The sequence below is a fragment of the Barbus barbus genome, assembly GCF_936440315.1.
Source record: "Barbus barbus genome assembly, chromosome: 5".
Taxonomy (NCBI): domain Eukaryota; kingdom Metazoa; phylum Chordata; class Actinopteri; order Cypriniformes; family Cyprinidae; genus Barbus; species Barbus barbus.
In genome coordinates this window covers 28,928,940-29,184,360 of record NC_136733.1, presented here as the reverse complement: position 1 = coordinate 29,184,360, position 255,421 = coordinate 28,928,940, and the positions used below count along the sequence as shown (strand labels likewise).

The window sequence follows — 255,421 nt, the reverse complement described above, 5'->3', positions numbered from 1 at the left end:
ACAAACAAGTTTCCAGGCTGCAACAGCTCTCTGAGGACAAACATACTTTTTGAAACACTGCATCAAATCATAGATATTCAAAAGCAATATAAGCAAAAGTTATGGTCCACCCTTGTTTTACAGATCTCTCATCTGCTTGTCTGTCATTTGTGTTGTTTTCACAGGGGAGGTTTGATACGAGCTGCTCTCGAGCAGCCAGTGCTCCGAGCTAAAAGAAGCGTCTTTGTTGATAAAGTTACTGCGGTCATATTGACTGAGACGAAATCTCCCCACCATACATTTAATATGTGGTAGGATTTATTTCCAAACACTAGTCAGTCCAGTAATAAAATGAAGCGCTGCTGTACACTAAATGGTCAGAAGTGAAGGGCTGCAGATTGTAACTAAATGATTGAGCGGTCTGAATTAATCCGCTTACTCAAAAGTGAATTCAAGACTGTTTTGTGGATCTTTTTGACTATGACTTAGAAACAACACATGGATTCCATTTGCTACCATTTGAGTTGCAGTCTACAGCCCTGCATCTTACTAATTTAGTGTTGGATAGTGTTTTTTTTTTTTTTGTGATCAACTTTTTATTGTCTTTTATATATAACATCATAACATCCATTCAACACACAACAAAACAAACAAAAAACAACAACAACAGACATATAATCAATAATTTAAAGAATCCAGTCAAGGAGGAGAGAGAAAGGGGAGGATTTTTATTTTTTTTAATAAAAAAAATATTATTTTATGTAATCAAGTATGTTCAAGGAAAAACATTGACAAGCATCAATAGTACTAGGTTTGGCCTTATTAATTTGGGCTGTTGTACGCTCACAAGTTACTATTTTAAGGATGCTATGGATCCAATATGTTTTCCCACACATGTGCAGTGTAAACCAGTTCTGTATTATTTTTTTCTTTGCAGCTGTAAACCCAGTAAACAACATTCTCTTTTGTATTAAGCTTATACAGAGACCAGAATCATAGTTGAGAAGGCATAAACTTGGGTTAGCAATGTAATCAATTTGTAGTAAGGAAGATAAAACAAGGTTTACATGTGTCCATAGATTAATGACGATAGGACACTCCCAAAACATATACCTAATAAAAGTACCTGATGATACAGTATTACATATATGGCAGTTAAAATTTGGTTGTAGTTTAATTTTGAATCTTTTGTAAGGGGTTATGTATGCTCTATGAAAGAGGATGAGCCAAGTTTTTGGAAGTTAATTTGAGATTAGACCTTCTCCCAGGTGACCGATAAATTAAAGTCAAATAATGCCCGATTCCAGATAGATTTGATAGAAAGAGGTTTTGTAATGCAATCAATAATTATATTATATATTAAGGAAACAGATGGCCAACCAGAAGATGGTGCAATCCAATTCCGCATAGGATAAGAGGGAGATATGGATAGTGTTTTTAATGAAAATGGCAAATTAGGGCCCGTATTCACAAAACATCTTAAGGCTAAAAGTAGCTCATAACTCGCCAATTTAAGAGAAAAACCAGATAAATAATTGGCGTCAAATTTCCTAAATTTAGGACTCCTAAATGTTTACTCTAAGAGTATTTCACAAAGCGTTTTAGCGCTCTACAATATTCCTATGAATAAATCTCTGATAGAGACTATCAGCCAATCACTGTGTCTGTAGTAAGCATACTGACATCATCCACCCCGCCCTTACGCTCAGCTTAAGACTTCTCTCTATTCCTTAGTAAACGTTTGTCTCAGCAGCTTTGTGAATAATTTTTAAGAGAAAACTCTTAAAAACTTTTACTGCTATTTAGGAGAACTCTTAGTACTAAGATACAATGTTTTGTGAGTACGGGCCCAGGTCTATAAATCTATGAATACAAAATAAAGCATAAACTACCAAATACATGCAAAAAATATTTTTTGTAATCTTATAAGCAGGAAGTATTGAAAGTTAGGAATTATCGTATAATGTTTACCATCAAAAATTATAATAATAATAATTCTGAAGCGTCTTTGTGAATGTATTGTTTATGGATTTAATTGATAGGCATATGAAATAATTAAAAGAAAGAGAATGGTTAGAACAAGATTTTTATTATTATATTATATTTTTATGTATGTTAGCAAAACAAAAAGAGAGACATTTGTTGATCTTGCCCAAGTGATGATTAATACATGCATTCAAAAACTCCAAATTCTTTTATCCCCCCAAACCCCCATATATATTAATGTATGTTAATCAGTAACGCAAATGTTCAGATAAAAACAGTAAATATTTAATAGCTGTTGTAGAATTCTTCAAAATCATTAAACAAATTACAATGGCTTGCTTATATTGAACCTCTATTTACATTTTTTAACTTCTACTTGTAAATTTCCAAACTCAAACATGCAACAGACAAAACAATGGCACTTGTCAGTGCCAAGTCATTTCTATAGGCCAGCATTCTCCAATCACACTTGGAAGAGAATAAAGAGAAATATCTTTAGTCCATGACTCGTGTTAAAATTTCAGACAGCAGTGGAATGTCTGTTATCCACAGAATTGGTAATTGAAGTTGCTCTGAAAGCACTTCGGGTCTCCTCATCGATGGCGCTCTCAATCTTGGAAAGAAAGGAATAGCATTTCTTCTTTAAGTTCTTGGCCATGAATGCATAGAGGAACGGGTTTAGAAAGCTGTTTGCACAGGCGAGAGTGGCGGATACTTGTTGGGCTGTGTCAAAGGCAAAGCTGTGTTCAGTTCGGTCCAACTCTAAAACGGAAAGTATTTGAAATGGCAGCCAACAGATGAAAAAAGTTGTGATCAGTAATGTCATGATCTTGTAGGGCTTGGTGGATTTGGACATTTGGTTTGCTCTAAGTTTACAGATCAGGATGAAGTAACAGGTGAAGATGGTCAGGAATGGAATCAAAAATCCAAAAGTAAAGCGCATGAACACGACGGTTTTGTGGTGATTCTCATAGTTGCCATAGCATTTGTCTGTTGATTTTATGTGTATAATCTCTCTGAATTTGGCAGATGGAATGCTAAGCAAAGAAGACACGAGCCAAGCTAACATAACAACTACAGAAGCTTTCTGTACGGTGCGCTGATTCTGGGCCCAGACGGGAAACTTGACGGTGATGCAGCGATCCACGCTAATGATGACCAGGATGAAAATGCTGCTGTACATATTGAGGGTCATAACAAAAGCATTGAATTTGCACATGAAGAGTCCAAAGTTCCAGCTTTTCTTCACCATGTAGTCAATGGTTAAAGGGAGAGCAGCGCAGAAAATGAAGTCAGACAGAGCCAGACTCAGGTACCAGGTGGTGTTCACTGACTTCTTCAACTTAAAACCAGTAATCCAGATCACTGCACCATTTCCAGTGATGCCAAGAAGGAATATGATCACATTAAAGATCACTGTGATTACACATGCTGCTTCCCTGCAGGATCCAGGATTTTCTGGTGTGTCACTTTGTGAAGACTGTGTGAAGTTTTCAATGATAGAATCATAAATATAATAATCATCAGAAGTTGAATCCATTTTCTCTCCAATTATAACTGAATAGAGTTCTGTAAAAAAAAACAATATATCCAAATATAAGTCATTTTGCATATTTCTGAAAATGAATAAAGTGGCTAAGCAAAAACATCAGGGTACTAGTACCACACAAGCGATGCAAAAAAATCTCATATGAAAAACTAATAGCTATTAACTAAAACTGCCTTTTCTATCATTTCCATCAGGTTACTTTGGGAATATTATGAAAATTAGTTTGAACTCACTGTTTTCAGCACATTGCAATTTTCATTTGATTTATTATTTGTTTTTATTTATTTTATTTGGAAGGTACCATGTACAACATTAAACATAAATGTTTCCATTTGATGCTATGTACCAGAGTTGACCAATAGTTAACTTTTCACTAATTAAAAAAATTCCTCTCAGTAGTAAAATAACAGAACAAATTTTGCATGATGCGTACAATATATAATTTCCAATCAGTCCTTCTCTGACAAGCAGAACTGTCAAAAAAGGCCAATAAAAAGCACAATGCTAGCAGAATTATCCCATAGCGTCCCTTATTTTTTCCATAAACTGCTTGGACTTTTCTGATAATCCTCTTGACCTTAAATTCCCTCTGATGTGTTACCTGCATGCCTGTTTATATGAAGGAAATGACCTAATTTGTTACTTAAAAAGCTATTTTAGTGTTTAAACCACACAGAACAGAACACAAGTGGCATGCTATTCACATTTCAATTTTAAGTACAACTTTAAACAAAACTTGAAACATTGATGAGTGCAAAATATGTTTAAGTGAGGAGGGTGTAGTCTCGTTTTGTGTTCTATCTGTATTATCACCTGTAAAAGTGGTTGCAATCCTAAATTTGGAAAATATTCTATTGCAACATGGAATTGTTAATCGTATGCATCCTAATTCTTTTGCTGCTCTTTCTTTAAAATTGAACTGAAAACAAGTGTTCACTGTATGATCACATACACATATTATCTTTGATGCATTGGTTCTAATGTCATCTGAATATAACTTACCTCACAAAGTAAGCTTCACAATGCCGTTTGCAGTGCTTCAGATATCAGCTTCTGCTGCTGGGTTGTTTGCTGATAAATGCCGACTGAGCTATTGACCAAACATTTTAACACCTAGTTCCTCTGTAAGATGCAATCAAATTTCTGAGAACTGAGACTGTCGATGGCCGCACTTAAAAAGTACCCTGTTCAAGTTGCTATGTTTATCTGATAGTTAGCTATGGGTTGGTTTGAGGTTAAAAACCGAGAATATAGCGCCATACAGTGAGCAGGCCAACATACATCAAACTCTTCTGCTTTGTGGCAAGATGCTGAAGTGTGTTATTCTGTGAAGCTCATGGCACCAAAATTGCAGTCAGAACAAAAATATTTATTTATATGTTCAGCTCTGTACTAGATTAATACAAGTGCTTTTGAAGTATGCTAACTTAGATCAAGAAGCCATTTGCATTGTGCATAATAACGGTTTGGTTATACTTACTATAAAGAACTGAACATTAAGATTGCAAATCAATCAAAAATGTATTCAAATTAATTGCAAATACTAATTTCGGCTTTGACCAGTAAAAAAATTGTTGCAGAAAAGTAAATAATAGAATTCACCTTATCTTTGCTTAGATTTTTTTTGGTTATTGCATCACATCTCGCTAACCACTTCTTGTGTACCATTTTTTTAAATACAGTGTTAAAAGTGAAGTTATCAAGTGTCCTTTTTCTGCACTCAAGCAGGTTTGAATGCAATAAATACATCTAGTAAAACACCAAAAATCTATTTTGGTGGTATGTCAAGCTTAATTTGCTCAGATCAGAGATGCCCAAACCAGGACTTGTCAAAGTTGCAACAGTAATAACCTTTAAAGGGATAGTTCACCCAAAAATGAAAATTCTGTCATCATTTACTCACCCTAAAGTAGTTCCAAATCTGTATGAATGTCTTTGTTCTGCTGAACAAAAAGGAAGATATTCTGAAGAATGTGGGAAACGGAGCAGTTCTGGGGCACCATTGACTTCCATAGTATTTTATTTTTCCTACTATGGAAGTCAATGATGCCCCAAAACAGCCTGGTTACAAACTTTCTTCAAAATATCTTCCTTCATGTTCGGCAGAACAAAGAAATTCATACAGGTTTGGAACCACTTGAGGGTGAGCAAATGATGACAGAATTTTCATTTTTGGGTGAACTATCCCTTTAATTTGCCAAATTACATGAGGGAGGATAAAAATTTTAGTTTTTTTTTTAAAGTACATATTTCATAAAATATAAATGATACAATGCAACATTTACTTTTTACTGCCTTTCTGCCTTTTTACTTATCAATTGCTTTTTGGCCAATTGTAGTCAAGTTTGGGGCCTTTTGGCTTTTGACTTTTTCAAAAATAAAAATAAAAATGGTGTTGAAACAATTTTCATCCAGAAGTAAATTTGACAAATAATTACAGAGAGAAAAGCAAGTAACACATTGAATTACACAATACACTTTGAAGTAGAAAGACTGGAATAGTATTTTCTTGTACAACATAAAACCAATAAACCTTTTTTTTTTTTCTATTTACAACCTTTTTTGAAGGGAAAATTCCTTAAAGTGGAATTTACAGTCAGGAGGCACACTTAAGTGTGTTATGTTAGTTTAGTTTAAAATTAATTTATACTAAATGAATGCATTAAATTGACAGCCCTATACTGAAAAATAACTGTCAAATAATTACTTCCAGTTTATTCTTTAGACATGAGCGGACGTCCTGGCATCCACTGAGCTGGAGCGAGACAGGTAGCGGCTGATCGTTCGGCCGTCTTCTCTAAAGGCATTCTCAATCTTTGATAAGATGGAGCTCCTGAACTTCTTCCTGAAGTCACTGCCCATGAAAACGTACAAAACGGGGTTCAGGAAGCTGTTTGCGGCGGCGACAGCGGTGCCAATTTTCAGTCCGAGAATAATGACCTCTTTGTGGAAGGTCTGGTTTAGTTCGATTAGCACAAACGTGTGATACGGCAGCCAGCACAGGAAGAAAGTCAGAATGAGAGCCGTCATGATCTTAAACGGTTTGTTGGACTTCGCCATCTGGGTGGCTCTCAGTCTGAGGACGATGACGGTATAACAAACAATAATGAGGATGAAAGGAATCACAAATCCAAAAACAAAGCGGCTCACGGCAATGAATTTGTGGCTGTACTGGCTGGATGTGTAGATGTTAATGCAATGGTTTATACCTAGGTGATTCTGGACATCACGGTATACCATGGACGGGATACTTAAAGCTGCAGAGGCGATCCACGCGAGTACGATCAATACAGATGCTTTTCCAATAGTGCGGTGATTCTGTGCCCAAACAGGAAACATGACGGCAACGCAGCGATCCATGCTGATGATGACGAGGAGGAAGATGCTGCTGAACATGTTGAGGAACATGACGAAGGAAGTGAACTTGCACATGAAAAGGCCGAAGATCCAGTCCGATGTGACGCTGTAGGTGATGTTAAAAGGCAAACAGGCACAGAATATGAAGTCGGATACGGCCAGACTCAGGTACCAGGTAGTATTGACTGACCTCTTCATGCCAAACCCTGCAATCCAGATAACCACACCATTTCCTCCCAGGCCCAGCAGACAGATGATCACGTTGATCACCAGCAACAACAGGCAAAGAGCCTCAGTGAAACATGTGGTGGTGTGGACGTGGAAAGAAACTTCTTCAGAAGTTAAGTTACCAGAGGAGGTGATGTTATCATAATCATTGTAATTATAGTCAAGTATAAAATCTGCTGAATCCATTGTAAATTCTGTTGAGTCCCTGCAAGCAGACAGCAAAAAGAACGTTTGTTAATGATAAAAATCAGCATAAGTATCAGTAGTACCACAATCACTGTTCTAAGATTATTATTGCTTAGCAGTGTATCATTTCAACCCAAGTGTTCATGAAGTTTCAGTTTTGAAAAAAAGTTCTGTTTTAAAACTTAAAAATAGCCCAATTTAGATTAGCTACAATAGATTTGGTTCTGTGAATCAATAAAGAGAAAATAAGTAAAAAGCTTGTCATACGTAAATATAAAATATTTATAATATCTAAAAATGAATGTAAACATCTCTGGACAAAAAAACACTTCCATGTGATTTGGAGTACATTTTCATAAGTCTTATAAATAACAAGAGTCTCTCACCTCAGCCTAATAGTGTCTCCAGCATTACTGCACCAGCACCCATTTGTCCTCTGACAATTGTCACTTTTGCATTTTTAATGACCCAGCGTCCTATCCTTCTCTTGAGCAATATTGTGCATGACTGCACATGTTGTACTTCCACAAAATACTTCCACAACTGTTTTTTTTCCTCATCAACAAGATCCCCTACTTTCACTTCTTGATTTTGCTCTTTTAGTTTTGGAAAAATAGATTCCACAAACAAACTCTAAGCTTTTGCCCGCTACGTGATGTGCCGTTTTCTTTTATCTCAATAAAATAATTAAGTGATCATTTTAAATCATTCCTCACTTTGAAATGTTCAAGAAGTTTCTCCTCTTTTTTTTCAAACCAAACATGTTTATTTGTAGTTTTAACAGCTGAATATTTTGTAGGGTTTCATGTTCTCAACATCACTTCTTTTATAAAAACTACAGATTAAAGCTATTAGACACAAATCACAAAATGACTGCTATATAGAGGGAGGTATGAACAACATTAGACAGTTTTTACTGAAATAACCGCAAGATAAAGTCAAGATAATTTTTTATTGTAACTATGGACTACGTTGACGAGTGATGTAGAAGTTTTCAGCGGAGAGAAAACAGATTTCACAGTAAATGATCTAATTTTCAGCAGTTAGAAAAAAGTGTTTTAAAGCTTGTTGTTTTGTAGAACATCACAGTTATATATGATATGAGAACAGTAGGGCCTGTAGATAGAGAGTATGTGTTATCTAATAAAAATATAATTATATTTTCAGAATGACATCATTTTTTTTCTCAAACATAGTGTGTGGGGTAAAATTGTAGTCATGGGCAATTATTGTAGTTATTCTGTTCTGAACATCAAATCCTTTGTTTTTCCATCAAATGAATTCTAACTGGTTGGTTGAATAAAAATATTTGGACTTTATATTTAAAAATTCCCTCAAGTTAGCATGTAGCTAGTTAGCCAGCCAGTTATCATCAGCGAACTTTTTTTTTTTTCTTCAAATAGACTTATAATTTTGTAATTCATATTTTTTTATTATATTATTTTTAATTTTAAGCTAAAACTGCATGTACTTTGACTGTAAATGTTTAAAGCTAATTGCTTTGTCAGACTGGGGGGCATTTTACCCCACCCATGAGGGCGTTTTGCCCCATAGTGCGGATCTCCTTTGTCTGATGACCATTCTTTATAGAAATCCTTCCATAAATGATGCCACAACCATACTAATTAACATTCATTATTCGTTTTCCCTAATAAGGTCTTCGTTTCCTGTTTACAAATCTGGTATTTGGGGTCTATATGACCCCAACAATTGATAGAGAAATTGTACAAAAAATACACATTTTTAATTATACAAATAATATGTTTTTTTTTTTTTGTTTACTTCTCATCTATTCATTAATGCTGTGTTTTGGGAGATATGAAGTACTTTTGTACCTATTTACCACACAATTCCTCAACTACACCATAAGCTTGCATATGAAATATAAATTTTTTATGGAAAAATCACTTAAATGATGATCTAAATTTAATTTAAATTGTTTCTGGATATTGCTCTAGGTGGTATGTGTAGAAGTACGCCATCTACTGGTTAGAGATAAACCTAAATTCTTTACAGTTTAAGAAAGAAATAGTTTTGACCAGCAGAGGCAATAGAGAGCCATTCATTTTACTGCATGTGGCCAACTGCTTGTATCACAACTTTTGAAATACATTTTGTGAATTTATATATATATAAACATAAGAAAGGACATTTAAAATAATTATTTTTTAAAATAGCAGAATTTTTGTAGTTTTTGATGCATTTTGAAATGTCTGTTTTAGACCCTCTTTTATAGCCTTTGCGTGGGAACATTTACTTTGTTTTCAAAACACATATCTAGCTCTTACATCTAAACGAAAACATTTTACAGTGGAAAAGGTCAGTTGTCTTTATCTCTGTTTCATCTCTCTCTTGCTCTCTCTGCATGTGAGTGTGTATGTGCATGCATTAGGTCTCACATTTCATTAGCCAAATTGGATACAAATTCTCTCTGTGACAGTCACACTTGTGTGTGTGTGTGTGTGTATGTGTGTGTCTGTGTGTGTGAGAGAGAGAGAGAGAGAGTGCATATGCCTGTGTGTGTGTGAGAGAGAGAGAGAGAGAGAGAGTGCATATGCCTGTGTGTGTGTGTGTGTGAGAGAGAGAGAGAGTGAGAGAATGCATGTGTGCATATGTATGTGGTGTGTGTGTGTGTGTGTGTGTGTGTGTGTGTGTGTGTGTGCTTGTGTGTGCCTGTGTGTTTGTGTGCATGCATTAGGTCTTACCCTTTTATATCTTTGTTCTGCATTTGTGACTGATTTCCTTTGCCAGTTCTATAAAAATGCTCTCTGTGGCAATACATGTGTGTGTTTGTTTGTTTGTGTGTGTGTGAGTGAGCATGTCTTTTCTACATCACATTTATGCTCTAGTAGTAGGCCTTCATTTCCGTGTGAAAATGTTCTGATTTATGCTGGATTTATAGATTTTTTTTGACAAATGAAGAAAAAATATTGAGTTTTTTTTTCACATTTCCCATTCATTTCAATGTGGGGTCATATTGACCCCGAAGACCAGAATTGTAAAAAAATTTTTTACATACCTTCAGAACAACCGAATCAAGCCCAGTTTTTGTGTGTGTGTATAGTTAGATTATGTAGGAAAAGTCACAAAATCTTATTCCACTCAGATGAAGGGAACCATTTTTTTTATTAAGGAAATGTTGATTGGGGTCATATAGACCCCGTGAACCGATTGAGGGTTTAAAAGATATTCAGTTCAATCTCTTGCTCTGAACACGAGCAGGTCACTTCACAAACACTTTGATCTCAGCTACACACCTTCAAATTTATAAATCCTTGCACCTTTCTTTTTACCAGATGGTTTGTAGAATAAAACACAGCTTAAAAAATACAAATTGCCTGACATACCTTATCAGCCTTGAAACAACATTCAGTGCATATTCAACTTCATATAGACACACTCTCACAGGAGGGCATTACTAGTGTGTCATCATCACTTCACTGTGAAATTAAAACCAGCTACAGGAAATTTTTGCTTACCACAGAACAGTACACCACCTCGCCTATTTTTTAGCAAAAAAAAAAAAAGCAGGTACATTTACATTTAATCTTTCAAAGACACATGGACCATGTCGAACACTACCTTACTGAACTATCCCTAAACACGTGCTTATGGTGTATTTGAGCCTGGAAAATCATCACCATCTGATTCTGTGAATTAAATTATCAGCTCAACTTAACTCTTTGATCTTTCTGAATGATTCATTACAATAACTAGACCCAAATCTCTTTTTCTGTCCATAAACGAGTCTCTCACTTGCTATAAGCAGTCTCACAGTTTGAAACATCTGTCAACAACACATGCTTTCATAAATAATTAAGGGAAATGTCTTCTCATAGGATAAGGACGCAGTCTCATGAATGAATATGGTGCACAGATGAAGAGTTATTTTAATATAATTGAGAAACGTTTATAGTTTTTTATTGATAGTTTTAATTTGTTTTTACATTAATATTTTCTGTTTTTATTTTAAATTGTTTGTTAACGTTTTAGATATTTTTGTGTTTTGTTGTCATGTATAGTTTTTTATTATTTTTATTAATTTTTATTTCAGTTATTTCTATTTAAAGTGTGAAAAGTTTCCTTCATTTTTTTTCTCAGTTAACATTTTTTCACACACACGCACGCACACACACACACACACACACACACACACAGAGTATAATATATATATATATATATATATATATATATATATATGTGCTGTGTATATCAGTGTTCTGAAATGAGGGAGCAAAGTCCACAGAATTTTCTTCTTCTTCTTCTTCTTCTTTTTATTAAATGTAAATTAGTGTCCCAGTGACATTCCCTTGGTTAAATAAACATTTAGGCTAAAATAATCTGTTATATAGCCTATTTTTACATTAACAATGCAATCAATATTGTATTTATTAATGCCATGTATGAATCTCATCATGTTAGTGTTTTTAAGCATTTTACAATTTATTACAAAATAATAACTCAACCCCACACCAAACTCGCTGCATGCTTTAGGGCAGGGGTCTTCAACTAAAATGGCTTGAGGTCAAGTAATGAACCCTCCCCACCAACCGAGGTCTGGACAAATATATGTAAAAAACAATTGATGGTTTTTGCCAGGCCAGGGTATATGCAGGATATTTAAGCTTAATTTCAATACTTTTAAGACCTGAACAAAAAAGACTTTCAGACCTCCTCAAATCATAATTAAGACTTTCTTGTACCATTTAAGACTTTTTAAGGACCAGTCAACTTTTTCACTCACTGAAAGTTTCATCTGTCCATGAGCATGCAACGCACCGTTGTCTGCTCTCATCACTGCACGCACAACTGCACCCAAACAGTTCTAGAGCTGACCTTGATGAGCTTGATATAAATTTGATTTACTAGAAATTAGCATTTGGTATTTATTTATTTCATTATATCAAAAGCTTTCACGGATTTGGACCGGAGTCCGCCAGTTGGTAACCCCACTACCACTCCCGTAAAGACTACAAAAGTCCATATGGGACGGCTTCTGGGTCCGGACCAGGACCGCAGTCTGCCTGTTAGTGACCTATGCTTTAGGGGGTCTGTGGGCTCAGGGGAGGCGAGAGAGAGACGCGGACTCCCGTTGAAACTTTACCTGCTGGTGTCACTATTAGACAATGTTTCTTTAAAAATAATTGTCATTTATACACTTTTTAATTATATATTTAATTTTTTTTTATCGTCCAATATTTTGAGGAGACATTGCCTCCCTTGCCTCCTCACAGGAAACGCCCCTGATATATATATATATATATATATATATATACAACAGTTCTTTCTGGTCCTTAAATCTGATTGGCTGATAAGAGTGCAATATTAGAGTGATAACAGAGCTCCTCCTCCAACCAGTGTTGCCAAGTGCGCGGTTTTCACTGGAATTGGGCTACTTTAACATTGATGCCACGGGTTGTTTTTCAGGTCTGCGGGTTGAAGTGACCCCAATAATGTGATATTTAGCCCCTGGTATGTTAATTTTACCAGGGAAACCCTGCCAAAAAGCTTGTATTTGGGCGGGTTTTGTTGTGAAAATCTGCCAACCCTGCCTCCAACCGCTTTACTGTTTGTATTACTCTCCTTGCAGTATTTCTCACAGCGAGTGTCATGGCGGACTACCAAATCCACAATCATTTAAAAATAATTCTGTTTTTGTCATGGAATGTAGTTTTAAGAGTTTCTTAGGTAAGAATGTAGTTTAGACTTCAATTATGCAGTTTGTTAATAAAGATAATGTCTATTTGAAAATTTTCAATGATGGTCTTTCAGCGCTCGTGAACTCGCTGAGAGCACCCTCACCTTGGCCAGATCTTCTGGAATTTGCCACTGATTTGGCTCTGATGTCTCTATAGTGGTTAAGCATGATATATAATCCGTTTTGGGTAAATCTAATGGGCAGTCTTTGGTCTCATTAATCTATTATTTGTTCCAGACCAAATACAGTAGTTTTGGCTGAGGGCAAAATCTCAACTTCAATTCTGTGTATAGCACTGTATAGCCTAGCAGCTTTTATGATGGCTGTAATTGTTATCAAACATTATTATTCAACAAATAATATTTTATATATGTAAAGGTATTTAGTATTGGGAAACAGTGTGCGTGTTCGTTATGGTGATTTTAGTGATATTTGTCCACCATTAGATGTCAACAAGAGACTGTTTTACCAGTCAGCAGTAAAGACTTTTATATTGAAAGAGACTAAAGCACTGTTTTGATCAAGGAACTTATTAGCTTGAAGCAGCTATTAAATGCACTGAGCAGCGTTGTCATCGGAAATCACCCTTAACAGATGAAAGGATAGTTTGACAAAGATATCACTTTCCTCAGCAAACATTCAAACTAATGTTTTATTGTTAATATGAGTGATCTAAAGAATGAATGCTGTATCAGATGCAGGTAAGTTAATCACAACCGCTCAGTCAATCTCTGTCATAATACTCTACTCCACAAAATAGACAAATTTTAATACAGTAATACAATAAGCTTTTAATAAAGCAACTGAACGTTCCTTCATTAATAGTTCTAAAGTGACGGTTTCAAAATAGTAAAGGAGGCTTGGGCTCAACTGCCCCCAAGGACAGCCCTGCATATATATATATATATAGGGGTGTAACGGTTCACAAAATTCACGGTTCGGTTCGATACGACACAGTGGTGTCACCGTTCGGTATGTTTTCAATAGGGGGGGGGGGGGCAATTGGTTACGTTGCAATGTTGGAAATATTTCTGTTTTAAGGTCCAAAGATGACCTGGTAATTCCCAGTTCCAATCCTGGGATGAGGGATCTTGTCCTACTTCTGGTAGGGGGCCCTCGCTATCACCTAAATGGGGGATAATCTCCCCTAATGGTATAGCACCAATCATAAATCAGATGACAGTTCCCGGTCAACTTATATAGTTAAATGAAAGGGAATTTTTTTTTATAAAACCCTATATTGTTGAATCATAAAAACAAAGACTTGTAGAATCAGTAATACTTTTACCTATTGAGGAGTGTTCAGACTCAAAGTTCAACACATTTAGTCCACCAAAATGTTGTTTAAACGCTGTTAGAGCTGCATACCTTTTCAGAGCTCAGTCCAGTAATGTCCGTTCAGTTAATTTACTTATCCAATATTGGTGGTTGTCTCTGGAAACCCCGAAGCTTCTCCCATATGCGATTATGAGTGCTTCTTCTCACTTTCTGCCATTGCGTATGTCGCGTCAGCCTTTCTTCCCATCGGCGTTCAGATCCCTCGTATATCTCTGTCAAGTCCACCACATATCCCCTCTTATTCAGGTCCTCTGCTGCCTCCATTGCGCTGTCATAAAGCTGAGGTCCTACCTCCCAATGGATTCGCATCTTGGCAGGGTACGGCGTCTGGAATCAAATTTTGTTCTCCTTAAGGCCTTTTTTTAACTTCTTTATATTCCTTGAGCTTTGCATTAATTTCCTCTGGTCGTGCGCAAAGAAGACTGGTCTGCCCTCATGTTGAATTCGCTTTGCCCATGCTGCACGCAAAACCGGATCTTTGGTACTATATTGCAAGAAGTTGACAATGATCGATCTCGAGGTGGCATCATTTTGAGGTTTTGGGCCTAGAGACTAGTGTTGCTTTCATCAACAAAAATTATGACTAAATATCATCGTCAACGAACCTTTATCACGTGATGAAAACGAGACTAGACGCAACGTAAATGCTGGTCATGTGACGATGACAATAATTAAATGTATAATGCAATATTGTTGACAAATAAAAACAAGATTAAATGTGGTTTACAAAATAAAAACTATGCTAAAATGTCTCTTCATTTTCGTTGACTAAAACGAGACGAAACGAAATGTTATAACGTTATTTCGTCTCGTTTAGTCGCGTTATTATTATTATTTTGCAGTATTTCTGTTTCCGGTGTCTCACTTCAGGTCGCACTGCGCAGATGCAGGCGACGTCACTTCCTCAAGCCCCACTCGCGGCATTATTTAGAAGACGACAACAAAGTTAAGTCTGACACAGAGAAAGGGACCGATGGCCGGCCAGCCGGGGTTCGTCTTTGGGAGATGTGTGTGTACTTCTAACATGTTTGGTTGGTAAAATAAATGTTGTAAATTCAAATCAGAGTGTCTTCCGTGTCTGGAATGGATGTGTTCTTGAGTTTATAAGGTAACAATAATATAATAAGATAACCTTGTTTGAAATGGGTTTGGCTAAAAGAAAATTTTGGTTTCGTCTATACTACTAGGTACTTATACTATATTGACTGGGTTAAATAGAATTGTATTACTAAAAAGAGACTAAAATACAATTTTCATTGATGAAAACTAGACTAAATGTCATCAGTTTTCGTCGACTAAAACTAGACGAAAATAGTCATGGATAATTCTGACTAAAACTACACTAAAATGTCATCAGTTTTCGTCGACTAAAATTAGACTAGACAAAAAAAAGAGTATGAACGTGACTAAAACTAATAAAAACTAAAATGACAGCTTCACACAAAGGCTAGACTAAAATTAAAACAGGCCGCCAAAAACAACACTACTAGAGACCTATGGCACATCTGATACACCTCTCTATCTGCAGGTCTAGATCGTCATTCAGGGAGAGCTCCGTTTTCAGTAGGCCATTGATGAACTTGAACATGGACGCCCCCTCAGCTCCTTCTTTAATACCATAGATTCGGATATTATTTCGCCGTGACCGAACTTCGAGATCCGTGATCTTGCCCTGCATCGTCTTTTGTTCTTTCAAAGCATGGAGTAGCACGTCCTTCAGTTCAACGTTTTCAGATTCGAGTCCTGTAATTCGTAACTCGCGCTATGTGACTGAATATCCTCGGCAGTATCTTGCAGCTTCTGGTTTATGTCTGTTTTCAACTTTTCAACTTCAGTTTTAATATCATCCCTAAACTCTTCCTTGAATTGGCTAAATTCTTTTCTCAGCTCCGTCTTCAAGTCGGAGATATCTTTGTTGAGCGCCCGCACTGCACGTAAAGTTTCGGCGCCCTCATTCGTCATCGTCATCAACCATCTGATTACTCTCCTCAGTTGTTTTTTGTTTCACAAGTCCCTTTTTAGGCTTCGCCCCACTCATTTTGCCATCGTTTTCCGTATTTGAATTAGAAAATCTTAGAGTATTAGGGCTTTTTCCACAGGAGCTATAGTTTTATGTTGCCATCTTACGGCCTCGCTCCAACCGGAAGTCTTGAAAATTTTAAAATTACATTTTAAAAGATTAAATTGTCAATGTTTTATGTTTGTAATAAATTATAGACACAGAAAAATTAAAACAACATACAATTTCTGAAATAAGTAAAACATTCCATATGGATACTGTATATTATTAAAAAAAATTTAATAAAAAAAAGTAAAGTCGTGACGTATTGTCAAGTATGGTGACCCATACTCGAAATTGGTGCTCTGCGTTTAACCCATCCAAGTGCACACACACAGCAGTGAGTAGTGAACAAATGCACACACACACACACACCGTGAACACACACCCGGAGCAGTGGGCAGCCATGCTGCGGCGCCCGGGGAGCAATTGGGGGTTCAGTGCCTTGCTCAAGGGCACCTCAGTCGTGGTATTGAGGGTGGAGAGAGCGCTGGACATTCACTCCCCCCACCTACAATCCCTGCCGGCCGGGGACTCGAACCCGCAACCTTTCGATTACGAGTCCGACTCTCTAACCATTAGGCCACGACTTCCCCCATATAATAACATTTTTAATTAATAAAATTAAAGACTTATAAATTAAATTTATCTGACATGTTTTAAGATTACTGATTGATAAAATTAAAATAACCAGGAAAATTAAAAACGGAAGTTCCTATGGCAATTATGAGTACAAATTATATACTTAATCACTGTTATAATTATGAAGGGGTACTTGGAAAATTGTCTTGCCTGTAAGGGGTCCCTGGCCCAAAAAAGTTTGAGAACCCCTGCTTTAGACTGTATGAGAAAATGGGCATGTGGCATGAGAGCGTGAAAACCACAGCTCTAGATAGATTTCTCTTGACATGTGACCACAAGCTGACAAGCTTTTTAAAAATTATTATTTCTCTAATCTTCTAATATTCTTATTATAATTTAAAATCAATTTTATTTGAATAGCTCTTTGTGCAACTGGTTAGTTCAGTTTGGTTCATCTTTATTTATTACCCAAAGTCAACTTGGTTGCAGCATACAAGCATATCATATAAGACAACAAAACACACAATACAAAAAACACAATCAATTTCCTTCCTAAAAAGGTTTTTACCTTAAATTTAAAAAATTTACAGCTAAATGAATGTCTAAACTGATTAGTTTCACTAATAGGAGTTCTAAACTGAATGCCAGAAGGAAGAAGGTGAAACTTATGATACATAAGGTTTGAATCATCTAACAAAATGCTCTGGGCTTTACCCAAAACCTGTATATGATATAATTGGGCCACAGTCATCTGCTTTCTCCCCATTATTTTACTTCCCTAGTTTACAATCCTCTAAAAATGCAGAGAAATAGTGCTTTAATACTCTGTAATCTAGCCAAATGCAGCCCCACCTGAAAAAAACTATTTAAAATCAAAAGCAGGAAGAAGCCTTGGGAGGAACAAACATTCCATTCTCCTCTGGCTCGTCTTTAAACTATTTAAGGATTAAGAGCTCACTCAAGTACTGAGGAGCTAAACCATTCAGGGCTTCATAAGCAGTGTTGGGAAGGTTACTTTGGAAATTTAATAGGTTACAGATTACAAGTTACCCTACTTAAAATGTAATAAGTAGTGTAACTTTTCAATTACTTTATTAAAGTAATGTAACTGATTACATTTGATTACTTTTTGATTACTTTTCAAAATTTCTAATGTTTTCAACTGTTAATCATTTTCAAACATGTAAACCAGGCAGGATTAACCTTACAGTAGTGCTCAACACTGATTACTGTCACACTTTCAATATCCTTCATCACTTGAATTAAGATTATAATATTTTAATTTTAAAGGAGACATTGGATGCAAAATCTTCATTTGCATATAAATGTGTCTTGGCAGTGTGTGGACACACCCACCCTACAATGATACAAATTCACTCCTTTTGAAAAAAAAACCTAAACAGTCTCAATTATCAAGCCATTTTTATTTTGGAGTGAATAACCAGCGCTCTCTCCACGCTCAATACCACGACTGAGGTGAGACCCTCAAGTCACCAAACCCCCAACTGTTCCCCGGGCGCTGCAGCAATGTGGCTGCCCAGTGTTCCCACTGCTCTGGGTGTGTGCTCACGGTGTGTGTGTGTGTGTGTGTGTGTGTGTGTGTGTGTGTTTATTTGTTCACTACTCACTGCTGTGTGTGCACTTTGGATGGGTTAAATGCAGAGCACAAATTCAGAGTATGGGTCACCATACTTGGCCACATGCTACTTCACTTCACTTTCATTAAATTCGTTTATGTCTGGTTGCACAAATCATTTTACTCCAGACTGCTTTCTGAATGAGGGACAATTCAAGGCAGGTTTTTTTAAAAGTTAAAACTCAAGGACGGATAAGTACCCATTGTTCATGATCCAGCTGCACCTCCAGAAGAAGTAAGTCTCACACTTTATATTTTTTATGATTATTAGCAAATCGCCTTTGCTCTTCCACAGAAGAGACGGGCGAGGTGAGCAGAACTCATAGCATTTAAAGAGATATGCACCTAAACGAGTCGCTGTGAACAGAGCTGTTTTTGACAAGGTTAAAAGGGTGCTGTTTTACACGACCACTGAGACCATTTCAAGAAGACCCTAAAGAATCATACCAACTTGTGGAAAATGGGCATCCGATGTCCCCTTTGAAGCACAGTCACCACAAAATCAGACTTACTTTAAAATCATTCTGAGGTTAAATACAGATTTAAAATCATAAGAAATAGTTTAATAGCTATGATACTGTTTTTGAAATCAAATCTTTGCATAGCTATGACAGGAAACACTGGCATCTAACAATGACATAGAAAAAAACAAACAGTTAATCTTAAAAAAAATAAAGCATATAACCCATATAGGAAATATAAGAGTTATCGGCTAAGCATGTTATAAACTTCTGAAACATTGGTGTTTCATATTTTAGAGCAATCAATGCAATGTATGAAATAAATCTGTATGTGAGAGTGTATGTGAAAAAATTAGAAGTAACCCCCTTTGTAATCCTTAACATTTTCATAAGTAACTGTAATTTAATTACACTTTTTTTTTTCTTAGTAACTGTAACTAATTACAGTTACTTTTATTTTGTAATTAAATTACATAATTCTGTTATATTTAACTAGTTACTCCCCAACACTGTTCATAAGTAATCAACAAGATTTTAAAAATGTATACAATGTTTAATAGGGAGGCAGTGCAATGCTGATATAACTGGGCTAATGTGGTCATTCTTCCAGGTTGTAAAGACATAACATGAAAATACATTAATTTGTAATATAGCCTATTCATTACACTGCAACCATATAAGGACTACAGTCATATACTTACACATTCTTATAAACAAAATATTACAGTATTATGACAAAACATCAACAATATTATGACACACCATCAATAAAAAACAGCTTCAAATGATCTTTTATAAGGTTGATATTCGTATACTAGAGGATTTACAGTAGATAGTGGATTAGTGTTTCTGTAGCCATGCTTATTCTAGCAGTAAGTGTATACATATTGATGCAGTACATAAACAAATTCAGCATTTAACTTGAAAGCAAGAATGAATTTGGACCATACAGGGCTAACTTTCAGAATAATCTTCAGAGTTTGGATTAGGAGTGAAAATAAATGGTCCACTTGTCAGTTGGAATACAGAAATTGCTGGCATGCATTTTTGTGGACGTGGTGTACTGTTAAATAATAGTGCTTGCTGATGTATTTTAGAATTGCTCCATCAATATTTAATACCTGTGTACAATTCATGGGCAGCATATTCCTAAGGGCATCAGTTTATTGTTGTGATCTGGATTATCCATCCATTCTTCAAACTGCTTATCATCTATAGGGTTGCTGGGATGCTGGGCCACGGGTGTAGAAAACACTGGATGACCATTCCATTCGCCCTCTCCATGTAAACGAATGGGACTTCAGTCAAAATAAAAAAAAATTAATTACACTTCCAATACAATTTTCTGAAATATGGTTTTGGTCATTTAAGGTAGTTGTTATCACGCTGATATATGTTCAATTGTTCGTTTTTGTGATAAGTTTGATTTTAGCTAGTAATTTGATGCTATAAAAACAGGGCGTGTTGTTATGGTTGATTGGGTCTGCGGGAGTTTGATTCCGCGGCTCCACCTCACGACTCTACTGCGCAGACTCGGGCTCCAAATGACGTCATTTACTCAAGATGGCAGCGGCCATACTGAGATGTATTCGCTTCACTTTTCTATAGTGGAAGGAAGCGGAGACACGTCGTCCATCTTTGTTTACAGTCTATGGTGCATGGCAACAGTGTTATAATCCCTCCTTTCGTACTGACCTGGGTCTTTTGCCATCCACTTCATTTTAATATTGCATCCCAATAACAAATAGATGATCGGGCTGATAAAAGAGTGGGCTGCGGCCAGTGCAGTAGCTGCTGGAAGTCCATATTTTAACATACTTGGACCCAGGCTGTCATTTACAATGGCTTGAATCATGGTTAAGAAGATTTGAGGGCCCCAGAACACAAAGAAGGCAATCTTTATAGCACAGATGACCTGTGCCTGCTTCTTGCTGGACGTTCTATGAGCTGATGTCAAACAGCTGAGAAACATTATCAAAGCTGGCACAAGAAGCCCAAAGAGAAATCTCATGATAACGACTGCCTTCAGCTTTGCAATGCCGTCTTGAGTTGTTTTCGATTTGTCCAAGTCATAATCATCAATGCACTGAGAAGATCGGACCTCTCTGGAAAACAGTGAAGGACATGCCAAGACTGCTGCAATGGTCCAGGAGAATGAAATCAGTATGATGTTACAATTCTTGCAATTTTTTAAGCAATTACTTTTTGAAAAAGCAGAACTAATGCTCCAGAGACTCAGCATGGCTGCCGTGGAGAACATACTGCCGTAGGTGATATAGGATGACAGCTTGCAGCTTGCATTTCCATAATTCCATTTGAAGTTATTGTAAGCATAGAGGAGCTGAAAAACAATTAATGCACTGGAGACTAAATGCGTTACAGCTAAAGCCATAATCCAAATGGCAACCGTCTGAGATTTCTTGATTTTCAGGCAACTGATGAAAATGACGATGAAGTTGAGGGTGACACCGAGGATCAGGACAACAGAATATGTAATTAAGTAGATCGTCCTGATGTCATGTTGGTTCAGCTTGGTTATGTTTTCTGATACATTATTTTGGGTTTTTATTGGTTGTATGTTTAGAAGTTCTATAATGAAAGCATCATAGTCTGTGTTATTGTCTTCTCCGGACATTGTGTAAAGCCTGAAACAAAAAAATATGGATTATTATTTTACTGTGAATAATATGCTGCCTAGAAAGGGATGTTTTCTGTTAATTTCGTTTTGTTGTGGCCACACAACAATAGTTATGAAAATGTGATATCTTCATATGTCCATAATATGCAAATATATCATCGCATTCCTGTCACATAACCTACCCCTTCCTGGACACTAGAATAGAATATTATTCTTAAAAGAACAGTGCAGACAAAAAGCTTTACAGAAGTGGTCATTATCAACTTTTTTTAATGGAAAAGAGCTGTGTGATTATTCTTCAAACTTCTTATTTTGTGTCCAACAGAAATGACAGAATTTTTATTTTTGAGTGAACGTCCCTTTAAGGAGGGAAAACATCTTTATCTTTCCAAGCAAGGCGCCAGCGAATACATGGAATGCGATCTTGTTCTATACTATATTAAAGCATAAACATCTAATATTTCTTATGTTACAATCAATGCCATTGAAATCTGACGCTATCATCAGTGATGAACACATTTAAACACCTTACATTGTAATCAGTGCAAAACGTCAATAGTAAGATAAACTCAGATTCAGATATCACAGAAAGAAAAAAATCTTAATATTATAAATGAAGAATGAATCTCAAAACCAAACATAAACATTTTCAGAGGTAGAGTGAAAAATTTCTGCAAAACAACACTGCGGTTTTTTTTTTATCTTGTACATTTTTGCGTGTTTTGTTCTAGAATTTTCATTATAATCCCTTATTTGGTTCAAATGCTTTGCTTTGTGCATATTTTCAGCAAAATCCTCTTACCTATGGCAGCAAAACAGCAGAGTGAAGAAAGTCAGAAATCTGTGTCTGTACATCTGCAAGAACGATGTACCCAATATGAAAGTAAAACATGGCATTGAATATTTAAGCTTTTTTCCCCGAAGCGCATGCGTGTTTTCATCTGTGCTTCTGGACAGTCCAGAGGTATAAACAATCCAGTCGGATTGACGTTGTAACACAACCACATGTGGAAAAAAAAATGTATTCTTCTAAATGCAACCAGGCTTAAAATGTTGTGTGTAAAGATGATTAAAGTGCACATCTAAATTTGGGATTCTAAGATTAAAAGAGACTTGCACCTACATAAACAAGTTGCCATGTTAGCATCATACCCAAATTTTATTTATTGAAACATTCTATTTGCTTCACTTGGTTAAATTTCAAGAGCACTTTAGCAGGCTTAAAAAGTGGCACATATGAGGACTGCAATTATCTAAATGAACTTAACACCGTGTCCTAACCAGATGCGACACAGCTAAGCGACACGACAGAATCGATCAGTAATCACAGAAAAAAGCAGTATCCCCTATCGCTTGACGTGTATGGCAAGCCGGATTAGCATTTAATCTATAAACCGTAATAGTATCTATTTTCATGCTACTAGTACTTTTATTTTTTAGATACTAGTGTCTTTTACATTAAGTACTAGTACTTATTCATTAGGTACTAGTGTTTGTTCTTTAGGTACTAGTGTATTTTGTAAAGTTATAGTCATATACTAGTTCTTATTTATTAGATACTACATATACCAATAGTGACTATAGTATTTAATTATACTTTTCTTGTTAAGAAAAAAAATATATTTTTTTGTAACTTTTAAGACCAGAGATATCCTGAACTTAATAGATACTAGTACTTTTAAAATTTGCATTTCTGCCGTATGCTAATCGTATGTTGAATATTAATGAACCAGCAACATATAGGAGAGAGATCAGACAAGAAATGGAAACAAGGAGATGGATGTACTTTTTTTGAGGAAACCACATAGAAAAGAAACAATCATTTGTACACAAGCACATAGAAAACCTATTTTGTCAGTTTTGTTAACTGTAATTTCGTAAAACATATTTGTGTTTGTTGGTCATCGAGTGACCTCTAGTGGCAGGATGGAGATAAGACACGAATTTTATTATCTGTAATTTTCCGCTTTTTCCTCCAGTAAAAACAATAAATATCACATCAGGGCTGTACATTAACTTTTTTTGCATATAGCACAGGTGCTACAGACATTGAATGTTTTTACATAAGAACCCACGGTGACGCGGGTGTCACAAACACTCTGGAAAGGTCTTTTTAAAGCATTATCCCTCACTTTCAACTCAGGAAGTCCCTAAGTGACATATAATGAACACCCAGGTTCAGTCATGTGACAATGTGTTCCTTTTTTTGTTGCCATGGCAACATTTCCAAAATGGTGTCCTGTCTGGTTAGCACGTTGCAGTATCAGCAATTATTAAAACACTTGTTTTTGTTACTAAAGGTATGTTTCAACCCATGAAACTATTCTAATATTTTAATAACATATCCTTACTCTTAACCTGATTTGAATACATTTCTTGAACAAATTGATATAAAACAAGTTGCAAAGATATTGTGGTGACATATGTGTCACATCGTGCTATTAACCTTATAAAAGTAGGTGAAATTTTGATGTGACGTATTTGTCACATTAAAGGGATAGTTCACACAAAAATGAAAATTTGATGTTTATCTGCTTACCCCAAGGGCATCCAAGATGTAGGTGACTTTGTTTCTTCAGTAGAGCACAAACAAAGATTTTTAACTCATAACGTTGCAGTCTGTCAGTCATATAATAGCAGTCAATGGGACTCACGGCTTTGAGAGAAAAAAACCAACATACAGACAAAACCAAATTAAATGATGCGGCTCGTGACAATACATTGAGGTCTCTTGAACAAAAAAAAAAAAAAACAACAACATACTGACCTGCACATTTATATTTATATTTTTTATCTTTTTATTTTATTCTTTTTCTTAATATTTGTATACTTTATAATTGCACTGTCCTTGGAGCTGCTGAAGAGACAGAGGCGGGGGCCGTTCCGGGAGCCATGGTGGGTCAGGGGACTCGGGAGGCCATGGCTCCCGGAACGGTCGCTGCCCTGGAGGCCAGTAGTCCTGCCTCCCCATTGGATGGTGTATGGCGCGAGGATGCGCCTTCCGGAGGGGGGTGTAATGTCAGACTTTGGTTCCCTGTGTCTTGTGTTTCCACGTGCTCCCTGTGTTTCTACGCCCATATTTGGTATACTTTTTAGCCTTTGGCTGTGACTGAAACTTCTTTGTTTCCCAAGCTAGGTTACGAAGTTCTGCTTGAAGTTCACGAAAACTTAGAAGCCTTGGCTTCATTGGCGCAAGCCTGTGATAAACCTCTTCATCACTCAATCCTCTCAAGGACTGACGAGTCAGTTTGCTATCATGGTCTGGAAAAGGTTGGCCTCCATACTGTGCCTCTTCTACTGAACGTAAAGTGGCCTCCAGGGCGATGGCATATGAACACACCGATGCACCATGGCGCTGGCATCTCTCACAGAAATCTGCTAATGGGTCCAGAGATGCATGCATATCACTATACTCAGCCCGTAGTTCTTCAAAAGCACTGCCAGTAGTCTGCTCATTAAGTGGGAGATTCAGAACTAGCCTCCTGGCTTCACCACTCAAACGTCGCACCACCGTAGCAAAACCCAGATTTGCAGGCATCCCTCCAGCATCAAGTAGATACTGCATATCCCGTATCCAGTCTTCAATAAGTATCCTGCAGTCAGGACCACCGCTGAATAGTTGCACATTTTGTACTTGGTGTGTCTGTGTAAAACTGGGTTGTGGCATGTTCATTGTTTCATGAGTTTGCGTCTTGCTGATGAGCCACCCGTGGAGGTGCAATCTGAGGTAGTTGCATGGGGAATGGTTGTTGTGCATACATATTTGAACCACGATATACTGGCACTGTCATAGGAGCATACACAGGAGTTGGGGGGGTTGGCATAATGGCACAACTTGAATGTAAAAAGTGCTGCTGATCATTGAAGATTTGGTGTGCTTGAACGGGGTCTGTTTCGTGAGGAAAGCTGGTTCCAGACAAGACAGGAGGTGCTGGAGGCAGAAATGAGTCAGAAGGTCTTGAGTACATAGCATTTGGTACACCATAGCAGGAGGATACAGGGGCCCGAACGGTCATTGGACGGCCAGTCAAGTTAGATTCGGATGAGACAGCAGTTGCAGCAGGAATATGCAGGCCATATGGAGATAAGTAGGAATATGGGCTTTAGGTGGCATAGTCGATGCTTGGGGCATGTGAGAGTCATTTGGGGAAGTGGGCGTGTCAGTTGGCATTCTGCTGGCCATGTTTGGTGAAACATGAATGGTAGTGGCATTGTCGTGCATGTTAGTCTGTGATGAGGCATTTGGCACATTAGGTGGGTGGTGGCTAAGAGAACACATGTGCACAGTGGTTGGAAGTCCAGGGGGGGGCGTTATCTGAGGCTTGTGGATGAGCTGAGGGCTGATGTTGAGCAGAGGGTGTGGGGCGGGTTCCCAACTGATGCCAGCTCACTGCAGATGGAGGTACATTCTTTGTCACAAATAGACCTTAAACATAATATAATATAGATGAAAATATGCTTAGCCACATGGAACATAGGAAATGTGCAATAATATCAGAAATACAAAACAATCTATCAAAAATAATGTCTGATACACATTAGCCAACCTCTCATCAACAATATATTTATTCTAATAAAATGGATGGCTAGATCAATTTTAGATCAATTTAACGTGATAACCCCCCCTTACCTTTCACAAAGGAAATAGAATTGTGGGTGAAAAGAAGGGCTCACTCCCCTAATGAGAAACAACACACAGCTCCCCCCAAAGGACAGGACAACACATTACATCTTCCCTACATATATATATATATATATATATATATATACTTTAAATGTATTATTGTAAGTTGGTCAAGCACGACTGGCTCCTATTATTCTACGGCATTTTTGTGTAGTTTTCAGTCCAAAATGGCGGCGGCACAGTCATGTCATGGGCGCAACTGTTGCAATGGAGCGTCCTATTGAGTGTCGCCTCTTGGGCTTCTACACTAGTGCGGTTTATGGATTAAATGTTAAACGGCTTGCCATATGACGTGTGACGCTGTTTCTAAAAAGCAAGATATTCATTATTTTTGCAAGGATGAAGGGGCGTCGTTTGATGCAGGGTGTGTCTGAAGCTTGGTGCTGGCGCAACTGTCATAGTGACAACAGCCAATCACATTAATTAATTAATTACATCATGTAATTCAATGATAAACAGAGTACACTAACAAAATACAAGCACAACACACACCAGATTCACTGACCAGATTTTATTAAGTTTACATTAAATGCAAAGTCAGTTTTATTAAAAATATTTTATGGCATGACACCATTATCTGGTACAAACATTTTTTTATTGAAATATCCAAAAATAACATGAACAATGTTATATATTTTGCTGATTTGTGTACTTACATCAGGGGTGTCAAACTCAATTCCTGGAGGGCCGGAGCCCTGCTAGATGCAACCCTAATTAAACACACCTGATCCAACTAAGGCTTAATTGAAAACTGCTTAGTATGTGTGTTGGAGCAGGGTTGGAACAAAACAGCTGTGGCCCTCCAGGAACTGAGTTTGACACCACTGCCTTACATCATCCCAAATGCTTAGAAGAATGTTTAAATCCAGGGAAATAGCCATTTTAAATAGTGGCTCATCCCTCGATTTTTCTATGTTATTATGCGTTTTATTAGACAGGTGACGACCGCACAGAGAAACAGTATAACAGAACTTTCAAATGTATCTAGTATGATAAAACAGCGCTGCTTTACCACGAAGGAAGCGGAAGCGGAAGCGGTCGAATGTGGCATAATAAAAGTTCAGCTGCTTTCGAGCTGCGTATCACACTCATGCAGCAGCCTCGTTTCGCTTCGGCGGCTTTCCGCCTCACTCTGCTTCATACTACGACATTAATAATTCTTTAATACATTAGCTCATCCATGAACATGATTTCTGCCCAAGTCCAGTCGGATTGCATCGGCTGTGGAGATGAAGACCACAACTCCCATCATCCCACACCTAGTCACAGCATCATCAAACTATGCCTTTGTTTCTTTGTTTGTTTTGAATACGCGCCCTGTAGCGGCAAAAACGCACATATTGTGCCTTTAAGTAAAAAGACGGGTTTTTATGCACAGTCAATCGATTACATTAGGCTACTTTGCCCATCGCCCATTATAGATCAACTAACATAATCTATAAAGGTTTACACACATATTTGAGAATCGAGATATTTCATGATATAGTTAACACTTTTGGGAATAATTCGAATAAATAGGAAAAATTAAATAAAACATAAGCCTATCAGTTATATGTGTATATATGACAAGCATGACGAGCTCCCAAAAGATATCTTTCTGAAAATCTTGCATCTAATTATGCCTTGTTTGTAAACAAATCAGCACAAAATTAAGTGAACAAAAGATTGAGTTTTTACTGATGCAGTTAAAATCTGCATCAGTAAAAAATAAACATCTTTGTTAAAAAATAAAGTGCATCCACTCTATCCTGATGTTGGGATCAGAAGGAAGGCAATGCAAATGTCTTCGGAGTCAACTTTATCATTTGGTTTCTGCGTAGACCTGCATTTGCTATTTACACTACGTGTGCGAATCGGTGGCAGGGGCTAAACAGGCAGCGGTGTAGAAGCAGGCGTTGATCTTCTTCTGCAGAGGCGGGGTGTTGCCACACTATTACGTCATAGAGTCGTACATTCCATATAGGCTATGTCAAAAGATCAAGTACACTTTTGTTTCTCAGTTCATTACTCCTTTTAAGGGATAGTTGACCCAAAAATCAAAACTTTCGTTCATCTTTGGAACACAAATTAAAATATATTTGATGAAATCCGAGGGCTTTTTGACCCTGCATAGACAGCAACGAAACTACTACGTTCAAGGCACAGATTCTTGGACATCGTTAAAATAGTCCATGTGACATCAGTGGTTTAACTGTAATTTTATGAAGCTATGAGAATACTTTTATGTGCAAAGAAACCAAAAATAACAACTTCTTCAACAATTCTTCTCTTCCATGTCAGTCTACGCTGTGCATTCACGAGGGTACCACAATGCATTCGTATCCTGCTGCTGACGCAGGAGCCAGCGTTCTGATGTAGAACAGTCAGGACATAAAATACACACATAATATCTTTCAGAGAAATAATGCTGACAACATATGGTACAGACCTATAAAGATTTATGTCCAAGATGATGCATGGTAAGCTTTGAATTTCATTACAATATCAGAATCAGAATCAGAATCAGAATGAGCTTTATTGCCAGATATGTTTGCACATACAAGGAATTTGTTTTAGTGACAGTAGCTCCACAGTGCAACAGAATGACAGCGACAGGACAGGACACAGATAATAATAATAATTAATAAAATAAAATAAAAATAATAATAATAATAATGTACAAATATACAAAATGGACAATTCAGGATGTACATGTATGTTAGGTGCAAATTTGAAATGTAATAAGTATGTGTGTTAAATAAAAATAAAAAGTATGTATGATAGTGTTGTGTGTTTCATGTTTATTGTTAAGAGTTCAAATGTTCATGAGATGGATTGCCTGAGGGAATTGCCTCTGTCTGGTCGTTCTGGTGCTCAGAGCTCTGTAGCGTCGACCAGACGGTAACAGTTCAAAGAGGGAGTGTGCTGGATGTGAGGGGTCCAGAGTGATTTTACCAGTGCTTTTGCTCACTCTGGATAAGTACAGTTCTTGGAGAGGGGAGGGTTGCACCAATGATTTGCTCAGCAGTCCGGACTATACCCTCCATAGTCTTCTGAGGTCAGATTTGGTAGCTGAGCTGAACCAGACAGTTATTGAAGTGCAGAGGATGGATTCAGTGATGGCAGAGTAGAACTGTTTCAGCAGCTCCTGTGGCAGGTTGAACTTCCTCAGCTGGCGAAGAAAGTACAACCTCTGCTGGGCCTTTTTAACAATAGAGTCAATGTGAATGTCTCACTTCAGGTCCTGGGAGATGCTGGTGCCCAGGAATCTGAATGACTCCACTGCAGTCACGGTGCTGTTGATGATGGTGAGTGGGGGGAGTGCAGGGGGGTTTCTCCTGAAGTCCATGATCATCTCCACAGTTTTGAGCGTGTTGAGCTCCAGGTTGTTAAGACTGCACCAGACAGCCAGCTCCTTAACCTCCTGTCTGTAAGCAGACTTGTCACCGTCCTGGATGAGGCCGATCAGTGTAGTGTCATCTGCAAACTTCAGGAGCTTGAGAGAGGGGTCTTTAGATGTGCAGTCATTGGTGTACAGAGAGAAGAGCAGTGGGGGAGAGAACGCAGCCCTGAGTGCTCGTACGGGTGCTGGATGTGTTTTTTCCCAGCCTCACTAGCTGCTGCCTGTCTGTCAGGAAGCTGGTGATCCACTGACAGACGGAGGCGGGGATGGAGAGCTGAGTTAGTTTGGGCAGGAGGAGGTTTGGAATGATAGTGTTGAAGGCCGAGCTGAAGTCCACAAATAGGATCCTCACATAAGTCCCTGATCTGTCCAGGTGTTGCAGTATGTAATGCAGTCCCATCATCTAGTCATCATATAGATCAGTGGCTGCAACCTCTTGATTGAACCAGTCTGTACCAATCACATTTATTATGTATTATATACAAGTGAAGGGAACAGCAATGGGCAGTAAATGGCACCAAATTATGCCTGCATATATATGGGTGTATTTGAAAATGAGTTCATTTTAAATTATTCAAGTTCTTTTCTACCTGAGATAAGATTTTGCAAACGGTATATTGATGATATCTTTATGATGATGAATTCTACACCCGGTGAACTGTTACGGTTTGTTGATTATCTCAATTCTAGAACTGAGCACTTGAAGTTCACTGGAGTATAACACAGAGAGCATCAGTTTTCTTGACGTAAAGGTATACATTTCTGAGGGTAAACTTCAAACTGAGTTGTTTCGTAAACCAACAGATCGTAATACGATTTTAAGAGGTGATAGTTTTCATCCAAAACCTCTTATTAAAAGCCTCCCTACTAGCCAATTTAAGCGTGTACATAGAGTGTGTAGCACGGAAGAGTCTTACTCTCGATGGTCTGATGACTTGACTTCAAGATTCTTACATCGTGGTTATCGTAGGGAATGGCTAGAAGAAGCTAAGAGGAAAGTCGCTAATACATCTCCGACACAGTGCCAACGTCGTATGGCTACTGAAACCCAATCAGGCAATGGTCCATTTTGTTTTGGTCAAATATTCAGCATTGGGTGTAGAATTCCGTAAGGTTTTATACAAGCATTGGCATATCATTTCTAGCGATTCCAAGTTGTCTCATATATTTAAAGATGGCCCTCGTTTTTTTTTAAACGTCAAGATAACCTGCGTGACATGCTTGCAAGATCAGAGTTCTCCTCTAGTTTAGTGAAACCTGTATCTATTAATCTTCACCCTGGTAATTATAGATGTGGCAATTGTGCCCAGTGCACTTTTACACATAAATGTAAATCTTTTAGCCACCCACATACTGGTTGTAATATATCGATTCGCGGTACAATTGCTTGTTCTTCTACACATGTGATCTATCTTATTCGTAGTCTGTGTGGTCTTGCTTATGTTGGAAAAACTTCGAGAGCATTGCGCACCCGTATTAGTGAACATCGGAGTAATATTAGAACGGGAGTTGAGCGCAGTCCTATCGTGTCTCATTTTAATAAAGTGGGACATAATGTTAGTGCCTTGCAGTATATCAGCATAGAGAAAGTGCAAAAACCGTCAAGGGGGTGGGGGGTTTGAGAAGAAACTTTTACAACGGGAATGTTTTTTAGATTTATACTTTGAATACGTTGTCATCTCATGGTCTGAATGAAGAATTTAACGTTAAGCCTTTTTTATAGAATTTTTTTTCTCAGTATTGTTTGAATAGTTTGAAGAGTGACTACTGATTTGTAAATTATATTTTTTTTTTTTCTCTCTCTCTTTTCTCTTTCTCTATCTTGTCGTGTGGGAGTAGGTTTACACCCACATAGGGATTAAACGGGTTTAATTGGCATGATCACCTGTAACTTATAAGGAGTTAAGTGTTGTACCTCAGTTTCATATCGTCCAGTCCTAATTTACAGTATTTTATAGGATAGCATGGTTATTTGGGTATTTAAAATTACAGTAACTTGCAAATGTTCAATTTAGGAAAGGTCTGTAAAAATAGTAAGGAATTTATCCTTATTGATTTTTCCATAAACTTAAATAGTTCAATGCTGGTAATCAAAAATACTGTTTGATTATCTTCTTATATCTTCTTTTGAATATCTTATTTTGTGTTGGTTTGGAACGGCATGAGGGTGAGTAAATGATGACAGAATTTTAATTTTTAAAGTGAGCTATTCCTTTAACAGATAATGTCATGGACTATCAAAATAAAATGTTACATAGTTTTGTGTTAAAACGTATCTTTTCCAGACAACAGATGCTCAGAGTTGCAGCCCTGCAGTGATACAAATCAGTGAACAAGCTCTTTGTTCTTGTGTATGTGTGTGTGTGTGTGTTCATGGCCTCAAATGAACTACAACATTTCTTCTCCAGCCACTACTCTTCTTTTGAGCACAAATGGAGCGTGAAACTGATTGGTGTAATTCTGTGCAGTAAAAGAATGTTCTAGCTATTCAGATACTGCAACAATACTGGGGGTGGATGGCAATACGCCCTTAGTCCTTAAAGGGATACTCCACCCAAAAACAAAGATTTTTAGAAAAATAATCCATCTCTGTGAGTCCATATATAACGCAAGTGACCTCCAATGCTGATGCTTCACACCACACAAAGTGAACACAAAAGTAATCTATGCAACTCTCTGATGTCAAGTGTACAACTGTTGGCCGGAAGTGATTTTTTTTACAAAGTCTAAAATATACTGTTTGTAACACTTTACTTAAAGCCTTCATTTATAACACAATATAAAAGTAGTTTTAATGCATTAATTATGCCTTGTAATGCACCTTATAATGCATAGTACAGTCTCATTAATTTTTTTGAAGGTTCAGTGCACAAAAACACAGAAAGTGCATCAGCGAATGATGACAGTAACAATAAGTAAAAATCCTGCTGTATGTAATTTGTGCTTTTTTTTTCTCTGTTTCCCTCTGATCTTCTATAACTGAGGAGAGTAACATCACCTTGTTTTACACTATAGATTTTGTGCAATTTTTGTCACTTTTTTTTACATCAAACATAGCCTCTGATTGTCGTTTACAGTTTGATGGAAGGTGATATGAAGTAGGACTTTTAAAAATCGTATTATTATTAATTTGATTGTAGTTTTATTTATTACTGAAAGTTTTACTCTGTGTGTGGATGTGACATACACTCTTAAAAATAAAGGTGCTTCTTCACAGCGATGCCATAGAAGAACCATTTTTGGTTCCACAAAGAACCATTCAGTCAAAGGTTCTTTAAAGAACCATCTCTTTCTTGCCTTTTTATAATCTGAAGAACCTTCTTTCGCCACACCTTTTGGGAAACAGAAAGGTTCTTCAGATGTTAAACGTTCTTTATGGAGCCATTTAGACAAAAAGGTTCTTCTATGGCATCGTGAAGTACCTTTATTTTTAAGAGTGTAGATGACTTACGAATCATTCAAAAACAGCAAAATACCCGAAGGACATCATTGTGCAATCACATTTCAGCAGAGCATTAATATTACTCACTGTACATGCTTTTGCGTAAACACCAGATTTCTGGTCATATAGTAAGACATCTTTTTGTGTTCACATCTGAGGCATGTGACATCTGAGTCACATACCAAGCAAATGTTCCTTTGCACGAGTTTCATGAATAGACGAACATGTTTCTTCTTGTACAGACATGAAAAGCAAACTGGCAAAAGTCAGTAAGGTTATGATTATATTTGCTCTAGTCCTATGCCCCGAAGTGCTAAATGTCATTAACTCAATGAACCAGTTTCACTCACACTTCATTGCCAACACAAACAAATCTCAAAGGATGTTGCCTGTGTCAAAAGTTTCATTCAAAAGGATTTTTCCATTGGCTTGCTGCAGAAAATAACGTACATTATTTCTTACAAAATATTATCTATGGCTTTTGGATGCTGTATGAATTAATACTTGGTGAAAGGTTTTTCCATTTCTTAGTTTGTGCCTTCCTCTTTCTCAGAAATGACGTTAAGTGGTATTACTGAAGTCATCCATACTGATTTACTCTCAGGCAATGAGCAGACCGAGTCATGTTTATTTAAAGAATCAAACATACCACAAACACGTGAATTTGGTTCTGAAGTACAAGGATCATTCTAGACCAGCGTTTCCCAACTTCTAGAGGCACACAAACAGTACAAATTTCTGAGGTCTACTCAAGCACACCTGAAACAACACATCCACTTGCCCGAAAAAGGAGCTGAAAAATGACCAAGTATGGGTAACCATACTTGGCCACATGTCATGTCATTTTTTTCACTTTAGACAGACGGACAGACAGATCTTGCTTATTTGATCTTGTTGGCTCAGGCTGGCAGTTCCAGACAGGTTGAGTAGATTGAGACTTCACAGTGGGAGCAGATAGACTCAAGACACAAATTACAATATTAGCCATGATAACCTAAGGCAATTTGTTTCATAACTCAACCGCTTTATTTCTCTGTCTGAGTTCTCTCTCACACACACACACTAAATGCTGGCTATTCATCCTCCCCTTTCTGCTGCTACTGTTTTCTCTGAACACACTCCCACATTGTCTGATATACTGGAGCATTGGGATATATATAAATGGATGGTCGGGTGAGTGAATTATGAAATCAGAGAGGACAGAGTTTTCTTATTCCTTCCTCTCTGTGACCTCCTCCATTCCACGTCTCTGCATTTCCATGGTAACCCCTCGCCTCATCCATCACTAAAAGCTTTGATTATGCGCTCTTATGAACTGTACAAAACATACTCATTCAAGCTGGTCACACACAAACCGGTTTATGAACAGTTATGGAGGTGGAGGTGTGGGGAAGGTTTTGAATATGTTTATTCAAAGTTTACAGTGATGATTTGTTGGATTTATAATGTGCAGTGTAATACAAACAATAATGTATGAAGCCCTGAAATCCTCCAAGCCTGAGGCAGGAATGTTAGTGTAGAAAAAAACTAAACAAAAACGACATGTATTCAAGATTTCCCATTGCTGCCCTGAGGCTTATTGCTTTATAGAGGAATGAGGCACACTGCTCTCATTATATGCTGTGATTCATACGCTTTAGTTCCGCAGGTGGGCTGCCTGACCTCAGTAATTCACGTGAAATCATGATTGAGATTATTCCCAATGTAATTTCAGTGAAAACATGATTATAGTATCTCTAAGATGCCTATCTACAGGTTGCTTTATGCAGATATGCATCAAAGTCTGTAAAGGACATGATTTGTATTCCGTGTTTAATACATTTAGTGACTCGATCTAAGATATGATTAATATGAATGAAGTCTGTCTCCAAGGGCGTAGTTTTGGTTTGAACATTGGGGGGGGGGGGTTGAACTTGCTAGTTTTGGTTATTGGGGGGGTTACCCCCCCTCCCCCCCAAACTATGCCCCTGTCTGTCTCTCTCCTCTTGGTGTGTATTAAATTGAATGTGTTTAGTATTAACATCTGGTCAGCTTTGGGATGGAAATAGTCATAAATCACTCTGCACAGTTATTGCCTCCTTGACCACAACACACACACCTTAAAATCTCTTGATGTGTGTGTGTGTGTGCAGAAACAGTCAGAAACTGTTTCTTGATGTGTGTGTGTGTGTGTGCAGAAACAGTCAGAAACAGTCATAAATAAAGCAAAACATGTCTATAATAACTTTTTCAGAAGTATTGATGAGACGACAGCACAAATTACACTAGAATAAATGATTAGTTTGAAGTTACAGTATCAATGCATGCTTGTTTTATATATGTTGAAGGCAGAAAGAATAAATGGATTAGTGTTTCATCTTCACTTGAACAAAATATCAAAATTCACATCTGTATCTGTAGACAGGAATTCATAGGTTAACTGTACATGCCGTAGCGATTTTCTAAGGCTTTGTTTGAAATGCAGTATTTGTAATAATAGCCAAGATTTTCAATGAAGGAAATAAAAGAACAGTGATTCATTTTATTACTGAAGCAATACTGACCTCTAGTGTTTATACTTCCAAAGCCATAGAGTGACTTCTAATAAAAATAAAAATAATAAAATCCATCTACAGCAACGACAGTAAAAACTTTCTCAATAAATTAATAAATAAAAAAATTGTCTACTGATATTTTCAGTAGCCCCTCACTGCAGAACAAAGATCCAGGGGGCCGGATTGGATCCACATCGAGGGGGTGGAGAATTGTAGGTTTAGGAGTGGGGGATGGGTGGGTTTAGGGATCAGGGGGTGGAGATGGAGATGGGTACACTGTAAAAAAAAAAAGAAAAAGAAAAAAAAAAATGTTGAGCCAACTTAAAATTTTAAGGCAACCAGCTTCAGCAGATTTTTGAGTTCTCAACTTATTTTTGTAGGAGATTCTCAACTTTTTGTTGTATAAACTTAAAACAACAAGTTGAGAAAACTCAAAAATCTGCTGAAGCTGACTGCCTTAAAATTTTAAGCTGGCTCAACTTTTTTTTTTTTTTTACAGTGTAGGTTCAGGTATATGTAAGGTGTGAGGAGTTGGATCTATAACCTAAGGAGCTATAAAATTATTATTATTATTATTATTATATACATAAATATCTCTGCTAAAAGATAAAACAATAACTGGCAAATTGCATGTTTGGCTTCTAGTAAAGAACATTAGACTAATGTTACATATTAACATACCAATGGAGCGTCTTGTCCAATCATGTAGTTCTACGATCTGAAAAATGTGTTGCTGCTCGAGGGTGTGTAGCAAACATCTGACCAATCACCAAACACATACTAAGTAAAATCAACCAATCAACATCATCCTTACAAGTAGGCCATTTCCATTAGGCGGAAGTTGACGTTGTTAACGCCAGTGTAAACATTTCTGGTCATATCCAGTATTTTAGCGAGAATAACACATTATTAACCCCTTAAGGTATGTATGAAACTTTGCGTCTTGTTTAATAAAGTGCGTTGCTTGCCGCCGGTTTTAGGCTTTCGGGAACATTTTTCTGTAGAAATGTATGAATAGTGCCATGACTGAGTTGTCATGAACTGTCTAAGGTGATATCAGCTGGACAAATACCTTGTTCTAAAATATTAGAAGTATTTATCTACTGTGTTAAATATTACAATGATTGTGTTTGGCACAGAATATAGGCCAGCTGTACATATCAAATAAAGGTTTAGGTGGTTTCAAAGATGCCGACTGTTTGACCAGAAGTCAATTTTCCTCTCATCTTCAGACTATGAGACATGGCTGTAAATGTGGTTACAAATCACTTGATTTAAGACTATTTCATAAACTCATATTGTCAGACTCCCAAGAGCCACCTGGCTCACATTAGACTGGAGAAACATGACTACAAACCTGATTTGAGTTGGTAATGCCTGACCTTCTTTTCTTACATTTCACACAGGTTTTCAGATAGTGTCTTGCAACAATGGAGTCTGGATCGTGTGATTGATGGCAGCTCTGGCAGTTTTCAGGCACGCCTGCAGCGGCCCTCTGCTCTGGGGCTGGGGACCCGTTCTGTTTGGTCTGCTGGGGTCTGTATTTGTTCTGCTGCTGCCTTTAGCAGGAATAGAGGAGCAATGCTGTGCCACGCTGAAGGGTCTTGCTCTTCTGCGCTGTCAGCTGTGGGGGGGTGTCCAGCGGCCTGTGGTGCACACCACCAGCCTGACCGTCCCTTTCACTGCACTAGACCTCTTGCCACAGAAAGTCAAGCCCAGTAAAGGTACAGTTGAAGCTGCTGCTGACTTTGTGTTGTTGAGTGGCTTGAGTGTCTTTAATTTTGAGAGTCTTATATTAAACTTCATAATCTTATATCTTAATCTTATCCTCCTGGGACCCAAGCGTAGACTTTTGTCATCTGTAGAGGATATTATATTTTAGCAAATATCTCTGAGACCATACATGTCAAATGGATGTCCTGTACAGCACATATTCAGGGGTTTTCGGAGATGCCAAATGATTGGAAGTTTAACCATTACATATATTGACTCTATGACTAAATTCAGCACACTTCTGGAAAAATTATATTTTGTAATTATAATTTAAATCAGACTAATTTTTAAATTGTAGGATTGAACATCTCAGAACTTTAGTGGGGTTTCAAAGCAGAATATGTCTGTTTTGAGACATGCATCAATTTCATACATGTCCACTGTTGTCCCATTTTAAGGAGACAAAATAAGTAAATAGGGAAAAAAGTCTATATCTATATTCTATAAAATATTTTATGAAAATGACATTTTTATTAAATATATACATGTATGCGTGTATTATTTATATGCATAAAATATATAATATAAAATAAAATGTTTAATTTTTCAGTTAATTTTATTTCAGCTTCATTTCAAGGAACAAAAACATTTTTTTATAATTTTACTTAACAATAACACTTCTGAAAATGTTTCTTTGTTTTATGGGTCGGTTAAGTCCCTCCCTCTTATTTTTCTTCTATTTTCTGTTTTAATTTTGTTATATATGTTCAATAATGAAATTGAAAAAGATTTACATATGGTCTTTGTAAAAATTATTTTATTATTTGTTTATCTATTAATATTAATTAATATATTTTTATTATTTATTTTATTTTTTTAAGTCTACCAAGGGGTGGGTTGTAAATTTGTACAGCTGCTTTTGTTTTGTACTACTGTTCCACAGAATAAAATTAAATAATCAGTTGTTAACAAAAAAAAAAAGAAAGATTTACATATGTAATTTCTTCTTCAAATTTATTTGTTTCAAACCTAATATTCATCTCATTCACCTCTGTGGACACAATTTTCAACATTTGTGGTTTGAAACTCAACAGATGCTAAAACTCATTAAAGTTCATTGCAATCAGGTTCACAGAATATTTAAATGTTTCATAGATTTAGATTAAGCAGATAAAACTATGAAAAATACCTGAAACTGAAACATACTTTGAAGTGTTAATGTCTATTGATTATACGTCTCTCAGCTGGAATGTCATACTGTGAAGCGCTGACCATCTGTTTGTTTACAGAGACTCAGCTGGAGGCAAAGGCGGCTCTCCAGCAGGCTTTGGAGATGAAGAAAAATGGCAAGAGGGAGAAAGCTCATAAGCTGCTTGTCCACGCGCTCAACATGAACCCGGAGTTTGTGGAGGCGCTCACTGAATTAGGAACCATACTGGAGGAGGAAAAAGACGTCGTCCAAGCAGACCACCTGTACACCAAGGTCCTCGCCATCTCGCCCTGCAACGAGAAGGCTCTGGTGAGCAGGGATCGCACGCTCCCGCTAGTAGAGGAAATAGATCAGCGCCACTTTGGAATCATTGATGGAAAGGTACGACGTCTCATGTCCATACCCAAAGGCAACTCTGCTCTGCGCCGAGTCATGGAGGAGACCTACTACCATCATATTTACCACACAGTAGCTATTGAAGGCAACACGCTCACTCTGTCTGAGATTCGCCACATTATTGAGACCAGATACGCCGTTCCAGGAAAGAGTCTTCAAGAACAGAATGAGGCAATTGGCGTCGACGTGGCCATGAAGTACATCAACACCACCCTGCTGTCCCGCGCCGGAGCGATCTCTGTAAATGACATCCTAGAGATACACCGACGGGTCGTAGGCTATGCCGATCCCCTCGAAGCCGGCCGATTCCGTGCCAGCCAGGTGTTCGTGGGTCATCACATCCCACCGCATCCGCAGGACTTGGACAAGCACATGCAAGAGCTGATGCAGTGGCTGAACTCTGAGGAAGCGCTGCATCTCCACCCGGTGGAGTTTGCAGCTCTCGCGCACTATAAACTGGTTTACGTTCATCCCTTCGTGGACGGGAATGGACGGACGTCTCGCCTGCTCATGAATTTAATCCTAATGCAAGCTAGTTATCCGCCGATCACCATTCGGAAAGAGCAGAGGGCGGAGTATTACACAGCCTTGGATACTGCCAACGAGGGCGACATCAGGCCCTTTATTCGCTTTATCGCGAAATGCACAGAAATTACACTTGATACGCTACTGATAGCCACAAGTGAGCATGCAGTGGGGCTGCCTGGGGCTAGTCATCATGCCTGTCCTGACTGTAAACACACCATACCTGTGCATAGCTGATAGATTGGGAAGTGGAAAAAGACTGCATGTGGTGTAAATTGAAGTGCCATATCAGCCTCTGTATGACCTTATACTGCTAGCATGGGACCTGCATGGATAAACTGTTGATCCATTTTAAGGTTGTGCATTTACTGTGTATCTTTATTCGTTACAAATCCTCTGTTGACTGTTCAGTGTCCACATTTTAGCCTCTACTTTTAGAGGCTAAAAATTCTTTTAGTTGGTTTTAAATTTGAAATTAAAAGCTCTACTTTTCTTTCTTTCCTTCTGCTTGAGAGTTAATGATAATGTTGCATAAATGACCTCTGCTGTCTGTTGGGAACAATATTCATACTCGTACTTTTGTGGTGTTTATTTCTATACTTGGACTCTTTCTAGTCTCAAAATGCAAGCTTGAGTTAATCTCTGATGAAGTTTGCTTGCAGAAAAAAAAGTGAAAGATTGCAGTTCTTTAGTGATTTTCAGATGCTTTACTAGCTGAAGTGCATTTTGTGAACCGCTTGTTACACACATTTCTCACAAGCTGGCAGGTAACCGCAAAAACAAATGTTCAAAAATGAATGTCTGCAAAACCCAGTTTGAGTAATAGTTAACCTTTATCATTACTTAGACTATAATCCATGACTTTTATTATTTTGAGGTTAAAGTTTAGTTGAAAAGATTTAGATTTTTTCAAAACATTTATTTTGAGATGTTACTTAAGTCTTTTTTCCATATGAAAATGATTGTTCAATGATTCTGAAGTATGATGCAAGGAATATAATTGCCTACAGCTGTTCAAAATGTTATTTAGGAAGATGCATCATTGATTACAGGAGTATTGTTGAAAAGTTGTATTAATGTTATTTTTACATTTTTGACACTTTTGATTAGAGTTTGCCAGTATTTTCAAGCACTTTAATCTCTTTAAACATAGCTTTAATTTATTTTACTACTCATAAAAGCTATTTTATTATGTGTAATAAATTATTGTGCAACTTCTCATTTCCTTCTATTATTTGGTGGATTATTTCCTCATCTTTTCATATGTAGCATAATGGCACTGTGAAATATGGAAAATGTCAGCTGTACCCTTGACAAAAGATCAAAACAAAAATATGGCTAAAACAAAATGAGCACAAGTCATGTTTGACAACCACATACATTTAATTGCTTCATTAAACAATTTAGGCTTTAATAAAAAGGAAAAATAAAACCGTATGATTACACACAATTTGAGCAACACAGGAAATACAACAGGAACATTGAAATAATTAAATGGTGCCTAAAGATGACACTGACAGTGGTAAATAAAAATGGCCAGTCAAATAATTGATACAATAAACCAAATTAAGAAAAAGTCCACAATTTACCACATGTATACCATGTTTTCATTATTTTTAATGTTGGAACAAGACATTGCAACAGCACGTTTTTAATTTTTTTTTTTCTCAATCACTACTTTAGGCCACTGTGGTGATCAAACGCAAATATATAGAGCTACTTTTCTTTTTTAGTTCAAAATATACAAATGCTTTACAAAACTATGGCCAACCATTGAGGGGTGTGAACGAGAATCAAACAATCAATAGAACAACGCGGGAGAGAACTGTCTAGTGTATGACACTGCAGTTAAAAAAAAAAAATAGATTAGCTTAACATTTAATAGTGGATGAAATACACAAGTCCACCATAGCCATCAAAACCAGTAAATAATACCAATATCCAGGACATTTTAGATGATATATGTTGCGTGTGTATATATATATATATATATATATATATATATATATATATATATATATATATATATATATATATATATACACACAATACAGTATAGGATGGGTTCACAATCAGGTGAACTCGTAGTGGAAGGTTCTAGCGATATACAGCTGCATAGATTCTTCAACTTCCGGGAAGGACCCAATCGGTTCTAAAGCAGCAACTGTGTTCCACAGCCAGCCTTCGACTCGAATATGACCGTAAACGCACGTGGAATCTAAGGTTCTAGATTAAAACTGGAGTTCTAGACTGAACTTTGAATTGAATCTGGCTGTGGAGCACAAGCTTTAATCTTCAGACCATTATTGAGCACACAAGGTAAGGCAGGTTTACAAGCTGTGTCAGCAATTAAACAAGATTCAAAGGGCAGCGCTTGGAGAAAATACAAAATGCGTGATAAAACTAGAATCTACTCATTTCCAGGACGGGATAGTGTACAGCTTTTAATTAAAGCGCTGCAGTCTAATAAACACAAAAGTTGAACCTCTGAGTTACATATGTTGTTGGCAAGGTGCTGGATTTTATTTGCTGACAAGATCATCTATTACTCCATTAGTCTTCATTTATGAAGACAGTTATTAGTTGTAAATCTACACATGCAAGACTGTTTCAAATGGTTGTGGTACTGCAAATAAATTATTTATACAACATGCAGTTCAGAGAATATGTAAAATAAAGGTTTTAATCTTTATTTTTTGTTGTTGTTGCCTTTGACAAGGCAGAGGTGCAGGACGCATCTACATATCAGCTGCCCCAAAAGGGACCTACTGAGAAATGAAGCAGAGTTGAAACCTATTTATACTACATAATGTATCTTCATATTAAATGTTCTTGCATATACCTTTTAAAACACCGATCATCACATCATTTGTTTTAACATCCTGTTAAAAAAATACTCGCTGACAAAATCTGAAATCTGCCCCCCAAATCCCGTTCATTATTCCTAGGAAATAAAGAAAACAATACAGCTCACATCTCCATGGTTGAGGTGTTAAAATAGTTTTTTCTATATATCGGGAGTGGTCATGTATTTACAGAAAGCAGGCTAAATTAAAACGCTGTTTCTCCGCCGGACTTCGTACGGACACAGCATGGCTTTCTGTCGGAAGGCAAGTATTCTTCTCGTGTTCTCTGTATACAGTTTCACTTTTTGAGGAGCATCCTGGCAAAGTCCTCGTTGGACAGAGACTTGGTTTGCGTGTCCAGGCTTACGGTTCCAGGTCCTTCGTGCACTCCATCTGTCACTGTGGCATGTGGTGCAGAAACGGTCCCATTCTCTGCTTTGGCATCTGGAGCACTCTGCCGGTACAGAGAGCGTGGCAGCAGAGAGATCTGAGTGCGTCCTTTTCCTCTTCTGAAAAAAAAAGAAAGAAAATGTGTAAAGAGAAAGAACTGATGTTTTTTTAGGAACCAAGAACTATGGGGGGAAAACTAAATGCACGGTTTGGGCGGAAACATTTAATTGCTTTTTTTTTTTTTTTTATAAATCTGAAAAATCAACTTTAGTATTTAGTAAGCAATTTAGTATTTAATTTAATTTAAAAAGAATTATTAAATAACATTGAGCAAAGAAATATTTATGAAGGTTATAAAAACTATTGTAAATCTGATTAATCGAATATTAGGGCAAATTTCGACAATAAATGCTAGGGATGCACCGATACCGACATCGGGTATCGGGTCGATACTGAGCTCATGTACTCGTATTCGTTAAAATGCCCCGATACTAAACGCCGATACCACGCATGTGATCAGTGCCATATTCAGACAAAGAAACACCAACAACAGAAAAACAGACAGCAGAATGTAGTTATTAGAGATTAAGGATGTCTAAAAATGTACATGCAATGAATATAATGTTAAACATTCAGTATTAATGCCTGTATAGCTGATGTGAGCAAGCTGATAAGCAAAACACTCTGAGTGGATCCAGCGCGCGGCGGCGCAGATGCGCGAGCTTGTCGAGTGAATATCTCTTTCTCACAGATATCACTGGAAAGTTTGTACTTCGGTCGGAAATGTCAAAAACGAGTAAGTAAAACAATGCACAAGTTACTTAACAGTAGGGAGAGAGAGATAGAGAGAGCGCGCGCGCACTTCTGTGGTGTGATCTTTATTGATGTTCGCTCAGCACGCATCATTTGAATTAAAACTAAATCGTAAATATATATGACAACATATACGGGCATTCATTCACTTTAAACATCATTTATTTTTAACCTTAAGCATTGAACACGAGTGAAACACAAGTGAAACTATCAGCCTGTGTGAAATGCGCTAGGCTGTTCTGTAATCGTCCCTTTCATCTGCTCCGGTACACATAAGTGCGCGCGCTGTGCGTGTTTTCCTTGCTTCATGCGTGTTTCTGCAATTATATGGCTTTGAAATCTAAATGTTTCAGATGAAAAAAAAAAAATTCTATATCTGAAAATGATTGATTTATAACGAGTGGTTCCCTGCATAATTACAGCAAAAAGCGTGGTTAAAGCACTGAGCCGCTGCAATGGAGCAGCTCTAATGCTATTTAAGATGATGTACCATAGAGCAAATAAAAAAAAAAAAAAATTAACAGTGAAAGTAACAAAAAATTGTAAATTACATTTTAATGGGCATAATTAAGTGTGAAAAATAACCGAAGGATATACAGTCAAACCAAAAATTATTCAGAGACCAGATATTATTTTTTATTTTTTTTTACTAGTGGGTGCAGGACTATAATAGTTAGGGTGAATAGTTAATTTAAGTAACTGAGGATAGCAAAATAAAGTAAACTGTGACAAATTATACCCAAAAATTCTTCATACAGTGGACTACCAGTAAAATTGATACAAAAGTGAAACCAAAAATTATTCAGACCGAGTAATGGAAAAAATTGAAATTCAGGCTTTCATGAACCTGGTTGACAGCATGCCCAGGAGACTACAGGCTGCCATTAAGGCTAAGGGTGGCCAGACAAAGTATTGATAGTTGTGTAAATATTGTCATACCAACAGCTGTCTGAATAATTTTGATTGATTGATAGAAAGGTATTATCAAGCTAAATTTGTTCTGACACAGTTTAACTTGGAGTTCTTGTAATATTTTATTAGCATTTTCTAAACTATAGCGAATAAAATGTGAGAAATGTTGAAGGTGTCTGAATAAATTTTGGTTTGACAGTATCTATTTGATAAATTAAGTTAATCAACTAACATTTTACATAATCATTTGTTTTCTTTACCCAATATTTAAAAAATGTAAAAAAACAATAAAAGTATCGGTACTCGGTATCGGCAAGTACCAAAAATTAAAGTATCGGTATCGGGTGAGTACTGGAAAAAGTGGTATCGGTGCATCCCTAATAAATGCCTTTCCTCTGGAGACCACAGATTGTCACACCATAATTACTGACATCTACATAGCAGTAATTGAACACATGGCCAGCTAACCTGGAGTATCATGTACTTACGCTCCCTGAGGTTGCCTCAGCATCGCTGCCCCCAGGACTCGACTAGGCACTGCTTTATCTTCCATCTTCCTGCTCGGTGGGTTGCTAATGGCAACAGAGAGTGTGAAGTTCTCCAACATGGTGCCGTCCAACTTCAGCACAGCCTGTGAGGCCTGCGCTTCATTCTCATATTCCACATACGCCAAACCCTACAGAGCACACACATTAATATGAAGACTCAACAACATACTCCTAGGGACAGTCGTGGCCTAATGGATAGAGAGTCGGACTTGTAACCCAAAGGTTGTGGGTTCGAGTCTCAGGTCCAGCAGGGATTGTAGGTGGGGGAGTGAATAACCAACACTCTCTCCACCCTCAATACCACGACTGAGGTGAGACCCTTGAGCAAGGCACCGAAGCCCCAACTGCTCCCCGGACGCCGCAGCTGCCCACTGCTCCGGGTGTACGTTCACTACTGTGTGTACACTTGGATGGGTTAAATGCAGAGCACAAATTCCGAGTATGGGTCACCATACTTGGCCACACACCACTTCCCTTTCCCTAGGAATGTTGGTTTAACCTTTGGACGTGTAATGTATCTACAGCAATATAAATATTATATTCTGAGAATATTAGCTTGGAGATGACTATACAGGGTTTTAGTCGGTTTTTATAAAAATCAATATGTCCTTCACTACATGTAAACATCTAGCGAGCAGACAAGGAGTCGTCTTAGCAACACTTCAAGGTTTGAAACTTCTAAATAATTCTCCATCACTATTTAATTCATTTGAAAAAAAGGCCTGAATGGCTCTGCTCCCAAACATTTACTGTTACACACTGCAGAAAATGTGCTGTTAGATATTTCCAGTGCAAATATATAAAATATTCTTAAATTAAAATACATTTACTTGAGAAATTAAATTATACAATAAGTCTTGTTTTATGAGAAATTTGTAAAAAGTTAATTGAGTTTATGATTAAAACAAGAACAAAAATGTGCCATTGGGCTCAGAAAAATCTACTTAATTCAAATGGAAAATGGAAGTTTTTAATACCCTATTGACATTTATTATGCATAAATGTTAACTCAATAAGTATTAACTCAATTTTGTTCAGTTTCTCAGAAGACAAGACATATCTTAATTTTGCATCTCAAAAAAATGTATCTTGATTTAAGGATATTAGATATTTGAATTGGAAAAAATAGAAGGAAGGTAAAGAAAGAAGAAGGTATTCATTTTAGGCAGTGCATACAACATTTAATGCCATGACTATGAATTTAAGACTTTCTGAACTTATTTTAGACCTTCTAAGGCCTTCATTTGTGGAAGAGTGAATTAAGACTTTAAGACCAGAAAAAGTAGAGAATGATTATGATTTTAAAAAGTCTCCTATATTCACCAAGGCTGCATTTACTATCAGAAATATATAGTAAAAAATATAATATTGTGAAATATTATTATAATTTGAAATTAATATTTCAAATATATTGAAATACAAAATAGTTATTTATTCCTGAGGTGACAAAGCTGAATTTTCAGCATCATTACTCCAGTCTTCAGTTTCATGTGATCTTTTAGAAATCATGCTAATATGCTAATTTGCTGCTCTATTATTATTTGCGCTCACTAATTAATAATGATTATTATTATTATTACCAGTGTTAACAGTTTTTGCAGCTTAATATTTTGTTCAAAACATTTCAGGATTCTTTGATAAAGTTATAAAAAAAACAAAAAAAACATTTATTTGAAAAAGAATCTTTTGTAACTATCACCTTTACAGTAACTTTTGATCAATGTAATTGTAATGGACTGTATACATTCATTTTATATATGAATGAATGAATGATGCATTTATATAGCGCATTTATTGTGTATTGCCGTACACCCAAAGCGCTTTACAATCATGTGGGGGTCTTTCCTCAACCACCACCAGTGTGCAGCATCCACTTGGATGTATATATGCGCTATATTCTGCAGGTCTGCAACTGTATATTTATATTATTGACAGAGGCCTACCACACACCTTGGGTTTGCCGGAGCGGTTGGTGACAAGCCGGATGGCTTTCACTGTGCCGTGCGGTTTACAGAGATCCTCCAGTGTCTCTTTAGTGCAGGAGTACGGCAGGCCCGAGATAAAGATCTTGTGCTTCTCCATTGCTGTTTTGTATTTAAAAACCTAAGACACATTAGACAAATTATTCACATTTTAAAAATGATAACCAATAAGACATTGGTCTCAAACTCAATTCCTGGAGGGCCACAGCTCTGCACAGCGTGGATCCAACACTAATCAAACACACCTGAACCAGCTAATCGAGGTCTTCAGGATTACTAGAAACTTCCAAGCAGGTGTGGTTTGGAGATGGTTGGAGCTAAAGTCTGCAGAGCTGCGGCCCTCCAGGAATTGAGTTTGAGACCTCTGCAATAAGAAATGTAGTGTTTCTTGATGTTCAAATGAACAATTTGTAGTACATCACAAATTCTCTAGACACTCTAGATACCTTGAAGTCAGGATTCTTATTCTTGTCCACACAAGGAGACACATACATGGGCCGCCCATCCACCTCCTGCCTGTCGAGTTTCAGTGCCTCGGATACAGCCTGTCGGTCCTCAAACTGAACATAGCAATAGCCTCTAAACACACCATTCGCAGCAAACACAGGCCGCACCTGCTGTACAGTCCCACAACCCTGAAACATTGTTCGCAGCTTGCCCTCTGGGTTCTCCAGATTAAAAGCCAAGTTACTGACAAATACACAATCTTCATCTTTGCGCTGCTCGTTTTTCACGTCCTGAGGTTGTCCCGGGGCTTCAGACAGTCCCTGTTGGTTCTTACGGAAACCGGGTGGCTCAGATTTACGTGATGGAGCTCGTCGGCCAAAAAGACCACTTTCTGTCTCCATGAGCTCCTCTGTGGCTGTGCTACCAAAGTCCTCCTCCCCTCGGAGCCTCTTGGACGGCAGTTCTGCACACATTTTATATGTCAGTACAGCTGAAGTCTAAACCACACTTGCTTGGAAATGGCTTCCAATTTCTCTAAAAACTGATATTTTTTAAAACAACTACTAGAATTATGCAACTACATCCATACCTGCATCCTCTCCCCATTCCTCCTCATACTCATCTTCAGCTTTCCGTTTATCCCCAGCTCTGTTTGCTTTCTGGCTCTTCTTTTGGGCTTTTTTATCTGCCTTGGATTTTCTCCTGTGCTCGGTTTTCTCCTCCTCTTGTCTGGCTAGGAGAGCCTCTTTTTCAGTCACCTGCAGAAACAGCATTCAGACGGCTCAAAAACTGCTTCAAAAGGACATTTCTACATGGCAAGCTTCCTGAAAGATATTTTAAACATGATACATATTTCTGCTCGCTTGTTGCTCCTTTATTTCTGTTATTTTCAAAAGGGAAAAGGACATAATTAAATGCATGCTTTTTGAATCTCATAAAGGCTAGTTAGGACTTACTCTTGCTCTCTGCTCACTGACTCTGTTGAGTTTAGTCTCTGTTTTTTGGACTGCAGCATCCCAGTCTTCCAGTGAGCCTGTGAGAGACAACAACACCCACATAAACCCTACAAATCTGGGCATCCATATAAACAGAAATCTATATATGCATCAATTAACCCACCCTCCACTCTTTCAAAGTTGATCAGGACATCACAGACATGCTCAGGGTAGTCTGATGTACACTGTACAGCTCTGTGGAGAGCCTTCCTGCAGTGAGCAGTATCTCCATATGACCTGATCCACAAACATACATACACAGTTAAAACAGCAGCCTTTACCTGCCATTAAAGTTTTAAAGACAATATCAAATCAAAATAAGCTCAACCCCTAACTTATTATTAATGCACATTATCCTGAAGAGAACAAATGCGACAAGTGCTGGCAAAATGAGTCTGAATGTGTAACATTATATTAGATCTGTGCATTACAGTAGTTCGATTTTATTAATATTCTCAAAATTGACATTGCTGACTCTTATCAACGTTAAGCGGGTGTAGATTCATCTTTTTTGGTCGATTCCCACAAATCATACATTATTTTGAAGGTTCATTTTGCCAGCACAGGTCACAAAAGTTTTCATAATTTCATCAAAATTTAATAACTTGCTCATTCCCTAAAATTAAATAGATTTTTCTGCTGATATAACCAAGGTCTCACAGCCAAGGACAAATTATATTAACTAATAATATTATTTCACACACAACCCACATCTGATCCAGTCAAATCCTGATGGATAAACATTATCCCCAACATTACATCCTGAATATTCTGCTTCACTCAGAATATGGTACACTATTGAAGTCAAATGTGTTGCAAATGCTGTTAAGTCATCTTTAAAACACAGTGGTTCTCAAACTTTTTTTTTTTTGACTCAAAAGGTACCCATCATATAACACAATATTCAAAGGCTACACCATTATAGACTAAGATCATTTAGTATTTCTGATCAGATCCTGGTTGAGAACGACTGCTTACAAAATCTAAGACCACTAGTGAAAATGCTTCCTTTTTGTTCCCCAAATGTACACTTTGTCAAATTAACATGAATTTCAGAGCATTTAATCAATATTTAATGAACTCCTCAAATTTGTGTAAAACCTGCTGATCATGTTCTCCAGAATAATTTGAGAATGATCCAAAAAGCATCTTGTGCATCAATGGAAGTGAAAACATCTCAACAGATGCAAAAACTGATGAAAACGACTGACCTTTCCAGATTGTAATATTCCAGCCACATGTTGGCATATTTTGCATTCCCTTTTGTCATGATGCTGTCCCACAGTTCACGGGCCTTCTGCATGTTCTTACAATGTAAGGCCTGTTTAAAGCAATCAAACACAAGCAGCACTGTAACAACTACAGATAGACTGTAATCAGCAGAACGACATTAGTTAATGAAGGATGGACAGATGCAACAGTATAGCGTTTCCTCACCTCTATCCTTGCCCAGATCTGCATTATTGTGCAGGACAGGTCTCCACTTTCACTGAACCCTGAGAAGTGAGATAGTAGTTACATGTCTTTTTACTACAAGTGCGCTCTCATACCTCATAAATACAGACAAGACACTTACTCTCTTCTACATCCTGTTTCAGGTAGTCAAGGGAGCGTGCAAAAGCTGCCCGCAGCTCGTCCAACTCCCTGCTCCATTCTGCAAAAATCAACAAATCCATCAATAATAAATCATCAAATTCACTTATCTGATTTCAGCTGCCAAAACTTGAGAATGTAAGAGCATACCAGTAATAAAGAAATAAAAGTACATATGCTCTTGCCTTTGCTGAAATCAACACGTCTTCTCAGGTAGTCCAGATTAGATTGCCAGATTTCTACATAATCAGTTGCCTGGATGAACCCTGCATTCAGGGCCTTTTCAAACACATCTGAAAACAAAGAAATTATAACACTTGTTAATGTCAATTCTTGTGTCTTAAATCATTTGTTTCATTCCTGCAAAATGTTTCTGCCATTCATAATCTGATTCAATACTGCTAAAAGTGTTTTGATACCCTTTGACCACTAAACTTGCATGATTTCATGACTACTCATACTATATACACCTAAAGTATTATTAGGAACACCATACTAATACTGTGTTTGACCCCCTTTCGCCTTCAGAACTGCCTTAATTCTACGTGGCATTGATTCAACAAGGTGCTGAAAGCATTCTTTAGAAATGTTGGCCCATATTGATAGGATAGCATCTTGCAGTTGATGGAGATTTGTGGGATGCACATTCAGGGCACGAAGCTCCCGTTCCACCACATCCCAAAGATGCTCTATTGGGTTGAGATCTGGTGACTGTTGGGGCCATTTTAGTACACTGAACTCATTGTCATGTTCAAGAAACCAATTTGAAATGATTCGAGCTTTGTGACATGGTGCATTATCCTGCTGGAAGTAGCCATCAGAGGATGGGTACATGGTGGTCATAAAGGGATGGACATGGTCAGAAACAATGCTCAGGTAGGCCGTGGCATTTAAACGATGCCCAATTGGCACTAAGGGGCCTAAAGTGTGCCAAGAAAACATCCCCCACACCATTACACCACCACCACCAGCCTGCACAGTGGTAACGAGGCATGATGGATCCATGTTCTCATTCTGTTTACGCCAAATTCTGACTCTACCATCTGAATGTCTCAACAGAAATCGAGACTCATCAGACCAGGCAACATTTTTCCAGTCTTCAACCGTCCAATTTTGGTGAGCTCGTGCAAATTGTAGCCTCTTTTTCTTATTTGTAGTGGAGATGAGTGGTACCCGGTGGGGTCTTCTGCGGTTGTAGCCCATCCTCCTCAAGGTTGTGCGTGTTGTGGCTTCACAAATGCTTTGCTGCATACCTCGGTTGTAACGAGTGGTTATTTCAGTCAAAGTTGCTCTTCTATCAGTCGGCCCATTCTCCTCTGACCTCTAGCATCAACAAGGCATTTTCGCCCACAGGACTGCTGCATACTGGATGTTTTTCCCTTTTCACACCATTCTTTGTAAACCCTAGAAATGGTTGTGCGTGAAAATCCCAGTAACTGAGCAGAAATACTCAGACCGGCCCGTCTGGCACCAACAACCATGCCACGCTCAAAATTGCTTAAATCACCTTTCTTTCCCATTCTGACATTGTCTTGACCAGGACCACACCCCTAAATGCATTGAAGCAACTGCCATGTGATTGGTTGATTAGATAATTGCATTAATGAGAAATTGAACAGGTGTTCCTAATAATCCTTTAGGTGAGTGTACTCACCGGCCACTTTACACTTGTTCAATTGCTTGTTAAAGGAACACTCCACTTTTTTTGAAAATAGGCTCATTTTACAACTCCCTTAGAGTTAAACAGTTGAGTTTTACCGTTTTTTGGCCTAATGGATAGCGAGTTGGACTTGTAACCCAAAGGTAATGGGTTTGAGTCTCGGGTCTGGCAGGGATTGTAGGTGGGGGAGTGAATAAACAACACTCTTCACCCTCAATACCACGACTGACCCTTGAACAAGGCACCGAACCCCCAATTGCTCCCCGGGCCCACTGCTCTGGATGCATGTTCACTACTGTGTGTACACTTGGATGGTTTAAATGCAGAGCACAAATTCCGAGTATGGGTCACCATACTTGGCCACACAGATTAGATCAGATTAGACCATGATTCAATGATCTATGCTAAACTAAGCTAAAAAGTGATACCGCCAGACCCGGAGATCGGCTGAATGGATTCAAAAACGGTAAAACTCAACTGTATAACTCTAGGGGAGTTGTAAAATGAGCCTATTTTCAAAAAAAAGTGGAGTGTTGCTTTAAGGCAAATGCCTAAATATTTGGGCCTTTTAGTACCTACTGAGCATACTTTAAACTCAAATCATCAAATCATCTCAAACTGGTTTCTTGAACATGATAATGGGTTCACTTTGCTCAAATGTCCTCCACATCTCACCAGATGTGTAACATGGTCACCAGATCTCAATCCAAAAGAGTACTTTGGAATGTGGTGTAATGGGAGATTTGCATCAAGGATGTGCAGCCAACAAATCTAATGGCGCTTTTCCACTGCGTGGTACGACTCTGCTCGGCTCAGAACGGCACGGCTCAGTTCAGTTCGGCTCGGTTTGTGTTTCCTCTGCAGTTTAGTACCGCTTTAGAGTGGGCGGGATTATTCACGTGTCATTATAGTCGCGCCGCCTCTACTGCCGCGACTCCAGAAAAACTTTTTAATTACGCATCGCTCCATTAAGCTCTCGCTGGATCCGCTCCTTGGCTATCAATGAGAGGATCATCTGTACTTCCTCAACAGACAACGAAACAGCCATTTTTTGGTTGTTTAAAAAAGGTGCGCTCGTTCAAAACAGTTGCGTTCAATCTTCCGCTGGCTGTGCTGATTTAAATCTAGTGGGTTTGTTGTGTCTCGTGCCGCAAGTTGAATGACACAGGCAGTGACGATTTTCTCCAGCCAACGAGTGATCAGCAGAGTTTACACGTCATGTTTTGGTAACGGTACGGCTCGCTTGGAACCTCGGCCGAAGTGGTACTAAAAAAAGTACCAGGTAGTGTACCCAGTCGAAAACCCCCCAAAAGTGAGCTTTACTGAACCGTACCGCGCTGTACCATGCAGTGGAAAAGCGCCATAAGCAAATGCATGATCACATGAATATGAACCCAAATCTGAGGAATGTTTCCAGCAACTTGAGTGTATGCCACAACTAGATAGTAGCAAGGTATAACAAATAAAGTGGCCGATGAGAGTAGGACTTTCAAAAACAAATTTAAAGAAACTTCGCATAAAATGTCAAGCCAATATTGTGATTATAGTAATTAGAATACGATTTTTGAATTCCCAGATATTGCCTTTCCTTTCCTTTTATTTTATTTATTTTAAAAGTACCTGTCACTGTCTGATGGTCAGCCCCATGCCTCTCTAGAGCCAAAAGATAGCTCTTCCACAGGCCCATGGTCCAGGGACAGTTCCTGACGGCTCGCTCATGAGCAGATAACACTAGGTCTTTAATTTTCAACTGACGATCCTGAGGTAGAACAGAAAAAAACAATTATGAGCAAAGTCACAGAATCATTTGTAAAAAAAAAAATTTAGCAGTCCGAATAGATCAGCTATTCGACTCGTACAAAAACGTAATTTAATCACCAAACATTCTGACTGTGGAATACTACTATTTCCAATTTAACAAAGAAAATTAGGGAAAGGTCCTGCCTAGTTTTGTCAAAAGACCCGGTACTTCGGTAGCAAGTCGGTGCTAAAAAAATGAAAACATCACAGTACCAGGTTTTTTCAAGTACCCGGTCTGCGATGCAGAAAACGTGGACGGAATCTCGGAATCCAGTTATAAAATTTATAGTTTAGCATGGAATTTGTCAAAGTTTAGATGAATTAATCAAAAGTAGGTCATTACACTTAAATCAAATCGCCATATGGACTTGTATCTGTAAACATTAAGCCGCAAAAGTCGATTCAAATATGAATCCTGCATATTCTGTGTCTCTGTGTGAATGAATGAATGGCAGAGACGCGTGGTTTTGTTTACTACAAAGACTGAAGCGTATGACGCTCGCAATGATTTCAGCATCTGCTGTCTCAATGAGGACATGAATACATAAACAACATCTCCAGAACTGTTCTGAGAGTCACTTCACGAGCATTTTACCGTTTCATTGGAGTAAAACCAGGGTCAATTTAAAGGTATTCATGGCAAACAGTCAAAATAAAAGTTTGTTTTTACTTAAGACATTGTGCCAGAAATATATTACTATTATTTAGTAGAATGTATGTGATACTACTACTACTACTACTGTTAAATGAAATTAATAAAACTTTATTTTTAAGAAATAATCTCACAATTTTTCTTCCATGTTTTCATTTTAATAGTAAATCCTCTTTACTTACCAAAAAATAAAATGTGTTTAAATTTCATTAAAAGACAAATTAAATTTGGGTGAAACTTATTTACTGTTTTTCATACTTTTATTACTTGCAGAAAAACTATTTTAAATAAGTATAAAGAATTGCATTGATTTTTGACATTTTCTTTGTTAAATAAAAAAAGTGTGTTTTTTAATTAGCATGTTTTTGTTTTTCTCTTTGGTAACCGAGAACCGTGGATTTTCACTGGTATCGGAACCGAATACAGAAATTTTGGTACAGAGACAACACTAGTCCTGACATCTAGGGTTGGGAATCGAAAATCGATTTTGATTCCAGACTAGGATACTTAAGGTCAGGAATCAGACATTTGTTGTCAAATAAAAATGTTGTTTCCGCCTATCGATTCCTTTGTGCTTTTTTTTTCTTCATATGTGAGGACCGGGGCCTAGTGATCTGCCAGGACCTTGCTCGCTAATCTAAGCGCACCAAAGTTTGACAGCGCCAAAAAGACAAAAAAGCTAAGTATAATATTTGTGATAGCTAAACAAATGAAGATTTATCGATTACATTGTTACGCCAGTAGGTGGCGAAAAGGGGCTGTTAAAATGTATTTGTCTTTGAATCATACAAGAGATTAGTTCAAGAAGGCTGATTCATCCAGTAATGAAACAAATACATCTTAAGTGAGTCATTGAATCATTCATTCATAAATTACATGTGATTTTGTTTAGTTGTCTGATGTTTTTTCAACTGCCATTGGAGGGGGCGGCTTTTCTTGCTAGTTTACCTACTAAAGGACTATTCATATAAAATGCAAAAATTCCAGATGGCCTATTCACAGCAAAATGTAAACAAATATACATCAGTATGAATCACAAGCAAATTCACACTGGGTACAACAAAACAGTATAATAGATATAATATCATGATAATTAATAGCAGCATTAATATCTTTTCACACCAACATACACATATATAAACTTTTTGATGAAAGCTTAAATGTTCTTTCTCAGTGTGAATAGGTCCATAGAAATCCATTTTTATTCAAAGTCTTGAATAAACTGGCCTTGAGAAAGACAGAATCCTAAAGGCAATAGGACATTTTACAGAATTGCTTGTTAAAATACACAGAAATGGTCTCCAGTATTTTTGCCTTCCGCACCAAAGCCACTGAACATGCTCCAGGAAGAGCAGGTGTGTGTGTGAGATGAGTAGTAGTCTGTAATGATTCTACTCCCCCACCCAATCCAGCACTGCTGTTCTGCTGCCAAACCATTTACAAGCACCTCTGTTGCTCAAAGATTACATGTAACATCGAGCTAAAGGAGACGTTGAGCAGGGAATCACTCCTCCATTTTAAGAGATTTAATCTACAAGATAAATCTGTCTATGGGAAACTGCCTTACATCAATAATCATTCACTAAAATGCAATATGGCCTCTACAAACGGGAGAGATTCATAAAATCTCTGCTTTGTAAATCCTACGCCAACTCAACATCTGCTCACTGCTCTTCAAAACGATTTCATCAAAGACTGAATGATGATATCTGCTGAAGTATGAATCATGGTCACATCATTCTTTATAGCACACCAAGTTTGTTAGTAGGGATGAACATTTGGACTGCTAAAATATGACAGATAAAACTAGCCAAATGCTCTAACTGAATGGGTGGTGGGATAGATGTTAATCAGTGAAAAAAAAAAAAAAAAAAAAGTAATTCCTTTCTATGGAAACTGATCCAACGCTCGGTCCTAAAGTGGTGTAGGTCATCGGTTACGTAGGAGGCTTTAGATACAGTACAGCACTTTGTAAAACCCAAGTAATAACCTCCCTATATCCATTAGACAAAGCAGCTCTGTGACTCACAGTGTGAGGTGCATATAATTTAGTTAAACAGAATCTCAATTTAATCACCTAAGAGAGTACAAGCATGAAGGCTTGATTTAATTACTTCACACATCCATAGCTGCCAGGAATTAAACCGCCTGAATAGGGTTCCACCGACACACTCCTGCCTGTAGCCCTTAATGCATAAGTTCATTAAGTTCAGTCGTTGAATAAGAAAGCCCAAATGGATTGCCGCTTTGGCTGCTAATATGGGGAGGTGTCGTTCTCTCCCCTTTTCGTTCTCATTTTTCTCTCCCTACGCGCCTCCCACCATCTCTCTTTGTGTCTCGTTAATTAGCAGCCCCCCCCCCCCCTTTTTCTTCCCTCCATCTGGTGAAGAGCTGGCTCTCTAATGTGTTCTCAGCTGCAACTACACTGCTGCACATTTGTGGCTTGTGCATCTCATTACCATCCCATTAAAGCAATTAATATGTTCCTGAATACATTTACATTTACATTTATGCATTTAGCAGACGCTTTTATCCAAAGCGACTTACATTGCATTCAAGTTACAGGTTTTTTTTACATTTTTTTTTTTATCAGCCCTTGCTTTCCCTGGGAATCGAACCCATGACCTTGGCGTTGCTAGCGCCATGCTCTACTATTTGAGCTACAGGAAAGCCATGAATAAATGGAGGGAGGTGTGGGATTGGCACACGTGTGGATCATTCAGTTTGTGAGCTGTGCGGAGGGATGTTGGTGAAAGCAGACATGTGCTTATGAGAGTTGCTCACCAGATACGTGGTGTATTTGATCCACAGGTCCGGCACGAGGCAGTTCTCCGCCAGCGCTCGCTCAAATATAATCTGGACACGAGCCGGATCTCCTTCCTTCATCTCAAAATCTATGTAAGCTTGATACTCTGCCAGCTTTGGAGGTTCAGAGACCAGCTAGAAAATAAAAAAGAACAGCATTAGACAGCTCAAATGAGAAACAACAGCTTTTGAATGTAACAGAAGAAGAAAAAAAAAAAAAAAAAAAAAAAAAAAAAAAAAAAAAGTGTCATTCAGAAACATTACATGTGTTCTAATGAGAAGGTCATAAGAGCGCTTATCTGATTATGCAGCTGAATATTAACAACAGCCATATCTTTCAACACTTCAAACAATGTATGAAGTACAGTTTAATTCAATTCACTATTAAAAATCACTTCTTTCTGGGAGCATCACAATCTCCACTTTCAGAGTCAAATTGAATATGCGCTCTGATTTCAGTTCTTCCTGTGATTCAGGTGAATTGTAAATATGCATATGCTGAATATGAAACTGGCCTTGAAAATCTGCCGCTTAAATAACAGAATACAAGTCTTGATTGTACATATTAATCACTGAGAACTTCACTGCAACCAAATCAAGGTCACTGATTAGTTTATTTATTTGTCAGGCTGAGGTCTACAAGCATGAATACAAGCTTTAAAGTCAACATTGGCTACCCAAACACATTTTATTTCTTTAGTGTGCTGAATGTCCAAGAAAAACAGGATATTCTAAGAGGGAAAAGGGTTAGAGCAGTTGATTTTGTCCATCAGGAATCAATTAAATATTGAAATATTGAGGGTGAGGGTTTTGCAGTCAAATGTGAAGGACTTCTGCTAACACCAAATAGTTAAGCAGCCTTAGTGATGTCAGCCAAAAAGGAAGTTGTTTCAGAGATGGTTCAAGCCTTTAATATTTGATGAAAGACAAATAAGAAATTGAAGAAACAAGGAAACAAAAAAAAAAGACCAGGAATGCATACAAGTAAATAATGAGATTAAATTAACTGAGATTTCATTTTTGACTTCTCCTGAATAGGTGAGTGTAAAGTGTTGATAAGCATATGTTTGTGAACAAAGAGCTTTAATTACCACGTTTAGTTCAATCAGATTCTCCAAATGACACTTGTGAAGACTGATTTTGGCTGCAAGAAGGCAATTGCTATAAAACATTTTAAAATCAAAATCACCATCTTTACCACCACAGCTGCTGCCAGAGACACAATTTCACATCAGATGAGACAAGTGTGCAGTTACCAAAGCCTCCTCAAAAGGTTTGCATTTCTCCAACTGTTGCAGGGCACGTCTGTACTGGTGCGTGACCATCTCAGGTACACCGTCGTCGGCCCAATCCGAGTACTCAGCATATGTTCCCTCCATATCTACAGAACACAATATCAACACAAACAGATCAGAAAGCAAGCTTTCTGAAAGCAATCTTTTTTTTTCTGTGTTGCAGGGACACACAGCGTCTGTTCGGTTTCAAAGATGCTTTGAATAAAACAGTCTTTCTGATATCACTGCATTTCTCACCTATGTCATCACTACAAGGCAATTTTCTGACAAAGAAGAAAGCCTATATAAACATGAGACATGCTGTACGAAAACGTAATCTACGATCTGGCTCTCTTAACTGAGCGGGATGTGATCAGAGCGTTCTCCTCTGCATCTCCGGTGCCAAAAGCAGCTGGCAAGAGAGAAGCGGGAAAAAAACCCTGCTCACAAAACCATACCATCTGGCTATCTGCAGGCTGCTCCTGGCTCTCCTGTCCCCAGCCTGTGCTCCAGCGTCTGACAGCGCTGGTGTCTACCTGACAGGACCAACATTACTTGGCTTTCAGAAATGCACATGAAAGGAAACCACATGCAACAATCAATATTATTTGTAACTTAAGTCTTAATCAATCCCATCTGACCAGATCTCATTTAGGTCTAGACATGTTGTTCTCAGTTTATTTTATTTCTGCCAAATTGCGCAATCTTATAGTCATAGTCTAAATTCTTTCGGCATCCATTCTCCCGACCCTTTCTGTTTGTGGACACAAGTTTTTCCGATTATTTATTCCAACACTGAAAAGAGAAAAGAAAGAATGGGAAAGTGGAGGACTGAAGGAGCAAGAGGAGAGAAACAGAGCAGCTCTCACCCATCAGAGGTATAGCTAGCTGCCGTCTGAAGAGTGTGTGTATGCGCTTGACCTGGGCGTTCAGCAGCTCCTGCTGCTCCTGTGATGGAACGCTGCCAGGAGGAGGCTGGAAAACAATGAGAAGGGGTTAAAACACCTACAAACCACAAAACAATTAGTTTAAGAGATTTATTTAACATCCAAAGTCGTACTTCTCATTACTATTCATGTAATATTTAATAGCCAGTATTTTAGGGCTGCAATTTTTATTGCAATTTAAAATCATGCTGATATTCTGTAATAAATCTGAGTAGGAACCCAGAGTAAATACCTGGACTGTGGAGAGAATAACAATCTCAAACTCCCTGTAGGCCTCCCAGATTGAAGTTCCTTTAGTCATGTGTAAACCCACTGCAGTCAGCGCCCTCTCAAAGATGGAGCGAACCCGCTCAATGCCTCCCTGGGCTCCCATTCCCCCGATGGAGTACTGTACGTATTCCAACCAGATCTCTGGACCTGTGGATGGATTTACCAGCATCTCTTTTTTAATTCCCCAGCAGAAGTTTACCTCAAAACAATCCATCTTCCACTTAAGCAGCAATTACATGTTACTTATCAGATTATTGGTGGCAATAGAATTAATGTTTTACAGTTACCTCAAACACTATTACATTTAGAAAAAAATTCAAAATTTGACCAGTTTCAAAGAACCTAAGAATATGAATACAATTAAGCCACACTTACACAGATAATCCTTAACAGCCCTCTCAAACAGCTCATAGACTTTCTCACGGTCTGATTCGTCTTCTGTCAGGCGGATTTCATCCTTCAGCCAGTCCAGCCAAATCTCTGTTCCACCAAACAAATCAGTCAAACACAGTAACACAATACCCATATCTCCACATCATAAAATCTTAACACTCTACTTGATGCACTTTCAAAGACTACATATTTTTGCTTCTTATTTTTTTTCATTATAAACAACAAACTACTACTACTAATTGCATTTTTTCTGCTATTGGAGTCCAGTGCTGTGTAAAGATCTCCTATTATCATGTCCAGTAAATTGATTAGAATCATCATCACAATTCAAATTGTTTCCAGCAGGGCTGCTGCAAAAAGTCCTGTTCCTGGAGATCATCATTCCTGGAGAGCGATGAGCACTCAAACCTCAAGAATGAATCAAAAAATAGCCTGGACTCTAAAAGCACTTGTTGTACATTCACATTATATAATATGCACCAATCTCTCTGTTGCAGTATCAGAGAAAAACCTGGCTAACGTACAAAGAGAACAAAGAAGAGAAACAAAATAAGGATGTCCCACCTTCAGTCAGAGGAAAGAGTTCGCTCATCTTCTGCCTGGCCTTGTGCAGTCTGTGAAGCTTCCCTTCTTGCCGCAGGAGTTTGATTAGGTCTACATGGCAGTTGTAGTCAAAAGCGTTGATCGACAGCTGTAGAAGTGGCACATGGGGTGTTGACATTAGCATTATGACAATCATTTTGTATTCACAAAATGTTCCAACTGAATTTATTCACCAAATATTTTGTACAAGTCGACAAGTATAACCATGCTAAACTCATTCAGCATCAATAGATCAATGTGAGATTACACTACGCAAAGAACAATCTAAATTATGAAGCATATAAGAAAAATATCACATGACTGCAATGCTTTGGGAAGTATGAAAGGTATGAACTAAATCCTTTGTCTTCTAAACTGCATTACATTATCAGAACAGATTATTTCCAAACGTTTAAGAACTAATATGTTTGGATGAGAGGATGGCTTCATCTGGACAAGGCGGGCATTCACTGTAGTCTAGCACACAAGAGTAGGAGACACTGGAACAGCGCCACTTCCCACGGAGAGAGAAACTGTGTGGGACTTAAAATCATTGGAATAAATCAGTAAAAAACAGGCTGATGGATTAGCGATCGGACCCACTTAGTTGACATGACAGCTGTTGCATGACTGCGGTTATACAGAAGACATCAGTGACTTTAGTGGTCAAGAATGCTCTGAATTGAACAATGGAAGGCCACGGAGACTGAAACGAATCTGTGCACTATTCATGGAAAAATTACAGAAAAAGCGGTCACTCTTGCAGGAAATAAAACATCTTAAACCGGTCTAAACTGGTGTTTTTATCTCCTAGCTTGGTCAGTTCTGTTATTACAGCATAATAAAGGCCCTTTTAAAAGTCCAAGTTTTACATTCTGGCTGGGAGACTAACTTAAGACCAGCTTATCCAAGTTTTACATCGACCTTAATGCATTTCCCAGAAGCTTTTATCCAAAGTACACATTTTATCAGTTCATGCTTCCCCTGAAAATCTAACCCATGACCTTTGTATTCTGAGCAGCAAGACCATCTTAAAGAGACAATTCACCCAAAAATGAAAATTGTGTCATCATTTATTGAACCACTAATTGGTTCAAACCTGTATGAGTTTCTTTCTTCTTTTGGACACAGAAGATGATATTTTGAAGAACGCTTGAAATCAAACAGTTGACGGTAGCCATTTTCCATACTATGGATATCAGTGGCTAACAGTGGCTGTTTGGTTAAGAGAAGAAAGAAACTCATGCAGGTTTGAAACAATTTGAGGGCGAGTAAATAATGACAAACTTTTCATTTTGGGTGAACTTATCACCCAAAGCCATATCTGGTTTAAAAGTTTTTTTTTAAAGCTAGTATAGATGCATCACTGCATTCTTTCAAGTAATATCAATATATGCACATCAAAAACTTAGTTTTCATCTACTGCATACAGTGTGTGAAAACAGAATCCACTCCAAAACAGAAGACCAAACCCCAAGAGCCACAGCAATATAAGGAGTCCCAAAACAAACACGTGGACATGACCATTACAACCACTGCGCAACAGTGTCCATCTTCAGCCCCTGAACGCCTCCTGCTACTGAATGTGGTCTGTAACCTAAAACTAATGTGTTACAAACATGATTCAAATCTAAAGTCATCACAGGAACTAATAGGTATTTCTTGACAACTCTGTTGCATGAGCTCTGTGGCGCGCGTTTGAACTCCGTGCGCACGGCAAGCTCATCAAAACACTCCAACACTAAACTTTATTACTGCATATTTCACATAAAGTCTTTTGACATGCAAGGTCATAAAGCACCCTAATCACACCCGGGACTGCATATAGGTGGGAAACCTAAATAAAAATATAGTTCGGTAGGGTTAAATATCAAGACGAGTCTTCGCTAGCTCGCTGAAGCCTCTGCTAGCCACATTCCTCAGGAACACAGTTATGCATTTCTATATTTTTATCAATCCTGGCCATGTATTTGGTAAGTTAAGCACGTAGGACTTCTCTAATAAACGTGCTCTGCCAAATACATGAACAGAAACTCCCCAGCAGAGTCGTTCGTGCGGGGTTTAGAGAGCTGCGTATGTTTGGAGAGTCGTTAGCCTCATTCATTCCTCTCACCTGTTCCTCCAGCCTCTGGATCTCCGCTTCATTTTCGCGCTCGTCTTCAGACGTATCCTCTTCATCTTCCTCCTCGGAATGCTCAACTCCCATCCTTTCTTCTTCTTCTTCCTCCTCCGACTCCATCTCTCGCTCCATGCCCTCAGCCTCCTCTTCGATATCTGGCAACAACGTCTGCTCTTCGTTACCCGTCGCCGCCATGTTGAGTAGTATCTGCCTGGAAACAGGGGCAGGGCTCGCGCACACAACACAAGAACTCGCGCGAAAAACAGGGAGCTCTTGCAGCGAGAAGGCGGGGCTCAACTGCAGCCATTGGCCGCTTTCAGTTTGGCATTCGTTCATGTTTTGTGGTGGCTGTGCTTTCAAATTAAATTATTATCTTAATTCAAGTGAAGGATTTTGAAAGTCTGACAGTAATCAGTGTTGAGTAGGCTACTAATATAAGGTTAACCCTACCTGCTTTAAATGTTTCAAAATTATTAACTGTTTAGAAACATGTAGAAAACTAATTTAAATTTTAAAAAGTAATCAAATGTAATCAGTAATAAAAGTAATTGAAATACACTACTTATTACATTTTAAATAGGGTAACTTGTAATCTGTAAACTATTACATTTACAGAGTTATAGGCAGTTTGGGGGAAAGTTACTTTTAAAAGTAATGCATTACAATATTGCATTACTCCCTAAAAAAGTAACTAATTACGTTACTTAGCTACTTTTTATGGAAAGTAATGTGTTGCGTTACTTTTTAAATATGAGCAGGGCTTGATTGTTTGTTTTTAATATAATAAATTCTAATTATAGCAAATGTAAAAGTCCTTTACACCAAAAAGTGTAATGAATAAACCTCAGGCTGAAGGAAAAGTAAATTCACGTCTGTAAAGTAGAGCACAGGAGAAGAAGGTTCAACACTCTTCAGCAATAAAACACAATGAAGCACAATTGTTAGTTTATCTAAAGTCATTTTTGCTTATTAGTATGGTTGAACTGGATCATCAAAGGTCAGCAGCAAAGACATTGGTTAATAAAATGGGATTAGACACATTTGTGTTGTTTAACATATTTAATTATTGCAGGTTTGCATCATATTCTGAGTTTGCATTTCACTGTTTTAATTCATTTTGATGAATACTAAATCTGTTTTTTGCGAGTGGGATGAATTAATGCACATTCACATTTAGTCTAGATCTACAGTAACAGCATGTTCACACAGCGCACTGTCAGTCAATAAATGGGAAAAAAAGTAACTCAGATATTTTCTTGTAAATTAAAAAGTAATGCGTTACTTTATTACTTGAAAAAGTAATATTACGTAACTCGCGTTACTTGTAATGCGTTACCCCCAACACTGGTTATAGGTAACTTTACCAAACCTTCCCAACACTGCAAAAATACTTGCAAAATGTGAAATATCTAACGTTCTTATTGTAATATGCAAAACGTTATTTATATTTTTTTAAGATCACTGTGAAATCGCTCCCCCTGCTGTTTGAGTTTCGCGAGTTAATGTAAACAGATAAAATACAGCATGTAGCACAGCTAAAGATGAAAAGTATGTTATTTAATAAATGATTACTAAAATGTGAGCAGTTAGTGCAGTGAAAGGTTATATACTAGCGTTTGAGGGTTTAATGTTTGCTTGTGTAAAACAGCAATTATAGAAATTATCTACACAATATAATCTGAACGTAAAATGTATATTTATCATTTTAAAATATCACTAATGTACGATTTATTACACTTGTACAGGGGTGGCGAACGTCGGTCCATGAGAGCCGCAGCCCTGCAGAGTTTTGGTTCAATCAACCCTAATCAAGCACACCTGAACAAGCTAATCAAGGTCTGAAGGGTTACAGGAGGAAGCTATATACAGGTGAGTTTTGTATAATGCGGTGAAAGCGCTCTCTCTGCCGGTTGACCCGTGTTTTGCAGTAGCAGTCAGTCATCATGGCGTTAGCAGCTGCAGCCAAGCGCTGTGTATCATCTGCACTTTTCAGTAGAGCTTTATCATTACCAGAGCTCAAAACAGCCTGCTTCTACCATAAAAAGGTACGTGTCACTCGTTTTTTCTTACTGCCGACTGTGGCACTAGAGTTGATCTATGATTAAGTTGTTGTTCCTAATGTTTCAGAACAACTTTCAACGTGGTTGCTAGCTAAGCTAGCGTTAGTTTACTGCGTATGTAACGTAAACAAACCAGCAGAACACTGTACATGTACAATATTTCCCGCAGTCTGTTTGATTAGAAAACGCATGTCATTAGCTGGTCTGTGTATTTTTAACGAAATTAAAATGACATTTACAGTAAATTTTATAATCCACTTGTGTAACTGTCCTACAAACTCGCCAGTGATGTCTTACAGCATCTTAACCGTGCCAAAGGTGAATATCTATATTTTAGTAAGTAACGTTACACATGCAACTTTAAATAAGTGATTTACTAATAAAGCTTAATAATCTCAGTAATGATGGTCACTGTTATCTATCAAGGGCACGTTTCCTTTTGGTGTAAACTGCTATCACAAGTCCTCTGATGAACGTCTTTGATTGTTCAATATGATCATGATGTGGTCATGTTTTGCATATCATACTTTTTTTCTGAAGGTGGTGGACCACTATGAAAACCCCAGAAATGTTGGTTCTCTGGACAAGAATGCCAAGAATGTAGGCACTGGCTTGGTAGGCGCACCTGCATGTGGGGATGTTATGAAACTACAGGTAAGTCTTTTAAACATCTATCTATCTATCTATCGATCTATATGTGACTTTTTGTTGTCAACCTCTGACAGATTCAGGTGGACGAGAATGGCAAGGTAGTAGATGCCAGATTCAAAACATTTGGCTGTGGCTCAGCCATTGCTTCCAGCTCACTGGCCACAGAGTGGGTGAAGGGAAAATCGGTGAGTCATTAGCCACATTTACATGTACACTCTTTTTTTTTTTGTCATTCCGATTGAAAGATTCGGTGGACTGTTTACATGAGATGTTATCTAACCCGATATGGTTTTTACATGTGCCTGTACTTTCGATTTTAGGATACGCTAGTGTCTTACAGTGACAACGAAAACAAGTCACCAGAGGAAAAAACACCCATATTTACGTCAATATTTTTAATAGCTGCTTGCAATTGCTCAGAATAAATGGTTAATATTTGAATCCCTTCCATTCATTCGAGCGCTCAGTCATATGGCCAGAACGCGATCATAGAAATCATACGCCCCTCTGTAATGCAGCTCTGAAATGAATTGTACTCTGTTCAGCAACTCTTGGTAAGAAATCGTGTATTTGTTCAATTTAAGTACAGTAAAACTTTGTAGTATCAATGAATCAAAGGAGTGTTTCTTTATGAACACAGGGAGTGATCGCCATAAGCTATATCAAACATAACAAATGTGTCTTTGTACAATATTCATGGCGCGAGCACGTATAAATTCAAGCAGATTGGAAATTATGAATCTTTAATCTATATAAATGCAAATTTTGGTCAAGTTGTTTATTTTCATTGATCTATACTTTCACTATCATCATTGTGTTGATTCTAAGCTGAAAAGCAGAAAATTGCGCTTCATTTCAGATCCGTTTTTCACTCCGGACGTGAGAGCAGATAGTAACGCAGCAAGTGTGCTCCATTCTAATGTGTTTTTAACTGTAGAATTAAAAATGTAACTTTATACCTTCTCTATTACCCGGTCTCTGCTGTGGTGTCGCTGTCGCTGACATTACGTTCATGTTCTAACAACCTGATGTGATGACGTAGATGCAAAGTAATCGGTTTAATGCGTTTACATGTTAGAATTTTAATTTTGCTGGTTTATAGAAAGGTTTATCCCACCCCTCTCAAACTGATTACAATTTCATTCGGTTTGGGCATTTTTATATTTTATATCTTATATTCCGATTGAGGTGTTTATATGAAGCATTTTCATTCAGATTGGACTTCTAAACCGATTACAATGCTCCATGTAAATGCACCTTATTGTGACTCAGACCATTGCATAACTTCACGGTGTGATCAGATTATCTCAATGTGCTTCATATTTGTTCTCAAGCATTCCTACCAACGTTTCAATGTTCTCTTTTCTATGTACAGATTGATGAAGCCCTGAAAATCAAAAACACTGAGATTGCCAAAGAACTTTGTTTACCACCAGTCAAACTTCATTGCTCTAGTAAGTGTATCAAAATGGCTGTTTGAGATTTGTAAACACGTTGATGACAAAAGAAACATCAAAAGCTCTGATTTCATAAACCTGTTTTATTTTCTGGCAGTGCTTGCAGAGGATGCTATCAAGGCTGCGTTAGCAGACTACAGGCTCAAACAGAAGGACGACAAGGAAACGTTGGCGGAAGCTCGAAATTAGTGTCCTCTTTGACAGATGAGTCACCCACTCTCATTGTGACTCAGAAAATTTTAGTTTATGCTTTCTGAGGATAAAATAAACACATTAGCCAGTGTGTACCATTGTTACTCTATTCACACTGCCTTTGTGTTGCTGGTCTGAAGTGGCTTGCATTTACAGACTGTGAAGGTCTTTTGGATTTTTCTCCTGTATCGCTGAATCACGCACATTAAAAACCTATTTCCTAAAGATCTCATACTCGCGTGAAATGTCCTCTATATCAACTGCAAAGTTTGTAAATGTTCTCTACTACACTATAAAAAGGAAAGTAGGGGATTTTAAAAATGTCTTTAGATTTTCAGAGGGATCATTAGTTTTGGCAGTGATTTTTAAGCAAAAAAATCACACCAAAAAAAAATTTGACTGGTGCTGTATTGTTGCAAAAACTTAAAGCTGTAAATATATTGACTTATCCATTGTTTTTTTATTCTCTACACAAAACATTTGCTATAATACAGGTCATGAATGTGTGCTAATGTCTCCTTGAACCTGTGGAAGTGGTGCAACTCTCAAATTTCTTAGAAGGATGTTCTTCAGTACCAAAAGCACTGTAAGCATCAGCAGTCCTGTAAGCACACAAAGAACAGCCAGGATCGCAATGAGCGCTGGGTCACTGGACTGTAGTATCATCCGAGGAGTGAGTGCAATGTCTCTAGTTGGGGTCAATGTGACTGTGGCTGATGCTCCTGGTGGCTTACCTGTCAAATTCTCCACACAACCAGCTTCTTCATCTGTGGCTGGACTGTAGGGTACTTGGGTGGATTGGGTTATAAAAGATGTCAAATTTAGAGAGAGGCAGTCTTCGTAGTTCAGTCTCTCTAAGTTGGGCTGATCTGACCCAAAAAAGGACCTTGACATTGTGCTATCAGGTAGTTTTGAAGATTCTCGTTCTCGACATCTGAACGAACTCGTGTTGCAAGCAGTGTCAGATCTAGCCAACATAGATGCACTTGTAGTCTGTTCTATAGGACTTTCAATCACTTTCCCAGACTCCGTATTCACTGATGTTGATATTCTCTCAACAGGCTTAAAAAGTTTTGGGCAGATGGCCGTAACTGATAGAGTTACTAACAACTTCTGCGCGAGGTGCAAAGGAGCTGCACATACTAGATCCGTCGCCATCCGTAACCTGTCCGTCAGAAGCCACCTATAAAGATACAAGATGTCACATTCACAAACCCACTGGTTATTGGCTAGTTCCACTGATCTGAGACGGGACAATCCATCAAAAGCCCGATCGGGTATAGAGCGCAAACAGTTACTGTTAATCTTTAACACTTGCAGGTTCACCAGTGCACCCAAAGAGGACAGATCTAGGGTAGATATGCAGTTCGCTGACACATCCAGGTGTATTAGTGAAGAAGGCAGGTTTGGTGGCAGACGAGACAATCTGTTTCCCTTCAGAATCAACATCCTCAGTCTGGTCAGACCTTGCAGTGCCCCAGGCTGAATTGCTCTTATACGGTTATCCTCCAGATCCAAGCGTGTGAGGTTCCCAAGCTGCCTCAGAGACCCAGCGGTGATGTAGGTGATCTGGTTCTCCTGAAGCTGAAGGGTCTCCAGACTTGACGGAAGCCCACGCGGAAAACGGACCAGTTGGTTGTGGCTGAGGCTCAGCTCCTGCAGGCCAGAATATGGCTGGAACACATTATCCACGTTGCAGAGAAGATTCCTGGCTACGGAGAGGACGGCGGTGCTTAGGGGTACGGTGCGAGGTAGAGTATGCAGGCCAAGAGACTCGCACAGAACCAGAGCACCAGGACTGGGACAGCAGCAGCCTTTGGGGCAGGGGAGCACAACAAGGCCAGCAAGGAGAGACGAACAGAGATACAACAAGAGACAGCAGAGAAGACTAGGACGCATGGCTCACTTGAGGGGAAAAGATCGAAAGGGATAAAGGCAAGAGGAAAGTAGAAGTTAGTAACTGCTTTTCATTTACCCCAAATGAATCAGTTATGCAAAATTAATTACCATGATGGACTCTGCAGCTCCTCCAGGACGCATTTCCTTTCTTGAACTCGACTCCTAATGCGTTATCAAATGTGTGACAGGGATGTCGTACTCACCATTCTTGCCCTGCCTCAGCTGACCCTTCGCTTTCACTTTATCTGCGTCACGTCTTTTAACCTCTTCGTTCTTTCCTCATGTCCCTTCCAGAGAACGGTCCGTGCTCACCCTGAAAATTCTGGATAGCGGCCCATCAAACTTTAATGGCAGCCTTAAGGTTTTGAGTTACCTGTTTTGTATCTTCTTCGCAATGCAAATTAATTGGGCACTCCACTTGCTTTTCCCATGACAAAGCTGCACTGGGTTAGTAGAGTAGTTTTCTGATAGGAAACATGTTTAATAACCATTCTGTGCAAGGAATAGGTTATTTGACCATCTGAAGAACAAAACTAGGTGAATTAACGGTAAGCTAGAGTTACACTAACCATTGCTAAAATCATGTTCAAATCTGCATATAATTGTTCAGGAGTGAAGAGAGCTCACTCTCACCCAAAGTGAAGTGAAAGCAGTGTGTATTTCCAGAATTATTTAACTGCTTGTGGAGACAAGTGGGGAGAATTCGACCTTGAGCTACGTCTTTTTTTTTCGGGGCTCAAGTTTCTGGCTTCACTGCATATCTTTGATGTCTACTCTTTGGTGACTACACGCTACCAACACTTGGCCTTGTGCCATGGCAGTGGGGTTTAATTTCAGTTATGAGGCTAATTTGTATTCAGCTGGCTATTAATCAATGATAGGCTGATAACATCATTGTAACAAAAGCTGAATGTAGTTAAAGAGGTGCGAGGATTGTTTTTCTGGAAAAACAACTTGCATGAAGGAATTCACCCATGATTCCACTTCCGAATCAAGTTGGATAATCTATAGTGGGTAAATCTTGGGAATTTTGAAATTGTCCATAAAAAGTTTAATATTGATAACGTAAAGTAGATTGTCTGGTTCTATCGCAACAAGTATATTTCCATTGAGGCCAGATATGTCCAGATCTCTCTGAGAGCCTTTTGGAATGAGCTTCTGAAATATTCATTGGACATTGTATGGATGTGACAAAAGCTCTGTAGCTGCCGCCGTTATGCTCCGCTGGGTTCTGTTGCTGGGGCTCTTGAGTTTCATATGCTTCAGCCAAGCCAACGCAATTCTTTTGACAAAACCACACCGTTCAAGACAAACAGAGAGAACACAAGGTAGCGGTAACATTTATAGTTACAAAAATGTTCTATTTCAAATAAATGCCGTTCTTTTTATTCAAACAATAATGAAAAATATGTTGTGGTTTCCACAAACAATATTTAGTACAGCTTTTTGACATTGATGTTTCCTGAGCAGAGCAACAAATCTGCATATTAGAATGATTTCTGAAAGAATCATGTAACACTATGGAGTAATGGTTGCTGAAATTGTGAAATAGTTATGTTTTTACTTTATTTTTAAACAAATAAATACACCCTTTATTTGGAACCGAGCAGGAGTTTTTTTGGAACAGAGCATTTTCTGAGTTTATTTTTCTTTATGACAAAACACACCTGACAAAATGTTAGCTAATTCAATCCAATACTGAGGAGAGTCGTGAAGTTTGGATAAAATAACGGTCATCATGTACAACACCTGATAACAGCTTTGGAAAATACAGCATAAATTATGGGTTACCATGCATATAGATATTTCATATGTAAAATATAACTGAAAGGAAAGGTCAGAAAAAGATGTTTTCTCAAGTCTCTCAAAATTAGAACGTGATTCACAAAATAGTTTCAAGTGTTGTTTATTTTCCATATGAATAATAAAAATATCAACTCACTATCCCACCCCCCTTATTTAGCACACTAATTTTTCAAGAAACACAAAATGAGTTGAATAAACATGTTTTTTCCACTCTTCCTCTGATGGCACATACACAAGTTGCAAAGCAACAAGAACACAAAGAGTAAGAGTGTGGGCATCATTTCATATGTAAAATATAACTGAAAGGAAAGGTCAGAAAAAGATGTTTTCTCAAGTCTCTCAAAATTAGAAAGTGATTCACAAAATAGTTTCAAGTGTTGTTTATTTTCCATATGAATAATAAAAATATCAACTCACTATCCCACCCCCCTTATTTAGCACACTAATTTTTCAAGAAACACAAAATGAGTTGAATAAACATGTTTTTTCCACTCTTCCTCTGATGGCACATACACAAGTTGCAAAGCAACAAGAACACAAAGAGTAAGAGTGTGGGCATCATATCTACCAAAAGATTTATATCTACCAGTAGAAAGAGTTTGGGACCAAGGTCATTCCTGCCCGTTACAGAAAAAGCTCTCACGCTGTGGTGTGATTGGCCTTTCTGAGGTGGCACGTACAGACCAGCGGCTGACTGGAGGTGACATTTGAGGTGGTAGGCTGAGACTCCTCTTTTTTCTTGGGTTCGTCTTTCTGCATCTCCACCTCTTCAACATCCTCCACCTTTTGGACCTCTTTCGGCTTGGGCCGGGGGTCTTTTCCTTCCTTCTCACCCACCAGTGCTTTAGTGGGTTCCCGTAGGGCCTTTGTGGTTGTGGTCTTACCTTCCTGAATCTGGTTATGTGGTTTCTCCGTAGCTTTACTAGGTTGGCTCATGTATTTCCTGGGTGCGTAGGGCTTTGGAGGATAGTAGGCCTCAAGCTTGCGTTTGTGGCTCATCGCTGAAGCGCAGCAGACGATGAAGATGATCACTACCAACAGAGAGGTCACAACAATGATGAGAAGCAAGTTCTCCTTCAGGAAGTCCACCACCTGGTTGAAAAGGAAGTCTTTGATGCGAATGAAAGTGGCTGTTATGTTGGGAGGAGGCGAGGGGGATGGAGGAACATGGGTGGTACGAGCAATGGGAAAGATGAGTTGGGGTTCATCCCCACTACCCTCCATTGACATGTTGAATGGGGCGGGCTTGGCGAAGCAACTGCTGCCCCAGAGAGCAATCAGGAACAGGCAAACAAAGCGCAGAGAGAGTGACATACTTCCTCTAAAAACCTGAAAGAAAATTGACACAGATGTGACCGTTACTAATCATTCCCAACAGAAACAGGGGGAAAAAAAAAAAAATTTCATGAAGGTGGGTACAGCAGTTTTTTAATACATATTTAAAAGATCATAACTTTACGGTAATTTTATTTTAAGGTGTCCTTGTTACACATATTACACAAACGTACTATTATAATAATTAAGCATAATTACATGCAAGTAACCCTAATCCTAACCCTAACCATATAGTAAGTACATGTAGTTAATAAATATTACTAATAATAAATATAATAAATAAATATTAAATGTATAATTACATTGTAACAAGGACACCTTAAAATAAAGTGTAACCCACTTTACAATAAGGTCCCATTGGTTAACATTAGCTAATGCATCAACTAATAATGAGCAATACATTTGTTCAACTTTGTTGTTAGTTCATCTTTGCTTTTTGTTAGTTCATCAACTTTTGATTTTAATATTGTAGAAGCATTTTTCATTACTTCATGTTAACTAATGTAGTTAACTAATGTTAAGTGGAAACTTATTGTAACACCAAGTTGTATTTTTTCAAAAAAAGACTATTTATATATTTTTTGACCAAAGAAAAGTAAAGATAAATGATAAATGCATAAGTAAATAAATATAAACAAAATTTGTCTCAAACAGAATGGCACCAAAATAAAATAAAAACATAAAACAAAAGTATCCAGAAAGTACTATGGCATTTTTTCTTTATTATGTATCATGGTATTTTTAGAAGTACCTTGGAGTACTAATATTAATATACCATGGTATTATTATTTGTTTAAAAATCTTTTAAGCTCATTTGGTGATAAATTAATTTATATTGTATTGCAAGGGTCATAGAGGTCTTTGCATCATTTTATGTAGACTGCAATATAATGAACATTTTTCCACTTTCATTGATGGTAAATAGTGTCTACCTACTCACACAGAGCTACGGTCTGTATTATCGGTACTAATCGATTTTCTGTGAATCACAGGAAGGAAGATGCTTGTATCACACACATCACTGTAGACTCTCTACATAAGAGCATATTTTCATGTTTCTGTTTCCTCACAGGAGAGGAGCTATTCCTGTTACATCCAGTCATTACTTATTTGGGGTGGAGGCAGAGGGAGTCCAGGCCTGCTTTGTAATTTCCCTGCCTGGCTGATGCCACCCGCTCACCACAGAAAAGCAAGAGCAAGGCCAGATATATATTTGTGAGGGTGCAGCGTGGGAGAGCTGTAGCTCACAGGCCTGTATTTACAGCCCAGCTGCAATGAGACCGGCCACAGACCAGCGAGACTATTTCTGCACTGCTCAAGAACACACACATCATATTCATATGCTTTACACATCGTCAAGACTCTGCATTATGGGGTGGACGAATTTATGAATCGTTCACTCTAGAAGTAAACCATTTTTATATTTATTAAAAAGTATAGGATGGATAAGCTACTTTAACAAAATTCCCAAATGAACACTATCAGAATTGACAGTGTAAACCACATATTGACTACTATCCAATACAGTCAGCTCTACAAATGCCTTTACTTCTTTAAAACCTATTTTTATAAAACATTTCCCCCTTAGTGCCGAACACACTGACTAACCCTCAGCTATGACCACATTCTCTGTTCTGCTAATCAGAAGGCGTTGCACTCAATCACTTGTACAGTTTTGTATTAGTGAACAAGATGAGGTAATGATCTCAGCAATGTGTTGCAGTAATGTTCCTTAGATTAAGAGAGCAAACGCAGGAAGCATCTGCCAAATGAATCCAAACAGAATATGTGGTATCCTCTGTGCAGACCACAAAAATGAAATAAGGATACATATTTTTACAATAAAATAAGAAATGCAAAAATATGTATCCTGTGTGTAGATTGCATTAAATAAAAAAAATAAAAAAATTATATATATATATATAAAAAAAAATATATATATATATATAAAAAAGAAAAGAAAAATGTTTGGCCTTTGCCAGAGCACAGCATTAGACAATATAAGAAACTTTATGTAAAGCGTAAATAAAGGACAACGAAAAATGGACACAAAAGTGAACACTCACTTGCATATATATATATATATTTTTTTTTTTTTTAAATAGTACATATATTTCATGTGAAAAATTGGTTAAAGATTAGTGGGTTAAAAGTAATAAAATTATATAGAAAAGCAGAGGTGGTTCTAATAAAAGATTTGGCAACATTTGTTTGCAGATACTGGTATTTGATGTTTTGCATTTATTCCTAAATACTTTGAGGCCTCTATATCAGAAAAAAACATGAAACTCCTCAGAATTTTGTCAAGCATTATTGCATGACACTGATAAAAAAAAAAATATTTTAAATAAGAGCTGACATCTATGTAAAGTGTGAAAACAAATTATAACATGTGAAAGCTAAACATTAAATATACTCTCTCAATGAAGGAAAGGTAAAAATACTCACTGCTGGTGTTACTTCCTGTCTATGATGCACTTTGACAACACTTCAAGCAACAGGTATGCAAAATAAAAAAAGGAACGAAGCACTAAGGGGGAAATGTTTCATAAAAATAGGTTTTAAAGAAGTTAAAGCTGCCTGTGCGTTGTCCTGCAAGGCTTATGGAAGCTTCTGACTGTGTGGGTTTTCCTAAAAAATCAGGATAATTGCACAAGGACCTTTCACTCCCCTCTTGCTCCATCTCCTCCCTTTTTCTGTCCTTCTCTTTCTCTCATCTACTGATGGAAGAATGGGACAAGGACAATCCAGCTATTCACCAAACTAAAAACAAGTCAGATGTTACAAAATAACATTTGGCTGTAAAAATCACTTTTTATCACCGTATCCTGTCTTTTAAAATTTTTTTTATTAACATCAGAGATTGAATTGCCGTTAATTTTAATGCTATTCATCATTGCATGCCATTTCAAATAGTTATCTTCACAATTTTTTATATTCTTCAGAAACTACTTTCCACTGAAGTCATATATCAATGTAAAAAAAATAAAAAAATAACCAAAGGTTAAATAGCTACATCGGCATCGTTTTATTCTTGTTTGGTCTGGCTCAATTCAGTAATGTATAGGAACACATTACCAATCATTATTTTTCCTGATCCAATTTATTCCCAGTGGATCCAACCAAGAAATGCTATATGTCACATTACACTGTAAAGACTTTCCACCTACTTTAACTTGTACAGTTGTAAGTATAATAATTTCAAGTAATTTTATCTAGTTTTTAAAAATCTTTAGTTGAATCTCGTATAACTTAAACATAAAAATGGGTTGCATATGACAATTCACATTGACTTTAAAATGTAAGAGGTCCAAGTCACTTCACTTAAATTATTTATTTAACATTTATAAAATTAGTTTGGGTAACAATAACTGGGTTATCGCAGCACAAAGACTTTTTCCATGTCATTTTGCACAACATTCAGTTGCCTACACATAGACTTTACATAGAAAATGGCCTATTATATAGCAGAAAATGAAAACAAATTTACAACAGTACAAATAAACAAACCTGAAAAAATATTTTGCTGACTATTGGTTTCCAGTGTTAATCTAGTTTTTTTGGCCATTTTTTTTTTTTAATTCACACAAAGCGTGTCATTTCTGTGCAAAAGCTAAATTATTTCTGGTTAAATGTGAAAGCATGTGTTTTATGTACATTTGCAATGATAACATGTTATATTCAGACTGTGATAAATCTCCAACATCACTCTGTTCGAGTAAATTATATAGCGCTAGCTGAACCACAGACAGGAATAGCCTATATTCAGCAATATATTTTGCCAAGCCCTACTAATGCCTGAGCTCCTCAGAGAACGTAGTAAAACAATATCTCAAAGAAATGATTAAATATAACATTCAAACCTCTTTACACTTACAAAAACAATTAAATGTTCCACTGATTAAATAAATGTGGATTATTGTACAGCAAATCATAAAATGGTTGTTTTCAAAGCCAGGCATCAGATTATTACTAGAACTTCATTGAGAGAGAAAACCGATAAACCTGTACCACAGATTTACTGTGTATTGTACTGACAGTGCAAACCATTCTAGAGCTGGGTTTGGGTCAAACCTGAACACTGACTTCATGTTCGAGAGCAAAAAATCCCATGACGCATCCTGTTTCTCAGTGAATATAGGTCTAAACTTCTAAAGAGGGCCCTCGGTATCAGGAAGAAAGCTGTTTAGAGTGAGATTATCTCCGTCAGGATCTCCATCCTCAGTGTTGGGGATCAACGCTCCATTACTTTTGGGATGTCGTCTTGGCTTTGGAACTGGGTGATCGGTATCGTTCAGGGCAGAAATGCAGACCATCTCGGTCTCCTGAAGAAGATGCGCCTTATGTCTGTATCTGTATACTGAGAGTTTGGTAGCCAGGCAGATGGTGCTAATGATAAAGATGGTGGTCAACGCAGCCATCGAGGCGATGGCGATGAGGCAACGACTCACAAGTCCGTTTGATTGAAAAGAGGCATTGGAACATGATTGGGTCGTGGCTGTGGTTGGTTTCTTAGTGGTAAGTGTTTTTGCATCTGTGGACATTCTTGTCGTTGCTGCTGTTGTGTGTTTCTCTGTTACCTTACCGGGCTCCATTGACGTAGGAACTGTGGGGGCAGAACTTCCTGCATGTGAAATGTATCCAGTACGGTTATTTATTGTGGGAAGTTGGGTGTGAAAAGCACTCTCGTTATTTGTTGACTGGTGTATTGTCAGGTTCTCAGTTCCTGCAGTGTAGCTTTGTAGGGTGTGGTTCAAACCTGGAGCATGGTGGTAATCTGTAGTTGCTGAAATATTTAAATCAGGTATTACAGTTACCGTCTGTAATGTACTCAAAGCCTTCAAAGTTTCCACGGTGGTGCTTGTTGCATTCTCGGCATGATCTACGGTTGCTGTACTTTGTGTGTCGTTGCTGTTTATCGATGTCACATTGTGACTAATTTCCCTTTTCATCTTAAGAGATCTTGACGTGACCAAACTGCTCAAAGTCAGCAGCAAAACAAGAACCGGTAAACACGCAAGTCGGTTAGTCACCATTGCCATCTGCACAAAAATGACAGAAAAGGTTGCAATAGTGTTTTAGACACAAAACATCACCAAACTTCTCAAATTCATATGCTGTATGGTTATTCCTCCCTAGTATATTGAGTGGAGAGGAACTTTTAGACAGTGAGAAGTGAGCGAACTGGGGTCTAGCAACAATGGAAGAACAAAACACCTGATTGCTGCCTACAAACGGGTAGCTCATACTTTAACAAGGTTACGTTTGTGACTATAGCATGTGGTTACACCATTACTTCCTTTCAGTTGACAAAGTTTCATTATTTTATAGTTATCCACACTTAAGTTTAAAATACATCACAAATACAGTTATGATCACACTTCATGAAATCTTTTACTCGCAGTTTACTCACGCACACTCCACAGTTGATGGATTTAAAAAAAAAAAAAAAAAACACACCGTTTTAACTTAACATCTGATTTTACACACAAAATTTAAGGCAGAATTCAAATAGAAAATAAAAGTACGTACCATCCGTTTATACCGTTGATCTGGAGTTCAATGGAACATTAGACCCCTTACACACTCAATGTCGCAAAACCTACTCACTGCAAAACATACAGGAAGTCAAACCTCAAGAAGCATTCTCAAACTGTGACGCAAACACAAATGAGCAAGAGAGAGACTTAAATATCACATCTTAGTTCCCTAAAACTCTAAGTTGGAACTTGTAACCAAACCATGCTTCCACAAAAAGAAGTTTAATAATTACAGAGAAAAAAAAGACAGAGACAAAGGACAATGATTCAGTTTATTTTTTATTTTTCTGGTAATCAGTAAGACTCTTTATACTTGAAGCAGATGAATGAACAAAAATGGAACAGTTATGCACAAAATGGAATTTCAAGATGATCTTCCTTCCGATTCTTATTTCATTTTATCATTGGAAACATTAAAGGCTCCCAGTGCGCATGATGCGGGGAAAATGGGGAATTCTTTAAAACCATCAAACTCCAAATGATGGACAAACACCTTCCTACAGCCAAAGAAAAAAAAAAAGGAAAGGAAAACTAAAAATATATATTTACAAAGCATCAAAATAAATCCCTTACATCCTGCCTTCTTCCTGCTTTATCTTTTCAACATACAAAAATCCCTTTTCACTTCAATCATTCACTCCTTTGAAAGCACACGCTCGAGGCTGCATCACAGATGCCTCCCGAGGCCACTTAAACACTCAATATGGATCCATCGCACAGCTTAGCACATCTGTAGCCATAAACACGGTCCCTACATTTTCAAACCCTTCACTTTAAAACTTCACCAAGAAAAGAGAGAGTGAAAGCGAGAGAAAGACAACAGAGGTACCGAGTTGTCGCTGTCAGACACCGATCTGAAGCCTCGTTTCAAATGAAGTTCTTGTAGGTCACGTAATGGTTCTGAGGTGAGAAGACGCTGGTTATTTTAGACGAAAAAGCATGTGGAGGAGGGAAGATGCTTTTCAGAATCTATGAAAGAGGCACTAGGCAGTGATGCGAACTGAAACGAGATATGTAGAAGCGTCAAAACGAAAACCACAAGAGAACGCTCTGACGAAGGATGTAGCCAAAGCAATCTGAACAACAGAATCAGTTTCCTCTCTTCCTGGCTTGGCCAATACATAACCAAACAAAAAAAGCCATTTGTCATCAGCTCAAGCTTGTGGCACACATAACACATTCGTGAAATCATCATCTAGACATGAGCCATCCCTGGAGAGAACTGGTTCTGCTTGACTGGGAGAGCAAGAGAGACAGTGCATCGCAAAAGAACTTATTAGGAAAAGGAAGTCAATCATGACTCCCTATTGTGCTGGTAGTCACGGTCTACAATGCACAGCAAAAGTATGTACATCTAACAAGCTTGTTTCTGAGATGGTGTGCACGGCACAATTCAAGATGAGATTCGTAGGAGAAAGAATTAATGAGAAAGCAAAGCAAACCTAACAGTGTTCCTTAGACCTGAACGATGTCTGAAAGTCCGAGTAAAAGCTATCGAGCTGGTAAAGCAATGAACGACGCAACAGAGTTTTGCTGCTAAAGCTAATGAACGTCTATGGGCGTTATCTTGTTCTGAGCTTATATCACCATGTTTTGGGATGTGAAACTAGAAGTTGAGACCTTCTAGAGTTTCCAAAGTGAGACCCGTACTGGTTCTGGCTTCATTCAGGAAACAGAACATGAATGAAGAAAAGTTCAGATACGTGGAAACTAGAAAGGGGATTCAATTTGCTTGTATTATCATTATGAGGAGCAACGTTTGCCATCGAGAAAATGTTTGGAGTTGTGAGTAGAGTACACATTGGCTGTATTCATGGCAACCATGAGAACCACAATTATTGTGGTTATTTTGCTAATTAATATTTTAATACTTTTACTTTTTGGTACCTAATTTAAAAAAAGAAATCCTTTGTGGAATATTTTAGTGCACCTGTATTGTTTTCCAGTACTGGTTTGTAAACTTTGTCGTCAACTCTACATGTTTGATTAAAATCTTTATTTTTTATTCTTTAGAAAGACACCTGTTACATTGATGAATGGTTCCAATGATTTCCCCTCCTTGCATTACTAGCATATAGCTTTGTCCCTTTTACAAAGTACAAAATGAAAAGCTAGTCAAATACTGTCAGGGAGGTGCATAACTCCATTAAATTTGGCAACTTAGAGGGGCGAGAACTGCAATACTGATGGGCTACTTCAAACTTTGAGCTCATCAAGTTCATGTAACTGCTTCATTATGCAATCTGCTTGGTCACAATTTTAATAAGAAAAAAAAAAAAAAAAAAAAAAAAAAAAAAAAACTTAAGACCTTTCAAAAACACCAGATAAAACAGCCGTTGCAGAAAGATTTGTAGTGAGACAACAACAAACAACAAAGCTAAACAAGTCAAATTCTGAGAGAAACTGAAGGTGTTTCTAGTTTTCCAAATGGCTATGAGGTATAAACAGGTTTTGGGGATTTCAAAAAAAGAAAATTATCATCTTGGAATGTTGGTTGGAGTCTTTTCAAGGCAGGCTTCAGACGGAACGCTGTCATGGTGATTGGCAGTGACGGGTCCCGCCCACCTGGCCAATGGGATATCCTGAATAGAAGGGGAAGGGATTTCAGGGTCCATTAGATGTCCATTTTAGACAGATGCTCCTCAAGTTTGGCAATTCTTTTTTCCTGACTGCTGACCAGCTCTCTGAGAGATTTCATTTCTTTCAAAACCTCTTCCAGCTTAGCTTCACTTTTCTGTTGAGAAAAAAAAAAGTAAAAGAGAAAAATTAAGTACAATTATATACATGTAATATATGTATGTGTGTGTGTGTGTGTGTGTGTGTGTGTGTGTGCGCGCGCGTTTATGTGTATATTCATACATATAACACATACATATACATACATATTAGATCTAAGATGGCGCCGCAGATGGCAGCTACTGTGCGTTGTTCTTCAGTGTTTGTACTGTTTTTGTCTTTCCTGTTTTTTGTTTCTCAAACACGATCAGTTTTAACAGGGGTGACCTGCTGAACATTCGGCAGAACACACCACAAAATCTTTTACCGGATTTTGATTATTTCGGACGTTTTGCTGGACATTGTAGTTGGTGGAGCTGTAGCTCTGGTCAAACGCTTCAAGACGCACAGACGGGGGAAGCGAGACGGCGCGCTTGTGAAGCTTCGTCAGTGTGGATTTAGAACGGCGTTGCCTAGCATCCATCTGGCGAATCTCCGCTCTCTATCCAACAAAACGGACGACCTCCTTCTGCTCTCCTGGACAAACAAGGATTTTTCTAACTCTGCTGCTCTGTGTTTCACGGAAACCTGGCTGAATGGCAACATACCGGACAGCGTGCTACATCTGGCTAACTTCCAGCTGTTCAGAGCAGATCGCAACGCGGAATCAACGGGGAAAATCGCGTGGTGGCGGGACGTGCTTTTACATCAATGAGAAGTGGTGTACAGATCTAGAAATGCTCTTCATTAACTGCAAGCCGTTCTATTCGCCACGGGAGATTTGTTTGTTTATTCTCAAGAGTGTCTACATTCCACCGCAAGCAAACGCGAGCTCAGCTTTACAGAAACTCGCTAATCTGATCACAGACACAACAAAAACAGCCAGACTCTGTTTTAATCATTCTCGGGGACTATAAAGCAAATCTCTCCTGAGAACTGCCAAAATACAGACAGCAAATCACATTTAAAATCCACGTTGACAAAAAAAGATGCATTAGGATTAGCATTCATAGACATTCTGAACACTATCGAGGTTAGACAACACGTGTCAGGACCTACTCATTGTCGAAATCATACTCTAGATTTAATACTGTCACATGGAATTGATGTTAATGGTGTTGAAATTTTGCAGCAAAGCAATGATACATCAGATCATTATCTAGTCTTGTGTAAATTCCATATAGCTAAAGCTGTAAATTCAACTCCTCCTTACAAATATGGTAGAACCATCACTTCTACCACAAAGGACTGCTTTGTAAGTAATCTTCCTGATTTATCTCAATTCCTCAGCATATCCAGCAGCGCATTAAAATTTGATGTAACAAACTATGGACTCTCTTTTTTTCTAGCACTTTAGATACGGTTGCTCCTTTACGCTTAAGGAAGATTAAGGAAAAGAGTCCAACACCGTGGTATAATGAGCACACTCGCACCCTAAAGAGAGCAGCCCGGAAAATGGAGCGCAGCTTGAGGAAAACTAAACTAGAGGTATTTCGTATTGCTTGGCGGGAAAGTACCCTATCCTACAGAAAAGCATTAAAAACTGCTAGATCTGATTACTTTGTCTCTTTTAGAAGAAAAAAAAAAAAACATAACCCCAGGTATTTATTCAATACAGTGGCAAAATTAACAAAAAAAATAAAGCATCAACAGGTGTTGACATTTCCCAACAGCACAGCAGTAATGACTTTATGAACTATTTTACTTCCAAAATAGATACTATTAGAGATCAAATTGTAACCATGCAGCCGTCAGCTACAGTATCGCATCAGATAGTGGACTATAGATCACCCGAGGAACAGTTCCACTCATTCTCTACTATAGGAGAGGAAGAATTGTATAAACTTGTTAAATCAGCTAAACCAACAACATGTATGTTAGACCCTATTCCAGCTAAACTACTAAAAGAGGTGCTTCCAGAAGTCATAGATCCTCTTTTGGCTATTATTAATTTGTCATTGTCATTAGGATATGTTCCCAAATTTTTTAAATTGGCTGTTATTAAGCCTCTCATTAAAAAACCCCAAAGATCTAGTTAATTACAGACCGATCTCGAATCTCTCTTTTCTTTCAAAGATACTAGAAAAGGTAGTATCCTCACAATTATATTCCTTCTTAGAGAAAAATTATATCTGTGAGGATTTCCAGTCAGGATTTAGACCATCCCATAGTACTGAGACTGCCCTCATTAGAGTTACAAATGACCTGCTCTTATCATCTGATGGTGGTTGTAATCTCTCTATTAGTGCTACTGGATCTTAGCGCTGCATTCGACACTATCGACCACAATATTCTTTTGAATAAACTAGAATACTTTGGTGGCATTAGTGGAAGTGCATTAGCATGGTTCAAATCGTACTTATCTGACCGCCATCAATTCGTAGCAGTGAATGAAGAGGTATCATATCGATCACAAGTGCAGTATGGAGTACCTCAAGGCTCAGTACCAGGGCCGTTACTTTTCACACTTTACATGTTACCCTTGGGAAATATCATCAGGAAACACGGGGTTAGCTTTCACCGTTATGCTGATGATACTCAGCTCTATATTTCTTTGCGGCCCGGTGAAACGCACCAATTTGAGAAACTTATGGAATGCATAGTCGATATAAAAAAAACTGGATGACGAGTAATTTCTTACTGCTAAGAGGTGTTAATTATCAGACCTAAAACCCCCAAAAGTAATAACCTAGAACACTGTCTAACACTTGATGGCTGCTCTGTCAATTCTTCGTCATCAGCCAGGAACATAGGTGTGCTATTTCAGAATCTCTCCTTTGACAGCCACGTTTCTAGCATTTGTAAAACTGCTTTTTTTCCATCTTAAAAATATATCTAAACTGAGGCCTATGCTCTCAATGTCAAATGCAGAAATGTTAATTCATGCGTTTATGACCACAAGTTTAGATTATTGTAATGCTTTATTGGGCGGTTGTTCTGCACGCTTGATCAACAAGCTACAGCTGGTCCAAAATGCAGCAGCTAGAGTTCTTACTAGAACCAAGAAATATGACCACATTAGCCCAGTTCTGTCAACACTGCACTGGCTCCCTATTACACATCGTATAGATTTTAAAATCTTGTTAATTACTTATAAAGCCCTGAATGGTTTAGCTCCTCAGTACTTGAGCGAGCTCTTAACGCATTATAGTCCTCCACGTCCATAATATTGTCAAAACTCTGGCCATTTGATAATACCTAAAATATCAAAATCAACTGCGGGCGGCAGATGCTTTTTTCTATTTTGCGCCCAAACTCTGCAGCAATCTACCTAACACTGTTCGGGAGGCAGACACTCTGTCAGTTTAAACCTAGATTAAAGACCCATCTCTTTAACCTGGCGTACACAACACACTAATACGCTTCTAATATTCAAATCTGTTAAAGGATTGTTAGGCTGCATTAACTAGGTCAACCGGAACCGGGAACACTTCCCATAACACACAATGTACTTGTTACATCGTAAGAAGATTGACGTCTATGCTAATATTAGTCTGTTTCTCTCTTATTCCGAAGTCACTGTAGCCACCCAATCCGGTCCGTATCCAGCCCAGATGGTCACTGCATTCACCTGGATCCAGTTCGTATCCAGATCAGATGTTGGATCAGCACCCAGAGACGACCTCTACAGCCCTTAACGTCAGCGGAGACCAGGACACCTAGATGAGCCCCAGAGACAGATCCCCAGTGAGAACCCAGTCACCTAGACAGCCATCAGGAAAAGACCACTGGAACCAGTTGAGCCCTTACAATCTGACTTTGCTGCAGTTGGAATTGAACTGCTGGTTCGTTTGGCCAGAGGAGAACTGGCCCCCCGACTGAGCCTGGTTTCTCCCAAGGATTTTTTCTCCATTCTGTCACCGATGGAGTTTTGGTTCCTTGCTGCTGTCGCCTCTGGCTTGCTTAGTTGGGGACACTTCATTTCCAGCGATATCGTCGACCTGATTGCAAAGACACTATTTAAACTGAACTGAGCTGGATGATGACATCCCTGAATTCAATAATGAAATGCCTTTAACTGAAAATTGAGTGTTTAATCTTGTCATTTTACATTATTGACATTATTTTCCTATTTTGATATTGTGCAGTTGCTTTGACACAATTTGCATTGTTAAAAGCGCTATATAAATAAAGGTGACTTAACATGTCCCACCAGAGACAGTAATATATTGGATCACTGTTACACAGCAATAAAGGACGCATATCACTCTGTCTCACGAGCAGCTTTAGGACTCTCTGATCACTGTTTGGTTCATCTCATACCGACCTACAGGCAGAAACTTAAATCTGCAAAACCTGTATTAAGAACTGTTAAAAGATGGACTAATGAGCGGGATTTACAAGCCTGTTTCGCTCTCACTGATTGGACTGTTTTTGAAGCTGCTGCTACGATCTGGTCGAGCTCACAGAGACTGTAACAGCTAATATCAGTTTTTGTGAGGATGTGTGCATTCCTACCAAGACTCATCTAACTTACAACAACGACAAACTATGGTTCATTGCAAAACTCAGAGAGCTCCGTCAGGCCAAAGAAGATGCTTACAGAAAGGGGGATAAAGTCTTGTATAAACAGACCAAAGACACACTGGAAAAGGAGATCAGAGTGGAAAAGAGGAATTATTCTGGCAAGCTAAGGAACAAATTCTCTTCCAGTGATTCTGCTTCAGTGTGGAAAAGTATGAAAGATATCACCAGTTACAAGACAATCCCCCAGCACTCTGGAGAATCAACAACTAGCAGACGATCTGAATGAGTTTTACTGCAGGTTTGAAAAAACACCCCACCAGCCTGCCTAAAAATCTGTGCTCACCAGCTGGCCCTCATCTTCACACAGATCTTCAACAGATCACTGGAGCTGTGCATAGTCCCCTCATGCTTCAAACGCTCCATCTTCCCCATCCCAAAGAAACCCAAAATTACTGGACTTAATGACTACAGACCTGTGGCTCTAACGTCTGTGGCCATGAAATCATTTGAAAGACTGGTTTTGGCTCATCTAAAGGCCTCCACTGGACCCCCTGCAGTTTGCCTACAGAGCACACAGGTCTGTGGATGATGCAGTCAACATGGGACTGCACTTCACTTTTATTATTCTTCTGTGTCCTGTCCTGTTGCTGTCTTTCTGTTGCACTGTGGAGCTTCTGTCACTATAACAAATTCCTCGTATATGTAAACATACCTGGCCAATAAAGCTCATTCTGATATAAATAACATTTTAATTTTAATTATACCACTATACATTCTTCCTTTACAAAACACATTTACAGTTGCTAAACACTGTGGCTCACTTTGTGATTTACTAGAATATCACCCATATGTCAGCATTATTTTAATATTGCTTATTTACTAATTTATATTCTATAATATTTTATGATTATTACTATTATATAATATTTTTACATTTTGTTTAGGCTTTTATTTTCATATAGTAATTTTTATAGTGACATTTTATTGTTTTTTTCTTTTGTTTTATTTCTATTTAGAATAGAATAGAATGAGCTTTTATTCGCCAAGTGTGCTCAAACACAAGGAATTTGTTGTGGTTTTTCAGGAGCTCTTGGTAGGTACTTACACAAACACACACACACACACACACACACACACACACACACACACACACACACCTGAGATGGGAAAAGAACAAACCTTCAAATAAGTAAAAGGTAAAAAGTTTAAAATAAACAGTATACATTGGAACAAAAGAAAACGGAAGACCTGTGTATTTATGCATTACGTACTTATCGATTTAACTTTCATTTATGTTCATTTCAGTTTTTGTTTGTCATTTTAGTACTTATTTTAGTCATGTCCAAATTATCAAATTTAAAATTTGAAACAAGCCAACGTTTTTTTTTTTTTTTTTAATTCATGAAAATATTTTTAATATTTAGAATTGTAGTTAACAGTTAAAACACTGCAAATGCAAATAAATAAAGTCAGTTTGTAGAATAATCTTTAGGTGTGATAAATAGCAGCTAACATTGGTGTGTCGGTAGGGCAGTGCTCTGGCTCTTGTGATTATAGCTCTGAGCCATACTGGGTGGGACACACATGTGCTGTTGCTGCCATGTGGTTAAGCAGGCATGTGGTTGGGGGTTGGATCTGACGTAGAACATCCTTAAAACTGTAAAAACACTATATATGAGCCAAAAAGAGAAGTTGGCCTTGAACAATACAATCATTTTTCTGCATGTAGGTCACAACTGAAACAGTGTAATAAGGCAAAATAAATAGTTTACTATACACTGAACAAAATTATAAAACGCAACACTTTTGTTTGTGCCCCCATTTTTCATGAGCTGATCTCAAAGGTCTAAGACTTTTTCTGTGTACAAAAGGCCTCTCTCTCGCAAATATTGTTCACAAATCTGTCTAAATCTGTGTTAGTGAGCACTTCTTCGGCGAGATAATCCATCCACCTCACAGGTGTGGCATATCACCTGGGGGGGGTCCGAAAATCAGTCTGGTGTGACCACCATTTGCCTCACGCAGTGCAAAATGTCCCTCGCATAGAGTTGATCAGGTTGTTGATTGTGGCCTGTGGAATGTTGGTCCACTCCTTCAATGGCTGTGCGAAGTTGCTGGTTATTGGCAGGAACTGGAACACGCTGTCGTATACGCCGATCCAGAGCATCCCAAACATGCTCAATGTTTGACATGTCTGGTGAGTATGCTGGCCATGCAAGAACTGGGATGTTTTCAGCTTCCAGGAATTGTGTACAGATCCTTGCAAAATCGGGCCTTGCATTATCATGCTGCAACATGAGGTGATGGTCGTGGATGAATGGTACAACAATGGGCCTCAGGATCTCGTCACGGTATCTTTGTGCATTCAAAATGCCATCAATAAAATGCACCTGTGTACATGGTCCATAACATACGCTTGCCCATACCATAACCCCAATGCCACCATGGACAACTCGATCCACAATGTTGACATCAACAAACCGCTCACCCACACGGCACCATACACTGTCTGCCATCTGCCCTGTACAGTGAAAACCGGGATTCATCCGTGAAGAGAACACCTCTCCAAAGTGCCAGACGCCATCGAATGTGAGCATTTGCCCACTCAAGCCGGTTACGACGATGAACTGCAGTGAGGTCGAGACCCCGATGAGGACGACGAGCATGCAGATGAGCTTCCCTGAGACGGTTTCTGACAGTTTGTGCTGAAATTCTTTGGTTATGCAAACCGATTGTTGCAGCAGCTGTCCAGGTGGCTGGTCTCAGACGATCTTGGACGTGAAGATGCTGGATGTGGAGGTCCTGGGCTGGTGTGGTTACACGTGGTCTGCGGTTGTGAGGCCGGTTGGATGTACTGCCAAATTCTCTGAAACGCATTTGGAGACGGCTTATGGTAGAGAAATGAACATTCAATTCACGGGCAACATCTCCTGGGTGTCCACGGGTGGACATTCCTGCAGTCAGCATGCCAATTGCATGCTCCCTCAAAATTTGCGTCATCTGTGGCATTGTGCTGTGTGATAAAACTGCACATTTTAGAGTGGCCTTTTATTGTGGCCAGCCTAAGGCACACCTGTGCAATAATCATGCTGTCTAATCAGCATCTTGATATGCCACACCTGTGAGGTGGATGGATTATCTCGGCAAAGGAGAAGTGCTCACTAACACAAATATTTGAGAGAAATAGGCCTTTAGTGTACATAGAAAGTCTTAGATCTTTGAGTTCAGCTCATGAAAAATGGAGGCAAAAACAAAAGTGTTGCATTTATAATTTTGTTCAGTGTATACGTTTTCATTTTTAGTGCAGAGAATTGAGATTTAGGAGGAAAAAGTGCATAGAAAAGCAAAATGGAATGCCGTAGGATGATAAAACGAACAGGAAAAAGTAAATTAGCAAATGAGTCCCACTTACGATAGATGGTGTGGAGGTGGCAGTCTTGACGGCAGGCGCAGTATTCTCTGTATTCTTGCTCGTCTTGTTGTCTAGGATGTTCTTCTTGACCACTTTGAGATCACGGTTTTTGCCTGGGACGTATCCATGTTTCAGGGATATCAGAATAGGTTCTCCGTTCTTCCCTTCAAACCATTCCTCGGCCTCCAGGGGGGCCTCCGGACCAGACGTGTCGGGGTAAAGGTCATCCTGGAACAAGTCCGACTGATGGAAGGAAGAGTGTTATTAGTTGTTAAGATATGCAAGATATGAATCATGCAAATCATTCAATCAACCGTGCAAAAGTAGAGATGCAGATGCAGAGTTCAGTTGCTTGGTGTCAAAGCTGTATTCTGAATTTATGACTTTTGATCATTCTTTTCTTGTCCATGTATTTTTATTTAGTTTTTGGAAACAATATTTGTATTTTAATTTAGTTTTTGGAAACAATATTTATATTTTTCAATCTATACACTATACCATTCAAAAGGTTGAGTTCATTAAGTTCTTAGAAAATAAATAAATGAATAAATGAATTCAGCCAGGATGCATTAAATTGATCAAGTGACATTAAAAGACATTCATACAGTTACAAAAGGTTTTCATTTCAACATCGTTTCAATGTACTGAAATATGTCTTCACAAAAATAAAAAACAAAAAAAACAAATTAAGCAGCGCAAACCAGCAAAATCTAATGACTTCTGAAGGATCATGTAACGCTAAAGACTGGAGCAATGGCTGCTGAAAATTCAGCTGTCATTACAGGAATAAATTACAATTTAAAATATACTAAAATAGAAAACAGTTACTTTAAATTATAACATTTCAATTCGCAATATTAATATCAAAAACATTGAAATATCTTACTGATCATAAAACGTTTGAAAAGCAGTGTACACCTTGATATTTAGAGCTTAATATGTATTGCCTTTTATTTGTTTAAATATACATTTTAACATTTAATGTTAACTACAAACATTTTCAGCAAATATAAAAAATATTCAAAGCTAAAGGTTTTTAATATGGCTAGTGAAAATCTTGGCAGTGCTGGCCCTAAATGATCTCCCACTGGTCCTGGGCCAAAGGATTATTATTTTCAGTGAACCCTTATTAAAAACAAAGGGATGCAAAAAAGATTAAGTAAAAAAAGCGTTTTATTTTTGTCGCTGACTTAAGCATTGCTGCCTAGGTGCCGTGGTAAACAGCTATCGGCAGGGCTCATGGTCGTACAAGGTGATGTGAACATACCGCGGTTTAAAGCCAAATAATCAAATGTGATGAAAGACCTGCAGTGGAGGAGTAAATATATCAAATCCAGTGTGAAAACCACCTGAATGAGTTTCAAAACTCTGGTCTGGTAAACTAATAAAACAGCTCTTTGACAACGCCAAAAAACAGAAGCCAAAGCAGGAGGAAGCTGTGGCTCAGAATATACAGTCCAGCCTGTACTCTTAAAAACAATAGTAAAACAACTCAAAAAGGCTCACTTTTCTTGGCACGGTCATGATGATAGGTTCACACTTTCTCTCATGCAGTTTGTAAAACCTGAGAACACACACAAGCACATAGGTCTATTAGAACATGATCACGAGGGTAGCAGACGTTAGTGCAGGACTCATTTGGGAAGACAGAACAGAACAAGGTGTGAGACGGGGAAATACCACCGTACAAAAATAAAACAAGCAATTATGCGTGAGCCTTAGATACCCACAAAACAGAACCTCTATTCATACATCACTCATTGTTAGAAATATACATTTTATTCTGGAGGACCCAGTAGTCTTTTGTTAACCAGGTCTACTGCTGCCCTCTTTTGGGAGGATTGGGACTCTCCTATCTTGCCTGCATGCAGTGGTGTTGACAACTAGCACTATACACTAAAAACAGGGCTACAGACAGAAAAAAAAAAAAAAACCATTAAGGAGCAGTTGGCTCCTATAAGGAGGAAAAAAAAAAAAATTGTGTCTCAGAATAGACGGGTTTTAATTTTTTTAATACTTTAACATTTCAGTCATACTGGATACAGTCATGCGTTTATGTATCATCTTTTCTTGTCTTTATCAGCATTTTAATCAATCTTAATGCAAAGAACTGCTTGTTACACCGAATCTGTGCCAATATCACGGATAGTTTTCTTCATTTGCAACATGCAATTATAGGAGGTGTTGAATTTTATCTTTAGCTCCTTGCATTCTTTCTTATGTAGACAACACGTTAAGCAAAAAATATATTACTATGCAATATAGCGCATATATTTAGCAAAATGCTCCTCTTTATAGTTATTTTTCTAGCTGATCGATGAGCTTATGGATGCCGAATGGTTATTCCGAGGTAAATATATTGTTACGTGGCATTGTTTACAAGCTTTACACATTTTCCGCAGTTTGAAACACCGAGCGATTACATGAGACATCTCAGTAAGGTGTACTGTAGGCTCTCTTATAATATACTTTTTGATGACCATTCACGTTTATTTCATTCTATAGTAATAAAGAGAAAGATATGGGTTCACGTGTCACTTGAACCGAGGCGCTAAAGCGATCGCTCTTCCCACATTAAAGAGCACCAAAACAGTATTTATTGTTTGAATTCAGCAGAATTTGAAAGCTGATAAACAGAACAGCATATAGAGACTAATCATCTCGAGAAGTCGTCATATTATTGGTATCGATTATAAACGAGAATAGTTAACGATCCTGCTAATGTCCACACAGCTGACGGCTTTACCTGTTGTAGTTTGTTCAAGTTGTGCACAAAATAGGCACTGCTTTTACTTCACACGTCTGTCATTTTCGGTCTCTTTCATGCTGTCACAACTGTAGCAGCAGGTGTCTGTGCCGCCATCGCTGGCGTTCGCGGAGATGAGGACTTTATTTATTAATAAATAAAAATTACGTGTTTATTACGTCAACATAACAAATGATGTGATCGCAAAACAAGCATGAAAAAAGGCATTCCATGATAATTTTTAACATGTAAATTTATGAAGTCGCTAGTGGCGACATCAGCAAAAACTTTACTCGCAAATTAATATTTTTGGTCACAAATGCGGCGCAGTCTGGAGCCCTGAAAAATCTCAGCAGTTTATGAAAAACTAGCTAAAACCTAAATCAACTACATACAATCAAAACAGGTAAAAAAACATGCAAATCTTACAAAGAAACATCCAGGACATATTTCACCTTAAAACAAAATGAATTACATGCATATAAATACATTTTTACCCTTTACATTAACACATTATTTTAATTATTATAATTATGCATAAACTCTATTTGTCATTACTATAATAAGAAAACCATCCTGTCTAGTTACAATTATTAATCAGTATTTAAATCAGTATACAAGTAAAACGAATGCAATGTGGAAATACTATATGGTCCTAAAAATAGAATAAAACTAAATAAATAACATATTTTGGGGTGAAATATGACCTGGTCATATTCCTGATGTTTCATGAGATTCTCCCACATGCTGCCATCATCTTAATTTTTTTTTTGCTATACCTTGCGATCTCACACTTGTTGACGTCCAGCCCTCTCTTGGGCATGTATCCCATGCCCCTCTGAGGCTCCTTAGTGGTAAAGGTGCTGAGGTAATGGACAAAAGGAGCTTCGTCCGTGATCTCAAAGTAACGGATACTGCTGTCACCCTATTAGAGACAAAACATCAGTCAGAACCAAAACCCATTTCCAAAAAAAACAATCAATGTGTGTACACTACCATTCAAAAGTCAGCAAGATAATTTAATATTCTTGAAAGAAGTCTCATGCTCACCAAGGCTGCAATTATTTGACTACAAATCCAGTAAAAACTGTTATATTGTATAATTTCATTCTGAATTGATGAATTGTCAGGAGCCATTACTCCCGTTTTCAGTGTCACATGATCCTTAAGAAATCATTCTAATATGCTGATTTGGTGTTAAAGAAACATTTCTTATAATTATCTATGTTGCACAACAACAGCTGTGCTGCTTCATGGTTTTAAAGAAAACAGTGACATTCCAAAATAGGAAAAGAAATTCCAAAATAAAAGAATTTGAAATTTTTGAATCTTTTGAGTCACCCCAGAATTTTGTACAGTAATGCATGTGCTGTGCTTACCTTTCCACAAAGGTAGACCACATTAGTATCGGGATCATAGAAGGGCAGGAGGACTCCGTTACTGGTGTCCATCTCATGGACAGAAACTGGCTCCTCCATATTGTCCTGACAGACAAAGAGCAAAAATGTGGTCTAATTATATTAAAAAGGACAAATATGTTATTTTCTTAATTTGCAAAACATAGGACAGATCTAATTTAGGCTAGTCTTGGCATTTATTCATGAGCAGGTGTTAGAATGAAATGAGTCTACTTTTTCCATGGCAACTTACCGGATCCCAGAGGGCGAGTTGTCTCTCGCTCATGCGGCTAAAGCCAGTGGTGAACACTTTGCCATCAGACAGGAAAATAGCTCTTATGGGCCTGGCACCCTCATGGGCCTTGTCCTTCTCCTGTCAGCGAGACACACCATAACACATTACAATACTGCACACTTTGACTCAAGTCAACACATCAGCACAAAAGCCATTCAGAAACTACAAATATAATCCATAAATACTATCTGCATATTTGCAAGCACTCACCGCAACGATCTCCTCCTTGCGTGGGTCGATGACCCGGACTTTCTTGTCCTTGCAGGCGGTGCAGATAAGGCTGCCGTTGCGGTTCCAGCAGACGCTGAAGATGATGTCAGGGTGCATGTCCTCCATGGTGATTATGGCCTCTCCCGTCCCCACATTCCAGACGATAACCACATTATCACAGCCTGCAGACGAGCCCACAAGAAGATGGGCAAATAATCGCATTTGAATGTTAAAGATGCTGTTTATTAGAAAGCAGCTGGAGCGGCTTTTTCCATTTAAACTTTTTTTGGCAGGCACTGATAAAGGCAACTGGATGCGTGCTGAAGGGGATCTGAGGATCCTCAAAACTGTGTGTGTTGCATCAAGAGAGCAATCATACATTTGTGCCACGTTTTAATTTTTTTGTTGTTTTTATTAATTTATAATCATTTATTCATTTAATGATTATTTTAATTTATCATTTGTATTTCTTATTATTTTTGATGCTTATGCATTTTCATTATTGTTTGATCTTATGATTGTGGGGTTTCATGAACTGTTTTGTCTGAATGATTAAGAGATAAGAGGGAATATTTATGTTGTTGTGAATTAGTTTGGTATAACACTACTTGCTGGATTTGTGTTCATCAGACGAAGTCTAAGCATTGAAACAAACAACTAAGATTATACAATAAACTCTGCTCCTTTTTATCATCATCACTTCGTCTCTTATTTCTTCTCTTCTCTGGCTTTACTCAATCAACTGATAGAAGACTGTTAAACACTGCTTTTGGGTACAAGACAAGTATTGCTGTTAACAGATTTTGGGTATTAGACAATTTTGCTGACTAGTTGTTCAGTTACTAAACATATTTTCTGACAGGATCTGGCAACCAGGGCTGGATCTAACAGTGCCTAAAACTTAAAAAAAAAAAAAAAAAAAAAAAAAAAAGCCCGACAAATACTGAGGTGCATCATTTCCTCAACCCCATCTCCTCGCTGTTCCCTATTATTTCTTGTCTGCTCTGCTACGGTTTCTATCAAGTTTCCTTCTCCCTGATGTATCAGGTGAGGCTTCTCACCTGCGCTGAGCAGAATGTTGCGGGCGGTGGGATGCCAGGTAACGATTCCCACTCTTTTAGAATGACCCTCCAGCACCACCACTGGCTCGGACATGGAGGTCACCAAACCGTTCTCTGGGATCTGCCACACCTGAAAACAACAAATATTCAAAAATACTCATTTTCTTCTAAAACATTATTGAAGCGCAAAGATACATTGCAGTTTAGTAAATACAATCTGTTTGCTTTTGGTAAATGAAATATTGCTGGAAAAAAATTTGATATTAGATGAAAAATGAAAACTAAAAATGTTGCAAAAAACTATGACAAAAGCACATTACTACAATTAAAACGAAAAATTATCATTGAAAATATAAAAATAAATGCAAATAATATGAAAAAAAACACCCAATAGTGTATAACATTAATTTGAACAATTATGTATGATTCAGTTTTATAGTAATTATATTGATGAAATTTCATTAAACAGATTATTTTTTTTTTGTTTAATTTTACATGAGATTCGTTTTGACTCGTTTCATTCATTTTCCTGAAGGTGGCAGCAGAGGGTAAAGAAAAGAGTGCAGCAGAGTTTTTTAAACAAGGATTAAAAGTACAGATGGCAGAAAAAGTAAAAGTACTATGCTAGCATGCGATTTTGAAGTCAGCCTCTCTCTCTTTAACTTCCTTTCGTCTCCTACATAACACTTATTCTCATCATTTATAAAATGGCTCTAAAACACTAGTCACAATATTCAAATTTTTCTGAAGAATGGCCGCTGAACTGTGTAATAGAGTGGACGAGTGTACATTATTCCCTCACACAGACACTGCTAAACCTATTTAGTGTCATAATCATAGGTCACTAATGAAATTACCCTCCAGCATGTCTATACCTCAATATAATTCAGATTTTATGACTCTGGGCAAAGAAAAACAGTACAAATCATCAACTTCCCAGGCCTCTGTATTCCCCAAGAGAGGACGAAAGGCAGTGTCCTATTAAACTCAACACTTGTACACTCATTACACGTACACCAGCACTGCAGTTGCTGTTTTTCAGCACACTGGCCAAATATGGGCTAGTGGCATGATAAACAGACCCAGAGCCAGCCAGACTGACCTCAGAACTATAAAATAGTAACTGCTGATTCAATGACTTCAGGCTGGGCTCAAACTAATCTAAAACAGTCCAGAAGAGCGAGCCTTCAGTTGTGCTGTGATCCCATCTACTGCCGTTCACATGAGTCACAGGGCAGACTTTGCCAGCCACACATGGACTCAATGGGTGGGTGGAGATGTGATGCCGGCTATTCAAGGAAACTTATCAACAAATGCTTATATCCACCCATCAATAAACAAGCCTTAGTATGACTGCAGGGGTTTAACTAAGGTTACACTACATGCAGTAAAAATTAACAGCACAATGCCATCTTGTGCATTTCGGTGCAGAATCAAAACTAGCTGCTATTCAGTTTAGTCAGCCAAATAAAGTGTAGAAGAAATGGTTACAGTTAGGGGATTAAAAAGGTGTATAATTCTGACAATTAACATCACATTGTGTTGATTACAGAATTGAATGGTTTAATTTATTTACATTTATAATATTTATACTTGTTTTATTAAAAAAAAACTTTTTAGCATTAAACTGATTAAACATAAAAATTGAGCAGCACAACTATTTTCAACATTATTAATAAATATTTTCTGAAGCTCACGTGACGCTGAAGACTGGAGTAATGATGCTGAAAATTTAGCTTTGGCATCAGAAATAAATTACATTTAAAAGATATTAAAATAGAAAACAGTTACTTTAATTTGCAACAATAATTCTAATTATTGCTGATCAAATAAACAGCTTTGGTGAGCATGAGAAGCTTTCTTCAAAAACATTTAAAAAAATATTACACACAGCTATATTCAAGGAAAGTTTTAGCGATAATCTCTATTAATCTCTTGGCCTTATCCACCATGACAAATTCAATGTACCATATATTTTCATTAGTTTAAAGGGGTCATCGGATGCTAAATTTACTTTACAAGTTGTTTGAACATGTGTGTTGGAAGTGTGTACACACACATCCATCCTATGATGATAAAAATCCCCCCCAGTGTTTTTTTTTTTTTAATCCCTATTTTAAAATCCCCTCTCTTAAATCAGGCTGTTCTGAGGTTCCTGTCAGAATGACGTAGTTCTGCACAGACCGCTCCTTCCACAAGAGCTGATTGACAAGACCGTCTTACCTTAGACCCAAACTGAGCTGTCATCAGTCAGCCAGGGGAAGACAAGAACGTCTCTGATTAAGCGATTGAGGTGTTTTGTTGTTGGATGTAATAATGAATATAGCAGTCGTCATTTACTGCCGACATCTGAGCCGCTGAAGATGCAGAGGATTAACGTTACTTTCGTTATGAAGGGAATGCGCCGATCCCCGATCTGCCTAAATGTGTCTATGTTCGCGCAAATCTTTCGTGATCCAGCTTTATCTACAGAAGAAGTGAGTCTAAGGGTTTTTTATGAATCTTTGCAAATCGCCTTTCCTAATAACGTGCTAGTTAGACAGTTTCGTGGCTGAAGTTTACAGTACTGCTCGTCACTCCACGGAAGAGAGGGACGGGGCAAGCAGAGCTCATTAGCATTTAAAGCAACATGGACTATAATGGCTTGACGAAAACAGAGCTGATTTTGACAGGGTAAAAATGTGTTTTTTACACTATCATGTTATAGATTTTTCATTAAGATCCTAAAGAATCATATCAGCTTGTGTAAAATGGGCATCCGATGACCCTTTTAAGCAAATGTTAAGCAAATGTAAGGAAGAGTGACGTACCATCACGGTGCAGTCTTCAGATCCACTAGCGATGACCTGGTCATTGTGAGGGCACCAGTCAATGTCCAGAACAGGGCCAGTATGTCCACATACTGTAGGGTAGGCCTTATCTATACGGCCCGACTGCAGAGAGAAAACAGACAAATATTCGATTATGAGAGCATTCGGCCTTTGGGTAAATGAAATGAGCTCTGACAATGCCAGCCAAGCTCTGCGTAACACCAAGACAAACACTTATGTCCTGGCCAGCGCTCATGAAATGAGAGTGAGAGAAAGCCATTCTTCTCCAAATTTTCAAACAATAGCTCATCCGGTCATTCAAACCGACAGCAGAGACATTTACACACGACAGCTGATTTAATAAAAACAGATTGCGGGGCTTTTGTTGTTTACCGCATTTTACTATGCTATATTTCAATTACCAAAAATATTATGATTTTGTATTTAAAGGGATATAGACTAGTGCAAACGCAGCCAGATTAGGACGGTCACATCCAATGCGACTGTTTGCACGCATGTTTGTGTATGAAAAACAGTGTTGTTCTTCATTCTGAGCACCTTATGTAATACCATTATACAATGCACAGGCCTGAAGACTAGGGAAAAAAAAAATTCAACAGAAGATTTCCCTCCTCTCCCTTGTACACAGCAAACAAAGAAGCCAAATAAAGGCACGGCTGTGGTCCCATGCCCAGTCAGCTGACTTCCTGATGACATCAGTTCCCTCTGCTCTCTGGGTCACGACCTTTGATCTCTGCACAGGGCTGCGTGATCAGGTTTCATCTGATGGAGAAACGACCGCACCCACACTTTTGTCCACGCCGCTGATGGTGCGATGACTATGGCTTTTCTCAGGCCCGGCTTGTACAAAAAGACTCTACCCACCTGTGTGGAAAACCACTCTGTGTACACATTCCTTCTCAAGTCTGGGCATGGTTATAACATAGACTTCTGAAAGAGAAACTATACCTTTCACAGCTATTTGTGAGCTAACCACCCCGTTTTCGAATGAGAAGAACGAATAAGGTGCCAAAACAGCATTTCCCCCCAAAAAAATTCAAAAGGTAATTGGAAAGAAAGGGAGATGTTCTTAAAACAGACAAAATAATCCAAGACTCACACACAGAGGCCTATTATGAGGAACATTGATTACCAATCACTTTATGAACAGCTAAACAAACACAGGAGACATACTCATACAGCGCTGCTGCTCGCCAATAAAAACAGAATTCACTTAGGCTCCTACTTCACAATCCAGCTGTGGGCAGCAGTCTGTCAACCATCACATGAAGCAAAAGACAACAAACCAAGATACGTGTTGGCATGAGAGAATCACTGATGTTGTCTGTGTTGTGAAGTTATGACAATATACTGCTGGTAAACAATACGTGCAGAAAGGAATGTAACGCAACTAAAGCGATGCAGGAAAATGTCACGTAAATAGAAAGTCATACATCTAGAAACGCATTAACACCTTTCAACAGTCCAAGAGTAAGCATTTTACTGAAGAATTCATGTGCTTTTGAAAAATATCTTGATAAACATTTCTGCTTTTAAACCCTGCTTACTGTAAATGTAATAAAAAATATATGTAAAATAAAAATAAAATTAATGTAAAAAAATAAGCATGTAATAAAAAATAAAATGAAATAAAAGACGAGATATAGGTAATCCGTGGGCAGCAGTATCATAATCACATGCCCCAAGAGAAAACATACTAAGAACACTTGCTATCTCATGATCTTCTGCACTTGGTTTTTGGCTTGTTTAGTCAGTCATGTGGAAGGAAGCAATGGCAGAAAAGATGGGGGAGGTGATAAGGGCACTAGTTCTCTCAAGAGAACCGGTAAGTAACCATAATTCAAAGCCTCCAAAAGAGGAGCATCAGGATGATACACATGCATTAGCCTCTATATTGATTTCCTAACATTATTACCATTTGGTTTTTATGGATCGCTGACATTGGAGCAGAAGGTCATCCGTAATTATCTGCTCACGGATTCTAGATCAGCTTGCCTTATTATTTATTAACGCAACGATGAACAAATTGGAAAAACAGCTAAAAAAATAAAAAAAAAATAAAAATAAAAAATTACTGCAGATCCCTCACCTCGAGTAACACAGGTCTGCCTTAACCCATACAATCAATAAACCAGGATTCCCCGTCTCAGTGAAACCAAGTCAGAGAGAGAGAGAGACAGAGAGACCAGTGAATAGACAAGGAAAGGAGGAAATGAAAGAGACAGAACAACGGGACACACTGTGGAGGCTGCCAACAGAAATATTACAGAAGCAGAGCCGCTTTCAGCAGAAGGACGTCGGTCTTATCTAGTCAGTGTGGAAATTTCCATTTCCTCTGCGAGTCCATGAGGACCCAGAGGCAGCAGACTACAGCTGACCTGACTAAAGCACCCCAGCAGCCGTCCAACCAGACATCATGAGCCACACAAACAGCCAGTCAGGACTGAGAGGGCGGGGCCAGCCGTGTGTCAGAATGAGAGTTGCTCAGGGCCAGCAGGTGTATGCAGTTGTCTAATACATATGACCTCAATGGAGGAGGAGGGTAGAATAAAGAAATGAGGTAGAAAGATCACCAGATATGAGAGATCCTGAGTTGTGAGATAGAGAGATACACACACAATAAATTCTGATAATTAAATAAAGAAGTGAATGACATTTGTACTTTAATGAAACATCCCATCTGGATATGATTTATAGATTATAAAATGAAACCTGTGTTCATATTTGTCAACTTCTGTAAAGGCATTAGCAGAACTGTATTAAAATAATTTATTCTCGATTTAACAACCTAAAAGAAGTGCACATTTTAATAAATATATTTTTTATTTATAAATATAATAATTATTATTATTATAAATATAATCAAATAATAGATATTTTAAAAATATTTTATTTTACTCTATTACCTTTTAGGTTGTTCATCAAGAATAAGACATAATAATAAAGTTATTATTATTAAATTATGAGTATAATATTTGTAATGTCATAAATTACAGATTATTAAACAAAAACAGTTAAAGAAATCTAATGACCACAGTGGACTTGACACATTAACCAAAAAATTCCCTTCACACTGCCCCCTTTTCTTCTATGCTTCTATCAAAGGCGCAAGCACTGTGCTTCAGCCAATGGAAAGGAAAGAGGAAATGGGTCTGGAAGGCTGACAGGCGGGAGCTGAGGATGACCATATAAGGTAAAATCTGCAGTCAGCAGCCGCCGGAGCTCAGTTGCTGAAGCAGGAACAGTAGGGGGCTCCTGGAATACAGACTGGGAATCAGAATGACACATGCATGGCCACACACACACACACACACGTTCAGTTCTGTCCATGTGGCAGCACAGGATACATGGAGGTGGACTGAACTCTCACTTCCTTCCTGTGTGCCTCTTTTTCCTGTTTCTCTCTTCTCATCTGTGGTGCTCTCGTTCTCCTGCTTTCCCGCTTTTTTGTGAAGTGACAGCACGAATCAAATGGGTCTTCACAAGGGCCCAGTTTAGAGGCAGGAATCCCAAAAATATGTCCAACATATGGTTGGATCAATATTAAATATTTTGGCTTTAATATCATACTAAATCAATCCTAAAGCAAATATTCTCTGAGAGAATATGCGCTGTTAATGCAGCGGTTTCTTTTTTTTTTTTTTTTCCACTTTCTGTATGACAGAAGTTAAGACGTTCACCGGCATAATTATTGCGCAAAGTTTGCACGTTGCTTGTGTGATATCAATCGGCTCGCCTTTATGGTTTAAAACAGAAATATTTCCAGTATTGTGACGTAACCGCAAACACCCATGCATATGTATCCTAAACGCAAGGATACATGAAAGAGGAAACAAATTGGTATGCCACGCTGTCTGAAACATGCCTCTATTCTTGTGAGCGCTGGTCCGTATATCACGGATCAACTGCGATCCGTTTAAGGGCCTAATAGCCTATATGACAGATCAGAGCAATCTTTTATTTACTAATTTAACATGAAATCGTCAAATTGCATCTCCATATCAACAGCATACAATGAAAATACTGAATAATTAGAGCAATCATTTACACAATAAATAACAGTGTCATATCTATACACATTTCCCCCCGAAAGTTCTCGCGACCCGGTAGGAATTCTTCCACGGCCCGGTAGTGGGTCGTGACCCGGTGGTTGGGGACCTCTGGCCTAGGATGACTGATGATTTGAAACTAGGGCTGTATTACAGATTTAATTTAATTAATATCAGTTGTAACCCATTCAGTTTCAACATTTCAGCAACAAATTAATTCTGTGCAAATATCGTGCAAAAAGTGCACGATATTCTTTTTTTTTTTATAGCTAAATTGAACTCTGATCAAAACTGATGAACTTCATATTGTTACTCAGGGCTGCACACAGTTAATCAATTATTGTGCTCAAATTAAAATCATGATTATCACTTAAAAATATTTTCATATCTTTCATATAAGCACAAATCAACTTGCATATTTAGTCGCAGCAAACAGCGCAACAGACTCGTTATATATCATAATTTCAGCAGAATATCTCAATAGAGATTGCTAAACTCCAACTTGCATGCTTGCCGGAGTTTTTCCATAATGCAGAGAGAGCGTGTGCTCATTGGTGCATGGTTGGGAAGATTAAGTAAAGCACTGGGCAGAAAATTTATCGATTTAATAGAAAAGCTCATTTCAGAATAAATTACCAGTGGGCAAATATCACAGTCATTTATGCCAAATAAATTGTGAGAAGCAGAAATCATGATCACTATTCAAATATGATTTATCGTGCAGCCCTATCTGATCTGAACTAACACTGAACTAACTGATTTGAGCTTAATAAAGACGCTACTGTCTTTTAGTCTCCATAATTGATTCTGCTGTTTTCATCTGTGTCTCTGTGAAGCTGCTTTGACACAATCTGAATTGAATAAAGCACTATAGAAATAAAGGTGACTTGACTTTTTGTGAAACATCTCATCTGGATTAATATACTGTATTTTTCAAAAGTTTGGGGTTGGTAAGATTTTTCTCTAATGCTCACCAAGGCTGCATTTATTTGACCAAAAAAAATACTAAAAACATTAAAGTGCCCCTATTATGCCTTTTTGAATATTACCTTTCATGCAGTGTGTCATGTAGCAGTATGTGAACAAACTTTCTGCAAAGTTGTGAAGCCGAAAGTGCACGATATATAAAGTTATTGTCTATCAAAAAAAATAAAAAGTCAGCTCGCAATCGCCTAAACGAGTCATTAGGAATTTGAATCTTATTCTGTTACGGCTGTATGTCATGAAGTAACACATTTGCATAATGTCCGCCCATGGGCTGTCATTCGCGCTGTACGCGGGTAGACCAATCACAAAGGACTGCGCCATCTGACCAATCACAGCAGCGAGGGCTCACGGAAAGGAGGGGTTTAGAGAGACTGATTCTTTGAACTGCTTCGCACGAGACGTTTAGGAATCATTTAGAAATTAGGTCAAATTAAAGCTATTTTCTTGAGAAAACTAAAATGTTTTTTGACCTTGGATGCATGTAAACCTGCACCAAAAAACCTAAATAAATGCACAATTTATTATTATAAAAATGCTATTTTAATATATTTGAAAATGTATTTTGTTTCCTGTGATGGCGAAGCTTGAATTTTCAGCAGCCATTGCGTCAATATTCAGTGTCACATGATCCTTCAGAAATAACTGTAATATGCTGATTTATAATATTAGATTCATTCATTTAAAAATATCTTCCTGACCCCAAACCTTTAAATAGTAGAGTACAGATAAATTACAGATTTTACACAGAAAGAAACTCACAAGTCAACATATTTATGTCACATTGCCTAAACCAATCAAAAGGCCTGCAGATCCACCTTAAATCACCGTATTATTACAGTCGATACAGGTTAAGCTCCATCAGAATTTGTGGTGCATATCATTCCAAAGTGACACGGATTACCGGCTTTACATGGTCATGACAGGAAAAATAAGCCATTTTATCACATCTCATCTGTCTCATGTTCACGCGTATGATGCTTTAGTCTTATCACACGTTTGCTTGCATTACAAGGCTTCACCATATTTTTTAAAACTGGAAACTCAACATTACCCGACAAATGCTGAACTCAAAGCATAAACTGCAGAAGACTAAAGCCAGGCTCACACTGTGCGATTTTTAATAGTCTTTTGCGATTGTTGCTTGTCACACTGTACGAACATGATCCCCATGTCAGACTGTAGGATCTCAGTTGTCTTAATGTCAGACTGTACGACAGTCAAGACGCGATAAAAACGGACGTACGCAAGAAGACTTGTCCGGAGTTTTACGTCATCAATACGTGACCCGCGTTCTCTCGCTATAATGGTAGCTAGCAAACAATTTTATTAAATTACATGCCTTGATGTTAAAAAAAAAAAAAAAAAAACGAAAAAGACTGCGTGTGTGGAGCAAGTCATGGCTGGTCAAATGAGGACTTTATGGACTTCCAGTTCTACAGAGCGAACTTGAGGTAATTTTGTTATTCGAGTTTAAACATCCTGCCCCTTAATAAATAAACTTTAAGTAAACTTTACGTTGTACATATATTGTTTTTTACAAATAATGAATGGTTTGAAGTTGTCGCGCTAATTGCGTCATCAAGTTCAGTGCTCCTATTGGTTCTTGGTTTGACGGTCGTCGTAGGAGATGTCACACTGCAGGAAAGTGTCTGAAATCTTCTGACACTGCCAGAATTTAATCGGAGGAAAAAATTGATCGCAACGGCCATTAATCGGCTGTCGGTGAACAAGTCAAACCAGCGATCTAGACAACCGATTTTAGCCTAGGATTATAGGAATCTTTTAGGATGTTAGGATTTTCAAAATTTGTCTCAGACGAACAAATCGTGGCCAAAATCGCACAGTGTGAGCCGGGCTTTACTCAAATGACCAGACAATAAGTTTCAAAGTCACTAAATACATGCTCTGGAAGTCTGTTTCCTTGTTTCTTCAGGATTTGAGTTGCCATTTTTCATAACAGAGACTTAGCATAAGTGTAAACGGCAGTTTCCTGTGCATTTTGTGTGGTCAGGCAGAGGGAACTGGTCAGTGTGAATGGAAAGCATGAATGCAATGTCTGCGGAAGACTATGGCCATCCGTTTCCCACCGCTTCCTTCATACGTTAATGAGAGAACACAACTGAGTGAAGGCGGAGGGTGTGGGGAGAAAGACAGACATGTGATTAGTTAAGACACCTGATGGTCCCCTGAGGGCGAGAGACAATAAGAGTCTGATTCACGCTGCTCTGCCTCCCACACAAAGAATCCAGCCACAGCCCATCTCAAACTCCCTCCGGCTGACAGGACGGTAAGACAGAATTTCACTGCTCCTCACGGCAAAACACACCAGAGTCAGTTAAAACGCATACAAATGAATCCACTGAAGAGTAGGGTATTTAGAATAAATCATGCCATAAATAAATGACAAAACACTAAAAACTACTAAATGAAAGGTACAAAAAACACTTAAAATTAATTTTGGAAATATTAAACCCTTAAAATCTTTATATAAACAGACATTAAAAATTTTAGATAAAAAAACCTAACCATTTTCATTCTTGTAGGATCATAGGGAAATATAATTTTTTTGACTTTGACAATTTTAGACTTTATTCAAGCATGTGCATGGTTCATAAAATCTTAAACGGTCTGGCTCCTTCTGTATTACGTGACTTTATTCATCTTCGCTGTGAAACCTCTGTAAGATCTACCAGACTATCACTTATGAGTAATTGTTTGGTTCCCTTTCGTCGTTCCGCATTTGGGTTATCATGTTATGCTGTGAAAGCCACTAATCAGTGGAATGCTATACCAGAGGACATAAAAGGGTGTAGAGCTTATGGTCCTTTTAAATTGAAGTTAAAATCATTTTTAAAATTGAACCAATCATGTAACCATTGAGATTTTTGTAGTTAAATTAATTGACCGATTCATTACTGTATGTTTTTTTATGGCCCTGACAGTACGTGTGTATGTATGTATTTATTTATTTATTGTATGTGAACATAGGCATTGTTTGTGTAATGTTGTTTTAGTGTTGACCTGCCTGGGAGACTACGGATGAAAAATAGCCTTTGGCTAAATCCGGTACAATACATGAAATGGAAATTTTATGTTAAAAATTGTGCATGGTCCCTTTATAAATAAAGAGAAAAAAAAACAAAAAAAACAACAAAATGGGCAGTATTAGAATTCTATGTATGTAGAATAAATAGCATTTCATAAATACTTAAACACTTAAAACTAAAATTAATAGTTTTAATTACTATAAGTGAATTTAGGCCATTTAATTAGTGTTAAGATTAAATTTAAGTGAGTGTTAGATGGCAAAAATAATCATGGTTTAAAAAAAAAAAAAAAAGTGACATGAGCATGTGCAAGGAAATGACCAATATCAACTGATACTGATGTAAAAATAAATAACTACAATGTTGAAGAGAACTGCAAGAGTGCTGTCCCAGATGCAGGGCAACTAAATGCGGACCCACCCTGGGCCTGCTGATATATACACATCTATCACTACCTCATCAGGATGCTCTGTCATTGTTATTATTCTGTCATTATTAACTCACTCTCATGTCGTTCCAAACCTGTGGACTAAACCAGAGCCCTAAGACAAAATACCTTCTATGTTCCACGGAAGAAAGTTAATTAAACAGAACGACATGAGGGCGAGTAAATGATGAATTACGATAAGCATACTGAAACCCCATCAGCCTTTCTACAACTCTGGCCACTTACACTTCAAGAGCTTTGAACACTCAGCCAAACAGCTACCACTGCTCCCTGCTGGGAAACAATGGACAGACGCATGGGTCTGAGGATTTTGGGGAATCAAGTGAGGATGAGGAGCTCCCATACAGATTTGAGCTGGGAAACAAAGAGCAGTGAAGAACCTGGCATACGCACAGGGACAATAGCTCCCCCAGAGCCAGCTGTCCGATTGCAGGGGGCTTCTGGGAACGGACGGCCTGGGAAGACGGACCATAGTCAGATGCAGTGCTGCACTGAATCAGAGCAGATACTTCGGGAGGGGTGGAAAGCGTCAGATGAAGCAGAAGGACAGCAGGCAGGACATAACACAGACACAAAAGAACCAAAAAAAGACACTGAAGTGAAGTGTTTCTTTAGAAAGCTAAATTTAAAAGAAACTAGGGATGTAATGATCACTTAACTCACAATGCGATACGCGATACTGTTTTCGTGATATAATTTTTTCTTAAAATGAGATTCAGAACAAATTATGAATGAAAAGGTGTCCTTTTATTATTTCTCAGACAAAATTCTGCACATTTCTTTGTTTAATAAAAAAAAAAAAAAATTGAAATTAAAACAAAAACCTTTTTAGAGGTAACCACTGAATTTTAATCATGATCCAAACAAAGATGCATACATGCAGCATGAGCAGTTTTTAATCTAAATTAATTGTATAATTTCCAAATTTGAAACTATACTACATTAAAGTACCCCCTATTATGGATTTTTGAAAATTACATTTCATGCAGTGTGTAACAGCTCTAAGTGAATGAAAACATCCTGCAAAGTTTTAAATCTGAAAGTGCACCGTGTATAAAGTTATTGTCTCTCAACAGAATGAGTCGGTTCTGAATCATTGAAATGAGTCGTTTTAAAAATGAATCCCAAGCCGTTTCATGCTGACGTCAACATGAAACATTAGCATATTGCCCACCCACTTGTTGGTTGGTCTAAATTAAAATGCAAATTAATTTTTTGCCACTAGGTGCCGCTTTGAGCGGTTTCCCCGGTAACGCAGTACACAAAGCAGCACTGCGCTCACAAACGCTGCTTTATCAGGCATTACAGGCGAGATGAAAATGACGCCAATCGGACCGATCACCACAGATTATAGTCACGAAAAATTTATCGTTGAGCGAATTGTTTGGGAGTCATTGATCAAGTAAGGTAAAAATAAATGCAAATTATAAGACAATGAAAGTGTTTTTGACCTTGCATGCATGTCAACCTGTTGTTGGGGACACCCAAAACCAAAATATGAACCTTTCATTACCCATAATAGGGGCACTTTAAACATCAACGTGAAACAAAAACAGCAGATGGGCTGAATGAAACGCAAATTCACTTTCTGGCAGCAGATGGCACTAATGGAACAGCAGCAATATAGTGCTTCGTTGGTTACCACTAAAAGCAGCGGTGCGCTTATGAACGTTACTTTAATATGCATTATACAGAGTCAAGATGAAAAGAAAATACCATCTAAACTTTTCTGAAGACAGCTCAGTTCCCATCAGAAATACAGTTATATAAACTCCCACCCCAACTGTATCGCGATTCATTTAACATCTCAACCAGCTTGAATCGTCACATATTCGTATTGATTTTTAACTGGCTCGGGGTGCATTGCTACGTCCCTAAAAGAAACCTTACAAAAAGCAAGCTATGAAAAGCTGTCCCAACTGATGCACATGCTGCAAGTATAACAGTCTGAACTAGTCTAAAAATGCACTAAACTAGGAAAATCTGTAGAATACAAAAGCAATGACATACAGATTCATTCAAAAAACCCTTGGAGTCGCAGCAAAAACTATTAATCCCAGCTCATTTCAGTCCTGCGTCAAAGGAACGGACAGATGGATCAAGCAATCTGCTTGGGTTAGACAACAGTGAGAATACGGGGACAAACATGACTTATTTTCACAGATTAATAAATTCCCCTCACATTTGCATTATTCGTCTGAACATCAGGGTTGGAATGACAATGGATTTATATTTGTGTAATCCAGCACTTTTTTTTAAGATAGCCTGAAACCTGAGCTTCAAGAGCCGCCAATAATGTAAATAACAAAAGTCGTTTGTAACCGCCCTCAGTAGTCTGAGCTCGTCTGGCCAGGCAGTGTGACATCATTCATGAGCGAGTGCGCGTGTGTGAGACGCTGATGACAGGCTTCGGGATCCAGGCGAGAGCCCGAAGAGGTTTGGATGTCATAGTCGCGTCTGAGCGCTCTCTAATTACAGAGAACTGTTCCGCTTGTCAACACCACGGTTGTCGTGCTAATCTCGCCAGTGTTACCGCAGTAATCTGAGATCAGATACATGAATCCAACACTTTCTACAGATGGACACCTACTAAACACAAAACTCATAACTAAGGCTTACAGGAACAGTTCGCCCAACTGTGGCATCATTTACTCATCTATATTATGGCAAACATTGAAGATATTTTGAGAAATACTTCAATGCTTTTTGTCACTGGGAACCAAAACTAACTTTCTTCAAAATATCTTATTTTGTATTCCCACAAAAGAAATAAAGTCAGGTTTGGAAAGATATGCGGCGATATAAGTAAATGATGACAATTTTTCCATTTTGGTTGAACCAAAATTAAGTATGTTTACAGCCCATTCTTACAAAATGCTATGCTCACAGGAAGTGAGTGTTTCAAGGTAAGTAGTTAATGCACAAGTTAATGTCAAGTTAACACAAAGATGCCATTATAAAATTGAAATTTGCTTAAAGATCTCTGTAATATTCTGGTCAGGACATTGTGTTTAGCCAAAAAAAAAAACCGGAATAAATACAATTATTATTATTATAATAATACATTATATTATTTGGTAATTATTTTCCACAATCTAAATGGCTATCAATTTTATCTTTGTTTTGGGCTGTCCAAATATTAAGCTACACATTTCTCATCGCCTTACCAAATGTTGAATAATTATCCAAAAAATACATAAAAACAAGCTAGTCTTTAACTGTAAATATTATTTTTGGGTGCTATTCTTTGGAGAACTACCAAGCGGTTAAAAAACAAAAACCAAAAAACTAAAGTATATCAGTCAAACAAATTAACCGTTTTCACAAATATGAAAAACTGCATAAAGAGTGATGGGAAGAGCAAAAATTAAGTCTTCAAATGAGCTAGACAAATTAGAGAATGAACCATACACAAACATGCAGACTCCCTAAACGCACGAATGCAAAACCACTAAACCATGTACATAGCACACTAGGTGATACAAACTTCATCCAGATGAAGCAAATCTCTGCCGTTGTAACACAACAGAAGGTTAAAAGAGGGTAGTGCATTAAACTCCAAGATAACAAAATCCCTGCAGGGCCGAGATCTTCATCACATGAACACGTATCAAATGACAGAGCGCTGCAGATTCAAATCACAAATTTGACTTTTGTCATCACAAGCCATTAGGAAAGAAGATATCCTCACATCACTGGGTAACAAATAACTTGGGCTCAACAGCTTAGTTAGAGGTGGAAATGCCAATACTGTCACAGTAATTTTTATTTATTTATTTTTTTTTTTTTTATGTCATTTTGATAATGATGCACCAAAAAAGTTTTACCAAAACCAAAATTTAAAATTAGCTGAAAACCAAACCAGAAAATTAAGTTCATTTAAAAATCAATGAATAACTAACACTCAAATAAAAACCTTTAAAGTTTAAATAAAAATATACATATAATTTTTTTTTTTTCAGTTTTTGCTTAATATTTTCAGTTGCTGACATTACGGTGCATCACTATATAGATGCAGCCTGGATAAATGTGAGGTTTTTAAACATCTAAAGTGTTTTTTCGGTAGGGTAGAGCAAGTACATTTCAGCATGACATGGCCAGAGCATGCTCACCAACACTGAGACTTCCAGCAGAGAATCCTCTACTTCTAACAGCTCTGATACAAACACATCAAGGCAGACATCTGATGAATCATACCTGTCATAATCACCTCCATTTGTAGAGACGCAGGGTTGTAATTACATGTGTGTACATTCAAACATGGACAAAGAAGATAAGCGTGATAAAGCTGCAGCTTGAGACCACTAAAGGGGAGGTTGCAGTAAAGAAAGGATCAACTCTCCACCTTCACCTAAAATCAATTTTGCAGAAACCGATCACAAATCCTTTTCTTGGCTTGGTTCTTTGGCCACAGTTAGGATATAATCTCACCTCAGCTATGTGTAGGTGTAAGACTTCTCTTCTGCTAAAGCAATGTTCTTCTCAAACTTTGGAGGAATAGTTCACCGGAAATGTTTACTCTTTACACCAAATGTGGATGCTGTTTTTTTACTCCATGTAACACAAAAATTAATCATCTTGTCCCACTTCCCCCCTTAGACTGGATCAAATGGTTCACTGAAAATTGCAAACTCAAAATATTTGTTTCAAGTTTTTACCCTTTCTTCTCTTATTATAACTTGGCAACCATCTTGCTCATTATGAACAGTCATTATATGAAGTGTGATAATTTATTGATAATTAATTACATCTTAAACTACATATACATATATATACACATATATACATATATATATATATATATATATATATCTATATCTATATCTCTATCTCTATCTATACACATATATATACACTTTTTTTTTTTAATTGTTACAATATTTCACAATACTACAGTGTTTAAAGTGCCCCAATTATGCCATTTTTAAGGTTGCTAATATTGTTTTATGATTATCCTAAAACAGGTTTACATGCATCCAAGGTCAAAAAACACTTTAGATTTCTCAGAAAATGGCTTTAATTTGACCTAATTTCTAAATGATTCCTAAAGTCTCGTGCGAAGCAGTTCAAAGAATCAGTCTCTCTAAACCCCTCCTTTCCGTGAGCCCTCGCTGCTGTGATTGGTCAGATGGCACAGTCCTTTGTGATTGGTCTACCCGCGTACAGCGCGAATGACAGCCCATGGGCGGACATTATGCAAATGTCTTACTAATTCTGTTACGGCTGTACGTCACGATTCAAATTCCTAACGACTCGTTTAGGCGATTGCGAGCATACTTTTTTTTTTTTGATAGACAATAACTATATATCGTGCACTTTCGGCTTCACAACTTTGCAGAAAGTTTATGTTCATATACTGCTACATGACACACTGCATGAAAGGTAATATTCAAAAAGGCATAATAGGGGCACTTTAATGTATCTTTGATCAACTAAAATGCTTAGCTAAATGTTTTGACAGGACGAGTGTCTATCATTAAGACATCACCTGTTGCTCTCGCCGCCTTGTTTTTTTTTTTAAATAGGCCTACTTCTTTTAATACTTCCAAACCAGAATTATACTAGCGATCTAAAACAAACAAACATAGGATGCAATAGCTATATAACCACCAGGAATTCCACTTAAACACAGATCTCTCACCTTATGAAGAGGCAAAACCATGAATGCTCCTCCTCCGCTGGCTTCCACAATTATGGCAACAAATTTGGGGTTGACTGCGCAGAATGCGCTATCCCACGTGACCCGGGACACCCTGATGTCATCATAGCACTGGTCGTTCTTCACCGCCTGGCCGAACACATGCCGGAACTTACTCTGTCGCACAACCCGTTTGAACATATCTGCAGAGAAAAATAGGACGAGAATGAAAAATGACGCCATCACATGAACGCTCGAGTGCTTTCACTGAACAGACATGAGCCACGTACAGCAAGAAATGGTTGAAATGCCATGCATTCATACTAACTTTTCTTAACGACAATTAGATCTGCAAAAATTAAATGCATTTCAAGTGCATTTCAATGCAAATTTCAATTTAGGCACACATCACCACATTAGTGCACTACAATCTATGATCCAATGGTGTTGTGTGTAAGTAGTACTTTTACAGTGCTTAAACAGGGTCTTAAGCCACTTTAAATATAATCCTAAAACGTGGCAAGTGCTGCAACGGTTGCACTAAAAGTCAATAATTACCTGAGCAGCACTTCGACATGACACGGTTAACTGCTAAAACTGCCAAACATTCACATGATTTCAAAGTGTCTGGCACACAGAACAGTAATGAAACCAATCTCAAAGAGCTCCGCTGAAAAACCAAAGCCAGTTCAAAGCGGGACAAGTTCGTTTTGACAGAACACGTACCAGATGGGTTCATTTTCTATGGTTGATGAAGCACTAGAATAAATCCCCACTCAGAACGCATTACTCACCCTATTTCACACAGCAAACTCCATATCAGCGTCAACACTACACATTGGTCTCTATGCTATCTGTTTCAGCTTGTCTTGCGTCGGTTCTAAAACAAACCTGAATTACGAGAACATTCTGTCTTCATGCCATCTCCCAATGAAAACAACTGAGGTCCAACTAAAACAGTAGAAACTCTAGGGCTGGATAGAGTCAAAAGACAAGAAAAGCAAAGTACTACCCTCATTGCTCAGGGGGTGAGAAACAATGTGATTACAGTAAGTCTATAATGTAGTTAACACCCAGATTAGCACATTTAGACCTGCATAATAATTAAACGCCTTCAAATAAATCTGGGCTAGTGCAAAATATTTTGGCAAGGGTTCTTGCAAGTAGTGTTGTCACGGTACCAAAATTTCTGTATTCGGTACCGATACCAGTGAAAATCCACGGTTCTCGGTACCAAAGTAAAACACAATAACATGCTAATTAAAAAACACTTTTTATTAATAAAGTCAAACAAAAAGAAAATGTACAAAAATCAATGCCATTCTTTATACTTATTTAAAATAGTTTCAAGTTTATCCGCAAGTAATAAAGTATGAAAAACCGTAAACACCCAAATTTAATTGGTCTTTTAATTAATGAAATTTAAACACTTTTTTTTGGTAAATAAAGGGGATTACTATTTACTATTAAAATTAAAACTAAAACTAAAACATGGAAGAAATATTGTGAGATTATTTCTTAAAAATAAAGTTTTATTAATATAATTTAACTAGTAGTAGTAGTAGTAGTAGTAGTATCGCATACATTCAACTAAATAGTAATATATTTCTGGCACAATGTAAAAACAAACTTTTATTTTGAACGGGTTGCCATGAATACCTTTAAATTGACCCTGGTTTTACTCCAATGAAACGGTAAAATGCTCGTGAAGTGACTCTCAGAACAGTTCTGGAGATGTTGTTTATGTATTCATGTCCTCATTGAGACAGCAGATGCTGAAATCACTGCGAGCGTCATACGCTTCAGTCTTTGTAGTAAACAAAACCACGCGTCTCTGCCATTCATTCATTCACACAGAGACACAGAATACGCAGGATTCATATTTGAATCGACTTTTGCGGCTTAATATTTACAGATACTGGTCCATATGGCGATTTGATTTAAGTGTAATGACCTACTTTTGATTAAGTCATCTAAACTTTGACAAATTCAGTGTTAAACTGTAAATTTTATAACTGGATTCCGAGATTCCGTCCACGTTTTCTGCATCGCGAAAATCATAGGGCTGTATGGGTCAAGAACCGGGTTGACCGGGTACTCGGTACCACGGGCACTTGAAAAAACCTGGTACCGTGAAGTTTTCATTTTTTTAGTACCAACTTGGTACCGAAGTACCGGGTCTTTTGACAACATTACTTGCAAGGGAGACTCTGAGCATGATTGCAGTAGTATCTTACCACATAATATTACTAGCATGAACAGTATACTGACTATACTATACTGACACTATACTGATACTGACAGCAGTATCTCCACTTGTGTCAGTGCCAAAATCATCAAACAACCCCGTCAATCGACAATGGGGTACGACCTGAAAAAATCTGTTGCAAAATATGAAAATCAGGGTTATTTATAGTTAACTAAATCCATATTGAAAATTTGGGGGAAAAACATTTTTGAAAAAAAACTAAATTTCAGCTAGTTGCTAAGCTAATTTGAAATTAAAAATTAAATGTACATAGATATTAAAAAAAAGACAAAAACTAAGTATTCAAATGAAAACTGAACAAAATAAGAACCAATTTAAACTAGTAATAGTATTTCGATGATACTAAAATAAATAAATGAAAATACTGTGAATAATTTATCCATGCATGGGTTTCAATTTGTAAAAATATTTTTACCTCATACTGTTAATTAAAATCTCATAACTGGACCTCCTGTTTTGTCACAACTTTTAATGTGTTTTTTTCCCCTGTTATATTTTTATATTAGCTGTCAATACTGAACGGTAGAGGACAGGGTCTCTTGAGGGCGGTGGAAAAGCATGGGGGAATGAGGACAGGAAGCGGTTACTGTTGGTGGGTGTGGCTGTTTGACTGAGGAAAAATGTGACCTTTGTTTCCTTATAAATACAGTGTGAAGCACAAAAGGTTTTACACCAATCACATGCTACAAATTCTGTCTCTCAACACCATTACTATCCCACTGTACAGAAGACATTCACAGACATTAACTCCCATACAACATTTTTAATACACATCTGTCAATATGTAAATAATCTTATCCCTTCATTTGATAAGACCACTGTTACTAGAAGTGACAATATACTGTACTGCATGTCAAAACTTTAATACAGCATCTTATATTCTATAAATTTCTAGAGAAAAAAAAGATGTATTGTGACTTTCATCTTGTTCATAGATCAACAATTAAACAATTGTGCAGACACAACGTAAGAACACCTGTGTTAGATGCGGTTTTAAAATCATGAAAAGGATTAGGGCTGGGCGGTATATCGAGTTTGTACGATATATCAATATTCTTTATAAGCGATACGACATGAGGCAATACCGTTTATATCAGTATACTGTACAGTGGTTTGAAAACGAGCGCATATGAAAATAACTTATATTCTATATATATTCTATATATAATAACTCATTTCACAGGTATATTCTCCATCTTTAAATGTTAGAAAGCCATGGAAATATTATAAAACATATGCACTGATAAAGCATATGCATTCAGAAAGTAGAATAGATTTTTTTTTTTCATGCCAACTTATCCTGTAACCAACCAAAACCACCAGATAAAAATACAGGGTTTTTTCAGTCATTTTTTTATTTTATTTGCTTTTATTATTTACCTTATTTGTCTTTATTATTTTTATAATAAAGGCAATTGTTATAAAAATAAAATGATTTGCTTTTATTTACCTTATTTCTATACACAGTGACAATGACAGATGAGATAGGAAATGATTAGAGAGACTAGAGGATTGAAATCGGGAAATGACTCAAGTCAAGCTCACTTGGTTGATCTGTACATATGCCGAAATGCTTGCAATGCCCATCAGAACATGTCTCATAACGTTTTAACTCTTTTTGGTGAATGAGTTGACTACAATGAACAGACCTTCAAAGGCAATGTTTAATCATATGTTACCGTGTTCTATTACGGCATAAATGTGAAACGGGTAACAAGAGAGTTGATGCCGCAGTACATTTGGGTTTATTTGACCGATTTATTACATTCAGAAATATTTTTGTAGGTTAAAGGTGGGGTTTGTATTTTTTCAAAAATGCTTTAGAAAACGGAGTAGAGCCCAGTAAAACAAACTTGTAGCAATCAGCAGTAAGGGGCGTGTCTACTCATGATGCAGAGGAGAGCGCGCTCATCAGTGCACATGACCGACATTAGCCGAGCGACAGAAAGATAAAGATGGCAGATTAAAAAAAAAAAAAAAAACGTCTGTGGAACAAAAGGCGGCTTACACCGGGTTGTCTACACCGGACATGACAGTTGTCCTGTCGCAGTCTGTCTACAATGGACGCGACAAAGCGTCCGTTGAAAATCATTTGAAATTTGTGCCAATGTGTCAAATAGAATGCGGCAGCAGTTTACTGTCAGGGATTTGTCGTGCCACGCCGCATACAGTGTAGACGGCATCACTGATTATAACTAGTTCAATAGTATTTTATCGTGCCGCTCACATCCGGTGTAGACACAGTGTTACAATAAGGCAAGAATTAGGACCCATGTAAATATCGGATCAGCTTTCCAGCGCTGGAGAGAACTGAAGGAGCGGGAAGGCCTGTGATCGGACATCGAGGTTGCTTTGTTTCTTCTCGATGGGCGAGTATAGGGATGGTTCGATACCATAATTTTGGCTTCGGTACAATACCAGAATGTAATACCTCAGTATCGATACTAAATCGATACCATAGGTGACAAATAACCAGCCTCAAAAGATAAGTGAATTGAAAACAATTATATATATAAAAAAACCTACACGAAACATAGGTTAAATTTTGAAGAAAAAAAAAAAAAAAAAAAAAACATATCTGAAGTAAAATATATTCAAATCTTTTCAGTGCAAACAAAATGTCTCAAAAAAAACCTACCAGGAAGATAGGTTACATTTTGACTGAGTTTGAAGAAAAAAAAAAAAAAAAATACAACTGAAGTAACGCTTTATTGTAAAGTGTTATTCTAACAGTCAAAGTAATATTCAAAATCACATTATTTCTCTCTCTCAGATTTTTTTCAGATTTCAGACTCCGATGATGCCAAAGAAAAAGCATTAAATAAATCTCACTCTCTTGGCTGCTTCATATTAACGGGCGGCAGTGCGGCAGAAACATTCCCTTCATATTATTGATATGAAAATGAATAGCAAAACTCTTGCTTAATTCAAATTCAATTAATATTCGACTGTATAAAATGCAAGTGCATATTTTACGTGACCAAAACTTCACTGGTTCTAGCGTGTCACATATGCACATTTGAGCTTTCGTTGTTACTGTATCACATCTTATGTATATGTGCGTTGATCAGTTGTAAATAAAAGTTCAAATTAAATCTAAATTTATGAATGATGCACTCACCTGTCGATCTCTTCATTTTCTGAAAAGATATCGTACCATTTGAAATATAATATATACCAGTATTTTTCCAGTACAGGTATACCGCGCATCCCTAGATGAGTATCATTGGTTTTGCTTTGTTTCACAGAACTAATCATTGCTGTACGTATGTGTGGGGCGGAGCTATCAAAATAGGGGCGGGTTTGTTTTGGTGATTTCATGTCAACACTGGCTACCAGAAATTACCCCACCTTTAATCATTTTAAAAAGGCATATTTTTGCGTATATAATGCCATAGGTTACAATGTGTCACTTTAAAAAATAAAATTCTTGATTTTGAATAACAAACATTATATTCTTGTTTTGAAGAAAGAAAACAATCTTCATAGGGCAAGGTGATATGCCCAAAAATTCGATTCATTTGTTTTTTCCATATCAATACCATATTGATATTTAATCACAATATTCATTTACTACTAATGAAAAAACTAATTTACAACAAACAGCATTTTCATTTTTAAAATGCAATGTTTGTAAAGATGCTGCACAACAAAACTGTATAGGCCTAAATTAAAACAGACTAAAAATATCTTGGCTGTATGACATTTCCTAAAAATAGTTATTTTAAGTATATTTTCACATACAATAGTACTGCATTCCTGTCAATTTCTTCAAGTTAAACCTAACTTTTTATTTTGGCAGCTTGTCACGAAGATCTTTGAGTTTGAGTTAGAGTGTGTATGACCGTTTTTCACAAATGAAAAGTGTCTGAACTGACTCTCAGAGCAACTCTAAAGGAACACACAAACTACAAATGTCAGTTGGACACTCTTTTGTTTCTGTGACATTTTATTAACAAAAGGCCGTCTGATATCGGGCAGATATGGCCATGATGCTACATCTCACACTTCCTCCAGCACCACAGAAGGCCTCGCACAGCGCACTACTATAGCAGCAGGCTCGAAATACCACACACGCTCCAAACAAACTCAAGTGCTGCGATTTCCTCATTCTCACCCCTTTCATTTCCTCATTTCCCAAAAGCTGCTGAGGGTAACATAAGTTCAGAAAGAACTGCAGTCTTTTCGGGAGCACAAGTGGAACCGAAAAAGGTTGTTTGGGCAGCAGAGACAGCTCTTCACAAGTTCTCAAAAAGCAGATTTAAGTTCAACAAACTGTCTTTTGTGCAAATAAGGATGTACACAACAACAGACATAGGGAACATTGTGGTTACACTGCTTCTCTTCTATGTTACTGCTCAGCTGATTAAAGCAGCGAATGAAATGAAGCAACAGAGAGCTACAAGACAACAAACCCTAAATTCATAAGACCCAAACTTCTAACTTCTAAAGACAGTATGCTATCTTAGCAGACTAATTTAATTGCTTCTTAACTGTGAATTAACTGAAAACAGAGACATTTAGCCTATGTAACTATTTGTGACTTTAACAATTAGGGTTACAAAGGGACGGACAACTAACAGCAAACTAAGTTTCCAGAAACGTACCAGAAATTATTTTCTGCCCTTTGCAACTACTTACAATGTGCTATCTGCAATTATACGATTCATCATACGGATTTATTTTTGTGAATATTTCAGTTATAATCATCAACAAATTACATTTTCCTTTGCGAGCCTCTGCAAAAGTTCTGTCAAACATTCACTCTCGTCTGTAGCGACATTATGCTTGCATGAGCTTGCATGAGCATTCAGAGGCACTGCTTGCAATCATTTTGCCTGTTTTAATCAATCAATCACTACATCATCTCTATGATATAAAACAAGCTCAATATACATTCCTAACAGAAAGGTGTAATTCAGAGCATGTGTAAGTCAATACCTCATGATTGTGAAATTTATCATTCACCACACCTCAAAATCAAGCTAAAATCAAAGTGAATCAGTTTTCCTCTCAATCCACACCAGAAGCAAACGGCCAAACTACATCGCTACTATGACAATCACCGCAAACATCCAACATTGCTACGCTTGCAGTGTAGATTGTGTGTAAAGAGTGCACTTGTAGTATATTCATAGTCATTTCCTCTGGGAATAATGCCACAAAGTGATAATCAGATGGTCTTACAGTGCCAGAAGAACCACCTCACACAAACAGCTCCAGAAAAGATCCTGTCTAGAATGGTGTTTAGAAACAACAAAAGGCAGTAAAGACTGGAGTGAACTCCAAGAGAACCTTTGTAAAATGCATTCGAATACCAATGACGCCCATGGGGTATATTGAGCGACCCAAACCGATCATGGTCAACACTGCTAACTATTAATGAGATAAGACTCTCTGGCCGAGTCAGAGCAGAAAACAGTTAAACCATTAAATCTAATCTAACGGAACAGTGTAGCCTGTAGTCGTTTCCAGCTAAAATATGAGGCCTCTATCTATGATATTGATTTCTCCAGTGAAAAAGTTGACTTCTGAAAGGGAAATGTGCACAGATCAAGCACCATTTACAAGAGAAAACACTTTTAAACAAATATGTTGGTAGATTTTAATATGAGAGGACAACAGGGAATGGACATTTTCACTGGAATGAAGCGTTATGAATTATGGAATTTTGGCCAGAAGTATGGCCAGATTACAGTTAAAAAGCTTTAAATTATACAGTTATTTATTACAAACATGCAGCATTTCACTTCAACAGATGTTAATTGATGGACTGGAGTTATATAAATTAGCCTACTTGTGAATTATTGTGATCTTGCGTTTGGACTCTCATTCTGACGGCACCCATTCACTACAGGGGATCCATTGGAGAGCAAGTTATGTAATGCAAAATTTCTCTAAATCTGTTCTGATGAAGAAACAAACTCATCTACATCTTGGATGGCCTGAGGGAAGAGTACATTTTCAGTAAATGTTTATTTTTTACAACTATTCCTTAAAAAAAATTGGTCTAATATTTGAAAACTGACATTGTACCGACATATTGTGGATCCCTAGGAAAAGGTACCAAAAAAAAAAAAGTCTCAAAAAACGTTCTCAAAAATGTGTTAGAATGCAAAGATATTTTAGATGTTTAATTACTATTTGGAGCATTGGGATCGCTAGAATTTTTGTGAAAACCTCAAATTCGACCAAAACTGACATTTTTCACTTCTTTTGACTTTATAGCTCAAAGTTTGTCCGTGCTAGGGCTGTCGCGATTCGTGATTTTAGTGGACTAGTCGATTTTAAAAAATCGTCGACTTAATTTCGCTCGCGTCGACTAACTGGCAAAATACTGGAAGTGGCGCATTTCACGGATAAGAATGCATAAAACACATTATTAGACTATTTTCCAAGGCTGCATGATATATTAAATCCATTTAAAAATCATAATTAAGCAGAACTGTGAATTCACAAACGCTATGATTTAATTAAATAATTATATGCAATGCAGTTTAATTATTTACATGCGTGTAGGTTAAGCACGTGCGTCTCGCAGCGGCTCCGTTCACAGTAGTTCCACAAAAACATCATTTACATGTGGAGCGTCTCAAACTCCTCTTTTATTAATCAAAAATCCTGTCTAATTAATTGAGTTTTACAGTTTTCTCTTTACCAAATTCTGTTTTCCATTATTTTCTGGATTCCATTTTAATGGTTCCATTAAATTTCAATAAATCAAAAGCATATCCAATTAATTGATTTTATATATAAAAAAATAAATAAAAAAAGAGATATATATATATATATATATCTATCTATAAGAGATAGAGATATATATATATATCTATCTATAAGAGATAGAGATATATATATATATATATATCTATATATATATATATATATATATATATATATATATATATATATATATATATATATATATCTATATCTATATCTATATCTATATATATATATATATACACACACATACACACACACACACATATACACACGAGGTGTTGTGAATTTCAGAAATACTGCACATTTACATTTTTCACCTAAATAAATTCTGGTAAATAATATTTCTGGTAAACACTCCTTTAAAAAGTGTTTTTGGATTATAATTTTATTAGTTCAGTATTATAGTGTGAGTGACAACATATCCACACGTTCTAGTCTACTGCTGTGACTTCAGTTATTTGGACTATGAGATGGACACTTGCTTCTTGCACTCTGTGTTGCACTTTTGCTTTAAAAAATGATTTCATAGAAATTTGTATTTAATTTGGTTTAATAAAATAATCTTAACTAAAATTGTAGATTTTTGTGTGAGAAATTAATCGTTTAGATTAATCGATAAATTAGTCGAAATAAAAATAGTCGTTAGCGGTAGCCCTAGTCTGTGCGCATTCCGACTCATTTTGCCAGCACAGGTCACATATTTCCTTTTGTTTGGAAACAACACCAAGTCTCTCAAACAAACAAACAAACAAACACATACATACACACATATATATATATATATATATGCTTTTTTTTTATCCCAGAAAGATGCAGTGGTGACCCAAATATTTTGTTTTAAGATTTAACATTTGTTGATGGCCTAAAGTAAAAGAGTTGTAAAAGTTATTAAGATCTTTTAGAGCTTATGATTTATTTAAAAATAAAACATTACACATTAATGAATAACTCAGTATATATACAATTTTTAATTTAGAAGTGTCATGTTTGGATTTTTTTTTTTTCCATGTAAGCTAGCTTCAGACCTTTAAATCAAAACATACACATTTTATGACATAAATGACTGCTTTATTTAATCAGAAACAGTCTAAATGTTATTTGTTTAGGCCAACAGTGCAGTGAAGACCTGACGTGGCATGTGAATCCAGATGAAACGTGTTGACCTTGTGCTTAATCTGCTCAGCACTATCCTGCTGCTGGTATTTAGTCTCAACACTGACACACCAGAATGTCTCACAACAGCTCTTCCACAAAGGCAATTCAGAGATACTCTGCTTCACACTTGCATCTGCTGTGCCAGAGGTTAGCAGCATGGGGTCACAACCATAGCGCTCTTGGCAGTCATGTTGCAGGACAGGTGGAACGAGAAAAAGCAAGTGTTAGCGAAAGGGAAGGAGAGAGGGGGCGTGGTGCTTTGCGTAGATTTGAATCAGCAGGTTCATGTCGAACTGCGGTCGACTGTTTAAAGGTGGAGTCTGGCTGTAGTCAAAGAGCAGAGGACCACTGCCAAGTAACACATGGTGAAATTCAGCCTGTATTTACCAACACTCATGAATCGCCTAGCAACACCAGCAAAATACCACAGTAGGAAAGAATGGGAAAAAAAAAAAAGGTAGAACCAAGAAGTAGTAAATTTGGCCTTTTAAGTACAAAACGTACCCAGTTGATGCTGAGACTCAACACAGAGCTCTCTGATATGTTACTGAATCACACAGATTATTTTCAGCCAAAAAAGGCTACAGTCCAAGGTCTATTTTAGCAGACAGGCCTATCACAAACACTCCAAACTCAAATAACATGTCAAATGACTCCTTCACATCATTTTTGAAGGTTTTAGTTTACTTTAAACAAGCGCACACTATAAAACTAAAGCATTGAAGGGATAGTTCAGCTTCATGTCACTCCAGTTCTGTATGACTTTCTTTCCTTTTCGGAAATAGAAAACACGATACATGTCGTCAAAACATCTTCTGGAAGTCAATTTGTCCCAGGTTGGTTACCAGCATTCTTCAAAATATCTTCTTTTGTGTGAAAAACTAAGAGTCATATAGATTTGGAGAGACCAGAGATAATCAACCCAGAAGTTAGCGCACTTTCTTGTTCCCATTTAAAATAATAATAATAATAGTAATAATTCCAACTCAAATGTTTGATGTTAACTTGGTAGCCCATAAAAAAGGATTTAGACTGTGATTGCCATTATAAATTGACTCTAAATGTGGAACTTTGAGCAGTCTTGATAGTTACATTTGGATTTCAGCTCTAAGTCTATGAGAAAATGTGAGAATTTTCATGTACTTGAAATGCCATCTAGATCAGTTGTGGTTCCAAGAAGCTTGGACCATCCTGAGCGGAGATATTTGGATTTTGGATGTTTACAGAAAGTCCAATAACAAAAATTTGTTGTGGGCCAAAGTCAGCCACTGTGGTTAAACCAAGTAAAATGCAAAAAAAAAATAAAATGGTGGTTTTGCAATACCAATACATAGAGGGCAATCACACACAAAAGAAAAATGGCCAAGCAACCAGTTTTCCAATTTTGAGACCACTTGAGATGGACTGAACCTATGGTGACATGTGATGAGGAAGAAGAAAAAAAAACACTTTCAGGTAGGGCTGTCGCGATTCGTCGATTTTAGTCGACTAGTCGACTTTTAAAAATCGTCGACTTCATTTTGCTCCAGTGTTCATTTTGGCAGGCATTTTTGATTTAGTCTTAGTCTTTATCTTGAGACGAAAATGCTTAATAGTCTTAGTCACATTTTAGTCATTTGAGTCTATCATAGTTTTAGTCTAGTTTTAGTCGACGAAAAGTCATTGCATTTTTGTCAACTTTTAGTCATTGCTTTTAGTCAAACTGTAGTTACCAACATTTATTTTGGTAGCTATTTTATATGTAGTATTCAAACAAAAATAGTCATTAATTCTTCTCTCTTTAGACCAAATCAATTAAGCTTAGTTATGAGAAATTGGAATCGGAAAATTGGGAAAAAATTCGTTTTTTGGTAGAAATATAGATTAAACTAATTTTTCAGATACAGTAGGTTTACTTAAGTATACATTTATTTAACATCTTTTGTTGGTTAACATTTATGACGGATAATTAGGAATGCTGTCCATTTAAGACGGAAGGTATGTATGTAATAGCTTACTGACGTACATTCAGTTTTCACCCACCTGTTTAAGCTCACTTAAACCATAACGGACTGTATTTCCGTGAGATACTCTACATGAGAGACATGTGGACTGCTGTGTGTGTATTTGAGCACTGAGAACTGATCGCGCGCTGTATGAGAACTGAAGAAGTGGAGCGCGCGCGAGAGAGAGCACTTCTATCAGCGCGTTTCCGCCTATCGCACCTTCACTAACTAAGTTAAATCGACAATGAATTGTGACTCCCGGGAAAAACGGGACGTCTGGTCACCCACTCCCTAACCCTTCGGGTGCTGAGGCCATTGTTTCAGATCGCTAGTTCGCGTTTTGGTAGGTTATCCGTCCACTGCGGGTGCCATACTGAGACTAGATATGCAAACGCCCCTTATCCAATGACAGAGACGCACATTTTGAAAGACAAGGCAGTTAACTTAGCCTATAAGATGTATTTTGAATGTCAGGTAGTCCTCAAATAACATTTTAGTCCCGTCTCGTCTTGTTAATGAAGACGCGCATAAATTTCGTCATAGTTTTTATCATCAGATATTAGTTTTAGCTCGTCAACGTCTCGTCTTAGTCACAGAAAAAAGGTTCGTCGACGAATATTTTTCATCGTCGTCTTCGTCAACGAAATTAACACTGTTTTGCTCACGTCGACTAACCGGCAAAATACCGGAAGTGGCGCATTTCACGGACGAGAATCCATAAAACACATTTTTAGACCATTTGCCAAGGCTGCATGATATATTAAACCCATTTAAAAATCATAATTAAGCAGAACTGTGAATTCACAAACGCTACGATTTAATTAAATAATTATATACGTTGCAGTTCACACAGTATGCTCTTTAATTATTTACGTGTGTAGGTTAGGCTCGTGCATCTCACAGTAGCTCCACAGAAACTGTTATAATTTACATGTGTGGAGCGTCTCATACTCCATCTCTGCATGCTGAGTTTGGGTTTATTATAACGTTCATCTGGGAACGCAACGCGTGCCATTTCATCAGATTTGTAAAATAAATCATTTATAAATCTACACAAACATAGGAGAATACATCATGATTTCAAAATAAAAGCTCAAACCCTCACTCTGTGTTTACACGTTTTGATGTCCACATATTCATTTAATTACAGTGGCCATTGCATTTCTGTCTTAAAGAAACAGCCAAATATTAAAGATTAAGTGTACGTTTTAATTAAATGGTGCTTGGTCAATATTAAACAGTAATGCGTAAAAATAATCGTCAGGCCCTCGCAGGCCTTTGTTGTAATGCGTAATCTACATTAGCTCAATTGTTTATAATATATTATGCATTTTAACAGTTTTGTTCAATAAAACCATGATTTCTTGCTTTTGATACTTGATTTGAACTAATTATTGCATCATTGCTATTATATATGTACTTTAAGTCATTTTATAGGCTATTATTCACTTACATCTATTTGTATTACCACACACACACACAAAAAAATTATATCTTTCATGAAATCGGTTTTATTTCCAAATTCAGTTTAAATTTTATTATTCCAAAACCCTGTCTAATTAATTGAGTTTTACAGTTTTATCTTTACCAAATTCTGTTTTCCATTATTTTCTGGATTCCATTTTAATTGTTCCATTAAATTTTAATAATAAAAAGCATCTCCAATTAATTGATTTTATATTAAAAAGCAGTATTTTTTGTCATGTCATCCAAGATGTCCATGTCTGTCTTTCTTCAGTCGAAAAGAAATTAAGGTTTTTGATGAAACATTTCTCCATAAAACGAACTTCAATGGGACCCAAACGGTTCAAGGTCCAAATGACAGTTTCAGTGCAGCTTCAAAGGGCTTTAAACGATACCAGGCGATGAATAAGGGTCTTATCTAGCTAAACGATTGGTCATTTCACAAATAAATAAAGTTTAAGTTTTATAAGCAAAAATGCTCGCCTTGCTCTGTTCTGTGATGCGCGTTCGTGACGTCACGTAATACGCAATTACGTGGAAACGGTCACGGTTGACTTAGGCGGAAGTACAGAGTCAGTAGGCTTTTTAATATTAAAACATCCAGGATACGCACACGAAATGGGCATTTTAAACTATAAACTGACACAAAGACATTTGAATGTGTGTATATGGTCCTCCTTTCGCACATTTGTAAACACTGACTCGGTACTTCCGCCTAAGTCAACTGTGACCTTTTCAACGCAATTGCGTATTACGTGACGTCACGAACGCGCATCACAGAACAGAGCAAGGCGAGCATTTGTGCTTATAAAACTTAAACTTTATTTATTTGTGAAATGACCAATCGTTTAGCTAGATAAGACCCTTATTCATCGCCTGGTATCGTTTAAAGCCCTTTGAAGCTGCACTGAAACTGTCATTTTGACCTTGAACCGTTTGGGCCCCATTGAAGTTCATTATATGGAGAAATGTTTTCATCAAAAACCTTAATTTCTTTTCGACTGAAGAAAGAAAGACATGGACATCTTGGATGACATAGGGGTGAGTAAATTATCAGCAAAAGTTTTTTTTAAAAGTGAACTAATCCTTTAAAGGTCATTGCACACGGAGTCCGAAATTTTTACATGTTAAAAAATAAATACGACCTCACATTGGTGTCAAATCACGTTTGCACACTGTCTCCGAAACTTTCGTCCGTCAAAAAAAAAAATTCGGATTATGGTTCGATTTTCTGCGTTTTCACATCCCAAGCATGCATTTTGATAGGAAAGGATGGGGAATACGAAAAAACACGTGTGAAAATTTTGGACTCAGTGTGCAATGACCTTTACAGTGTGCTTTGCATTAGATGTATATAAACTCCAAATCTCCTACATGTGATCGGTTTCACAAAGGATAACAATGACTTCACTCAACAGCCCACATTCCGAAAAGAACAAAACGCACTCCAGCACACAATAGCAGTCTTGACACTTCCATGAATCATAAGGCGGCCGCCTAGACCATCCAGCTGCCATTAAGACAATTACATAACACCATAAAACATCCATTTATACAAATAGAGTCCCCTGTATAACTTTACCGCATAATCTGGCCATAATCGGCAGCTGAAAGGCTTGACATTGTTGTCAGCACATATGTCGAAGAATCTTATTCAGCAAGACACTGACTGGAATGGAAATATCTCCTAAAAAGGCAGCAATGGGAGTCACAGAGCATTGGAGAATGGGAAATGATAATTGTGCGAATTCATTGCCAAGCAATACGATATCAATTCAAAGCAAGACGACAGAGCAGCATTCTGAATTCAGTTGCAAAAATGATGTGTGAGAAATGTTCCACAGCACAAAGAGAGGGATAAAGGAATTAGTACAAAAACAGATCCATGATTATCCGACCTTTAGCCAGCTGAACATGGATTTGTTGGGAAAACAAACGGAAAAGGTTTCAAACGTACAGTTTGAGTAAAAAGCTTATTTAAAATTTCAATCACATTAGGGTTGCACAATTTGGCCACAAATATTGTGATTTTATCAATTATCGCAATTTGAACTTTAAAGCATTATGATGCTGTTTTAATAAATTCTCATAATAAAATCACATTGCACGGCTCAACAAAACAGATGGAAACCCTGACAAAAAAAAAAAACAAAAAAAAACTCTGCAACAGGTCAAGCACAGTTCAAGTTCAGTAAAATGTGATAAATGACACTTATTTTTGCAGCTATCCACTAAAGGGTTCATATGATACGATTTCAAGTTTTCCTTTCTCTTTGGAGTGTTACAAGCTGATTGTGCATAGATAAGATCCCTGAAGGTGCAAAGACTAAAGTCTCAAAACCAAAGAGATATTCTTTGTCAAAGTTAAGACGCTGCCACGCCCCCCTAAAACGGCTCATTTAAACACGCCCCCACATCTACATCACGGTGTGGAAATATTTGCGCAATGCGCCCAAATGTTCACGCAAAGAAAGGCAGCGTGGTTTCAGTTAACCGCAGTTGATGCTAGGGCTGGGTATCGTTCAAAAATTTTCGATATCGATACCTTGAGTTCGATACCGGTTCCTGAACGATACTTTTTCCGATACCATTAATAAGATTACATTATCTTAAAAAACTATTTTTTTTAGCTTGACTCAAAGCCTCATCTCCTGAGCCACTGCACACAGGAACAAAATATATCCAAGACAATAAATAAATAATTTTAATAAAGTTCAAATTGTTTTCAGTTTAACCATCTGTTAGGCTACGTTTACATTAGTGCGTGTTCACTTTAAAACACATAGCTCAGACAGAATCATCATTTCTAGGTTGTTAAAGACTTCAAGATTTAAAGACTTGACAATTGTTAAAGACTTCAGGGAAATACACTTCCGTGTATTTCCCTGAATTCAGATCATGCTGCATTCACGCGTTATTGGTCACACTCACACAATAACAAAACACTATTAATTCACCAATCAATCATAAATCTCGATCACTTTTCTCCTCTCCCTCATTGGCCACATTCCGCTGTCACTCACGTCAATAGGCGCGTTCGCAGAATGATCACCGTATGACATCGAAGTACAACGAGAGCGATAAGAAAGCAGTCGGATCCTATGCATTCAAATCGCTCTTGCGGTACTTTGATGTCCTACGGTGATCATTCGGCGCAGCGCTGCTTCAACGGGGCGTCAGCATCAACGCTTGACGGAGGGCATGTCTGAAGCTTGGTGCTGACGCGCCGTCATAATAACAGCCAATCACATACTTTTCTGGTGCTGCATGAACGGGATTGGCTAGCGTCTGCGCTAGGGTATTTGCATAAGGCGATCTGATTGGCTGACGCCAAAAGTTGGACAGTTTTCTACTTCTGCCGCGTGCAACACCAGTGAAGCGACGCGAGAGACCCACAATTCAGTTCGGCAACGCTTGACGTCACTCCATTCAAAGTAAACGAGAGGCGTTGACGCCGACGCCCTGTGTGAATGTGAATATTTTTATTTATTATTGTTAATGTTCTCATGTTCAACAACTTAAAGCTTTAAAATTATTCACTTTAAGGGGTCTAAAATAAAGAAAAGAGACAACTTTGTTACTCCAGCACTTTATTATACTGAATGTCCTGATTTTTTTTTTTTTGTACTTTTTTTTTTTTTTGTAGTGCAATACATTTTGGTTGAAAAAATGAGAATCGTGTAAGAGAATCGTGATCTCAATTCCCATGGAGAAAAGTCGTGATTCACATTTTAGCAAGAATCGTGCAGCCCTACCTAGGAGAGGAGGTAATTCTGACTCTGCTATGACAATCTGGCGCTTCTGAATCAGCGACTGCAAGTATGTTTTGTTATTAGTTTAAGTATTTGCTATTGACTGTTCAAATGCGGAGTTTTGCGTGTTTTGTGTGTGCGTGTGCGCGCATGTGAGCGCGAGAGACAGGGTCACATCACAGCACATCAGCTCTCTTAACCGTGGCTTGTGTGCAAATACATACAAGCATCATCACTGTCTGTCACGCAACTCTGTTCCCCTCTCGGGCTTGAACCGATGGTAAAACTAAGGACATTATCAACCGTCTTTACTTTTATTTTGAAGGAGCGTTACATTTCCGACGAGTGCTTGCGGTGTTCGGCCAATTACAATGCACTGTTGGCCAATCAGAGCAGCCTGCGCTTATCGGAAGGCGGGACTTTGTAGAAAACTAAGCGTTTGAGAGAGGCAGGGCATAGAGGACCTACAATAATGTACAGTATTTGAAAGATTTTTGAACATTAAAGCATGTCAACATTGTTACACCAAATAGACAAAATAATGATCTTTAAAAAAAAGCATCATATGACCCCTTTAAATTTGGTTCAATCTCAAAGAATCAGACTTGCTAAATGTCTTCAGCTTCCGCTGCACAAACTGATATTAATGCTTACACAATACAGCACAATTCCAACAAACAAACACACCAAGACTGTGTTTCCTTTGAGCAGCACCAGAAGTAGTCAATGTTTACTTCAGCTTGCACTTTTGTCAGCAAAAAGAGAAGAGCAGACATTTACAGAAGGAGTTACAGAATGTTTCCACAAAACAACACTGACAGATTACGCTACTCCTTATGTCTACAATAGCTTATTTCATGGGCTATTGAAGACATGAAGAGTCTATACCATTGTCTTTTTCATCTTGTATAATATTAAGAAACATTCTAAAAACCTGTTAATTGTAGGGCCCTATGAAATCCATTTAATTTTTTCCCAAATTCTGTTTTTATTTTTTTCTAAATAAATTTTTTTCTGTTTTTATTTTTCTAGATTCCGTTTTTTACTGTTTTAATTTTTGTGGACTACTTTTAATGGTCAAATTAAATTTTAGATAGAAAGAATGTCTAATTAATTAAAATCATGAAACTTATACAATTTAACATTCATTTATTAAAAGTGTAACAAAAATTACGTTTAGGGCCATATGAAATGTTTTATTTTCTCACCTTATGTTTTATTGTTACCAAACTCTGTGTTTTAGCATTATGAATGCATACAATCAATTTTTATTTCTTACAGTAGCCTTTTGAAATGTTTTTTTCCTCCCTCAGAAATTCTGTGTTGTGTATTTAAATTGTACTGGTTATCAGATGAAGGCATAAAACATTGATTTAATTTATATTATAATTAATGAAAATGAAACATTTACTATTAAAATGAAAATATTTTGTGATTATTTCTTTAAAAAAAAATAAAGCTTTATTTTTCAACAGTAGTAGTAGTAGTATTGCGTAGCCTATTTCTGGCACAATGTCTTTAAAGGTGCCATAGAATGCATTGATACAGTATTTTAAATTGTTCTCTGATATCTACATAGAAGGTAAGTGGCTTAGGTAAGGGCATCTCCAGAAACGATTTTACATGTCCATTTACAACCCTAGGATTTCTCCCTAGAATGAAGTTCTGTTATTGGCTTGTTTCACAGTGCAGCTCATTTCAGTAACTCACAGCAAGAAGGAAACACAAGGAGGAAAATATATATTTAAATTCTCTCGCAGTTATATCGTCGGGTAATTACACTGTATATAATATGCGGGCATCAGGGAGCCGTTATTAATACACGAGGCATTGAAACTGTTTATATTATGGAGCGGCAGTACTTACCACACATTTTACAGGATCAGATGCTTGTCAGTGGTGCTCAGGATCTGCAAATCATTCGCCATCATCCTCATCTCTCCTTACTCTGTTTATGTGGTAAGTGAAATCTTATGTACTGCAGTGTTAACAGGCTACGGCTAGCAAGGAGCTAACCTTGTCCCTTTAGTGCAGGGGTCGGCAAGTAAGTTTGGCCTCGGGCCAGAACATAGTCAAAGGATAATTTCAGAAATTATTTGATTAAAAAAAATGCAACTAGAATTGCCTGACAGACTGTTACAGTGTCTTTTGTAACTGGTAGTGAGCTGTTACTCTGCGTTTAAATCCTGTAGTAGGACAGTCATTTGTGGCGGTGTCCGGTAGAGTATGTGAGCGGAGTGGAGCAGCAACAATTTCCCCTCCGCGCATTTAATAAATCACTCCACTCCAGCTCCGCTCCGGGTTCACCATTTCCCGTTCCTCGATCACGGATACCAGAAACACCGCTCAGCCTTTGCTCCTCGTCTAAAGTATACTGCAAATGGTTTAACATTGCATTAGATTTAAATTTTACTGTTAAATAATTTAAGGTTTATAATTTTCAGAGCTACAAACTATGAAGAGCCATATCATTTATGGTGAAAAACAGTGAAAGTATAGATTCCTAGAAGTCCCTACATAATCACATGATTATATTCCATTTTAAAAGTTTAATTTTACCAGTAACAAACATTGGAATGTAAATTGCTTTATTTACCCTGATTTGTCTTTGTGTGTATCATTGGCTTAGCATGAACTGATTCATCATCGTGGTTTCGGTGATTATCATTCGATTTTAAGGTAAAAAGCAGATTTTGGTAGCTTAAGTAGACTGGTATATTAACATATCATATTCATTCATTCAAACATATGGGTATAAGTTGTCAAATATGCAGGCACCAATATGCCATCCTGTAAAACCAACATTGATGTTTTTTACTGTAAATTTTTAGCTACAATACCTGTCAGGTTTTTGTGTTTGTTTGTTTTTTACTATAAATATGACAGGACATTTTTAACAGTGTAAGGTAAGGGATTTTAACAAATATCTAACCAAAAGTATTAAGTAAAATCAATGCATAACTCATCTGCACTGTTTGTGATATGGATGTAAGAAATTATTTGCGGTACGATTGTGAAGAGGTGCGCTACTACTAAGCAACCAGACTCTTGCTCTCATTGTTTCCTGACAGGTTAAGGAGCATTGCAAGCCAATTTACAGCCAAATCAATCCTGACCATAAACTGATAGCAGTCTGTGTATATTCCAAGCAAGTGTAGGGTAATGCCATGCATCCAGCAATGCTTTTCTTTCTTAATGTGCAACTCTGTTTGTCACCATTACGGGAATGCAAAACAATCTACACAGAGTAGCCGAGCAACCCTGGCAAAGATTTTAGAAATTGCAACGTGAACACAAAATGCAAATAACATCCAATAAACATAATGGAGTAAATGTTTCTGATTGCAACTACTTTGCTTGGCCATGCTTGTTTTAAACCTAGCCTGGACACTAATGCATAAAATTCCAGACAATGTCCAGAAAGCTGCTGGAAAGTTTTCCAAGGAATGTTGTAATGAGAACAATGAGGCAGGGCTTGCTCGCACATTCCTCACCCATTAAAAACCTCACAAATAATACCACAAAGAACCAAGGATGGAATTTACACAGTCACACCAGCAGTGAGAGTAGACTGCCTACATGAACAAAAGTAGTTACAGATGGCCAGAAGTGTTGTCATCCAAAACAAGCTGTGGTAAAAACAAGTTTGTTGGTCTAGGATTCTCAGCCACATAGTATTAGGAAAACAAGGGTCAGACTAATATATGTTTAATCGTAACCTGCTTCAAGACGGATACAGCTTTGTAAGATGGGTTACTGGGTCAAAACCTCAGTTTCCTCTACATGGTTTTCAAAACACTAGTTTTCTGCAGACCTACACTACCATTCAGAAGTTTGAGGTTGATAAGAATTCACTTTAATTGTTTTTTTTTTAATTCATTCAGATCACAAATTAGTATGATCACAAACAGAAATATAGTAAAATATTACTACAATTAAAAGTTTTATTTTAATATACTTCGATGTAATGTAATTTATTCTTGTGATTCAAAGCTTAATTTTCAGCAGCCAGTCTTCGGTGTCACACGATCAGAAATCATTCTAATGTGCAGATTTTTCTATTATCAATGTTGAAAACAGTTGATACATTTTCTCAGAATTCTTTGATTAGAACATTAAAGAACAATTGTTTAAAATTGAAATATATTGTAACATCTGTAATATTTTAAGTCTTTACTTTCACTTTTGATCAATTTAATCCTCAATTTAATCCTAGCTGAATGAAATTATAAAATTTCTTTCCCAAAAAAAAAAAAAAAAAGTATATGTTGACTGACCCAAACTTGAACAGTGGCATTTATAGAGGCACAAGTACTTTACTCAACTTTATATCATTCCAAACCGGTATGATTTTTTTTTCTTCCATGGAAAACAAAAAGATAATCATTTAATATCATCTTGGAAGCCCTTTTTGTTAATGACTGGGTCTGTCAAGTGGTGAACTTGACAGAACGTTGAATTTTTTTGTAAAAACTGCCGGTCGAATGTGCCATACAGACATGCTGGCAGCCAAATAAGCATGCTTGACCGAAAGAGAGAAAGAGAGGGGAAAAAAGATGATCTGGGCATGTCATGTTTTCAACGTGTGCACTAATAAAAAAAAAAAAAAAAAAAAGAAAAAAAAAGAGGAAATCAATCAATAAAGCCTGAAAAGAACTATAGAGACTGCAAAAATGGGAAGAAAGAGCTTTCTCCTAATGAAAATATGAACACAAATGCCCACTCTTCTTATAATCCATTCCTTTCCCGGTGGATAAAATCACTTGAATGTCAGCAATTCACACTGACTTAAAGAAATGCCTCCAATAATTAGAACGTCAAACACTGCATTGGATCCCTGCTTATAAAGAGAAAGATAAAAGAGCTACTTCAAAATCTTGAACTGGATACCAACTAATAAGCGCCACAAGCAAGTCACTAAATGATTCATAGATTCCTGACCGCAAGCTCAATCCAGCTACTGTCTCCCTGTGAACAGATGTCAGAAAAGAGCTGAGATGCTTGACACTAGTCGCAGTTATACTTGTACAACAGAAGTAGGAGAAACAAAAGAAGAACTAGGAATTATTTGAGAGAACTAAAGACGATCTCAATCAAACCTTCATTTAACCAACAAGAGGAAAAGCCTTTGTGGCGACTCACTTCACTTTGAGTTCTGGGTAATGAATCAGAGTGATACCGCCTCCACACCCATCTGAGGCGATTCCTTCAGTTACTGAACCCAGCCGTGCACAAAGGAAGCCTTGTAACACAGCACTGTGGCATCACTGGTCTACCGGATTCATGGTGAAACACAGAGAGTGAAGGCTGGGTAGGCCTTATCCAGAAACTGATGGGAGAACATTTACTTTTTTTTTTTTTTTTTTTTTTTTTTTCAAAGAAAAGTATGATCTGGATGGGTATAGAAGGGCAACATCATTTTGAGGTGACAAGAGTGTAATGTTTTCTACACTAATAATAAAAGGAATGTTTCTTGAGCACCAAATCAGCATATTAGAATGATTTCTGAAGCGTCATGTGACACTGAAGACTGCTGAAAATGTAGTTGCGCCATAAAAGGGATTAATTACATTTTAAAATTAAAATAGAATAGAACCAATTTGGAGAACTTAAATTGTAAATTACATTTAAATAAAATAAAATATATATAATAATGCTAAATTAAATTATATTACATAATTTAACAATAATGAATTAAATTATAATAAAATTAAATATTTAAAATGAAAAAAAAAAAAAAAAAACTGCAAAACTGACAATTTTATAATACTAGAGATGCACCGATTGCAATTTTCTTGGCCGATTCAGATTTCTTGGAAGTGTGACCTGTCGATACCGATTTTTGCCGATTCCGATTTTCTTTCTAAGAAATAGAATTGACATATACAAACAAAAGTATGCAAATTTATCTCCCCATCTGTGTAATTCACAAACGTGAATCATGCACAGTATAATCAGATGACTGACTGAAACCAAGTATGTTTTCTGTAAAGATAACAGGCTTGTACCAATCGTGGAATGTTTATTTGCAAAGGCTAGCACTGCTAATGCCAAGCTTGAGCTCTTGAAGCTCCGCCCTCTTCTCCGGGAGCACCAGCTCATTTGCATTAAAGCAACATACTCAAATACAGAGTGTTTTGGCTCATACCCTAAAAGTGGCAAATATAACAAGCTATAAAAAAAATTATCTGTGTGGAATTTTCAGCTAAAACTTCACATACACACTCAGGGGATATAAGAGACTTATTTTACATGTAAAAAGGAGCACATGTCCCCTTTAAATAGGACTAAATCACCAGTAGGTGGCGGCAAATGTCTGTTTTAATGAGTGAGTCGTTTAATTCATTCAACCGATTCATTCAGAAACGAGGCAAGTGACTGTCCTTATGAATGGGCCACTGAATCATAGACTCACTCGATTCGTTCAAAAAAACGTGGATTCATTCAGTAACGAAACACCACTGTGTTGCTCAGAGAGACACAACAGTTCTGCTGTGGCTTTGATCGGAACCATTTTCGTCAGCAAAATTGAGCAAAAACAGTCAATATTTTGTCTAAAAACGAAGTCACTTAAATTTTAACTTGTTTATTTAAATACTATTGTATAAAATCAGTGTCACGTTGCCATCATGTTGATACTGATATTAGTGGAAACATCATGGCCGTATAATGTTGCATATCTAAATCATATATTGAAAATATCTTTTTTTCTTCTACCGAAGTATGCATCTATAAATTTCTGTGAGTTACTTTGTGTGCTATCTCTCTCACACGCTCACCCAGACTGTGCAAGCCTCATCTGGCACAACATAAATACATTATCAGTCGCCGTTTACAATGAATGCAATTAAAATTAGAATCATTCTCACGCAAAACGACGTGTTTACACGCGACTGAGTGCGTGCGTGGCTGTGACGTCAAGGATCTTCTCGGAATCGGCAAGACGCGAGACCGGTCAAATCGTTGCATCTCTAAATAATACAAAATTAGCCAACATATTCAATTACACACACACTATATTAGGGGTCTAACGGTTCACAAAATTCACGGTTCGGTTTGATACGACAGTGTTGTCACGGATCGGTACGTATTCGATACGCAGGGCTGGGTAATTAGTTACTTCGCAATGTTGGAAATATTTCTGTTTTAAACCATGAAGGTGAGCCAATGTTTATCACACAAGCACGCATTTATATACACACATATACACAAATATATTATTTTACAATCCACAAGTTATAAAGACGCACTCCTGGGCTCTGACATAACACCGGCAGAGAGAAGGCACAAGACAGAGCAAGTGACCGCTCCAAATGCTGGAGTGTAAGAAAGTAAAAGATAGGGAGTGTGTTTTTGCATATAGTCAGACAGAGCCATTTTACACTTGACTCAGTTCAAACAACATACATGGCTGTTTAAAAATTCCATTTCCTAAATATTCTCAATACAAGCACTCCCTTCAACCCTGCCAGCCACAGTCTTGTAAAACTAGAACTCATTTGACACTACTGGGCTCATTATGGCACCCTGACCCCTGATATACACCACTACAAGGATACAGGAATGTTGTTAAAGGAAGTTCACTATGCCATATTCTGTTGTGTTTCTAATCCAAATAAATGCATTCTCTGAATGAAAAGTCACTAGAATACATAGAGATGATGTATCTGCAGGCCTGCACGGAGTCTGAACCCACTGAACCCCACAGAGTTTTCCAGAAATTAAAAGCCCATCATTCACAAAACTTGACACACCCCTCGCCCTATGTGCCCATTTCATGCGCCTATGAAATATTGTCTAATTTGATCATGCTTTCAAACATTTATATTCATAATATTGCTGAAATTTCAATTAAGACATTTAATTTTTTTCCTAATTATATATATTATATCATTTATAAATAAAAACAAATAAATGGTGTTCATTAACCTTCTATTTATCAAAGAATCTTGAAAAAAAAAAAAATTACAATTTTAACCGGTACAAATGTTTTCAACACTGATTGAGCACCAAATCAGCATAATACAATGATTTCTGAATTATCATGTGACACTGACTGAATACAGGGGTAATGTTGAAAATACAGCTTTGCCAGGAATAAATTACATTTTAAACTATTCAAATACAAAACTTGTTTTACAATCTTACTGTAATTTTGATCAAATAAATGCAGCTTTGGTAAACTGAACAGAACATTCTCACTTATTAGCCTAAACCAAAATTCAGTTACACAAATCATGACCTTATTCTCCTTGCTCAAGTTTAGCTTGTTTCATAAAACCTTTGACTGCAAGCGTGACAATTTGACTGTGGCTTACACTTAAACTGAAGTTTATTAGCTTGTGCTGAACCATGTTATGTGGATAGATAATACGGTTTCCTTCCTCGTCAGACAGAGTGTGGTTCATCACGTGGTGCAAACGGTGACAGCAAGTTTCTGTTCCCTCGGGCATTTCAGTAAGACTTCATTTATCCGTCCTCGAGTCTGGGAATACCTTGGGTAGCCATGCCTGCAATATAAATCCCACACCTTTCTGACTACTAGTTTAAATCTTAGTTTTTCCATATTCACATTAGCCGATCAGTGGTTTAGATATGCAAATAAGAGCCAATTCATCAGCCATGCAAATAGGAAATAAAAATTAATGGGGACAGTGACTTTCAAGCTTTAAATCAGGATACAGAAGCACAAATAAAATATAATAAAAGTGGACTTACAGTGAGATGAGTCATTTAGGCCACTTTTATGACACTTTGGGTTAGGGCTGTGCAATTAATCGAATTTCGATTTCGGGTCTCAACGATCACAAAAATGGTGTAATCGAAAAAAAACCGATTATTCACTTTTTTATTTTACAAGTTATTTCGACCTGCGTTCTGACGCGCGCGCGCCCATCCGCACTTTCGCCCTTCCAGAAGCCCGAACTCTCTCACTCTATACTGTCAGCGAAGAAGTTGCGTATGTGGTATCTGAGCGCATTTAAAAATCAGCGCGAGTGAAGATGGCAGAAAAAGAGCAGACAGAGACACTGGATGCTGAGGAAGACCCACTGAAGTGGTGGAAGGAATCTCAGAGAATCTTCCCACGTCTTTCCAACCTGGCAAGGAAATATCTTTGTATTCCAGCCACAAGTTCTTCATCAGAGCGAGTCTTTAGCACTAGGGGAAATATTGTCTCCTGCTTGCGTTCATCACTGAAACCAGATCATGTGAATAGGCTGGTGTTTCTGGCTAAAAACCTTTAAGGTTTAGATCTGTAACCCTATCAGCATTTTGGCCATGTTGAAACATGTTTACATAGGCTAAAGTTGAAGTTAAACATATTTGCTGTTAGTTCTGAGCGATAGTGTGCCAGCCTTAAAATATTCTTGGACTGAGTTACTGACCGGAATTTTATTGTTAATTATGTTTAAAATGTAGAATGTTGTAAAATGTTGTTTTGCATTTTTCAGTTTGTTAAGGCACATACGTGAGCAAATTTATTTTGGACTAATTTATTTATTATTTTATTTACTATTTATATTTTATTTATTACTTGTTTTCAAAAGATTGTGGAAGTGCACTACATTGTTGATCTTGTTTGCCTTTATCTGTTTTATCTGTCTTAATCTGTTTTAAGGAGAATTCACTGTTCTGTTCAATAAATGCAACATATTTCCAAAGTCAATGAGTAATCGTGTAAAATAATCGTGATTTCAATCATGACCAAAATAATCGTGATTATGATTTTTTCCATAATCGAGCAGCCCTACTTTGGGTCCTTTTTGAAGCTTGAAAGTTTCGGTGTCCATTGATTGTAATTGAAACATTCATCAGAAATTTGTGCACAGAGGCAGAAGTAGTTAACAGGTTTTGGATGACATGAGGATGAATAAATGAAAGGATTCTAACAGCCTGGTGAGCCACGGGCCACTCTGAATGCCATTTGTTACAGGGAATTCAGCAGGGGGATGACACCACCTAAATCCTCTTCCTGCTCCAGAGAGGGCAATCGTGACAGAATTCCAGCTAGGATTATGCTGCCTTTCGTAACAGTAAGATAAGATGCAAGTGTATGACAATCTCTGTCATTGCTATCAGCTGCAATGCTTAAAACACCAGCTAACTATTTTGCAATAAGGTCTAACATAAAAATTGCAAAAACAAAAGACAATTCTACAATAGACAAGGGTGGAATCACAGAACCCAGTCATAAATAAAGGAATTTAAAAATATATAGGCCTAGGGCCCTATAAAAACGGTTTTATTTTTACCCAAATTCCATTTACTTTTTTCCAAATTCTGTTTTAATTTTCTGGATTCCATTTTTTTTTTCCATGTTAATTTTTTCTAGACTCTGTTTTAATGGTCAAATATTCATATTTAAATTTTGAGGCTTATAATTCTCAGACATTAGTCCATATTGCATTTTGTTTAAGTACACTGACCTACTTTTGATTTATCAGTCAAAAATGTATCAAATTCCAAGGCATTCTGCATTATACAGTAAATTTCATTTTTATGACTGGATTCCACCATTCGTCACATTTTCCACATTGCAGAAATCATAAGACCCTAAATATAAAGCAGAATGTCACAAAATTTGCCAAATAAATCAAAAGTAAAAGACCGCTCATACTCAAACACACACGATGCTTCTGCTGTCCCACTAGGCCTATATGACGACATGAACTTCATCTCCAGAGCGGCTTCATAAGTCACTTAACAAGCTTTACACCATTTTATTTGATAAAAACAACTGTTAGATGCACAAGAAAACTCAAAGCTTTTTACTACAACTTTCAAAAATAAAAGTTTGGTTTAAATTAAAGAAATCCTTACAAATATTATTGTACAGTAGGGGTGTGCGATACAACGATATTTGATCGTGGATGATTAAAATGTCTCGATCTGCTTTTGAAGAAATATCGTAGTATCACGCTACAGCACACATTCTATCAGTTGCAGTTCTAATATGCTGTACAATGCGACATACATTCACATCAGTGTTAACTCAGCGGTAGAGTTACTCTCAAAGGACACTGCACTTACTCGCAGTCACAAATGTACATTATTTGCATGTGCTTTAAAGCCTTGCAGGTTAATGGTTTCATTCATGCGCTGTTCTGGCATGCGCTTTTTCTGAGTGCCGCGTAGACCCGAAGTGAATGAACTAAAAAGCCTGTCAAAAAGTGCCTGATTATTGAACGAAGTTATCTTTTGCGCTAATACTGTCAAAACACACAAGGTTTACATACAGACTCAGTTGGTTATGTCTGAAATGAAAGTAAACAGTTGAGAGAAAAATGGATGCATGCCTTTATATTAGATGCGTGCAGCTCTTAAAGGGACAGTACTAAACATGCAGGCTTTGTCGTTATAATAGGGAAATTAGTTTGGCTGTTATGCTCAGACAACTTGCAAAATAGTAAAATGAACATGGCAAAGAATTGTGATAAAATCGTGAATCGTGATATCTCTAAAAAGAATCGTGATATGATTTTTTTCCATTCACCCACTAGGGCTGCACGATTAATCAAAAGCGATTGTCAAGCACATCGTCAGTAAAGCCAGGATAGGATAGTTCACCCAAAAATTACACTTCTGTTATCTTTTACTCACATTGTCCCAAACCTGTATTAATTTATTTCTTGTGCTGAACACAAAAGAGAATAGGCCTATTTTAAAGAATGTGGGTAACCAAAAAGTAGCTGGTCCACATTGACTTTGATAGTAGGAAGGAAGTAAAAAAAAAAAAAAAAAAAAGAAAAAAAAAAAAGTCACTGGGGACCAGCATTTCTGATTAAATAAAGCAGTAATTGATGTCATAAAATAATGAGTATGTTTTGATTTAATGGTCAGAAGCTACAGCTTACATGAAAGAAAAAAAACAGACATGACACTTAAATTAAATAATTTTTTATATACCGATTTATTCATTAGTGTGTAATGCGTTTTATTTTTTAAACAAATCATGAGCTCTAAAATATTTTCAGAATTTTTTTTTTAAACCATCTACAAATGTTAAATTAAAATGTTAGGGTTAACACTGCATTTTTGATCTTTTGAAAAAATTCTTCAAATTTAATTACATTAAACGTTTAAGTTCTATACATTCATACATTACAACAGTTTTTGATTATAAATGTATAATAAATCATAAAACACAGAATCCAGAAATATTTAATCAGAAAGTCCAAATGTAAAAAAAATTAAATAAAAAACAGAATGTGAAAAAAAATAAAACTTTTATAGAGCCCTAAATGCAGATATAATAAATGAGACTTATGACATTATTCACCTTAGGAAAACATTAGGTTTCACGAACGAATACATATGCTGGTTAAACTTTACAACCTGTGAATTGAGCTTAAATGCTCAGATTTATAAGCCCAGTGGGCTAAGCTTCTACACAAACTCACTTTACAACAAATAAAGTGCCATGAAATGTAGCATTCAGAACGGAGCTCAAAATCTGGATCTGTGGTTTAGCTATTGAAGATCCATAGTCTCGTAATCAACAAACAAAAGCCCCTGTCTTTTTGACACTTCACCTTTCAATGTGTTTTTACAGCTTGTAAAAGGTGACATTTGACTATTCAGCTAAATGCCATGCAGGTAAACAATGACCAGAAGCAAATCAAACTAAGCGTAGAGATGTCAAAAGATTTCACAGTGATGCTTCCAACCCATTAACTGCTGTAAAACGGTTTTTTATCATAATGTCACATAGGACGAGTCTCTCTCAATTGAGCAACAAGAGAGTTTCAGCACAGACAATGTTGTATAATGATAGCTGCAGGTCTTGAAAAAGGTTGCTTTAGTCTGCATACCTGCTGATGGTGAGATATCCATCGTAGCGCTCAATACTCTGATGAAGGATGCGTGCCAAACACAAAAACGATATCTGGTAAATGTGCAATGCAACCTGAAACTGTCAGGCCTTTAGAGGAAACAAAACTTCCTTAAAACTCTCAACAGATTCTCCCTGCCTATATATGTCCAGTTGTTTCTCTCTAGCTCTCTTACACACACACACGCTCTCGAAGCTGCATCCTCTCCAGCCGTGCGGCAGTTTCCTGCATCTCCTGACTAATTTTACCCAGCATCCTGACCCATTTCCCAAGGAGCACAAGGAAACAGGCACAGAGACGACGTTGCAATTACATCCATACGCATAAACAGGCTGATGCATTCTGACGGCCAGCCCAAATATTACCATGTCAAGATTTCAGCGTGGCCTCCAGCTATATCATGCACCAGCAAAGACTGAACAAGAACAAAGACGGGCCTCTTGAAAAAATAAATAAAAAGGGCTATAACTGAACCATAATGCACTTTTATCCATGTACAAGGAGTTCTTTCATCCTTCTGGATCTATAAAACAAATATTAAATGAAATGAAATGTAATTGTAAATGTCAAAAGTTAAAACAGACATACTGCAAACAGAAAGCAGTCAATACAAACATATCTGGCATTTCTTAGACTTCTAAAACTTTTTATATGCCTCATTTTTTCTTCATTATTTTTATATTCTTTCCTGCAGCCTAGCAAGTTAGTGAGTCAAACTGAAACACGCCAGACAATATTACAGTGTGGTCGACACATGGGTAACCACAGAAAACCCTGCACACTACATAATATTCACTAAAACACTAACCGTATGTAGCAGCCCAAACACTTGTTCTCCTCCTTTGAGATAACTGAAGGTTAATGCACGGAGTAAAAAGACAAGTATACCTCCAAGGCAGTACGCTAACGCTTTTAGGGTGGATCTGAAGAAGTCAAACTCAACAACCCAAAACAAGAGCAATTTAATCTAAAATGCCTTCTAGTATATTACACTTATTACAGGGATAGACAGTAACCTGAGGTTAAGAGGCATACTGAATGGAACAATGACAATCACACAACTTTTGTTCTTCCAGCTGAAATTACAAAAACATTTAGGCTTTTTTTTTTTGCATCAAAAAAAATTGAAGTACTTCTAAGGAAAGGGGAACCACATTGCATTGAAGGTGCACTCAGCAAGTTTCTGCTCACATTTATCTGGTTTTTATTAATTCCAACTGACACATTTTCAGAAGTCTCTGCATTCACTTCAAGAGTGCTGATCATTTCACAATATTTAAAACTTTAACTTGCACACAGACATCATTGTATTAAATTTCAAAGATTATTTTTAATGCATCCACCCTCTTGGATCTGACAAGATAATCCACACCTACAGGAAGTTCAGCCAACTTGTTTGAACACGTCTTGGCCACTAATCTCTCTACAAATGTATTGATTCATTAAACGAATTTGATGATTCTGCATATTTTCTGAAGATCATTTGTTCCAAGACTGGACACTTCCATCTCCGACTGATCGGAGCAGTGAATAGAGGACAAACCAGACCAGACTGACAGCTCCAACAACTGACTTCAGCAAAGCAAGCTAAAAGTTGCCAAAAAAATTAAAACATTGGCTTTGGTTGCAAATTAAAGTGGTTAAACTTTATTTGTTTAGTGATCTGATCACTCTGTTCTTCTAATGTGATCAGCAAACAAAGATTCGAACATTCCAATTTCAAATGAAAGATTCTAACGTTCTAAACTAGCAGTTTAAAACAGAAAAATCGAACATTTCATATTAACATTACTATTAGTATTTTTAATTCAAAAATTGTAAGATTCAAACAGACCCAGGTGCAGCAACTTTCGCTTCCCACACAGTTCAAATACTAAGTCAAAAGGGTTGCCTAATCCATCCATACAAATCACAGCACTACACGTTCCACCCTAAAAGCATGTCAGTTCAGATATGAAACATTAGAATTTATTAAATCAATCCCAAGTTTTGAGCACTGCAGTTCAGCCCATCTGGCCTGATCCACGCTGCCATGATCCCTTCGCATGCACAGATTCGTAAACTTACGCACAGCCATGCAATCTTCGCCTCACGATACAAACATTACGTGACAGGACGAGTATGCGCCTGTTCTCACCTTCTCAGCTGTCGTAGGAAAAATATATCCAGGCCCGACTTTAATTTTGTACTAAAGACAGCTTTAGTTCCCCAGCAGCAGTCCCTGATCGCGCGAACGCTCCCTATGCCTCTGCCTCACTCAACTTGTCCGAGACTCACCGGAAGCCACGCCTTGTTTTGTTTACCCCGCCTCACGTAGAACGTGATTAGACAAATGAAGAATGAGTGGCGTCAAATTTCACCAATCACAAAACATATTCATCGTAGCCCTGCCCACTCGGAGCGTAAACAGGTATGAAGTTCAATGTGGACGACGTGACTGCACTTACTTGTCGAACCAGTTTGCGGACGTTATACGTGCATTGAAGTCAGTGAACGTTAAATTACGTCGATTAGTAAGCTGATAGTATCATGGTGGGAGTACAATGAGGTATAAACACGAATTTTGGATATCTATTTGCTTTTTTGAGCTCAACCTATATGTTGAGGGTGGTTTTCCTATACGGAAATTACCACAAGATGGCACCATTATGCAGGGATGGGATTCACAAAATTCTGCAGTCCTACATCTAATAAATAAATAGATTTGGTTTATAATATACAATATTCTATATAATTAAACAATATCTTTTTAAAAGTGGTTTTAAGTAAAATGTATGTCAAGAATGTTCCGCCAACATTAATGCACAAGAATCTGGAATGGCTTTGCAATGCAAATATGATTTTTAAAAAGTATGTAAAAATACAATAATGTTACTGTAAACACTCCATATTGGTCTGGTTTAATAGCAGCACAACGCAACACTAGGGGTTTCTGCTCCATCCCTCTATCCACCAAGGGGTTCATGCATTACATGAATAGCATCCTTCTCAGAAATGTTCCTACCTTTTCTTACTGAAGATTTTCTCTCTAGCGCTTTTTCAGGTGATTTCCTCGGTAGATCAAATGCTGCTTTCATCTGTGACACTTTCACAGACTGTGTTGAATCTAAGGTCAGATCGACCCGGGCCTCAGCTGGCTTGGTCCACTCCTTCATCTTCTTCTGCATCTCAATAGTTTCCTTTATCATATCAGAGACATGTCTTTTCTGTGTACCATGTGGTGCTTCCATGATGGTGGTTGGGCTGCTTTCGATTGCGTGCTTTTGGTCAAGCTGGGTTGAATGTTTCTCCTCTAACACATGACTATTTGCTTTTGTCGACAGCTTGTTCTGCTCTTTATCTTGTTTCTCGTTAGCTTGCATAGTTATAAGGTTGCACATTGAGGAGGAATGTTGCATATCTTGTGCAGCAGATGTGTTTGCTGCGTTGTCTGCTAATGCAGCACCAGCAGCACAACCATCCCGCACCTGATCGCATACGTCTGTCGGGCTTACAGTGGAATGGGTTGTTGCATTTTTTAAAATCAAAAAAGATTTTTCTTGCAGCTGAGAAGAACCAGACAGAGTGACTTCTGTTTTCTTGTTCACACTTGGCCTATCATCTATGCGACCTAAAGTTGTCTCAGGACCAGCAATGAGCTCAGAGATGGAACCAGTTGCAGATGTTTCCTTACGCAAGCTGAGAGTAGACTTGCCGACCTCGGCTCTCTCTGATGGCGTCATCATGTTGCCCGAGTTAGCGTTTCCCACTGACCTCTGTTGTTTTGTAGGATCTTCTACATCAATCACTGCACTTACAGAAGAGGAACATTCTGGATCCATCTCATGTGTAGTATCCTTCACTGTCTCTGGGAGGGGTTTTATCAGTGCTTCAGTCAGAAACCGTTCCAGACTTTTCTCTGTGTGTACTTTGGCCTTTGCTGAAAGAGGGGAATCCTCCTTTTCATTTTTTTGCATAACTTGAACATCAGATTTACAAGGGGGGTTCGAATATGTAATGTCTTCAGAGAATGCAATACATTTCTCATCTTCATAGCTTTGTAGCCGTGCTTTGTTTTCACCCAGCATACCTACACTGGCAATATTAGATATCACAAAACAACCCTCTTCCGTTTCTGTTCCATGCAGAGAAAGATCTTTTATCTCGGTTTTCTTTGCATGGGAATGATAGGGACCCTTTGAAGCAGATTCCAGATTTTCTCTTTCTTCGGTCTCTCTCATTCCATCTTTATTTTTATGACCTCCAGCGGGTGATCTCCCAAGTGAAGGTTCCTCTGTCCAAGGGCTCTCCAAGTCTGACACATTAAATTGCCTTTCTTTCTGAAGCCGGTCCTGTGTGAATTCGCCCGCAGATATTTGTCGATGGCCCTCTGAGTGATCCCGAGGTGACTTGGATGCCACTTCTAAGGCGCTAAGGTCCTCTGGGCTCAGACTCACAGCTTTGCTTTGTAAATCCACACCTGCCAGAGATGAACTAGTAAATCTTGTCTTTATGACATCATCTGTTGGCTGACGCCCCGTAACGTTTTCTCTGGCTCTGCAGACATCCTTCATTGACTGCCCCTGAGTTTCTGCATTCATCAGGGACGAGCGTTCAGCGCTGGAGGTTTCTGCTTCTCTGGCTCCGTAGACATCCTTCACGGACCACCCTTGGGTTTCGACGTTCTTCAGGGAGGAACTTTCAGAGTTTGAAGTTCCTATTACAACCTTATCTGGATTCTCTGGCAGCTTCTTCTGTATTTCTTTGTTGCTGTACTGAATTGCCTCAGTGATGTCCTTTGATGTTTCCGCTTGTGAGTTCATCACGAGGTTTGATGTTGTGGGCTTGTTAATCGGCCTCTTGTTTTGCGATTCAGTCATGCTGGTCTTCAACTTGACGTTTTCGGTAATGAGTAAAGCTTGGTCTTGAACTGTGAAGTGAACATTGGTGTTGGCGTCCCCACCATGTGGTTTTGAAACGTCCTTCCCTTCCAGAATCTCCAAGGTAGGGCCTGTAATATCACAGGCAGCTTTTCTGTCCTCTTCCTGGCTCTTTAGCTTGTCGTCATCTCCACAGACAGACTCCATTTTGTTCTTTAAATGTGAAGCGCACTTCTTATTCCAGTTGTCTCCTTTGCGACCACTTTCAACTTTGTATTTACCAGGAAGGTCACACCCAAGTTTCCCCTGATGGTATTCTAGTGTACTCTCCAAGTCTCTTCTCTCGTAGTCTGGTTCACCGTCAGACTGTGCGATTCCATTCAGCTGCTGTGGAGCCAGCGGTCCAGCCCTGCCTTCCTCACTACTCTTTCTTCCTCCCTCTTTCTCGCCATCCCCTCCCTCCGCAACCCCCACATCCGTGGGAGCGCACACCTTATCATGAGAATCCAAACCATGCACTGGTTTAGGTGATGGTGACTCCCTGCCTGGGCCTCCATCCAACCCTCCACCGCCTGTGTTCTCCTCATCTGTCCCGATACCATGAGTTTCAATGATTAGATTTCCTTCCTCTTTGGCCCCCCCAGGGTCTGGGCTTGGGCCCTTTTCCTTTGGTCCTGCAGAGCGGTTGTCCTGCCCTAGATCCCCCTCCTTGCCCTGGTTTTGTCCCATTCTGTCGAAAAAAAGTGAGAGAGATGTTACTGGCAGTGTGTTGTTGCAGACCACAGGATGTTAATGATGGCATGACTCTGGCATGCAGGTTGTGCCAGTGTTTATCTGAAATCCTTCCACACTTTCACTCCCCTGTACACAGAGGTGGAAAGTAATGAATTACATTTACTCACGTTACTGTAATGGAGTAGCTTTTTTGTGTACTTCTACCTTTTAAAGTAATTTTTTAAATTTGTAACTTTACTTTTACTTATTACTTTTACTCATTTTAAAACATTTAAAAATTACGGAGTAAAAAAAAAAAAAAAAAAAAAAAAAAGCTCCCTGGAAACTGATGCAGTAAATAATTGGCAGGAGAACAAACTGGCTCTAAAAAAAAACAAGAAAGACGCAGGCGGACAAGACAGGCGTTAGTGGTGCAGACCCAGCTGAAAACCAAACCCTGTCCTATTCAGGTGAAGTTGAACTCGAAGGAAATGAATTGAACCCCGATTTATGCTCTATTATGCAGTGTAAGTGTTTGCCTAGGGAGACCAAACTAGCAGCTTATAAAATCTCGACATCAACCCTTCGCAAGTATGTAGAGGTAAATACTTGCATCATTGCATTGGTGGTTAAAATGAAGCTTTGACAGTTTAGCAAGTTAACAAATTAGTCAAAAAGACAGTGGTGCAGGGTGTGCGATATAGAGACAGAAAAATTATATATTTATGTCATTTTATATAATAAATCAATATCACAAAGAATGCTGTTTTTTCTCCAAAAGTCAGCATGATTGCATATATTTTTTTTAACAATAGTTCAAAAAACAATAAGTTTATTAAGAGACTTGCGTTTTAGACACCATATTGCCTGTTTTTGCTCCATTTCGTCAACAAAAATAATTCCAAAACACAGCCACAGCGTCTCTGAGCATTGACGGTGTTTCCTGAATGAATCAACTGTTAAAATGATTCGGTTCAATCGCAATGACTCACTTATTAACAGTGACTTTCTGCCACCTACTGGTGGTTTTAATTTCACATTTAATTTCAACATTTTATGTCTTATATATCAAAACATTATTTGTCACTGCAGGTTAAATGCATTCATGTCCTGCATTAAACTGTGTAAATGCCACTTCAAATGAAGCTTCGGTGTTTCTTCGGTAGATTAGCTGAATCAGATGTGTTTAATTAGGGTTATATCTAAACAGTGCGAGGCTATGGCCCTCCAGGAACTGAGTTGGACACACTTGGCCTATCCCAGTTTTGCCTTCCCTCCCACTGTTAAAAAGTAACAGTCATTTTTACTCGGAGTACATTTTAAATGAGCTACTTTTTACTTTTACGATTTTTAGACTGGTACTTTTACTTGTACTTAAGTAAAATTTCATTAATGTAATGGTACTTTTACTTGAGTAGAATATTTTCGTACTCTTTCCACCTCTTGATGCTCACTAACCATCTTTTACTGATGCTCACTAACTGTCTTTTTCACCTATCTGTCTCTACTTGTCATTTCGGATGAGCTTATTCTTATAATCACGGTCAAATCTGACTTGTTCTGTAAATAAAAATAAAACATTTCTATTACTTAATAAAATATAAAAACCTTAAAGTTAATTTATTTTAGTTGCCATAGCAACATTATCATTTTCATTTAGTTTAACATTTTAAATCTAAAACTGAAATAAAAATTAAAAACTAATAAAATAATTTCTAAAACGTAATTTAAAACTTCAATTTAGATTAAAATGAAAAAGAAAACAAAATTCAAAATGTTATAATAGAAAAAAAAATCCTATAATAGCATCTCAGTGAGACTAAAGTTGGACTATCATATCATATACATGAATGAAAATACAGATGCCCTGCTGAAATATTATCAATAAAAGTCCTTAATTTTCACGTGAGTAAAAGTAGAAACATTTTACATTTGAAGTTGATTATATTTCTACCATGTAAGAAAAAAATCTTACTTTTGTTAATCATAATTTCAATATACAAATTCATAATTATGACATAAAAAGTCAACATTGTGAGATACACAATAGTTATTATTAAAGTAAAAATTGACAAATAAAGTCATAACTATTAGACAAAAAGTCAACATTATGACATACGAATTACAACAATTCTATTCATAATTATGATGACCAAAGTTCTGAGTTTAAGTAGGTTAGAGCTCATTATGGTGTTATGAATTATGAGGAGCATACTTAAGCTATGAGGATCTTTTCTTTTCTTTTATTGCATTGAGACAAAAAGGTTCATATTACTCCTGGTTCATATCATCATTTTGAATGAGACAAGACCAATTCAGTTGTTTGTTAAAGAGTCACTCTGACCGGATCACTGATCAGTGAGTTGTTAATCAGATCTGTCAAATTCACAAATTAATCATTCAATGCAATTTATGAATAACCAGCTCAAAAGATTGATTTATTCACAAATTTGATATTACCTTCTTGTTGTTTTTTGAGTACAACAAAAAACGCAAGTTACTGTTTATCATTGTACAAAACTATCCAAGTGAAACAGCAGCAATGTGTTTTACTTGAACCTCGACTTTGGTGGGAACAGTGTTTCTTTCCTCAGTGTCTTGTGACTGCAGCATATCTGAGCAGCCATTGACTGTTCATGCTTGTCTCTTTACATGAACTGTACTGTCAGCAAGAACACCAAGAATTAGAGTCATGAGATTTTGCAGAAGATCTCTAAAGCACGGTCAATCACAGTCCTCACAGAATCGACAGATTCACACCTACATTATAAAAATAATGCTCGTTTCATCCATCTGTTTGTCTGTTGAATTGTCAGTCAAAGAAACCCTAAAAAGACTATTTTATGTTGTTCTGAACATATAAAGTATATATTGAGATAAATATTGACTATTTGATGCTTGATCCAGTATATTATATGTTTAAAGCACTAGATTTGACAGGTGAAAAAGGTCAGAAAAATTGCAGAAAAAGAGTGGCATTTGGCTTCTTGGTGACGTATAAGGGACACAAATAAGTGCGTCAGGCAATTCAATCCCCAGACACACATTTGGATCATAATCTCACGCTCTGTCACACATCATTTGAAGGGTTTATGGGCTCATGAAAGCCACTGATGAAATCTTTACTTTGGGTCACACTTCCTCTCCATTTCCTGTCTGAAAAATCTCTGATTCCTCTTCTCATCTGTCAATGCCTCCTCTCTCTGACCCAAAGGCAGTGTGAAAAGTGAAACTGTATTTTTCTGTCATCATTACTGCATTTTGGAACATTTATGGCTATTTACTATTATCATGTCCCATCAAGTTCATGTCCCATATACTAATAATTCTGCTTTTGTTAGGGCCAAATAATACTTGTGATATTTTGTCTCAGAATATATATTGAAAATTATTTCACAGCCATTTGATATTTGAAAGACACGGGTACTTTTTCAGCAATGACACAAAATCAAAAGTGTCAAAAGACACTTATATTTTTACAAACAATTTGGGTTTCAAATAAATGTTCTTTTGAACTTTTCATCAATGAATTCTGAAAAATTGTATCATGGTTTCTCCGAAAAATATTACGCTGCACAACTGTTCAAAGAATTACCCGTTTTAAAAATGTTTTAAGTAGAAATCAGTTAATTTAAACTAATAATATTTTACAATATTACGGTTTTTAAATGTAATTTATCAAATGAATGCAGCCTTGGTGATCATTAGAGACTTTTAAAAATAATAATAAATCTTAATGACCCTGAACTTTTGAACAGTTGTTTATGTAAAATGTTTAGGACTGTAAAACGTTCAGTAAGAAGCAAATTAATTAATTAAAAAGAAAGAAAAAAAATGGTTAAAAATATAAATATTTCTGTAAAAAAATATAAATATATATATGGTCAAGTCAAGACATTTACAAATATGATTAAAAGATGAATATGAGACAAAACTACAGAAATGTCACATTTTATTATTGGGTGGTTCAACACACAGATGTTTTACCAGCTAAGAAGTTCAGCACTTTTAGAGTTTCATCCCTCTGTCTGATGTGAGCATAAGTATTGGAACAGTTTCCTCACAGGTCTTTCTAAGTGATCAGCTGTGTCCTGTTGCATTCATTCTTCAGATATTAAAAGCAGAGAATGTGTCGTATCAGTTATATCCATTACTTATCCATCCAGTGCATTCCTGTAGCTCGAATAGTAGAGCATGGCGCTAGCAACGCCAAGGTCATGGGTTCGATTCCCAGGGAAAGCAAGAGCTGATAAAATGTAAAAACTGTAATTTGAATGCAATGCAAGTCGCTTTGGATAAAACCGTCTGCCTAATGCATAAATGTAATGTACTTCTGTATTCTGAATCTTGTATTCGATGATGACACACAAACCAGGATGAAGACGAGGGAGCTGATTTTGAGAGAAAAGCAAGCAATTTGGATGCTAAAAGAAAAGAGGAAGTCAATTATAGCTCTAGCAAAAACAAAGGGAATGGAGAAATCAAGAGTTTGGAAACCACCAGCTTACACCAGCAACCAACAACGACCTGATCGGCTGAGAAAACAACAGTAGTTGATGACAGACAAATCATAAAAGCTGTGAAAATGAATCCTAAAAGATGTGTCTGTAAAATCACCAACAACTTCCAGAAAGCCGGGGTGATGCTCTGACAATCTACTGTCCTCAGGAGACTTTGACACAGAATTACAGATGCTACACAGCAAGATGCAAACCTCGGACCAGCACCAAAAATAGAAAGGCAAGAATAGAGTTTGCAAAAAAGCACAAAGGTGACCCAGAAGAGTTTTGGAACTGTGTTTATGGACCGATGAGACAAAGATGAACCTTTATCTAAGCGATGGGAAAGCAAAAATGTGGAGAAAAAAAGGGAACTGCAATGATCCCAAGCATACAGCCTCATCTGTAAAGCATGGTGGAGGTGTTGTCGTGGCATGGCTGTCTCTGGAACAGGCCCTCTCAACTTTACTGATGACTTAATGTATGATGACAGTAGCAGAATTAATTTGGAAGGGTACAAAACCATCTTGCAATATTCAAGAAAATGCCACCAGATTCATTGGGAAGTGCTTCATATTGCATCAGGACAATGACCCAAAACACCTTGCCAGTTCAGTCAAGGAATTTATAAGGGCAAAGAAATGGAAAGTCTTAGATTGCCCAAGTCAGTCTCCAGATTTAAATCCGATTGAACATGAATTTCACCAGCTGGAGAGGAGAGTAAAGGCAGAAACTCCCCAAAACAAGCAACAATTGGAATTGGCTGCATTAAAGGCTGGGAAAAGTATTTCAAAGGATGAGACCAAGAGTCTGGTGATGTCTATGGGTCACAGACTCACTGCTGTGATTGTGCGCAAGGGATCTGCAATTAAATAATAGCTTTTAATCTTTTATATCTGCCTTATGTTCAACTGTCCCAATACTTATGCTCACATCAATGAGTGGGATGAACTCTAAAAGTGCTGTTCTTTTTATCTGGTAAAACATATGTGTTGAAATGGCTAATAATAAAATGTGACATTCTGTAGTTTTGTCTCATATTCATATTTTAATCATATTTGCAAATATCTTGACTCCACAGTCAACAGAGCAATTTTGTCTTTATTGTTCCAATACTTATGGAGGGCACGGTGTACACACATATACATATATATATATATTTTATTATTTTATTACAAATGTGAAATCGTGAGAAATAGGGCTAATAATAAAACAGCAAAAAAGAAAATTGATCTTATTTAAAAATGTATCTTGCATTGCATATTACTATTGAATTATTAAATACTGTGACCATCTTAGGCATCCTGTTATTTTATGATTCATGAGGACACACATGGCTCACATATGTAATTTTCTGAGAAATATCTGCTTCAATTGTAACTGCAGCTGAATTTAGAATCAGTCTCGATATAACATGTAGAATATATGCAGTAGGAGTAATGCAGAAGGCCTATAAACACATACAAAATATAAGTCTCTAAAGTGACGATGTGTTTCCTGATCATGTGCTTTGACAGCCATCACTGGAGGACGTCATATGACCGAGTTCAGCAAAGTTGAAACGTGGCTATACAGTGATGTTTTCAGTGCTGTCCTCCTGCATGGGACAGACTAGAATAGATGATTCATTTGCTCATATTATATTGTCTCATATTAAAACCTTTTTTTTTTTTTACTTCCTCCAGGTTTTACCTTTGTAAGATCTGTGGTTTACAGATCAGAGAGTTGTTAAATGGGATAGCAGCATTAATCATTTATCAGACTTTAAACAGTTCCTCATTAAATTCTCTGCAAAATGCACACAGACAGCGACAGGATTCCCCGTGCAAAACCTCCCATCCTAAAGCTCCACAACGGCACCATTGTGTTGCATCCGTCACCCTGACACTTAAGGCAAGTCATTTGATTTCCTTGTGGCTCACTGCCTCTCCCATGTATGCAGACTCCAAATAACATGAACAACAACTATATGAAACATCTCTCCACTGTCTCAGAAAGCTTATTGTCTCAATCAACAAGTGTTCAGATTCAAACCCGAGCAACCATAGATTCTACTCTGTGTATGGCACCCCACAGAATCAACCTCTAAGGTAACAATTTGTCTTAAGTAAAGAAGTGGATACTCACCGATACTCCTGTGACTGCACCGTAACTCCAGGACAAGACCACTCTTTGTTGGATGGATGGATGTTCTGGCTGAGTTCTGCTGGCAAATGGGCTTTTATTACTCTCTTGTGATGTCACAGTCACATTTGCCTAATGCAGTAAGTTAGTCCTCTCCCTGTACAGAAGCACAACAACTTACTGCATTAGGCAATTAGACACTTAAAAGAGCGTTCACCCAAAAATTACATTTTTGCCTTCATTTGTTCATCTTGTATGATCTCCTTTGCACTGAAGATCAAAAAAGGAGATGTTAAGCAGAATGTCCACACTGCTATTTTCCATCCCATAAAAGTGGATGGACACCAGGGAGTCCAAAAATGAGAAAAAGAATCATAAAATGAGAGTCATTGTTCATGCTACACTCTTTCTTGGCATTTATGGTTCCATGAAGAACCCAAAGACTTTAAGAAAATAATGACTTCAGTTAGGGTTAATTTCTCACACAAGATCATATGACTTCAATAGACTTGAAATAGTTTTAATGGAGACCTATTATGCCCCTTTTACAAGATGTAAAAAGTGTGTCATGTGTTCCCGCCTCTTGTGTCCTTATTTGGTTTGTTTCCTGTCCTTGTTAATTGTGATTATCAGTTAATTCTTGTCCAGCTGTGTTTGTCTAATTATCTATGATTATCCTATGTATTTATAGTCCTGTCTGTTCAGTTAGTTTTGGTCTGGTTACTCACTGGTGTTCCTGTCTGTGTCTTGCCCTGTCTTGCCCTGTCTTGCCCTGAGTCATTAAAGACTGTTATTTGAGTTTACATCATCTCATGTTCCTCGATAATCCTTGCTGTGTGCACCGTGACACCTGCCTGGACCACAAAACCAGTCTTAAGTAACATGGGTATATTTGTAGCAATAGCCAAAAATGCGTTGTATGGGCCAAAATGATACATTTTTCTTTTATGCCAAAAATCATTAAAGATCATGTTCCATGAAGATATTTTATGATATGTGACCTTTAAGGTGTTTGTCATATTTGGACCTTGACAACCCTTGATATGCAAACTAGCAACATGAACATTTTATGTTCCACGAAAAAGAAAGACAGTTTTGAAACAAGATGAATCTGAGAAAATGATTACAGATTTTTCTTTTTCTGCTGATCTGTGCCTAATAAAACATCTGACTTAATAGTAATAATAATAACAGATCTGTCCCAGTCCTTCAGAATACTGTATCTCAAAGCAAAGCCCTTTATTCAAAGCAAAAAAAACATGACATCAGCCGACTCTTCTTTTAACCTGCAGAAGCTTTACTGAGCTGTGATCTGTATATATGTTATATGTCCTACTACAGTTCATGTGTCAACAGAGCACTTCATAGTTAATCTCAGTTTATAAATCACTCCCTCTGTGTTCAGTTTGGTTATTTTTTACCTAAAGATTAAATTGCTCTGGGACATTTTTTTTTTAGCTGCATTCCTTTGATCAAATCCAACACACATTCCACCAAGGGTGCAATGATACAAAGTAGAAGTGAGACTGTCTTGGGGCTCTTTGATTCTCTCAAAATAGCAGTAATCGTAAAGTCTGTGTAAACTGAGACACTGAAAGTCATTGTAACAGAGATACAGGAAGTGAGGAGAGCATGGTATCAGTATGGTAGCCTACCACCCTGTCACTATTACAGCCATGCACCAGTCTCCACGGTCAAAGTTTAGTGAAAGTTTCCTGATATGATTCACAAGTTAGGAGGGAGTAAAGATCCTGTAGAGATACTGACTAAAGTTTGCCTGAAAAGAAGCTGCAAAAACAAAGGAACAAAGCCTTATAAAGCTCCCTGTTATGCACTGGTCTCCGTGGCAACGATCATAACAGGATGCTCTCGTTCTCTTTCAGATAATAATAAAGGAGAAATGACTTCAGCAAACAGTTCACCAGACACCGAGGCTGAAGAGAGAAAACTGGCCACAGAAGTAGAATTGCAGGCTGCTGTGGAAGAACCTGCTGAATATCAAGGTATTTTACAGAACTTACAAAAGTATTTGGACACTTAACCCACACATCAAAATGTAAGAATGACACTGCATTATATAAGAAAATGTCAAACCAAGTAGCAATTATTGTTAAATAATTATAAATTATTTTATTCCTTTATTACTCAATAATACACATAAATATAGTATGAAGTCAGTAAGAATTTTTAAGAGAAATTAATATTGTTATTCAGCAGGGATGCATTGAATTGGACAAAATTGACAGTAAAGACATTTATAATGTTCCAAAACATTTCTATATCAAATGTTCTTTTGAATTTTCTATTCATCAACTACTCCTAAAAATATTTTAATATTAATATTTGTTTCTTAATATTACTATTTAATAATATTAATACTTTCTGCAAAAATATTAACAAGAAATGTTTGCGTGCTAAATCAGCATATTCATTTTTTTTCTTATTTTTTCAATCAAAACATACACATTATAACACAATAATCCCTTGTGTCCAGAAATGTAAAAAAATGTCTAAAGCCACATTTGTTTGCAGATGCCATAAAATATCTAATGAAATGACATTCAGACATTTTTAAATGTGACAAAAGTGTCCAAATACATTTTAAGGCCACTGCATCACTTACTTGCCGTAACAATAACAATTAAATACAAAATAAAATCAAAACAGTGCATCTCTATCCTCGGATCATTAATGACAACAAATGTCTATTTTTCTTCACTATCATAACTTTATTTCTGCTTGTAGTTTTTTTCCTTTACAAAAAAGAAGTTATGAAGTACCAGCTAACATTTTTATCCCTATTAACAAGAAAATGAAATGCAATGAGCGATCTTATTCTGAGAAGATCTGATGGTCATTAATCACCCTGTCTTTCCTACAGCCTCAACGGCTGTGGTAAAACCTCTGACGTCACGTATGCAGGGAGGTCTCGCCTGTAGTTGCATAACTGCACAGCTATGCCAGAATATGCTGGCAGAGGGCAGATGGCACCCTATGATGTCAGAATACTAAAGTACCCTCAGCCAATCAAATCAATAAATCACATTAGCGCATTCTGCAAGTAAATGTAGCAAACATGACAAGAAAAACAAAGACTGAAAGAAAATGTTTATTCCCATAATAAACACATACAGTACATCAACAGAATGTACAAAGTGCAATATGCATTGAAACTACAGCAAAACTGCAGTACAAAGGACAAAATTACTGCATACTTAATAGTGATAACAATGGTGACCGGATGAGGAGCGAGCGTTCCCTATTTGGTGAGCATCGCAATTTAACAGCATTGCTATTTGACAAAAAAAGAGGCTCAACAACCAACTAGAGGAAAGTCAGTGGATGATGTGGGAACAGACCAGTGTAACATTCTGGAAAAAAACAGCCACTGTCACAATCTTTCCCACGCAGACAGCTCGAATCTACAGCATCAACAAATGTGACATTAATATTGATCCTCAATGCAAAACTTTGGTTATCACTTCATAAATCTTTCATGAGTTTGCAGCGTCTTCCTCTTTAATTAAAAGGAAATAATGCCAAACATCAATGATCCTTTTCTATTTTCTCTAATACAATAAAATGCAGGAGTGTATGACAGGAAAATGTCTGCCCGCTTTAAAATGTGCCCATGTAACCCCTTGGCCTCTGCTTTAACTGGCAACATTATCAAATGGGAGTCAACACAGAACAATGCCTCTAGTGCTTCTAAAATTGAATCTGTAATCTCGGACTCACATTTGACCTTAATATGGCATCAGACACAAAATGGCAAAGACTTGGGTGAGAGGAGGAGGGCTTGGGGCACATTTAAGAAGGATACAAGTGGTTCATGACACTAAACAGCTTTCTGGCTTATTTCTCCTCTCAGTTTTTATATTCAGGCCCCAAAAGGAAGATTAAATAGTGTTGAGACTCATTCAATCAACCAAAAATCATTCAGGCGTGCATCTCCTACAGGACAGGGGAACTGATTCAAGTTGACTTTCAGATGCAAGTACCATGAACTTCCAGAAACTCTGTTATATGACCAACATACATATTTACATACAGTGTATTGCCGTGTGTGTAGAGGTGGAGACTGTGTGTATACTATGAGCCTGCTCATGTTTTTAACATTAAAGCACACACACACACACACACACACACACACACAGGGTTTTGTGTTCATAAATAGTTCACAGTAACGGTGTAGCCGCTTTGCAAGGCACCGCTCACTCGCACACACTCGCAAACTTCACATTTCTGTTGCTTAAACTCGAGGTGGTCGCATAGATACATGTACAAAATCAGTTTTAAAAAATATTGGAAAAGTATGCTGCATAATAAACCTGAAGTACTTCAACTCAAGCTGTAATCAGCCAACTGATCGGTAAATAAAAGGCCTGTTGACACATGGACATGAACAAATGCCATTTATCAAAGCTTTTGTGATCACATAAATTGCTATGGCAAGTGTGCTCAGACTAAGACACACATAAAGGGGAATCTCACTGTCAAGAACCATGTCTGGGACAAATTTCAATGCAAATATCAAATAAAATATATACAATCCAAAATAAGAAACAACATTTTGCTTCAATGTATAAAATGATTCCTATTTTTTCAATTCATTTTCAATTCAAATAATGTAACTTTTTGCAAAATGATATATCATCAATTTATTATTTAGATTAAAAATATTTATAAATCATTGTAATGGCTTTAAAACTAGTTTAAAAACTAATATTATTGTATTACAGTAATTTTATTGCACTTCATTAATGAGAATCTAAAGGGAATCATCACTGAGAGTAATGGGAATTGCTCACAGGAAAGAAAACAAAAACAAAACAAACAAGTAAAACATTTTTTAAAATGTTAATGGTCATAAAAAATAGTTTCAGTTTCATACATCCGAAATATGATTTCTTATTTTTTCTCTTTTGTGAGCAGGACATGCTTTTGTGAGATTCACCCATACAGATACACACACTCACAGTTCAACAGTTTTTGAAACCAAGCCACATCTTTGACTTGTAAGTGTTGTTTGATCTTGTTTCAGAGTGTTCTTCTTCAGTTCTACTTCTGTATAGATTTGATTCAAAGGCCAATCTACCTTCCATTGATTTCATTGCGTAAAATTGACAGCATGTACAAACAGGACAACGAGTTAGAACAGTAGAGCCATAGGATGGTGGGAATCAGCAAACTGCAAACCGCCTCAGCTCAGGTGGACCTAAACAAGCCACTGCCTCTGGAACAAAGATAAACAATAACAGAAAGAAAAATAACAGTCGTTCTATACCTGGGTAAATGACTGATTTGTATCGCATTTGGAACATTGGAGCAGAGCGGTGCTAGAGAAACTACAATGTAGCTCCCTTTGATCTTTACAAGTACATGTATGTGCTATTAGAGACTGTAACAGTAATAATGACCCAAACACTTCTCAAAAACTCTACTGCTATTTTGACAGCAACATGGACAGTCACATTCATGAGAACAGCAACTGCATGTATGAACGTTTCAGTGGAAGGAGAACAGCAGCTTTAAGTTGCCTCTGATTTCCTTTGTGGCTTGTTTATGATTGTCTTTCATCACCCTCCTCATCAAGTATTAGAAAGATGGAAGAATCCCAAACAAACGTGCTCTTTCCTAACGAGCCTCCACACACACTGAAGTGCCGCCAGTCATCCTGTTTTGTGATCTGCCTGGCTTATGAACAGTACTGTACTGGTATGAGGTAATGGTTTGAAACCTGCGAGTGAATCGTCAGAGCTCTGCGAATGATAGAGTCCATCGGCACACAAAGAACTTTCCTAATCACTGCAACGAGTCCATTTTCGTCCAGCCAGGAAGCAAAAACACAGCAGGGTGTAGGATTTGAAAACCCTTTTCAAATGTGTGACCATGTCCGAAGGAATCCGTGACTCATACTGGGCCACAAATAAGTGGTTTCTGGTGCGATAAATGGGTAGGCTGATGGAAACATTACACAATGGTCTATTTTGACGCTTTCAAGTAACGGCCTCTGGAATGGCGAGTGCTTATTTTGCTTCAGAACAGCAGAGAGGAAGAGCAGTGAAATCCTCACAAACTGTTCGTCAGTCAGTGCAATACACATCCATTTGGGTTCCATGCAAAGAAAGCCTGTCCAGAAGGTTACCTATTGAATATTTTGTTTATATTCATAACAGAAAGCAATTATTTTGTAGAAGACATTCTTCCACTCGTGTTCAATCTTCCGTGAATGGCCTACGTTCCCAAGTGGCTGAAATGTTTAAAAAACCTATAAATTGCGCTAAAATCTCCCGCTGTCAGCTCTTGGACTCTTCAGGTCCTGCTTCACTTTGGTTGAAGACCTCCATGTTTGTGGAGGTCGAGGAGGAGGAAGAGGGCCAGAGTCTGGCCCATTCTGGGCTGAGCGAGCGCTCAGGTTCTGGGGACAATGACATCATGAGAAGGGTCCCAGCGTCGGAGGAGCATGCCGAACACAAATCCTCGGATGAGAAGGTTAGGCTGTCTAGTTTGGCGAGTGAGTTGGAGCGTTTCAGTCGAGAAGGTACAGTAAGTCCTGCGAGTCGCATACGGGCTTCAATTTCTTGCGTACGTTGGCGCACAAGGCCTGGTTTGCCACGGACACTGCGGATGCTGTCGCTGCTGGAGCTGCGAGTGAGCGTGGAACCATGCGGGGACGAGACCGGCGTCAAGCCGCCTGAACCGAGGACCGCCAACAAGGCCTCGTTAGTCAGCGGCACCGCCGCTTCGGTAGCAAAATCTGCCCGTGCTCCAAAGGGCCTGTGGAAAGGGTCGGTTGAATCACTGGAATTGTTCAGTGCATCCTCAGTTTTGCTTGAACCGGCTCCCTGTTGCTCATTTGCACGTGCACGGTCCTGAAAGAGACCGGAAAGTTTTTCCAAGCGCTCTTTTCGCCGGCGAACGAGACCGGAGCGTTGCAGCTGTACCAGAGTCTCTTGCTGTTGCACAAAACAAGATGCCTCTGCCTTCTCCAAACCCTTTATCTCTCTTTCGTTCCTGAGTAGAGCTGAGGAACCCTGTGCATCAATCTCTTTCTGCCTGGAATCTCCTTCCCCTTTGGCTTCAAGCAGCATTGTCCGGTTATCAGTTTCTTGGTCAAGAGATTTGCTTTCTGGCTTATCTTTATGCCCTAAGGGCATTGCATTGGCATCAAGGCACGGATCTGAGGCAAGTTTGCCACACTTGGCTGTCACGGACAAGTTGGCACAGGGTGGCATCTGAATTGAGATACTGGGCACACTGTTGAGGGGTAAAGGGGCAAGGCCTCGTCTGTTAGCCTCCAACAGAGCACTCTGGGTGGGCTTGGAAGCGAATGATGAACCAGAACGATGCTGCTTCAGATGGGCACTTTCCTGAACAAGAAAAGACAAGGAGAAACTATGTAACACAAATTATATGTAACGGAGCAGTGATACAATCATGTGAGATACTCACAGTAAGATCTTTTTGCGTTTTGAGGTGGTTGTTATTGTTGGAGTTCTCGTTGCACAGTTGGTTTAGGCTTGCGAGATCAATCCCCTTTTCATGTGACAACTCTTCACCATCATTCCCATCTCCTCTCTTTGCTCCCTCTGCTAATGCCTCCATTTCCGCTTGCTCTTTCTGAGCCTCCTCTTCATCCTCCTCCTCCACCGTACTGAACTCCAGCCGCAGACGTAGTTCCTCCAGAGGCTCCGCCCCTCGAGAACAGGTCTGAGCGGCTGTGCCTTCTCCTGGGACACCGAAGTGTGGTAAAGGAAGACCCTCGCGCCCCTCGAAGGTTTCATCATCAAGGAGCGCATCTTGCTCCACATCTGCAACCTCGATGAAGACACGATCTACATCCACCAGAGGCGGTGCATGGCTCGGTGTGGAAGGGTCGCTGTCGAGGGCTGAGTCTGATAGGCGACGGAAGTAATAGTGGTAGTTTTGCGGGTGGCTGGGGTCCAGATCTAGGCTAATTGGAGAGGAGTGGGCAGTAGGCTCACAGCATACGGTGACTCGGGGGTTCGTGGGCTCTGGGGTGACATGATCCATAGTCTCTGAGTTCACACAGTAAGGGGCAGCAGCTTGCTGGCAATCAGGATGATCGCAATCTGAATCTGGGTGCCACAGTCTGTTATGGCGCTGCTTACTGAAGGGAAAAGTATAGAAAGGGTTAAAAATTATTAAAGGGATAGTTCACCCAAAAATTTAAATCCAAAATTGGACCCTTTTGACCTATTGATTGAGTAAATGACGACAAAATTTTTGTTTTGTGAGTGAACATTTAACTACCAATACACTTAACAACAATAATAAAGGAAACTTCTCTAGTACCTGGCATCCAGTATGCCCTCATACTCTGCCAGCTGTCTCATGAAGCTGGCATTGGGACGGGTGATACTGCGCTTCTGTTTGACAAAGTTATATGCTTTCTCCAGAGACCAGCCGTACTCTTTCATGGCATATGCTATTACCGTTGAGGCCGAGCGGCTTACACCCATTTTACAGTGAACCAAGCATTTGGACTGATTCTTTCTGCAGAGTACAGGACATGAGAGTGTGAAAGCAAAGTACGTTGCTTAGTTTAAAGAGAAAATTTTTAAATAGACTTTGCTTTGCTTACTTTGCTTTAACAATGAAGTTGTAGGTTTCGTTCCAGTGGGCCAGTAAGTCTGTGCTCTCGTCATCATACACTCGGACATTGTGGTAGCAAAACGTTCCTGGGAAAAAGTTATCTATTTCCCTCGTAACATTTAAGATGTAGCCCACCCTAAAACAGCAATGTATTTAGAGATCAGAATTTACATTAGGACAAAAATCATATGCATGCAAGTTTATTTTTATTCCTTAAATCAGGTACTAATAATAAACCCTGCTTAAAAAGTAACAGCTTTGCTGGATTTACTCTGAACTTCAGCTGAAACAGGAGAAAATGTTGCCCTTTAAGAGGTATGATATGATACACACCTACCTTAAACTTTCACCTTTACCTAACATTAACCCATTTAAAGAAGCAGTGTCTTCAGAGACACAACAGCATGGGAGGAAAGCAAGCTGTGGATGTCAGTACAGGTAAAACTCACCCAGTTTCCTGAAGCTCCTCTAGATTTGAAGCATTCCATTCAGAACCCTGAAAGACAAACGATGCACGACACTGGTTTTTTAGAGAAATTGGCATCTAGTGCCCCATATATGACAAAAACCATCTGTCCTGCCACAGAACTAACAAGCTTTATATTAAACAAGTTAAACTTCTTATCAATCCAATGCTTCTCAGTTTCAGTTTTGTCATATTTTGGGGGGTAAGATGCGCTAGGGGAAAGGCAATAAAAAGAAGGGAAAGCAGTGGGAATTGGCAGGTTTAATAAAAGAAGCACTAACCAGATAGAGGTGGTCAAAGATGAGCGTGGCTTTGTCCATCTGCCCAAGAATAAGAAGCATCTCATTGTCAATGAACTCTTTGTACTCTTTCAGGTTGCAGTTCATCTGTTGCTCCAGCACATTACGAATCTAAGGAAAAATACACACGGTTATTGACTTAGTCTCAACAAATGTTTGTTATAAACCCTGCTCACATCTGCTATTAAGATCCATCCCAGACAATCTGATCACAAGAGGTCGCATTGCTGGATCCTGTGTCTCCTGTGACCACTTATGATCAGATTTTAATATTTTAATTACATTTTTTTATATTTTTTAAGGAGGGCCTATTGTAACACTTTTTATGCACTCTCTGCATTTCCTGCTGACCTCTTTGGACGTGATATTTTCAAGGTCCTGGCACATCATGATACTCCTGAGTTTGGCTTTGATTAGACATTCTGTTCTCTCCCTCTCTGTTGGCCTGAGGAACAGAAACATCAAAAGTCAAAAATTACATATACTGTATACAATGAATAACACATAAACATGTCTTCTGTTTCATCCTCTTTTTCCAAATAAAAAAAAGAAGAAAAAAACAAAGAAACAAAATTGAGTGTATAACTTTTTTGATGTTATGTTTGTTTGACTATAATATTTGCCTTTCGACAGCAAAAATTGCAATTATACACTTCCTTTTCAAAACCTGCATCTCCTCAGTTCCTGCAGATGACTGCTGATTATTAAACAGATCAAATATTAGATTAAATTGTGACAACAAATATGTCTGGCTTTTGCTCTTTGTTGGTCACGAAAAAAAAAAAACTAATCAAAATATGAATTTAAATCTGCTGGTGGGTCAAGGAGTCTGGGCTTTCAGGGTTTGCACTCACTTGTCAACGAAAACTGCAGGAGAGTCTGGTCGCAGTGTTTCCAGATCCTGCATGGCGTTCCACTCATTGATGCAGCTCTGTTCAGAGCCGATACAGCTCTCGTAGTACCCCATCCATGTGAGCGCAATACCACCAGGGAAATAGTTGTACCTTCGTGACACCTCACATGCCTTGTGTAAAATCTGCAATGCTGACCTAAAGGAACAGCAGGTTAAAGGTGAGCAATTTGGAGAGACCTTTGCCAATAGTGTCAGAAATGTAACCACCATGGTACTGCAATGGTACTTTTTCTGAAAGAGTCACCAGATGGCAGTGTGGAGCTCTATTATATTTAAGGATGTCAAACTCCCAAAGCACCAGGGAACGTCTGAAAAACAGTCCTCTCACATCATCTTCAACCCCCTGAGGAGCGGTTTTATTTCTACCCCAGTAACAAACAAGAGCCCAAATTCACCCAGCCAAGCAGACAAAGGCTCTTGTTGAAAAAAAAAAACAATGTAACTTGTCACCTTATTGAGAGAGATGACTGTAGGATTTATCATAACAAAAAGATTGTGAAAATAGCAGTTCTGAGTGATTTTCTGAAGTTGTTTGAAAGCTTTAGCTTAAATCGCTTATATGATCACATCAAGCATTTTAAAAAAAGTAAACAAATCATTCTATATTAGCATTTCCAATACAGACTGAAATGTCTAAAATGAGAATTTGAATAGCTCTAGTTCATTATTTGATGTTATTTACTCACCACATGGCCTGGACTGACACCGGCTTGAAGATGTGCGTGCGCCCGGCGGTAGTCACACTGAAGCCCCTGGAGACATGAGAAGAGAGGTTGAATAAGGCCATCATACCATACGTCATTACAATAGAGCTACAACCTTTATAAATAACAATAAAAACAAGGAATACTTGTAAAATTTTCAATGGCTGCATTGTCCACTGACAAATCCATTCAACACGGTTTATAATCCATGCTATCTAGATCGGTGTATCAAAAGTTGAAGTGTAATCAGACCAGCAACAGCAATTCCTTTCCATTCCCAGAGGGGGCAGTACTCACCCATCACCATCTAAATGAATCTTGGTATCACTCCACAGTGGCAGCACCATCCCAATAGAGCAGTTCTTACTGTAAATGAAAGAAAAACTCCATTATTTGACTTAATGAAGTGTGCCTGCAGGAGGTAACAAACTTTTAAACTTGTCTGTTTGATGACATGCTAAACTGTATTTGATTTGGTCTCACCTGTCTTTGTTGCTGAAGTCCATGCCTAGCAAGATGTTTTCCTCAGTGTCTTGACGGCCATTGGTGTAGACTACCACCATATACCGCACACGGTCCGACCACACGCTCTCCAACCGCACCGCCTGAGGATTACAGTTTGGTTTGTGTAAAAACAGGGTCCATATAATACATACACATGCAAAAGCAAAATATATTAAACATTAACATCCTGAACTCTAGAATAGATCACCTGAAAATAAAAATTCGGCCTTTAGTCACTCACTCTCACATAATCTTTCTCTCCATGCAAGACAACAGGGGCATTTTGAAGAATCTCTTCAAAAGCTCGTCAACCTTGTGCTCTATATATTAACTCTTCAAAAGCAGTGGTTCTCAACCGTTTGCCTCTAAGGTCCCTCACTGTCAATATTATAATAAGGCTCTCCTATTTATGCACCTCTGGTACTTCTATTGTAATAAATATAAATGTGAAAAATAATGCCAGTTTAATGTTGTTTAGTCTTTATTTTTAATATTACTACCCTAGTAAAAAATAAATTAAAATACATTTATTTTATACTAAGTTTAGTTCAAATCTATTAACATAACCAACATATCGCTTGAGACTTACTGATATAAAAACTGCAATTAAACTTTATTTAGAGTATCACTTGTGCACAATTCACATTTCTTAATATTAAACCTAAAATGTGTTTTAAATGTCACTATTGATGAGGACTGTATGATCTTTGAATACTATCAGTCTTCAAATGCAAGGTATTTAAAGTGTAACTGAAGTATAACTGCAATTGTTCCACTTTAGCAGAATCAAATATACTTCAGTATATCTTTAGTTGAACCTCAGCTCTACTTCTGCACAATTAAAATGCAGTAAGTACAAATTTAGTTGTTCCAATTTAGCAGACTTTAAGTATACTAGTTTAGTTTACAACTGCAGGTTTTTTTTTTTTTGAGTACACAAATGTGTAAATGTATTTGTAGTATACTTAGCATGAAATAAATGTATTTCAAATACATTTTGTATATTAATTTTTCACAAGGGTAAATTTAAATAATTTTAAGTCTTCCCTCTTGGAAGTTTGGCGATGCTCCCTGATTTGAGAACCACTATTCTAAAGTCATAAACTTTAAGACTACATTTTTACATTTTTTACAACTGATGAACCCACCAGTACTCTAAAATGGACTTTAATTTATTTATTTATTTTTTTAGGTCAAATGCCACTGATGTCATATTTGAGAGAAACAGTAGAAGTATATAATAATAATAATAATAATATAAAATTTGCCTCTTTGTCACACAGACCTATTATGATTTTGGATTAAACATGGAATTCATCCTACAAGTCACAATGAACCACTTTCATTATGCATTTTTGCCATCACAGGTGACTGATGCTTCTTAATTCTCCTGTTGTGCTCGGCTTGGAATCTCATGAGGTTTAGTGAATAATGACAGAATGTTCTTTCTGAAGACAAATGCAGCTCCATGCACGGTAATCAACACGTCACAAGCGACTGACACAAGTATTAGTACATATTTCACCATGGAACAGCAGGTACGACATTTTAACATGCCTTAATAGAACAGTCTTCAGGCAACACTTTGACAATGAAACCCATTCAGCCTGACTGCATGTAACTTACTGCCAAAACATTAGTCATTGACAGCGCGTGTTCTCTCACCAGTTTGATGCGATCTTCAGAGCGAAGAATGTTGATCATCACCTGCAGATGCTGAGGTAAGTCACCTGTTGAGTGAAACCAGCGTTACAATCCAAACAAAACCATGACGACAACTTTGTTTACACTGACACAAAACCCTGTTGAAGAAAAACAACCATAAAAATAAACAAGATAACTAAAGGTGATGTCATATTAGTGAACTAAGGTTTATAAGAGAAGCCGAGCCAAGACGAACGCCCGCTGAGTGATACAAATCAGTCTTTAAATGTTGGGTGGGAAGACAACAGTATGCTTTTGATTAATGCCTTTATAGCGCTGCTGATTTTACTGTATTCCAGAGTACAAAGTGTACAAACACACATGGATGTGGAAAGATATGAAAAATGTTATGTTTACATATCTCAGATAATCCTATTTAATTAAATGATTAAGTGACTTTCGGCTGCATTGTGAACAGGTATGTGCAAATAAGTTCTACACTTTGTGCAAAAGTTATCAATAATTATAAATCTGACAGCATGTCATTCAACTTACTCTAGCCCTTCCCCTTTTGATGCAAGTCAATAAGAGATACCAAACAAGACCTGTTTACATTCTCCTCCTTAACACAGACAGACTAACTCCTCTGACCTCAAACAAACCTCCTCCTCCTCTTGTGAGCTTTGGCAGAATCCATGAAACAATGATGTAACTGGTCCGGGACGTGTGGGAGGCCAATCAAAGTGTACGAGCAGGTTAATACCCAAATAAACTCAAAGCTTAACAGCCAAAGCCTGTCATGTACACTCAACACAACAGATGATGTTCTCTACGGTTTATTGGCTGCTTTGCATTTGAAACATATATATGAAAAGAACAGGGTATGTTCTCTCCTCCAACAAAACAAGCCCCTCGGCCTTCTGGGTCACCATGACAAGAATTTACATAACTTTACATGCTTATCTGATAAAAACTGATATGTAAATGAATCGCCAAGGCAGCACAGGATCCCAGAGCACAGCTTTGATCAGAAGGATAAAAGTATTTGATAATTATCATTATAGTTTCCAATTCACTGTAAGTGCACAGAAAAGAGCGACCAGTACATCATTTACAACCTTAGCTTCACTGAAGAAAGACTTTCAAGTTTGCAACAACACGAGTATGAGTAAATTAGGACAGAATTTGCATTTCTGGATGAGCTATTAGTTTAATAATTATTCTAAATAACTTTGACACAGTTTTCTTCATCAGTTATGATTTTGACAGCAATTCATAATTTAATTTCAGGGGTTTTGTCATGATGAGCCAATCCCTATGACTGACACTGAAATAAGATAACAATGATTTAAATGAAAGGTCAAACTATTTTATCTCTTTTCAAAACCGCACTCATTTTAATCATTTCAACCCAATCAGCATTTTAGAATTATTTCTGAAGGATCATGTGACACTGAAGACTGGAGTAATATATTAATTTAAAAACTAATTATTTTAAGTTGTAATAATATTTCACAATATTACCGTTTTTACTGTACCTTACCTTGGTGAGTGTAAAAGACTTCCTTCTAAAACAAAAAATTGTCGCCGACCACAACCATCTGAAAAGTAGTGTACTTTCATAAGTACACTGAACACATCTCAAAAGATTAAGAAAAATATAATTCCTGCTTTACTTGATCGTCTAAAGAACTCAGACAAGAAGTACACGTGTGAATCCATCTGCAAAAGTGTATGGTGTATCTTGCTTTAGGAAGTTGGTCAGTGTTTAATAAAACACCACTGATGCTGTTTTTGACTGTCTGGCTACCGGAGCCATGAGAGTGCAAATAGAGGTGACTGATGACGTCCGAAAAAATAAATAAAAACATTAACAGGACAAAATAAGATGGAAATGTCATCAACATCTAAACGCGAGGACATTTAAAGACGTCAACATGGAGAGAAGATATTTTAGAGCTCAACTTACATTCAGAACGAGCACCGAGGATTTGCCTCATGAATAAATGTTAAACTGTATGAAGGTCTTGTTGAGAAAAAAGCTGAGCTATTCTCACTGTTAGAGAACATTTTGTACTTAGACTGTCACAGAGGAAGAGAAACCCTACATCGTCTAGTCTAACACAGACATCCGCAGTTTCTCAACGGAGACAGCTGACTTCTCCACCTTTTAGTGCTGATGCAATTGTACTTTTTTCAAATGATCTAATTCTCATAATCTAATTCCAGATCTTCCAGACTGTCTGCATAAGTCACTTGTAGGAAGTCTTTGTCTTGTTCCTCTAGTGATTGATGGGTAGTCGAGTTATTTTTCGTACACTGTACAAAAAGCTCATGACTCAAGCGATGCTCCAACCCCACAGGCCCTGAGGTCAGACTGTATGTAAAAACAAAACCGCTCGTTAAACCTGCAACAACTTGCTTGTAATGAGCACAACGGATGCGTTCAAACCGGTCAAATTGAAACTTCGCATCCCAACAAGAAGTCAGGCGATGGTATAATATTAGACAACTGACAAAACAGATACGTGATAATATCAGGGGTTTATAACAGAAAAAAGTCTAAACTTGCTGTGATATGACAAGCTGTCTGAAAGCGTGGCAAGGTAGTCAATGCATAAAGCCTGAGGAATTGTTGTGTCTGCATGGTGTTTAGTTTCTCTCATAACAGATTCAATTCGCCTGGAGCAAATCTACACCCTTCTGTTTAGCAGTAAACATGTCCTTCAAATTAGCATGTTTAATAAATTCAACGTGTCACACGTGTTACAGTGCTGGATGGATGGCAGCTATAGCACATCTGTTGTCATGCATTTGTGTTTGCACTGTTGTTGCACAGATAAATTCCTTGATTCATTGATTGATTGATTAAATGTCTAAAAAAATTAGATTCAAAAAATAAAAAATTTAAATGTTACACTTTCCCTTTTTCAAATGTTTTTGTCTAGCAGTGGTTTCATATTGCTGTTAAAATTGCAGTTGTATTGTAGAACAACTACTTATAGTAGTACTTATAAACCCACTCATTGTTTTAATCATACACTATTATATAGAATTTCAGTCAGGTTTCAGGCCTCACCATAGCACAGAAACTGCACTTGTTAAAATGACAAATGACTCGCTTCTTGCTTCAGGCCAAGGCTGCATCTCATTGCTAGTATTACTTGATCTTAGTGCTGCGTTTCACACTATAGACCATAACACACTCATAGATCGATTATAAAACTATACTGGTATTCAAGGGCAGGCTTTAAGATGGTTTAGATCCTACCTGTCCGATCGCTACCACTTTGTTCATTTAAATGGGGAGTCATCTTAATTATCACCAGTAAAGTATGGCGTACCACAAGGATCTGTCCTAGGTCCTCTGCTATTTTCAATATACATGTTGCCTCTTGGTAATATTATTAGAAAATACGGGATTGGTTTTCATTGTTATGATGATGATACTCAACTATGTATCTCAACAAGACCAGATGAAACTTCTAAACTAAGATAATAGATTGTGTAAAAAATGTAAAAGATTGGATGACCAATAATTTCCTCCTATTAAATTCAGATAAGACAGAGATATTACTTATTGGACCAAAAAAACAGTACACAGAATCTCTTGGATTACAATTTGGAACTAGATGGATGCACTGTCACGTCCTCTAAAGTCAAAAATCTGGGTGTTATATTAGACAGCAACTTGTCCTTTGAAAATCATATTTCCCATGTTACAAAAACAGCATTCTTCCATCTTAGAACCATTGCCAAGGTTCGAAAAATGCTACCTGTTTCTGCTGCAGAAAAGCTAGTTCATGCATTCATGACCTCTAGACTGGACTATTGTAATGCACTGCTAGGTGGTTGTCCTGCATCTTCAATAAACAAGCTACAGATAGTCCAAAATGCAGCGGCTAGAGTTCTTACCAGGTCAAGAAAATATGATCATATTACCCCAATTTTACGTTCTCAGTTACAAAATTATTACTTGCCTATAAGGCCCTAAATGGTTTAGCTCCTGCCAGGGCTCCAGACAAAAAAATCGAGTAAGGAGCCATTGGCTCCTATAAAAGAAAAACTTAGGCGCCAAATTATTTTTTTAGGTGCCACAGAATAAAAGTGGTTTATTTTATTATTATCATTTTATTTTTCTCCCCTATTTTAACATTTCAATCATTTTGTCATGTGTTTGTCTTATATTTTCTAGGCTTTATCAGCATTTTAATCCATCTTGTAGATGATCAGGTCGACCGGGGGACTAAGGTTCACTTAAAGTGTGAATTAAATGTCTTTTCCAACTTGAAATATACAGTCACAAAGAATTGTTCGTTACACAGAATCTGTACCAATATCATGGACCATAAGCATCACTTGGCAACTGAGTGCAGTGCATCCTATAAATGTTGTCACGTCTTTCACACATTCAGTCTGTTTTTCTTCATTAGTAAAATGCAATTTTATAGGAGGAGTTGAATCATGTACAACAGAATAAGTAAAAATATTAATATGCAACAGCGCATAAATATAGCAAAACGCTCCTCTTTATAGTTATTTTTCTAGCTGACTGATGAGTTTATGGACACTGAGTGGTTATTCTGAGTTAAATGTATTACAATGCAATGTTTACAAGCTTTATACATTTCCTCAGTTTGAAACATGAGCTTTTACATAAAACATTTCAGTAAGTTGTACTATAGGTTTTCTTATTGCCTACCTTTTGATCATGTTCATTGCATACCAGGGACGTGCACAGAAATTTTGAGGGGCGGTTGCTCTGACCTGAAAAAGCCCCCCCCCCCCCCCCACAAAAAAAAACAACTCACGGGCTATATGAAGGACTGAGAATAACAGGGTCTTTATTAAAATATATATATATACACAAAGTAGTAAAACACTGAAATACAGCACTCAATCACCTTAACTACTACTAATAATAACACAGAAAAACATGACTTGAGTCATGAAAATCCCTACATCAATATCCCTATCAATATCCTATCAAGTCATTATGTTCTGCTCAGGCAAGATCTTTGAAATGACCTCTAAAATAGCCATTGCTTTTTTAGATTACAATTATTTAGCATGCAGCTCTTTAACCCTATACTTTCTAGCATGGTCCTCTCATCTCATATTTGGTGATCATCACTTAGGCCTACCTGCCCTATGTGCCTCCTCACCTCTGATTTTTGAGCTAATCAATCATGTTAACAACTTTACAGCACTTGTTGTGAATTTCACTGACACTGTAGTAGGGTCACTTTGTGAAAATCTAAATCGTTAATTATAGATCTAGTAAGACAGAAACTAACCTGTTCCCCACTCATATTGGTCTGAAAAGGTAAAGAGGTGTTTCAGGTCTCGGGAGACTAGAGTAAATTGACCGACAGCGCCATCTGCTGTTTTGGAAAAGAAAGTTGCTCAATTGCATATGTGAGAAAATCTACCCGCACACGTGTGAGAAAATCAGCCTGTCGCATTTGTGAGAAAATCAAGCCAAGTTTCCTCATAAAAAGGCAAATGAGTCTCACAGTTGTAACACACAATACATATATTTGTCCACACCTCTGCATTTTCTCTCAAATAGAGTTTTGTATTTGAAAATCACTTTGCGTTTGTTTGAAAGTTGAGTTTTTCTTTGCAAAGCAGATTGTGTTTATTTGCAAAACACTGGATTTGTTTGATAAATATCGGCACAAAAATCGCTCCATATGAGACGCCTCACCCGACAACCGCGACAATCTCGCGCCCGCTCATGCAGGCTCAGCTCAGGTGCCCGTCACGTGCAGCGCTGCAGCAGCCACGTAAACAGAGTTTGCCCTTCCCCTACTGACTTTCACTTTCGGTGCCCGAATAGAAGTGAATGAGGCTTTTCGATTTTTTTTTAATTATTATTATTATTAATCTAGACCTACGTGAAAATCTGCATCCATTGTACGATGTTGTTGTTTTTTTCCTCGGAAGGGCAACGTGAGTCGAAAAGGGCATATGGGCAGTTGCCAGGGCAACCTGAGCAACCCCCCTGTGCACGTCCCTGTTGCATACTATAGTAGTAAATCGAAATATATAATGGGTTCACCTGCTGCTTTAACTGAGGTGCTAAAGAGATCGCGCCTGTACATTAAGTGCGATACTCTCCGCTCGCGCGATACGGACGCATACACGGACTGTGTGGACGCGGGGTACTGGTGTTTATATTATCACCTTTCAGGTCTCTCTCACTGCGTTCAGCAGACTGTGTGCGGCAGAGACGAGGACTGTTTGAAACTCTTTTCCAGTAAAACTTTGATGCGCATCGTCTTATGTAAGTTTAATACGTGAACATAACAAAAGATGTCAGCGCAAAACAATCGGGAAAAAAGTCCTTTCATGCAAATTATATATAGTCGCCAGTGGCGACCTCAGCAAAAACTTCACTCGCAAATTAATATTTTTGGTCGCAAATGCGACCATTTTAGTCGCAGTTTGGAGCCCTGGCTCCTGCGCACCTAACTCGTCTTCTACCACGCTACAATCCAACCCGCTCCCTAAGGTCCCAAAACTGTGGACTTTTGGTAGTACCTAGGATAGCAAAGTCCACTAAAGGAGGTAGAGCTTTTTCACATTTGGCTCCCAAACTCTGGAATAGCCTTCCTGATAACGTTCGGTGTTCAGACATACTCTCTCTGTTTAAATCTAGATTAAAGACATATCTCTTTAGCCAAGCATTCACATAATGCATCTTATAATCTTGTACTGCAGTTATATCTGATCAAATGTACATTATTATTATTCTTTAGCTTGGGTTGATTAACATCCCATGGTAACTAGGAATTACAGACGCTTCAGTCTGGAGCCAACCCTTAAATGATCTGAGATGACCAAACACCTGAGAAGAGATGATGCCAGCCCCTCAGAGGACCTCAGTAGGGGTGTAAGAAAATATCGATACACGCGAGTATCGCGATTTTTTGTTTGGCGATACTGTATCGATTCTCCAAAACGGTTTATTGATATTTAAAAAAAAAATTAAAAAATCATACAAGATTCATGGCAGTTGTTTCGTTTTGAGTTCATATCCCGACCGCTAGTCTTCATCTCTGAACTTAAACAGTGACAGGAAATACTAGCATCAGGGCACTCCACTAATATTAGCGTTAATATAGTTCACTGCCAGTAATGGAGGATGAAAGAATTCTTCCAGTTCTCGTTTCGGTGTACAAAGCTGAAGTGTGGCAACATTTGGGCTTTTGTGGTAATGTCCGCCCCGGGACCGTGGCGCGAGCGCAATCTCGGTTCTGCCGCTTGCCGCGTCCCGCGTTGAAGAGCCTTTGCGCGGGGCGCGGCGGACGGTAGAGTCGCCGTGCAGCTGCAGCTTTCTCGTAATTCAGGGGCGTTTTGTGCAGTTGGGCGGTGCTCGCGTCGCGGTCTCTGCAATTCTACGCGGAATATAAATACAAACTGAAAAACCTGTGAAATCCAAGTTGAAAAGTTCTGAGAATGTTTAACATCTGTATTTATTTGATTGTTTTACAATTGTTTTGTTTTCTTTAGGAATCCTGCAAGCACTTTATTTTTCATTGATATTAAGCAGATGTAATTTTTTGTTCAGATCAAATGTTATGACCTTGCATGTCACAAATGTAAACTTAAACTGTGAAACTTTAAAGTAGAGTCTATAAATATATATTTTTATAAAATACATTTTATACATACATTTAACTAAAGAATCGTGCAAGCACTTTAATATTTCCCCCTTGACTCGCACTGGACAAAAAGTGCTTCAATAATGTTGAATGTTATAGGGACTGATTATTGCAAATGCAGATCCCAGTGTGTTCTGCAGTGTGTTCTGGTTAAACTATTTTTATTTATTTATTTTTTGCTAAGGTTTGCATATTGTGGTGTGCTCTTAATGACAGCTTTCCTAAAAAATATATATCCTATTCCTAAAATAAGAAATATCCCAATATATCGCCTTGCTTACAGTATCGCAATATATCGTATCGCAACCCCTGTATCGTGATACGTATCGTATCGCCAGATTCTTGCCAATACACAGCCCTAGACCTCAGAGGATGCCAACGCTCAGACAACATACAGAATTACCAAATTTTGCCATAAATTAAATATATTAAGTTTCTGCAATATATAAATATATTGTGGAAACTTAATTTCCTGTAGAGCTGCTTTGCAACGATTTGTATCGTAAAAAGCGCTATACAAATAAACTTGAACTACTGTAGTTAAAACTTTGTGAATTTCATCTTCCAAACTAATATCTTGACATCATTATATTTTTATAATATTTGTTGAGCAAACATGTGAGAACACAACAAAACCACACACTATATCATATATCTAATCTATATATTTAAGGTATAATTTAATTTGTATTGGGACAAAACAATGGTTTTATATTTTTGTATGTTTCATGAATTGGCTGTCATAACTGTTTTACAGTTTGCATTTTCCTATAATAAGTTTTTTAACTGGCAGATTGTGACAACTTACCCCATAAATGACAAAACATGCCTCACAATTGGTATGCAAGTTTAATACATTTATATGTTAACTATGCACCTACTGTATAAAGTATGACAGCCTATCTACTCATGTGTTCCTTTCTTGTCTACACATTCCTATAAATTAGAGACAAATAAAATAATTCAAATAGGCAGACATCCTTCAGACATTCTGTGGACTAAAGGTAGCTTTGCAACTACGTCAACTACCTCTCATTCAAGTATTAAGACATTCTGATTTAATATCTCATAACACTTACAAGCACGTCAACCCTCCTCTAACCCTAACCTAAGGGGACCATCATAATAAAGTGTAACCAAAAAAAATATATTAACATCATAAAAAAGGGGAAAAAAGTGTTTTTATATTTTCCTTTCTGAACAAACAGGAAACTGTTAACTCTGTATTAACATATCTGCACCAAAAGCCTTCTAAAACCATTTGGAAACACATAAAACTGAGAGACATCCCATGTGCCTTGTCTATAAGAAGTGATGTTCTCACAGTGCCAATGTGCTGAACTAAACTGCTAATCTGGCTAATCCACACACAAACTTGTCTGGGACATGCTTAGCCAGCACTGAGTCTGTCCATCAGCCGGACAACACCTGCTGCCCAATTTCTGAATTTCTCTCTCAGGACGGACACAGCAGGCCAGGCAGTAAAGTCACTCTTACAAAATTTACTATAGTAACCATAAATTCCACCAAAACACCATAATTCCAGCAGTCATTAACATAAAACTCTGAGTAACACTTCTGAGATACATTTAATGAAGGACTGAGGTCCACTCAAATAACAATGAGCATTCTGTACAAAAAAAATAAAAATTCAAGTATACTTGTTGACTTTTTGGCTGTTCATCTAAATGCAGAAACTCACTAATGTGTGATATGAGAAGATGGATTTTATCGTGCAAGCATGGACTCACCTGCATGTTTGTGGTGAGGATGACTCCTCTGACCCTGTGGACAGCTGCCCTGCTGCAGAAACAGAGCGGCCCCCTTGACCATGAGAAAGCTCTCACTTAGACTGTAAATGGGAAAGAAAATGTAGAGACAGTGTGAGAAACGTGGCCAACAATGAAACAAAACATGCTCTCATGACATTTCAGAAAATGTAATACAACAAAACCCAAAGACACCTAGAAGTTGTAGATTCGAATTTTTGGAAAACACAATGCACAACATGTGGGTTTTCTTCCACAACTCAGAGATACGTTTATATATATCTAGAGAGAGAAAATTAATAATTATAATAATAAGAAAGGTTTTGTGAGTATAAAATCAGCATGTTAGAATGATTTCTGAAGAATCATGTGACACTGAGAGCTAGAGTAATGGCTGCTGAAAATTCAGCTTTACCATCACAGACATAAATTACATTTTAAAATATATTAAAATAAAAACACTATTTTAAATGGTAAAATATTTCACAATAATATTGTTTTTACTGTATTTTTGATCAAATAAATGCAGCCTTGGTGAGCACAGGAGATTTCTTTAAAAAAATAAAAATATATATATATATATATATTATTGAACAATGGTATATATAAATAAGTGTACAATGAAAAGCACAGTCGCACTATATTTTAAGGTCCAATTCTCGCTATTAACAAACCATTATCTACGACCTTTGCCTTAATAAACTAATTTGCTGCTTATTAATAGTTAGTAAGGTATTTGTTAAGTTTAGGTACTGGGTAGGATTAGGGATATAGAATATGGTCATGCAGAATATATGATTTACTAATAAACAGCCAATATGTTAATAATAGGCATGCTAATAAGCAACTAGTTAATAGTAAGAATTGGTCCTATACTAAAGTTTTACCAAAAGCACTATACAAATTTAGTTGACAAGACATCAAAATCTGATATTATTCAGTCACAATAAATTAAAGAGAGAGAGGGTTTCTGATAAATATACAGTATATGGACATGCATCCATTCTTTCCATTTAAAAAAAACAACAACATAATTTTGTGAATGAACTATGACTGCACATCTTTAAACGTCTGGGGTTGAATTTTGCACGTTATACAACCCATCTCACCATCACTCACCTGTGTGCTCACGACAGGTGCTTTAGGTCTGTGATTTCAGGTGGCAGTAATAATTAGCCTCACATGCAGTTAAACACACTTCTAGAAATGTGAACCACCTGAGGCTCACTATTATTCTAATGCACTGTGGCACAAGTAAGTCTTAACAAAAACTCAGTGCTGGGAAATGACAGGACTACAGCTGGTAAGGTGAGAAATGCTCTTAATATCTTGCAGAGATTACTGAGCTGTCAAGAAAACACTAGTCTATTATCAGACTGTCATAACAGGGCAGGGATACGTCACATTAAGACTGAACACGGTGGAGTAGTACATGATTTTGGTTGACAGTTTAATGAACTTGGTTGTGTTTATGTATACATGGCCTCTCCCTGCCCTCGGATTTGGTCTGTATACATCATGTATATTTAAAAACAACAACAAAACAAAGAGAGAAAGAGAAAGTGACAAAGAGTAAATATTGTGCAGAATATTTTGTACATATGTATGTTTTATGTGTACACTGCATACAAGTAATGCCTGTAACCATAGCAGCAGACAATGTCAATAAATATCAAGACTTTTTATTGCACATTATCCCTAATTGTTTGTCATAACTGGCCAAACATTAGTGACTGACAAGTACAAAACAGCTTACAATGCCCACATGCATGTCCTATATATGTCAATGACTTGTCAGACAACTAGCTGTTGACTGTGGCTCCATTCATGCAGCACACGCTCTCTAAATCACTCTCCTGAATATTTAAAGCAGTCACATCAGTTAAAGAATGAAGCTGTCACTCTCTTTTATAGGAGAAGTGTTTGTCAACAGAACTGTGATTAGGACTGCATGAATACAGCCTATTTATGCAATATGTTCGCCACTGCACATTTGTCTCTGGTTATTTTTCTAGATAAATAGAATTCACACTAAATCGGCAACAGCAGCAAGACAATGCTTTTCTTCTGAGATTCATTATGTCTAACTTGTTAGACAACCCAGTGGCTAGACAATTTTCAAAGTATGTAGTTTTGCACATCCCTGCACTATTCCACAACTTCAGTTAATTTCAGTTTAGGAGTGGCTTCTCAAAACCATCATGGTCTAGGCAGGCAAAATATGTCAGGGTCACATTGTTTTCTCGACCTGCTGTGGCTGTGACCCGTTGCTGACTCATCCCTCTCATTTTTCCTGACTGGACTTCCAGTGTCTCAGCATTCAGGGGAACAACCATCACATGATAAGCAAACGGCAACAAAACTGGCATTGTACCCCCACCCCACCGGTCTCTTTATTTCTCTCCTACTTCCTCCTCCTCCCTTTCTCTTATTCCCATCTTCAACTTTCTCACCCTCCCTCCAAAGGCCTCGAGGGTGTCAGCGGATCACAAAGGCTTTTGTTTCCATCCTCCTCTCTTTTGTTTCTCCTCTCTCTGTCCGCCCCTCTGAGCGATTTATGTGAAGGCTGGAAGCAGCTCAGTGCCGTTGGGCTGATGGATTGAGTCATGACTGAGAGACAGACAGCTGTAAATCACGATACGCGAGCCCTGTGCAGAATGCGCTCATCTCCACGGGTGTAATTATGATGCGAGTAAGAGTTTTGAGAAGTAACCGCTCTAAAACGCCTCTGTCCACGTTTCACTTGTATGTTTAGAGTCGGCCGCAGATGGATACGTGGTACCTGGTGTAGGATAAACAGCCCTTTGGTAGAAAATCTGGAATCAAAACTGCACCACAAATATAAAGTTGTCAACTTTCTTTCCTGACAAATATCACACAAACTAACTAAGGTGTACTGTAAATTAAAAAAAAATATATAATAATAATATATATATGTATATATTTTTATTTATTTATATTTATTACTTATTTATTTAAAATAAGACTATAAAAAAGGATACAGTAAAAATCTGGTAATTAGTTAACTGTAAAAGTTACCTTACCATGTTACCATTACATGTAATTTTACTGTAAAATAATGTAAAATGTACAGATTTTAAAAGTAATAACTACAACCATAGAAATAGAATTTCTTGCACGATACAAAACATATGTTGCTTTATTTTATTTAATTGTTCAAATACATTATTTAAATAAATAAATGTATTTATTTGCTTAAATAATTGTTTATTTTTATTTTTATCATCAGTAACGTACATTGGGGTGTTTTATTTATTTGCATTTTATGTTGCTTAGTTAATGTTTGTTGTATTATTTTCGGCGTATACTGTATATAATCAATATTTTTAATTTGTTTTTAATAGCTTAATTTCAATCAGAGGAACAATCACTTGGACCAAATTGTAGTAATCAGCAGGAAAGCAGGACGTAAAATCAATGTAGATGTTAAAATGCTAACAAATCACTGAATCTGAATTTTGAACTGATTCAAACAGACAAGTTGAACTGATCCATGGAATTAGTTGATCTTTTCAACGCTAATACTGTTTTTGCTACTGGAGTTTAAACTTAACTTTAAATTTTTAAGTTTTAATGCTCACATACTCATGAGTCACAACTAGGGCTGGGTATCGTTCAAAAATGTTCGATACCGATACCGGTTCCTGAACGATACTTTTTTCGATACCAATTTTATGAAAACAGTTTTAACAAGATTACATTTTCTCAAAAAACTTTGGTTTTATTTTTTTCAGCTTGTTGACATGTATACAGACTCAAAGACTCATCTCCTGAGCCACTGCACAAAGGAACAAAATATATCCAACACAATAAATCAGTGCAAATAATTTTAATAAAGCTCAAATAGTTTTCAGTTTACACTAGTGCGTGCTCGTTTTAAAACGCATAGCTCAGACAGAATCATCATTTCTATTCATTTATTCTAGGTTGTTAAAGACTTCAAGAAATGTAAAATCTTTATCCACTTTCATAAGTGGATGTTTTATTTTCTTTCACAATATGTTTTATTGTTATTAAATTCTATGTTGTAGTATGTCTAATTATTTGAATGCATAAAAACTACTTAGTTTATTCAAATTTATTCTTAAAACAGCCTTATGAAATTTTTTCTTTTTCCTCAGAAATTCTGTTCTGTATCTGGTTTTCAAATGAAGGCATAAAACATTAATTTCATTTTTCTTTTAAATTATTGAAAATAAAACTATTTATTTTGGCAAACAAAATTTGACTATTAAAATTAAAAGAAATGTTGGAAGAAATGTTGTGTGATCATTAATTAAAAAATAAGAGTTTTAATAATTTTAATAGTAGCCTAGTAGTAGCAGTATGTACACTCTGCTGAACAATATTAATTTATTTCTGCCGCAGTGTCTTCCAAGTTAATCCGAACTTTTATTTTGACGGGTTTCCGGGAATACCTTTACAGTTCTGTGTGTATATGATATGACGCAAGTTTTACTCAAATCAAACAGTAAAATGCTCATGAAGTGACTCTCAGAGCAGTTCTAGAGCTGTTGTCCATGTGTTTATGTCCTCATTTAGTGAGACGGCAGATGCTGAAATGACCGCGAGCGTCACACGAGCTTCAGTCTGTGTCAAGTAAGCGAAACTGCGCGATATAGAGAGCAGACTGCTCCGTGCGCTTTCGAATTGCTCTCGCGGATATCAAACACTGATCAATCAGCACCGCGTCACTTCTAGTCAAACACACCTAGTGCTGCAGGCTTATTGGCTCACTGACGTTAATGAGATTAACCCCTTAGGTATCGAAATTTGGTACCGAACGACAAGACGTTTTTCAATACTCGGTGGTATCGAGGCAATTCGGTCGGTGCCTAAAAAGTATCGAACTCGTAGAGGGTCAACTTCTGATTAACTCTTACTCACTTTCTCCCAAACACACATATTTTGTCAACAACCCCTCCACAAATGCATAAGCCAAAAATACTTTCCATATCACAGCAAAGGACCGTATCAAACAAACACACATGCAGGCCTAACAAGCCCACATACTGTAAGTGTTAGTAAATTCATGTGAAGGTTATGACTCATTTGGCACTGAATCATCTCCGTCTGACAGTATTTGTGAAATGACCATCTGCAGGAACAAAGTGGTACATTGACTTATATAATGCACAAAGTTTGCGCCTCAAACATAACCCAGGGCAAATACAAATTGCAAAATCAGACAACCGCATGACTTTCATTCAGATATGCAAACAACATCACTACTTCTCAGGTAACACTGGCAATCGCTCTTACGTAAGAGCAACAAAACTCTCTTCTGATGAGGCAAGACAAGATTTCACAGGTCAATGCAAGTCTATAGTATGTGACCAGCATAAAGAACACACACACACAAGTAAGAACAAATAGCAAATATATTTGCCTCAGACAAATATGAAGTAAGCATGAATGCTGCCAGCTTCTATAACTGGGTCACACATCACCTGTAGTCCAAGTTGACGCTGCACTACAGTTATTACTCAAGAAATTGTTCAGAAGTTACAGTGGGGTCCAAATATTAAACCAATAGTGAAAATATAAAAAAAATTTTATTAAGATATTTTTTAAAGAAATGAATACTTTATAATTTTACAAAAGATTTCTCACCTCACCCCAGAGGAGTCTGCTACCTGTATTGTGTGACGGTGAGGCCAGGCCTCCGAATACAGCCATTATTTTATTCTTATTCTAGCCGTCCATGTGTGACCACTGTCAACGCTCATATGAGTTACTGACTGCCGTAGCAAGTTCTTGAGTTTGTGTTTTGTCCTTCTATTGTTAATTTTAGATCTTCATAAACAATTTATCTATATATGGCTTGTGTACACAGCACCCCCCCCCCCCCCCCCCCCCCCCCTTAAGATAATGGCAGGGGAAACACTGAGCACAATTGTTTTAAATATTGATAATAATAAGAAATCTTCTTGAGCACAAAATCAGCATGTTAGAATGATTTCCGAAGGATCATGTGACACTGAAAACTAATAACAGCTGCTGAAAATTCAGCTTTGCATCACAAAAATAAATTATATTTTTAAAAATATATTAAAACAGAAAGCAGTTATTTTAAATTGCAAAAATCATTTTCAAACGATTAATTAACATTCAACAATGTCTTGGCATTCTTTTTTTTCCTCCTTTGTACTTTAATGACAGCAGAACTCCAGCAGTTGAAGCTCTATAATAAGTTGGTGTAAACCTGCTGATCATGTTCTCCAGCACGATTTGAGAATAATCCATACAGCTTCTTGAGCTTCAAATGAAGAAAGAACATCTGATCATCTGGAAATAGTTCACATATTGCACATTTGTTTTATTAGTAACCTAGAAATAGTCCAGAATCTTAAATATTTCATAGTAGCTGCACACCAAAATCCTAAAACACTGTTCATTTCCATATTTAAAAATCTGAATCCCTGAATTCCAGACTTCTGGATCTTACTGTACAAGCCGTGCATCACAAGAATCAAAGTCGTAAACGGCACTGCAATCTGCATCAGCGCCGATTTCACTTAAGACTCCGATTCACTCACATGTGGTAGATCTGCCTCTGTGTGACGAATGCATTATCCACAAAGTACGGTAGCATCTTCAGCACAACTTCCTGACAGGAGTCCACAACCAGATGCATCCTGCTGCTGGCTGCAGGGAAATCTCCCTCGTCCTGGTCCGCAGCAGCACGCTTCGCTCAGATCTCCAGTTGCTTACGACAGAGGGAGAAAAACAGCACACAGAGGAGAGGAGGAGCACATCTGCAGCCCCTACCTCGGTCTGACGCTCTCTGAGAGTGTGTGAGTGAGCCAGTTTCTACAGACGCACACCCTCCCTCTCCCTCTCTCTCTCTGTGTCAGTAAATAGAGAGGAGGCAAAACCTGGGATGAGGCACTCTGTGTGTGTGTGCATGAGATCTCTCCACTGAAATTAGAGCACTTCAAACAACTCTGACACTGCAAGAAGCCCAGCAGGCCACAGAGATCCTGGTGTGTCTCTTGGAGACATAAAACAGCATCACTCCAGCAAATCTGACAGGAATGATAAAGAAAAATGGAGAGAAAAAGCATAAAAATTCCACTTGTTCCTAAAGACAATCAGTCAGACAAAAAAAAAAAAAAAAAACACAGGCTGCTAACAGCTGGAAGAAATGTGTTGACTTTCTTAGCTGGGACTCCTCGTTGCTTGCCTACACCCTAAAATGATCTGTCCCAGAATCCTCACATGGGCTAAGCATGGGCAACAGTGCCAAAGACAAAGCAGGGAAGCCTCTTTAAAATCTCATTAGGAGCAGAGACGTGGGATGAGCTCCCCCCTTGAGTGCCCTAAGTAGACTGCAGTAGGTGCAGAGACTGGCTAACTGTCTGTACTCCACTATCTGCCTGTCAACACTGCGGCTTGACTGAGACGGACAGAGTACTGGGTCTCTCTCACACACACAAATGAAGAAGCAGTACTTAGATGAAGAGGGTTGACTCTTTCTGTCTAAAAGCTGATAAAACAGAACAATGAGTAAACTGAGACACCAAGGAACAGAAACAGCCGGGGGGAATCTACAAAAAAAAGGGGGAGGGGGAGTTATTTAAGAAGGAAGGAAGGAAAAACAGAAAGGAAGATGAAGAGAGCGGTCTAAAATAACTAAAGAAGCCGAGTGAATGGGACTTACTGAAGGGCATTTGGATTTTTTTTGCTTTCTGGATCGGTGAGATCTGTGAAACGAACAAACAAAAACAGCAAACAAACAAAACGCTGCCAGGTTACACTCTCTGAAGGAATGTTCTGGGTTCAATAAAAGCGGTATGCTGTCAATTACCAATAAAAATAACCCTGACTTGTCCCTCAGTTTATCAAAATAAGCAGAAACCATGTATACAGTAATGAACTTGGGTAACACATTATTTTAAGGTGTCCTTGTTACACGTTACATATACTTACTATTATAATAATAAATTATGCATAATTACATGCAAGTAACTCTAACCCTAACCATATAGTAAGTACATGCAGTTAATTAATATTACTCAGTACTTATATTTATAATTACACTGTTACAAGGACACCTTAAAATAAAGTGTAACCTGAACCTTCAATGGAAGCCTATGGAGCAAGGAATTGAGAAAATATTACTCAGAAATGAGGGTCAAATATGTTTGCCATATTAACTTATACATGGTAAAAGATCATTTTCTTAAGTGTTTATCGAAATATCATTAAATACAGATTTAGGACTTGGGGCTTGTTTTCAGAGAATATATCTTAGAATTAAGTTAATTTTCATATGTTTTCCAGATTTTTCTAAGCATAAATCAAACAAAAATGATTGAGGTTTATTTTTAATACAAGATGCCAATTGGGTGACAAACATAACTTACTGTATTTTTACGTACTGTAACATACCTTACTGTATTTCAAAAATACTGCATTTTTGATCACCTAAATGCATCCTTGATAAGCATATGACACTTCTTTCAAAAACATTACAAAATATTACAGACACCAAATTATTCAACGGTGTTTAAAAGTAAATGTATCATGCTATACGCATATTTTATAGGAAAATAAGAAAAAAAATACTAAATAAAATAATTTTTGCAGTATAGTAATGTGTTACCAAAATAATTCCTGTGGAAATTTCAAGGGTTTAATTTGTTTGTTCAATGTACAAATTAAGGAAAAGGTTGTCTTGCTTTGAGCCTGGAATATTCATTGGTTAGGTCACAAGATGTTTGTTTTAAGATTCAGAACTACTCCTAAAATCTTTCTTAATCTGGAACGATTTACCATCAACAAAAATTATGTGGAATTTGCTAATGACCTACTTTGATAACAATCAAACATTTTCAGATTTCACAGTAGTCTATCCCCTTCATCCTAACAAAATGCCCTAATAGACTACAACAGTTGGCCATATGGGACTTGACCAGATATTCTTCTGTTTTGGGCATATGTGCTACTGTAATATATATGGCAGGAGTGAGCGTTTAAATATATTCATGATGTATATCCCAGCGCGATTAGTCTTTCTTGTTCACGCTTTGACACACTATGAAGCACATGACGACACTTACGGAGCTTCCCATGTGACTCAGCATAACCTGATGGCAATGCTATCAGGCAGACTCCAGAACACCTGACAGGTTTCCTGATTAAGGAAACCTGCATGTGGAGCTTTAAACAGATCAGGTGTGTGTGTGTGTGTGTGTGTGTGTGTCATAAAGTGTGTGTTCACTGGATTATTTCAGTGTGCTGAGACTGCACTGGTACACAAAAGTGCCACAATCGCTTTTTTGCACACACGGGCACAAAAAGATTAAAAGGTTCCTTTCTGGGAGCAGATGTTACATAACATTTCCATTATATATTTGCCGAGCAACGAAGGAAAAACGAGGGACAAAAAGAGGGAGGAAGGCAAACAGCGAGCCAATCTTTTCTCAAGTGTCAAGGCGAGAATGATGAATTGCATATGACATCAGTGTTCACCAATCTACTGGCCTGGTCTTATTAATTAATCATTTGAATTGCCACATACACTGGCCGAGTTCGAATAGTCTCAAGAATTAATATTAATGCAGTGCGATGCACATTCATGCAATTTGTGCACTTGCAGTAAAACATGTGATTAGAAGAAAACAGTAATGTTATTTTAAAAGAAGTGTTCACCAAAAATGGAAAATTTGCTGACAATCGACTCACCGTCAGGCCATCCAAGATGTAAATGAGTTTGTTTCTTCATTTACTGCAGCGAATCCACTGAATGCAAACAAGTGATGTAATGTTAAAATTTCTCCATATCTGTTCAGATGAAGAAACAAATGCATCAACATCTTGGATGGCCTGAGGGTGAGTGCATTTTCATTCCAGGTGAACTATTCTTTTAACAGGCAGCAAAAGAAATAAAAAGGTCATGCTATTGAATTTAACTGCCATGCACAATAGGCCAATTGCTTGCTCATGCAGATAGGTCACTTTCTATCCTGGCTGACAGTTCACATTTGTAATTGGTTGCAGTCTTTTCCTCTCATAGTTTAATATGTTAAGCAGTAGGGTCTTTTATTCAGCGTTGTTTGATTTCTGCGCATATGATCATTTTAAGATTAAGATGTAAATGGAAATACCATGTTTTGGTATCAAGTACATCCTGCTGAAAAACGTTGGTTTGCTGTTCTTAGCTGGCTTAGTCTGACCAGCCAAAAAGTTTCCAAAACTGCTCTGAAACCAGCCAACAGCGTTACCAGACTGGAAGACCAATTGAGACCAGCAAGATTAGATTAGGTTTTGATCAGCAGGGATTGTAGCAAGATATAAATGTTATCATTGGCTGAAAGTGCACTTTAAAAAAATAAAAAATAAAAATAAGTTGATGTTCAAAAGTAGAGCACCAAAATCAACTGTAAGTCATGTTTTGGTTTGTTTTTCAGAACAATACTGCAACATTTTAACTGGTATATTCCCTAACATCCACACACCCAAATACTCAAACCCTGATATGCACCCAAAGATAAACACAGATTGCTGTGCTTGGCTGCTCCTGCCTCTGTGTCTGTTTGGTGAAATCACCAGCTGACTCAATGCTGTGCCGCCTGGTTGATTTCACAGGAAAAGTCTTTGGCCGGTTCAGCAGGCATTCCTGTGTACATCTCGCAAAGGGTTAGATTAGGGTTATAGCTAATAGAGGGGTTCTGTCTCTGATAAGGGTAAAATTTGGGGGGCTCCCCTGTTTAGCCTATTTATTCATCCAGATACCACAAAATACTTTCTCATACAGCTATGCCCGTTTCAAAATGCTTGAAGTCATAGATCACAGTAGAGCTGCACAACTTGGGAAAAAGTAATCAAATTGCAATTTTTCTGATGTTTTTTTGTTTGTTTGCTGTGCTTGCTTGCAATTTGCAAGAATGTGCAATTTGGCAAAACGTTTTGTGACTATTTATCAGTATGACTATAAAATGTTAAATAACAAATGTCTCTTAACCATAAATAAATATGACCACAAAATATTAAAATAAAAGTAGTGTATTTCACAGTAAAAATAAATTATAAATTAATAATAATAACTATTTGATTTTACAGTACAACAGTATTTATAACTGTATTAAACAATATTTATTAATATATAGCATTTCAACAGATTTTACAAATAAAAAATATTTAATATTGCACAGTAATTGATAGGTACAGATGTATTGTGCATCGCTACAGTAATAATTTTCTCATGTACAAACTGGGCTATTTATGTTAAACATGTATATGTCACCATGTGACCATAAAACTGTAGTAAATACAGACAAAATCTATTCTCATTTGCATGAATGTGCTATATATCTGCATTATAAATATTAAAAAATAATCAGCTCTAACAGAGTTCACACTAAACCACAAACTACACGTAACAGCATTGCAGATTCTGCCACAACACAAATTTTCCACAGTATTTCAGGAAAATACAAGACAAATCAGTCTTAGGTAAGAGAAAAGGAATTTGTCAGGTTCAAACCGTCTTCTACTAGCAATGGGTGTTACTTCACGAATCAAAGAGCTCAGGCAGAAGGACAGGTCTTTACATGTGTGCATAAACGAATTACATCAAATACTGAGTATCTGTCACGTTCTAATAATTGCACAACATTGAATGGAACAAGCTGGAATGCTCAGTCCTGGACCTATTTAACATTTAACAACTAGTATGTTTCTTCACAACAGTAGCTAGCTCAGACTCTAGACTGACCTAGTCCAAAACTACCAGTGTTTCAGTTCCTTCTGAGGGTCATCCTAAATTTAATCTAAGTTTTGTCTAAAATGGCTGTTTGTGTGGAAGAAGTGCTGATGCTGCTGTTCTTACATTGTTTTATTTAGCTCCATGCATCTGTTGCACTAGTGATTTTATCTGAACCTTGTTTTTTCCTCATTAAAAGAGGATTTGTTTCACATGAGCCTCTAGGACATCCTGTTCCCAACACACACATCTTTTCTGTCAATTATCTGTGCTCTGGATAGTTCCATGAACACATAGATTTTTAGAATAAAGGTTGAACATTAGTAAAACTGGAATTTCTATTCTGATTTTAGAAGATACAGTGGCCTCGATAAGTATTCAGACTAAATCGATAGTTCAATAATGAAAATTTGCTGACCATTTACTGACCCTTGTGCATCTATGATGTAGACGAGTTTGTTTATTCATCAGAACAGATTTGGAGAAATGTAGCATCACATCACTTGCTCACCAAATGATCCTCTGCAATGAATGGGTGCCGTCAGAATGAGAGTCCAAACAGCTGATAAAAACATCACAATAATCCACAAGTAATCCTCAGGACTCCAGTCCATCAATTAACGACTTCTGAGGTGAAAAGTTGCATGTCTTCTAAGAAAATTTCATCATTAAGGCGTTTTAACTTTAACCTGTTGCTTCTGGATGATTGTTTACTGGTGTTTGTCAGCTAAATGTCACATGACATGCAGATAGACAAATAAAAAATATAGGCCTGGTTTCACAGACAGGTCTTAGACTAAACCAGGATTAGGCCATAGTTCATTTAGGACAATTAAGTAATTTGTTTTATAAATGTGCCTTATAAAAAAAACTAAAAAACATTACTGGTGTGCATCTTGAGACAAAACAAAGGCACTGATATATTTTAAGATCAGTCAGTGCAAGTTTCTTTCAGTTGAAACATCTCAGATTTACATTTTAGTCCAGGACTAGTCTTAAGCCTTGTCTGTGAAACCGGGGGAAAATCTTTATTTTGAATGTAATATTTTATCTTTATTTCATTTTTTTTCCATTTCATTGTTTTGACTGTTTTCATTTTCAAAACATTTATTTGAATTATTTCTTAACCTGGAGCTCAACATGCTCAAAACAGTGGAGATGATCGTGGACTTCAGGAGAAACCCCCCTGCTCTCTCCCCACTCACCATCATGAACAGCACTGTAACAACAGTGGAGTCATTCAGATTCCTGGGCACCACCATCTCCCAGGACCTGAAGTGGGACACTCACATTGACTCCATTGTGAAAAGGCAAAGCAGAGGTTGTTCCTTCGCCAGCCAAGGAAGTTCAACCTGCCACAGGAGCTGCTGAAACAGTTCTACTCTGCCATCATTGAATCCATCCTCCGTACTTCAATAACTGTCTGGTTCAGCTCAGCTACCAAATCTGACCTCAGAAGACTACGGAGGGTAGTCCGGACTGCTGAGCGAATCATTGGTACAACCCTCCCCACTCTCCAAGAGCTGTACTCATCCAGAGTGAGCAAAAGGGCTGGTAAAATCACTCTGGACCCCTCACATCCAGCACACTCCCTCTTTGAACTGTTACCGTCTGGTCGACGCTACAGAGCTCTGAGCACCAGAACGACCAGACACAGGAACAGTTTCTTCCCTCAGGCAATCCATCTCATGAACACTTGACAATAAACGTGGAACACACTATTTATCCACTTATTTATCTAACACATACTTTGTCTACATTTCAAATTTGCACATAATATACCTGTACATACAATTGTCAATTTGTATATTGTTATTCCTTATTTACTTCTTTTATTTTTATTCTTTTACTATCTGTGTTTTTGTTCTGTCACTGTCATTCTGTTGCACTGTGGAGCTTCTGTCACGAAAACAAATTCCTTGTATGTGTAACATACCTGGCAATAAAGCTCATTCTGATTCTGATTATTTATTGGAACTCCCTGCAGTTCCTTTACAAACCTCTAGGGGTTTACAAACGCCAGTTTGGGAAACCTGCATGATAAGATAAATACATTAAAACAAGTGGTGCTGAAACAAATGATGCTAGAGCTCTTCTCAGAACAAACTTTACTTTCTTAGTCACTTTTGCAATGACCTTTAAACAAGCGATCTCAAAGTGATTTTGCAATTACTTTAATTTATTTTTAAGTGTAGCTTAAGTGCCCACTACTTTTCGAGGTCACTGGATGTTGTCTCTAAATTGGTCTTTGAAAGAAACTCTGTTTGGTTAAGAAGTGCCGAGGGACTGAAGTCTTATCTATGAGTCACAGGAAGATACAGAAATCAGACACAGTCTCCATTGTGTTTGCAATCGCTAACTCTGGAATCTCAGAGTCTTTTTCTCATATCCTGTTTTTACAGAAACACTAAGCACTACCTTCTAAACCAATCACTGTGCAAACAGAGCGAGAAAGAGACAGAGATTAAGAAAAAGTACTAAAAGCTCTTAAACTGCTCTTTCGCTTATCAGATGACCTGATGTATGTCACACGCGCCACATGTGCTGAACATCCAGCAGAAAACAGACAAACGGCGTTAATGGGTTCATTCATGTAACTGGCACAGTAGCTCCTCCAATCCTTTTTCTAAGACTGATCAAAATAAAAAAACTACCCATTTCCTTTTAGTCTTTAACAAAGTACTCATTATCTCTGTGTTCACACGTTCTGGGGATTAGTTCGTTTGAATGTGCTTCTCACAAGCAGTTCATTCACAGACACTTTTACTAAAAGCACAAAACAAACAAGTCATTATAGTACGTCTACTGTCATTTAGACAGCAAAATGTAAATGTAGGACAAAAATTGCTACCGATTCAACTTGTGTTGAGTTTACAGTCAACACAAGAGTTATTTCCTGAGCAATGTGACCTTCGAGGATGTCATGTGACCTTTAGAATGACAAATCTTCCTCTTTACACATCCTCTTCCTTTAGCTCCTCCATCTGTACTGTACATAAGAATTCTATCGGTCTTCACAAGTTGTTATTTGACCTTGTTTGACCAATACCTAGATGGCAACACTGAAATGCAGAGCTCAGAGTTTCACAAAGCACTGCACATCAGCGAACAACTTGTCTTTTAAGAACTTTTCTTCCACCCTTAGTGGTGACCTAGATTCAAAGTTTCAAAGGACTGGGACATTAGTCCAATCCCAGCAGACACAAGCCCTAGTTTAATACGTACTCTAAAAGATATTTTCAATGAAAAAATGCTGAATCTAAAAACAGTCCGGGCAAATGCCCTCCCTACTGGAAAAGCCTTTGGCCTTGCTAAAGACCAAGGCTGTGACTGTAAAATTATATATACTGCACTGATTCTTGCATCAGCATATTTTAACATTTGTGATCAATTAAAGCGAAAAATTTTCCACTACCAGCATCAATAAAAACAAAAATAATGATTTTCCAAACATTCATAACGTCTGTCATCAGCCAAAAAACTGATATTTTAACCAAATATTACACTAAAATGTAATGAAAAAGCAAGACAAATATACATTAGAGCCGCCACACTGAATTACATTTAATTGAACTGCATGAGAAATACTTAGAACTGTTCTGCAGTTTCTCTCTCTTTTATGTGTTTGATGCCATTTCATTCATGATTTATGATACATCACAAAGTTCTGAATCAACATTAATGAGTGAAATGGTTGCAAATGCAACAGTAAACATTTTTTTAAAGAAATTCCCAAACCTTTGTAATGTTATCTATGTTCTATTGTGACATTGAATATAACTGATTCTGCAATTTGGCAAATAAAAACAGAAATCCGGGCTCATTGGACAAATATCCCTGTGGCGACATTTCTGCAAAATGATATTCGCATTGCTGTTTGCAAGTTTCACGCCACTTTCAAAGTGAAATGTCCAGCGAGTGGCACTAAAAGGAAACGTACCACCTAGACTCACATGAGCATTAACATGAGAGATATACAATTTAAAATTTGATGCCTGCTACAGGTCTCAAAAAAGTTGGCACGGGGGCAACAAAAGAAAAGGAAATTTTGAAAAGATTCAGCTGGGAGAACATCTAGCAACTAATTAAGTTAATTGGCATCAGGTCTGTAACATGATTAGATATAAAAGGGATGTCTTAGAGAGGCAGAGTCTCTCAGAAGTAAAGATGGGCAGAGGCTCTCCAATCTGTGAAAGAATGCGTAAAAAGATTGTGGAATACTTTAAAAACAACGTTCCTCAATGTCAAATTGCAAAGGCTTTGCAAATCTCATCATCTACAGTGCATAACATCATCAAAAGATTGAACTGGAGAAATCTCTGTACGTAAGGGACAAGGCCGAAGACCTTCACTGGATGCCCGTGGTCTTCGGACCCTCAGACGACACTGCATCACTCATCGGCATGATTCTGTCATTGCCATTACTAAATGGGCTCAGGAATACTTCCAGAAACCACTGTCGGTAAACACAATCCGCCGTGCCATCTGCAGATGCCAACTAAAGCTCTATCATGCAAAAAGGATGACATGTGTGAACATGGCCCATAAGCGCCGTCGTGTCCTGTAGGCCAAGGCTCATTTAAAATGGACTGTTTCAAAGTGGAAAAGTGTTCTATGGTCAGACGTGTCAAAATTTGACATTCTTGTTGGAAATCACGGACGCCGTGTCCTCCGGGCTAAAGAAGAGGGAGACCTTCCAGCGTGTCATCAGGGTTCAGTTCAAAAGCCAGCATCTCTAATGGTATGGGGGTGCATAAGTGCATATGGTATGGGCAGCTTGCATGTTTTGGAAGGCACTATGAATGCTGAAAGGTATATAAAGGTTTTAGAGCAACATATGCTCCCCTCCAGATGACGTCTATTTCAGGGAAGGCCTGGTGTATTTCAGCAGGACAGTGCAAAACCACATACTGCAGCTATTATAACAGCATGGCTTCATAGTAGAAGAGTCCGAGTGCTGAATTGGCCTGCCAGCAATCCATATCTTTCACCTATAGAGAACATTTGCTGCATCATCAAACAAAAAATACGTCAAAGACGACCACAAACTCTTCAGCAGCTGGAAACCTATATCAGGCAAGAATGGGACCAAATTCCAACACCAAAACTCCAGAAACTCATAACCTTGATGCCCAGATGTCTTCAAACTGTTTTGAAAAAAAGAGGAGATGCTACACCATGGTAAACATGCCCCCCCCCCCTCCCACCTTACATATACTTAAACCTACCCATCTCCACCCCCTGATCTCATTTTGTGCATAAAATTGTAAAATTTCTCAGTTTAAACATTTTTTATGTTATCTATGTTCTATTGTGAATAAAATATTGGCTCATGTGATTTGAAATTCTTTTAGTTTTCAATTTAAAACTCAAATTTTAAAAACGTCCCAACATTTCCAGAATTCAGGTTGTATTTGTTATTCAATAATCTGTGCCTTAAGTCACAAGTTGCACAAGAAGAAATAAAAGTTGTTTAACTGAAACTAGTAGTCATTTCAGCAGGAAACCTCAGTGAATTGTACATATAGGTTTTTTTTTGCAAAAAATTTAGGTAAAGGCATGTTTTTCCAATGAGCCTAGCTTGAAAAACAGTCAGTTTGGCTCCTAAATTTTTAATTTTAGAAGCCAATCTAGTCTGGAGTCCTGCAGAAGGTAGCTGGCAATATCCAACTCTACTAAACACTATTTCACCCATCTGTCCACTACAGTCACTGAACTACAAGGAACCAGATAGCTCTAATAAGACAAATATTCATTAGGAACGATACAGTGTCTGATATGGGAAAGCCAGCGAGGTGTTTGTCTCAACATAAATCCACTTGATCTCACTTCAGTCGAAGATAAACTGAAACTAATAAAAACCCACTCTGGTATTAGAGCTACTGTGAAAGCAGTGATCAGACACCTGGGCTCATATATCTTTGATTATATGTGTTAGAACAGTGGAGCAGAACCATCTCACAAACTACAGGGTGCGATGAAGACTCCTCCCATCATAGAACTGACAGACTCTTCATCATCTGCTTCTGACAGATTGGACCTTGGAAACACACACACACACAAACACAGAAAAACTTGCATTTAAAAGTCAGTTGTTACCTCTGATTTAGCCGGCGCTCATCATCACTTCCAAAGTCCTGGAAAAATAAAAAGAAAGTGTGAGGGAAACTTTACGTTTAAGTTAGACATCTAAAATAATAGATCACTAAGACATGTCCACACTGTTCTATTTTAATTTTATTGCTTTAAGCCTTGAAATAAAGAATAGAGCAGGATGTAGGATTTTCTGACATAATAAATCTAATTATGTCTTCATGCATCTTATACCTAAACCAAATTATAAGTTATAAATTCAGGATCTGTTGTGAAAATGTCAGAGAGGCCAGAATCCCTCAGGCCTCGGAACTTTTCCAAATTCCACAAACTCACCCGACTCAAACCCAGCGCAACGCACAACAATCTGGCCTAAACATGGTTCTTTCCCCCTACACAATCTCTCTCGCTTTCTTTGCTAAATGTGTAACCTTTAAGCACAATACAAGACCTCTGTGTCCCAAATAACAAAAAAGCTTTGATACATCACTATTCACAGCAGCATAATATGACAAAGAAGAAATGATCTCTCAAAGCTGAAACATGAAGAATGGGGCCTCTCCTTAAGATAAGGTTTCATCATAACAAAGAGTGTTTTTAAAATAGTTCTTCACTGTATGTGAACATGACGGACCTGATTATTAGGTTACTGATCGTGGTATGAGCACTGAATGAAGGCCGGGGAGTGTGCCATGGTCAGATGTGACAGATGCCTGAAGGCGAAGAAACAGTGTCGGGGGAATTGGCTGTGCCAGGGTTTCTGTCACGTATCAAAATCTCTCCCTTCATGCAGAAGCTAGGCTTATAAAACTTTATAAACAGGGCAGAATGAGGAGTGGAAACCATGAGCTTTGTGAACAGAAACATATTTTGGAGGCGTGAAGTTTCCCTGTGATTTATAACACATTAAGTGGATGAACAGATTGATAGTATGGGACGAAAAGGTGAAAAATAAGAAGACAGAAGTCAATATGTGGCTGAGCATTTGAGTGAAACTGGATGTTCAATTCAATTATCACAAAAAAACAAGATGTAAAATACAACCAAGAATGTTAATTGAAGTAGGCAACTTCTTTTTGTTGTTTGTGTCCTCATGGGGATACTAGATTTGCACATTTTAGAGAGCATAGAAAACAAAAAGTCTTTCTAGATTGTTGTCATTGTACAAGCCAATGATGTGACATCATCAGTCGATGATCATGTGCAATTTCTTTTTCATTACTTTATTTTCTACATTATTCAATAAACTAAAACTTTTTTATAGATCCTACTTTTTATAAAAATGTACAATAAAAATTAAAGACCCATTTTTCTTTAACATTATAAAAATAAACACTAAAAACCTATTCAAGGCAAGGGTATTAACAAACTGAATTAAGTTTCTCAGGGTAGAAATATTGCAATACAGCAAAAAATGTCTAACAGACAATAAGCTCTGACGTGATGGATATATGGGCGGGTTTTCTTCTGACAGTAAATGTATGTAAACCGAGTCCTATGTTCCATCAGGTGGAAATAATTTGTCTTATTTAAGTTGTTATTCTCTGGTAACCTTCCCGTCCAGTGAGATTAAAAGGATAGATAGATAAAGATAGTTCACCCAAAAATGAAAATTACTCACTCACTTCGTTCCAAACCTTCATTCATCTTTTGAACACAAATTAAGGTATATTTGATGAAATCCGAGAGCTTTCTGACCTTGCATATACAGCAACGCCACTTCACCACAGTAGGTGGGTCAGAAAGCGCTCGGATTTCATCAAAAATACCTTAATTTGTGATCCAAAGATGAAGGAAGGTCTTACGAGTTTGGAACAACATGAGGGCGAGTAATTAATGACAGAATTAAAATTTTTGGGTGAACTAACCCTTTAACCGCTGAGGCCAAATCATTGAATCAGTGATTTGAACTCAAGAACCAGATCATTTGTGACTAAATGATTAAGAATAATTATGTGAACTGGATCAACAGATTAGACACAAAGCTATAAAATTTCACAGGTTTCAGAAAATTAGTGATGCAAGAGTTATATGGACCACTCCTGAACTAAGCCTACTTTTATGTTGTTGTTTTTTTGTCTTCAAAATTTTGACTTTAGTGTTTTAGTCAAGGTCATACAAGTTTGAGACGACATGAGGGTGAGCAAACAATGAAACCATTTTAATTTTTATGTGAACTAATCCTTTAAATTTTCAAGTTTCAATTTTGATTTCATGGTAAATTTAACCCAAATACCACAAACAAAGCTTCTGCAGATTTTGACCCTTGAAACCTTAAACCATTATTCCTCTTCAACAAGTTTTTATTTTACATCTCTCTCTCTTGTTACCTCTCTACCCATTCTTTATATCAGTCTATCCCTCCCTCTCTCTCTCTCTCTCTCTCTCAGTCTCTGCATGAGATGACATCACTGCAGCTGCATGTTCCCCATGTTTGAGATTGCGCTGTGAATTCTAAATAGTGTGTTTCTTCATAGCGTAGCACATTACGCAATTATTCTTAAGGCCCGTTCACACCAAGAACAATAACAATATCGATAACTTCATTAGTATCCACACCAACACACAATAACATTCCATTTATTATAAGCGCGGGCTGCAGTTTTGACATCTCCCGCTTGAAATGCTCGAGCTCTTTTAAGCAAGATGGATTCTGATTAGCTATCAATGTTTTTATCATTCATCAGTTGGAACAAAATCGTTCTGTCACTGTGCTTTGTGCTCTCCCCTTCAAATGTGTAGAGATAGCGCTCCCTACTGGGTGTAAAATGGATTTCTAAGGCAGGGGTGCCCAACCCTGTTCCTGGAGATCTACCTTCCTGCAGAGTTCAGCTCCAACCCTGATTAAACACAACTGAGCCAACTAATTAGGATCTGAAGGAGCACTTGATAATTACAGACAGGTGTGTTTGATCAGGGTTGGAACTGAACTCTGCAGGAAGGTAGATCTCCAGGAACAGGGTTGGAGACCCCTGTTCTAAGGCAACTATGATGTCAAAGAAACTATGAAGGTGAGGTGGGGTGCTTTCATGAAGGAAAGACAATTAAAGCCTACAAGAAAATAGCTTTTCAGTTTTTAGAACCACCACCTGAGAATCACTAACAATGAAAGGCAACACAGCTCTCCTGGTGAGACTAGCTAAAAGGGTCTCGCTCCTAATGAATAGGTAAAAACAGGAGGCCTTTCATCGCATGAGAGGAGCTTAGCTGTGCCAGGGCACAATGACTTAGATTTCAATTTCTGTCGAGCAGAAATGCAGGCCTCGGGGGGCAGACCTTTTACTTTCACACAAAGAATGGCAGCTCATGAAAAGCCACTACACTAGTGTAACAAAATTTGACCACCTGCAAATCTGCACCATGCAGATATAGTAGTAATGTTAATGAAATTATAACGTGATAACTTGGCAAGGTGCATGTGTGGAAGCACAATTTTATAATTTATAATTTCCTGTGAAGGATTAATAAAGCATAAATTAGGATCTGTGTAGGGAAGGCAATGCTTAGTATTTCTGTTGTTGGATAGTTTCTTTGTATACAGAACAGCTCATGACTGAAAAGCACCCAACCTTTTGACAGTTCCCCTTTTAAAACAGCTTGACCAAAAGAATGGAAACACACAGTCCAACACAAAATCATGAAGTGCAAACAAACTTCTCCCTCTACTACTACTTACGATGACAGGAGCAACATTTCAATGATATTTTCAACAAAAAAAAAAAAAAAAAAAAAGTTCAGCTGGTTCCTATTCATCCCACCAATAACAACTGTTACATTGTGTCTGTATGTAATTAATTGTGTTTGTTTTGTTTAGTTGTACTTTTATTTAAATTCCAAAAAAAAAAAAAAAGATTAACATTAGTGTGTAAATACAGTTTTCAAACAGCCTTGAAAAACCTCAAGCGACGCTGTATAATCTCAAACAGTCGCAAATGTATTCGGAACAGGACAGAGATATTGTGAAAAAGAGAGCACAGAAAAAAACATGCTAATAACATTAATATGTCATTCACAGTTCATAATAGATCTCATCACAGCTCAAAAGAAAATGTATATTTCTTCTTAAGTGTCTTTGAGGATTTAATTATTAACTATTACACTAGTAATTTTTAAGATATATTTTAAGATAATTTAAGAATTTGTTAAGTTTTTTTAGTAACAAATACCATTCCTAATACAAAGAACATAGTTTGTATTACTGTTATGTTCATGCTTTGCATAGCACCTTGCACATTGGTCACGTGATGTCAACATTGCGGCGCCCATGAAGGGGCGACCCGCTCCATATAAAATAAAACCCTTTTTTTTTAATGAACGGCTGATATGTCTTAAGCTTTTACCTTTTGTGGATGTACATAATATTAATAATTTTTACAAAAGGTGTTCTTCATGTATGTGTATACCGTTTAAGTAAAACATACTGAGTCCACCTTTATGGCTTGGCATGATATCCGTGAATAATACTTAGTTAAACAAATCTGCACCAAACAACACGGTGTTTTTTTTTTACTAAATTCAGACATATTCTTTCGCAATCATTAAACCACAACAGCCTGGAAACAAGCCATTACCTCAATAAAGTACAACAGCCCTGTCAAACACTTTCTCCTGGAGACAGGAGCATCAGTACCATAAACACTGTCTACCAACAAAGATTAAGGACCATCACAAAACAGACAAGATTAGGGTGAATGATCAAGTTAAATTTAAGAAGTCACGTCAAGAATGCCATGTATAGTGCACAAAACGCCCAAAGGCGAATCATGTCATCTCACAACAGCAGACAGACGCAGTGACACAGCGTTCAATCCTCCTTCAACCCTGATGGCATCCACTAGTTAGCTTTCCAGCCTGAGCTGTATTAGCATTGGGCCTACGTGACTTATATATATGGGTGCTGTTGTGTTTGCATTAATCATTACATCTCATCTCGCCGTATTTATTTCCGCTTACCTCCCCCGCGTTGGTGGTGGCGGTGCTGGAAGTGGACGCCGCGCTGGGAGTGGGCGAGCGCTGCAGGGTTACCAGAGCCATGGATGGAAATCTCCCAGCACAACGACCAGTCTATCTGTCACGAGCTAAACCGACTAGCGGATTTTCCCCTAGCAGCAGCACCAGATATACGGGGATTGCGCTCGATGGGACCGCTGTTGTTAAAAGGCCATGGCTGAGCCGCTGTTCGGCGTTTTTTTGTGTCGCTAATACCGTTTTGACATGAGCTGGATGATGCTTTGGTGCTTCTCACTCACTGCCGCATGTGGCTGCCTTCAACTCACACAGCCTGTAGTGTTGTCTCTGTTGTGAATGAATCTTGTAAGTGAACGATTCACTTCCATATTTTTCGGTCAACGAGTATCTCCCTTTGAAAGCGCATTGACCGTTTTTCTGCCTTCAACGACTGACAGTAGTATTGACCAATAGTATTCGAGTACGAGCTGTGTAGGCGCTTATCATTGGTTGAACTTACTGAACAAACACGCCCTTCACTGAACGAGTCAGTGTTTTGAATCTAATTTCGTTGGGCATTTGAATAAACTAAGAGTCTACTACATCTTTTATGTGGTAAAGTGAAGCTGTTGTTTTTATAGCTTGATAAAAGCCATGTATTTGACAAAATTCATGTAGAAAATGCAGAGTGTGGCAAAAACGCCTATAGATTGTTTCTGTATTTCTGATTTGTAGACGTTGTGCTGTTGCTGTTGAAAAACGAATTGAATGGTTGATTCAATAACTTCAGCGATTCAAAGTCGCACATAAAGACACTTGTCGCCACCTACTGGCATCACGATGTTACGTGCCAGGCCACTGGACCAATCTGAACCAATCCTTTTCTCTCTTTCTCCTCTCTGGAAGGAGATTCAAAAGACATGAGCTACTGAATCAACTCAACTGAATCAAAATACCCACTACTAATAAGAATTAAATCCACTCAAGCAAAACATCAGGATGGTTTCCGGTAGAAAAATCATTTTAGTTGTCAATAAGGTGTTGTGTATATTTGTATAGTGTTGTTAATTACCAAATAAATCCTTTAATGTATGAATTATTCGTCTTATGTGTGTTTTTTTAAGTTTGTTAAACATTACATATTACTACTGATCATTTTGACCAAATATAGATTTCCCAAAGTTGCCCTGTGAAAGAATTAGGCTATATATATATTTGCTCAAGTGAAATTTTACAGACTTCAAGAGGCCACTAGAGGCTGGTTATAATCCGGTGGACTTTACCCCATCACCAAGCTCTGTGTGAGGACAACGAATGACTAGACTCAGGCACTTGTTGATTACGTTATGGGAGTTAGGTAATAAAGAATTAGTTAATCAGTAAATTCTGTTTTCTGCCTAAATCCACCTGTGATTGCATTGCACATGGCAGTTTATAGAGAGTGAAGAAGAGCTTGCAGGACTGGAGATAACGTCTGGTCAACTTAATTCAGGTGAGTGAAACTGTTTAATAACTGTTTCTTTCCAGCTTTGTATAACAGTACATGTATTACCTGTCAAACCATAAAAAAGCTTACATGAAGGTGAACAAGGAAAACTAAAATAATGTCTTTCAAGTTTGCATATAGGCCTGCAGTATGTAATATTTTGTTGTGCAGATTTCTCTGAAATACACATGCAGGTTTTTTGCAAAAATAATTTTCATTAATATCAAGTCAGCTGCATGAATAAACAGGTGGCAGCATTGTCTGGTGATATTTAAAATAAAAAGGGCTACTTTTTATTTGCACAGCAGGATAATGCAGAAATTAATTTTAGAAATAAAAAGATACAAAAAAATAAAAAAGCCTGTGGGGTTGTACAAAGTGCTTTCCCACATAGACTATCTCAAAGAATTGAGTACACCCCTCACATTTTTGTAAATGTTTTATTATATCTTTTCATGTGACAACACTGAAGAAATGACACTTTGCTACAATGTAAAGTAGTTAGTGTACAGCTTGTATAACAGTGTAAATTTGCTGGTCCCTCAAAATAACTCAACACACAGCCATTAATGTCTAAACCGCTGGCCACAAAAGTGAGTACACCCCTAAGTGAAGGGGTGTACTCTTGACCTTTTCTTACCAGGTCAAGAAAATCTGATCATATTACCCCAATTTTACGTTCTCTGCACTGGCTACCTATTAAATTCCGTATCATTTACAAAATGTTATTACTTGCCTATAAGGTCCTAAATGGTTTAGCTCCTGCGTACCTAACTTGTCTTCTACCACGCTACAATCCAACCCGCTCCCTAAGGTCGCAAAACTCTGGACTTTTGGTAGTACCTAGGATAGCAAAGTCCTCTAAAGGAGGTAGAGCTTTTTCACATTTGGCTCCCAAACTCTGGAATAGCCTTCCTGATAACGTTCGGGGTTCAGATACACTTTCAGTGTTTAAATCTAGATTAAAGACATCTCTTTAGCCAAGCATTCACATAATGCATCTTATAATCTTGTACTGCAGTTATATCTGATCAAATGTACATTATTATTATTCTTTAGTTTGGGTTGATTAACATCCCGTGGTAACTAGGAATTACAGCTTCAGTCTGGAGCCAACCCTTAAATGATCTGACATGACTGAACACCTGAGAAAAGATAATGCCAACCCCTCAGAGGACCTCAGAGAATGCCAAAGCTCAGATAACATACAGAATTACCAAATTTTGCCATAAGTTAAATATATTAAGGTTCTGCAATATATAAATATATTGTGGAAACTTATTTTCCTGTAGAGCTGCTTTGCAACGATTTGTAGCATAAAAAGATACGCTATACAAATAAACTTGAACTTGAACTTGAACTTGAACCTCAGTTTCTTTCTGCAGGAGTCGTTTAGTCACTGTGGGTGGAGTTTTCCCAAGTAGGAAACTGGAGTCTGCAGAACAGTTCCGTTGACCATAAAAACATCTGGGAAGCCGCCTGCAAGCTTGAGCCCAGTCTACAGGTAGGAGATCACATGATGTTGTCAAAATCTGTTATTTAAGGTGTGATTTTTTCCATATTCCCACAGATTTGCTCAGTTTTCTTTCTCTTTAGCATGTGAGGATAGTAGATGACTGGACTGGTCTCAGGCCCACTCGCAGCAAAGTTAGACTGGAGAGAGAGACCATACGATCTGGACCAACCTCGTTTGAGGTGAGCTCATAGTAAAGAGAGCAGTATTTCTTCTTAACTTTGCCTCTTTTCACACACCATGCTGTTTTCTTTCACTTCAGGTCATTCATAACTATGGACATGGTGGTTTTGGACTGACCATCCATCGTTGATGTGCTGAGGAAGCTGCTCGGCTCTTTGGACAGATCCTGGAGCAGAAAGGCCTGCTAGCACACTCTAAATCACGTTTCTAATAGATCTGGGCCTCTGGACAATGTTAGACATAATTTCATCAGACATAAGCAATATTCTCCTTAATCCCATAACCACTGTCATACTGATTCCAAAAAAGGAACTCCGATTCCATGAGTTTAAGAATGTATCCTAAAGTACTGGGATGTTAATGTACATATACAGTGGTGTGAAAAAGTGTTGACCCCCTTCCTGATTTATTTTTTTGCATGTTTGTCACACTTTAATGTTTCAGATCATCAAACAAATGTAAATATTAATCAAAGATAACACAAGTAAACACAACATGCAGTTTTTGAATGAAGTTTTTTATTATGAAGGGAAAACTAAATCCAAACCCACATGGCCCTGTGTGAAAAAGTGCTTGCCCCCTAAACCTAATAACTGGTTGGGCCACTCTTAGCAGCAACAACTGCAATCAAGCGTTTGCGATAACTTGCAATAAGTCTGTTACAGCGCTGTGGAGGAATTTTGGCCTACTCATCTTGGCAGAATTGTTGTATTTAATCCACATTGGAGGGTTTGAGAGCTTGAACCGCCTTTTTAAGGTCATGCCACAGCATCTCAATAGGATTCAGGTCAGGACTTTGACTAGGCCACTCCAAAGTCTTCAAACACTTTTTCACACAGGGCCATGTGGGTTCGGATTTTGTTTTCCCTTCATAAAGAAACCCTTCTTTTAAAAACTGCATGTTGTGTTTATTTGTGTTATCTTTGATTAATATTTAAATTTGTTTGATGATCTGAAACATTAAAGTGAGACAAACATGCAAAAAAAAATAAAAAATCAGGAATGGGGCCAACACTTTTTCACACCACTGTATATTATTTTTATTATACTTTAATAGAGTTTTCAAATAAAATATAACACAGAATCATAACAGAGCTGAATTGTCAACATGTTACTCAGATCATGTACAATAAAGAATCAGATGCTAGCATGATTTATTTATGGTATTAATTAATGTTTTTCGATTAAGCTTTATTGTTATCATGCACATGTACATCACGTGTAGTGGCAAGGGATCCCAGGATTCCCGCTCTTCGACTAACTGAACATCAGACTTTTTCAGGTATCTTCTATTTCATAAAATGCACCTATCAAATCATGTTCCAGTATACATTGCATATATGAAGGCAGTATATAAAAATAGTATATAAAACATTATATTTAATATGTGAACATTTTTAGCTGGAAATAAATCTGCACAACCTGTCATTCAACGGAACTTATTTATCAATTTAAGCATGTGCTTGAGCAGTTTCTTTTAAATAACAGGTACATAAACAATGTATAAACAGTATTATAAATAATAAATAAATACATTTGAAATTTTATAAATACATAAACATTACACAAAGACCTAAAAAACACAATCTTATAATACCTGTAAAACTGCAGAGCAAGAGTTATTCTGTATACTTTATTACTTATTTTTAAATACTAAAAAGTATGGTTTCTTTCCTATAAGTTCGCATTTATGGTTTGGAATTAGGCTATCAAAATAATAAAATGAATCAAATATTTGTTATTTTGTTTGTTTTTCTGACCCAAAAGCATGTCTCCACTGTAAAATAAAATTTTCAGAAATATGTTCAATAATAAAGTACATTTTACATACATTTGCCCACACAAAGCCCTTGCGTTTGCATCCAGCTGCACAGTGTCTCCCTTGATTAGTGTATTATTTAAATGCTGCAAGCATGAGGTGCCTGATAATATTTTTTTGGACACCGTTTAAATAACCTGACCCCCGTTTTAGGTGATATAAGGAGGTGGATTTTCCAAAACTTCCAAAACACAAATTTCAAGTTTAACTTGTGTATGTATGTCTGTGTGCATCCAATTGCACACGTGTGCAAAACAAGAGAGAGTTCTTTCAAAATCAGAAAAAAAAAATAATAATCTGTAGCCTTGCCCCAAACTTTTGAATGGTAGTGTACATGTTAACTTTATTGTTAAAAGTAGTAAGGAAAGTGTAACACCTGGTTAAATGATAACAGCTTTACCATAATAAATGCACTAATTAAATTAATGTTGAGATTCTGCTGGCTTTATCTCTAAAAGTGATTTTAATCATGTAATGTGTGTATTTATAATGACCTCAAAAATGGGCTCCAGTTGGCAAATAGTGGTGCTGATGTTATCATCAACTGCTCCGGTGTCCGATCAGGAGACCTCCAGCCTGATCCTGACCTCCAGCCAGCCAGAGGACAGATCATTAAGGTAAGGTTTAGTGGATAAAAGTCAATCAGATTTAGAACGTTTACATAGAACTTCATGCTTTGTTTCAAAAGGTAGACGCACGCTCCCTGGTTAAAGCACTTTGTCCTCACCCATGATACCTCATCAGGAACCTATAACACACCGAGCATCACGTGATGATTTTTGATGACACTGTACTGCATATATACAGAGGTAATTGGCAAAATAGCTGAAAAAAAGGTCTAAATTATAGATAAAATTACTAAAACTAAAACTCCAATTCCAGAAAAGTTGGGACGTTTTGTAAAATGCAATAAAATCAAGAATCTGTGGTTTGTTAACTGTATTTAACCTTTAACAATTAAAAGATTTCCAGTGTTTCACTGACCAACTTAAATTAATTTTGTAAATATAAACAATTTTTAATTTTGATGGCTGCAAAACACTCCACAAAAGTTGGGACAGAGGCATAATAAAAGTGAAAAGGTTATAGAATATCAAAGTTTAACTGTTTTGAAACAGTCCACAATAAGCATGTGAATTGGTAATCGGTGAGGGGATCATGATTGGGTTTAAAAAGAGCATCTCAGTCTTTGCCAGCAAAGCTGGATTGTGGCTCACCTCTTTGTGCAAAATTCCATGAGAGAATTGAATCACATTTCTCAATGCAAAATTGCTAATATTTTAGGTCTTTCACCAACTACCATACATCATTTTGTGAAAAGATTCAGAGAATCCAGAGAAAAGTGTGTGACCTTTGAGTCCTCAGATGGCATTGCAAGAGAAACCGTCATGCTGCTTTGTGAATTATAGCCATATGGGTTTGGGAGTACTATGGAAAACTGTTGTCACTTAACACAGTCTGCAGTTCAATCAAGAAATGTAACTTAAATCTATGCATCAATTCTAGGCAGACACTCCGGCGAGTTCTCTGTGCCCAAACTCATCTTAGAAGGGACAACCCCAGAATCAATTGACGTTTTAACAATGGCTGTAATATGGGGAACAATAACTGCATGGCAAGCATTTCTTCAGGACAGTAGTGGGAACACAGATCAAGTATGCTTGCCAGTTATTGTTCCCCGTATTACAGCCATTGTTAAAACGTCACTTGATTCTGGGGTTGTCCCTTCAGCTCTTAAAACAGCAGCAATTAAACCTGTCCTTAAAAAAAACTGGGGAGTGATATTGACAAGATGTCGAACTATAGGCCTATTTCAAATTTGCCATTTATAGATAAAGATTTTGAGTGTTTGATAGTTAGTCAACTACAAATTCATCTCTCTACAAACAGATTACTAGAACCATTTCAATCTGGGGTTAGATCTTCATATAGTACGGAGACTGCTCTATTGAGAGTGATAAATGATTTTCTTGTGGTTGCTGACTCTGGGGCTTGTGGCATTTTGGTATTGTTAGACCTTAGTGCTGCATTTGATATATTTGATCTCAGACTGTCCCATTATGACAGGGGCCGTCCCTCAGGGATCAGTGTTGGGTCCTATTGTTTTTAGTATTTATGTGCTGCCTCTTGGACAGATTATTTGGAAGTATGGTCTGGACTATCACTGCTATGCAGATGACACCCAGATTTATATTAGTACTCAACCTGATGTTACACTCGCACTTGAAACTATCTGCTTGTTTATTGGAATTAAAGGCCTGGATGAAACAGAACTTTCTTAAATGAAACTGTTCTAAAACTGATATTTTTCTTAACTGGCACTCCAGCTTCTGTTAATAAATGTAATACAGTTAAACTGACAGTGGATGACAGCCTGATCTCCCCTTCTGAGCAGGTGCAGAACTTGAGTGTTATTTTTGATTCACAGTTGAGTTTTAATACTCATTTTAAAAATATTACAAAAATAGCTTTTTATGAAATGCAGAAAATTGCACGCATAAGACCCTTTCTCTCTATGCCCGATGCTGAAAGGCTTATTCACACCTTTATAGCATCTAGGCTTGATTACTGCTATTCACTTTTTGCAGGTCTACAGGCAAATTCAATTAAGAGGCTGCAGCATATGCAAAACTCTGCTATTCGTGTATTGACCTACATGTCATTACGTGAACACATTACCCCGGTACTTTCTCAACTACACAGGCTTCCAGTACAATAACATACTGATTTTAAAGTTTTAACTTATAAAGCAGTACATTAGCTGGCACCAGAATATATTTGTAACTTGGTTACACCATTCACAGCTGTTCAGTCTCTCTGTTCTCCTGACTCTCTTACTCTCTTTCAGTCCCATTATAAACTTAAAACTATGGGAGGGAGGTCTTTTTTTTTTTTTTGTACTGCTCCAAGACTGTGGAACTCACTGCCTGTTTCGATTAGGAATGCTCCGTCTCTTGATTGTTTTAAGAGATTACTTAAGAAGTATCTTTTTTTGTTAAGTTTTTAAGTTGTAACTCATTACTTTTACTTTTCTTTTTTGTTATTTATTGTGATTTGGTTTACTATGTTGTAGCGCCTTGAGTGTAAGAAAGACGCATTACAAATACAATTTATTATTATTATTATAGATACAAAAGCAAACATCTGTCATGGTATTGAGGTGCAGTAGAGAAAACGGCATGGGTGACTGGCATATGCGAAGGTACCATTGACATAAGCATATATTGGGACTGAACAGAGACATGCACTGGCATCAAGATGACATCTTTTTGAGAGTGTTGTAGTCATCAAAATCAACATTGGTTTATATTTACAAAGTAAAATTAAGTTGGCCAGTGAATACACTGGGCATTTTTTTCTTTGTACTTTAGTCAATTAAATAAGGGATAAAGAGAATGAACAAATAAAATATTCTTGATTTTATGGCATTTCACAAAACATTTTCTGGAAATGGGGGTTGAAACTTAAATAAATTAAATATTTCGCTGGCAACTAAAACTTTAAAAATAAACTGACGCTAAATTGAAAATACACAAAACCTAATCAAAATAACAAAGGCACATAACAAAACTGCGAAAACTTAAACTAATTTTCAAATTTAAACTGAAAATATAACAGATAATTCCAAATATGAATAAATGCTATGATAGTATATAAATAATACTAAAATTACACACAAGTATTGTTGCTCATTTTTTATTTGTGTCTATAATGAAGTGCAAAATGTAGTCTTGTCTTAGGTCCTCAGGTTCTCAGTTTCTTTCAGCAGGAGTCGTTTAGTCACTGTGGGTGTAGTTTTCCAAGTAGGAAACTGGAGTCTGCAAAACAGTAAAAACATCTGGGAAGCCGCCTGCAAGCTTGAGCCTTGTTTCAGTCATTTTAGCCTGGTTTCAGTCATTTTAGCCTTGCTAAATTAGTGTTTGTTTTAGTGGCATGAGTTGATGAAATGGCGTTTTTTTCTCTAGCAAATGCGCAAATAGTAAATGACTGGACTGGGCTAAGGCCCGCTCGCAGCAAAGTTAGACTGGAGAGAGAGACCATACGATCTGGACAAACCTCGTTTGAGGTGAGCTCATAGAATGACCATTACACTTAAGATCTGATGCCATCTTGAAGAAAGATCACTATAAATAATGAAGATAACGTATGATTAATACAGAGCTCCTAAATGGACATGCTATGGGAAAAATATGAGATGGGAGAAAAAAATTATATTGCAATATCATTACTGCAATTGGATTTTCCAATTGCTTTTGCCTTTGCTCGCAAAACCTTTACTTGCCCCCAAAGAAAATTATATAAATGGGATGAAAAACTACATTGTATAATGTTTTAACTATATAATATAATACTTTTGGAAGAGAATTCAAAAGTTTTTGAATTGTGTGAAGTGAAGGCAAAAGCATTGACTTTTTTCCACCTTTGTTGCTTTAATTTACTTTCAGTTTTAGTAGCAGTAATCCTAGTACATTAACTTATTTTATTTCAGTTAATTTCTTTAAGTTCATTAAGTTTAAAAGCATTGATTGATTTCATCAGAACCCCAAGAGCCATATACAAAATGTTAGCATTTGGTCACAGAACTGGTAATGGAAATACTATGAGATGGGAGGAGAAAAATATTTTAATGTTTTCGCTTCTCAGGGGAACACGGAACTTCTACAAATGAATGCAAAATATTTGCAAGAGAACATAAACGTTTTGCAAGTAAATGCTTAAAGGGTTACTCCACCCCAAAAAACCCCCCAACGGCACACTTCTCATCATGCCACACACATACCCTGCACTGTACCTTTAAAAAAGCAGAAATTACAAATGACCGAATATAGCATTGAGCAGTCGAGCTGAATAAACAAAGATTGTTGATAAATGTTGTGTGTTTTGATGCAAGCCGTCGTTTGAAAAATGCGCTTGAAGCCTGATGTGCTAGAATAGACAATAATAAAATATATTTGACCTACAGACCTGCTCTGATGAAAGCCACTTGCTATTGTTTTATTGTTATTGAGCTGTATTTTAAGATAAGAATCCAATAACTTATATGCCTGATTATAAGGGATCAACTGGAGTTTGTTTTATTTGTGATATACAGGTGGCGTGGTTTGACAAATACCCAGAATTTACCTCGGCAATGCACCCTGGCTTGAAATAACACAAATGTTTCTCGAGTAAATGACTAACAAAAGATTTGTTGCCACCTGCAGGAGTAACCATGTAACGCAAGTGTATAAAAATATTCGAATCATTAAGAGGAATCAAAACGCCCACCACTACACTTGAATTGGGAATAGCATCTAGAATACTAATTTTACTACTTCTACCATGCAAAAATAGTAAGACTAGTATTGAGAATGGAGCCCATACTGAGCATCTAGTGAATAACACACGAATAGCGCCACCTCAGCGTCACAGCTGACGTTACGTAACGTGGGAAAAAAGTTCATTTGTAAGTTTTGCACCCTGTCCTTACACTCTTCTTGCAAGAGAGAAGATAAGGACGTGTTCAGGGCAACGTCGATCTCTTTTTTTGGAGGTAACAAGACAAAAAAGTTTGGTGAGTAAAGCTGTCCTTTTATAAAATATGAAGTATACCTTGAATGCAGTCTAATGTACCTCTGACACATGCATTAATGTAAAAGTGTGGATTATTTCCAGCTTGGCATTACATGCAGTGCATTGACCATTAAGTTATATACAATTCACAAGGATTCAACCAATAAAAACAGCTCAAGCTCTATAACCTTGTTACAAGGATTTAATATTGTGTCTCTTTGGGGGTTTTATGGACATAAGACTTAATAAAATAAATTAAGCCTTTCCCATGAAAATGCAAACATATGGAAGCATTCTGTATTCACTGGTGGATGATTCAGAATACACAGGTTTGTATTGAAATTTTTCACCAATCAGTTTACAACATTGCAATATGTAATAAAACCATGCATTCATATTTATACTTGCATTTAGTTAGCAGACATGAGGGTGTGCATCATTGGAGCGGGGGTCATCGGCCTCTCCACCGCTCAGAGCATCTACCAGCACTTCCACGGCAGGATCACCCCCCTCACCATAGAGGTGTATGCTGATGTCTTCACTCCACTCACCACCAGCGACGGGGCAGCTGGACTCTGGCAGCCGTATCTCTACGACAAGGGGAACGTGCAAGAAACGTGAGCTTTCATTTATGTCGAAGTGTCTGAATCTAAAAGTGTCAGTGAATCCTTATGTTTCTCAGTTATCCTGAAGAACCCAAGATGCTGTATAATCTCTGGCAGCAAGTAAAATGTTTTATTTCCTTTTTCAGTACATGGAACAAAGAGACGTTTGACTATCTACTTAGCTGCCTCAGCTCTCCAGATTCAGTGAAAATGGGAATCTTCCTTCAGTCTGGCTACAATCTGTGCCCTGAGCCCATGCCGGTGAGAACATGATACCTTTCCATTGCATGTAATGTCATTATCTACAGAATGGTATATAATAAACCTCAAGTTCTGACACACAGGACATACTGTAGTATTTTGTGTTTAATGATTTCACGTTTGGTCTCTGCCTGTGGGCCCTTAACTATAGTATGAAACATGTTCAAGTCCAGTGCAGGGCCAGTTTGAAATTGCAGAACAGAGCATAAAGAACCTTATTGTATAGCTGAACAAAAGTCCTAAACGTCCACTTTAACTTCTGAGGCCTCTCTCTGGCACTGGTTAAAACCAGTGTAAAATTAGAGTGAAAATAACTGACCCAAGAGAGAATAGTGAAAATGGCTCAATCTCTCTGCTCCTCTCAAACAGGACCCCTCATTTAAAAATGCTGTGTTGGGTTTTCGCCAGCTGACTAAACGTGAACTAGACATGTTCCCAGGATACAGGTACTTATCAACTGCATCTCATCACACAAGTTATTTCTGTAATTTACTGATACTGACTTGTTTTGTTGATTTAACCTTTGATGGTTGTAGTAATTATTTTTGAAAAATTGCATATGCTACTTTTCCTTTTTCCTTCTATCTTTTCAGTTTTGGTTGGTTTAACACTGCTCTGATGATTGAAGGAAAGACATACCTGCCCTGGCTTATGGACTGGTGAGAGACTGCTTTTATCTAATCAGTAACCAACATTAGAATTGGAATGAAATGGAATATACAGTGGAGTTCAAGAGTCCACAGTGAAATCTAATATTCAAACTGTAATATAAGCTTAGAAATTGTTACATTTAATATATATATATATATATAAACAAATAAGCATTTTGACTTGTTAAGTAATCTTGTTGACTGATTAAGTAATCTTTTAGATTTCTAGACTTGTATATTACATGTATATTATGTGTCTAGACATCTTGCATATATGTGTGTCCAATTTTTACGTTAATATTTTTTTACTGTATATGTATCAGAATAACTGTTATGCATGTATATAGTCATGTAAAATCTGTCATGAATCTGTTACTCTTTTCTAGACTAACAATGATTAACACTATCTTTGACACCTTGGTCACATTCCTGTGTTTTCTGCAGGTTAAGACAAAGAAAGGTCAAGTTTTATCAGAGGAAGATTGGATCATTTAAAGAGGTCTGAGTAATTCCTTTTTCATTTCCATTCATCTTTTTTCAAATTAAAAGATCAGTATCTTTAAATTTACACTACCTATTAAAAATAAATCATTTATCAAGATTACATGATCATAATTAAGTGTGAGAGGTGAGACATTTACAATGCAACAAAATAATTATATTTCAAATAAAGACTTTCTATTCATCAAAGACTCTTGAAAAAAAGTATCATCATTCCCACAAAAATATTAAGCAGCACACCTGTTTTCATCATTGATAATATGTAAAAATGAAAAAAGTGCATATTAGAATGATTTCTGAAGGATCATGTGACACTGAAGAGAGCACCCAGCACACATTTTGTTCCACCTTTTGACTTCTGGTAGGAGGTACAGATCCCTTCTGGCCAGGACCAAAAGAATGGCCAACAGCCTTTATCCCCAGGCAGTTAGACTGCTGAATAAACACTGTCCCCATCTCCTCTCTCCACCCACTTAAATTTGGATCCATTATGTACCACTCTTCAACAATGGCATTAACTGTGACCTGGACTTTGCATTGCTGCAGCACACACAACAATACACATCATTACTGGTTATTAATGTTTCCCTATCGCATACACTTTATTCCTTGTCAATGTCGTATTGTCCCGTTTACATACTGGGCTATTGCTGATCATGTTGGACCTTATTGTGTTTACATTCCTATGTATTTGCACTTTATGAAATTGCACTGTCGATTGAGGCTCTAATGTAATCTCGATGTTCTACAACAATGACAATAAATTATTTATTCACTATTCACTATGAAGACTGGAGTAATGACTGCTGAAAATGCAGTTTTGACATCCCAGAAATAAATTAATTTTAACATGTATTTAAATAGTTGTTAAAATATATAAAACAGTTATTTTGTAATAATATTACAATAATAATATTGTAATATAACACACTATTACTGCTTTTAATGCGTTTTATACAACATAAGAGATTTAAACCCCAAACTTTTGAATGGTAGTGTATCAGTAAGAAAAGTGTAGCGTCTGGTTACCTGATAGTAGTTTTAACATAACATATTACAAGAACATTCTCTAAGTCTTATTTAATGTTCAGATTATGCTTGCCTTATATATACTGTTAAAAAGTAATCATAAAATGTGTGTATTTATAATGACCTCGAAAATGGGCTCCAGTTGGCAGATAGTGGTGCTGATGTTATCATCAACTGCTCCGGTATTCGATCAGGAGACCTCCAGCCTGACCCTGAGCTCAAGCCAGGCAGAGGACAGATCATTAAGGTGAGGTTTAGTGGATGAAAGTCAATCAGACTTAAAGTTTTTACATGGAACTGATCTGATCTCATGCTTTTTATATCAACAGGTAGACGCTCCCTGGTTAAAACACTGGATCCTCACACATGATTCCTCTTCAGGAGTCTATAACTCACCGTACATCATTCCTGGGTGAGCCTTTTCATGATGAAACGCTACTGCATTTACAGTAATCTAAAGAGAGCTGAACTAAAATGTAAATGTAAATAGTAGATAAAAAACTTAAACTTTAAATATTAAAAATGTTGCATTGGCAACTAACTGGAATACTAAAGCTAAAATAAAAATAAATTGAAGCTAAAGATAAAAAACTAATACAAATGACAAAGGCACAATAATATTGATACAATTTAAACTTAAAATGAAAACTGAAAATATAAAATAAATTAAAATATTAATAAATACTGGGATGATACGTAATATTAAAATAACACGTAATAACATAAGCATTGTTGCTCATTTTTCACTTGTGTTAATAATGAAGTGCAGTGCAGTCTTGTCTTAGCAGTGATGTAATGTACATTACCTCAGGTCATTTTGTTTCTGCAGGAGTCGTTTAGTCACTGTGGGTGGAGTTTTCCAAGTAGGAAACTGGAGTCTGCAGAACAGTTCTGTTGACCATAAAGGAATCTGGGAAGCCGCCTGCAAGCTTGAGCCCAGTCTACAGGTAGTTTCAATCATTTTAGCCTTGCTAAATTAGTACTTCTTTGAGTGGCATGAGTGCATAGAATCTCCTTTTTTCTCTAGCATGCGAGGATAGTAGATGACTGGACTGGTCTCAGGCCCGCTCGCAGCAAAGTTAGACTGGAGAGAGAGACCATACGATCTGGACCAACCTCGTTTGAGGTGAGCTCATAGAATGACCATTACACTTAAGATCTGATGCCATTTTACAACATAAATATCCAAGATAATATATGATTAATAAAGAGCCCCTAAATGGACGTTATTGAAAAACTATGACATGGGAGAAAAAAATGATTTTACTGCAATTAGATATTTTGCTTTAAAAAGGTACTTCTACAAATTGTTTATTGTTGTTGTTTATTGTTTATTTGGATCCCCATTAGCTTCCACAGAGTGGTTGCTAGTCTTCCTGGGGTCCTCAACTCAATCCAAAACAGACAATCGTACAAATAGTAAAACAAAAACAACAAAAAAAACGAATTGACTTATCACATCACAAACTATACATCTCAGCAGAAGCAACACTTAAAATATACATCTACATATTTATAAGCATATCTTCACATTTTCTTTGAAATACATACGTACCGTTACTCTTTCTTATATCAATGGGAACCATATTCCAAGCAACAGAACCTCGATAAAGTTTTTTGTCAATGAGCAGTTTTTTAAAAGCCAATCAATATTGAAATCACCAAGTAAAAATATGTCCTTATTTTATTTATAACAACAACCAACTAAAATTGGTTTGCAGTGTGAAACAGAGATCTCAACCCATGTGACTTCAATGTAATTATTCATTAGGTCTTTCCTTAAAATAACTCCAAAATGTTCCTTAAAATAAAAAGCTTCTCCGCCTCCATATTTATTCCGATCTTTCCTATACAATTTATAACCATTAATCATAAGCTCAAGATTACTCATAGCTGAGTCTAGATGTGTCTCAGACAGTGCTAAAACTTGAATGTTATCTGAATTACATATCCTCGCCACCTCATGTGTTTTATTCCTTAGGCTACATATATTTAAATGCGCAAAAATCAATCCTTTCTTTGACAACATCGATAAAAGAGATGATGTGGAATTATTCTGCATCATAACAAAACAGTAAACAATGAGTAAATTGTAAGGATAATAGTTACAGAATCATTCAACAATTGCACTGAGCTTATGTTCGATGAAGGATTTGCAAGAGAACATAAAAGTATTGCAAGTAAATGCTAAAGTTTTGCCAGTGAACATAAAAGTATTGCAATTAAATGCAAAATATTTCTAAGCAAAAGAATAACATTGTGTCTACATTGAACGATAAAACAATAAACCCTTTATAAAACACATTAAAATTAGATTCTGTCTACACTGGATGCAGTTTGGCATGAACAACAAATCTCAGACAGCAAACTGATGCATATTCTATTTAAGACGAACTGACACAACGAACAAATGATTTGCAGTGGTTGCTTTTTTTTGCATCCAGTGCAGACATGTTCTAGTGTGATACAGCATGAGCGAAAATGGTCACGTCCAGTGTAGAAACAGTGTAAGGTTTTGTGAACGAACACTAAAGTTTTTCAGGCAAACAAGTTAAAGTGTTCCAAGTAAATCATTTTTTAAATATCGTATTATCGTCTCGGATTTTTTCTATCATGATGTCCATTAAGGGCTCTGCAGATTCATGATTCTCTATTCACACATATTCGTGTTTCCTGTTTTCTTTCACTTCAGGTCATTCATAACTACGGACATGGCGGTTTTGGACTGACCATACATCGTGGATGTGCTGAGGAAGCTGCTCGTCTCTTTGGACAGATCCTGGAGCAGAAAGGCTTGCTAGCATACTCTAAATCACGTCTCTAATAGATCTATGCCCCTGGAATGTTATCTACAGTATCAATTCTTATTCACACTAATCTAATAACCATCATCATACTGATTCCACCAAGAGATAATGAATCTTCAGAATTTAGTACATTTATCTGCACTAATCTATAATAAAGATACATATACTCGCTTTCTTTTGTTGAAGCATAATTTATTGTTATCATACATGTACATCCAGTGCAGTGGCAAGAGATCTGTGCACACAGACACAAAACGCAGTACTAAATCGCAAAACGCAGGCAACTCTCGCCACTCACAGGAACAACTGCACACTTCTCATCATGCCACACACATACCCACTGTACGTTTAAAAAGCCAGAAATACAAATGACCGAATGTAGCATTGAGCAGTCGAGCTGAATAAACAAAGATTGTTGATGAATGTTGTGTGTTTTGATGCAAGCCGTCGTTTGAAAAATATACTTGAAGCCTGATGTGCTAGAATAGACAATAATAAAATATATTTGACCTACAGACCTGCTCTGATGAAAGCCACTTGCTATTATTTTATTGTTATTGAGCTGTATTTTAAGATAAGAATCCAATAACCTATATGCCTGATTATAAGGGATCAACTGGAGTTTATACACTTTACATGATTGCAGTTGGCAGCTGGTGAGAGGACGAAGAGAGGTGCTCTGAAGTGCTGAGCGGTGCCAAATGAAGACTTTGGTGTCCACTAGATACGTCACTGTTGTCAGCGAAAGTCTAAAACGGTGAATGGATAACATTTAACCAGATTAAAGTATGGTAAATGGTTAAAAAAAGCAAGATAACAGAGCACAAACTGGTGCAAATGTCTGATTAATAGCAGCATCCTGTCTTTGCTTCAATGAAGAGATAAAAGTTCTCATGACTTTGCCAAAGGAATGCTGGAGTGTAAAGCCCTCTTAAAAATTTTATTTCTGGTGCTTTCATACTAAACCGGTCGCAATCGTACATTCTATTGTGCTATCTTTTAGGTTCAAATCTTTTGTTGTTCAAATGCTCCTCAGATCCTCTGATCATGTGAGAGTGATTTCATGTGTTAAACTGCATAATGCAATTTGTCATGTTTTAGATCCATTTTCAACCCATTTCCTGTTGTAGTTCCTTAGGGCAAAATGGGGGTATTATGTGATGGGAATCTATTCCACTCCATTTCTCTGGTTTGGAGGTTCATAAAAAGAAATCCTGCAACCATTGGTGGAGGAATGTGTCATTAATGGACGGATTTAAATCAAAACCAAGAGTTCTTAAAATGCTATTCCTTAGTGGACACACGTTGCTTTTTTTTTTTACAGAACAGATTCCCAATTTCTTCAACAAAGTCTTTCCAAACCTATCTGTGATATTTCTTAGTCCTGTGATCCAGAGCTGGAATGTGGAATCCCTCCAGGACTGTTGTCTGAAGCCCGTCCCTTCATCTCCTGACCCCACTCTCTGTGACTGGACTCCTGGAGGCCTCGTCCTGTGGTCTCTATGGGCAGGGCACAGGAAGCGATAGCAGCCAGCAAACAGCAGCAACAGTACACCGACAGAGTCAGGTACACAGATGATTCCAGCATCACCTTGAGGAAAGAAGCAGAGATGGACAGTCTTCTAGGTTACACACTCAACAGTTTAGTAAGATTCAAGTTTGGTAAGGGGTATTAAGATTAATGTTTTTAAAGACGTTTCTAATGTTCACCAAGATTGCATTGATTTGTTCAAAAATACAGTAACACTGTGAAATATTTTTACAATTTAAAAGAACTGATTTCTATTTCAATACATTGAATTTGTCATTTTTTACTTTGATGGCAAAGCTAAATCTTCAGATTCATTACTCCAGGCTGCAGTGTCCTACGATCCTTCAGAAATCATTCTAATATGCTGATTTTGCGCTCCAGAAACAATTCTTCTTGTTACTAGTGCTGAAAATGGTTGTGCTGCTTATTATTTTTGTGGAAACCACAACACATTTTTTTCAGGATTCTTAAGAATGATATAGTATAAATAATAGTATATAATAGTTTAGTGTATACAAAAATGTGGACACAAACCTTGCTTCAAGTTTTTTTTTTCATTATTGTAAAATTATTTGAAGTGCAGTTAGTGAATGAGACCCCTTGTCTTTTTCTCTCTTTTTAGTCATATTTCTGGTATCTCTTTGAATTGTTGGCAGAGTGAGCTTTTTGCAAGCTGGACTCAAAATCATGCAGCCCACACAAGCACCAAAGCTCAGCATATCAGATCATTTGCCCAAACTGCCACAGATTCAAAACACTCTATTACAGGAAGTGTTTTAACATTTAAAAGCAAAAGTAAATAAAAATATTAAGTATATTGGATCTCCAACATTTAAAAATAATTTTGTTTTGTTTTGTTTCTTTTGCATATTTCTTTTGCATTAATATGTATTTTATGTCTTTTATAACTTTCTTGTTATCGTTTGCACACCTGTGCCACAAATGGTGTGATGAGAGCTCCAACCCGAGCCATCCCACTACTGGTGCCCAAACCCAGTGCCCTCGTGGCTGTGGGATACACCTGCAAAAGAGGTTTAGAACAAAGATATTGTCATTGAACAATGAACTATTACTGAATGGACCTACATGACCTACATGGATCTATTGCTTCACTAAAGTTTCTTCAGCCTGCTGTTATGCTGTAAACACTTTCAAAACCAGTTAAATATTGCTGACAAAGGTTAATGTAGTTAGGTAAGCTGCTTTGCTCCTTTCGGTAATATACAGTCAGTAACTACGTTCTTAAGCAACTAGCCTATGTTCTTTTACAACCTACAGACACTATGTGTAAAAGTCAACCCTCCAATCCTGATTTTTGGAGATGAACTCCAGTAGTTTATGAAAAGTAGGATGACAAAGCGGCCTGTTTTATGTCAGGTGAGCTGTTGCAATGGCTGCCAGGTGGTGGGATTGAGCCAGGAGCTGGACGCTTGCCAAGGTCAAAATCCTTCTCCAGCACAGCTGTTGCCTTGAGCAAAACATTTAACACTGCACTGACAGGCTTTACTCTCCTTACAATGTTTTCTACCAAGAGTGTCAAATTTTTCAATTACAGATTCCTTTGACAGGGCAAAGAAGGATAGAGCTTCCCTTTGAGCCTCAGTTCTTCCAAAACAAAAATTATATATCAGCTGAAATTAATTAAAAAGGAGTTCTCACCTCAGGGGTGTACACATATGCAGCCTGGAAACCTCCAGCGATAAAAGCCCTCGCAATGAATATAAATACTGTCAAAGAAGTCCTGCAATATAGGGAATGTAGTTATTCACAGTACGTTCACAAGTGTGATTACCACAGGCTTGAATGCCCTAGAAACATGACAGTAATAGAAGTGCTTTCTGACCTTCCCACACAGCCGTAGAGCGGCACGATGCAGAGCGAGAAGACAAAAAAACACAGTGCCATAGTCTTCCTCCTCCCTAATCGATCAATCGCCCACAGGGTCACCAGCAGGCCTGTGATGCATCAATCAATACGTTTGTCACATTTTCTTTATGCCTGCCATACGTTATTTATAAATAAGACGTTAAAGGAATAGTACACTCAGAAAATGAACATTTGCTGAAACTTTACTCCAAAATGTTTCAATTTGACTTTGTTTCTTCAGTGGAACAGATTTGAAGAGATTTAGCATTGCATCACTTGCTCACCAATGGATCCTCTGCAGTGAATGGGTGCCATCAGAATGAGAGTCCAAACAGCTGATAAAAACATCACAATAATCCCCTGACATTTGATTAGAATTGTTTTGGACTGTTTTTGCTTGTAAATGGTGGATGACCTTTGCATATTTCAAACAAGATGACACTTTTTCTCTGGAGATATCAATATTATGGATAGAGGACTCACATTTTAGCTGGAAGCAACAGTTTGAAGTTAAGAATGTCATAATGATGGCTTTGTTTTGCTTACAAACAAGCTATTCACTTCACAAAATGTTAATTGATGAATTTGAGTGGTGTGGATTTTGATGCTTTTATCATCCATTTCAACTCTCATTCTGATGGCACCCATTCACTGCAGAGGATCTGTGATGGAATGCAGAATTTCTGTGCAATGGGTTCAGAATCCCTAGCGACTCCACTGAGCCTTAGAGTGAGTAAATTTTCATTTTTGAATGAACTATTCCCTTAATGGCATTATAATTCAAATGTATACCAGGAAACTCAGAAAGTGTGGTCCACAGAAGGTCTTTGTAATCATCTGAATTTAGATATTTGCACTCCAAACTGCAACCTGGCTCCCTTTTACTGCCCTTCGCCCCTAGAGGGAGACACAAGACCAATATAAGCACACAGATTGCATTAATTGTATATGGTTAGCATTCTACCACTCTATAGTTTGAAATGATATTAAACACACTATGATAATAAAAAAAAACATTAGGCAGTATACAGGTTATATTGTACAGTACTGAATAAATGTGGTATTCTATTCTATACATGGTCCTTACGTTCTCACTATGCTCCAGTCTGTTTTTAAACACACAAAAGCTTTCACTCACTACCACAGGCGCCTCCCTCCTGGAAAAGCTCAGTGGTCAGCAAAACCACACCATAATATGAAAATGCATTAGAGAACCTGCATCAGAAAGCACACAATAAACAGAATATGAACGAAAGCAGCAAGAACAAAACATTGTGGAATATCTGAGTGAAATTGTGAAACAAAAGAGTGAGATGTGACAAATCTCAGGGAACAAAAAGTCCTTTAGTAGCTGGCATTTACATAAAGACGTGATTGAATGAGTGTTTGTTCACACAGTAATTAATAGGAATTTGGAGGACCATCTTACCATATGAACCAGAGCAGAACAGTGGTCCAACGGAAGTGTGGAGAGAAAAGATCTTGGATTTTCCCCCTGTCCTCCTGAACACAGAAAATAACAATATACCCAAAATAAGGAGAGATAAAAATGTCAGACTGGTTAAGAGAGAGAGAGAGAGAGAGCATTTGCAGCACTGAATTTTTCATTCTTTACAGTAAATGAAACTCCGCTATATAGTTGGAGAGGACGACATGGACGACAGCCAAACTAGCTGCAAAATATGTACACACCATACGACATGGTTATTTCATTGCATTCATTTCCTTTCATTTTACCTATTCTTCATTGTATATAATTGGAATTGTTACAATTTATATTAGAGATACTATCTGCTGTGTTTTTTTTCTTATTTATTTATCGCAATACTATAATACAAATGTCATGCCAATAAAGTAATTTGAACTTGAGAGATAGAGAGAGAGAGGGAGGGAGGGAGGGAGGGAGGGAGGGAGGGAGGGAGGGAGATAATAAATACGGTAATATTGTTCATTTTATTTTTTAAAAATGTAATTTATTCATGTGATGGCAAAGCTGAATTCAGCAACCATTACTCCGGTTTTCAGCTAAATATTTCTCACTATTATCAATGCTGAAAATGGTTGCACTACTTAATATTTTTGCACATATTTTTTCAGGATTCTTTGATTAATAGAAAGTTCAAAAGAGTAACAATATAAGTAGTATAAATAATATTATCTAATAGTTTTGTGTAGACAAAAACATGAACATCTGGTTTAAGTTGGTTCTATTTTTTTCCCATAAATTTAGAATAATTTTAAGTACAAACATATTAATGAATCATAATTCATTAATAGTAGGGCAGTCGTGGCCTAATGGATAGAGAGTTGGACTTGTAACCCGAAGGTCGTGGGTTCGAGTCTCAGGTCTGGCAGGGATTGTAGGTGGGGGAGTGAATAACCAACACTCTCTCCACCCTCAATACCACGACTGAGGTGAGACCCTTGAGCAAGGCACCAAACCCCCAACTGCTCCCCGGGTGCCTAATTTCTGCATGAAAACATTCACACACTAATGCAGATTCAACACATTGTATTATTGGAAGTGTTTTAACTATTTTCCAAGAAATAATATTCAAGTAAAGAGAGCCATAAATGGCGTAAATTATATAAATAAGTAAGCAATATACACAAGTATATTTAACTAGTGTTTTACCTGTCTGGCCACTATGAGTTTTCCCAGCGGCATGGGGACATTATTCTCTGTTGCAATGCGTTTGAGTGTGTTTAAAGCCTTCTCCTGGTTTCCTGTCAGGACGTCGTAACGAGCGCTCTCCGGCAGCCACTGTTGATGTGCATTTGACATTTTGCTTACTCTGTTGTTCAGACAATATATTGCTCACACCACAAAAAAAAAAAAATGGTGTGGTCTATCCATATCTAGCTTTAAGAGAAAGAACAAACTGATATTCAAGAACTTCATACTTACAAAGCAAAGAAAAGCAAAAATGAAGAGTGGAATGGTGGAGAGGGCCAGCAGCCAGCGCCAGCCCAAAGTTGGCATCACCAAAATAGCCAGCAGCACTTCAAATACTGTACCCAAAGCCCAGAATATCTACAGCAGATCAGAGAGAAAGTCATTTAAAAGAGATTTAGAGATTTCGGATCTCCATATTTTGGTTCAACTTATAACTTATAACTGAAACAATTTAATCATTCAAGGCTATGATACCTGTTTTTAATAACCCTTGTATGGTGTTCAGGTCTGTGGGACCAGTTTTCACTTTTTATCAAAAGAAAAATGATACGATTAATTATTTTTTCAAACTCAGACTCATTGGCCATGGTTCATTTTCTGTGAAGAGCATTTATCAGAACAAATTTTTTAATGACCGCACACTGTACCCCCCCCCCCCCCCCCACACACATTTATATTACATATAGGATGTTCTAGAAGAAGATAGAAGTTAATAAAAGTGTGGAAATTTTAGGTCCTGTGTACTTTCACTCTAGTGTGTGTGTGTGCATGTATGAGAGAGAGTCTGTGAGAGTGTGAGTGTGAGTTTTGTGTTTCTGTGTTGCCGCAAAAGGTTGTAGCACTTTAATTCACAGAAGTGATCTAACAGAGGTAAAGGGCAAATATTAACCATATATGCTGTTTATATTGCGTGTAATTGGAATGAAGAAAACATCTGTTTTATCATAACATTACATTTTTGATTGTGTTGAATTAAAAACCCCAAAATGCAGCGGGTCCACAAGAACACTGGCTGAGTAACAAAAATATGAACACCACACAAGGGTTAAAGAATAGAATAGAATAGAATAGAATAGAATAGAATAGAATAGAATAGAATATTACCTCTATCAACAGAATGCAAGTGGCTCTGGACCGCATGGGGAGAAACTCAGCATACAATGTTACTCTAATAGGAGAGATCAAAAGTTTACTGTAAGACTTTAATTATTTAATGATATTGTTAAATAAAATGGCAAATTGTAATGGAGAATTTATAGATTAAAAGAACTTGCAAATCTCCTTACCACTTACCAAAATGCATTAAATATTTGTACACAACCATTCAAAAGTTTTGGGATAAGAAGGTTTTTTTTTTTGTTTTTTTTAGCAAGGATTAATTCAATTATTTTTTACACTGTTTCAAAAAAATGTTTCAAATAAATGCAGTTCTTATGAATTTCTTTTATTCAGCAACATTTTTTGAAAAAACCCTCACAAATATATTAAGTAACACAACTATTCTCAACATTGATAATTATAAGAAATGTTACTTGTGCACCAAATCAGCATATTAGAATGATTTCTGAAGGATCATGTGACACTGAAGACTGGAGTAATGATGGAGTAAATTAAATCACAGGAGTAAATTAATATTAAAATATATTTCAAATTTTCAGATCAAATGCAGCTTTGATGAGAAAAAGACTTTCAAAAACATAAAAAAATCCTAACGACACCAAACTTCTAAATGGCTGCGTGTGTATTTAGATCTGTGTCACACTTACGATTGTGGAGCCCCTCCAATGCCGAAGCCCACCAGAGCTCTGAGGAACAAGATCCATCCGTATACAGGTGCAAACGCACTGAGGAGGCCGTAAAACAGGGTCCATAATACACTCATCTTCAAACCCTACCACAAAAACACACACAGCTCTAATCAGTCCCCGCTGATGCACAGTGAGAATATAAATAACATTTGTGCTGTTGGACATTAATTAATTAATTCATGAACATACTCACTGTTTTTCTCCCATATTTATCAGATATGTTTCCCCATAATGAAGAACTGATCATCATTCCAATGAACACTGCCTGTTTAAGAGAAGGTAAGAAACTCATTACATATGCGTCAGTGCGGTTATTCAGGCAAACACATTTAGGAACAGCTGATGCAAAGCTTAACTGAACAAGAACATTTCTACAGCCAAACCTGTCTAAAAAAGCATGAGGGGAGTCATTATTGACTCAAGAAGTAGTGTACAGTACCGAAGTTAGCAGTGCCACCTGCCAGCTGGGCAGTGCCCACTCACAGTGCAGTTGAGGGGCCAATATACTGAGAATCATCATCTCCATGGCGTCGGCCATCTGCACACAAATACAACCATCGGCAATATGGAAACAAATATAGCAACTACTCCTTCTGACTACAGAATGAGCTAAAGATTTACAGCTTAAAAATAATAGTGTTCATTTGAATAATATATCATTTATACAGTGTCTTTCTAAAACCCAAATTAATTGTAATCATACAGGGTTGTGAAGATATGACAATTATTCCCTCTCTGCATTTAGTTTCAGCTTTGTTACCCAGGAAAGTCCAGTCAGGATGGACAGTTTCCACTGGAATGTCCCAAAGCCAATGGCTTCCACTGCATCCTCAATCATGAAGGTATCTGTTGAAAGAGCAAAATATGGAGAATAGTTTAGCCTTAAATGTGGCATATCATGAAAATCTGACTTTTTCCATGTTTAAGTGCTATAGTTGAGTCTCCTGAGCATCTACCAACCCAGAAAACGTGAAAAAGAACAACCTAGTACATTTTTTGGTAAGCCTTTCTCTGCAGTCATGTGAAAAAAACAAACGAGCCGCTCAGATTTTGCTCCCCCTGTGACGTAGAAATTTCTAAGTTTCCACCTACGGCGCCACCATTGTGTTTTTGCAAGCGGCAACGGTGTACTAGTTTTAACGCCATGGCAAAAGTTTAAGCAAAGCATGCTAACTGTTCTGTCTTTGAAAGTGAAAAAAAGTCAAATGACATGTGGCCAAGTATGGTGACCCATACTCGGAATTTGTGCTCTGCATTTAACCCATTCAAGTGCACACACACCAATGCGGCTGCCCGGGGAGCAGTTGGGGATTCGGTGCCTTGCTCAAGGGTCTCACCTCAGTCATGGTATTGAGGGTGGAGACTGGAGAGAGCGCTGGTTATTCACTCCCCCCACCAACAATTCCTGCCGGACCTGAGACTCGAACCCGCGACCTTCAGGTTACAAGTCCAACTCTCTATCCATTATGCCACGACTTCCCCTTTTTTATTTATTCATTTTTTTCTTTGGCTGCACTAATGAGCACAGAACACTATTTAGAGTCTCAGCCTCAGAGGAGATGACTTATTTATTTACTGTATATTGATGTTTATGCCGTCACACAGATCTAACATAAACGTAATTTCTTTCCCAGCTGTTTACCTTCACAGACATAACCGACTGTTTTTGTAATTCATGCGTTTTTAACATGAACTTGTGTGTATTTGACAGTTTAAGCGCAATAAGACATGAAAGAGAACTTAGTTTAGTACTCTCATGCCGTGTGACAGCCGCTTTCTGTGCACATGTTTGAATGTGAAACCCTATTTCAGATATTTAAACTAATATGGTTTAAATGGATTTCCGCGAGATATACATGATAATCAAAACCAAACAGATGTTTTTGGCAGAGTATCTGAGGAATGAGCTGTAAAGGCACAGCTCTATTCTGGAAAAGGGGATGGGCAGCAGCAGTTCATTTGCATTTAAAGAGGCATGCACTAAAACAGCATGTTTCTGCTTCCAATCAATATAGGCATTTTCAAAATTATATAATAAATGATCTGTGAGGTATTTTGAGCTGAAACTTCACAGACACATTCTGGGGACACCTGAGACTTATATTACATCTTGTAAAAAGGGACATAATAGGTCTCCTTTAAAGTACATATTGCAGGTTGTATTTAGTGGGAGCGGGCGTGAGCCAGTGTGTTTTCGGTAGTTATTTTTATTTCAATTTATCATCGTCATGGCAAATTATTGTGTTTGTGGAGGTTGCACAAACTCCAGCCTGTCAGGACATAGAGTCCACAGGTTTCCTAACAAGAAATAGGACGGTATCTTCTGGGCCTCGGTGCGTTTGCAAGTATATATCGCTGCAGCCCGGAGACCTCCAAGTGGGAGGGACTTATGCCGCAAGTAGGTTGGGCAGCTCCAAGAGGGAGGGTAGGTTTAGGGTTGGGTTTGGTGTAGGGCATATTAACAAGGCTCAACCCATTTGGAGCTGGCTCCGACCTCCGTTTATACCTATCACCAAGTTTGTGCAGTTGAAGAGACTGGACTTCATTAATGCATCTGCTTAAAACAATGCGGTGGTGTGTAACTTAGCGATCACTTTATATTATCATCCCGGCGATATGATGCAGTTCAACATGGGATACCAAAGCAAGAACCTAGTGAGACTCCGAGCTGGTGCGGTTCCTTCAGTAGACGCAGCACCTTCTTCATCGGGTACCGGTCAGCCTGTGTTTGGCCGCCGGCGGGAAACATGATGGTGCCAAATCCATCAGAGATGCAGCTCCATGAAAATGTGCACCGTAAGCCTTGTTTTTAACATTTGCTAACTACCAAATTAGTGAACAATTATTTAAATAATGAGACTCAATGAGATGTATATAAGTTGTTGTAAAGCACTGTAGCTAGCTTGTAAGCATTAGCAATATCATTACATTTTTAAAAACCGTGTAAAAACTTTACCATATGAGAAGGCATAGCTTGTAAATTAACCTCAGTTTGCTAATATTATAACCATCAAGTCTAGTGACAGCTTAGTGACATTGTTTGTATAAGTATAAAAATCCACCCAGTGGTTTTTTTTTTTTTTTAATCCCTATTTTAAAATCCCCTTTCTCAAATCAGGCTTTTCTGAGATTCTTGTCAGAATGACATAGTTCTGTTCAGGACCCTCCCACGAGAGTTGATTGACAAGACCGTGTTACCTTAGACCCACCCTGAGTGAACTGAGTGAGCTGTAAACAGTTCGACCACCATTGTGTCGACTCCGGTGCAGGGGAAGACAAGATGTCTCAGATTAAGCGATTGAGGTGTTTTGTTGTTGGATGTAATAATGAATATAGCAGTCGTCATTTACTCCCGACATCTGAGCCACTGAAGATGCAGAGGATTAACATTACTTTAGTTTTGAAGGGAATGTGCCGATCCCGATCTGCCTAAATGCGTTTATGTTCGCGCGAATCATTCATGGTCCAGCTTCATCTACAGAAGACTTGAGTATAAGGTTTTTTTTTTAATGAACCTTTGCAAATCGCCTTTCCTAATAATGTGCTAGTTAGCCAGTTTCGCGGCTAAAGTAAACAGTACTGCTCGTCACCCCACGGAAGAGACGGGTGGGGCAAGCAGAGCTCATTAGCATTTAAAGCAACATGGACTAGAATAGCTTGCTAAAAAAACAGCTGATTTTGACAGGATAAAAAAGGTGATTTTTACACAACCATTGAGAAATTTGAACCAAAGTATGTTATAGACTTTTCATTATGACCCTATAGAATCATATCAACTTTAAGTTTTTCTAATATATTTATATATTTTTAGCTTAATTAACAAAAAAATATTTTTTAAATCAATGATTTTGGTTAGCAATAACAGCCCTGAATCAAAATTTCCAAGCAATATTCCTGAAAAACACATTTAGAAAGAAAAGAAACACCTTTTCTGACAGAAATATAACAAAAGAACTTAACCGCTGATCAATAAGCTATATTAATTAGCTAATCATACCATCAGTGGGGTTGGCAAATTCCCGAGGCACCGGAGCACCATCGGCCAGGGAAACAGACTCCATATCCGCCCGTCCTCCCTCCACCTGCAAAGCCTCGTCCCTGCCGCCACACTCATCCTCAGAGCGAGTGCTTTCACCTGTACGCCGAAATTTCACCACTCTGTCAGAGAGACAAACAGGCAGACAGATAATAAGGTACAGAATCAATCAGATGGACACATTTCTGAAGCACTGCATTTGAATGGTTCCGACCCAATGACTAAAATAACCAATAAGGAGGATTCGGAATTAAATATGCTCTATACCTTTCTGCTACGGCTGTTTTCAGAAAACATGAAGAAAGATCATTCAATCACAGATTTACAACCCGAATTCCGGAAATGTTGGGACGTTTTTTAAAATGTGAATAAAATGAAAACTAAAATAATTTAAAATCACATGAGACAATATTTTATTCACAACAGAACATAGCGAACACAACAAATGTTTAAACTGAGAAGTGTTTCACTTTATCCACTAAATGAGCTCATTTCAAATTTGATGCCTGCTACAGGTCTAAAATAGTTGGGACAGGGGCATGTTTACTATAGCGTAGCATCTCCTCTTCCTTTCAAAACAGTCTGAAGACGTCTGGGCATCGAGGTTATGAGTTTATGGAGTTTTAGTGTTGGAATTTGGTCCCATTCCTGCCTGATATAAGTTTCCAACTGCTGAAGAGTTTGTGGTCGTCTTTGACGTATTTTTCGTTTAATGATGGGCCAAATGTTCTCTATAGGGGAAAGATCTGGACTGCAGGTAGGCCAAATCAGTTTATTATGCACAGTACAATCAGATGACTGACTTTGAAACCAAGTATGTTTTCTGTAAAGATAACAGGCTTGTACCAATCGTGGAATGTTTATTTGCAAAGCACTAGCACTGCTAATGCCGAGCTTGAGCTCTTGAAGCTCCGCCCTCTTCTCCGGGAGCACCAGCTCATTTGCATTAAAGCAACATACTGAAATACAGAGCGTTTTGGCTCATACCCTAAAAGTGGCAATTATCTGTCGGGTATTTTGAGCTAAAACTTCACATACACACTCTGGGGATATCAGAGACTTATTTTACAGCTTGTAAAAAGGAGCATAATAGGTCCCCTTTAAAAGACATCGTCCAGCATTCATAGTGCCTTCCAAAACATGCAAGCTGCCCATACTGTATGCACTTATGCACCCACATACCATCAGAGATGCTAGCTTTTGAACTGAACGCTAAAAGGTCTTCCTCCTCTTTAGCCCATAGGACACGTCATCCGTGATTTCCAACAAGAATGTCAAATTTGGGCTCGTCTGACCACAGAACACTTTTCCACTTAGAAACAGTCCATTTTAAATAAGCCTTGGCCCACAGGACACGACGGCGCTTCTGGACCATGTTCACATATGGCTTCCGTTTTGCATGATAGAGCTTTAGTTGGCATCTGCAGATGGCACAGCGGATTGTGTTTACCGACAGTGGTTTCTGGTAGTATTCCTGGGCCCATTTAGTAATGTCAGACACAATGTCAACTAAATTAATTAGTTGCTAGATGTTCTCTCAGCTGAATATTTTCAAAATGTCTTGCTTTGTCAGCCCTTTGTTGCCCCCGTGCCAACTTTTTTGAGACCTGTAGCAGGCATCAAATTTGAAATGAGCTCATTTAGTGGATAAAAGTGTAACGTTTCTAAGTTTAAACATTTAAGTTCTCTATGTTCTATTGTGAATAAAATATCGGCTCATGTGATTTGAAAGTCTTTTAGTTTTCATTTTATTCAAATTTAAAAAACGTCCCAACATTTCTGGAATTCGGGTTGTAAATAGGCCTGACAGCTTAATAACAGATTTAGCAGTGCCTATGCATAATATAGCGGCAGCCCATACAGCCAATATATATGCTGTTTATTGTAACATGGCAGGCCAAAATAAATCATTCAACAGAACAAGGATCTGTATGTGGAATACAGCTGCAATGTGCAGAACAGTATGATGCACATAATAAGAGACTGTTGCCAAGGTGATGAGAGAGCTCCCTGTTTGTGCAATCCCTCTTCTGGGGTTCTGGAACGAAAGTACAAGAGAAACCCAGACGTGCGAAGAGACTGTGGAGTGATGTTTGAAACTGTGACTCACAACAGACAGCCTTAATGGGGTGACCGGATGACAGGCATCTTCTCACTGAATGAAATCTGCTGTTTGAAGAAAACAATAACAGATGCTCTACCGGTAATCAGGGGATTTTACTTTACAAATATCTTCACAGCTATGAAGACAGATTGGATCAGGTATCAGTAAATAAGAGGAGCACACAGATATCCCATGGTGTAATTACTGTAATTGCAGTGCTCACAGAGACACAATGAGCAATAAAGCTTTCATGAGCAGACAGGCAGTGCAATTAAACAGATGACCTCTCCACGCTCAGCAGAGACAAACGTTTCTTTGGGAGCATTAAAAAAAATAATAAATCATCTGAAATTTGCAATGGTTTCGATGACAGAACAAACATGAGCTCCTGCAAACATAAAGAAAATGCTAAGAAAGTGACGATTTCGTCAGTATTATTTTGAAAAAACCTGAAGCCTTGCTGAAACAAGCTCTACATCAACAATTAAGAGCGCTGCCATCATGATTTCTGCACACCATCAGATGGCGACTGGGCCTACTGCCAAGCATCAGCAGCACAGGAATAACATCAGCATAAGCAGGCAGTGTATTCAAAACTCGTACATGTGGAAAGACCTATACTGCGACACAGATAATCAATGACACACAAGGACAGATTTACATTTATTTGTAACTTGCACCATCTTGTTAAGATGCCACTGAGGCACTGGGCAGTCAGTCATAATGAACAGTATGGCTGCTCATTAATGACCTCATTCTTTTTAAAACCAATGATACTTTGTGCTGTGCTGAAAATCCTTTATCTAATATGGTTTTCTCTGTCCAAAATGACCGGCCTTTTAAAAACTGCTTGTAAGTTCCAAAAAGATTTACAAAACCTCTGTAAAACATTAATAAAAAGACTGATTTGATAACAATATAGCAGAACTCTATAAGCAATTTTTGGGAGCACTACAAGTGCAGTAAGGTGGTGGTGTTGGGGGGAGGGGGGGGGGGGGGGGGGGGTTAAAAATATTTCGGGAGGGGTTTATACCATTCATGAGCAAAGTCAGAAAGTTTTAGTCCAATGTGATAATATTAAGTAGCATTTTTGGAAAGAAAAAAAAAAAAAAAAAAAGGAATTTTTTTTGAAAACAAAAAACCAAAACACAACATAAGGGATATTTAAGCTTTTTGCTATAATGTAAAAATGCTTGTAAATTGAACAGAAAAAGAAAGTAAAAATGTTACAATAAAAGCTTTAGCTTATCGTATAAAGTTTAAAATTATATTAGCTTTAACAGAGATAAATGCAATTTTAGCTTTAGCTTTTAGAAGCATAATAAAGTATTATTTACCATACATGTAATTTACAATAAAATAATACTTTACGATGAAAATAATATTACATTTAAGAGGAAAATACAAGTATAATTCTTGTAGGCCTAAGTAATTTATAATATATATTTTATAATAACTTTTTTAAGTGAATTTGTGGAAACCTGCTTCTTCCCGTTTTTTAATTGTAAAATGAAGACGGTTTATAATTTTGAAAAGTGCTTAGTGCTTAACCCTAGCAGCCCTGCCACAGAAATCATTTTAAAATACTGTAAAAAAAAATTTAAAATCACAGACAGAGTTGAACATATTCTATTAGGCCAGTCAAATTGGCTACATGTTATTGCGTAAAACTATTTGAACACCTGTGATCTGTGAGCAGAATGAGTGTCTATACCACATTAAAATAACCATTGCGTTATTCAATAGAGTCGTCATGTACGATGCAAATGAATCAATGGACGAGGACATTTCTATGCAACAAAACGTTATGTACTTGATCTGTTTATCAAACATAGGCTACACCTTTGCCAATCCATACAACCCAAATATCCATATTCTACATCAGCCTACATCTACAGCAGCCATTATGTAAGCAGTGGTTTTTCATATAAGTTGCATGAATATCAATGTCACATTGTGTACGGCACAGTCTAGCAGCTGTAGAATGAACGGAACGGCTCAGGTCGGATGAAAGAAACGGCATGAAAAGCAGACTCACGGGAGCTGTCTTAACTGAAACAAATCATCGTCCATTATCGGTTTGTTCGTCGGGCTGCCGGTGTCTTTGTTGTCTCATTGCCGTTACGTTGCTGTCGAGTCGAGGCTGATTTCAGCACCGCGGGCGTGAGGACAGGAGCTCAGAGAGGGGTGGCGCGCTGCGGAGCGTCCTCCTGCGTCGCGTCGCGTCGCTCACTAGTGCTGAATCTCTGCAAAGGCTGGAACCAAAACACCGAACACACTCCGGAGATGATGAATCAAGACAATATACCTCCCATAAATTTCATTGACGTTTTTCCCCACTCACGTTTTTATTTCTATATTATGTAATAAAGTAAATTATATTAATATTTAAATGTTCAATGACACAAAACATGTCTTTAAATTACTGTAATAAATTAGATCTTAAAATAAAATAAATTACACGTTTGGATTTAGCTATGCCTACTAGTGCATGAGGTCATGTTTATTAAAAAGATAAAGCTGATAATTCTACAGATATCCAGATTTCTATAATCTGCCGTACAGAATCAAGGTTATAGAGTTGAATATTGAAGATCTAATGACAAATCTAACAAAATATATAAAAAAAAGTTATAGGCTACTGAAAAGATAATAAATAAAGAATACATACATAAAAGATTGGTATTTTGATGGGAAATATAGAAAGAGAAAGAGTGTGTGTGTATATATATATATGCTGTCAAACGATTGTCATCTGAAATAAAAGTTTTTGTTTACATTATAAATGTATGTTTACTGTGTATATATTATGTATATATAAATACACACACATACAGTATATATTTTAAAAATATTTACGTTTATACATTTACATACTCTTATATTTTATAGAAATATTTTTAATATATAGGCCTAAACATAACATATTTTCTTAAATATATACACATGCATGTGTTTGTATTTATATATATAATAAATATACACAGTATACACACATTATGTAAACAAAAACTTTTAATCGCGATTAATCGTTTGATAGCACTAATATATATATATATATATATATAAGGGGTATTTTGATGAGAAATATAGAGAGAAAGAGAATGAATACAAACTAGCTTTCATTTCTTTTCTTTTTTTTTCCTCAAATGTGCAGATTTGCAAATAAAGGTCGGATAAATTAGAAATCCAGGCGGAAAAGTATCTTCGAGATGAAGTCAATAAATATGTAAATAAATAAAGATATGTGATGAGTGAAATGCCTATAAAATTCGGTCAGATTTGAAGTCTACTCATATGTTTATTTGGAACACAAAACAAATCGAAATACGCATATAAATCCTCACAAATATTTAAAGACTTCGTGGCTTTCTAATCCAAATTCTGTCAGTCTATGACCTGGACCATAATAGCCTATGGGTTGTCTATTATCATTCAGCTAATCTGTAAAAACTAATATTCCTAAACAGTTAAGGTAGGTGTTGAACACTAAACATTGTTTTAAGAACATGTCTGTTCTTCTGTAAACACAAACCCTTCTAAATAAATATAGGCTGCAGCTTTCTCAGCCTTTCATCATTTCCGCTTCCTGCTCCGCGGAAGGTCCGTCGCGCAACAATGCGCAATGAATGTTTAGTTCCGCACTTTTAGGCGCAGTGAAATATGCCTTGGTGCAAACAGGGAGCTACAGACAAGCTCGTCCGGGAGTTCTTACGCACTGGAACCGCTGCAAGGTTGGAGTTTGTATATATGTATTCGGACGGCTCTCTTTATAGCTTGATAGTCAGCAGTAGCTTATCTACTCCATCTGTCTTGGAAATAGATGTAAAGTTAACATCTAGGTATTTAATGATTCAGAAAGCTTCACTTCAGTGTTCAGCATGAATCAGAGCATGATATTTGGTTTTGTGTGTTCTACTTTTTTCCACAAAAAGTGGGTTGTGTAATGATGGCTTATGGGTTTTTGTTGGAGAGTCAGGGTTAATGCAAACACAGCTGTCAGGGTCAGAGGTAGTCTGCTGTCTGCCACAGGTGTCCCTCTGACATGTTTGTTTGTGATCAGTCTACATGTGATGATTTGTAAATGTGCTGTTCATTTCTGTCCAGCTGTCTGTGCCGGATACAACCAAAACACTTCTTTTTTCTTTCTGTTTCAGGAACAGGATGATGAAAAACTGGGGTGTGATTGGTGGAGTAGCTGCTGCCATGGCTGCTGGAGTCTATGTACTATGGGGGCCAATTTCAGACAGGAAGAAAAAGAGAAAAGGTGAGTTGTCCGGTTTCTTTGTGATTTAACATCTTGGAGCAAGTTTAAAGTCACCGTGAAATTAAAACTGACAATTCCTATTTTTTATGGAATATAACAAGCAGTGTTTATTATAATTTATTTATCTAAAAGTCTTCATACACCTTCATTTTTTCACATTTTGTTATGTTGCGTTATGTTAAACTGCTATAAATTACTTTTTTTTTTGCCCCACATAAATCTACACTGCACTCACCATAATGGCAAAGCAAAAACTGGATTTATCACAACTTTGCAAATTTATTAAAAAGGAAACACTGATAAAATGACATTGCACAAGTCTTCATACCCTTTGCTTTGACACTTGAAATTTAGATCAGGAGCATTCCAGTTTCACTGAATCATCTTTGAGATATTTCTATACTCCGACTGGAGTTAACCTGAGGCAAATTCAGTTGATTGGACATGATTTGGAAAGGCACACACGGCTGTCTATATAAAGTTTAACAGCTGAAATGGATGTCAGAGCAAAAACTAAGCAATGAGGTCAAAGGAATGGCCTGCAGAGATGAGAGACAGGTTTGTGTTGAGACAGATCTGGGGAAGACTACAGAAAAATGTCTGCTGTGTTGAAGGTTCACAGGAGCATTTGGCCTTCATAATCCTTAATGGATGAAGTTTTAAACAATCCCTCCTGGCCAAACTGAGCAATCGAAGGAGAAGGGTCTTGGTTGGAGAGGTGATCAAGACACTGATGGTCACTCTGATTGAGCTCCATGATCTTATAGAGATGGAAGAAACTTACAGAAGGACAAACATCACTGCAACACTCCACCAATCTGGGCTTGATGGCAAAGTGACCAAACTCAAGCTTCTCCTCAGTAAAGATACATGAAACCATGATTGGAATTTACAAAAATACTCCCAAATAACTCTCAGACTATAAAAAAAAAAAGATTCTCTGGTCTGATCAACCTCAATTCCTTATTCATGTCTGAGGGAAACCAAGCACCGTTTATCACCTGCATAATACCATCCCAACGGTGACGCAGCATCATGCCGTGGAGGTGTTTTTCAGCGGCAGGGACTGGGGAAGTGATCAGAGAAGACGGAAAGCTGAATGCAGCAAAATACAGAGATATCCTTAATGAAAACCTGGTTCAGAGCACTCAGAACCTCAGACTGGGCTGAAAGTTCACCTTCCAACATGACAATCATGCACACAGCCAAGACAATGCAGGAGCGGCTTAGGGACGACTATATGAACGTCCTCGAGTGGCCCAGCCAGAGCTGAGACTTGGAACCAATCAGACATCTTTGGAGAAACCTAGAAATGGCTGTCCACCGATGGTCCCCAGCCAACCTGAGATCATCTAAAGAGAAGAATGGGAGAAAAAAAAAATGCAGATATGCAAGGCTTTAATTGTTGCCAAAGTGCTTTAACTAAGTTTTGAGTTAAGGGTATGAAGACTTGTGCAATGTCATTTTTTTCAGTGTTTCCTTTTTAATAAATTTGCAAAGTTGTGATAAATCCGTTTTTGCTTTTTCATTATGGTGAGTAGGGTGTAGATTTATGTGGGGGGTAATTTAAAGCAGTTTAACATAACGCAACATAACTAAATATGAAAAAATTTAGGGGTATGAAGACTTTCTATAGGCACTGTATGCACATCAGAATTTTTAATTCATGTGCCTTGGTAATCTTAATAAATAATTTTAAGCATTAACTTCCTCTGCCCCTTGAAATTACATTTCTTCTCTGATGTTGTAGCAAATGTTTTTTTTCTTTTGCATTCCTATTTGCCAGAATAGAAAAAAACTTTTCCTTGACTTTTCAGAGGAAAAAATGTGGAGAGATTGATCGCATTTGGTCAGAAAAGAGAAAGATGTATTAGAAACATTCACATTTATTGCCCAAGTAATAAAACATATATATGCATTTTAATTAAAATATAAAAAGTTTTACAATGTTAATAACTGTTGAAACACCTCTTCACAGTCTTTGTAAAGAGTTATTCCTGATGGACAACTATTAACCTTAGTTTACATGTCAGGAACTGTATCTTGTTACACAGATGGCACTTTATAAATTTGCTTTTCACAAATGAAAATATGTATTCTTAATGTTTAGAAGTATAAAATATAAAGAAGTAGCCTTTTTATGAGAGCAATAAGGCTCAAGGCTGTGTTATATTCTAGAGATTGCAGGTGTGTTTTGACTATTCATTGCTTAAATGTATTATTTCTCTCACATATAACCATCTCATATGGTTCTTGGTCTACTTAATAATAATAATAATAATGATTTAATTTTATTTTTATTGTTAAATGTGTAATTTCTCTCACAGGTATGGTTCCTGGTCTGCTTAATCTGGGGAACACATGCTTTATGAACTCACTTCTCCAGGGCCTGGCAGCGTGTCCTTCCTTCATCAGATGGCTTGAAGACTTCACAAATGAAAGCAATGTCCATCCAGAGAGAACTGAGCGAGAGACTCATCTGTCCAGATCTCTGATGCAGTTACTTAAAGGTTATTTCCCATTCAACCGATAGAACAAATGCAAAAATGTTAATTTGTGCATTTGGGTGATCTCTCCATCACCCAAATGCACAGGGTGATCTCTCCATCTTCCCTCCTTTATACAGCCCTGTCGAGTCATGATCCTGGAGAAGATGTTGTTTTAGATGCTGGAGGCCTTTTAGAAGCTCTCAGGCTTTACAGATGGCACATTAGCTCCTTCGAGGAACAGGTACGATGTTCTCAAAAACAATGCAGTTTTAGTTGTATTATTTTTGTAAAGGAATATTTCACCTAAAATGGACAAATTACTCATGTTTTTACATCCTTAGCTCAAATGTTGGATTTTAAAAAATTCATTAACATGAAAATGACTGTCATTTTTACATTTTCTCCTCAGGATGCTCATGAGCTCTTTCATGTACTCACATCATCATTGGAGGAGGAACGGGAACACCAGCCCAGAGTCGCTCACCTGTTCGACATGCAAACACTGGAGGTAAACATGAACAGTCACTGTTAGTGCAGTATTAGATAGTTCCAAAAGATAGTTTGTAAACTAAAGAGTTAATATTTAGAAAGGTACCATAGACATTCTCTACTGTTAATGCTTTCAGAAATCTGTGGAGTCCAAAGAAAAAAACATAAGCTGCAGAAGTGGAGGTGAATGAAGACTTCATTCTTTAAACATTTTTATTGCCTTGATTTACTTAGTTTTTTTTAGCGTTTAGTAATTTAATCTTTTTCTTATTCAGGTCCATTACATCCTATTCCAAGTTTATGGAGGACTCGGCACCCTTTTCATGGGCGGTTAACAAGTTATATGGCTTGTAAACGCTGTGAGCAGCAGGTGATATTTTTCAGGCTTTTTAAACAAATATGTGACCCTGGACCACAAAACCAGTCTTAAGTCGCTGGGGTATATTTGTAGCAATAGCCAAAAATACATTGTATGGCTTAAAATTATAGATTTTTTTTTTATGCCAAAAATCATTAAGATATTAAGTAAAGATCATGTTCCATGAAGATATTTTGTAAATTTCTTACCATAAATGTATCAAAACTTCATGTTTGATTAGTAATATGCATAGTTAAGAACTTCATTTGGACAACTTTAATGGCGATTTTCTCAGTATTTAGATTTTTTTTGAACCCTCAGATTCCAGATTTCAAATAGTTGTATCTAACAAATGGAATGCTTATTTATTCAGCTTTCAGGTGATGTATGAATCTCAATTTTGAAAAATTGACACTTAAGAATGGTTTTATGGTCCATGGTCAAATATTTATGATTTCTATCTACAGCATTTTATTGAAAGAATGGGATTGTTAAGCCTGTCTGTTTTTGATTTCAGAGTCCTGTGCACTATGATTCTTTCGACAGCTTGTCTCTGTCTATCCCGTCAGTACAGTGGGTAAGTTAACTTGTTCTCTAATACACAATCACATGTAATTATTGTAGAAAGCTAATCTACACATTAAAATATCCCAGTTGAAGTCTTATTACCCAGCTAGTATCTTAAAGACAAAGATATGTGTATAGTTTGCATCGCTTGTATTCACATGTATCAGGGCAGACCGGTTACTTTGGACCAGTGTCTCCAGCATTTCATCTCCTCTGAAACCATCAAAGAAGTGGAGTGTGAAAACTGTACCAAGGTACAATGTGTATATTTATCAGGACAAGTTACTATAGTACCAATGTACCTTATTTATTTGCTGCAATTTCTGAGCATTATTGAGCTGATTCTCTCTGTCTCTTTGTAGCAACAGGCTGGAGAGTTTGTAAATGGAGAAGTCTTTGCGAGTCAGAGGACAACATTTGTCAAGCAGCTAAAACTTGGAAAGGTAGATATGATTGTTATTCTTTCATTCAGACCAGCACACTTTTCCAAACACTGACAGTTGACAGTCTTAAATAACCTCCTGTTGGTTTGTGTGTGTTTATTTTCACCTTTAGTTGCCTCAGTGCCTCTGCATCCATCTGCAGAGATTGACGTGGTCTAAAGAGGGCACTCCCATTAAGAGACAAGAGCATGTTCAGTTTACAGAATATTTGTCTCTGGATCGATACAAACATTGTACTGCTGGTCAGAACCTCCAAAGCACCAGCAGAACAAATAAGCCCATATCTGCCAAAGCTGCCGGAGACCCAAAAGACAACACCATTGCTAATGGTGTTGGTAAGAGATGTGAACTTTTTTTGTTGTTTTTTTTTCAGTGGTAATGTGATGCTGTCATTTTGATCTGTGAATATTGATTTGCTCCATTTAAAGTAAAATCAATCAAATATCCTTGCAATACTTTTGGTATCTTTAATAATTAAAAATTAAGTAATGAATTATAGTAGTAGTAATAATAATAATAATAGTTTTTTCTGTTGTTGTTATAATTTATTATTATTTTTTTATTCTATAAAATATATTCAAAACATGTTTATTTTGATTGATAATAATAACTTATAATTAATAATTGTATTATTAAACAGAATATATACAAAATATAATTAATATTTTTAGTGTTTCATCTTTAAAATCAGTGTAATATCCTTGAATTCCTTTTACTATTTTAATATAATAATAATAATAATAATAGTAATTCAAGAATATTCTAGAATTAATAATAATAATACTTGTTAGTATTAGTATTCATTCTAGAATATAAGAATACTAAATGTAATTAAAAAAAATAAGTATATAAGTGTTTTAAGATAAATTTCAATTTCTTTTTTTAGATTCAGAACACTGTAACAACAGTAAGCCACTGTCCAATGGAACCTTTCCCTCCATCTTTCTACACTCACCAGGACTGAGCTCACAGCTCAACCTCACTTATGACTACAGGTAGATACACACATGCATGCTTTATGATGAATGTAATCTATTTCAATTTACTTCATATAGTAACTTATCTTTTTTTTCTCCTCACTCTAGCACATCAGAGTATTTCTTCCGCTTGATGGCCATCCTGGTCCATCATGGCGACATGCACTCTGGACACTTTGTCACTTACCGCCGCTGCCCTGCCGCTCTCCGTGGAACGTCTCCTTTTAGCTCCCAGTGGCTCTGGGTGTCTGATGATTCGGTGAGGAAAGCTTCCCTTCAGGAGGCGCTCTCCTCCAGCGCATATCTGCTGTTTTACGAACGAGTGCAAAGGCCCGGTCTGAGGGTGGAAGAGTAGCGTCTCAGCTGACCCGAGTAACTTCTTCTTAGTTCAAAGCTAGAGCGTTAATCCTCGCTTCTCTCCATTCCAGGCCATGCTACTACGGCCAAGTGCAACTGTGCATTCCTGTGCATGCAGTTTGGTGTGCATGTTGATTCTGATTGGTCTTTGTGTCACAAAGAGAGGGAAGACGAGGACTCTGTATATCATAGTTTCCACCTTAATCTTGCTCATTGTCTATGGTGGTTGTTGTATTAGAAAACCACTAAGTCGTTATCTGAGCATATGATGATGAATGATGCCAGTCATGAGCACTAGTTGCCACTGATATGGGGATTCACACAGAGATTTGAACTCTACATTTCACAATAACGTTTCATTGCAAATTGACCTAGAATTGTTGCCTTGCCCATTAAGCTAATGATCTGTTAGAGAGGTACATTTGACATGGTTTATCATGCAGTTTATTATCAATAATGTGTCTTTGTCAATTAATTATCTATTGTTAATAATATATGTATGCAATTTGCATATAAAGGTCTTTTGTAAGACAAAAACACCACTAAGCTGTTTTTGTTTCACATTTTGAGGGTAATTAAGGGAGAATGCAAAATCATGGGATGTATCCTCATAGTTTCCAGGTTGTAGATCAGGTTTCCTATGAATCCTGTGTTTTTGTTGTATAATTGACATATCCCATGTTATTTTATCTTTAGTGAATACCTAGAAGGGAAACCTAGCAAGAATATAGGAATGCAGTCCATATTCCAAATTGCCAAATAGATTTTCTGCTGACACAAATATTTCAGTGTACATCCATTTCTAGTATTACTCTGTAAATTCCTTGTTATTTGTTGATTGTACATGATGCTATTTGCACAATTGTATATTTTTATGATATTAATGTGTGGAGGAACATTTTTTCACATAAATTAAATTCTGCAACAGGATTATGTTTTCTCTCACTTCTCTTTATTTTATATTTTAAGTCATGCTGGTTCATGTCATGAGGGGGAGTAGATTACAAGATGTTCTGTCCCTTTAAGAATTGGCATGGCTTGTCTCTTTAAGAGACAGCATGTGGATTTTAGGGCGTGGTCATGTAGAAGTAAGCCAATAGGAGCCCTCTGTTCTATGACGTACACATTCAGACCACGCACGCACGCTACGTTCCACCCTCATCAAAGATTTTCACTTTTGTCAAAAAAAACACCGAGCTGTCGTGACCGAAGTGCACAGACGGTGTACTAGTAAACTAAACTAAACCGAAGATGCCAACGCAAAGTTTACTTATCCGAGACCCTTCTTTTCTGACGAGGGTACTGCAGCAGTACTTGAGTTTGTTAAAGAAATATCCAATCATCACCAAATCGGTTACGAGGTCAGTTTACATCTTTAAGCTAGTTGGCTTGCTGTAGATTTGGGAGAAATTCACTTACAGTACGTTTAATACATTTTACCATGCTTATCGTAATTATCTTGGTTGTACCACTAACCAATTATTATGAATGAATATACTCAAACATTACACAATACTCATCATGTAACAATACCACATCTACATTGAATTCTGCTTGCAGTGATATTAGACAAGTACAATTTATTCAGTTTTTTATTGTTATGCTCAAAACAATAGAACATAAAAGCTAATATACCAGCAGTTTATTGTCATTTCACAAAAATGTGACCCTGGAGCACAAAACCAGTCTTGTCGCTGGGGTATATTTGTAGCAATAGCCAAAAATACATTGTATGGGTCAAAATTTTTCCTTTATGCCAAAAATAATTTGGATATTAAGTAAAGATTATGTTCCGTGAAGATATTTAGTAAATTTCCTTCTGTAAAAAGATCTCAATTAAATTTTTGATTAGTAATATGCATTGCTAAGAACTTCATTTGGACAACTTTAAAGGTGATTTTCTCAATGTTTTGATTTTTTGCATGGTAGATTTATACTAGCTGGTACATTTACACCTATGAACTGTGAAATGCAACTAATATAAGATAATAATAATTAATGCTCAATCTTATATTAATACAAGAAAGTTATTTATTTAATAATTTCATACTTAATTATTAATATATCAGGGAAACATGAGGTGTCAGTGAGTACATAATTTAATCATAATATTTATATAATTAATAACTATGAGTAATGTGTTAGTTTTAGTTTAAGTTTAAAAATAAAATTTTATATATTTAAATGTATTTTAATTTTATATAAAATATAAGAAAAACAAATTAAAATCACTAAACACTAAGCAACAACAAAAAATGCGTCTTAAACTCTTAATAAAACGCTTTGTAGTACTAGCAGTCATATAAAAAGATATCCTTTATCCATTTAATGTTTTTCAAAAGGACTTTGCACTGTGTTTTTCTATTGGTTGTTTGGGGGGAGGGGAAATCAAGTCCTGTTAAAAGTAACACTCACTTTTGGACCAAACACAAAGACAAGTGTCTTAATCTTTGGATGCAGCATGCAAGGCCATGTGGGTTCATTGATACAATGGCAGTTTTGTTCTTTCTTGCAGTGGTATTCTCTCTGCTTTGGGAAATCTACTGTCTCAAGCTTTGGAGTACAGGAGGAGCAACAAAGAAAATAGCCCAAAAAAGAAAATCAATATACTGGGACCTGTACACTTTGCAATATTTGGGTAGAGTGACGATGCGTTTTAATTACACACACCACATAATCATGTAAAAATATTTATGTTTTACTTATTTGAAAGACTACACATGCATGTCACAGTACACATTAAGTCTTTTTACAGAAATATTTAATATCAGGACTGTTAAATGAGGAACAAATGTGTTTCAAATTTTTTTTTTTTTTTTTTTTTTCAGACTTTTTATCACAGGTCCAGCCAGTCATTACTTCTATCATCTCTTGGAGGTGCTGTTGCCAAACACTGTCCCATACTGCCTGATCAAGCGCCTGCTGCTGGAACGTCTGATATTCGCCCCTGCTTTCCTCTTGCTCTTTTATGTGGTTATGAATGCTTTGGAGGTAATGTTTCATAGCTGAGATTAATCAGGTTTTCTTCTTTGTTGAACAGAAATATATGCTGTTTTAAATACAGCACAACAGTATTACTTAACTTCTGCACTTTGTTTACACTTGCCTCCTTTTCTGGGCAACAACTTTGTTGTTATTACTGTCATTGACACATTGTGCTACCATTTACTGTCAAGCATGGAGAAGTTGGTAGTAAGTATAGTAAGATGGGTGAAGTGTGGATGAAGCAAGTATGTGAATTTCATAATTCTGTGGAGCGTAAAGTAGCAGGACTGTTTGTCACTCACCGATACAGGCCGTGATCTTTTCACAAGAGGCAGCTCTTATGCAAATGTAAGGAAAACCTTCATGTTGTTCTGCTTTGACCAGAATATAGACTTCAGCTGCTGGTTAGTGAACTTCACTTGTTTGCTGCTTCTGATTAGTGTGTTGATTACATTATTTATTTTTTTACTCTAGTGTCACACCACATTGACATCAAACTAATATAGTAATGCTGAACTTGTTTTATCCTGTGCCTGAAGACACTGTTTAACAAATAAGTCTAATAGAGAATTATTGAAATAAATTATATAGTGCATTTTATTGAGTACAAAAGAATTAAACAGTTAAATGAATGTTTCTTAATAAAGAGGATGTTTTTATCTATTTGTAAACTGATTCTTCCTTGAAACAAAGCTGCTTTTCATAGCCTAACAGGTTTTAATGTCCATTCATAATGTTTTATCTGACTGGCCTTCAAGGTTACAGACTGCTGAAGCTTATCTTGAACTTCTGAGACATGCACAACGAAGTGAACAAAAAATCATAAAGAATATGCAGATCAACTTAAAAGTTAATCAGTTATGGTGATTATGTTTACAGCTACAAATGTGATCTTTGCAGGGCAAGACTCTCGCAGATGTTCAAAACAAACTTAAAACAAGTTACTGGCCTGCAATGAAGATGAACTGGAAGGTTTGGACCCCGATTCAGTTTATCAATATCAACTATGTACCTGTACAGGTAGGCATAAAAACATTACACCAGTCCTCCCTTCCAGATTGCATAAGGCTTGTCTGATCCATTATCTCATTATCTTTTTCTCTTACTCTTTGCACAGTTCCGAGTGCTGTTTGCAAACCTGGTTGCTTTATTCTGGTATGCATATCTAGCCTCGGTCAGGAAATGAAACCACAAAACCAGCTACAGTAGGCCATGGTTGGTTAAATCTAGTTTGTGCCTTTAAAGCATTGGATATGTTTTAAATGTCTTCCAGGAAAACTGATGGGGAATATTAGTCAGTTTCTGTAAATTAACTGTGATGTGGATCAGTAATGAGAATTTACTGCTACTTCCACTGACGGTTAATGAATTGTTGCTCTGTTATGAGCAACTTGCTGATGTCTTTCTACTGCTTGTGGAAGCACTGACAATGATGTCAGGGTTTTGATTGTTGTATTTGATTCATTAAAATATATTAATCGCAAACTTATGTTAGCGGTTACTAATACTACTGCTGTTATCTTCACTGAGTTGATGTACATAAATAGCAGTAGTCATGTTAATATATTTTGTATAATTTCATAACCCGATAAATGCATACAATGTTGTTTTTATGACACTTGGTTTATATAATAATTACCAGCACACACATGCACACCAAAAAAAATAAAAATTACATTTTTAAATTTGTATTTTAATTCACTTAATATTATGATTTAAAGACTGTATGACAGTGTTTTAAAGAAGGTAATATTGTTGTATTAAAAATGTGAAAGGCACATTTTACACAGCATTTATAGCAGCTCTAATGTTAACAAATAAAATATACTTATTACTTTTTTTTGTTATAAAAAGTAAGTTGCCTCTTTCACAAACACACAATCGGTTCTAAATATTCACGATTGTTTTGAAACTCGCCTCCATGCTGAGTTTCCTTTTCAGGGATTATTCAGCAACTTCCTGTTTCCATACTTCAGAGAAGCAGTGAGCATAACAGGCCATAACATGACGTATGGTACAAACATCTAGGTGTGTTCAGAGCTTGAAATCTCATGGACAAGAATTACGTCATAGTGAAACCAATGTGAATTTATGTAGTTTGTTCCCTAATGCTTCTATTATTATTACTTTTACTATGATTTCTTTATTTATTTGTGTAACATCCATTAAATATGCAATTATACTCAACACTCAATAATAAAGGTTCCAAATGGGAGTGTTCACAGTGATGCCATAGAAAAGAACCATTTTTGGTTCCCCAAAGAACCTTTCGGGGAACAGATCATAAAAGATTTATTTTATAATAATGCTAAATCATGTTGACTTTAGATTTGTTGCCAACGAAAACGAAAAGGTGTTTCATTGACAGCTACTTACACAACCTTCATTTTCCATTCTGCTCCTGAGTGAATCATTGGAAAGAGAGGGTATTCCCCTTGATCACATGACGAGGGAAACCCAGGTGATCTGAAACACACAGAGAGCAACCACACCCACTCTGATAGTGTGCAGAGTATCAGTCTGAGAGGACTGAACACTTTCCATTTATTATCATGTGTCTTGTACCATGTTATGTATTTGGTGTCTGGAGACATGTCCCCCTTTTTTTACGACTTAGACAAAACACGTTGTATAGTTGTTTAAGTTTGCTTTTTACTTCAGGACATTGGCATGACAAAAGGAGGCAAATACAATATAAGAATGTCTTCCTTATTGCTCTCCATTCCTGTGTGCAAGCATAAACAACTCATGTGACAAGTTTATGTGTGGCATTGTGATGAAATATTTGTTTACATAGATCTATTTTGTGCTCAAATGCAAGATCAATGGTTCTTAACCAGTGTTGGGGGTAACGCATTACAAGTAACGTGAGTTACGTAAGAATATTACTTTTTTCAAGTAACTAGTAAAGTAACGCATTACTTTTTAATTTACAAGAAAATATCTGAGTTACTTTTTTCCCATTTATTGACTGACAGCCTGAGGTTTATTCATTACACTTTTTGGTGTGAAAGGGCTTTTACATTTGCTATGATAGAACTTATTATATTAAAAACAAACAATCAAGCCCTGCTCATATTTAAAAAGTAACGCAAAAGTAACGTAACGCATTACTTTCCATAAAAAGTAGTTAAGTAACGTAATTAGTTACTTTTTTAGGGAGTAATGCAATATTGTAATGCATTACTTTTAAAAGTAACTTTCCCCAAAACTGTTCTTAACAAGGGGGCCTCAAGTATTAACATGAGCTAAAAATAAAGATATTTCTTATCTTGTTTTATTTTTATTTATTTCTTCTTTGAAGAATCGGGGATCCATTTTGGAAAACCTGGATATATGAGGTATCCTAAATGAGAAAGATTGATTTATAGACCTGGACGTCATGTGAATTAATAAAATTCCACTTTCAGTATATAAATAATTAAGATTTAGTCGATTAGTTATGGCATGCTTTTTTGCGAAATTGTGAGTTAAAAAAATCGTATTCAGTAAATCACAAAAACTTAACCACTGAACTACAAAAAAGTCAATACTGAAACTTTCTTCTTGGGAATGATTGGAGCATTTATTATTTTAGTCACAGTTAAACATCATTCATAATGCTAAAAGATACACTTATATAAAATGCAGATAAATACAATGGAATTAGCCTACATGAAGACTCTTATACTTTATTTTAAGGTGTCCTTGTTACAGTGCAATACACATTTAAGTAGGCCACTGAGTAATATGAATTAACTACATGTACTTTATAGGCTATATGACAAGGGTTAGGATTAAGGTTTGTCTTAGGGTTACTTGCATGTAATTATACTTTATTATTATTATAATAGTAAGTACATGTAGCCTAACATGTGTAACAAGGACACCTGAAAGTGTTACCCTGAAGACATCTGTAGGTAAATGCAATGGAATTATATTAGTTTTGACATTATAAAAAAAAAACACATTTCGAGTATAATAGGCATATCGCCTATTTACATCACTTAACACATATAACGACAACACTTTTTAGTCCTTTTTTCTTTTTTCATTAATTTAACCGATCAGCCTCCTCGCAGACGGAGGGTCATGTGAATAGTGCTTCCTAAGGCGATGTCGTATTCCTGCAACTTTCTGCCAGACTCCAGCTGTCTTCCGTTGAAAATCAGTCTCTGCTGGTCCACAGGGACTCTCTCTTTACGGTAGATCTTAGCCTGGAGCTGATCTACGGTCTCGTTGACATCAACTTCATACGTTCCGGTCTGGCCCTTCTCATTCCTGACGAACACTTGGAAAGGTCCAGGGTTGGTGATGAGCAGGCTGACCACTGATCCAGAGTGCAGTCCGTAACTGCTGAGGGGTCTAGAATCATCCTCAAGGCTGATACGGGTACCGTTATCGGCAGACAGCTTCTGTTTGTTAGGAGGCTCTCCGAAGTGATGATGAATGAGCTTCTTGAGTTCGCCAACTGTGGCTTCAACACTCACTTTCAGAAGCTTCACATCTCCGCCCAGAAGTCTAATTGTCAGCTCCATCTATTAAAATAAGATAAAATATAAAATAATTAAAATTTGACAACTACAGCATCATTTAGTTACTTAAAACTGGAGATTAGAGTTAATATTACTGCTCAATGTGTTCATAGTTGTGCGGCTTACCTGTCTGGTTGTTCAAATGCTTTGTTGAATATGGCTTTCGTTGGATGTTTTCTTCAATAAGTCTTATAAGTCGCACCGAAATCAAATAATGTGCCTCTGGTAACACTGAGCAAGGGCAGGCATTTATAAAGCGTCAGCTCAAGCCCCGCCTCAAAACAATGTTTCGTTTCCAAAAACTTGCTCAGTCACTTTCGGTTTCCATTCTCACCAAATCGCTGATGTTAGTCCTGAGAAATCATTGATCAAGAGGATGTTCAGCCCAAATAAACAATTCAGAAATGGGTCATTCTACAGAAACGTCCACTTTTATTGGTATGACATGTCTTAAAATGTATTTATTCTTCTAACATTTAAACTTAGACCACATTATTAGATTACATGACTTTATGAATACATATAAATGACAGTTTATTTCCCCCGGTTTCACAGACAAGGCTTAAGCCTAGTCCTGGACTAAAATGTAAGTCTGAGATGTTTCAAATGAAAGAAACTTGCACTGACTGATCTTAAAATAAATCAGTGCCTTTGTTTTGTCTCAAGATGCACACCAGTAATGTTTTTATTCTAAGGCACGTTTACAAAAATTACTTAAATGTCCTAATTGAACTATGATAGTTATGATATGGCATGCACTGTCTGTTTACTCATTTGACCGCGGTCAAGCCACCCGCAGTTCAGAAAAACACGGTCAAGCCAGCCGCGATTGAAAAAATGGGGATGCGTGCGTATTACTATACTTACGGTAATTGCAGGACCAACACAGAGGGAACGCGCATTCAAAGTGCTTTTCATTCTAGACTCCCAGAATTGAGATGTAATGACATCTTTCGTTATTTTTTCTGTTTGTTTTATGTACATATGCTTAATATTCGTGTTATTTATTGCTGTCTTTGTATCTGTATTAGGCCTACTATATTCTTCTACGTGCATTTCATTGCAAGATTCGTAGAAAAGGAGATATGGGACATTAATATATAGTTCTTATATACGACATCCCATACTATATGCACACCTTATATGAAACCAATTTACTGCAGCATCTTCAAGATATGGGACATTATTCGATTTAGAGGGGTACAAAGACCCCATTTCTAATAAGCACAAGAAATTAATGGTCAGTTCTTATACAGGACATCCCATACTATATGCACACCTCATATGAAACCATTTTACTGCAGCGTTTTCAAGATATGCATAAAATATGGGATGTCCCATATAAGAACTGATTGTCCATTTCTTCTTATTAGAAATGGGGTGTTTTCAGGACACTGAAATGAGACAATAGCACATTACTCTGCAGTAAAATGCTGCAGTAAAAAGGTTTCATATGAGGTATGTAGATAGCATGAGACGTCTTGTATATGAACTGATAATTTTTTTCTTCAACTTATTAGATGTCCTCTGAAGTTGAATAATGCAACATTTCTTCAAAACGGTGTAGTAAAAATGATTTATATGAGGTGTGCATGGGACGTCTCGTAAAAGACTTGACTATTGCTTTTTCCTACTTCCAAGAAATGGTGTCTTTATACCCCTCTAAATCGAATAATGTCCCATATCTCGAAAATGCTGCAGTAAAATGGTTTCATATGAGGTGTGCTTATACAGTAGTATGAGATGTCCTCTATATAAAAACTTACAATTCATTTCTTGTACTTGTTAGAAATGGGGTCTTTATAGTCCTCAAAATTTAATAATGTCCCATATCTTGAAAATGCTGCAGTAAAATGGTTTAATATGAGGTGTGCATATGGGACGTCCCATATGAGAACTGACCGTTCATTTCTTGTACTTGTTAGAAATGGGGTCTTTATAGTCCTCAAAATTTAATAATGTCCCATATTTTGAAAACGCTGCAGTAAAATGGTTTCATATAAGGTGTGCATATATTATGGCATGTCCTGTATAAGAACTGACCATTAATTTCTTGTACTTATTAGAAATGGTGTCTTTGTACCCCTCTACATCGAATAATGTCCCATATCTTGAAGACGCTGCAGTAAATTGGTTTCATATAAGGTGTGCATATAGTATGGGATGTCGTATATAAGAACGGACTGCTCATTTCTTGTACTTATTAGAAATGGTGTCTTTATACCCCTCTAAATCGAATAATGTCCCATATCTCAAAAATTCCTCAGTAAAATAGTTTCATATGAGGCGTGCATATAGTGTAGGACGTCCTGTTTAAGAACTGACCATTCATTTCATCTACTTATTAGAAACGGGGTCGTAATACCCCTGAAAATCGATTAATGTCCCGTATCTCCTTTTCTACGAATCTTGCAATGAAATGCACGTAGAAGTATATAGTAGGCCTTATACAGATACAAAGACAGCAATAAATAACACAAATATTAAGCATGTGTACATAAAACAAACAGAAAAAATAACGAAAAATGTCATTACATCTCAATTCTGGGAGTCTAGAATGAAAAGCGCCTCGAATGCGCGTTCCCTCTGTGTTGGTCCTGCAAAGGTTCCAAATGGGAGTGTTCACAGTGATGCCATAGAAAATAACCATTTTTGGTTCCCCAAAGAACCTTTCGGGGAACAGATCATAAAATATTTATTTTATAATAATGCTAAATCATGTTGACTTTAGATTTGTTGCCAACGAAAACGAAAAGGTGTTTCATTGACAGCTACTTACACAACCTTCATTTTCCATTCTGCTCCTGAGTGAATCATTGGAAAGAGAGGGTATTCCCCTTGATCACATGACGAGGGAAACCCAGGTGATCTGAAACACACAGAGAGCAACCACACCCACTCTGATAGTGTGCAGAGTATCAGTCTGAGAGGACTGAACACTTTCCATTTATTATCATGTGTCTTGTACCATGTTATGTATTTGGTGTCTGGAGACATGTCCCCCTTTTTTTACGACTTAGACAAAACACGTTGTATAGTTGTTTAAGTTTGCTTTTTACTTCAGGACATTGGCATGACAAAAGGAGGCAAATACAATATAAGAATGTCTTCCTTATTGCTCTCCATTCCTGTGTGCAAGCATAAACAACTCATGTGACAAGTTTATGTGTGGCATTGTGATGAAATATTTGTTTACATAGATCTATTTTGTGCTCAAATGCAAGATCAATGGTTCTTAACCAGTGTTGGGGGTAACGCATTACAAGTAACGTGAGTTACGTAATAATATTACTTTTTTCAAGTAACTAGTAAAGTAACGCATTACTTTTTAATTTACAAGAAAATATCTGAGTTACTTTTTTCCCATTTATTGACTGACAGTGCGCTGTGTGAACATGCTGTTACTGTAGATCTAGACTAAATGTGAATGTGCATTAATTCATTCCACTCGCAAAAAACAGATTTAGTATTCATCAAAATGAATTAAAACAGTGAAATGCAAACTCAGAATATGATGCAAACCTGCAATAATTAAATATGTTAAACACCACAAATGTATCTAATCCCATTTTATTAACCAATGTCTTTGCTGCTGACCTTTGATGATCCAGTTCAACCATACTAATAAGCAACAATGACTTTAGATAAACTAACAATTGTGCTTCATTGTGTTTTATTACTGAAGAGTGTTGAACCTTCTTCTCCTACGTTCTACTTTACAGACGTGAATTTACTTTTCCTTCAGCCTGAGGTTTATTCATTACACTTTTTGGTGTGAAAGGGCTTTTACATTTGCTATAATTAGAACTTATTATATTAAAAACAATCAAGCCCTGCTCATATTTAAAAAGTAACGTAACGCATTACTTTCCATAAAAAGTAGTTAAGTAACGTAATTAGTTACTTTTTTAGGGAGTAATGCAATATTGTAATGCATTACTTTTAAAAGTAACTTTCCCCAACACTGTTCTTAACAAAGGGGCCTCAAGTATTAACATGAGCTAAAAATAAAGATATTTCTTATCTTGTTTTATTTTTATTTATTTCTTCTTTGAAGAATCGGGGATCCATTTTGGAAAACCTGGATATATGAGGTATCCTAAATGAGAAAGATTGATTTATAGACCTGGACGTCATGTGAATTAATAAAATTCCACTTTCAGTATATAGAGAATTAAGATTTAGTCGATTAGTTATGGCATGTTTTTTTGCGAAATTGTGAGTTAAAAAAATCGTATTCAGTAAATCACAAAAACTTAACCACTGAACTACAAAAAAGTCAATACTGAAACTTTCTTCTTGGGAATGATTGGAGCATTTATTATTTTAGTCACAGTTAAACATCATTCATAATGCTAAAAGATACACTTATATAAAATGCAGATAAATACAATGGAATTAGCCTACATGAAGACTCTTATACTTTATTTTAAGGTGTCCTTGTTACAGTGCAATACACATTTAAGTAGGCCACTGAGTAATATGAATTAACTACATGTACTTTATAGGCTATATGACAAGGGTTAGGATTAAGGTTTGTCTTAGGGTTACTTGCATGTAATTATACTTTATTATTATTATAATAGTAAGTACATGTAGCCTAACATGTGTAACAAGGACACCTGAAAGTGTTACCCTGAAGACATCTGTAGGTAAATGCAATGGAATTATATTAGTTTTGACATTATAAAAAAAAACACATTTCGAGTATAATAGGCATATAGCCTATTTACATCACTTAACACATATAACGACAACACTTTTTAGTCCTTTTTTCTTTTTTCATTAATTTAACCGATCAGCCTCCTCGCAGACGGAGGGTCATGTGAATAGTGCTTCCTAAGGCGATGTCGTATTCCTGCAACTTTCTGCCAGACTCCAGCTGTCTTCCGTTGAAAATCAGTCTCTGCTGGTCCACAGGGACTCTCTCTTTACGGTAGATCTTAGCCTGGAGCTGATCTACGGTCTCGTTGACATCAACTTCATACGTTCCGGTCTGGCCCTTCTCATTCCTGACGAACACTTGGAAAGGTCCAGGGTTGGTGATGAGCAGGCTGACCACTGATCCAGAGTGCAGTCCGTAACTGCTGAGGGGTCTAGAATCATCCTCAAGGCTGATACGGGTACCGTTATCGGCAGACAGCTTCTGTTTGTTAGGAGGCTCTCCGAAGTGATGATGAATGAGCTTCTTGAGTTCGCCAACTGTGGCTTCAACACTCACTTTCAGAAGCTTCACATCTCCGCCCAGAAGTCTAATTGTCAGCTCCATCTATTAAAATAAGATAAAATATTAAATAATTAAAATTTGACAACTACAGCATCATTTAGTTACTTAAAACTGGAGATTAGAGTTAATATTACTGCTCAATGTGTTCATAGTTGTGCGGCTTACCTGTCTGGTTGTTCAAATGCTTTGTTGAATATGGCTTTCGTTGGATGTTTTCTTCAATAAGTCTTATAAGTCGCACCGAAATCAAATAATGTGCCTCTGGTAACACTGAGCAAGGGCAGGCATTTATAAAGCGTCAGCTCAAGCCCCGCCTCAAAACAATGTTTCGTTTCCAAAAACTTGCCCAGTCACTTTCGGTTTCCATTCTCACCAAATCGCTGATGTTAGTCCTGAGAAATCATTGATCAAGAGGATGTTCAGCACAAATAAACAATTCAGAAATGGGTCATTCTACAGAAACGTCCACTTTTATTGGTATGACATGTCTTAAAATGTATTTATTCTTCTAACATTTAAACTTAGACCACATTATTAGATTACATTTTGACTTTATGAATACATATAAATGACAGTTTATTTCCCCCGGTTTCACAGACAAGGCTTAAGCCTAGTCCTGGACTAAAATGTAAGTCTGAGATGTTTCAAATGAAAGAAACTTGCACTGACTGATCTTAAAATAAATCAGTGCCTTTGTTTTGTCTCAAGATGCACACCAGTAATGTTTTTATTCTAAGGCACGTTTAGAAAAAGTACTTAAATGTCCTAATTGAACTATGATAGTTATGATATGATATGCACTGTCTGTTTACTCATTTGCATCAATCGGAATGAGAGAAACAGTGAGTGATGTTGAGACAGGTGAAAAGAGTTTGGGTATAATAGTGAATATTGACCTATTGTGCGTACCGTTGTTGCTCCCACTGTTAAGGTGTAATCGCTGCATTTGGGCTAAAAAAAAAAAAAAAAAAAAAAAAGATTATTATAATTATTATTATTATTTTTAAAAAAAGTATTGTTTCAGGAAGGTTTTTTGTTCGTCCCCTAGTATAGTCCCGCCCCCTCACATTGATTGACAGCTTTCCGTGAAGACAGGAAATTCAGATACCAAAGGAATTGCGATGTCATTTGAGTTTTGGCAGGTTACATGCACGAAGCAGAGAAAGTGAAAAGGCAAATGTGGTAATTAATATTGCTATTTAAATATGACAGGCTCATAGCTCGTAAGACATGTTGCAAATGGACTTTGCTTTTTCATTTGAAATGTGGCAGTCACTGTGCGTTTAAATGCAAACGATAATGCAAGATTTGCAATTGCATTTGGATTATGTCACAATTTATGCGCCCACATGTGGAAAATACAATTTGCAATTCATTTTGAAAATAGTCCGGAAAATTATTCCATACTGATGGCTCAAGAGGCTGTAATTGTTCAAATAACATATTGTTTCATTTTAAAATATAAAGAAATTGTAACCCTAATGTGTTTTGTAAAGATACTACATTGGCGCATGCTCAGACTTCGCTGTCCAGCCAAGCCTGCACCCTATCAAGTTCCAGGACCCTCCTAAGCCAGTGGCTGTTCCTTCCCACCGGTGGATGCTGGCTGTTTATGGCCGAGACATCTTAAGCAGAATGGATCAAATAAAAGCCAGCATAACATCCACCGTTGGCAATATATTAAAAATGGATTCCACAAAAAAGGTAAATATTTTTAACCCTTACCACTGTAAAATCCTACCTCACAAACAAAAGTCTTTTAGCAGAAAAGACATGAAAAATTAAATTAATGCTTTGTACATATATAAAAAACAGTATTATTTCAGTATTTTACATATAAAGGAAACAGTTTATTTGGGCTTTAGGCATTCACTGTCTTTTCTGTGTGATCACAGATCACCAAGAAGCTATCAGGCTTTGTCAAGGGGACTGCTTGTGGCTTACATCTGTGAGCAATGAGGTGGGCCAAATCCTCATCAGTGTCCTGACTGCTCAGGAGGGTCCTGCACTTGACACCATGGCTGCTGATCTCATCCGCAGGTACAGCAATGCTATTCTGGCTCCTCCTCAGCTTTGTTGACTGTGAATGTTGTCGAGAGGGCATAGGACAGACAAAACTAAAACAAAGATTTGGTGGGTGGCCAGACCTGGTTGTAAAGCTTGACATATACCACTTCATGCAGCGACTGGCATCTGGGTGTACAAAGGATGCACATCCTCTTTACCCCATCTTTATGTCCAGACTGTCAAGCTGCATTTTTGAGTGGGACAGTGGAGATGTTGCCTTGCTGCGTCAAGCTAAGAGGGAACAGTTGAAACAAGAAGGTGTTCATGGGATCACTGAAAAACTAGTGGACCAGAAGATAACCAAGGAGGAACTGGCATTGCATTGCAGGAGGCGGACAAGAGGGGAGCGGCAGACGATCATGATGATTGAACAGCTTCTTAATGAGTTTAATGAGCAACAGCTGGTAGGTCTTTTGTGACATGTCAAGTCAAGTCAAGTCACCTTTATTTATATAGCGCTTTTACCAATACAAATTGTGTCAAAGCAACTGCACAATATCAAAATAGGAAAATAGTGTGTCAATAATGTAAAATGACATATAAACAGTTTGAAAGATGTGCTATTTTTCTGCTTGTGCTATTGTTTTTATTTAACTTTGTATATATTCTTATATTTACCAGGCTGTGGATGAGCGCAACATCCCAGGGATGGACAGAGTGGACTAACTCTTAACTCCCAGCAGGCCAGTGCCATCATAGCTCTACCATTCTACCATATGACCAGCAGCGTGTGGCGTACTCTGCATGGCACCAGTCGCGTCTGACAACAGGACGCTTCAGGTGCTCTAAAAAGAAACCTGAAAGTGTTTACGCTAGGTGTGGAGAGCATGACACGTTGCGTGCTAGGATCGCCAGGATCCCCTGCCCAGTGGCCAGACTGTTGTCGTCTGGTAAGTGCATTTTTGTAAAACTCTGTGACATCCGTAAAAGACAGACAGCTGATCCTGGGTAATGGTGCAGTCATGCAGAGCTCTACTCTGCAGTTTTTTGATGTTAATCAAACAACTCTCATTCAGTGGCACAACAAACGACTGAAGAGGCAGGAATGTAATATTCTGCTGCAAGGGGTCAACTTGCCTGCTTCCATTCCTGTTGCTCCGGTACCTCTCCCACCAGTACAGGTACGCCCCACTGCTGCACCACCACGTCCTGGCCCTCAACATCAGTACCACTTGCCTCAAAGTACAACAGGACAAGCAGTGTACAAGAGGAAGTCTGCAGCCCAACACACCCATTCTCTGCAGTCTGCCTGCCCAAGGTTGCCAGCTCAGAGGCAATTGTTCCCTCACCAGACATCTCCACCTACCCCTGCCCCTTTGCCTACTGTCTCCAGCCCCAGCACTGCCAGTGGCCCACTTGTGTATGTGTTTTTGACCCCACAAGTCAATGCATACAAATGCATACCTGCTGGCCCCCTCTCCTCTCCACCACCTGCCCGAGGCCTTACAATCGGAAAGTTGACAAAAATAAATGCAGTCAGTGCCAACAGCCCCGCAACAAAGAAAGTGGCCACGCCCAGTATTATGGGTACATATACTGTCCCCAAAATGCTGGTATTCCACTTGACCAGTGGATGGAGGAGATGCGGAGGAAGAGGGCAGATAAGAAATAGATTTGTTTGTCTTTGTCGCACACTGTGTAGATGTGTAGTGGTAATAC

The 255,421-nt window shown here is 37.4% G+C and overlaps 14 protein-coding genes and 1 long non-coding RNA gene across 22 annotated transcripts; 5 read left to right on the top strand and 10 right to left on the bottom strand.

Annotated features, from left to right (window-relative positions):
• Nucleotides 1-2,050: 2,050 nt before the first annotated feature.
• Nucleotides 2,051-15,199, bottom strand: LOC306869917 (chemerin-like receptor 1). 3 transcript variants are annotated; one of them, XM_079416863.1, is made up of 3 exons: nucleotides 7,672-7,727; nucleotides 6,222-7,304; nucleotides 2,051-3,534 (listed from the first exon to the last, which is right to left on the bottom strand). In XM_079416863.1, the coding sequence occupies exon 2, from the start codon at nucleotides 7,283-7,285 to the stop codon at nucleotides 6,236-6,238; it is 1,050 nt and encodes a 349-aa protein (XP_079272989.1). In that variant the 5' UTR covers nucleotides 7,286-7,304; nucleotides 7,672-7,727; the 3' UTR covers nucleotides 2,051-3,534; nucleotides 6,222-6,235. The 3 variants fall into 3 exon arrangements, with proteins under 3 accessions (XP_079272989.1, XP_079272987.1, XP_079272988.1); XM_079416861.1 differs by having other exon boundaries at nucleotides 6,724-7,304; nucleotides 7,672-7,717; XM_079416862.1 differs by lacking the exons at nucleotides 2,051-3,534; nucleotides 7,672-7,727 and adding an exon at nucleotides 14,352-15,199 and having other exon boundaries at nucleotides 4,871-7,304.
• Nucleotides 15,200-20,701: 5,502 nt separating this feature from the next.
• On the bottom strand, nucleotides 20,702-22,580 carry LOC306870589 (chemerin-like receptor 1; the record flags this gene model as incomplete). The annotated part of the gene is made up of 2 exons (XM_079417959.1): nucleotides 22,500-22,580; nucleotides 20,702-21,704 (listed from the first exon to the last, which is right to left on the bottom strand). The coding sequence occupies exons 1-2, from the start codon at nucleotides 22,550-22,552 to the stop codon at nucleotides 20,702-20,704; spliced, it is 1,056 nt and encodes a 351-aa protein (XP_079274085.1). The 5' UTR covers nucleotides 22,553-22,580.
• Nucleotides 22,581-36,571: 13,991 nt separating this feature from the next.
• Nucleotides 36,572-40,802, top strand: LOC306870262 (protein adenylyltransferase FICD). Its single transcript, XM_079417424.1, has 3 exons — nucleotides 36,572-36,661; nucleotides 37,146-37,463; nucleotides 38,742-40,802. Exons 2-3 carry the CDS (start codon nucleotides 37,193-37,195, stop codon nucleotides 39,818-39,820), a joined length of 1,350 nt encoding a protein of 449 aa, XP_079273550.1. The 5' UTR covers nucleotides 36,572-36,661; nucleotides 37,146-37,192; the 3' UTR covers nucleotides 39,821-40,802.
• A 1,446-nt stretch (nucleotides 40,803-42,248) lies between these two features.
• LOC306870261 (squamous cell carcinoma antigen recognized by T-cells 3-like) lies at nucleotides 42,249-62,845 on the bottom strand. Of its 2 annotated transcripts, XR_013784238.1 has the most exons (20): nucleotides 62,606-62,845; nucleotides 60,475-60,601; nucleotides 59,893-59,997; nucleotides 59,480-59,664; nucleotides 59,170-59,275; nucleotides 58,283-58,407; nucleotides 57,006-57,161; nucleotides 53,390-53,528; nucleotides 50,295-50,402; nucleotides 50,093-50,170; nucleotides 49,954-50,012; nucleotides 49,728-49,837; nucleotides 48,641-48,753; nucleotides 48,478-48,554; nucleotides 48,111-48,279; nucleotides 47,521-47,984; nucleotides 47,320-47,438; nucleotides 47,043-47,195; nucleotides 45,033-45,220; nucleotides 42,254-42,938 (listed from the first exon to the last, which is right to left on the bottom strand). XR_013784238.1 is itself a non-coding variant. In XM_079417423.1 (19 exons), exons 1-19 carry the CDS (start codon nucleotides 62,804-62,806, stop codon nucleotides 42,728-42,730), a joined length of 2,874 nt encoding a protein of 957 aa, XP_079273549.1. In that variant the 5' UTR covers nucleotides 62,807-62,845; the 3' UTR covers nucleotides 42,249-42,727. The 2 variants fall into 2 exon arrangements, 1 of the variants encoding a protein (XP_079273549.1); XM_079417423.1 differs by lacking the exon at nucleotides 47,320-47,438 and having other exon boundaries at nucleotides 42,249-42,938.
• Nucleotides 62,846-71,042: 8,197 nt separating this feature from the next.
• On the bottom strand, nucleotides 71,043-74,632 carry LOC306869741 (uncharacterized protein). The gene is made up of 2 exons (XM_079416636.1): nucleotides 74,460-74,632; nucleotides 71,043-72,005 (listed from the first exon to the last, which is right to left on the bottom strand). The coding sequence occupies exon 2, from the start codon at nucleotides 71,988-71,990 to the stop codon at nucleotides 71,316-71,318; it is 675 nt and encodes a 224-aa protein (XP_079272762.1). The 5' UTR covers nucleotides 71,991-72,005; nucleotides 74,460-74,632; the 3' UTR covers nucleotides 71,043-71,315.
• Nucleotides 74,117-77,617, bottom strand: LOC306869740 (uncharacterized protein). The gene is made up of 2 exons (XM_079416635.1): nucleotides 77,544-77,617; nucleotides 74,117-77,053 (listed from the first exon to the last, which is right to left on the bottom strand). Exons 1-2 carry the CDS (start codon nucleotides 77,544-77,546, stop codon nucleotides 76,163-76,165), a joined length of 894 nt encoding a protein of 297 aa, XP_079272761.1. The 5' UTR covers nucleotides 77,547-77,617; the 3' UTR covers nucleotides 74,117-76,162.
• A 187-nt stretch (nucleotides 77,618-77,804) lies between these two features.
• On the bottom strand, nucleotides 77,805-146,626 carry LOC306869738 (coronin-1C-A-like; the record flags this gene model as incomplete). 4 transcript variants are annotated; one of them, XM_079416630.1, is made up of 11 exons in its annotated part: nucleotides 77,805-80,285; nucleotides 88,146-88,388; nucleotides 89,652-89,709; nucleotides 91,671-91,816; nucleotides 92,271-92,375; nucleotides 92,542-92,661; nucleotides 92,794-92,975; nucleotides 93,855-93,984; nucleotides 96,665-96,787; nucleotides 110,858-111,057; nucleotides 144,043-146,626. In XM_079416630.1, the coding sequence occupies 11 exons, from the start codon at nucleotides 146,624-146,626 to the stop codon at nucleotides 80,166-80,168; spliced, it is 4,011 nt and encodes a 1,336-aa protein (XP_079272756.1). In that variant the 3' UTR covers nucleotides 77,805-80,165. The 4 variants fall into 4 exon arrangements, with proteins under 4 accessions (XP_079272756.1, XP_079272758.1, XP_079272757.1 ...); XM_079416632.1 differs by lacking the exon at nucleotides 144,043-146,626 and adding an exon at nucleotides 143,176-143,311; XM_079416631.1 differs by lacking the exon at nucleotides 144,043-146,626 and adding an exon at nucleotides 141,018-141,217.
• An 11,122-nt stretch (nucleotides 146,627-157,748) lies between these two features.
• Nucleotides 157,749-199,046, bottom strand: LOC306870260 (protein phosphatase Slingshot homolog 1-like). 2 transcript variants are annotated; one of them, XM_079417421.1, is made up of 15 exons: nucleotides 198,600-199,046; nucleotides 193,653-193,690; nucleotides 175,805-175,905; nucleotides 166,405-166,469; nucleotides 164,719-164,840; nucleotides 164,533-164,601; nucleotides 164,218-164,283; nucleotides 163,473-163,667; nucleotides 162,970-163,063; nucleotides 162,601-162,729; nucleotides 162,303-162,349; nucleotides 161,843-161,989; nucleotides 161,554-161,754; nucleotides 160,690-161,368; nucleotides 157,749-160,607 (listed from the first exon to the last, which is right to left on the bottom strand). In XM_079417421.1, the coding sequence occupies exons 1-15, from the start codon at nucleotides 198,678-198,680 to the stop codon at nucleotides 159,534-159,536; spliced, it is 3,108 nt and encodes a 1,035-aa protein (XP_079273547.1). In that variant the 5' UTR covers nucleotides 198,681-199,046; the 3' UTR covers nucleotides 157,749-159,533. The 2 variants fall into 2 exon arrangements, with proteins under 2 accessions (XP_079273547.1, XP_079273548.1); XM_079417422.1 differs by lacking the exons at nucleotides 193,653-193,690; nucleotides 198,600-199,046 and adding an exon at nucleotides 182,383-182,638.
• A 918-nt stretch (nucleotides 199,047-199,964) lies between these two features.
• LOC306869412 lies at nucleotides 199,965-203,362 on the top strand. Its single transcript, XR_013784175.1, has 3 exons — nucleotides 199,965-200,085; nucleotides 201,465-201,583; nucleotides 201,676-203,362. It is a non-coding gene; the product is annotated as an uncharacterized lncRNA (long non-coding RNA).
• Nucleotides 203,363-209,017: 5,655 nt separating this feature from the next.
• LOC306869417 (D-amino-acid oxidase-like) lies at nucleotides 209,018-215,421 on the top strand. Its single transcript, XM_079416186.1, has 11 exons — nucleotides 209,018-209,148; nucleotides 209,562-209,764; nucleotides 209,899-210,013; nucleotides 210,383-210,459; nucleotides 210,607-210,672; nucleotides 211,108-211,162; nucleotides 212,336-212,440; nucleotides 212,523-212,605; nucleotides 213,023-213,140; nucleotides 213,221-213,319; nucleotides 214,886-215,421. Exons 2-11 carry the CDS (start codon nucleotides 209,571-209,573, stop codon nucleotides 215,015-215,017), a joined length of 1,044 nt encoding a protein of 347 aa, XP_079272312.1. The 5' UTR covers nucleotides 209,018-209,148; nucleotides 209,562-209,570; the 3' UTR covers nucleotides 215,018-215,421.
• LOC306869416 (synaptic vesicle 2-related protein-like) lies at nucleotides 215,183-231,266 on the bottom strand. Its single transcript, XM_079416185.1, has 16 exons — nucleotides 231,061-231,266; nucleotides 226,880-227,040; nucleotides 223,643-223,728; nucleotides 223,322-223,420; nucleotides 223,076-223,147; nucleotides 222,841-222,965; nucleotides 222,179-222,242; nucleotides 221,306-221,431; nucleotides 221,033-221,161; nucleotides 219,827-219,900; nucleotides 219,536-219,612; nucleotides 219,190-219,294; nucleotides 218,375-218,486; nucleotides 218,191-218,272; nucleotides 217,463-217,552; nucleotides 215,183-216,591 (listed from the first exon to the last, which is right to left on the bottom strand). Exons 1-16 carry the CDS (start codon nucleotides 231,093-231,095, stop codon nucleotides 216,379-216,381), a joined length of 1,650 nt encoding a protein of 549 aa, XP_079272311.1. The 5' UTR covers nucleotides 231,096-231,266; the 3' UTR covers nucleotides 215,183-216,378.
• A 1,399-nt stretch (nucleotides 231,267-232,665) lies between these two features.
• LOC306869377 (ubiquitin carboxyl-terminal hydrolase 30-like) lies at nucleotides 232,666-239,900 on the top strand. Its single transcript, XM_079416136.1, has 13 exons — nucleotides 232,666-232,756; nucleotides 233,180-233,289; nucleotides 235,617-235,799; nucleotides 235,916-236,019; nucleotides 236,188-236,286; nucleotides 236,405-236,450; nucleotides 236,543-236,637; nucleotides 237,143-237,202; nucleotides 237,360-237,446; nucleotides 237,555-237,635; nucleotides 237,748-237,970; nucleotides 238,522-238,630; nucleotides 238,721-239,900. The coding sequence occupies exons 1-13, from the start codon at nucleotides 232,686-232,688 to the stop codon at nucleotides 238,965-238,967; spliced, it is 1,515 nt and encodes a 504-aa protein (XP_079272262.1). The 5' UTR covers nucleotides 232,666-232,685; the 3' UTR covers nucleotides 238,968-239,900.
• A 192-nt stretch (nucleotides 239,901-240,092) lies between these two features.
• LOC306869376 (peroxisomal membrane protein 2-like) lies at nucleotides 240,093-243,639 on the top strand. Its single transcript, XM_079416135.1, has 5 exons — nucleotides 240,093-240,330; nucleotides 241,485-241,607; nucleotides 241,798-241,960; nucleotides 242,855-242,974; nucleotides 243,072-243,639. Exons 1-5 carry the CDS (start codon nucleotides 240,221-240,223, stop codon nucleotides 243,138-243,140), a joined length of 585 nt encoding a protein of 194 aa, XP_079272261.1. The 5' UTR covers nucleotides 240,093-240,220; the 3' UTR covers nucleotides 243,141-243,639.
• A 1,237-nt stretch (nucleotides 243,640-244,876) lies between these two features.
• LOC306869632 (uncharacterized protein) lies at nucleotides 244,877-246,695 on the bottom strand. Its single transcript, XM_079416459.1, has 2 exons — nucleotides 246,595-246,695; nucleotides 244,877-246,471 (listed from the first exon to the last, which is right to left on the bottom strand). Exon 2 carries the CDS (start codon nucleotides 246,469-246,471, stop codon nucleotides 246,001-246,003), a length of 471 nt encoding a protein of 156 aa, XP_079272585.1. The 5' UTR covers nucleotides 246,595-246,695; the 3' UTR covers nucleotides 244,877-246,000.
• Nucleotides 246,696-250,874: 4,179 nt separating this feature from the next.
• On the bottom strand, nucleotides 250,875-251,958 carry LOC306869851 (uncharacterized protein). Its single transcript, XM_079416777.1, has 2 exons — nucleotides 251,861-251,958; nucleotides 250,875-251,737 (listed from the first exon to the last, which is right to left on the bottom strand). The coding sequence occupies exon 2, from the start codon at nucleotides 251,735-251,737 to the stop codon at nucleotides 251,267-251,269; it is 471 nt and encodes a 156-aa protein (XP_079272903.1). The 5' UTR covers nucleotides 251,861-251,958; the 3' UTR covers nucleotides 250,875-251,266.
• Nucleotides 251,959-255,421: the final 3,463 nt, after the last annotated feature.

Coding starts and splice junctions, on each gene's coding strand:
- LOC306869741 (XM_079416636.1), bottom strand. CDS start 71,990: ATGTCACTCTCTCTGCGCTTTGTTTGCCTGTTCCTGATTGCTCTCTGG.
- LOC306869416 (XM_079416185.1), bottom strand. CDS start 231,095: ATGGACGATGATTTGTTTCAGTTAAGACAGCTCCC. Junction 223,148..223,321: donor AGGTGGCACTGCTAACTTCG/GTACTGTACACT, acceptor TCTCTTAAACAG/GCAGTGTTCATTGGAATGAT. Junction 217,553..218,190: donor CATATGTGTACACCCCTGAG/GTGAGAACTCCT, acceptor CCTCTTTTGCAG/GTGTATCCCACAGCCACGAG.
- LOC306869376 (XM_079416135.1), top strand. CDS start 240,221: ATGCCAACGCAAAGTTTACTTATCCGAGACCCTTCTTTTCTGACGAGG. Junction 240,331..241,484: donor ATCACCAAATCGGTTACGAG/GTCAGTTTACAT, acceptor TCTTTCTTGCAG/TGGTATTCTCTCTGCTTTGG. Junction 241,608..241,797: donor GTACACTTTGCAATATTTGG/GTAGAGTGACGA, acceptor TTTTTTTTTCAG/ACTTTTTATCACAGGTCCAG.
- LOC306869417 (XM_079416186.1), top strand. CDS start 209,571: ATGAGGGTGTGCATCATTGGAGCGGGGGTCATCGGCCTCTCCACCGCT. Junction 210,673..211,107: donor CTGCCCTGGCTTATGGACTG/GTGAGAGACTGC, acceptor TGTTTTCTGCAG/GTTAAGACAAAGAAAGGTCA. Junction 212,441..212,522: donor GCAGAGGACAGATCATTAAG/GTGAGGTTTAGT, acceptor TTATATCAACAG/GTAGACGCTCCCTGGTTAAA.
- LOC306869632 (XM_079416459.1), bottom strand. CDS start 246,471: ATGGAGCTGACAATTAGACTTCTGGGCGGAGATGTGAAGCTTCTGAAA.
- LOC306869377 (XM_079416136.1), top strand. CDS start 232,686: ATGCCTTGGTGCAAACAGGGAGCTACAGACAAGCTCGTCCGGGAGTTC. Junction 235,800..235,915: donor TCTGATGCAGTTACTTAAAG/GTTATTTCCCAT, acceptor TCCTTTATACAG/CCCTGTCGAGTCATGATCCT. Junction 236,020..236,187: donor TTAGCTCCTTCGAGGAACAG/GTACGATGTTCT, acceptor TTTTCTCCTCAG/GATGCTCATGAGCTCTTTCA.
- LOC306869917 (XM_079416861.1), bottom strand. CDS start 7,285: ATGGATTCAGCAGATTTTATACTTGACTATAATTACAATGATTATGAT. Junction 3,535..6,723: donor TGATGTCCAGAATCACCTAG/GTATAAACCATT, acceptor TTTTTTTTACAG/AACTCTATTCAGTTATAATT.
- LOC306869851 (XM_079416777.1), bottom strand. CDS start 251,737: ATGGAGCTGACAATTAGACTTCTGGGCGGAGATGTGAAGCTTCTGAAA.
- LOC306870260 (XM_079417421.1), bottom strand. CDS start 198,680: ATGGCTCTGGTAACCCTGCAGCGCTCGCCCACTCCCAGCGCGGCGTCC. Junction 161,369..161,553: donor GAGGGCATACTGGATGCCAG/GTACTAGAGAAG, acceptor TTTTCCCTTCAG/TAAGCAGCGCCATAACAGAC. Junction 160,608..160,689: donor AAACGCAAAAAGATCTTACT/GTGAGTATCTCA, acceptor TTTCTTGTTCAG/GAAAGTGCCCATCTGAAGCA.
- LOC306870261 (XM_079417423.1), bottom strand. CDS start 62,806: ATGGCGGCGACGGGTAACGAAGAGCAGACGTTGTTGCCAGATATCGAA. Junction 58,408..59,169: donor GCTAGCTATACCTCTGATGG/GTGAGAGCTGCT, acceptor TGTGTTCTGTAG/ATATGGAGGGAACATATGCT. Junction 48,754..49,727: donor GAATATTACAATCTGGAAAG/GTCAGTCGTTTT, acceptor TTTGTGGATCAG/GTCATATGGAGATACTGCTC.
- LOC306870262 (XM_079417424.1), top strand. CDS start 37,193: ATGGCAGCTCTGGCAGTTTTCAGGCACGCCTGCAGCGGCCCTCTGCTC. Junction 37,464..38,741: donor GAAAGTCAAGCCCAGTAAAG/GTACAGTTGAAG, acceptor GTTTGTTTACAG/AGACTCAGCTGGAGGCAAAG.